The 236,025-nt window shown below is 45.0% G+C and overlaps 5 protein-coding genes, 1 long non-coding RNA gene, 1 other non-coding gene and 1 pseudogene across 13 annotated transcripts; 2 read left to right on the top strand and 6 right to left on the bottom strand.

Annotated features, from left to right (window-relative positions):
• Positions 1–3,125: 3,125 nt before the first annotated feature.
• Positions 3,126–67,686, bottom strand: NDRG3 (NDRG family member 3). 4 transcript variants are annotated; one of them, XM_045528638.1, is made up of 17 exons: positions 67,625–67,686; positions 50,577–50,678; positions 39,911–39,946; positions 27,855–27,960; positions 26,698–26,818; positions 24,139–24,201; positions 23,034–23,094; positions 22,470–22,556; positions 18,400–18,456; positions 15,363–15,466; positions 14,176–14,241; positions 14,007–14,058; positions 10,105–10,152; positions 7,117–7,152; positions 6,979–7,030; positions 4,541–4,669; positions 3,126–3,368 (listed from the first exon to the last, which is right to left on the bottom strand). In XM_045528638.1, exons 2-17 carry the CDS (start codon positions 50,631–50,633, stop codon positions 3,268–3,270), a joined length of 1,176 nt encoding a protein of 391 aa, XP_045384594.1. In that variant the 5' UTR covers positions 50,634–50,678; positions 67,625–67,686; the 3' UTR covers positions 3,126–3,267. The 4 variants fall into 4 exon arrangements, with proteins under 4 accessions (XP_045384594.1, XP_045384596.1, XP_045384595.1 ...); XM_045528640.1 differs by lacking the exon at positions 67,625–67,686 and adding an exon at positions 38,249–38,338 and having other exon boundaries at positions 50,577–50,623; XM_045528639.1 differs by having other exon boundaries at positions 3,126–4,669.
• A 604-nt stretch (positions 67,687–68,290) lies between these two features.
• LOC123622922 lies at positions 68,291–68,398 on the bottom strand. The gene has a single exon (XR_006729664.1). It is a non-coding gene; the product is annotated as a U6 spliceosomal RNA (small nuclear RNA).
• A 3,041-nt stretch (positions 68,399–71,439) lies between these two features.
• On the bottom strand, positions 71,440–84,638 carry DSN1 (DSN1 component of MIS12 kinetochore complex). Of its 2 annotated transcripts, none has more exons than XM_045528637.1 (11): positions 84,474–84,638; positions 82,777–82,825; positions 82,277–82,540; positions 79,795–79,868; positions 79,093–79,165; positions 77,351–77,438; positions 76,035–76,094; positions 75,553–75,627; positions 74,042–74,174; positions 73,077–73,164; positions 71,440–72,197 (listed from the first exon to the last, which is right to left on the bottom strand). In XM_045528637.1, the coding sequence occupies exons 2-11, from the start codon at positions 82,808–82,810 to the stop codon at positions 72,094–72,096; spliced, it is 993 nt and encodes a 330-aa protein (XP_045384593.1). In that variant the 5' UTR covers positions 82,811–82,825; positions 84,474–84,638; the 3' UTR covers positions 71,440–72,093. The 2 variants fall into 2 exon arrangements, with proteins under 2 accessions (XP_045384593.1, XP_045384592.1); XM_045528636.1 differs by having other exon boundaries at positions 82,220–82,540; positions 84,474–84,635.
• Positions 84,639–92,387: 7,749 nt separating this feature from the next.
• Positions 92,388–152,841, bottom strand: SOGA1 (suppressor of glucose, autophagy associated 1). Its single transcript, XM_045528635.1, has 15 exons — positions 152,167–152,841; positions 134,131–134,355; positions 128,051–128,209; positions 117,641–117,703; positions 115,668–116,825; positions 113,543–113,683; positions 109,832–109,957; positions 108,382–108,612; positions 107,417–107,521; positions 106,284–106,451; positions 104,683–104,934; positions 101,419–101,490; positions 100,317–100,387; positions 97,706–99,056; positions 92,388–95,258 (listed from the first exon to the last, which is right to left on the bottom strand). The coding sequence occupies exons 1-15, from the start codon at positions 152,839–152,841 to the stop codon at positions 95,106–95,108; spliced, it is 4,950 nt and encodes a 1,649-aa protein (XP_045384591.1). The 3' UTR covers positions 92,388–95,105.
• Positions 152,842–159,799: 6,958 nt separating this feature from the next.
• TLDC2 (TBC/LysM-associated domain containing 2) lies at positions 159,800–172,834 on the top strand. 2 transcript variants are annotated; one of them, XM_045528632.1, is made up of 7 exons: positions 159,800–159,974; positions 162,255–162,330; positions 163,646–163,804; positions 164,483–164,635; positions 165,886–165,981; positions 171,140–171,213; positions 172,152–172,834. In XM_045528632.1, exons 2-7 carry the CDS (start codon positions 162,298–162,300, stop codon positions 172,285–172,287), a joined length of 651 nt encoding a protein of 216 aa, XP_045384588.1. In that variant the 5' UTR covers positions 159,800–159,974; positions 162,255–162,297; the 3' UTR covers positions 172,288–172,834. The 2 variants fall into 2 exon arrangements, with proteins under 2 accessions (XP_045384588.1, XP_045384590.1); XM_045528634.1 differs by lacking the exon at positions 165,886–165,981.
• A 2,794-nt stretch (positions 172,835–175,628) lies between these two features.
• Positions 175,629–222,085, bottom strand: SAMHD1 (SAM and HD domain containing deoxynucleoside triphosphate triphosphohydrolase 1). 2 transcript variants are annotated; one of them, XM_045528630.1, is made up of 16 exons: positions 221,707–222,085; positions 216,513–216,579; positions 212,106–212,178; positions 208,836–208,996; positions 206,553–206,668; positions 203,822–203,892; positions 198,145–198,303; positions 197,069–197,169; positions 196,846–196,954; positions 195,320–195,411; positions 193,949–194,064; positions 187,598–187,734; positions 186,696–186,791; positions 181,759–181,863; positions 179,692–179,829; positions 175,629–176,004 (listed from the first exon to the last, which is right to left on the bottom strand). In XM_045528630.1, exons 1-16 carry the CDS (start codon positions 222,014–222,016, stop codon positions 175,870–175,872), a joined length of 1,986 nt encoding a protein of 661 aa, XP_045384586.1. In that variant the 5' UTR covers positions 222,017–222,085; the 3' UTR covers positions 175,629–175,869. The 2 variants fall into 2 exon arrangements, with proteins under 2 accessions (XP_045384586.1, XP_045384587.1); XM_045528631.1 differs by lacking the exon at positions 175,629–176,004 and adding an exon at positions 176,043–176,401 and having other exon boundaries at positions 221,707–222,022.
• On the top strand, positions 199,381–199,480 carry LOC123622996 (annotated as a pseudogene).
• Positions 222,086–224,134: 2,049 nt separating the features above from the next.
• On the bottom strand, positions 224,135–225,812 carry LOC123622368. The gene is made up of 2 exons (XR_006729484.1): positions 225,707–225,812; positions 224,135–224,505 (listed from the first exon to the last, which is right to left on the bottom strand). It is a non-coding gene; the product is annotated as an uncharacterized LOC123622368 (long non-coding RNA).
• Positions 225,813–236,025: the final 10,213 nt, after the last annotated feature.

Genomic DNA, 236,025 nt, shown 5'->3' with positions numbered 1-236,025 from the left:
ATTCAAAGTGTGGTCCCCAGACCAGCAGCCTCAGTGTCACCTGGGAATTTGTTAGACTTGCACATTATCAGAACTGATCTCATATCTATTGGATCAAAGACTATGGGGGCAGGCCCCCTGCAATCTGTTTTTACAAGCCTTCCAGGTGATTCTGATGCATGCCTAAGCCCGAGAATCTATGGTCTAGGATCAAGACTGACTCTGATTGAATTATCTTCGACATCTGTGTTGTTAACTTCAGTCCGCAGTTTATTAAAATTTCACCACACCCATTTGCTGTCTCCCCCAAGGGGATGAGTATTCCTGGAGACAGATGCTCTTTAACACAGAATGGCCCATTGCACAGAGATGGCTCCTGACTCCAGCTCAGACCATGCAGCCTTTTCTGGTGTCTTGCTAGCTACAGCACACTCCTGATTAGGTTCTCAGGGTTCCTGCCAGTCTCTCTCCCTAGCTCCTGGGGAAGGCTGGTTTGGTATTTAACTTTGCAGGCATGTGGTATGGAGAGCCGAAGGAGCCAGAGTGGAGTAACTCTGCAAGTAATTTCTAATCAGGATGTTAGAATGGGTGGTAGCCACTCAGGGCAGGGAAAGAACTCAGCACCCCTCCCACGCCTGCCTCCATACAAATCTGATGCCCATATTCTGTGGGACAGGCAAACTTTCAAGACTGGAGGGAGTGGCCATTTTTGGTCTCTTCTTAAAAGAATCCCACCATATAACTCTCCTTTTCCACGTAGGGAGGCACCGGAGAATTAGTTTAAAATCTTAGGTCTGCCACTGTAATATAAGAAATATGTATTTGGTCTTCCTCCCTGGGTCTTGGCCAGAGCTCCTAAAACCCTTGTAATTGTCTGGGTGATACAAGCATCCTTTGTTTTTTTTTTTTTTTTTTTTTTTTTTGAGACAGGGTCTTGCTCTGTTGCCCTGACTAGAGTGCAGTGGCATCATCATAGCTCACTGCAACCTCAAACTCCTGGGCTCCAGTGATCCTCCTGCCCCAGCCTGCTGAGTAACTGGGACTACGGGGCACAGACCACTATGCCTAGCTAATTTTTCTTTTCTTTGTATAGATGGGGGTCTCACTATGTTGCTCAGGTTGGTCTTGAACTCCTGGACTCAAGCGATCCTCCTGCCTCAGCCTCCCAAAGTGCTAGGATTACAGGCATGAGCCGCTGTGCCTGGCCCATCCTTTGTTCTAACGAGGGAATTCTTGGTGGGCTCCTGGATGGGGGCTGGTCACCAGAAAGACTAAGCCATGATTATGAGGTTGGAGCTTTCGGCCTCACCCTCACCATCCGGGGAGGGGAGAGCTGGAGACCGAGTTAATAATTGATCATGCTTATGTCATGAAGCTGCCATAAAAATTCCTAAAGTGCTATACATATAGTGGCATAAAAAAATTCCTAAAATACAGGGTTCAGAGAGCTTTCAGAGTGGCGAACATATATGTGCCATGCAGATGGCACACCCCAACTCCATGGGGACAGAAGCTCTTGTACTTGGGACCCTTCCAGACTTTATGTACTTTATCTGGCTATTCATGCATCTCTTTCATCATATCCTTTACAACAAACCAGTAAACATGTTTCCCTGAGTTCTGTAAGCTATCATAGCAAACTATTAAACCTGAGGAGGGGGTCATGGGAACCCCCAATTTGCAGCCAAGTTAGAAGTGTGGGTAACCAGAGGATCTATTGCTTGCAACTGATGCCTGAAGTGGGGGCACTTTTGTGGGGCTGAGCCCTAGATCAGCTGGAGCAACATTGTGAGACTCTTGTCTCTACCAAAAAATTTTAAAATAAGCCTGCGTGGTAGCACACACCTGTAGTCCTAGCTACTTGGGAGGATCCCTTTAGCCCAGGAGTTGGAGGCTACAGTGAACTATGATTGCACCGCTATACTCCAGCCTGGGCAATAGAGTGAGACCCTGTCTCTAAAACAAAACAAAACAAACAAAAACTGAATAAAATATGGGGTCTTGCTGTGTTGCGTAGGCTGGACTTGAACTCCTGGGCTCAAGCCGTCCTCCTACTTCAGAAGCCTTCTAAGTGGCTGGGACTACAGGCAACCAGTTTGGAAACTACTTTTTCAAGCTAAGTGATCTTGGCCAAATCACTTAATTTTCCTGAGCTGTTCCTTGTCTGTAAAACAGATGCTGCCCACTTTGCGGAATTGCCATGAAAAATGGGTAACACGAGGTAAATGGAAGAGTTTTATATAGCCATCTCGTGTAGCGTCTGCCTGGCTCCCTCCTTGCCTCTCATAAAGCAGGCACTCAATTTTTTTCTCACTACTCAACAGGAAGAAAGGAAATGTCAATGAGGAGCGAGGTAAGGGTAAGTCAGGTAGTCAGCTGAGGCCTGACTCCATGCACAAGGCCAGGCTGGGAAAGTAGGCAACCTTCCATGCTAAGTGTGGAGCCACGTGGGTTTCAAGAGCAACCATGGCTATCAGATCAATTCCAGCTTGTCACTCTGTAGAGCACTGACCCGCATCATCAGGCACTCAGCTCAGTCATCTGACTCTGTTTACATCCATTTGTTTTTCTTCTGTACCAGAATGGGCAGGGTCCATGTCATTTTACAAGTACCTTCCATGGATGCAGCAACCTAGTCGTACTTAGGGTAGCACTTGTCTCTGTATCATTCAAAACTGATCTGAGATGGTGGCTTCCTGGAATTACTCTTGGTACAGATATAGCCATTTCTGAAGAAATATCAGCTGGTCTCCTAGAGGATCCCAGACAAGTGGTTGTAGATTATCAAAGGATAGGCAGGACTCAGCAATCCCACAGACATGGCAGAGCTGAAGTGTGCAGCACCTTTCCAAGACCTCAGCTTCTCTTCCTTCATCACAAACAGCACTGTTGGGCTTCTCACAATGTTTGGTTTGAGGGAAATACAGACATGTCAGATGGAACTGGGATTCAGTCCTTGCTGAGCTTATTGGCTTATTGGGAAAGTTATTTATCCTGAGGCTTCATTTCCTCCCTATAAATGGACAGTGTCACTGGGTGGGAAGAGTGATCACATGTGAAAATGTTCAGCACAGAACCAGCATGGAGTAACCTGGTCCTCCCTAAACCCAGTGAGTAGCCTGAGAGAAATAACACCAGCAATCAGGTAACAATGAGACATATACAGCTTTATTAACAATCTGTACAAAGTCATCCTCCGGCAGAGTGATGTGTTCCTTATCTCAGCAGAAAGCAAACAATGTGTCCGAAAAGCCCCTTCCCGAGATTCGGAACCGTATAACCCTGAGCTTACATCGCAATGCCTCCAAGAGCTGGGCTGTCACTGTGTGGCAGTTGGTCTCCATGATCTTTCACCCTCCTCCAGCAATACTCTCTGGCTGGCTGTGACCCTTCATATAATAGTAGACAGGAAGCTGAAAACAATTTTTACCTGGACAGGGCTGCCCTTACAGGTGGGTCCCTTCCCTCCTACAAAAGGGAGTTCATAGGATTGAGAATCTTTCTGAGAAGTGAGTTCTGTATGAATTAAATTTAGCTTCCATTAAGTCTGCTGAAATCAAGGCTATACTTCACTCTTCCCATCACAGACGTGGGAGGCACTTCTTGTGGATATATGGATGTCTGGTAAGTGGTATCAGACACTGCAGCAACAGCAGTTTTGCTCTTACAGGGCCGAGGCCTGGCATTTTGTTTTCTGTCTTCCTATGCTAAGAGAGTCCAGTAATTAGACCACACTTGCTCCTTGGAAAAAACTCTGTTGTATCAGAACCTCATCATTCATGGGCTTCTAGTATTAAATAGAATGTATCCCTCCCTTTAATTTATAGACAAGTACACATGAATTCATCTGGACAAAGGGGTGGACGACCACCCTGCCTGCCTCCTGATGAACAGGCACCTTCTCCTGTTGGTCACAATCAGACAACGGTCCTAACAGTCATTATGATCTTCCACATTCCTCAGAGCTGCTCTCTCCTGAAGTCACTTTGCAAATCACGTTGACCAATTTGGAACCAAAAGAGAATGCAGCGGCCTACCCAACCTAGAAATCCGTTCTGCATATTTCCCTTAAAAACATCATTGATGATGCAAAAAAAGTCCCTTTTTTGTTTTGCATTAGCGCAACAAGAAAGCAAGTCTAAAATCACAGAACTATGTACACACAAACACAGACACGCGTGCTTGCACACACACAGAGTTGGGATCAAAGAATCTTATCCGATACATGGTTGGGGAGCATAGGAAAAAGCTGGCGAGAGAAGATATGGAGATTGGATCAGCTAACGATGTTGGAATGTTACAGTAATGGCATGGAAGTGGTTCTTGGTATGTACAAAAAAGGGGGTGGGCAGGCAGAAAGAATGATAAATCCAGGCTACTAGAGAGAGGTTCAGTGGCCATGCATGAGTTAAAGATAGCAGAGGCCGGTTTACTGGATGAAATGTTATATTATGGAGTAGTCATTTGAAGAAGGATGGACTTGCATGGTCCAGGGGAGGAGCATCTGCTTAGCAGGGCACCTCCATGGTCTAGGGTCTTTCCAGGACATCAGGGGACTCACAGGATTCTTGAGTTCCATTTGACTGATTGCTGGTGACAGACCGGCTGAAGGGACTTTCTCCAGAGCTGATGCTACTTGAGGTTGAGTGGGTCCGTGATCGGGCGAGCCGGGTCATGCTGGCAGATGGTACTGGAACAAAGAAGCAAGAGGACTAGAAGATGGAGCCCTGGTTATGCTCAGCTAATCTTGAAGTTTCATCAGATGTTTTATGTTTAGCCTTTCCAACCCATTTACAATGACACCCAGGACAAAATACAGCCATCCCCATTTTGCATTATTAGCTCTAGGTGAGTGGCAATATGCAAGGCTGCTTTAATCTTTTAGATCTGGTTGGAATCTCAGCTGATTCTAGCCCACAGCAGAACAAGGGGAAACCCTAAGTCCAGACAGAATATAGCTTCTTAGCTATGCCCACGCCATTCATACAGTGATTAGGAAGGAGGCTTTGGGAGCCCAAACAGGTAACCAAAACCTACAGTGCATGCAACACTAAACCAAAGAAAAGAAAGACAAACCACACAAGTATGAAAGTGTTTCACAAACACAGTGCAAGCCCGATACAACAAGACTACCATCCGTGTCCACAGGCTACCCTGACTACCTGGGGAGGAGACATGTAGGCAGGTGTGGGTGGAGGGGAGGGCTGGAGCTGACTTCTACACAGGGATGAGGCACAGGTTGCTGGGAAGGAAGAGCTCTGGGGTTAGGTGTTTAACTCAGACTCCTGTTATGCCACTGCTTGACCCTAAGGTCTTTCCAGCTTGGCTTGGACAGGGCCTTATATGGCATATCCTCCTGAGGCACCAGCCACTCCCTCAGCTGTCATTTCAATGCTGGGGTCAAAAGGTGCGCAAGTTCTCTGGGCACAGTCTCTGACACTCCCATGTAGAGTCACGGCTGCCCTTCCATTCCTGCCTGTGGCTGGGGATTAATACTAGGATCAGCAGGTGGTAGTGGAAGGAGGGCCCTGCCTGTTAAGTTTCAGCTACCGTTATGACCCTGGATTTCAGATCACAAGAGAAGGCCTGGCCCTTATAACCCGGTCCTTTCTTCCTCCTGGGGACCAGGGCTGGACCTATAGGCTCAACCTCTTGAGGCATAATGAGCCACGTTCTATCGGGCTCTCACTGCACAGGAAAACCGCGGACATGCTGCGGGCAGCCAATGCAGCCAGGAGAGCATGGCTGGGAGGCAGGGGGGTGGGGCCAGCACAGAGGAAGGTACCTGACTCGGTGCTCAGGTGACTGAGCTGCACATACGGGACTGGAAGCAGGAGGGACACAGGAAGAGGCAGGTTAGTGACCAGAGAGTGCCAGGTGGCAACCTCAGCTGCCTAGTAGACGCTGACAGAATCCTCTAAGCCAGGGATAAATTTTTATTTTAAGGTCCCACAGAGGAGGTGAGGCTGATAGATATTTCAACAGCATCTCAGAGGTTACCTTCTCTCAACTAGACAAAGGCAATTATTTTCCCTTCCACTATAAATAGTCATCTGCTTTTGATCAAAGGGGCTGGAAGATCACCTATTTCCTAGGAAAGGGATGAGAATGGGCTAGAAGAGGGAGTTCTGCTCCTTCCAGCAAGCCAGAGGGCTGTGGGTGTGGGCTCGGTTGGTAGCAGCTCACAGATGGGGATGACACAGCCACTCGAGACAAGACATACATGGTCCGCCTGGCAGGTACAGGGCTGCACCCAGGGGCCAGCTGCCCAGAGCAGCTGACCAAGTGGCTCACAAATGGCCGTTATCCACATTGATACCAAAGATAGGAGAAAAATCACCCTACTGGGTAAAGAGTTCTGTACCTGGGTGTAAAGGTTTTTCTTAAAACTCCAATAAAAGACCAAGCGTAGATAATTCTATGACAAATGAGAAAGCTTGGGGGTCTCACAATACAAGAGACCAGGACAACAACAGCATATGATATGGACACAACCTTGGACTTGCTCTAAAATACTCCGCAACTTTATCCCTATAGTGGAACAGATTTAACCAAGGACACTCCTCTTTTCTTCTGGAGTCTCCACCTTGTTTCTCTAGGCCAGGAGTTATTAACCAGCTGAGTTCAAATGCAAATCACTGCTAGGACAGCCTAAGCCTCAGTGGTTACAGACTGCCTTGGTTTGAATCATAGCTCTGTAGCTTAATTGTTACCCTGGGAAATGTACTTAGCCTCTCTGAGCCTCAGTTTCCTCTTCTATAAAATGGGACTAATAGCAGAACTTACCTCTTAGGTTAAAAATATATAGTACCTGACACAAGCTAAGTGCTTAATAAGTGTTAGCACATCATATATACGCGCAAATGAATGCTTCATAAACACCCTGGTTTCTACTTTCTCTAGTATAGGTTATGTCCTAAGAACTGTGGGCTCCCAGATGTCAAACTGACCACCATTATTCATAAATCTTTGTTAGAAAGAAAGTCGTGTACTACTCACTGTAGCCCATTCCCTGTAAAAAGTACTTGAAGGCCTCAGTGAGCTTCCCAGGCTGTGGGGACAAAACAAGCAGGCATTAATCTCTACATAGGCAGAGAGGCAGAATCAAACAGGTGCTTAAAAAAAAAATCTCCTTACCTGAACTACTTGAGGCAGTCCCCCACAGTCTGCCATCTAGAAGAGGAAAGACATGTAAGTCAGTTGGGACTTAACTTAAGCAACATGCTATGAATATCTCAAGCCCTGTCCAATAGGACAGAATTGAATTTCGGATTCCTTAACTTAAAGTTTAACTGCATCCCAGTTTACATCTCCTCAGTGCTCTCCTATACAAAAACGTGGACCCTAGCAATGATCTTGGATGCAAATCTCAAAGAATTATTTAAGGCTTATTTATCAATAAGCTGCAAGGCCTGACTTTCAGGCCCATGGTGGAAATTTTCTGTTGAGGTGTTAGGGAAGTTAACCACTGCTTTCAACCATGGTTCTGCCTCTGCCTGAAGAATGTTACTTTCAGAGTCCTCAAACAGTGTGACCCGGACATCTCGGTGCATCGTGTCTTTTAAGTCCCCTTCAACTCTACATTATCTTCACTCCACGAGTAAGGGGAGTTCTCCAATCAGGAGCTGATGCTGATTCAGCCACCTTGCTTGGTCAGCCATTTTCTTCTTACAGCTGGATTTGGTGAGGCTACTTTCCACCTCATAAACTTTTTTTTTTGAGACAGAGTCTCGCTCTGTCGCCCTGGCTGGAGCGCAGTTGCGTCATCATAGCTCATTGCAACCTCAAACTCCTGGGCTCAAGCGATCTTCCTGCCTCAGCCTACCGAGTAGCTGGGACCACAGGCATGTGCCACAATACCCAGCTTAAGTTTTCTATTTTCTGTAAGACAGAGTCTTGCTCTTGCTCAGGCTGGTCTCAAACTCCTGGCCTCAAGCAATACTCCTGCCTCAGCCTCTCAGAGTGCTACGATTATAGGCATGAGCCTGCACCCGGCCCAACCTCATAAACCTTTATAGCTGATTATTTTCACCTGTGCAAGGATTTCTAGGACAGGGCTTCATTAGTGTGCATTGGAATTACCCAGAGAACTTGTTAAAACTCAGATTCTTGGGTTCTTACCCTAGACATTCTGATTCAATAGGTCTGGGGTAGGGTTCAAGAACTTGCATTTCTCCCTTGTTAGAACAGTGGTGAAATTCAAAAAATATAGACGAGAAGAAAAACAAAATTTGAAAAAATAATTAAAAAAAAAAAAAAGAACTTGGATTTCTAACAAGCTCCCAGGTGATACATTTTGCAGAAAACAGTGTTTCTAGGACATGATGGCCAAACACAGCCCACCCTCTTCTTTCCAGCTGTTATATACTCTGTGCTCAGAGCATATCCTATTCAGCCTGTCATTTTTTTTTTAAAGGGACATGAACCCCATGGTTTTAATTCACTGACATTAAAACTTTCTTTGAGGGACTTATTGAGAAGAATGACACAGAAGACATAAAAGTTTGAGATTAACAAAGTACAGTCCCTTGAAAATTCTATGCTAAGGTTAGAAAGGAACATTTAACCTGACAAATAATATAACAGACCAAACTGTCACAGGCTGTATTTTCATGAAGGTTAGGAGTTAAACATGATTATAATAAAACCATAAAATAGTTCTCATATGCAGAAAGAGAATATTGGAATAAACTATTTCCAAGACTGATACCCATCAAATAGTTTGAGAATCAGTTCAATCTGCCATAGGAGTTATCCACTTTATTCCATGCTGTTATAGATGAGCATTTTTGCCCAGAAATTACCATGTCTATGGCTACTGTAGAGTTCAGTTTTGTGCTTACAAATACCGATTCAAACCTGAAGTGAAAAACAAAGCTGAAACCACGAACTTTTTTTTTTTTTAATTCCTATTTTAGACTAGCCCGTTAATTGCCTGGCATCCAGAACATTTTGAATTTGGTCACCTTAGAGCAGTAACTTCATGTTATATTTCTAGGAACTATGGGCTGCTTCTGGTGATAGCACTTCCCCTTCAAGTACAAAGAGAAAGGGAAGTAGGCAGAGGTCTTTCAGACGGAAAACATAGCAGTATGCAACATATGATCAGCATTTAAATCTTTGGATAGTCCAAATTCAAACAAGGAGTTCAGCTACCTAAACATTTTAGTAGAGGCTCTACGAAAAGCTAGGCTGAGACAATGCTAGGTTGAAACTTTTGCCTGGGGTATACTCAAAGGGTATACCCCTTTAAGACACTTGATACTAACCCTAGAAATTTAGTCCAAGAGTTCTTCTCTAGTTGCTCTAAGACAAAGAAAATGCATCAACCCTCAGCATTAGAAATGTTATTGGAAGCTTCCTTACCAGTACAGCAGGATTTAGCATGTGAAGAATTTCCATCCATTATCTTAATTCTCACATTAAATAATGCTTATGAAGTTTTTAATTACATGGGAAAATGCTATGTCATAAAGTTGAGGGAAACAAATATAGGGCTGTAAATACCCTCTGATTTAAATGATACAAGAATGTATAGGAAAAAAAATACTGATATTTTACCACAAGTTACCTTTGGGTGGTAGGGGTAGGGGTAATTTAAATTTATTTTATTCTTTATGTTTTTCTTTATTTTTCCAGTGTTCTATAATGAGAATATGTTCAGGAGGAAACATTTTCAAAAAAGAGAATGAGGCCAGGTTTGGTGGCTCACACCTGTAATCCTAGCATTTTGGGAGGCTGAGGAGAGAGGATCACTTGAGCCCAGGAGTTCAGTACCAGCTGGGGCAACATAGCAAGACCCCCTCTCTACAAAAAATAGAAAAAATCAGCCCAGACTGGAGGCACACATGTGCAGTCCCTGCTACTCAGGAGGCTAAAGTGGGGGATTGCTTGAGTCCAGGAGTTTGAGGCTGCAGTGAGCTATTGATGATGCCACAGCACTCTAGCCTGGGCAACAAAGCAAGACCTTGTCTTAAAAAAAAAAAAAAAAAAAAAAGCAACGAGAGAATCATAGAGAGAGAAGCTTTGCTTCTTTCTGGGCAACTATTCCAGAAAACACAGTAATTTTGAAGCCTGTATAATTTCCTTGCAAAAGGTTTAAAGTGAGGGAAGATGACACATTACCTTTAGCAAAGTTGTATTTACAGGGTTCAGACGGGAATTGCATTCAACCTAAAATTTAAAAAAAGGAGAAAACAATTTTATAAATTGCTAGAAAAATAAGAAATAGCTGGGCATGAGAATGATCTTGCAAGATCAACAACTCAGACAGAGATGGCTGAAGCAGCCAAAGAGACTACCAAAATACATAGAGATATATTTATATGATGTACTTTATATCTGATATTTCTGAGTAGATCTAAAAACTGGCTAATTTCACTTTCTGAATCTATTATAAGTAGAGTCTGTAAAGAATTACATGCTGAATCTAATTCTTCCTACTGAGTAGCTACATAACACGAAGGCAGTTACCTTACCTCTTTAACGAGTGAACTAGATAGTGGCTCTCTCCAGCTGGGCTCTCTTGATGGCTTCTCAGCACAACTGGCCATGATGACTGAGCCCTAGGCACCCACCCCGCCTCCCTTCTCACTCCTCTCCCAGGCTTCTAGGGCAGTGAGGCTGCTGTTCCTTCCATCCTACCTCTTTTCTGCTTCTAGGTCTTTGGCTATCCAGTCTAAAGTTGAACTCTTCCGATTTTTTTCTCACGGCAGCCATTGTAATGAAGAACTATTAATATAACCCTGTGCATTTACATATTTGGTATCTTGTACTCTTGTATCCGTGAGGGCAGGGACCTCTAAGAAAATGTTTTGAGGGACAATCTCTGGGTCCAGCAATGTTTTAGGGCTAATTTGATCAACCAGATCTCTCTTTTAACCTGTTTGCCAAGAAAACCTGTGTTAAGAGTTTAGAATCCAGTGGGGTGAAAACATATAATACAAAGCAAAATGAAACCACTTCAAAAATTTCACAACTGAGCTGAATGATGAGTAGAATTTCTACAGATGGATGAAGAGAAGAGGTGGGCGTCTGAAGGCTTCCAGAGCTGGGGGGGAGGCATAAGCAAAGGCCTAGGAGGCGGGAAGGGAACGCTACAGAGGCAGCCGTGAGGTGAAGGTGCACCGAGGGGTGAGGCTGAGAGCAGGCTGGAGCAAACCGTGGAAGGCAGGAGGCCACAGACAGTGTTTGAGGTAACAGATTTGAGTTGTTTTAGGACAGCAGTGGCTATATGACAGGCTGCAGAGGCAGCGAGCCAGTTAGGGAGTTATTAAAATTACTGAGAAAGAACCAGTATTAGAGCTGAACTTTTGCTCTGGGGATTGCTGGTGGGCATGTATACAAAACTCTTCTAAAATGAGGGGATAATCTAAAAGCCAGGATCACCAAATCAGAGTTTTGATTTGCTATATACAGAGGAAAATGCAGGCAGTGATAAACAAATGTACCAGTTTACTATAGAATGTGCATTAACTCTAAAGAAGTAGAATTTAAAAACTGGATCCCTAACTGTCAGACACGGTGCTTAGAACATAGTAGATATACTACAAATATTTTCTGGAAGAATGAACTCCCAAGTCTGGGTTTAATATATTGAATCATAGTTTCCTTGATTCACTTTGTAATTTCTATAACATTATAAGAAGTCTTGATATCTGGTAGGCCAACCATAATTGGTGGTTTTTAACATGGCTACTCTCTCCCCAGCTCCCTGAATACAGAGATTCCATTTTATTTTCATATTCCCCATAGCACTGAGCAAATAGGAGATGCTGAAAAAATGATGTTAAATTAATAAGTGAGCAAGAACAGCTAGCAACAGTGACTAGAACTTGTGGAGTGTCTTCTTACTCTTCCATTCCTCTTAATCCCTACCAACTCGTGGGATAAAATGCTCTGGCACAGGAGCTAGGTTAGACTGTGTGAAGATGAGTATCTACTCTGTGGCACAGATGGGCTCCTGAAGTTCTTCTCTAATAAACATCGAGGGTGTGGAAATCAGAAAGAGGAAGAGAACTTATCTATATGGCTAAATTACATAGTTTTGAAAAATAATTGCAAATGTTGCTTTAAGTCTACGCAATTTAAAAAAGGCAAATAACTTTAGACCCAAGATTCATGGAAATACTTAATTCAGTGTAATAAGGGAATTCTGATTAAGGGTATTTTCGAAAAACAATCCTATTTTCCTGTTTTAAGTAAATATGTTTATTAAAAACCATTTTTGATAGATATTTTTATAGCATGTATTTCCCATCTCTTTTAGCCTGAAAAGACTGACCTTTACAAACCTCCTTCTTGATAAATTGGGATCACCACTATAACCTTATTACCTTTGGGTAATTTTATCTAAGGGGGTTGGGATTTAGGGTTATTTGTCTCTGTGTGTAAGCCATGCCATGTATTTTATATCAGACACAGAACATTTTATAGGGCAATGCAGGGAGACGTGAATATATTCTATCTTCACATCTATTTCACCCTATTAACATTCTCCCTGCCCCACAAACCTACTCACCTATGTCTACACCTCTGTTTATTTATTAGACTCCATTTCCAAAAAGCCTCACTCCTCAATGTTTTATTCCATATAGGGCAGAAGTAAAGGCAGCCAAAGAAAATCAAGTAATTTCACACAGATACTTAGTTAAGTTATATATACTGTGGAAAGGCATAATAGACATATGAAAAACTATCAACTTCAGGCTGGGCATGGTGGCTCATGGCTGTAATCCTAGCACTTTAGCAAGTCGAGGCCAGAGGATCGCTTAAGAACAGGAGATTGAGACCAGCCTGAGCAAAATGGCAAGACCCCCATCTCTACAAAAAATAATTAGAAAAAAATAGCCACATGGTGGCGCATGCCTGTAGGCCCAGCTACTCAGGAGGCTGAGGCAGGATCACTTGAGCCCAGGAGTTTGAGCTTGCAGTGAGCTATGATGATGCCACTGAACTCCAGCCTGGGTGACAGAGTGAGCCCCTGTCTCAATAAATAAATAAATAAATAAAATTCCAGTGGACACGGTGCAGTGAAATAGGCAATTTCATATAGTGCTAGTGGCAATATACCAGTATATCCTTCCTGGAAAGGAATCTGGCAAAATGTATTAAAAACTTTATAAAGGGATTTTAGACACATTAATTCCACTTCTGGAAACCCATCCCAAGGAAATAATCAAAGATTCAGTCAAAGATTTTATAAGGATGTTGAGTAGCAACATTATTATTATTATTTTTTGAGACAGGGTCTTGCTCTGTCACACAGGCTAGAGTGCAGTAGCCTGATCATAGCTCACTGTAACCTCAAACTTCTCAGTTTAAGTGATATTCCTACCTCAGCCTCCCTAGTAGCTGAGACTACAGGTGTATGCCACCATGCCCAGCTCATTTAAAAAAATTTTTTTTATAAAGAGGGTATCGCTATGTTGCCCAGCCTCGTTCTGAACTCCTGGCCTCAAGTAATCCTCCTGCTTCGGCCTCCCAGAGTGCTAGGATTACAGACATGAGCCACTGTGCTGGGCCCCAAAATCTTGTTTATTTAATATAATCAGGTCTATGTTAAAGCAAAAGATAACAGTTTGTCTTTGGGTAATAGGATAATAATTTCCCCCCATCCTATTTTAAATTTTTTTCATATTTTTTCTATAATAAGCATAAATCATTTTTATCAATGTGCTCTGTCCTTGAGAAGGAGGTAAAGATATGGTGGTAATCTATTTCAGATTGAAGGCTGAGGCTGCCAGAAATATGACAATAAGTAAATGGTGATTAGTTATACTATTTCCACAAAGTGAATTGTACCATACAAAGCAATCAAGGGCAATACTGATGCCATGTGATGAAACCTAGTGACTGATGAGGAATTAATTTTCCAAACTGTGTAACAAAGAGCAAACCCTGACATATGCAATCAGAAATAACAAAAACTAGTGTTTACCAACTGTTTCTAATGTGTCAGCAGTGTGCTACATACATTTCATTACATTTGAATCTCATTCATCTTCATAACATCAGGACATACTTACCACAGCCTCAACTGCAGGTGAGTTGTCCCCTACCACCAGTAAAGTTGAACACCTACGTAAAGGCAAAATTTGAGGAGTTACTCAGCAAATAGGCACATCAACTCCACTAAGCACTGAATTAGTCTATGGAAGATACTTAGTGATTCAGTGGTGAAACTAAGGGACTTACTTTAATGTTTTTAAGTTGTTATCATTTTGGCCCAGAATGGGTCTTCTAATCCCCAGGTCTCTGCGTCTAGGAAAACAAAGGAGAAACGATGCTCTTTCAGGTAAAATCACAGCAACTCAGGTTATTTCCTGTCAGAATCACCAAGATGTATCAAGGAATGTGGAAACTATCCTCTGCGCCTGAGGAGGGAAGGGCCCTGTGTGCTTGTTCTTGCGCAGCCACTTCAGTGGCATCCTGCGTGGTCCAGAGTGGGAATGAGGCTCCTGACTCAACCCTGCGGGACTCTGTGGGAGGTTATTTAATAAAAGGAGAAAATCTCAAAACTCAACAGTAATGCTGCTGAAGTCCTCAAGTCCCAAGTGTTTAATTTTCCAGCTAGTTTACAGGGATAAATTCCCTCCAAGAAGGGAATGACTTATACTTTTTTTGGTGGTGGTGGTGGTGTTTTCCTTGTTAACTAACAGAGTTTAGCACAGAACTTAATCTTTCTGGTTTCAACTAAAAACAGGGAGGCTCTGTTATACAGAAGAAATAGCTAGAGAGACAAGGTTCAAAGTCTGGCTTTGCTCCTTACTGTATACTGGCTGTATAATGTTGGGTAAGTTACAGCTAATCCATTTCCTCAATCTTTGACCATGTTCCCAGGAAGTTAAAAGGAGCTAACAATTTTACCTTGGAGAAGCTAGTCCCAAGATAAGATTCAGCACTCTCTCTCAGTGACTGGGGGAGTGTGACAGTTAAGTTTTGGAATACACAAACAAAAGAGAATTTACTGGTGTCCATGTGCTACTTCTGCCTGATGACAAGATATCAGCAAAGACAAACTAAAAATCAAGGCCCATGACTTCTCTCCTTTGTCTTCCCTATGTGCATTTTCCTGTGCTCCCTCAATTTATTTGTGTGTGTTTATGTGTACATAACTTAGGTACCTTTTGTCTCAAAACTTCTTAAAACTACAACTGACATTTGAACATGCCCGAAACTGCTTTTAGTTCACTTATTCTTTCTGAAGGCTGTTTTCATATGTCTTAAAGCCCTTCCAGTTCTACTACGGTGAAACAGCACAAAAGCAATCCCATCATACAACAATGGGAGTAGTAGTTATTACCCCTTCCCCTCTCCCTTAAATGCCAATTATCTTTTTAGACCTTTCTGCATTTAAATGAAGGAATAGGAAACAATTGTACCCATTATAGGAGCCCAGGAAGAGCTGCAGGTTGTCTTGGTTGATATCTTGGGCAATATGCAGTCTGTAGGTCTGAATCAGGTCCAGGTTGGCCTGCAACTCTTCCTAGACAATTGAAAGAAGACATAGGTAAACTTCTGAGCTGCAGAACAAGTCCATCTTTCTTTTTGAGTTATGGTCTCACTCTGTCACCCAGGCTGGAGTACAGTGGCACGATCATAGCTTACTGCAGCCTCATATCCTTGGGCTCAAGTGATTCTCTTGCCTCAGCCTCCCAAGTAGCTGGGATTACAGGTGGTTTGCATTTTCAATGTCAAAAGCCAAACCATGCTGCCCATGATGGGAAATAGGGCACATCCTGGGCGCTACTGATGTACTGGCAGGCTGAATGGCTAAAACCTTTTTTATTTGCACCAGACTGGTTCGGTGGGTATATTCTGTATCAGATGAGGGCACCAGAGAACCTATTATGGATTCAAGTACTAGCTGTGGAACTTAGGTCCCCTAACCATTCTGAACCATGGTTTCCTTATTTGTGTGGGTTTTTATTTTATTATTCTTTTTTATTTTTTAGAGATGGGGGTCTCACTATGTTACCCAGGCTGGACTTAGAGAGTCTCTGGGTCCAAAAACTCTGAAGGATCATAGTAGCTGGGGTCTTAAAACTAGAAGGCTCTATCTTATCAATGGCCAATAGATGTGAGGTGAAGCTTTGCAAGATATGCAAAGCAGGTAGGCTCTAAATGGCTAAAATATGCTTGTTTGCGCTATTTTTAAACAAATTGGATGCGTAAAAATTTAATTTTGATGCCGGAGGGCTTTTGAGCTAATAGTCTGTAGTGAAGACATAAACAACCTAGGAGCCAATCCACAGAGGCCACCGTTAGCTCATTTATACTAGTTACCAAACCAGTCCAGACTAAAGCAGAGGAGAACGCCATGGGAGAGAATTCTTCAATAAGATGAAAATGACAGAATACCCGATGTACTTGACTATATTGAACAAGGAGATTTATATTAACAGGGGAGAGAGTCTGAAATGTTGATAATACGTAGAATAGCAAGCAATACAAACAAAAATAAAAATAGGACAAGTATTAACTCAAGAGAACACAAAATATTATACAGAAAAGTAGTCATGGCCCAGCTCTGAATAACATTTATATAGATATATGACACTATAAATGGGAGAATTTGATCTAACACAAATTATGTTATATTGGGAAGATAGGGTAGTGGAAAATACAAATGTGTGTCATGGGGACAAGGGGTGTGTGTGTGTGTGTGTGTGTGTGTGCGCAAGAGAGAGAGAGAGAGAGATATCACCTGCCATAATGGAAAGCCAACGGATAATGCCTACAAATGAAAAATCAACAAGTGGAAATACATGCATCTTTAGAGAGATGGAGGCAAAGAGAATTTAGTGCATATGTCCAAAAAGACAGGTATAAGAATGTTCACTGCAGCTTTATTCAAAATAGTAAAAAAAAAACCCTGAAAACAATCCATATGTTCATTCACAGGAGAATAATTTGTGGTACATTAATACAATGGACATCTGCTACACAGTAATAAAAAAGAAGGAACTCCTGACACATGGAACAACATGGATGAATCTCAAAGACAGTATGTTGAGCAAAAAAGCCAGACCCAGACAAGTGAACGCTGTATGATTCCATTTAGGTGAAGTTCCAAAATAGGCAAAAATAATCTATAGAGGTAACAGAATAGTGAATACCTGGTTTGGGTTGGGGGATTCATGAATAGGAAAGGATAAGAGGAAACCTTTGTGGAGTGAGGGAAATGCTCTATATCGTGATTTGGGCAGTGGTTACATGGGAGTATATATAGGTAAATGGCCATTGAGATACACTTACGATTTGTGCACTATACTGTATGTAAGTTGCACCTGAGTTTGAGACAGAGCAATATGGAGGCAAAACCCAAAAGAATCAGCTAGAAGAATTAGAGTGGTTGCCTCTAAGAAGCAGAAAACGGGGTGGGTGGCAGATTCTTTGTAATAAGCCCTACAGAACTTCTCTACTCTAAAATATATATGAATTTGTAACTTTGATAAAAACATAACAAAATAAAAGAAAGACTATGGGCTTTGGAGTTGGCCTGACCTGGATTCAAATGTCAGCCCCACCACTTATTATGTGGATAGTCGTGGCAAGTTACATTGCCTCTCTCACTGTTTCCCTGTCTTAAAATTGGGCTAATAGAACCATGTAAAAAAATAACTGAGTTTGTGCATCTAAAGTACTTATCATAAATAATAAGTACTCAGTAAATGCTAGTTTTCTCTCCATCTACCATCTTCCTTCAGATGATATACAAAATTAACCATGTAGACTGCAACTGAGCACCCATGAACCCTATTTATGCTGTGCTCCTCTCCCTACTCCAAACACCTCACAGCTCTGATCCCATTACTCACTTACTTGATCACTCCTTTATAGGTTACCAACCTTACTTTTCCCTTTGGAAAGAGGACCTGGGTTCCCCGACCCACCAGTTGAGTCCCCCTCCCCCACTCAACAATTATCCACATGATAACTGCAACTTCCTCTGTAGAATTCAGTTTCCTCACCAGTAAAAAAAAAAAAACAAACCATGAGGACTGAACAAGATAATCTCTAAGGTTCTTTTAGCACTAACATTTCATGGTTTCTTTTTTCCCCTGAAATTCCTATTTCTGTGAAGCCTTTCCCAGACCTCCTCATGGCTCTAAAGATGTTTGGAGAAGCACGTGATGTTGTCAAACACTAACAGATGGCTCGCTACTTACAGGAACAGGTGGGGAGAGACGCTGTCTTCTCTCATCTCTCCAAATGTCAAGAGCCATGTGGCACAGAGTTAATGCTTCTCCCATAAGACTGACTGGCCTTTGCAGGACCACATGCCTCTCAGCCTGCACTGGAAGTGTTATCTGCTAGGATCAGGTAAGTTCTAAGGTACCCCTTCTTTCCTGAAGTAAAATAAGGATTCACATGCAAGCAGATAAACACAGCCCTCCTAGTTGAATAGGTACTTACCTGCCCAAAGTGATGAGCCAAAATAATGTCTACAATATTCGTTGTCAAGCCTGAGAGCTAAAAAGATAACGACTCTGTGTCAAGAGAGTAAGCATATATAAAACTTTATCAAACTGTCCACTTGAAATTAGTGCACTTTATTGTATATATATTATCCCTCAAAAAAACAAAAAAAACCCCACATTCAGTGTCATACATTTTCATCAGATGGTGCTTTCAAAGAAACAAGAGAAAAAGAAATATTAGTAAGTCAGAAAAAGACTAAGTCTCCCTTCCCCAATAACAATAGAGGCTGCTTTGAAGTCGAGGGCTGAAGAAACGCCAGCTATGCCTTTGAAAACTCAAGACTTGGAACTCATGGCTATTTGCTACTTCATTCCTGTCTGTATTTCTGCATTTACATTGGATTTATGGCTGATAAGGATCGACTTATAACCACTCCAAAGCGGCCCAAGAAACAAAAACAAATTTTTTTTTCTTTCTTCCAGTTTTTCCTATCTTCATTTCAGTGGGAGGAAATGGCTATGTTTACAGAATGCTCTTGCGTTTTGAACATTTTTCTCCTAAATCTTCCCATTTCAAAATGATGCACCTCGGTCTAATAAATGCAGCAATCTGTGTAAACATACAGACTGTTAAGTCTATTTTCAGAAAAATTTCCAACTCAAATTATGTTGTTGATTCCTCTTAAGCCTTCTTCCATGGTTTTATAATGAATTCCTACTGCTGACTTGGATCTGGGGTGAAGTACTGAGCTGGGGGTAGGAATGGAGAAGAGGAGGTGAGAGAGACAAACATGGATATGGAGGGAGCAGGACCACATAGTCCCAGAAAGATTAAGGAGGAAAGAAGTCCTGAAATCTTCATATGAGTTATCAGGTTATAAATTAAGTTAAAATTATCTTCAGAAGTTAAAGATAATTAGAATAAATAACCAATCTCACTTCATTTTTAATATTAATAAATGCTCATAAATCTGAAGTTTTATAAGAATTTTACTAGTTGTCACATGTGATGGAGAGTGTTTGGGTAAGTGTTAATGTATTCACATACTAGATAAGAATTAGGACAAATTTTACATAAGTCAGGCTATAGGGAAGAACACCAACAGCATCTGGCAATAGCACTGTTAATATGTTTTATCCAAAGCTAGGGAATACATCATTTCTCCAAAACTTAAATGTTGGGGGAGATGGATAAATTGTTTAGAATCTGGTCTACTGGTAAGTAGAATATTTTAATAGTTTAAATAATTGTAAAATTAATTTATGCTTATCATAGAAAATTAGGAAAAACTAGAATATGAAAAACATCATTGTAATACTACCAGCCAAAGATGTAACTACTAGCAAGACATTTTCCCTCTTTGCTTATGCATATGCATTTCACAAAATTGGGATCATATTATATAGCTTTATGTCTGTTTTTCACTAACATGAGAATTTTCTCATTTCCTTGAATAACCAATTAACATAATTTTTTTATTGTACAGTTTTCCACACAATTTTGTTAACGTGTATTGTTGGCACTTAGGCTGTTTCCATCTTTTTGCCTTATAAACAATGCTTTAATGAATATTCTGGCTCTGCAACTTACTAGTTACTTGACGTCAAGCAAATGACTTAATTTTTTCATGAGATAATAATGGTACCACTTCACTGGGTTGTCCTGAGAATGAAAGTTTAAATACATATACCAGATTTAAGAATAGTGCCTGGCACATAGTAAGTACTATGTAGGCATTACATTTTTAAAAAAACTATTATCTTTCTATTTAAATCTTTGTAAGTATCACAAACTACACTTCAAATAAGTTCTTAGATGTCAAATTATTGGATCTCATGGTTTCAGTATCAATATAGACTATTAATACATGTGACCAGTTGGGTGGTAGTGTTTTAGAGACTAAATCCTCCAGTGGTGCATTAGAACAAACATTCAGGGTGACTTAGAAGTATGTAGAAATAGACATTTGTTTAAAAATGAGATTAACACATCAGGCATCTTTTAGTAGGCAATAAAGGCTTAGGTTATTTTTCTCTCTGGAAAACGTCCCTATTTTAATTTAGAATTCTACAGTTTCAGATTAAAATAACACACAAATAACATTTGTACTTCAGCAAGAAAATGTTCCAAAACTGCTTCCTTTCCAATCTAAAAACAGTAAATTATTTTTAGCATAGGTGAGTTCAATGCAAATGGGATATAATATAATGCTTTTTTCCTTATGCCCTCTTTTTACTTAGGTTTGGTACTGGGATTATTTATATTTGTAAAATCATTAGCATTCCCCTTTCATTTCCTATCTCCTTGAACAGATTTTAGAGGTTAAATTCCTTCATTTTTCAGTTAGCAAACATCAATAATCCACATGTCTTTGGGAGCAGCAGGACAGATAAACTGTTTGGGTTCATTGAAGAGAGTGATTCATTCATTTATTTCATTAAAAGAGTAAATATGTAAACCACAGACTAGGTGAAGATATCTGAGATACATGTATCCAGAGAAGGACTTATATGCAGATTTTTTTTTTTTTTTAAAAGGGCAGGGATATGAGGGCAAAAGACATTAACAGGCATTCCACAAGAGGATATTCACGAAGAGGCGCTTGATTTCATTGCCCCTTAGGGAAATGCAAATTAAAACCCAGTATTATTTACCTATAAGCACAGCTTAAAATTTTTAAAAATGGTATAATTAAAAATTATTTTAATGACTAAAGGTATTTTGGTGATGGATACCACATAAAAACTAATATTACAAATAAAACGGCTCATCTTTCACAAAACTTAAAAGGACCGATAATATCAAATGTTGATGAGGATGTGGAACTGGAACTTTCCTGTGTTGCTAGTGTACTGTGAACTAAAATAAAATCTTAAGGCTCAACCCTCGACTGGCTGACTGAATGGACCCCCTCATGGCCAAAGGAACATCCTAAAACTAAATTGCCCACCATGAGGAGGGAGGTCAGACATGCCTCATCGTGTTCTCCTCCCTTCTTGAGGACATCGTTTGTAACCCATTAACAGGCCTAAGGATATGCAAAAGACAAAACTACAGGTCCTCAATTTACACAACAAATATTTGTCCAGTGGCTCATCTCTGATAAACAGCTCTTTATGTTAAAACATTCCGAGCCTTTAGACAAAGCTTCATGTCTTTAATCAATTACAAGTCAAAGAATCTTTAAATCCACCTATAACCTGTAAGCCCTCCCCACCCCTTCAAGATGGCCCACCTTTTCGGGCCAAATCAATGTATGCCTTCCACGTATTGATTTATGACTTTCCCTGTAACCCTGAAATGTGTAAAACCAAACTGTCACCCAGCCACAGCAAGTCCACTTGCTCAAGGCTTCCTGGGTGTGGCTCCTCTGGGTCATAATCCTCAAATTTGGCTCAGAGTAAATCTCTTTAAAATTATTTTACAGAGTTTGCCTTTTTTTCTTCCGTTAACAGTATAAACTGGTCAAATACTTTGGAAAACTGTTGGTAATATCTACTAAAGCTAAACATACAACTACCCCGTGACTCAGCAATTTCACTCCTAGGTATAAACCCAAAAGAAATAAATGTGTATGTCTACTGAAAGATGTAAAAGAATGTGCATAGCAGCTTCATTCTTAAGATCCAAATAACAGGAACAACTTACTCTGTGTATTTTCATAATAGGCTACTAAACAGCAATTAAAAAGAACTGCTGCTACACAAAAGATGGCAGAGTCTCACAGACAAAAACATGAATGAAAGAAGCTAGACACAAAAGAATACATTTTCTATCATTTCAATTTAAGAAAATATAAATCTGTTTAGAAACAGATAAAAAACTATCTAATGGTGATAGAAGTCAGAGGAGTATCAATTAGGAAAAGGCATGAGGGAATTCTCTAGAGCTGGCAATATTCTGTGTATTGATTGGGTCTTAATTACATATGTAAACATTCCTCAAGCTGTACACTTAAAACTTTGTGCTCTTAACTATATATATTCCTTAATGAAAGATATAATAGATAAGCTGTTTTGAGAAGGGTGAAGATGAACTGATGGATACCTTCACTTGGTACTTACTTTGGAAGCTGCCCAGTCAATCCAGCCTTTAGCGCAAGGGTCAACATTAATGAGCACAAGGCCTTCCACAAGCTCTGGATGATTGAGCTGAGACAAAGACAACAACATGAAAGTTCCATTCCAACAGTTCTTCTAAAGAGTTGGAACATGGTTAATCAATTCTTACCATGCCTTAATGCCTGACATTTGATTCTTTTTTTTTTTTTTTTTTTTTGGAGACAGAGTCTGGCTCTGTTGCCCAGGCTAGAGTGCAGTGGCATCATCATAGCTCACTACAACCTCAAACTCCTGGTTACAAACTCCTGCCTTGGCCTCCCAGAGTGCTAGGATCACAGGCGTGAGCCACCTCACCCACCCTAGGCCTTCCTTTCAATTGACAATGTACTGCCCTCATCTGTGGTTTTTCAGGTACTGTAAGTACAAAGCAAGACTCCATCTGAAGCAGACAGAATTTACAGAAAAACTGACATAAGACCCAGAATAGTGCCTGGTCATTTAACACAGCACTAACATCTGTGACCTAGGCAGTGCCTCAAGGGTATCGAATCCTGTCTACATACTTACTGCAAATCTGCTGAGGATGTAAGCTCCAGCTCCAACTCCAATCCCAATGATGCTTTTCAGACTGTGAACGGGACATACCAACAATTGACAGAGTCGACTTCATTTGGAGGTAGCATTATACAGTGGAAAGAAAACAACCCAAATCCTGGCTCTGACATTTATTAGACGTGAGAATTTGGGAAAGTTTTTTTTTTTTTGGTAACTTTCTGATCCTCAATTCCCTACCTATGAAAAAAGGATACCACCACCTACTTTTAAGTTGGTTTTAATGGCTAAATAAAATATGACTGAAACCTGGGAATTATCCTTGACTGCTTACTGTCCTATCACCCCAGTATCCAACCCATCAGCAAGTCACATGCAGTTTATCTCTAGAATGTTTCCATCTATCTCCATCTGCTTCAGCCCATCCCCTGACAGCATCTAGTATCAAGCTATCATTATCTCTTGCCTGGATTACTGTAATAGTTTAACTGTTCTTCCTGGTTTTTCTCTCTTACTCTTCTCCAAACCATTCTCTCCACAGCAAGAGTAAAATTTAAATAGCTTTACTGATGTACAATATACATACCTAGAGTGATCATTTAAAAAAAAACTAAATTGGATATCACTCCCATGCGTAAAACTCTTCAAGGTCTTTTCTTTACATTTAGAATAAAATCACAGATTCTTACCTGATCTGTTAGACCTATGTAATCTGGTCCTTGTCTGTTTCTTGAATTTCACTCCATGCCTTTCTTCCACTTGCTCATCTGGCCCAGGGCCTTTGGACATATTCTTTCTGTCTGGAATCCTCTTGCCCTGGCTCTCTGTCTAGGTGGCTCCTTTTCATCTTCCAAGTCTCAGCTTAGAGGACCCCTTCCCGGAGAGGCATTGCCTAACTAGCCTCATTTGTGTAGATCCTGCGTTTACTCTCTATCACAACACCCCCACAGACTTTTTCATGGCACTTTATTGTGTCTGTTTGCTTCCTTGTTACCCCACTAAGCTCCAGGAGAAGAGTGACTATTCTGTTTTGCTCACCATCGTATCCTCTGGATCAGACATTACAGAATTGACTATACAAAGTCAATAAAAACTGTGAAAGACTGCAGAAGGAACCTACCTCAAGTGGGTAAGAACAGGAGGCAGCATCTCAGCCAGCTCATCCATTGTGGGGTACTGGTACCTGAAATCCAGAAGGGTATCTCCTGAATTAGAAAGCACTCACAATTCCTAGTTACTAGAACAGCTGGAAAGTACAGGAGGCTTAGATAAAAACATTAGCTCTTACCAAAAGCTCAAAAGGGGTAATGTGAAAACAATGTGGCATGTTGTATAATTCCCTATGGCTAAGAAGAAAGCAAAAGAACCCCTGTGTTTCTGTATCCTAAAGAGCAGTCTCTGGGACCAGAGGAAGCCATGTGAAAAGAACTGGTAATATGGTTCTCTCTAGTGTGATTCCAAACCTCTAAAAATCACTTCAATTGGGGTCCAGGCTCAATAAACTTCCAGCAGGAAAAGTCGACTCAGGAAGTGGCTCTTTATAAACCTACAGCTTATATTTAGGCAGCAAAACACAAATGTAAACAAAGCTTTACTGGGCCCAGGCACATAGTTACAAATCCTGAGCATGAATGCTTATTTGTAATGATAGGATGACATGGTTATTGTATCAATTGTTTTTGGATTTGGTTCAGACATGACCCATTTTTTTTTTTTTTTTGAAAGAGTCTCACTCTGTTGCCTGGGCTAGAGTGCCGTGGCATCAGCCCAGCTCACTACAACCTCCAACTCCTGGGCTCAAGCGATCCTCCTGCCTCAGCCTCCTGAGAGCTGGGACTACAGGCATGCGCCACCATGCCCAGCTAATTTTTTCTGTATATATTTTTAGTTGTCCATATAATTTCTTTCTATTTTTAGTAGAAACAGGGTCTCAGTCTTGCTCGGGCTGGTCTCGAACTCCTGAGCTCAAATGATCCACCCGCCTTGGCCTCCCAGAGTGCTGGGATTACAGGTGTGAGCCACCGTGCCGGGCCTAGAGATGAACCATTTGATCCTAAAATGGGCAGGCAAGCCCAGGAACAGACCCAAGCCCAAAATCCAAGAAAAGCAAGGAGCATTCACAGAGATTACAGAATCAGAGATGAAGGGATGCTAAGATGACGGCCTGAATGTGAGGCACGGTCTGGTTTATATCTGACAGGGAAGTCAGCCTGCCTCTGCTCGAACACTTTAAGGGAGGGGAGTGCTCTTGAACCATTTGTGCACAAAATAGAAGAGAGGGCCTGGATCCAAATCTTGTTGGATATAAACTGATTACTGGCCAATCTGCATTTGAGAGGCAGAACAACTTGGACATGGTCAACACAGATTCTGGACGCAGACTACCTGGTTCAAATCCTTGCTCTGCTACTTATTTGTTATGTAATCTTAGCCAAGTTACTTAATTTTTCTGTGCCTCTGTTTCTTCACTTATAAAATGGGAGTAACAGTAAACTTAATCCTATCTTATAGGGTTGTGAAGATGAAATGAATTAATAAATGTAAAGCATTTGAAGCAGCATCTGGAACACTGAGTACTATGTAAGTGTTAGCTATTATTTGTCTGCAATGGTCTATTTCACAGCAGTCACTAGCCAAAGGCAGCTCTGGAGACAAGTAAAAGGAGAGGGGAAGAATTAGCAGCCCACAGCGTGTGCTCTCACTCCTCCTCCTGAGGTCCTCTGGATAAGCACATTGTCCAGGGAACAGGAAGGGAGCCTGCCACTCTGCCATGCAAAGCAGGCTTGAGATGAAGCTGAGTATGCCAAGGCCAGTCAGACCGCACCTCTAACTGCCAAGACAGCCTCTCAGAATAAATGGTTACACAGACATTCACATTTCTATCACTAGATTAGGAACTAAGGATGGGAGATGCTCCCAGGTATGCTCAGAGGGATCTGAATTTGGGCCTAGGTAGTCGGGAGTTCCAGAGAGGGACACAAAAATGACAGATTTCAAAGTAGACAAGGAAGGGGACAGATAAAAGACAGTGAGAAGTGGGTATACCAGACACTTATGCTTGGTCATTATAGGAAAGCAGGTTCCTGCTATGAAGAGCCATTTCTGGATATGGAAAAACATGCAGTTTCCCCCAACAGACTACACATAACAGTCCTCTCAGCCCAAGCAGACAAAACATGAGGATGGTTGGTTGATTAAGTACAACCTATTGGCTGTGATAAAATCAAGTGGGAGGGAAGCACACATTATTTTATTTATTTATTTATTTATTTATTTTGAGACAGAGTGTCACTTTGTTGCCCTGGCTAGAGTGAGTGCCGTGGCGTCAGCCTAGCTCACAGCAACCTCAAACTCCTGGGCTTAAGCGATCCTACTGCCTCAGCCTCCCGAGCAGCTGGGAATACAGGCATGGGCCACCATGCCCGGCTAATTTTTTCTATATATATTTTAGTTGGCCAGATAATTTCTTTCTATTTTTAGTAGAGACGGGGTCTCACTCTTGCTCAGGCTGGTCTTGAACTCCTGACCTCAAGCGATCCACCTGCCTCGGCCTCCCAGAGTGCTAGGATTACAGGCGTGAGCCACCGCGCCCAGCCGAAGCACACATTATTTCCACTGCAGCTAAGTCATTTGCTCTTCTGAGGGCATGTCTCCCAGGAGATCTTGCCTGTGGCCTTACCCTGTTGGGAAAGGGGGTGCACCTTCCTGCTGGCCTGGGGCATCCACATGACAGACAGCAAAGTGCTGAGTGATCTCTTGCATATCCTCAAAGTTAAAGAAGGTGTTGAAACAGGATTTATCTACAGGAGTAAAAATGCCCATGAGTCACAGTCTCTCCGTTTCTCCCCAGTTTCCCACTACTCAGTCAATGCCATATCATGGTCTTCTTTCACTTCCTTTGAAATAACATTCCACTAAAGTGAGGTGTCTTGATTCAAGCCGCCCTAAAGGTTGAATATGAGACATCTCATATTGAGATACAATTTGCTGATGTTTGTTGGTTTCCAGGTGTTGCAGAAAAATAATCTTACATCTGTAATTGCTGTCATTTCTCATGCACATTATTCCCCTGTCTAACAAAAAGTCTGGCTAAAGTCAATGTCTTAAGCTACTTACATTCACCATATGGGACTTGTGTCCTGGAACAACTGCTAGGGTGCAGGAAGGGTGTTGCTTCAGTTTCTCTTAGAAACTGGTTAAATCACTTCTCATCTAAGGCAGCTACAAAAGCTCTAATACTGAACTGTAGTCTCAAATGCAGACCACCTCTGAAATCCAGACAGTGTGAAAGAAAACACATGGATACAGACTCCATGTGCCTATGGCTAGAGCCAGAATCTTATACTGCCATCTAGAAAAGTCTACTTAAAGTCACCGGTGACAGGCTGTAGCAAGAATACTTTTACTAATTCATTGAAAAACTTACAACAAAGTTAAGTTCAAACTCTTGATTTTCTAACCTGAATAATGAAAAAGCCAAACTACAGGCTTGAAAAAAACTGATTTCAATTCTACTTTCTTAATCAGTTCATCATATAATCTTCAATCCTTTAGCAGATATGACACAAAGGCAAGATGTAATTCCAGTGTCCCCCAAAAGAAATTCCCCTGCACACTCCCCAGGAAATTTAACTCTGCCATTAACAAATGTGGCAGTGAGGAGAGAAGGTTATGACAGTGGGGAAAGCTTCTGCTTTATTAGAATACTGTTATTTGTTGTTGATTTTTTTATTTTTGTCTTTTTTTTTTTTTTGTCTATCCTAGTTTGTCCTAGATTTTTTTCATATATAAAGATTAAGTATGATAAAAAGGGAAGATGTAAATTCAAATACATACGGTTGAGGCCAATGTCATGGTATGTCAGTATAACTGGTCTATTTCCCTTTGGTAAGCCTCTTATAGTGACGTGGACCATACCATGAGTTGTTTCTATGTCATGTTCCTGTAACAAGAAAACATAAGGTCTCAGCAAAGGCAGAATAAGTATTCCAGGTTGCCAAAGTTTCACAATACCCACTTCATCACCATTTCCCACTGGCTAGGGTAGGACACATTAATAAAATATAAGCATACCAGAGAGATGCTGTATTATATATAATACTTCTACTCTCTAATTCTTCCAGATACATAAATAGGGAGAAAAGCATACCTTGTCATCCCCAAAGCTCACTTATGAGTTCAGGAAGTCAGGGATCTGTTGAAAATACATTTGCAACTGGCTAAGGAAAGGACATCAGTAAGTTGGGTTAAGGAGTCGGTTAAGACTTGTGGGAAGAAAAGTTAAGGAAACAGAGATATGAAGAAGTTGCTGGGTAAAACGTCAGAGGCTTCAGAGCTTATAAACACATGTTCAGCTACTGATAATTTCAGTAGACACCTATGAGTGTCTCTGCCTAGGATTTCTCTTCTTTCCTGACAGCCAACAGTAGCTCTTGGCCACCATGTTTGTAGAATATAACTTATAGCCACAGCTTATTGGAGTCAGGTAGGCATCTTGCTCATCCCTCCCTAGCAATCTGTGATTGGTACTAAGAGATTCCATCCTAAGCTTGGTTCTTCTCTTGAAAACAGAAGCTTGCAGCTTTTAGTAGACATTTCCACTACTCTAATTCCTGGTTCTAGCTGTGTGTGCTCTTTTTTTTTTTTTTTTTTCTTGTTTTGTTTTTTTTTTTTTTTTTGAGACAGAGTCTCACTTTGTTGCCCAGGCTAGAGTGAGTGCCATGGTGTCAGCCTAGCTCACAGCAACCTCAAACTCCTGGGCTCAAGTGATCCTTCTGCCTCAGCCTCCCGAGTAGCTGGGACTACAGACATGCACCACCATGCCCGGCTAATTTTTTTCTATATATATTTTTAGTTGGCCAGATAATTTATTTCTGTTTTTAGTAGAGACGGGGTCTCGCTCAGGCTGGTCTTGAACTCCTGACCTCGAGCGATCCACCCGCCTCGGCCTCCCAGAGTGCTCGGATTACAGGCGTGAGCCACCGCGCCCGGCCTGTGTGTGCTCTTAAATTCTGAGACATCCCTGGTTTGCCTGGGGTTTAAGCCATATTGGGTGATTTGTTCCCTATACCCCAAAGGATCCTAACCAAGGCAGTGAGTAAAGTTTAGATATAGTCAGAGTAGAGTTCAGGAACTGAATAAGCTGAAACAGTATGCAATCAGAGCTGCTGGGAGTGGCTACAGCATTCAGAGTAGTGGGGTAGAAAAGAAAGGGACTGCAGAAAAGTTAACTGAGATTTATCCTAGTCCTCTTCAACTGTTACATTTCTCAAAAATAAAAAATTACCACACCTAGCCTAGGGAATTTCTGCTAATGAAGTCTGTACCTATCTCACAAAGTCTTACATTAGATAAGACAAGATCAACTCTCTGTCAATAAGAATCCCAACAAAGGCAAAAGGCTTCCAAGTTAATTTCCTACCTAATAATGAACCTCATCAGAGTTTTAGTTTCTTCTCTGATGTGGGACCCAGAAGACAATCTTAGGCTAATTGGATATCAGTATATCTCGAATCACAGGCCCCAGGCTGGAGCAGATAGATATTGCTATCAAATCAAACAATGTGTGACTCAGTATTTCTGTTATTATCTATTACTATTACCTCTCATTCAAGCTTATTCAAAGGCTTGAAAAAGGGAAGAAATGAAGATCAGAATCAAGTACTGTGAACTAGCTATGGAATAAAGTATAAGGTTTGGCTAGGAGGAATACCCTATTACTGTATGAATATTTCTCTTAATGTTAGACTTATTTATTGAGAGACCCACCTCCTAGCTTCATTTGTTAAACATCTATTTACTGAACACCTATTACATGCCAGACCATTCAGTTTTATCCCCTGGACTGAGCTCTGGGGATAAAACAGTAAACCAGAGAGATGTGACCCCAGCCTTAACAGAGATTATGTTCTAGACAGGGAGGCAGATGATAAACACGTAAACAAACCAACTCAAAATAATGGCTTGTGATAAGTGCTATGAAAGAAATAAATAGGGTGCTATGATAGAAAATTAAGAAGAGGTACATTAACTTCACTAAACAGCCAAGAAAGTACAAATTAAATTTAATGAGATACTATTTCATACACACCAGAATGGCAAATATTTAAAGGCAGATAACTACCAACTGTTGGCCAGGATATAGAAAAATAAGAACTCACATACACTGCTGGTAGGCATGTAAACTGGAACAACTACCCTGGAGAAAAATTTGGGCATTTCTGGTAAAGTTAAGAGGTGCCTATCCTACAGCAATTTTACTTTCAGGTATAGTCTACAGAAATTCTCAAACATAGTCACACACACACAAAAGACACGCACAGAGATGGATAGTTGTCATGGGAGTTAGGGGCACCAATCCCCTTCCACAGTTGGAAATCTTGACTTTGACTCCCCAAAACTTAACTACTAATAGCCTACTGTTGACCAGAAGCCTTACTGATAACAAAGAGTCGATTAACACATATTTTATATATGCATTATATACCATATTCTTATAATAAAGTAACCTAAAGGAAATGTTATTAAGAAAATCATAAGGAAGAGAAAATATATTTACTACTCATTTAGTGGAAGTAGATCATTATAGAGGTCTTTATCCCCGTTGTCTTCACATTGAGTAGACTGAAGAGGAGGGCCTAGTCTTGCTGTCTGAGGGCTGGTAGAGGCAGAGGAGGTGGAAAAGGAGACAAGACAGGCAGGCACATTTGGTGTAACTTCATGGAAATACATCATAACTTTTTTCATTTTTGCTTTATTTCTCTAAAAATGTCTCTACAGGTATTTAATACCAACCCTTCTTCCACCAATGCTTTAATTTCCGTGCCCATATCACAGAAGAGTCCATGTCGTAAAAGAAGCCACAAGCAGGCCGGGCGCTGTGGCTCACGCCTGTAATCCTAGCTCTGGGAGGCCGAGGCGGGTGGATCGCTTGAGGTCAGGAGTTCGAGACCAGCCTGAGCAAGAGTGAGACCCCGTCTCTACTAAAAATAGAAAGAAATTATCTGGCCAACTAAAAAATATATATACAAAAAAAAATTAGCCGGGCATGGTGGCTCATGCCTGTAGTCCCAGCTACTAGGGAGGCTGAGGCAGTAGGATCGCTTAAGCCCAGGAGTCTGAGGTTGCTGTGAGCTAGGCTGATGCCACGGCACTCACTCTAGCCCGGGCAACAAAGTGACACTCTGTCTCAAAAAAAAAAAAAAAAAAAAAAGAAGCCACAAGCAGTCTTGAATAATTGAAACCAGATTGTTCAAGACTGCCAGATTATCTAATGTCAATTTGTTTTCTGGCACTGCTGCTTCCATGTCTTCTTCCTCATCATCTGGCACTGGTTTGGAAGCACTCATCTCCACCAAGTCATCTATTAATTTCTCTGGTGTGGTACCTGTTAGCTCTTGAATCACTCTAAGATCCATATCTTAAAACCCTTTGTTCTCAACCCCCACCCCACCTTTTTTGCCATATCAACAATTTCTTCCAAAGGCCTTGATTGGCTCTGCCATAAATCCTGTGAAGTCACACATAACATCTGGATACAGTTTTTTCCAGCAGGAATTTATTGTTTCAGGCATGATGACTTTCACAGCTTTTTGTGTAACAATGATGGCACCTTAGACGATGTAATCCTTCCAGACTTTCATGATGTTCTATCGGGTTCTCTTCCACAGTGTTGACAATTCTTTCCATAGAGTATCTGATGTGATGAGCCTTAAAGGTCCATATGACCCCCTGATCTGGAGGCTGAACTATATCTCGAGGCTGAACGTTGTGTTTGGGGGCAAGTAGGCCACTTCGATGCCTTCAGTGTTGAACTCATGGGGTCCTGGGAGGCCAGAACCAATACTGAAAGAACTTTAAAGGCAGCCCTTTCTGGCAAGGTACTTCCTGACTTCAGGGTCAAAGCATCAACAGAACCTATCCAGAAAAAGGATTCTCATTGCTCAGGCCTTCTTTTTGTATAACCAAAAGACTGGCAGCTGGTGTTTATCTTTTCCCTTTAAGGCTTGGGGTTAGCAGCTGTATAGATAAAGGCAATCTTGATCATAAATCCGACAAAACAGTAGAGTTAGCCTAACCCTTCCTGCCTTAAATCCTGGTGCTTGCTTCTCTTCCTTACTAACAAATATCCTTTGTAGCATTTTCTTCCCAGAATAGGGCACATTTGTTTGCATTAAAACCTGTTCAGGCAGATATCCTTTCTCCTCAATGATTTTGTTAATGGTGTTTAGGAACTCATCTGCTGCTTCTTGGTTGGCAGCAGCTGCTTCTCCTGTTATCTTGGCATTTTTAAAGCCAAATCTTTCTAAAATTATCAAACCATCCTTTGCTGGCATTAAATTCTCCACCTATAGATCCTTCACCTTCCTTTTGCTTTAAGTTGTCATATAATGACTTTGCTTTTTCTTGAATCACATTAGAACCTATAGGTATGCCTTTCTTATAGCAACCCTGTGCCCACATAAAAGCTGTATTTTCAATACAAGATAAAAACATATTTTGGGCTGTGTGCAGTGTCTCATGCCTGTAATCCTAGCACCCTGGGAGGCTGAGGTGGGAGGATTGCTTGAGCTCAGGAGTTTGAGACCAGCCTGCGCAAGAGTGAGACCCGTCTCCACTAAAAATAGAAAAATTAGCCAGGCATCATGGTGTGCACCTATAGTCTCAGCTATTCGGGAGCTGAAGCAGGAGGATCCCTTGAGCCTAGGAGTTTGAAGTTGCAGTGAGCTAAGATGATACCACTGCACCACTCTACCCAGGGCAACAGAGTGAGACTGTCTCAAAAAAAAAAAAAATGTATTTTGAAAAAAGTGCAAGACTTTTGTACCTGTTGGCATAGCTGTAGTGACAGCTTCATGAATTTCCTTTCTTTTTCTTTTTTTTTTTTTTTACAATGGTCCTTAGACTAGATTCATTTATCTTGAGATGGTGGGCAACCACAGCTATAGACCTCAATTTTACAGTACATATCAAGCAATTCAACTTTTTCTTGTAATGTCATGACTTTTTTCTGCTTCTTGGGAGCACTTCCAGCACCACTAGTGGCACTTTGGTTCCAGAGACAGGGTCCTGTTCTGTCACCCAGGCTGGAGTGCAGTGGAGTGCATAGTCATAGCTCACTGTAACTTCAAACTCCCGGGGTCAAATGATCCTCCCACCTCAGACAAGAGGCACTTTGTATGGATCCCATGGTATTATTCAAGGTTTATGGTATTGCACTAAAATGCGATGAAAGATATGCAAGAACCTTGAGAGATCACTTTTACTGTTATACACAATTTACTGGAGAGACAAACTGCTCACACAGACATGATTAGTGTCACTTGGCATTTTAAGCACATACTCACAAATATTTGAGCCCATCACAATAGCAACAGGAGGTGGATACAAAATTATTACAACAGTACAGTATGTGCTACAGTTAATTTTATGCAGTTATGATTTAATGCTGCAAGTTTATGTTTGTTTTCATTTCTCTGGACTGTGAATGGTGCCAGGTGTTTATGTGCATCAGTTTTGACTTTTTATAATAGATTTGTGTATATTTAATGGTAGTAAATGATACAATAGACTAGTGTCTATGTGTATTTTATGCATTCATGACATAGCTAACTTTAAATTTTTTTTTTTATATTCCTAGGCTATGTGGTTTGTCTGCAAGTTTTTTCAAACTGTTGCAAATCTCCAAAAAATTTTCCAATATACTTATTGAAAAAATGCCACATATAAATGGACCCATGCAGTTCAGACCTTGTTGTTCAAGGGTCAACTGTACATTGCAGCCTTCTTTATAAAATCAAAAAAATTAGAAACATGACAAATTTTCATCAATGGGGAAACTGATAAATGAATTATGATTTATTCACATAACGAAATACAGATAAAAATAAATGAGCTAGAACTATAAGCATTAGTATACAGAGAAAATCTTGAAAAAACAATGCTGAGTAAAAGAGTATGATGCAGAAGTATGCATATACAACATACCACTTATGTCAATTTTTAAAAAAGCAACACTATAGATTATATATATTTACATATATACATAAAGTACAAAAACTTGGAGGGAAAGGAATATACACTAACTTTAGGACTTTTGTTTCCTTCTGGGAGGGGATGGATTATGAAAGAGAACTTAAGGAGGCTTCAGTATCTCTCATGTTTTGATTCTTGAAAGAAAGAATGAAGAGGGAGAGGGGGAGAAGACAGTGTCTGCCACATGGAGTGACACTATAGATGAACCCAAGTGGAAGAGTGTCCAATAACTTGTCACCTTGACAATCTGGTTGCTGCAGCCTGCCTTCTGTCATACCCAAACCTGAATTCAGCACAGTCCTGCTTGAATATTCCAGCTTGGCCTCAGCTGTGCTACTGAGAACTGAAAGAAACCACCAGTTTGCACGTTGGCCCTAAGTGTAGCAGGACCTCCCCAAGGCCAGGCAGGTATTTCCTAGAGATGGATGGGGGGATAGTGAGCTGCTAGGGAAGGTCAGGATGATGGTGAAAAGGGAGATATCACAGATGGGGTGAACCATAGATGACAAAGGTACTGCTTTGTCATCATTTCATAATCTGGATAAAATTCAGAGTTAACATTGGCTCCTTACAAAATCACAACTCTTTAGGGAGATCTCAGGCCCTACCACCCCATAATATGCCCTCAAATCACATAACAACCAAAGTATCAAAGCACTAAGAGTCCTAGGTTCTATTTGTTGCTCTATGTAGAGCAGACCTTGGTTGTCAATGTCTCATAAGTTCTTCATTTTCAAGGCATATGAATTTAAATGTTCTTAGCAGAATAAAGAACAAAAAGAAAGGAGGCACTCACTTTCATGGGGATTTGTGTGCACATCTTTCGTAACCTTGTAAATAAACAGCCTGAAACAGATTCCATCTGGAGATGAGCATACAGAGACCCTGGCTACAGAGATGATTCAATGGTCAGCCCACTGCAGGGAGTGACATGCTGCTGCCACCTTTCTGCTTTAGTCAACTATCATCTGTTTCACAGGCTCTTTCTCCAGTTACCTCATGCCCCACCCCGGCATTCTAGAGAGTGTGACCACACAATGAGAGGTATGCTCAAAGGGCATCGCCAAGGGAGCATTGAACAGGCTCTGGTCACAGCTCTTTCCCAGCCCTTTCTGATTACTGACCATCTTCAAGTCCCCGGACTTCCTGAACATAATCCCTTTATTCTCCAGGCTTATAAAACAACCTGAAATCATAAAGATCCTGGACATACTTCTCTATCCTGGTCTGCCTCTCCCACCAACAAAAGATGTAGTCTTAATCAGAAAACCTTTTTAAGAATTTAAGAGTTTAGGATATTAACATTATTTGATAACAATTAATTTTCACCTTTTACTTGAGTCCTCTCCTTTCAGCTAAATGTGCTGTCACCAGGATGACACAATCACCTAACTTGTCCTACACCTCTAAATTTACTAAATTATGATCACATCATGCCTGTTACTACTTTTTCCCTTCCCTGGTCAGTCTGAAATAGTTTAGGTACACGCAAATGACAGCATACTCTAGGAAATGTCAACATTTTTATTAGTATGACATTTCCTGTTTCAAATAAGCAGGCTACTGTATGAGCCTTGGGTATGCTTTTTGTTATTCCATAGGAATTTTTGATATAACATCCCTACTACCTTACCCCTGTGTAGAGGTATAAAGTTCATTAGTATTATACAATCTGGATCAGTCCCATAGTGAAAGAATCTGCCTCTACCAATAACTCAGCCTCCTGCCTACCAGTGATTCACATTTTCTTTTTCATAGTTCTCTAATGTATTTTCCCTGACTCTAGCATCAACTCTCTCCCCTCTTACCTCTTACACATTTCAGCCTAGTTCAATCAACACTTTCAGACATCTTTCACTTTTCAACCACTCACAACTCTCAGCCTTGTCATAACTCATGCCCTTCATCTGAAAGCTTCTTTTGCAATGTGTCAACCTAAAATGTCTTTTCCTCCTTTAAAGCCAACTCCAATATCTTCTTCACATAGTCTTAGTTAACAATGAAAGAGAGTGACTCTTTAGCCTGTACACAATAGCTCAGAACACCTTCAGAACATGGACTCTCCAGGGAGAGTCTTCCCCTGAACTTTCCCCTAGAGCTACAGGTAAAACTCTTCCCTTGGCACTGAGGCTGCTAAGCTGAAAGGGTGTGAGTTTCGGGCATTTGGCAGCCATCATACCTGTGATGTGACAGAGCTTGCCAGAGACATAAATCCTCTAGTGACAGGAGAAAGGGAACTGAGATAAGGGGTGGTGAAAAAAAGGACTTTAGTATTTTCTACAAGGTTCTTCTAGGGGATATCATCAAATATTCCTTAAAGATTTTTCTCAGGCAAGATGGAGACCCACATGTGATTAAATTCACCCCCACATCACAGTTATGCTAGTGGACAACACCAATGTCAAAGCTGAATGCCTTGCCATTGAGTGACAATGCTGGCTTTAGATTTGTTCTCTTTGTCTCCTAAGAATGCCCCATAGTTTCTGGGAAGGCTTAGGCAAGCTGGGCCATTCTAGACTTCTTCTTTTGTTTCTTTTTTCTTTTCTTTTTTTCTTTTTTTTTTTTTGAGACAGAATCTTGCTCTGTTGTCCCGGCTAGAGTGCCGTGGCATCAGCCTCACTCACAGCAACCTCAAACTCCTGGACTTAAGCAATCCTTCTGCCTCAGCCTCCCGAGTAGCTGGGACTACAGGCATGCACCACCATGCCCGGCTAATTTTTTCTATATATTTTTAGTTGTCCAGATAATTTCTTTCCATTTTTTAGTAGAGACGGGGGTCTAGCTCTTGCTCAGGCTGGTCTCGAACTCCTGACTTCGAGCGATCCTCCCACCTCGGCCTCCCAGAGTGTTAGGATTACAGGCATGAACCACCGCGCTCAGCCCATTCTAGACTTCTGTATCACAGTTCCTACCTCCTAGGTCTCCTATTAGTCTGTTGCTAGACTCCTGACCCAAATGCCCCTTGTCTCCAGAATATCATATAAACCCCCCTTTTTTTTTTGAGACAGAGTCTCACTCTGTCCCCCGGGCTAGAGTGCCATGGCATCAGCATAGCTACAGCAACTCAAATTTTTGGGCTCAAGCGATCCTCCTGGTCTCAGCCTCCCAAGTAGCTGGGACTACAGGTTGAGTGCCACCACGCCTGGCTAAGTTTTTCTATTTTTAGTAGACAGGGTCTCGCTCTTGCTCAGGCTGGTCTTGAACTCCTGAGCTCATTTGATCCTCCTGCTACAACCTCCCACAGTGCTAGGATTGCAGGTGTGAGCCACCGCACCCAACCCATCACATAAACTTTTTTTTTTTTTTTTTTTTTGAGACAGAGTCTCGCTATGTTGCCCAGGCTAGAGTGAGTGCCGTGGCATCCGCCTAGCTCACACCAACCTCAAACTCCTGGGCTTAAGCGATCCTACTGCCTCAGCCTCCAGAGTAGCTGGGACTACAGGCATGTGCCACCATGCCCAGCTAATTTTTTCTATATATATTTTAGTTGGCCAGATAATTTCTTTCTATTTTTAGTAGAGACGGGCTTTCGCTCTTGCTCAGGCTGGTCTCGAACTCCTGAGTTCAAACAATCCGCCTGCCTCGGCCTCCCAGAGTGCTAGGATTACAGGCGTGAGCCACCGCGCCCAGCCCACATAAACTTTTAACAAGGAGACAGACCAGAATGGAGGTAGAAGAGCATCCAATAGTGCTAGAGAGAGGAAAATAGAAGGGTCTATGGTTGTTTTTTTTTTTAAATAATCCAAAGAATCTGTACATTCAATTATGAGTGATGAACATTTGGCATCATTCTATTTGTATCAGAACTGAACTAAAAGTTATATTCACAAGGCCAGACATGTTACTTACTATATTAAAGATTTACCCAAAGTGTCAAGAATTTTTGTCAGACTATTTTTAAGTCTTAATGTTAAAAAGTGATTCATCATTATATTTCTAAAACTTAATTTCATTCATAGCTATAATTTTATTATGTTTGAAAAAAATCTCAAAGGATATAAACCAAAATATTAACACTGGTGAAATAACAGGTGATTCTTATTTATTTACTTTTTGGTCTTATTTATTTTGCAATGAGCATGTAATCTTTTATATTCCAATTTTCATTTTTGGAGAGAGGCACTCAATTTGATAAAAATACATACTTCCACACTTTTAGGCAGGAATATACATATACTATTTCTGGAGTTCCTCACCTTGAATTTTACTGTCACCCTCTCTCAAATGATTTCCTTCTAGGTAAATTATATCAAACATTAACAGCAATCAAGCTCAACTGGTTCAACCTAGGATCCAAACCATAACTGAAGTTAGATCAAATTAAAAACAATCAAATCCAAACTTGACTGCTACTATTTATCAATAAATAATAGGACTTTTTGTTTTTGAGTTAAGGAGCCATTACCAATAGTGAATGACTAACAACACTAGGCTGATTATGTTTTATATGTAAAGTACCAAATAGTTACATCAAGAAGTGTTTGGAACTGGGATTCAAAAATCTGAATCCTTCTAAGCTGAGCTTCATCTGTCCTGCCAAGGAACCTCAGTTGTTTTGTTTTGTTTTTAAGAGACAGAGCGTCACTCTGCCATCCAGGCTGGAGTGCAGTGGTCCAATCATAGCTCACTATAACCTCAACCTCCTGGCCTCAAGTGATCCTCCTGCCTCGGCTTCTCAATGTGCTAGGATTACAGGCATGAGCCACTGCGTCTGGCCCATGAATCTCAGCTTTAAGGACAACTCAACTCCTCAGCTCTGGACATGGACAGGTGGGAAAGAATAGGCAACAGATTCAGGACAAATGGGGTTTCTTAATCCCAACCACTCAATGGCAAGCTATGAAGCCTGATTCTTCATTTCCTCACCTGTAAAACAGGGATAATAAAAAACATTTTGTGATATTGCTCCAAAAATTGGTGGTAATATATGTTTAGTAGGTACCCTACAGCAGGCACCCAATAAATTATGATGATATAACTAGTTTGCCTATGAGATAGATATTAGTTCTTCCTTTTGATGCTAATGTTATAGACATTCCACTGTACTTAACATAAAATGCATATTTGAATATAACTATTTACCTGTGGGTATAGAGATTGGCTGAACACTGGATGTAAGGAAGTTGGTTTTCCAGCACCCTCCTTTCCTGCTAGTACCCTCTAAGTCTACTTCATGTCACTTGTGTTAGTCACTGCTATGGCATCTATCCCAATGGTTGGGCTACCCAGGCTCTCAAAGTTCCCCTATCCATGTACTCATTTTTTCCTCCTATGTCTTTCAAGACCAGTCAACAGATAAAGTAGGTAGATGGATAGCTGCTGGTTATTTTCAAATTGGTAATAAAGCTACATGCAAAAGCAAACTAGGAAGAACAGTATCATTTAGGAAAATACTAATGAGTCAGGTTGAATTTTGCATTTCCAAACATAAAGCCAAGAGAGACCTGCATTTTGTATTAATAACAATTTGGCTTTTTCTTTTAGGAAAAGATTTTGCTGTCCAGAAGACTCTTTTCTTCCAAAGTGCCCCTCCCCTACCTCCTCCACAGTGAGATAACAACCTCCCATTTGCCACCTGTGACAAATGAGGTTTCCAATATCATTTGAGGAAGGGAGATCTTAATCACAGAGAGGCACCTCAATTCAGTAACCTATAATCATAAAAGAAGTACCTGGCAGGCAATTGTTGAACATGATAACAAATTATTTTAAATAAACTTGAGCCAATGACCAAAAGAACATTAAGGAGTCATGATTAGCTATGATAAGAGATCCACTTCTACAAGATCATCACCACAGGAAGGGAAGCACTGCAGGGATCCTGTACCGAGCCTCCTTGGTGCCTGCATAGTCCTTACCTGACAGTCAAAGTCCTGGAAGTTTCGTGTACCATTCTGTCAACAGAAGGCAGAAAACACAGTCAGTTTCCCCACATGGTTTCCCCAAAGGTGCAGCAAATTCAATCCACAGTGAAAGCAGTTCACGTTTAAGCCTCTTGGTTAACATAAAACTAAAATGGTTCTCCATCGGAAGGCTTCAGAGGCAGGGTGGGTTATAAACATGAGTTAGTAAAGGCTGAATCTTCAGAGGTGAGATTATGTTTTGGTAGTCTTTACTGAGGAGATAAAGGAAAGGAGCCTAGTCTCCCAGCAAGCTTGTAAAAAAGCACACCTTCAACACATGAGGGAAGTACCTGGGAGGAAAGAAGTTGGAGGCCAACTCTGAGAGGAGTGAAGGACAGTAGGAGCCAGGGTGCCCAGAACAGGAATTAAAGAAAGGATTAGGAAGAGGACAAAGCTATGGATGGATCAGAAATGGAAGCCTTGAAATCTAACAAAGAAAGGCAGTGTCACCGAAGGAGGGAAAGAAAGACAAAACAGGGTTTCTAATCCACTGTCACATCTGTTGCATCCTATAAAATTGCTGACGGGCAAAAAGAACTAGTCACTGACTCATTTGAAAGTAGAACACAGTCAAAAGATCCAAAGAGAATTCATCAAGCTTTTCTAAAGAGGGATTATATTACAGGGATGCTAGATTATGAAAAAAAAATAACCAATGGCAATGACTCAGAAGCATTTTTGCAGCATTTCAGATGCTGCAGACGCAAGAGTATGATATAAAAGTGTAAAAAGGATAAAAAGTGATGTATCTGGGAAGGAAACAAACTTCTGACTTGATTTTTCACAAAGCATTAAGCCCCTCTCATTATTTAGAAACTGATTTATCATAGCAATATTTATTCTATCTCTACAACAGCTTCCAGAAGGTTCCCAATGATTCCAAAAAGCTGCTCCTCCAGAGAAGCTCTAGATATCTGATCCAAAGGGAGTACAAAGGAGTCCCATCCCCCTTCAAGAAGATCCTCTTAGAAACAGTTCTGGATCCCACCACCTACACTGCTGGCAGGACAAAGCAAAAAGATGGAAAGCACAGCCCAGTGTGGTATAAACACCTAACGAACAAAGCTTGTCTACCCCATGAGGAGAACTAGCAGAACCTGCTGGGATGGTCTAGAGCTGCACTATCCAATAAGGTAGCCATTAGCTACATGTACAATTTAAATTGAAATTAACTACAATTAAAAATTCAGTTTCTCAGTCACATTAGCCCCACCTCAAATGCTTATATTATTGGGCAGTGCAGATACAGAACACTTCCATTACTGCAGAAGCTTCGACTGGACAGCACTGATCTGGACACCAAAAGCTTCTGAAGTAATAAGGTTATAGGTGAGCAGCCCTTGTCTTTCTAAAGGTGGCCTTAAAGTCACAATAGATTACCAATCAGAGAGAGACTGCAGATGCCACTGAGTACAGGCAAGAGAGTGGTGGAGACAGCTAGTCTGATGTATTATTCCTGACAAGAAACTGAGTTCACAAAAATAAAGTCTGATGTAGTCACAGCATGGAAAGACAATTAAGACACTGTGCAGATGGGACTAGGTAGCACATTTCCAAGGAATGCTGCTACTGATAAAAAGGATCATAACGTTCCATGGCTCCCACTAGCCTCATGAGGTATCTAAGAATGTCTTCAGAGAAGTCACTGGTGTTTAATTTCCAGGTAGCCAGTGAGCTCTGGTTTCTGATTCAACTTCCACCTTTCTCCAAATATAGCATAGGGCCTGGTATAAATCAGGTGCTTAATATAGATTTATAAAATGAATAAGCCAATATAAACAATTAAATGTTGAGAGATTTTTGTTAAGACTTTGGGTCAAAACCAAAAATCTATACAGCATTCCAGTTTAAGATGTGATATGGTTATTAAGTGGAGAAAAAAAAGTAGGATACAGAATGGTCTTTACAGTTTGACCTTGACTACATTAAAATATGCATAAAAAAGACTTAAAAGAAAAATACTAAAACATTAACAATAGCAGCTACTTCTGCATAGAGAGACTATGGGTGATTATAATTTTCTCTGTATTTTTCTGCAACGAACATATGCTTCCCCTTCTGTAATTAGAAAACTAGAAAAAAGGATTTGGTATAGTATGTGCAACTTAGTATTTTGCAATATAAGATTTAAAGACTGGTTTAATCTTTTGAGGAATGATTTATAATGATGTCCAAATAGACCATATTAGGGCTTTGATCTAGTAGGCTTCCCAGAGGTTCCTTTAGAGATTATTTACAAAGATTAGTGGCCAGGCGCAGTGGCTCACGCCTGTAATCCTAGCACTCTGAGAGGCCGAGGCGGGTGGATCGCTCGAGGTCAGGAGTTCGAGACCAGCAAGAGCGAGACCCCATCTCTACTAAAAATAGAAAGAAATGATCTGGCCAACTAAAATACATATAGAAAAAAAAAAAAATTAGCCGGGCATGGTGACACATGCCTGTAGTCCCAGCTACTCGGGAGGCTGAGGCAGTAGGATCGCTTAAGCCCAGGAGTTTGAGGTTGCTGTGAGCTAGGCTGACGCCATGGCACTTACTCTAGCCCGGGCAACAAAGTGAGACTCTGTCTCAAAAAAAAAAAAAAAAAAGATCAGAGAAAATCATTCTAGTCTGAACTAAAATCTTGGTCACAGAATACAGAGCCACAGATTCTGATGAGCTCTTTGGCAAGTAGCTGTCACTGTATACATGAATTCCTCTTCCTCACAATCATGTGATCACAGCCAGGAGGTATTTTGTGAGGCTTTCAGCCTCTGAATTGAGCACAAAGGGAAATGCCAAAAGCAGAAAGAGGCAATTACCTCCAAAAACTCAAGCTATCTCTTGTTTGTTGAGTACCTGGCAAAAAACAACTATGAATCCTTAATCCACTGTACCTAGCTATACTCCCAGATAAAAGATACTAATAACTGAAGGAAGACTATAACATTTGTTTCCTTAGCTTTTATTTTTTTTTAAAGAGATGCCAGCCCCTCTTGGAGAATGGCTTCTGGCTTCATGAGTGATCACCCTGGAAAATTGATATGATTGGGTGTGTTTGACAGTGTTTGGCATCCAGAGTTTCTGAATGGAGATAATTAGTTGGTACCTGATTTGACTGTAGTTAACTCAGGCCACGTTCTCTGTCTTACCAAAAGTTCCTTACTACTCATTGGTGCATTCTAGAAGGCTGAGGACTTCCTCGCACCCTTTCCTAGAGACTTGTTTGTCTCTGATGTTCACAGAACAGGGTTCCACTCTAACAAAACTTCTAGAAATTTCAAGCTGTGGTTGCTTTCTTTTTTCTTTCTGTCTTCTTTAAGGATGACATTAATTTCATATTCAGAGAAATTCTTACACTAAGCAGACTTAAGCAGCAGAAAGGGATTCAAGGAAAAAATTAAAACAATAGAATAATTTGGTGAAAGAGCAACATAAATAAATTCATTAAATCAAGGGAAAAGATCAATTATTACTGAAAGTTGCAGTCAAAGCAGAAGCCAGCTAAGGAGAGAGTTTTCTGGTGGAGCCTCAGGGCCAAATGTAGAAGGTAAATGAGGCAGCTGAAGATATATTAAAAGCAAGTAATTCTCACAATTACAAGCCTAGAGAATAATCAAAAAGCAACTAAGAACAGGTCAATGAGTAAAGAGAAGTATGAAAAAAAAAAGGGCTAGGTACAGTGGCTCATCCTTATAATCCCAGTACTTTGGGAGGCGGGATAATTGCTTGAGCCCAGGAGTTTGAGACCAGCCTGAGCAACATAGTGAGACCCCGTCTCCATAAAAAGTTTTTTAAAAATTAGTAGCCAGGTGTGGTGGGGCACAGTTATAGTCCTAGTTACTTGGGAGGCTGAGGTGAGAGGATCACTTGAGCCCAGGAGTTCGAGGTTACAGTAAGCTATGATCATGCCACTATACTCCAGCCTGGGTGACAGAGTGAAGCCCTGTCTATTAAAAAAAAATCCAAAAACAACCAGAGGAAGAAGAGGAAACAAAAGGTGAAAGGGAGAAAAGTTTCAAAAACAAGTACTTGCTAGGGAGAAGAGAGATGTAGTTTCCCAACATGACATCATCTGGTTAAGAGGCACATATATTAGTTTCAAAAGACAGAAGACAACAGGCATAATATAAAGAAAGATGAGACACACAGACAAACTTAGACAAACTACCACTAGGAAGAGATTTGGGGCAAATCTACCTGTTCTGTGAACTTGAAGCAGGGGTCTGTAAACCGCGGTCTGACTCACCACTCTATTCCCAATCCTGACACTTGGTGAATGCAATAAACATTATTCTGTAGAGGTTATGAACATCTCAAAATAGAGATACTTGATTTGAGTAAGAAATGAACATCAAAGAATACGGGTTACATGTAATTGATGTGCTAGGAACTAAAGCAGGGAGAACGAGTTGTTACAACGGTAAAGGTTTTAGAAATAAGCTGATTTTCAAAAAAACTGACAAGGAGAATAAAATATAGCATTTCTACTAAAAAAAAAGACAATAATCCTTCCCAAGAGAAAGTAGAAAGATGGGGTGTTGCACAAGCAAAAGAGTTAGATAAGCCCAGAAAATACCCAGTTTTTCTTTAATAATAAAAATTAATATAATAAATTAGTATAAATTAATAAATCAATGTTTTACAGTCATCAGCAAACCACTTTCAAGTAGAAATCTGTTCAAGCTGATAATCCAGAGACGATAGTGAAAATTCTATATATATGTGCACATGTATATTTTATTTATTTATTTTTTGAGACAGAGTCTCGCTCTTTTGCACACGTATATTTTAAATGTCTACATCAATAATTACCTGAAAAAAAAATACCAATTAAGAAACTGAGAAGCCGGAAGTAGTGGCTCATGCCTGTAATTCTAGCACTCTGGGAGGCTGAAGCGGGAGGATCACTCGAGGTCAGGAGTTCGAGACCAACCTGAGCAAGAGTGAGACCCCGTCTCTACTAAAAATAGAAAGAAATTATCTGAACAACTAAAAATATATATAGAAAAAATTAACCAGGCATGGTGGCACATGCCTGTAGTCTCAGCTACTCGGGAGGCTGAGGCAGAAGGATTGCTTGAGCCCAGGAGTTTGAGGTTGTTATGAGAGAGGCTGATGCCACAGCACTCTAGCCCAGACAACAGAGCGAGACTCTGTCTCAAAAAAAAGAAAAAAAAAAAGAAAAAGAAACTGAGAGTTCATAAAGAAATTTATAAAGAGGTCAGACACTTAGATAAAACTATCTATAATCAGATAATCACCTGTAGACTGCTGAAAAAGTACAATTTTGACTCTAAAATATACCTCTGCTAACATGCTATTAAGCTAATGTTACATGTCATTGACCCTCTGCATTAAAAATTCTGTGGGTTGGCCGGGCACGGTGGCTCACGCCTGTAATCCTAGCACTCTGGGAGGCCGAGGCGGGTGGATCGCTCGAGGTCAGGAGTTCGAGACCAGCCTGAGTGAGATCCCCGTCTCTACTAAAAAAATAGAAATAAATTATCTGGACAACTAAAAATATATATAGAAAAAAAAAATTAGCCGGGCATGGTGGCGCATGCCTGTAGTCCCAGCTACTCGGGAGGCTGAGGCAGTAGGATCGCTTAAGCCCAGGAGTTTGAGGTTGCTGTGAGCTAGGCTGACGCCACGGCACTCACTATAGCCCGGGCAACAAAGTGACACTCTGTCTCAAAAAAAAAAAAAAAAATTCTGTGGGCACCCTGCTAAGTCATGGCTAAGGCCTGAGATCTCCTGCTGCCTCCTGTAACTGGTTGAGAGTCATCTGGTCTGTTGCAGTGGCATCACTACTTGCTTGGGAACTCATTTTCCTGCTCCAGTCCTATCTAGGGCATTTCTGACAAGAGATGTGATAACAGATGCGACAATCACACCTCTTAGCACAGTAAGGGACACCCACCCTCTAGTCCACACTAGATGTAGCACTTCACGAATATTCTTTGATGAAAATGCCAATAAATCTATTTTTAATTGCAGTTACTGCTTCTTTTTTTTTTTTTTAAGCAACCATGGCACAAACCCTTTCCCTATCTCTGCTGTCTTGAAGGTTACAAAAACACTGATCCTTGGGTTCTCCCTCCTTCAGGTCTAACACTCTCCTCCCTCCCCTGCTACGTGTCTAGTCATTAATAGAAAGGGAAAACGTAAATTGCAGCAGGGTTTACTTCACTTGCTACTGTAACAACCAAAGCAAAGTAAATAACTAATTTCTGCTGTCCCCACTAAATATTTATTCCCCTTTCTAATATTCCTCAATTCTTCAGAAGCCAATTGTGGCCTCCTACTTGTTTTCTCAAGCCTGGCTTTTGGCTTGCACCAGGTTTGGTAGTATCTGAACCAACAGTAGGTAGGGCAAGGCAGGGAAAATAAAACAAAACAGTAAGCTCTCCTGTTCATTACTAGGTCTGATGTGTGAGGGGGTTGGGACGACCTGCTACAAGAGGCAGCAGGTGGTGGGAAGAGCCCTACACCCCCAGATCTAGGTCAAAATCCAAAGATGTAGGTTCTAGTCCTGGCTTCGCCACCTTAATAAACATTAGCTTTGGACAAGTCACATAACCTCTCAGCATCATTTGTAAAATGGAATTAAAACACCTTCAACTACTTACTTCACAATAAGAGATTTAAAAATAGTATTTATGAAAATGCTCTGAAAATGGTTAAATGCTATTAAAAAATTCATTTCATATGCCTATGCAATTTCTGCCCCCAAAAACAAAGATAAGTATGGGTGGTTGCTTCTTTTCATTACCGGAGCCAAAACAAGCATAGCAAAATTATCCACTCCTTGACAATTCTGAGCCATAGATAAATTTACAGGCACACTAAAATAAAATGGGAAAAGTACCAACAAATGACAAGAGACAAGTTAACATAAGCCTTGCTTAAAGCTATATTGAGAATGCTTCCTCACAGTCATCTCAGGATAAATTTCTCCATAAAAGGTTGGGTCTAGACTTTCTTTAGTTCCCTAAAACCTAGAAGGGTACAGCAGTATCTTTGGCAAAGAGTATATTTATGAGGAGACTGGAGAGAAAGATGAGCTGAAATAATACAGAGCTCTAGGCTTCTCCTTTAAGGAGACAGGGTAAGCTACAGAGGTGATACCAGAACATTTACAGAGTCAACATAGTGGTGAGGGCTCAAGTTTTAGAGCAGGAAAGACTTAGGTTTCAGTTCCGATTTTGCCACTTATTGGCGGTGCTAAGTGAGAGATAATATAATCTACCTCAAAGGCACAGCCTGAGAAGTAGAGAGAATGTATGGAAAGCACCTAGCACATAAAAGGTGCTTAATAAATAACAGCACAGTAGGCAACCAAAAAATCCCTTAAGACATCTAGGTCCTATTCAAATATGAAGGTTTTCCCCCCTATACCAGTGGTTCTAAATCCAAGCAACTTTGTCTCCCAGGGGACATTTGGCAATGTGTGGAGACATTTTTGGATGTCACCACTTGGAGGTGCTATTGCCATCTAGTGGGTAGATGCTGCTAAACATCCTACAGTGCACAGAATAGCGTCCCACAGCAACTATCTGGTCTAAAACATCAACAGTGCCAAGATTAAGAAATCCTGCCATATAGCAAGTATTCTTTGGTACTCAATGTGAGTAAGTTACTTCACCTTTCATAGCCTTAGTTTACTTATCAGCAATATGGGAATACCTTTATCTCTGCTCCCTACCTCATCAAGCTATTGGGAGGATCAAGTGAAATAACGGATGACAGGCGTTATCATCATCAGAGCTTTTACAAATAGACAAAAGCACCCACTCTCTGGGCAAAGACAGAGCACTCACACACTGAGGAGGGAGGCAGGCTAATGGGGGTGGAATCTGCCACCATCGAAAGAGGGCCTCTTGCCTATCTACCTGCTTAACTGGGGCAAGGGAGTTCTCATGAACAGTGATGGGGACAGGAGCACTTCTCAGGGAGAAAGAGGAGAAAGATGGAGCATAGGAAGGAACAGCACAGGCTTATCAAAGAGGAACTGACAGATGTTAGAAGTGAGACATTGCTTGGTGTCTGAGTCCACTTGGGCTGCCACAACAAAATAACATAGTCTAGATGACTTGAAACAACAGATATGTATTTTCTCACAGTTTTGGAGGCTAGAAAGTTCAAGATCAAGGTTCTGAAAGGGTTCATTTTCTGATAAGGGCTCTCTTCCTCATTTGCAGACAGCTGCCTTCTCTCTGTGTCCTTGCATGCAGGGGGGGGTAGGGAGAGAGAGAGAAAAGAGAGAGAAAAGAGAGAGAGAAAGGGGGCTCTCTCTTCCTCTTCTTAAAAGACTGCCAAACCTATCAGCTTAGGGCTCTACCCTTACGACCTCATTTAACTTTAGTCACTTCCATAAAGGCCCTATCTCCAATAAAGTCACATGGGGGGCTTGGGGTCAACAAACTTTGGGAGGACACCAGTGCAGTTCATAGTATTCAGGCACGCAACAGACACAGCTAAAGCATTCCTGCAGACTCAGAGAGGAGGCTCAGACATTAACTCAGTACTTTTCTATGAGTACATCCACTAAATCTTTCCTTTTCCAGCTATCTCTTTTACGAGATATCCATTCAATTAATTCCTGCAATTTTTTAATTTAGGTGCCTCTTCAGGTATCCTACAGACTTCCAGGGTCACGGAAGGATCTTCCTCTTATTTGGAAGGCAGCTATGCTCACCACTATACCAACACTCTTCCTCTTATTTGTATTCCAGTCCTCAAATATCTGAGACCCATCAGGTCATCGGTTTCCAAATTGGCTAATCAGAATCACTTTAGGCACAGTTCCCAATTTTGGGAGCTTTTAAAAAAGCTCAACCACACCCCAGACCAATTCAGCCACGTATCAGTAATGAGGTAGGACCCAGGCACCAGTAATTCTTAAATCTCTCCTGGTAATTCCAGTAAGAAGCTAAAGTTGAGAACCACTGGTCACAGAGTGGGTGTGTGTCCTGCCTTCCCCTCTGCCCCCAGATTCCAATTTAGTTGGTCTAGAGTAGGACCCAGGAATCTGTATTTTTAAACAATTCTCAAGCTGCCTCTGATGATCAGCCAAGTTTAGGATAGGCTACTACCTACCCAAAGCTAAACCGCTTACTCCCACCTGCCTTGTTTATTCATTTCTGTGGCTATATGTAAGCTTACAGATGTAGATTTCATTTCCTTCCTCCTCTTCAAGGCATGTCATTTTTGGGACAGTCCTTCACATACTTAAAGGAGAAATTTTTTTTTTGCTTTTTTTTTTTTTTTTGAGACAGAGTCTTGCTCTGTTGCCCGGGCTAGAATGCCATGGCGTGAGCCTGGCTCACAGCAACCTCAAACTCCTGGGCTCAAGTAATCCTACTGCCTTAGCCTCCCGAGTAGCTGGGACTACCGGCATGTGCCACCATGCTCGGCTAAATTTTTTCTATATATATTTTTAACTGTCCAGATCATTTCTTTCTATTTTTAGTAGAGACAGGGTCTTGCTCTTTTTCAGGCTGGTCTCGACTCCTGACCTCCAGCAATCCTCCTGCCTCGGCCTCCCAGAGTGCTAGGATTACAGGCATGAGCCACTGTGCCGGGCCAAAAGGAGAAAGTTTTCTGGGAACATGAGGCGAAGCAGCAGGAGAAACCAAATGGGATTAAAAGTGTGCAGCTTGTCAAGAGAGAGGGCAAGAAGTCTTTGAAAAGTAAAGGAAGGGGTAGGAATGGGGACGGAGAGAAGAGGTCACAGGGATGAAAATGGGGCTGGCAGGATTCAACAGCAAATTAGTAAACACATAATAAGTCAGCAGCCCTAGAATTGTAGGTGAAGGGCTTTACTTTGGGCAGAACAAGATAATAAACAACAGCATCTTCTGGTGTCACCCCAGTCCCCAACCTCATCCATCTTTATCCTTACTCCCTTAGGAAAAGATGCCATGGACTCATTCACACCAAGCTACAAGAGTATTTCAATATGGGATGATGACAACAAACCAAAAGAACAGGGTGGAAAGAGGGAATTTCTGGCAGATTTATTGAACAGAGAGGGATAAGAGAGAAGATAAGCCTTTCTTAAGGTTTTGGTAACTCATATCACACCCTTCTTCACTTGCTGAGTCCTGGTGGCTATCAACCATACTGCTCATCATGTAGTTCTCTAACACTAATATAATAATGACATCCAGGCACCTCTGCTGCAAACCGTGATGTTGACAGATCACATCACAGACTTGACAAACTTTAGGAGAACACTGCAGCCTATGTACATTACCAGCCATGGGTGTTAAATTTTCCTTATAGAAACTGAAAGTCAAGACACTTGGATTCTAAGCCAGACCCTACCCTCATACTTTCCACTTAACTTTGCCATATTATTTTTTTTCCTTAACATTTCTATCTGTAAAATAGGAAAATCTCAAATATAACTTCATTGAATTTGGCCTGTGGAAACAGAAAAAAAAAAAAAAGTAGGAAGAAAGAAAAGGGAAGGAAGACATCAAAAAGAGGGTTAAGAAAAATATTTTTAAAAGCATTCCCTCCATTGAAAGTCAAGCTAAATATGTTGAGTTAGTCAATATTCAGATGATACAGAAAATGAACTAATATCAGAAGAAAAGACTTGTATATATTTTAGTGAACACAGAGTCGTCTTTACCTTATCATTTAGAAGTGGTTTGATCTCTGTGAGTTGAACATCCTGAAGTTCATCCATGAGGACAGATGAGAATAGGGGAGTCTCAGGAATCGATCAGCAATTCTGAAACAGAAGAGAAGTGAAGAAAAAGGCTTAAGCCAGGAGTTGGAAACGTAATAGTCACACTGTACCCACTCATTCAAATATTAGAGCTTACTATGAGTCACACACTGCATGGGGAGCTGAAGAGACATGGTTACGGCAGACAGAAGCATAATCCCCCCACCCCTCGCTGGGTGTGGGTAGGACCTGTGGCTTGCTTTTAACCAATAGAATATGGCAAAAGTGATAAAACGGCCGTGAGTACCTGTGTGTGATTACATTAGATAATATTTTAACATCTGTCTTGCTGAGAGACACTCTCTCCCCTGCTAGCTTTGAAGAAGTGAGCTGAGGTTTTGTGGGAGGGGCACATGGCAAGGAACTGACAGTAGCCTCCAGCTGAAAGACAGCAAGACACGGAGACCCTCAGTCCAACAATCTGCAAGGAACTGAATGCTGCCCACAACCACAGGAGCCTGGAGGCAGATCCTTCCCCAGCTGAGTCTCAGATGAGAAGTAAGCCCTGACCAACAGCTTGATTGCAGCCTTGCAGAAGACCCATGCAACCTTTGCCAGACTCCTGACCCATGGAAACTATGAGATAATAAATGTGTGTTGTTTCAGGCCACTAAGTTTGTGATAATATTTTTATGCAGCAACAAATAATTGATACAATAGTCTTTACCCTCATGAAGTGTACATTTTAGTTACGGGAATGGATAATAAGGAAACAACATGCTCAGAGCTATGCTTCAGGAAGCAATAGGATGGATTTAGGGGAGATAAAAATTGAAGGTTAATGCTGTAGGATAAAGCCCTGGATTAGGAATAGGAATGAAGAGGGAGATGAACCAAGGCTAAGCTCACTATCTTCTCTTGGGGAATCACAGCAGTTGATGGAGTATGAGAGTCAACCTTCAAGATGGCCTCCAATGAACCCAGTGATCCTTGACTCCCAATATTCACACTCATGTATAATTCCCTACCCAAATAAATCAGGGATAGCCTGTGTAACTAATAGAATATAGCAGAAGTTACAATATGTGATTTCTGAAGCTACATCATAAAAGGCATTATAGTTTCTCCTCCAAGGCACTGTAGCCTTAAACCACTAGCTCTGGGAGAAGCTAGCCACCTTATCATGAGGACGCTCAAAAGCCCTATGGAGAGGCCCCTGTGGAAAGGAACCAACTTGCCAGTACCAACCAGCCAGCCACGTGAGTCAGCCACTTTGCAAATGAATCCTCCAGCCCCACTCAAGAGTTTAGATGACTACAGCCCCAGAGACATCTAATTACAACCATGTGAGAGACTCTAAGCCAGAACCGCCCTACCAAGCCTGCTCCCAAGTTCCTGACCAACAGAAACCATCAGAGATAATAAATAATTTTGTTTTGGAGCGATCTGTTATATAGCAATAGATAACTAATACAGAGAGGGAGGAGAATGGGGAGTTCAGAGAGAGGAGGAAATTGGAGGGAGGGAGGGTAATGAACCATAAATCCTTTCTCCATCCCACTGTGCAAGAAGCCATGGGGATAGGCTGTAAACACTCAACACTGCAGGCAAGTGATTCCCACCCAGACTTCAAAGCTCCAGGCTTCATCCCTTCTGCCTTGGCCCTGCACCCATCAAGTCAGGAAAGTGGGAATTTACATCCAACAACCATTTATTGAGTACCCACTGTGCAAAGCAGTATAGAAGATACAAAAAAGGTCCTGCCTTCCAGTTTACTAAAGAGTAGAGATGACAGCAATCTAGTCTACTACATTAATCCACTTTTCTGTTTACCCTCTAGAGATAAGATGGCATGATTTTGATTTAATTACCCACAAAGAGGACATGTGTTTCAGGCTATCTTTTAGCTATTACTGACCAATGCACTAAAATAAACCATGTTCCTAGCTGTGCCAACATTAGGGCAGACTAATGAAAGCCCTTTTATCATTCCTTCAAGGGACCCAGGGGATGCTAACTGGGAACACCCCTCAGACTATGGATCCCACATGCCAGTTGTGAGCATTCTGAAAATGTGAGCCACCCCAAGAGCACAAGCCTAATGATATACAACCTCCCTACAGGACAGTAGTTCTTTACTCAGATTCCAGGTGCCCTATAAACTTGATTGAGCTACCACATGCCCAGAAGTTGAAATTTTATTTTATTTTGTTTTTATACCAGTCACATTTCAAAAAGGGATAAGGTGGCTTGAATCTTACATAGCAAATTTCAACCAGCATCTACAATTCTCTCTTTCACAGTCCCCACATAACTCTCAAAATATTGGCCTAACTGGCATCTACTCCTTGTATGTTTATTAATCATATATAAACTATGGCTACTTTTCATTTGAACTTTACTATATATCAGTTATTTTAAATGGCAATTTTAAAGTTTTTTTTCCCTATCACAAAAGCAATATGTGCCCACTTTAGAAAATGTATAAATCACAAAATGAGAAGATATTTTACTCATACTCTTTTCATCTAAAGATAACCACTTTTGTCTACTTCCATTTGTCCTCTTTTTCCACATAAAGTGGTGATTTCCTGAAACTGTTTTTCCAGCCCACCTGCTTTATTCCCTACTTTAATTCACTCACTGGAAAGCAGGGCACTTCAAGATGTTAATTATTCAAATTGGGTGGGCCTGTCAAGGGGTCCAAGGAAAGCCTAAGGTGCCTTCGGGTCCAAAGTGACCAGCATTCACCTAGTGTTCCCATGTATTTTCTAAAGATGAAGAAAATTGCAGTGCTTGTGCCAGCGAACACTTAAATAAGAACATGAATTAAATGAGAAGTCTGTCCCTCCCAGCCAGGCCCAATGCAGACTCAAGCTGATAATGCTGTGCGGAACAGTACGCTACTCCAGTGTGACTTAGGAATTGGCGACAAGACAGTAGACATTCACCTTCCACATATTAGAGGACCTAATGCATTCTTCCAGAGACTCAATTTTTGCTCAGTTCTTATTGTCTCGAACCCTTGCCAATGGGCAGTGTTATAACATCTATAAGAAAGCAAAGACCACATGGTGGAAAACTCCATGGCTAGATCCCTCAGCTGCACAGACTGGCTCCCTCCTGGGGATCGAAGGCCTGCAGTTCCGGCATCTGCACAAACGGTATGGCTGCCAGATCCCATCCTGGTAGCAACAGCTATTAATATTTTCAAAAGGCTAGTACGGATTTTATAAACTGCAGTAGAGAATTTTTACCTCTTTCCTGGTCTTATGAGGAAGAGGGAGGACTGACAAGTAAAAACCAGCCATCCTCAAGTTAAGGAAGTGAGTCTGGTACTAAATGGCTGGAAAGGGAATGAGGAAGAGGTGGGCACTGACTTTATGCCAGGAATTATAACCTAAGCACCTCACGTTTAATCCGCATAACAATCCTCTCTGGTAGATATTGTCACTTCTTACTTTATAGATGAGAAATTTAGGCTCAGAGAAGTAAAGTAACTTTTCTGAAATCCTGTATTTAAATAAGTATTATAATAGGAAGGCGGGCACAGTGAGACTAAAGTCCTGGCTACTCAGGAGACTGAGGTGGAGGATCGTTTGAGCCCAGGAATTTAAGTCCAGCCTGAGCAACACAGCAAGACCTCATCTCTAAAGAAAATAATAATAAAATATAAATAAATCATAAGGCAAGGATTTAAAAACCTTTGCTTTTCCCATTACAGGTTGAGCATTGCAGATCCAAAAATCTGAAATCTGAAATGATCCAATGAGCATTTCTATGATCGTCACACTGCCGCTCAAAAAGTTTTGGATTTTGAAGCATTTTGGATTTTGGAATTTCAGATTTGGGAAGCTTAACCAGTAAATACAATGCAAATATTCCAAAATCAGAAAAAATCTAAAATCTGAAACACTTCTGGTGCCATGCATTTCGCCTAAGAGATGTTCAACCTGTATACCATAATGCCTATGCCAGGCCCCACCAGCTGGTTGTTGGACCCTGGGCAAGTTCCTTCCTCTTTACCCACACTGTGGCACCTCCTAGAGGTAACAGAAGCTGAAAGCAAACCTATACATACCAACAATGACTCAGAGATCTTAAAAGTGAAGGTGTGAGTCATCATCACACTAGGACAAGAGCCCTCAACATCTCACTAGTTAGCTAAGGGCATGGTGAACACAGAATGAGTAGAGAAAAAAGAAACTTGGTAACCAGTTTCAGAAGCAAGAGCTATTTCTTGCTTGTTATTGGAACACTGTGCCTCAAACTCTATCACCTAGGGATCTTGTTTAGGATCTTAGACATAATCAGTTTTGAGTGACATGTGACCTCATCAGCAAAGAGTGGAGATTATCTAAGATGAGGAGATAAAGAACTGAAACGCTTGATTATTAGCAAAGTCTTTAATAAAGACAGTGAGGATGGGGTAAAGAAAGACTCAGTTAATTTTATTTCATCCTGCCTTCTTCCAAAAAGAATTTCAGTAAACTAGATGGGATTTTTAAAAGACTCAACAGGCCAGATCAACCAGAAGGGGAACATACTAGAGAAACAGAACAATTTGCAAAAGCCTAGCTGAAAGGTGACAAAGGTCTGTAGGGCTACTGGAATTACAAAAAGGAAAGAAAAAGAGAGATCTTGGGATATAAAACTGCTAAAAATACCATGTAATAAGAGAAGAGTCAGATTTTGCCAATGTTTCTGGTTAGGGAGATAGAAGAATGATGGTGCAATGAATGGAAATGAGTGAGCTGAGAAAGGGTAATAGTCAAGCTGATTTTAAAAACAAACAAAAAAACCCAACACAACAATTTGAGTCAGGAATCCAAGAGTGACCCGAGCACACGTAGGTATAAGAATTAGTGAGGCAAATCTGTAGGCAATCACCAAACCAGTGATGAGGAACAGCTCTCCTGAAGGACAACTTAGTGACAGAAGAAAAAGAACCAGTAAGAGACAAAGAAAAAATCATCAGAGATGCTAGAGGAAAAGCAGAAATACACTGTCAAAGAAGTCAAAGAAGAAGAGAGATTTACACAGTAGGGGAGGAAAACTGTCAAATGCTGAAGACAGGAGAACGAGGACTAAGAAAGGGCCATTGGCCGGGCGCAGTGGCTCACGCCTGTAACCCTAGCATTCTGGGAGGCCGAGGTGGGCGGATCGTTGGAGCTCAGGAGTTTGAGACCAGCCTGAGCAAGAGCGAGACCCCGTCTCTACTAAAAATAGAAAGAAATTATATGGACAGCTAAAAGTATATATGGAAAAAGTTAGCCGGGCATGGTGGCGCATGCCTGTAGTTCCAGCTACTCGGGAGGCTGAGGCAGAAGGATCGCTTGAGCCCAGGAGTTTGAGGTTGCTGTGAGCTAGGCTGATGCCACGGCACTCTAGCCTGGGCAACAGAGCGAGACTCTGTCTCAAAAAAAAAAAAAAAAAAGAAAGGGCCATTAACTTTCAACAGTGAAAGTCAATGGAATTAAAATGTAGGAAAAATGAGGTTCAGTTCTCCATGCTGAAAAGCCCATGACTATGTAGATCCTTTTAGAAATATAGAAAGTAAGATTTCTGAATTGAAGTGCAAGCAAAAATGTCACTAGGAGGCCAGGAGAGACACCAGCGTTTTTCAATACATAGAGGGTTAGCACTGGGAGGGCCTTTAAAGGTCGTATCAAGAACAGTGACTTCTCAGTTTTACACCAAAACTCTGAAATATAAAACAGAAAAAAGTATAGGAGCTCTGGGTGAAGTGGTGATGAGACCCCTGGAGCTCTGCAGAACATAGTTTAAAGTCTGATAATACATAGTGCAACCCATTGTCCACACAGAATAAACGGACACTCAGAGATGCATGGATTCTTCCAGTCATGGAAAGAGCCATTATTGGCACATATTGGCACATCAGATGTAGACTCTAAACCTAGGTGGGCCCCTACCTGAATGACACTGGGCGAAGCATTTTCCCCTTCTGGGCCTCAGTTTCCCCATCTGTCAAGGGAAGAGGTTGGGCAGGATGATCTTTTTGAGTTCCTGATAGAGCTAACATTTTATGTGATCCAGAAGCTCCCGTAGAAGTAGTACTTTACATTATTTCCCCAGGGTGAGCCGCATATGGCCCTTACTATAATCCTACATGGTCACAACATGGAGAGGCTCAACAACTTGCTCAAGGTCACTGGGCAAATCAGCAGGTGAGTACACTTGGCCTGACCTTGAGGACATGAGGGTCTCAGGCTTTTATCATACCCTGCACTGTCTGTGTCCATTAGTCAGAGAAAGCTCACTGAGATTTCTAGCACTTAAAAACATTGCTTTGTTATTTTATTTTATTTTTTGAGACAGGGTCTCACTCTGTTGCCCTCAGTAGAGTGCAGTGGCATCATCATAGCTCACTGCAGCCTCAAACTCCTGGGCCCAAGTGATCTTCCTGTCTCAGCCTCCCGCACAGATCGGACTACAGGCGCGCGCCACCGCACACAGCTACTTTGTTAGTTTAAAAAAGACAATAAGAACAAGAAAGCATTGGCTTTCTAAAGTGCAAGCTGTATTGTTGTGTAGCTTTCTTTCATAACCAAGGTAATTAGTTTGGCCTTTGCCAGGCTTTGCCAGGATGTGCTAACAACACTAGGCCACTAGTTTGTATTCTAGGGGCAGAATCAATCGCTTTTGGTTTTGGCAAGATTGCAGACAGACAACCAGAATGAAGGCAGCAAACACAGGAGGCACACTGGGGAGAAAGACTTGGAAGGGGTCAGCTGGAGCTGGTGCTGAAGCAGTTAGGGTTAGAAAGTGGCAAGAAGTGGCCAGGGGACTGACTGGGAAGGTAGTCAGGAGAGCTCCTAAGCAAGCAGACTAACATCCTTTCTCTTTTTACCTATAAACAGTGGCTAAATGAGTAATCATTACAGCTCTTTACAATTTACAAAGCACCTTCACATCTAACGTCTCACTGGATTATTATCATAATGGCACAGTGAACTAAACTACTGGGGCACTGGCATCATCACTGTTTCAGAGATGAAGAAACGGAAGCTTAAAGAGGTGACATGGATTGACCAAAATACCAAACTAATCAATGGCACAGCTGGAGTGAATCCAGATCTTCTCATCCCAAATACTCACTCTATATACCCTACATCACACCACCTCCCGGGTGATCACAGATGAAAAGATGAGAAGCTCAGAAAACTACCTCACTATCCCCACCCTCACACTGAGGACCTCTTTATCTCTGGTCCTAAATTACGCAGAGCAGTTAGGAGCAGGCCATAGGCTCTAGCATTAAACCCTGATATGTAGTGAATAACAAGAAAGTACAGACTTGGGACTGCAGTTCCTCTTTACCCATTGGTTCAATTGAGACGGGAGATAAAGTCTATAAACAAATCACTACAGTTCAAGGCAGTATACACATAAACCTATGACTTGGACAAACTCAAAAGCAGTTTCTCAACCTTGGCACCACTGACATTTTAGGCCAGACAACTCTTTGTTTTGGGAGGACTGTCCTGTACATTGTCAGTCAGTGCAGGTTGTAGGTGATAAGCAAAAGCTTCATAGAGGAAGTAATACTTGAACTATACTTTGAAGAATAGATAAAATTCCTGTAGGTGAGGATGAAAGAAGAATAAAAGGGAATTCCAGAAAGGGAGGATAACTTAAAGGCAAGGAGACTAGAAAGCACAAGGTCTGCTGGAAAATGTGCCAGTTTGGGCTGGGTGCAGTGGCTCACGCCTGGAATCCCAGCACTATGGGAGGCTGAGGCGGGAAGATCTCGAGTCCAGGAGTTTGAGACAATCTTCAGCAACATAATGAGACCTTGTCTCACAAAAACATTTTTTCAAAATTAGCCAGGAGTGGTGTGGTACACACCTGTAGTCCCAGCTACCTGGGAGACTAATCTGGGAGGATTGCTTGAGCCTGGGAGTTCCAGGCTGCAGTGAGCTATGATCATGCCAATGCACTCCAGCCTGGGTGACAGAATGAGACTCTGTCTCTTAAAAAAAAGAAAAAAAAAATTCCAGTTTGCCAAGATCAGAGGGTTCCTGTTGGAAATAGGAAATAAGGATAAAAATGACAGCTGGAGTCAGGTCATGGATAGCTATCTAACAACTAATATTTACAAGACATACAAAAATAACCAACAATACAAGATATCACAAAGATATTTAACAGTATACAAGTTACACCAATAGTACATGCTGAGCAGCTCTAACCTGAAAGTCTGAAATCTGAAATGCTCTAATATACAAAACTTTTTGAGCCCTGACATGACACTCAAAGGAAATGCTCATTAGAGCATTTCAGACTTCCGGATTAGGGATATTCAACCAGTAAGTATAATGCAAATATTCCAAAATCTGAAAAAATTTGAAATCTGAAACACTTCTGGTCTCAAGCAGACTGAATAAGGAATACTCAACCTGTATTTCAATGTGCCCCACCTTCCAAAGAGGACAGAATGTTGCTTGAATTTTCATGTCTTATATTGCATCTAGTGTTTGGAACATAGTCTCAAAGCTTGGAAGCCAGTGCAGAGGTGGGAAAAATAACTAAGGACGAGGATGGTCAGGAGATTCCCTAGTGAGGTGAGAATGATGGGCCGTGCAGGTATATGTTTTGGACAGGTAGAAGAAAACATTCCAGGTGAGGACATCTGGGTTGGGAAAGAAAGAAATGTATATAATATATTCATTCAGGAGACACCAAGAACATAGCTGGGAAAGAACACAAGCTAGAGAAGTAGTCTGGGTCAGAACGCAGAGCACTTAAACCAGACTTTACCTCATAGACAACCACTTATGGTTTCTGAAGAGCAGAACAACACAGAAGCTTAACTATTTCAGTTGTTTAAAACTTGGTCATCTTGTCCAGTAGTTATCTTAGCTATATTTAGAGAAAGGCCTGGGCAGCTTTGAAGTATATCAATGCCCTCGCCCCAACCCTAAAGATCTAATTTAACTGGGCTAGGACAGGGCCCAAGTATTGTGAGGTGTTTTTTTTTTTTTTTGAACCAGGATCTTGTTATAAGGCCTAGGCTAGTCTTGAACTCCTGGCTTCAAGGGCGCCTCAGCCTCAGCCTCCCCGGCAGTGCCAGGTCAAGTACTGGTTTTTTTTGTTTCTTGGTTGGTTTTTATTTCAGAGTATTATGGGGGTACAAACGCTTTGGTCACATAAATTGCCTGTGCACCACCTGAGTCAAAGCTACAAGAATGCCCATCCCCCATTAGCACACCACACCCATTAGGTGCGAATTTATCCATCCCATTCTGCCCCCCTCCATCTACCTGAAGTATTGTTTTTAAAGCTCCATAGGTAATTCTTACAGGCAGCTAGGGCTAAGAACCACCAGTCTACAGTAATGCCCTCATCCTCTAAAGAGAAAAGAGGCCCAGAAAACTTAAAATGATTTGCCTAAATTCACACAGCTGGCTAGGTGTGGTGCAGGGACTAGCATCTGAAAGAGATCCCAGAGTACTGGGCTAAATTCCATACTTCAGTCTATAAGATGCACAATTATCTGATGACTTGGCTCTTGAGTTTTGTCAGGGTAAAGCCTGAATCAATCTAATAATAAAACTATTGACTTAAGCATCCCCCAAGTGTCTAGGGTAATGGATGTTGGTTTCATTGCTGTCTCCTGGGAGCCCTTAGGAAAGCAAAGGTCTAGGGAGACTCCTCAAGAAGCCAGATAAACAAGCCAAATCATTCAGCTCCATGGAAGAAACAATGATTTTTAAAAACACAGCTTGTGGAGAATTTTCACAGCATAAAGGAAAGGCTGGGTACCTCTTCACCAGAAGAAATACTGTCAGAGATGCTATCCACCTATCTACATAAGCAAAGGGGTGGAGGAAGTGATCAAAGGCAGCTGCTGGAGCATCCGCACAGATCCTTATTTTAAAAGGAAACACCCCTGCTCTTCCTCAGCCATGGATAAGGGCCATTCAAACCCCTTGTGTTTTCCTGAAAGGAAAAGGAAAAGGCAGCACCCTTTATAATAGGCCCATCTTCCTGTTGTAACACACTTGGGTTCTGGCAGCAGGTGGAAAACTGGACTGCCACGCTAGGAATCTGAGTCTGCCCTATGTATTCACTCTATTCATTCCAGGGTCCTGGTACAGATAACTGCTACAACAAAGCAACTCCTATCTAGGGTCTTCTTCTTAATCCTAGACACCCATCAATCAGCTGAAGTTCTAACACAGGGGTCATACTAAAGTAACTCTAAAAGCAGACGCACTACCCTCTGCCTTCCACTCTTGAAGGATGCAGCTCAGGACACCAGGAAAGCTACTGCTGGCAAGGCCCTGGTGTGCTCTTGGATGGGCTCCAGGTTCCTGCCAGCTGTAAGGCAGATTCCCTGAACACAATTTGTTCTTTAAGACAGCCTGAGTGAGGTAAAGGACAAACAAGAGCCTAATACTCATACTAGCCAAATATATTGAGCTCTTACACTATGGCAGGTATCATGATAAGCACTTTTTCCATTCACTATTTCATTTTACTTCCTAACACACCTATAAGCTAGGTACTATAATGCTCCCCATTTTACAGATGAAGAAATTGAGACTTTGGAGAGATTTTGTAATTTGCCAAAGGCCACACAGCTAGCAAGCAGCAGAGTAAGGACTAGACCTGAGCAATCTCCGTCCAGAGCTTGAACAGGCCTCTATAAACAATTTTTCCCACTGATGCCAACCTATCATTAGTTCTTCTAACTTATTTTCTCAGGTTTGGTTACTGGAATTTACCAGGATCTTAATGATCAAAGAATTCTGAAAACTGAAAAGCACCACACAAAGTTCAGGTATTATTATCACCATTATTATTTTAATAGGGGACTCCCACCTATCCAGCAGTACTGAAAAAGCAGCAAACCTTGTGGCCGGCCTAATCACCCAAAGTTACATTTTAGTCAACACCCTGGTTAAAACCATCCCAACACAAAGACTTAAAGAAGCACTAACTTCAAAAACTAAAGAATGGCAGGAGAGCCCTGGCCCCAGAGCTTTCTGACTTCAAGGATAAAGAGACAATAGTGGCAGGGCAAGGTGGCTTATGCCTATAATCCCAGCACTTTGGGAGGTCCAAGTGGGAGGGATTGCTTGAGCTCAAGAGTTTGAGACCAGCCTGAGCAAGAGCCAGACCCCATCTCTACTAAAAATTGAAACAAATTAGCTGGACAACTAAAAATATATAGAAAAAATTAACCGGGCATGGTGGCGCATGTCTGTAGTCCCAGCTACTCGGGAGGCTGAGGCAGAAGGATTGCTTGAGCCCAGGAGTTTGAGGTTGCTGTGAGCTAGGCTGACACCACAGCACTCTAGCCTGGGCAACAGAGCGAGACTCTGTCTCAAAAAAAAAAGAGAGATAATAGCCAGATTCTTCTCTTCTCTGCCAAGTATTATGGTTTAAAGTACAATGGTTTTGGACCTAAGATCTCACAATCTTAAAAAGCATTCAACTTTTATCCATAAGTTGCAAGTTCAGGCTTCAAAATGTAGGAGCACTATAAGGATAAAACTGTCATTTTTATTTATTTTTTTTAGAGACAGGATCTTCCTTTGTTGGGAAGGCTGTAGTGCAGTGGCATGACCATAGCTCACTGTAACCTTGAACTCTTGGGCTCAAGAGATCCTCCCATGTCATCTTCTCAAGAAGCTGGGACTAAAGGTGTGTGCCAACATAGCCAGCTAATAAAAAAAAAAAAAAATTTTTTTTAAATATGGGGTCTCGCCGGGCTGGTCTCAAACTCCCGGCCTTGAGTAATCCTCCCACCTCAGCCTGCCAAAGTGCTGGGATTCCAGGTGTGAGCCACCATGCCAGGTCCAAAATTGTCACTTTTAGTAAACTATCTGTTTTGAAAGCACATATTTCTGAAAAGATTACCACATGACAATTACAAACTAAGGGACAAGTTGACATGATTTCTAATCTTGTTGTTGTTGTGAGACAGAGTCTTGCTATGTTGCCTAGGCTGGTCTTGAACCCCTGAGCTAAAGTGATCCTCCAGCCTCAGCCTCCTGAGTACCTGGGACAACAAATGCCACCATGCCCAGCCCTATTTCTAATCTTAAATTATTGCTGGAAATAGGAAGTAATTTCACACTGTTTTTAGGAGCTACATACAACTTTCCTTACCCTGATTTATTGGGTTTATGAGTTTTTAGGCCATCACATGAGTTCACAAAAAATGATAGCCACCGCCCCAAAACTTGAAACAGCATCATTTTTAAAAAGATACTGTAAAACTTATAACAAAAAACTCTCAGTAAGTAATAAAATCAAGTATGAAGAGTGGCTGTATCAGGAATTTATACTTGATCAATTGAAAAACCCAGAATGTAGACTATGGGCATTTTTATGTGGTTAAGAGATTACAGAAAAATGATAAAGCCAAAGCCTGGGGTAAGCCACCACTTTACCTAGGAAATAAATCTTCATTTACTATGTTAAATCTCTGGGGAAGAAAAAAAGCAGCACCTCCACACAAAAAGGCTCCATATCATGCGTTTTCCCCATATCCAGGAGAATACCAGCTCCATATCCTTTAGCTCCATAACAAGTTTAATAGGATAGCATGTTTGGTACTGTAATTAGTGTTTATATAGAATTTAAGTCAATCCAAAGAAGACATATTTCCACCAAAGTGCACCCCATTCAGTCACCAACAACAAATATTTATTTAGAACTAATAATATATCAAACTCCCTCATATAGGAAACATCACAGAATTTTGAGCTAACTACCATTCCTTTCACTGAAGAGCTAAAATCAAAATACATAATACCACCCATTTTCATATACCATTTAAAACATCCTCCACATATCAGTTAATTTCACATGAATAAATAAAGGAAAAATTGCAGGTAAATACTATAAATACAACAGAATCAGCATTGTGGTTAAAAAAAAATTTATTTACCAAAGAAAGCCCTAAAATCTGGTTAATACTCATACTCAAGCAAGGTAAGTTTTTGTGTGCTATTTCCACGCAGTCTCTTAAAAGGGGTTGGGGGTATCTTTTGTTAATAGACAACCTGACATCCAGTTCTGCAGTAAACCCAAACATTATCAATCTTTGGATTTGAAAGTCCTTCTTAATGCACCCCATCCCTATCCAGTCAATTTTCTTCCAGAATGTCCCATTTGGTCTTTTCCTTTCTGTTCTATGGTCTTCACTTCTTGCCTAGATTTGCTCATTCATTCATCATTTACCAAGACCCTATGATCAGCCAAGCACAGAGTTAGCCCCTGGTACCTGCTCTTAGGAAGCTCACACCATACTAGACATAGCTGTTATCTGCCTATCTCCATCACCAGACTGCAAGCTGTAGCAAAGGCTTCGTATTTCCAGAAGCTAGCAGCATCTGGCATATAGCAGACACTCTAAAAATGTTTGTTGTATGACACTAAATTACTTTAGCAAGCTCTTTTTTTAGGCCACAAATATTTTACTATGTATCTTCAAAAAGGACTCTTATTTTTCTTTCCTTTTTAAAACACAAAAGCAATATGTGTACAATGCAAAAATAACACAGAAAGGTATAAGATAAAAAGTTAATCCTCCAACCTCCTAAATCCCACTCCCACAAGTGACTACTATTACAGTTTAGTATATATCTTTCTAGAACTCTCCTATGCTAGTATATGACACACACACTTTTTTAGAACAAGTTCTTTGACAGTTTCTGACTCCAGCTTCTCAACCTTCTAATCCAAAGTGTAGAACTTGGACTAGCAGCATCAGCACCTGGGAAGTTGTTAGAACTGCAAATTCTAGGGCCCCACTCCAGATATAATGCATCAGAAACTCTGGCAGGGGGACCCAATAATATGAGTTTAAGCTCTCCAAGTGATTCTGATGCATGCTAAAGGTTGAGAACCATTGATCTAATTCAGTTGAGCAGGGGGCTTGCTTGAGGTCAGGAGTTCGAGACTAGCCTGAGCAATAGCAAGACCCTGTCTCTACCAAAAAAAAAAAAAAAATAGAAAAATTAGCCAAGTGTGGGTACATGCCTGTAGTTCCAGCTACTTGGAAAGCTGAGGCAGAAGGATTGCTTGAGCCCAGGAGTTTGAGGTTATGGTGAACTACAATAATCCAGTTGAGCTGAATTTTTTTTTTTTACTATCCCCTAAACATGGCAGGCATTGCTATCTTGTCTGTTTTATCATCCCTGCTTCAAAATGTTTTCCTTATCTTATTGATTAACTCTGACCCTATCAATCTGTCAAAGCCCAGAAAGTCCTAACTCCTCAAAGTGGTCTCACCACCACAGCTCATACTGACCCTTCTTGCCCCCTTTCCCTAACTCCTCTGATACACCTAGTCCCTCTACCATACAACTTAACAATTAGGTATACACTGCCTTCAGTGTTAGAGAGCAGTTCTTTACTCTTCCTCCAAATGACCATAAGCTCCTTGAAAACATGAATCATATTTTTTATCTCTCTTCCCCCACCCCTGTTCAAAGCACATAAATGGAATTTTAGTAGAGTTGCTGGTTAATATCTTTAAGGATGAATTCACAGAGAGAAAAAATACTGATAAACCTTTAATGGATAAAAGGTCTGGAATTTCAAGTTGTAACCCCAGTTCTGCAACCTTGGACAAGTTCATCTCTCAGGATGATGTCTATAGAAGTGAGAAGGCTGGACTTAAGGACTCAGTGCTTCTTTTCAGCTTGAATAGCATGAGATTTCATGAAATGTCCCATGTTGGAATATCTTATTCCATTATACTCTAATACTGCATAGCTTGTAACACTAACATGGCAATTTTTAGACTTGCCTTGCAGTTAGATACAGTGTTTCCCAATTAGCTAAGCTCTTTCAACAGGAACCATGTTCGACTCACCTGTGAATCTTCCACTAAACCCAGCATCATATTATGCCTTACACGATAGGTTGATATATTTGCAGAAAATTTGGAAAAACTCTTTAAGAAGCTACATTTATAGAGAGAACCTATGCACATTTGTCCTGCTTCCCAAAGGGCTCTTTTGAATATTTATTATTATAAATACCATGTACTGATATATGGTAAAAATTGTGATTACTCTGATATCACCAGGGGCAGTCAGCCACAAAGCAACAGAATGTAAAAAATGTATCTCTCATGTGCTTAGGGATAGACTAAAAGGCTGTAAGCCTCAGACTACCCAATTGCAATATGCAAATTAAAACTGCCCTGTACACTTAAGCAGTATATACCAACTCCACTGTTGGGGATAGGCTTCACAAGACTCTTATCTGCAAATTTTCAGAAACAACAGGGTAGACAGAGGCCTTTGAGTGGTGAAAGATGATTGTCCTAAATTGAATCCAAAGGAAGACAGCAAAGAGAAATTGAAGGGCAAGAAGGAAGAACAGAAGGGCAGCAGGAGAACATCACCCTTTGAGTAAGGAAAAGCAGCAGTGGAAATTCACTGAGTCCAAAGGTCTACTATGAACCAGACATTTGGGGTTGCAAAGATGGACCCTGACCTCAAGGAACTTATAGTCCTAGCCGTAAAACTGAAGGTAAGACCCCGGTGTGTGTGTGAGAGAGAAAGAGAGATTCTAATTGGGAAAATCAAGCAGGGAACACTTCACAGAGAAGGTGATACAGTGGAACCTTTGAAATATGGAGGATATGCTAAGAGAGAAAAAAAGGACAGTCTGAGCTAGTTATTTTGGGGGAGAAACATTCACGTATTTTTATAACTGTCCATTTGGAACTTTAAATCATGGGAGGTTTCTTATATTCTGCACCACTGTGTCAATGCTCTTTCTCTTTTTACTTGATCTTAAACACTGAACTGTTCAAGTCCAGCATTAGAGCAGAGCGAGAAAGTCCCAGAATGAGGTGAGTGCTCGCCAAATCTGCTCTGTCACCTCCAAGTCCATCCAGCCCAGCCAGCCCAGTCCTGCTCTCCTGGCAGCCAGGAAAGGAAGACTACTTACATCCCCTGGGGGCCAGGGTTGGGGGGAAAACCTGACGCAGGCAAGCAAGGCTTACCCCTGTTCTCCCACTAAGCCACCAAAGGAGAGCTTCCCCGGCTCCTAAGCCGTGAGGCTCCCAGTCTACCTGTGACAAGGAGGCCAACTCTGCAGAAAAAGGGGCTTCAGGAAAAGGAAGGGGGGAAGCATTGGATTGGGCAGTGCTGAGGTACTGAAATAATCTTAGTAAAATGCTTAGCGAGACACACAGCAAACATTGGATTCACGTTAGCTCTTATTAATATCGCCACTATTAATTACAGAAACACCTCAACTGTATTCCGACAACACGAAAATATTCTTTTTGCAGTCTACTTTTGTAACGTTTAAGAGCAACTTCGGCGACAAGTGTATTTCAAATTTTTCAAAGGCATGAGATCAAATTCCAACTGCACTGGCCTGAGAGCCCGCGATCCTGAGTTCGAGAACTGGCCCTGCCACTTGTCAGCAGCGTGACCTTGGGCATGGCACTTCAGCTCTCTGTGCCTCAGTTTCCTCGGCGGTAAAGTGAGGCTAAGAAGCCTCTTCCCTGAAGGGTCGTCGCAGGGTCCTATCAGAGGATGCCCTCTGCCGCTTCGGGGCCGCACGGGTGCAAGAAGTGCCCACGGCTCCACTTCCAAGCCTCTGTGCTCCGGGCGGGCGAGGTAGATGGACGCCCAACCCAGAGGCCCACGGAGCTCCGCCGCCTGCAGAGCAGGAGCGGGAAAGGGGGTCGCGACTGCGGGGGTGGGGGGAGGTTGTCCCTGCGACCAAGGTGTCGGCGCCCCGAGGGAGGCTCGCCCCTAGCCGCCCGCACGCTGTCGCCGGCGGGCCGGGCTGGGGGAGCGGCCGGGGGAGGCCGGGCTGACCTGGGTCCCGCGGGCGGAGCGGAGGGCGCCGGGGGTCCAGAGGAGGCAGGCAGCGCAGGACCCCGGGGCCCCGCCGCGCAGCGGAGACGATGCGGGAAAGGAGCTGGGAGAAGGAGCTACGCCCCCGCATGCGGCGCCGCGCGCCCCCCGGGGGCCGGGCTGAGGCGCTCTATCACTCACCTGAGGCGCGGGCACCCGCCGTCACTGCAGCAGCTGCGGCGGCGGCGGCGGCAGCAGCGGCGGCGGCGAGAGGGGCGGGGGAGGCGCTGCGGCCGCGCAGGCGCGCTGAGGCTGGAAGGGGCCGCGCAGGCGCACTGCGCCCGCCCGTCTCGGGAACTACCGAGAAGATGGTGGCCGAGCTGAGAGGGGCTGGCGGCGCCATCTTGGATGTAGTTTTCTTGCTGCGGAGTCTCCCGGGAGAAGAAGCTCGGACTTAAGAACTGCCGAGAGGGAGGGGGGTGTTGAGTGCTGTGTGCGGGTAGGCTCCTTCCCTTCCCCTGACTCGCATCTTCATGAAGCCCCTAAGAACCCTTGCAGGGCACGGCATCCTACTTCTAAGGAGGCCTAGAGCCATACCCAAGGTCACAGTCACATGGCACCTAGCACAGTGCTTGGCACATGGGACCTTAGTAAATTTTTCGTGAATGAACACAGTAATTTAAGAACTAGAATCTGAGACTCAAGCCTCCTAATTCCCAGTCCTCCACTGTATTGCCTCTATTACAACTGCTAGCCACACCATCCTCTCTCCTGAGTGCAGTGTGAGATGGATTTTTTTTCTCCAGAATGATTGCATATAGTATGTTGCTTAATAACGCAACAATTTATTTATTTTTCTTTAATATTTATTTTATGGAACGATTCACGAATTTGCGTGTCATCTTTGCACAGGCGCCATGGCTGATCTTCTCGGTATTGTTCCAATTTTAGTATATGTGCTGCCGAAGCGAGCACGCAACAATTTAAATAACACCAAAATGTACGGGGCATAATCTCTTCCTCTAAAGAGTTTATTAGTTAATCTATTATTTCTCTAATATTAAGTATCACTGACTAAAAGTAAGATGTTCTCTTAACTAAATTATGGCAAAAGGGACAAATAAATATTACTAAACATCTCAGAGGGCAGCAATAATACCGTTATCCGTCAAACACAATTCCTGAACCAAATTTGGGTAGAGGGAAAATTAACATTAATTGAGGAGAGCCCTTTATTATATGATTTATGTTTATTTGTTAGCATTTACTGAATGCCAAATTGGTTCTAGTTCACCCTCCAGTGCTTACTTTATATATGCCCTTGCTTAGATTATTCAGCCTCTCCATGCGTGAGTTCCTCATCTATAATGACAAAAAAAAAAAAAAGTTACAGATGTGGTAAAGACTAAATGATAATATGCATGTAAAATGCCCATAACTAAATGAGTATATTTCTATGTTCTATCCTGTTTAGCTGTTGAAGACACAAAACACTTCTTACTGAGTTTGAACAAATCCTTATAATCAAAAAATGCAATACCATGCAATAAATAAAATGGGTAAAGTATTATATAATTACCTTGAGAGAGAGGCAATCTATCCCCATTTTACAGATGAGGAAATTGAGGATAAGAGATGAAGATTCACCACAAACTCTACACTCTTCCATTATACTACCTCTGCTTCTCAAAGAGTAGGCAATTAACACCATGCCTCTGATTGTTAAATGCTGGCTTTCCTTGAGCCTGTCTGAAATTTCCCTTCTTGTTCTATTCTAGACAATATCATTCGTTCTCAAGTCATCAATGACTAGGTATCAGTAACTCTCTTTCTTTTTTTTAAAGGCTAGTCAAGTTGAAGCAGTAGGAATGGAAAAGGAATAAAGTAATCTGTAACTGATTGTGATCAATTAGTTGTAAATACCACTGCACTCTGACCAGTCAGTAACTCTCAAATTTTAACTCTAGTCTGGATTTTTCTACACAGTTCACCTATATTATCTGACAATCTAGTGGACTTCTCCATTTGGCATTCCAAATTGAACTACTAGCTTTACCATTTCATTAACTGCTATATCATCCACCCACTTGTTCAAGCTTCACCCCTTACAGCATATCGATACCACTGTTCCAAACTTGTTATTTCATCCTTATCGCATCCCTGTGATACAGGTTCTATCATTTTTCCCAACCTTACAGGTAGGAGGTTAAATAACTTTTTCCTCAGTCCAAGTTAGTAAGTGGTAGAGTTTTTTTTTTTTTTGAATACCTCAAGATCATTAAGAGTTAGGTTTTTATTTTATTTATTTATTTATTTTATTTTATTTTTTTGAGACAGAGTCTCACTCTGTTGCCCAGGCTAGAGTGCCGTGGCGTCAGCCTAGCTCACAGCAACCTCAAACTCCTGGGCTCAATCAATCCTCCTGCCTCAGCCTCTGAGGACTATAGGCATGTGCCACCATGCCCAGCTAATTTTATATATATATATTTTTTAGTTGTCCAGCTAATTTCTTTCTATTTTATTAGTAGAGACGGGGTCGGTCTCACTCTTGCTCAGGCTGGTCTCGAACTCCTGAGCTCAAATGATCCAGCCACCTCGGCCTCCTAGAGCGCGAGGATTACAGGCATGAGCCACCACGCCCGGCCAAGAGTTAGGTTTTTAACACATAGATTACATGCCTGTGTTCCAGAAACCATGAGCAACAGACAGTCCCACCCTATTCGTTCACTGCCAGCACCTGGCACAAGCTGTCATTTCTCACTTAGACTCCTGCATCAGCCTAACCAGTCTCTCACATCCACATCTTGCTTGCTTCTATCTGTTCCCCACACAGCAACTAAAGAGATCTTTTAAAAATAAATTTCTGATCCTCTGTCTTAAACCTTCTTTTAAAACTAATGACTTTCAGTTATCCTTGTCTCAGGCCACTCTTCCACTGGTGCCCAGCACTCCTGCTTTATTAGGGTTTTTTTTTTGTTTTTTTTTTTTTTTAGTGTCCCAGAATGCTCCACTCTCCCTCTCCTCAAGCCTTTCAAAATTACTGCTCTTTTTGCCTGAAATACTTGTCCCATTGAACTCCTTCATTCTTCTTAAGTCAGCTAAAATGTCTCTTCTGCAGTTTTCTCTTCTTGTTCCTTGTGTCCCCAGTAGACTGTGAGCATCATGAGAGGAGATCCTTTATCTGTTTTAATTTTTTTTTTTCTTTTTAGAGAGAGGGTCTCACTATATGGCCCAAGTTAGTCTCGAATTCCTGGTCTCAAGTGATCCTTCTACTTCAGCTTCTCAAAGTGCTGGGATTACAGGTGTGAGCACCATGCCCAATGCCCATGTCTGTTTTTGCCCTTTGCTTTCTCTCCAGTTCCTAGAACTGTGCCTGGTATATAGCAGGGACTCAGTAAATATATAAAGGAATAAAGAATGCATGGAGGTCAAAGCAAGGCGATACTAATTCTTTTTTTTTTTCTTTGAGACAGTGTCTTGCTGTTGCCCAGGCTAGAGTGCAGTGGTATCATCAGAGCTCACTACAACCTCAAACTCCTGGGCTTGAGATCCTCCTGCTTCAGCCTCCCAAATAACTGAGACTACAGGAACGAGCCACCATGCCCAGTTACTTTTTCTACTTTTTTTTTTTTTTTGATAGAATCAGGGTCTCATTTTGCTCAGGCTGGTCTCAAACTCCTGGCCTCAAGCAATCCTCCCACCTCAGCCTCCCAAAGTGCTAGGATTACAGGTGTGAGCCACTGTGCATGGACTATCAATTTCCATTAACTGGTGCTTTAAGGCTTAAGATTATGACTGGGTGTTTAAATGAAATGGGTGTTGTCCCATTAGTGGGATCAGACAATAAAAGACATTAACAATAAATAAGTTGGTGTTTTATTGGTAATTAATGCTGAGGCATATCTCAACATTACTGTTCATTTCAGCAGCTTGGCAAAGAATCCTATTTTCTGCTAACCCCTCCCTGACTTTTTAAATTTTTGTATGTACTTAAAACATACACAAAGACAAGGGAAAGCTTTTAATTATGTTCAATTTTATAATGTAGATTATAAACAAATACAAAAAACAATTAAACGTAGTACATAGCCCCTTCTTGCTATGAATCCAGGATTTAGGAGGTAACTCAATATTAAAACTAAAGCAGACTATACACAACAGGACATAGAGAATGAATGGTATTTCCTTCAAATTGGACACCTTGTGAAGTGATGTATGTATTCCAATGATGCTAACAATGCGCAAAACTCTTCTATCTAAAATAGCCTGCAGAGCCACATAGAAAATTAGTCTCATTCCTTTACATGTGGAACCCAACTTGGCTTCTAAAATGTTTCATTAGACTTGGTTGTTTCAAAACCTGAAAAATATCTTCAAAGGATAAAGATTTCTGACCATGAAGGATATTTAAAAGAATGAGCCACTGGTTTTGAAGGTCATTTCAAAAAAGAAATTTCAAGCATTTTGTACATTTCTGGAAAAAGTGTCTACACAATGTTCTTTTGGATGCATAAATTCCATCACTTTTAGGAAAAAGTCAAAGTACTCTGTAGTCAGCAAGTTATCTTCAAAGGCAAAAGGGCAGAAATCTCCACACAGTCACCGTGTGCTAGGACACTCTTTCCATTCCTCTCCTCTTTAGCATCTAGTGGCAGAAAAGCTGCATAGGGTCACTGACAAGATCCAGATCCATGTGCAGTAGGTGTGTTCTGCAGGCGAAGCTTGAGTAGTTTTCGAGCTGGCGAAGGATCTAATTGTTGCACACTTCTCTTCCCTGCAGAGAAAAGGGGCCAAAGTTAAATTTCTGTTGAACTCACATAACATTTATTGAAAACTTAATGAGTGGACACTGTGTCAGACACTGAAGGGTGTTACAATGACAAATAAGAGAGTCTCTGTCTTCAAGGAGATGGCAGTCTGATAAGAAAGCCAGCCACCACTACAACTATAAAACAATGTGATGAATAAGAAAATGAAGGTGTGTATGGCAAATAATTAGGGCTGGGAGGAGGTCAGGAAAAGCTATGGAGGAGTACTGTCAGTGTCACTTAGTGGATTCTTGAAAAATGAAGAGGGAAAAGGGAATGGGTATATTTTTTTGAGAGTGAGTCTCACTCTCTTGCCCAGGCTGGAGTGCCATGGTGTCATCCTAGCTCACAGCAACTCAAACTCCTGGGGTCAAGTGATCCTCTTGCCTCAGCCTCCCGAGTAGCTGGGACTTCAGCCATGCACCACCATGCCCAGCTAATTTTTTCTATTTTTAGCAGAGACAGGGTCTCACTCTTGCTGAGGCTGGTCTCAAACTTCTGAGCTCAAGCGATCTTCCTGCCTCAGCCTCCCAGAGTGCTAGGATTACAGGCGTGAGCCACCATCCATCCTGGCCAGGAATGGGTATTTTTTAAGTCATAAATTTACCAAAACAACAGTTCATGGGAATTTAATTCTTAGTCCACTGTGCTTCTCTGGAATTTACATCTAGAAATTTCCCATCAACTCTGAGTACTCATAACATAATACTTATTGTGGGGAGAAAAACAAATTACCTGATACAGGTCTTACTCTCAGGGACCATATGCTTTGAAGGGCAGTCGGTAACCCAATGACTATCAAGTAAGACAGCCCAAGCTCTGGTCCCCTCAAGAGACAAACTTACCGAGCTGTAATGACACCTCCTGGAAGCACTGGGTACTTTCATCCATAAAGGCCTGCAGCTGCTTCACAGATCCTTGCAACTCATCCATCTGCAGACGAAAGACAGCTGTGAGCTACAAGGGTCCATGGCTTCTCAGATGTTCCTCAAACCTATCACGCAAGCTCCTGCTCAGGAGCTTTGGGCTTGCTGTTCTTCCAAAGTGGAATGTTTATGCCAGACATTGTTTGCTCCTGTCTTCCCCAGGCTGTTCTCTGCCCCAGAAAGCTAACCCCTATGACCTCTACCAACAGGATGCATCTCCTCTGGCTTCTTGTTGGGTATAGCCAAGAAGGAGCCCAAGTGGGAAGCAGATGAATGAAGTCAGGCTTGCTTCTGGAAGGGTCATCATGAATTAGCTATGTCCCTTAACTGAAGGTATGGCTCTCTCAAAGTGGCCAACTATGTGACTTTCTTCCCCCAGGTGCCACACTAACTGCTCCTCCCTCCTCTTAGAGCTCTGCTGCCTCTAAGCCCCAGGTTACTTCACTAACCCTTGTGGTTCCCCCCCAATATCCACACCTTCAAACATAGCCTCTTTGAAAATAACTCTTCTTGAATTACCCTATTTCAAATGCCATCTGCTTTCTGTTGATACCTGGATTGACACAGTACTATTCCCCAAATGTCCTCATGGCTCATTTCCTTCAAGTCTCTGTTCAAATGGCATCTCGGAGGGGCCTTCAATAACCGCACTATATAAAATAGCAACCTGCCACCCTGTCTGTATTCTGTCCCCTCTTACTCTGCTGTATCAGCTCTTACCACTGTACAGTTACTTGTTCATTATTTTTTTAATCATCTCTCCTTGTTTCCCCAAGGTGGAGCAGAATATACTTATTACATACATTCTCCAGGTCTTTTAATTTCTAAGGATTATAAGGTAACAAAGCTGGATAACTCAACCAAATAAACATGAGCCCACTTACCACCAACTCCATACAATCAAAAACTTTGTTCTGGTTCTGTAATATTTTCTGGTAGTCAGGCTTTGTATTAAGAACTTCACTTTGGGAAGACCCAAGATATGTCACGGGTTCCACTTTGTCTTCAGTAGAACATCTAAAAATAAAACAAAACAAAGCAAAAGAGCTTTTAAGGAATTTTATAATTATTTTCTGGGAAAGATATCAAAGATTATCTTGGGAAAAAACCTTCTATAAGGCTGAATCAGTTTCTTCCAACCTACCCTAGGTATTGGGCAGCTCTCTTATTAATAAGAGGTTCTCAATAATTGTTTAGTATTAATGTTTTTATACCTCTGTATTCCAGGAAATGCTGGAAGCTTCAGGTCAGTTCACTCCACCTAACAGTAAGGTCCATATACAAGGACTATGCTTGGGGTAGAGTGAAGCCAAAGCTTGCTATTCTAAATTCAATGTCTATGATCATTTACAAAAAAAATGCTGGCCTACCTCAATTATCTAAAATAACTAAATAGGACTGAGAGTTCATGAAAATTGAGGATAACCCTTTACTAATAACAAATACTACAATTTACTGGGTGCTTAGTAGGTGCCAGATACTACTAGGCACTTTCCATTTAACTTCATTTAACATTCTCAATAACCCAATGAAGATAGGTATATCCCATTTTCAAATGAGGAAACTCAGGCTCACAGAGATTAAGTGACTTGCCCAAGGACCTGAACAAAGTCTGTTTCCAGAAGCATTCCTCTTAAACTGTAAGCTTTGCCATAAAAGTTTTTATTTTCAAACTGCCATCTTGCCCATTATCTATCTTCATAAAAAGAACAAGGGGTGAATAAAGTAAGTGATAACCATCATGGCCATTTTGGGGAAGTTTTTTGAACCATGTTCTTCAAATCACTTTTGCAATTAGGGTTTTAGCTAACATTTTGTAGTTGGGTTTCTAGCTAAGATTCAGTTTAGAAAACAAGCTTAAAACCACTGGCTTAGATGTTTAACTAAATCAAACTCTAGCACTTTCCCACTTTCCTCTGCCTTTAAGACACAATCAAAGATCCTCTCTCCTTACACCATCCTCTCCCACTCCCTTTCGTGTCTTTGTGTTTCTACAAAGGTCCTAGCCAGAGGCATCCCCCAAACCTGCAGCCCAGAAGCTATGTGGTCACTGAAGTCCCTTGACTATCGTTCCTGGCCCAACCCTAGGTTGCCAGGTACAAGGCAGAGATGTGCCTGTCTCCCCAAGGATGTGAAATGGCAGTCAAGGACACAGAACAGAGACAATTCTGTTCTTGGACTGCAATTGGTAACACAAACTCTCCCTTCCTTCTTCCTCATGTTCCATTTATGGTCTGAGAGTGCTATTAATAATATAGACTTTACAGAGGCTTGCTGAGCTGATTGGCCTGTAAGATAGGATTCGTCATTCAATTTGTGCTAATAGTAATGAAATAAACTCAAATAAAACTCCACAAGGTAAAAAGACAGCTTATTTCCAATTCATAGATCTAACCTGGATAATATCTCTTCAGCCTCCTCCTGGTAGTGCAGCAAGAGCTGATCCCAAGTCTGACGTTCTAAAGAAAACCTACAGAATCAGAAAAAAAAAAATTCAGTTGATTTTTTTATCATCTCATTCTGAACCACTCAGGGCAACAATAAGTAAGTTAGGTGTATAATCTGGTTATAAAATGTGAGTTGAAAGGCCATAAAAGGAAAGCTTGACCCATTCAGAGAATATTAATTTAATCAAATAAAACCTGAGTTGTTAAAATCAAATTAACATCCTATTCCCCAGACTCCACTCTGTGAAACTGGCCATCAGTAGAGCCTATAAAACTCTCAATATAAAGCCTTCTGACTTCTGGTATGGATGTATTAGTACTGACTCTCTGAACACAATGCGTACTATTCATTTTTCCCAGGTTTAGTTATTTTCTCCAGGTGGAGAATGAATTTAGATTTTCCAACAAAAGTTTGCTCATTTTCACTTACTTTGTTATATATTCCTTCATCTCAGCCACTGATGCTGCCAGAGACAAATCTGATGCTTTTCTGGAAAACAGATAGGATTATGAGATTAACATGAATCTTTCAAGAAACACTTGATTGAATATAATGCCATACATAATTTTAATGGCAATAAAACATTCGTAATTTTTATCTTTCACTTTTGCACTAGGTAATAGCATTCTAAAGTATCTCTTTTATGTTCTATCTCTCATCAATTCCAATTCAAACCCTAGCCAGATTAACCTGTCTTAAAATGTTCCTTTTAATTTTTTTGCTTGCTTAAAAACTCTGTGACTCTCTACTGCATACAGAAGAAAAGTCAAAACTCATTAATCTAGCACTTAAGGCTCTGTGTTTTCTGGTTCCACCCAGCTCACCAACGTTGATTCCTACTGTTACCCAATGGCTCAGCTCAGCTGTGTGAGTAATTCTAATGGGAAAAAAAAAGCAGGCACTGAAAATGCCAAAATACTGCAGAAGTACTTGGTACTCTACCTGGCAAAGACAAATTAGTTATGCTACCATTTATTTTTTTCTACCAATGCCTGTGACACTCAGCCTCTACCACCTCTGGCTGAGATGCAGTAATCTATGTTTAAACACGCTACATTAAGAGATGCTATGTTAAGCTAAAATATTTTTCATTTCCTGACAAGCAAAGTCAATCCTAAGAATCCATGGAAAAGTAGACTTTTTGAAGTCAAAACTTAAAAGTTCATGATGTAAGCCCAAGTGACATGATTTGTTACCAGGTAAGAACAAATGGGGGTTGGAGATGTTAGCCTTGTCCCTGTAGAGAAACTACCAGTTTTGGGAGTAGGATTTTTAAATTCCTGCTAATGTTCTTGCTTGCCAAGAGCCAAAGAACAAAAGTTTCTCTCATTTTGCATGGCCAGCAAAGATCTGAAGAATGCTTTTCCCCTCATCTTTTCATGGCTGATTCCTTCTCACCATTAAGGTCTTGCAGGTCTCAGTCCAAAGGTCAAGGCACTAGAGGTCTTTTCTGAACACTCTAGCTAAAGCTGCTCATGCCCTCACTATCACATTTATTGACTTCCTAGATTATCACTATCTGTGAAGTCATTATTTTCTACATATCTGTTTGACTGTTTCCTTTATTACAATGTATGACAAGAGGGACCTTCCTTGACTTACCTATCACTATATTCCCAGTATCTAAAAAAGACTGGTACATAAGATGCTGGATAAATGTTTGTTGAGTGAATGAACAACTTTCTAGCTATAATCAAAAGTTTTAATTCAATTATAATTTAGGACAGAAGGGGAACTGCTCTTACTCATTTGAATCTTCAAAACATTTTTGTAGAGTTCCATCACTTTCCAGTCTGTCTGCAAAATGCTTCAATTCTTCAGAAAGAGAAGATGCTAAAGAAAACAAATTTATATGTTATAAAATGAAGAGAATATAAATTTTCATAATGAGCTGCTTACAAAGATATAACATACTTAAGGTAGCCTCAGCTCTAGGGTCCCCTGTTACATTCTGGCCCTCCTACCCACCCAAAAGAGTGGTATAAGTTTACAGAAAGATTTTATTTTTTTCTCTGGTAGGTATAGATAAAATGGAAGACAACTCCTCTTTGGCATTTATGATAAATAGTTTTATAAATGACTAGTGAAAAAGCAGTTTAAAAGGTGTATCTGCATTGATATTTCATTCTTTTCAAGAGATTTGAATTACTAGCACTGGAAGAGAAAACATTACAGAAGTCAGGCAAAAGGTAAGAATGTAATAAGAGGCAAATAAAAAATTATGGGCATGAGGTGAAAATAGGTCTCTGCTAGACTTGAAGAGTCCACTATTATATTCAGGTGAAGAATGCAGAGGGGAAAGGTTATGTTAATTACTTATCAAGATAACACTGGCATATTTACTTTAATTATGGTGATGGTGTAATTCTGAGATAAACAATTTTAACTGTCAAGTAAGCCTGGGGTCTTAATTTAAGTGGGTAACACTGAGGATTTCTGATCCTGGATGATTGCATATTTACACTATTAGGAAAATAGCTAGTTCCTAGAAAGTTGAAAATCAATTCCTGGCAAAGAATATTTTTAACTTATATCAAAGACAAATAGCTAATTTCTTTACTATATAAAGAGTTCTTACAAATCAATATTAAAAAAAGCCAACATCCCAATTTTAAAAAAATGAACAAAGACATGAATAGATAATACATAGAAAATGAAGTACAAATAGCTCCAAAAATATGCAAAAATGCTTATCCTCTTCAAAAGAAAAAGGAACACAAATTAAAACTATAAAATATCTTCTATCACTTATAAAATAGTAAGAAAATCTAAAAATTTGATTAAACTGTGTTGGTGAGAACATGAGAAAACAGGTACTTGCCTATATTGCTGATGAGAGAATAAACTGATACAACCTCTCTGGAAGGCAATCTCATAATTCCTACCATTTCATTTGAACAAGCTAATTCCAGTTCTAGGAATTTATCTAATTTTTACTTGCATATGAGCCAAAAAGCATGTGTAAAAAATGAATTCATTACACTACTCATTTTAACAGCAAAAGACTAAAAAATACCCCCAAAAGCCCATCAGTAGAGAACTGGTTAAATCAAATATGGTTCGTTTATATAATGGAATATTATGAGGCTACCAAAATGTCAAGGCAGCTCTACATGTGTGATATGGAACATTCTGCAAGATAAATTGTTAGGTTAAAAAAAAAAGACAAAGTATAGAACAGTACACAGAGTTATTCATATGATTTTAATGACTATTTGGAAAAGCAATAAATCTCTCTGCAGGGATACACAAGAAACTGGCAGCTATAGCTGCTTCTGGAGAGAGGAGCTAAGACGAGGGATCTGAGTAGAAGGGAAGATTACTTCTCATTTTCATACCCTCTAAGCTTTATAAGCATAAATTCTTGCAATTAGGAATAAAAAGGGAGTTGGTCTTATGAGGGAGCAGCTTCTGTAAATGGGGCTCCTGCAAAGGAGGGTTTGGCTTCCCGGGGTCAGAGCTCACTCATCTATTCTTAGTAACTTACCTTTGGCTCGAAAAGTTTCAACACTGAAGCCCTTAGAGTCTCTTAGGAAAGGTTCAAGTTTCTGAACAGAGAACTAAATAAAGAAAAGCATTTTCAGTATAACAACCAAAATTTTCCAGGCCAGTCCTAAATTCATGTAACCTTATGTTTAATAAATGTGAAACTAAATATGATTTAATTTTTACACCTAAGACTTTCCACATAAACAAATAAATAGATCAGGAAAAAAACCTTTGTTGCTCAGACTATGTGTTTTGATTTTTGGCTAAGGGAAAAATGATTATTATATTCACATAAATTACTTGCTTATCTAAACTAATATAAACACCAGTTAGCAATATAACATACAACTTTAATAAAAAAACTACATAACATGGGTCATATATTGATTTAGCATGTAGTCAGACGTCAAACGTCCATAATAATTTAGATTTTTATTTCTCTACCCATTTCAAATTCCCATCATTTACTATATTGGGGAAATCTCTGTTAGCTGCTCAGTTACCAGCAACAGCACCAGCAGGATTGGTAGAAAGTCCCAGCCAAAGAGAAATCAGCTGCTGGGATTAAATCTGGCTGTTAAATTAATCCCATCCAAAGAGAAACATCTTTTAATCCTTATAGGTTAATCATACAGTATTGATATCTCTTAGAAGTCACAATTACAGTTAAAAAAAAATTACCCAGTCCTTAGAATCTCACCTGGAAACAGGAAAGCAGGAGAGAGCCAAGCCGCTTGCTTTCTGCTAAATTGACACTGATGGACCTGCTGAGCTCTAACAAAATATTGTCACATTTAAGGAACTGGATACTTACAGTTAGCAGAATAACAAAACTGAAAAATTTCCTCCTTCTTAATGCAGTCCAACTTAAGGCAAGAAACAGCCTTCTCTCATTAAAGTGAAAATTCTAATTTTTCCATCTAATTTTTTCAGGACCACTGAGGAATGAAGTTTTCCCATTTGTGCATCCAAACTTAAAAAAAAAGTTATAAGAATCTATGTATAACATTAAAGTCTTGTTTTGTTAAACCAAGGTAGATAAAAAATAAAGTAACTTCTTTTCTGATGATTCATATTCACTATTTTAAGAAAGGATCTGGGAACATTTCAGCATTTTTATAAGAGAGGCACTACAACGTGCTTTAAACACATTGTCTTAAGAGACCTCTTATAAACTCTATGAATTCCATTTCACAAATGGCGAAACTGAAGCTCAGAGGGGAAATGACTTGTTTGAGGCCAGAGATTGGTGGAGCCAGAATTCAAACCCAAGTCTGTCACTAAGATCCATGCTTTTCCCACTGATACCACACTGTCTCTCTATAACGGCCTAATAATATTAGTAGCTAACATTTATTGAACACTTGCTATATGAAGCATCTTATTAAATGCTGTGTATACCTCATTAAACTTTGAGGCAAGTATCTTAATTCTATTTAATTTTTTTTTTTTTTTTTTTTGAGACAAAATCTCACTCTGTCACCTGGACTAGAGTGCAGTGGCAACATCATAGTTCACTGCAACCTCAAATTCTTGGGCTCAAGCGATCTTCCTGCCTCAGCCTTCCAAGTAGCTGGGACTATAGGCATGCACCACTACACCTGGTTAATTTTTTAATTTCTTGTAGAGACGGAGTCTTGCTATGTTGCTCAGGCTAGCTTAATTCCATTTTGATGATACATGGTAACACAGGTACAAAGGCTGTACAGTAATAGGTAACTAGCCCAAGGTCACACAGTGAATTATCAGACTGAATTTTATTTTACATAATTATTCCACCATATCCTCAGGCAACTGCAAGATGTAGATACTGTTTTTTCATTTATGCCCATTTAAAAACAATTATATGGCAAAGGAAGTTTGCTTTGAGAATTATGAAAGCTACATATCTTTTTGCCCTGCAGCTTCAGCTGGCTGTTTTCAAAGTTCTCTTGTCTCCTCTCTTGATTAATTATCACCACTGTTAGTCAAGAAAAACAGGATGCTTTCTGCCTATAACCAAGGAAACCTGGCAGGTGGCCAGGAATAACCAGGCGATAACCAATCTTATTACGTTGGTGATTTTTTTGTTATACAGAATTTTAAATCTAAATGCTCTGGCACAGAGCTGAGGGTAGGGCTAATCTTGGGGAAGCACTAATGTTTTCTCAGTACATCTAGGGAGTAAAACATATGGGCATTATTGCAGCAATTTTCTGGTGTGCTAAGTGGCCATTTTTACCCAGATTTCCTTCTATACATCAGACCACCTGGAAGTGAAGTAATACCTTAAAAGTAATCACAATAGCTTAACATTTGAGGGCTTACTATGTGCCAAGTACTGTTATATGTCAACTCATTTAATCTGCACATAACCCTGTCAGATACATACTATTTCATCCCCAGTTTACTGATGAGGACTTTAGAGCAAAGAAGGTTAAGTAATCTGCTCAAGAGCCCACGACTATTAAATAGTATGTTCTTCCTGAAATGTGCTAGACTTTCCACCCTATATCCTTTGATGCTTGCTGAGATAGTTACTATTGTAAATTCACACAGAATAACACAAATCAAATTCAAATACAGCATCCCTAAAAACTAGGTTTTCACTCTAGATATTTCTATGTGCATCTTCCCTCTGAGGTATTTCCAGTTATAAAGGCTAAAATCAGATATCAACCCAAGCACCTTCTGTTCTACTTTAGGGTATGAGGCAGAAAGCCACAGGAAGAAATTTTTAATGTTTCTTATCCTAGCAGAGGTGTGTGAACAATTAGAAGTCAGAATTTCTGTTTGTGGCAGCTAATCATATGATCTAAACAGCAATAATACTGAACACTTAGTAGGTGTTTGACAACAGTACTTATAAATGTAGAACATCCCCCACAAGGTTAAGTAGTGCTGTCTCCATTTTATAGATAAGGAAACTGAGGCTCAAAGAGTTGAAGTGATTTGCTCAAAGTCACATCTATTCAACATCTTTCACAATCTAGTCTTAACCTACCTATTCCTGCTCTTTCCTGCCAGTCCTATTCCCTGTACTGTTTTTTTATTTTTTAACAGATGGGGTCTCACTATATCATACTAACATACCTCATTGCCTCTTATCTGAGCTGGAACATCACTCTTATGTAATATCACCCCACCTGTGATGCCCTGGTGAATGGGAGGCAGTGACTTCCTCCGGTTCGTTTCTTTCATACTTGCTCTCCGCCAGGATTGCCTCCTGTCTTGATGATGTGCAGATTGTTCTTGAGCAGATAAATGAAGGGATCTTGACTGAAGTCCTTCCTGGTGGCTGGGATCACAACTTCCCCCTTTTATAAGGCTACAGTCAGGGTAAATTCTTTCTTTTGAAACACCTTGAGTCATCTCGAGGGAGGCAGATGATTTAGTAAACACTTCCACAGGGCCGAGACTTGATTCCACTTGGTGATCATAAGTCTTAGACGTCACTGGTGGTTCTTCTAGCGTTTGTTACAAAAAAGTCAAGATACAAAATCAAACCCACCACAACTAAGTATCTGTGCAAAAAGGCGGAAAAAGAAAGTGTATGCCCCAGATCATGGAAACATTGAGGAAGTATCTCAGCAAATACAAGAATATGCAATTCCAAATCCACCAGGAGCCAGGAAAGGATTTGAGTATGGCTCAGAAGCCTGAACCCAAGGCAAGAGGTACTGAATTTCACTACAATACTTACCTTCTGTGATCTCTGATCTAGTCACTGAAGTCATCTTGGGTGGGCAACTCTGAAAATAGGAAAATGAGGTGATCTGTTTTTCACATTTTAGCTCCACTCTTAGTGGAACAGCACCCAGCATAAGCCCCGTGCTTTCCAGCCTCTCTGAGCTGCCCTCAGTCACCTCCTCCGTAGAGAATATCAATAGGGGTCAACACCTCCTATTCTGAATTTCTACAGAACTTATAGCTAGAAATACTCACATCTCCCATAACACACACCCTACCTTACTTTCCAATTATTTTGTGTTTAACTTGTCCCGAATTTGCTAATTCTGTTGATGACATTATGATCTACCTGATCTTCCAAACCAGAAAAATCTTATTATCCTTTACTTCTTATTCTTAGCTCTCTAGCTCCAAAGTCCTATCCATTCTACTAGTAGTCCCTCTAAGTCTTTTCTCCATTCCCACTGTTACTAGTTCAGTTCTCACAATTTCTGCTCTCCCCTCCCACTATCAGTCTCTCCATTAGTTTCCCTACATCCAATTGCTCCTCTCCAATCCATTCTTTAGACAGCTGCAGAGGTTTTTAAAAAGTGTATTCAACACCTTTCACAAGCTAGTCCTAACGTACCTATTCCTGCTCTCTCCTGCCACTCCTATTCTCTGTACTATTTTTTTATTTTTTAAGAGATGCGGTCTCACTGTATCACCTAGGCTGGTCTCAAAATCCTAGCCTCAAGTGTTGCCCTGGCCTCAGCCTCTGGAGTAGCTGGAACTATAGGTGCAAGCCACTGCACCAGTCTCCCTGTGCTATTTTTGAATCCTTGCACACATCTGTCCTTCTACCTGTAAAATTTATTCATCCTTCCCAACCACTTCTCTTTGACAGAGTTGGTGGCTACACACTATACCCCTTAGTCTCCCTAGCACTAGCTATAAAATCTATTTAAATGTCTGTCTCCCCAGCAAGACCGAATTAGTATTCCTAGTGTCTCTAAGGGACAACTGACTGGAAGACCGCAGGGCCATGACAGAAGCATCTCTTTATCTTCTATGCTACCCCTCCTTCCCAGCAGAAATCTGTCTGTGGGGGTGCTTAGTAAACAGAAATGAATATATTGGGAAAGACAATATGGAAAAGGTAACAATTAGGAGGGGTCACTCAAAGATCTCAATCCTCACAGTCCTTATGACTATCACACAGATCCAACTTGGATAATAATAGCAACAACTGTCATTTGTTACGAGCTTACTATATGCCAGTACCTGTACTATGCAAAGGCTTTACTTGTAGCATTATCCCACCTGATCCCTTCCACAGCTCCATAAACACTATGAACTCCACTTTGTAGATAGGGGAAGTGAGGTTCAGAGAGGCAAAAAACCTGGCACAAGAGTCTTACACAGCCAGCCTGGGGGCAGAAGCGAAATTCGAACCCAGGCTTGTCACCCCTAACCCTCTGCACAGTCCTTAACCACTTTTCTGGAGTCTAGACCGCTGGCTTTGCAGACAGGCCCCTAACCGGGGGCGTGGCCCTCCCTCGGGTCTCAGTTCACCCGGGAGGAGGTCTCAGCGCCCCCCGTGCCCCACAGTGTCCGCTGTCAGGGGCACGGGGAGCGGCGAGTCAGGCTGGGCCGAGGGGTCCGACGCCAAAGAGGCTGGTGAGGGGGCGAGCAGGGCCATAACAGCGGATAAGTCTGCAACTTTCTGACCTCAGAGCGATGCCTGTCCCGTCTCGGGCCTCGTCCCTGAAACACAAGGCCACAGGTCACTCTCCGCGGCCCCAGTGGCCCCTTGCGCCCTGGAACAGGTAGGGTGCGCCGTCCGCCTCTACGCCACTGTCGCCGCTTCGGAAACTCCCGCCAACCTAGGACGCACGCGCGGCCTCCGGCCTCTCGGGCGCGCACGCGCAGAACACCTCCCTCCGCAACACGCATGCGTACACCGGGTTCAGCGCTCCTGCTGGCTCCGCCTCTTTGTCCGCATCCTTCCGGGTCCCCGCTGCCACGTCACCAGCTTCCCTGCTGCACCGGTCCGGGGACCCGCCACAGTATCGAGTCCTTTTGCGCCTGACGGGCCCCAAATCCCATCTAAGATGGGGAAACAGAGGCCCAGAGAGATACTTGCTGGAGGAATACAGTGCATCAGAGGGCATCTGATACCCTGCCTAGTCGCTAGACCAAGGTCCCCCCTCCTTTTATCTTCTTAAGTCCAAAAATGCGGACCGTGACTCCCCACAGAGTGGACTGGATCTCCTTTCCCTCAGCCTATCGCACTCTTGCTTTAGGACTTTGTCTCCTGTGGGCCCTTGCATACACGGCGAAGTTCAAGAACTCTCCTTCACCCCCTTCTCAAACTTGCTTGCTTTGCTAAAGCCATTCCCTCTGCCTGGAAAGAACTTCCCTGCTTTTCCTAGCGAAATTCTCCAATTTTAAGCCTCGGCTAATGAATCATCTCTTTCAGAGCTTACTCTGTGGCCCCAGGCTGAAAACCAGATGTCCCTTCTGTGCTCCCAGGAAGTTGTGCCTGTTCCATTATTCCTTGCGGGCCTGGGAGGCTCCAGACAGCAGGCTGCTTCCTCAGCACCCAGCTTGGCGCCACCAAAATGTCCCCTTGGATTTGCACAGTCCTTACTTTCAGATCTGAAACCTCCAAGTGTTGAATTAAGAGCAGCCCACAAAGTCTGAAAGAGGGGTTGAGGAGAGGCAGCTGGAGCTGACTGTGGTCATCCTTCCATAGCAGTTGTGGTCCTTGGAAATCTGCCTTCCTGAAATTTCCACCCTGTGGTTCTGCTCTGCTGGCTCCAACAGCCGTCTGAAAGCAGAGATTTGCTCTTGGTTCCCTGAATTGCACTTTCTGGGGCTCAGAGGTAACCCAGTTCCTTCTATGCTTGCCCTCCTCCTAAACTCCTAATATGTCAATGTCCCAAGAACAGAACAGAATGTCCCCAGCTAGGGCTGGCCATCCTGGGGCACACTGAGAATATTACTTCATGGAATCTAGTCCTAATAAATCCTCTATGTCCTTTCCCTGCTTTGAATTCTCCCATGGCTCCCTCCTGTCCACAGGATGTATAAAATTTTTTTCTCTAAAAGGCACTGTGTGATCTGATCCAGCCTCTTCTCTCAGTTCCTCAGTTTTGCTCCGCTCTCTTTCTACTAGGCTTTCACACGTGCTGTTCCCTCTCCCTGGAACTACTTCCCCTGAGACTCCTGCAACACATCACCATCCCTCTGTGAAACATTTCCTAAATCCTTTGGGCTCCCCGAGTATCCTGGGCTGCTCCCTGCCATTGACTTTGATTTCCTATCTTCCAGGTCCATCTTATATTTTTTTGTATCCTCAGTGCCTAGCACAGGCCTGGGTCTTAAGAGATCTATAAAAATAGCATGTGGTTGCCAGCTTCGAAGATGGCACCAATGATCCCTGCTTCTGGGTGTTCATGCCTTTGTGTGGTCCCCTCCCACTTTGAAGAGAGCTGGTCTATATAACCAGTAAGATATCACAGAAATTATACTGTGGGACTTCCAAGGCTAGCTGTAAAAGACATTGTGACTTCCACCCTGCTCTCTCATGGATCACTTGCTCTGGGGGAAGCTAGCGACCATGCTGTGAGGACACAGAAGCAGCCCTATGGAGAGGTCCACATGGTAAGGAACTGAGGCCCCCTGCAGCCAGCACTGACTTGCCAGGCATGTGAATTAACCACCTTGCGAATGGATCTTCCAGCCCCAATCAGGCATTCAAATGACTGCAATCTGAGTGACACGTGACTGCAACCTCCTGCGACCCTGAATCAGAACTACCCAGCTCCTAAATTCCTGACAGACAGCATCTGTGGGATATAACAAATGTTTTCAGATAATTAGTAACACTGCAAGAGATAATTAACACACAACTAAAAGTGTCTTTTTCCATGATACATTTTTTTTAAGTCTTTTGTAGAAAAGTCCAATTCTATTTTTCTTTGTTTTGAATACTCTGCATGTGTTTCTCAGTGGTCATATCACACTTGGTGGGAGATGCTGAAATATCAGCTGTCTACAGCCAGAACATCTGGTAGCCCCTCCCAAGTGACTCCAAACCAGCCAGCTGGCTATGGCATTCCCAGGGCTCCCCCCTTCCCAGGCAACCATGGGTGGGATGGAGTCGGGTTTCAAATTTCCTGGGGGCCCAACCCATCCAGCTAGAGAAATCAGAGAGGAGGCCAAGTTCACAGCAACTGTTCATATGACATACTTTATTTCCAATCTACAACCATTAAAAACGCTTTGTAAGTTTACACTGTACAGTTATTCTCATGTCTGAAATAAGACACAGGGGCAGGGAGAGCTGGTGGATTGGACTGTAGTCATCCTAGCACCCAATCCATCCTGGGAAGGAGCCGTTTGAAGACAGAAGTGGGAAGGAGAGAACAGTGGACAAGAAAGGTGGACAGTTGGCCCAAGGATGCCCTTGGTCCCTTCCCTCCCGGTGGCCTTTCCCTGGGGATCCCCCAGGGCCCACGACTGCAGGACCCTCACCAGGAAACCAGGCTGAGTGGGAAGGGGGCTTCACAGTATTGGCGGGGGGCTGGGGAGGGGAGCTGGGATGAGGAGGAAGGACAGCTTCTGGCTCTCTTCCCAGCTGCTGGGGGTTGGAGCTGTTTTTTGGCACTGTCTCCAAGGTCTCCCTGGGGTTGGGAGGAGGGGGAGCTGGAGATTTAGGGTTCTTTCCTTGTGGAGTTAGGTTTCTTTCCATTTGAAGAGAGGCCTTCTGGCCTATGGTGAGGTTCCCAAGGGATAAAAGGACATGGTCTTTTGCCTCCTGCTTCCCCAGGACACCCACCCTCTGCCTGACTGGCACCACCCACATAACCTTTTATAAAACCAAGACAAGTGGGAGAGGTGAGCAGGGCTGGAACCACGCCAGGAGCAGGGAAAGGAAACGTGTATGCCTTCTCCAGGCCCTCCAACTCCTAGGAAGAGGAGAGACTATAGGGTCGGGGAGGGGGATTCCCAATCTCAGGAGTCCAGATGAGGTTGGTGTTTTCCACCTGTTCTTGGCCTGGGCCGGCCCCAGTCCCTCCCTGGGCTGCAGTAACTGCTAACCTAGATCAGCAGTTGGCAGACTCTTGTGCATGTCAGAATTATCTGGAAGGCTCCTTAAACCCAGCTTGCTGGACCCCACACAAGTTCTAATTCAGTGGGTCTTGAGTAGGGCCAATAGTTTGCACTTCTTTCAAGTTCCCAGGTGATGTTCCTGCTGCTGGGACACAATACAAGAACCACTGGCCTAGAATGGTTCCCCCAGTCACCTCATCCTCAGCAACGTGGTGCCCCTGGGCAGTGCTAAGGAGCTGGGCCGCTAAGGAGCTGGGCCACCAAGGGCAAGGCCTAACCTCAGAGGCACCATAATATCTGGGAAGCTGCCGGGAATGGTCTTGGGGTGAGCCCCCTGTGTGGAGAAGTAAGCTAAGGCACAGAGATCAGTGGCAGAGCTGAGAGAGGAGCCAGGATACCAGAGCCCAATGGAGAAAGGATGGGGCTGCAGGACCCCAAAACATCACAGGATCATAAAACCGGGAGGGCCAGAGAAGTTAAGAGATCTGCCCAGACTTGGGCCAGGTCTCCAGATCACCAGCCGAGGTCCCTTTTCACGGGAGTGGCTTCAGAATGGTGTGTGACAAGGCAGCCAGGCCATGCCTGCCTCAGCCCTTCAGGGATGTTTTGGAGGAAACAGAAGCTCCTTGCTTTGGGGCATGGTGTCTAGAGAACTGAAGGGCAGGAAGGAAGGGGAGCAGACAGATGGGACAGACAAGCCCAAGACAGGGGTCCGAGGGAGGAGTGGCAGGGCAGGCATTGGGGAGGAGCCCCAAGCAGTGGGTGTCCTCAGTCCCCTTTGCATCTTGTGTATGGGGATTTTGCAAATTGCAAACGCTGCTGGGTTGGGAGGGGTAAGGGGTAGAGCCAGGGCGAACTGTAGGTTCTACCAGGACAAGCTGTTCTCAGGGTGGTGAGGCCCAGGGGAGAATAGAGGGGACGGCTGGATATCGAACGGTCAGACAGGGGGACAGATGACCAGAGAGAGGGGAAGAAGAACCCAAGTCAGGTGGCACCTGCTTTACAACCAAGGCCACCCAGGACTGGGCAGGGTAAAGGAGGAATAAGGGGATCCAAGTCCCCACCCCCACCACACACCCACGGGAAGTGCCAGGGCTGCGGCTGGCAGGCTGCTGACAGAGGAGACGGTGTGGCTCAAGGACGGCACTGAGGGACGTCTTTCCGGACTAGGGGGTTGCTGGGGTGAGGCAAGCTCAGTGAGAAGAGGGGATGGCAGGGCTGGTGCTGCCTGACGCACTGGGGAAAGGGGCCCCTTCTGGTGTGAGAAAACACAAAATACGTAAACACAGAACCCAGGACACCATCAGATTTGAGAGCAAATACTGGAGTTGGGAAAATACCGACAAGAGCACCCCCCGGATAGAACGGGAACGCGTGCTGGAGGATGGGCTGGCGGGGGTGCTGAGGATACAGGAAAATCCAGGGGAGGGAGGAGTGCTGGGGAGGACATCCTGGGAGGACTGCGGGCGGGATGGGACAGTAAGCCCAGGGGCAGAAGAGGAAAACCTGGCCAGGCGCCAGGGCCACCATCTGCTGGCAGGAACCAGCCAAGGAGAAGAGGAGGAAGGAGGGGAGGCTTTGGGAGTCGTTAGTAAAAGAGAGCATGGGTGGGCAGTAGGGAGCAAACACACTAAGCCCACGGAGAGGAAGGGCCTCAACCAAGATCGCAGAAAGGAAAGGCAGTTCTCATTCGCCACTGAGGATGCAGCACCTGCTGGGAGTCAGGAAACCTGGGCTCTGATCCCGGCCCTGCCTCTGGTTTTCCGTGTGACCTTGGGTAAGCCACTCCCTTCCCTGAGACTGATTCCTCATCTAAGAAAATGAAGGGGCTGGACACAGGACGAATACTGTACGGCTCTACATGCAGGAGGCACCTAGAATAGACCAAACTACAGAGAAAAGAAGTAAAGTAGAGGTTACCAGGGGCTGGGGGGCGGAGGGGGAGTTACTGTTTGCTGGGTAGAGTTTCAGTTTGGGATGATGAAAAAGTTCTGGAAATGGACAGTGGCCATGGTTACACAACATCACGAATGTACTTAAAGCCACTTAAAATGTTTAAAGTGGGGTCAGGCATGGCGGCTCATGCCTGTAATCCTAGCGCTTTGGGAGGCCGAGGTGGGAGGATCACTTGAGGCCAGGAGTTTGAGACCAGCCTGGGCAACATCGAGACCCCCGTCTCTACAAAATATAAAAAAACAGCTGGGAGTGATGGCACACACCTGTAGTACCAGCTACTCAAGAGGCTTGAGCCTGGGAGTTGGAGGTTGCAGTGAGCTACGATCACGCCACTTGCACTCCACTCCAGCCCCAGTGACAGAGCAAGACCCTTTTAAAAAAAAAAAAAAAAAAAAGGTTAAATTGGTGAATTTTTATGTTATGTGTATTTTCCACAATTTAAAAAAAAAGCAGGGGGAGGGACTGGTCCAGATTATGTTATGATTTTCTTTCCATTCACGAGGACTAGTGAGTAGGGGTGAAGGGAGTGTCACCCCCCAGGGCCAGGGCACTGAGTGTGATCACTTTACTGTAGAACCTTATGCTTTTCCAAGAAGATTCACAGGCACCGTATTGCATTTGGTCCCCACCAGTTACGTGAGGTAGGACATCATACCCACTTTATAGCTGGGGAAACTGAGGCACAGACCAGCTACATGATCTGGCCAAGATCATTCAAGCTGGTGGCAGTTTATTATTTTTTTAAAATAAGTCACCTGGAAAGCATCCTTACTTCTTAGGTTCACCTGCTAAAACACCAACTGGCTCAGAGGCCTTTGCAGAAAGGATACATGCTATAAATTAGTAGCAGAAGACTTTGTCTCCTGGGACAAACATGCTTGCTTCCCATGATTGGATGATGAGAATTATAAAATCTTGATGTGTTTCTCTTTTTACCATTGCTGCCAGGAAACTCAAGAATAAAACTGAATTACATGATTATGGAAATTACATCAGGTAGACGTGAAGAATAATTTGTCTTGGTTTTTGACTTTCTATTTTTGTTATCTTATTGAACGCTTGTGACCAAGATTGTAAATGGCTCCTGATGCCTTTTGGAAATCCTTAGAGTAATTAAATCAGAGTTTGGTTGAGGACCCAGTCCCTTAAGTCCCAGCTCAGTGCTCTTTTTAAGATATAGCATTGTAGTTATTGGTTAAAAGAAAAATGGCCTAACGGTCAGGGCCGTGAACACAAATGGTATAGCCAATGGTGGTTAGAAGCCCCCTGAGAGAAGGCTGAGGTGGAGCCCAGGAATCTGCATTTTGAGCATGCCCTCAGAGGATTCTGATAAAGGGGGACCCAAGACCACCTTTTGGAACACACAGGTCTAGGAATCTGCAGTGGATTTTTTTCATGTCTGGGTTGACCAGTGGCATTTTCCTGGTGTCCTATGTCCACACTAAGCCCCCAGTGGAGCAGTGGGTTTGCACGGCGAGTTGGACTGGGGGATCCAGTAGACCCAAGTTCTCTTCTAACTTGATGACTTCCTAGTTGGGTGCCCTGCGGAGACCTGCACCTTGGTTTCCTCATCTGCAAAACAACAGCCCTGATCTGTGTCCTGCCCAGGCTGCCTCCCAGAGTTGTCCCTGAGAGCTCTGAAAGAGATACAGTTTGGGGAAGCGATTTCTGAATACTGCAGTGCCTTGGGCGGGACATGCAGGGGATTGTTATTATTAACAAAGAGGTAGTGGGAGCTTAGGGGTCTGATGAGGCTGGAAGTGGGGGACATTCTGGATGGGAGGGGAGAGGGAGGACACACCTGGACATTGGGTGGGCACGAGGAGAAGAGGTGGGGTGATGACACCATGAAAGGTACATGGGAGTGGGTGTCATGGAGCCATGTTGGCCTCCAGGTGCAAGAGGATCGAGACTTTGGGCCCTCGACCTTGCCACCTGGAAGGCCAGCTGGTAGAAGAGTGTCCCTGGGGACACCAAGGGGTGGGGCCCATTTTGAGTCCATAGAAAGCAAGACCTCTTGGAGGTCAGCCTTTGGCAGGGAAAGAACTGGGGGAAAGAGTTGGTGGGGGACAGGGAATTGGATTCTGATATCTTGCACATGCAGGCCTAAGAAGTGCGGGTGCACCAAAGTAGTTTGATTTTCATTCCAATAAAGTCATCATTGCCCCCGGAAGGGTCTGATTTGCTTGTGGGAAGAGGTCAGACATAAGCAACGTTGAGGTTGCCCAATTTAGGGTCAATTGTGCCAACTTGTCCCGTTTCCCCCCAACCAATTGGTGCCAACCCCATGGACTCAAGCCAAGCAGTCTGTAGGGGATGGGGACACCAGGGTTCCTTGGGACTTTGGTTGAAGAGAGAGTAGAGATGCAAAAAAGGGAAAGAAAGGAGGACAGGGGAGGAGAGGAAGGAAGTGGCACAGTGGAAGGGGAGGAAGGGAAGAAGGGCAGCGTTCCTTCCTGGGACCCAATCCTCCAGGGAATCCCCACTGTGGGTCAGGCAGTTTTCTGCTTTGGGAATGTTATCAAGACTTAAAAGGCATTTGAAGAAACAAACAAACAAACTTAGAAATTACATTCCAAAAGAGCAAAGAGTTTTTACAAACCAATCCCCCCACCCTGAAAAGGAAAACACAACCAGTTACCAAGTAAAATGCTAAAAACCAAACCAAACCAAACCAATATTTACATGTAACATTTTCAACCCCATCAAGCCCCACGTCCAGAGGCTTCTGCAGGAACAGTGACGAGTGGCCTTGCACAGTGGCATGCAGGACGTAGAAACTAGGAGATCTGGAGCCCCAGACAGTGGCTGGGGACCAGGGGGCCTGGGTGCTGAGACAACGAAGATGGCAAGGACAATCTTGGATGAGGGCGACGGTAAGGCTGAGTGGGCCACAGGCCTCGGGGTTCAGGTCTCATGGGGATTTCTCCCCAAGGCCAGGAGTGAAGACTCCCTGGGCCTCTGCAGCTCTGGGAGGTGGCAGATCTCTGGTGGCTTGTGGCCTGGTGTGAGTCTCCTCACCTGGAGATAACCTTGGAGGGTCCCCCTGACCTCTTGGCTGGGAGCAGCAGCACCCCAGATGGGAGGTGGCCCACAGCTCTACTGGCCTGCCTGCTCTGCCCACACACGTCACTATGCCATGAGGATGCGGCTGGGACTGGCGTGACCCTGATGTTCAGCCTACAGGGAAGGGAGATGAAGGACTCGGGCAAGCTGGTCCAGGTGGTGCTGAAAGGGTGGGATGGGAACTGGTGGGAGGTGGGAGTACAGGAGCGTCTCCTGAGTCCTGGGGGCAAACTCGCAAAGCTGCTGGCTTTTGGTCTTCCGGATGAGGAATTCTGCAGACAAGCCAATCCGTCCTGGTGTTTCCATTCTGCGTTCCCAGCCAATTACAGGAGGGCAGCATGTCTGTGTGTGTGCAGGCGTGTATACAGCCCAAATGGGTTCATTGGCACAAGGGGGAGGAGCGTGAGGCCCTCCTCACCACACTGCAGTGAGCCATGCTGCAATCCAACCAATGGCTCGGGCAGCTCACACGGGATGTGGGGAAGGGCAGGCAGTGGAGCTGGGGCTGGGAGAAGAGCTGAGAAAGGCCACAGGCTAAGGAGAGAGGCTGGTGAAAAGGCTGGCAGGCTGGTGAGAACCGAGGCAGACTGGTAGACACTCTCAGGTCCATGTGCAAAGCGGCAATAAACAACGTTCTCGAAGTTCAGTCCTGTTTTCCTGCGAGTTCTCACTTGGGGAACTTGGAGGGATCTCTGTGTTCCTAACAGAGCCTTAGTAATCCACGTTGGACTCACAAAAAAAAAAGGTGTCAGAGGGAGGGAGGAAAAAAAGAAGGGAAATGGAGAATGTTTGGGGAGTGGTGACATCAGTCCAGCCCTGCACCCTGTCAGCGGGTGTTTACAAACTGACAGCTGGGGCCGGGCAAGTACCAGATGTGGAGTTGTAACAAGTAGTGCTCTGAGGCCAAAAGGCCAGCAGTGTAGGGGAGCCAGCTGCAGGGCTCCCGCTCCGGCGAGGGGCCCTCCAAGGCTGACCAGGAGACCAGAGCGCGGTCTCCAAACCTGGCTGCTGAGTGGCCTTGTCCACATGAGGGACCCCATGCCTGTCCATGCAGTCAGACAGCCCACATTGTCCCAGTGGCAAGAATACGTGTCTTAACCTTCAATAAATTACCTTAGGGACTTTGGGGGCAAATTAAATTATTAAAATAAAGTAAACCACCTTAAATATTTATAATAAGAAAAATTCAAATAAACAATCTAGGCAAGAAATGTGTTTCCAGGCCCCAGTCTACTGCTGCGCCCTGGGCACTGGCCTGTTGGAGTTCTCCGTGGCCTGACCTGGCCAACTGGGAGTCTCCTACAGGGAATATCTTTGTCCCCAGCAGCTGCAGGATGTAAACACAGTGGAGACACGGTGCCAGCGAAAGAGGCCCCGAGATCAAGGCAGTGGGCATTTAGGCATTTATCTATGCACCAGGTCTTAAGACTGACTCTACCTATTTCTGTCCTCACGAAGTCTGCTGGAAAGGTTGGGCCCCCCCGAGTCACCTTGGCAGGGGCAGCAACTCCAAAAGCTCCCAACCCTGAGCCCTATACATTCCCACCTCGTCTCCTAGGTCTTGCTGCATCCAGGCTGCAGGCAGGGAGATCCAGGGCTCCAGGATGCCCAGCAGGCACTTGGCCCTGGCTGCAGCCCTATCATACCCCCCTGAGTCCCGGAAACCCAGGGCAGCGGGGCTGGGAGGAGGAGGTGGCGAAGGGAAGGAGGTGAAGGTGACGATGCCCAGCCCAGCTCCGCCAGGAGCCCCTCGCCGAGCCCTGCAGCAAAGCCTGTTCTTCTCAGTGGTGTCTCCTCCCCAGTGAAGGGGTGTGTGGTCAGCAGGGAACATCTCCTCGAGCCCTCGTCCTCGAGGGCATGGCCGGAAGTGTACCCTTCCCGGGCTCTTCCAAGAAGTGGGCGTGGGTAGAACCAGGCAAGGCTCTGCTTTAGGCCCCAGGGACCGGCTCGCGACGGATCTCTCTGTTGGTGCTTCCAAATCCCAGTTTTTGTCTTTCTCCCACTCACCGCCTTCCCCTGGGAAGTTGGGGCTCACCACCCAGCGGTCAGCAGGAGACCCCGCTTTACCTTGACGTGAAAGCTGCTCTCTGGCAGTGGTGTAGCTGCTGCCGCCTCCGGGGCTGGGCGATGCTGAGGGCGCAGCCCCTCGCCTCCTCTCTGCTGGCTCCCTCCTGCTACCCGGGGACGGGGCTGGTCGAGGTGGGGAGCTCTGCTGCTCTGTCACTCGCTGGGGGGGGCCGCCTTCTCCTCTCCGCCCCAGCTGGACTCTGAAGGGTGCAGCCTGCACTTGGAAGGAGAGTGGCGGACGGCAGAGCGGGACGGCCGGGCGAAGCAGGAGGTGAGAGACTGGGTGCTACAGTCACAAATGGCATCCTACGAGGAGAGAGGCAGGAAGTCAGGAGCCAGGAGGCATGTGCCACCGCGGGCCGGGCGGCCAGCCAGGCAAGGAATCTGGACTCGGCTGTGCCCAAAAAGGGCCTGCAGCCCTGCACTGAATCAATTTTTCTTTTTATTGCTCTTCTCCCATTAGCACAGTAACAGATGTTCATGATAATATACTCTGGACTATACAGAGATGAGGGTGGACACTGCCCATGGTCCTACACATCAAACATAAATTCTCAACATATTGCACACACATACATTTGCCAAAATGACCTCATTCCCTACAGCTTATGTTGCAACTGCAAAACATGAGCACTTTTCTGTCACTATGTATGTCTAGATCTCCTTTTTTAAGGGCTTTATACCATTTTACTGAATGGAAATTATTTATCCAATTCATTTTTGATGTGCATTTGGGTAGTTTCTAATTTTTTACTATTACTATTAGACAGGAATAATGGTTAAAATTGCTGCTGTAGAACCAGACTGCTTGGTTCAAATCCCAGCTCTTCCACTTAGAACTAAAGCATTAGCTTGCCTAGTTCCCGAGCCTTCAGACTCAGACCGGAACTATACCGTTGGATCTCCTGGGTTTCCAACTTGCTGACTCGCTCTGCAGCACTAGGGACTTGCCAGACTCCATGATCACATGAGTTAACTCCTCATAATAAATCTCTCTCTCTCCCCCCTGCTCTGTCTATAGATCCTATCGGTTCTGTTTCTCTAGAGAACCCTCCCTAATGTAATGGCTGTATTCAGTTTGTGAGAATTCAGGGAGCTATACTCTTACTGTATGCTCCGCATGAATATTAAATTTAAATGTAAAAGTTTATCAAAAGTTACAAAAATAGAAATACTTTTTAAAACAACAGCTCTGGATGAGAGTATAGACAAGTAAAGCACTCGCCACATACTACCAGAAGCTGGAGAAATCGGACAAACTCTTTTGAAAAATAATTTGGCAACATTTATCAAATATCTCTAAAAAATTTATATTCTTTTATCCTATAATCCCATTTATGCAACTCAAACCTAAAGGAAATAATCTGAAATGTGGAGAAATGTTTTGGCACCAAGATATTCACCACAGCGTTGTTTATAATAGAGAAAAACCAGAAACCGCCCAGATGTACAGTAACAAGGAAGCTAACCTCTTGAGGCAATCACAGCCCTTCTCACGTCTCTGCACCCCAGCCTATATCCCCACCGAACCCACAGCAGGACACCTGGTACTGCCCTCAGTCACAGCTGACTGGACCAAAGCGGTACAACCTGACTCAAGCTGGACCAATCAGAGTTTCTTTATTCTAGAAAGGTGGAACTGGGACAGAGGGACCTGAGTCAGTCTCCTCTGGGTACTCAAACTGGAAGATGTCATAAAACCAGAGCCAGAGAGCACATTTGGGAATAACATTAATCGGGTGTTGGGCAGATGTGGGGGGGGAGGGGATGGGTGTATACATACATAACGAGTGCAATGCGCACCGTCTAGGAGGGACATGCTTGAAGCTCTGATTTGGGGTGGGGGGCAAGGGCAATATATGTAACCTAAACTTTTATACCCCCATAACATGCGGAAATAAAAAAACAAACAAACAAAAAAACCAGAGCTAGGACAGCCCACCCAGCCCCTGTGCAAATGTAACAGAGAGAGAGAAAGGGGAGGAGGAAAAGGACATCATAGAAAATGAAGCTCAAGGGAGAGGAGGAGACAGGGAGAAACTGCTGGGGCCTTCAGGTCCCTACTCTTGGGTTCCACAAGATACTCTGCCATCCTTCAGAGACCCTTCCTTCCCCTTCTGCAAAGCTAATCCACATGCATTCTTTTACTAATATTCAAATCTTCCCTAACTTATCAGAAATTGGTATCAGGAGTGGGGTGTGCAGCAAAAGGTCCTCAGAGACAATGTGAGCACTTAGGTGTGAAGTCCTGATGGGGTGGGGGAAGTGGTGTGCTGCTTAATGTTTAACAGCTCGTTTTCCAGGATTGAGGGAAGGAGCCCTGCTTTGTAGCATTTGCCAATTTTTATGGTGTACATCCTCCCACTGTGGTCGGTCTCGAGGTACCAAGGTGATATTACTAAACAGAGATGCTTACGATTGGCTCTCACAAGCCAAGCCAGCTGGCTCCACACACCACGGGGCAACGGGAGAGCAGTGGGCACAGCACTTCCCTAGAGGGGATGCTGGCAATCTGTGGTGTGTGGTAGCAAAGCAGCTAGTTAAGCCATGCTCACTAATCTCTTGGTATTCAGACCACATGACCATCACTTGTGTGTTGTTCCAGGTCTAGAACCTTTTAACCCCATCCCAGACCAGCATAAGGACTTTTTGAGACCCATAACCATATTCCCTGAGTTTAAAAACCAAAAGAGCTTGGACCTTACTGGATAACCCCATCTCCCAAGAAAAAGGGCAGTGCCCCCGCCACCTACCTCACTGGGAAGGACCAGGGCTCCGTCTCCATCCCGGAGGATACCATCCTTCCCCACCTGGGGGAGCATGGTGGGTCTGGCCTCCTCGCCGCTGCCTGGCTTGGCCACCTTCTTGTTCAGGATCCTGGCCACACCCTCTGGCTGATGGTAGCTGGCTGGGGAGAGGGGCTCTGGCTTCTTGGTGCTCTCTTCTCCCGCTGCCGAGGTGGGGCTGGGTGCCCGGCCACACACATTACGGAAGAATTCCTGCACAATGCCGTACTTGGGAGGCTCCGGCTTGGCCCGGGCCTCGGACATGCCCAGTTTCCAGACAGACTCCGTGCTCCCTGAGTGCTCCACCACACTAAAGAGGCTGGACAGTCCATCGTTGATGTTCCGCAACACAGGGCTGTCCCGCGTGGTGGTAGAGCGGGCCCAGGCCGAGCCATTCTGCTTGCCCTGGTGCAGGTTCCACAGGCTGCGGTCCTTGGTGCTGTCCAGCTTGGACACGGACCGCCTCTGGAGCTTTGGCGAGCCATACTTGGGTGAGCAGCAGGGCCGCTCGATGCGCGAATGGACCTTGTCCAGGGAGGAGGAGATCTGCTTGCTGCGCACGGACATCAGCGAGGAGCTGCGGGGTGACCAGCTCTTGCCGTGGAGGCTGCTGCGGGGTGGGTCAGTCTGCAGGCCCACGTTGACCGTGCGGATGGTCTGGGTGCCCACACTGGCCAGGCCCACTGTCTGGCTGGAGGTGCTCTTCACCTTCCTCTCCAGCGAGCCCGAGCGCATGGCCTGGCGCACACAGTTGGTGATCTCCTTCATGTCGTCGCTCATGTTGCCTGACATCTCGAAGTCACGCAGGGCTGCTGGGAAGCCCGGCCCGGCTGCTGAAGGGCTGCCCCCCGAGCCTCCGTCCAGGCGCTGCCGTGAGAAGTTGCAGAGCCATCGGCTGTAGGAGCTCTCGGCCAGCCCGTCAGCCTCGGCCGACTCTTTGGGCTTGGCTGTGGTGAAGAGGAAGCCGGGCTCGATGATGATCTTGCCCTCCTTGTCATGGACTACGGGGACGCCCAGGCGCCGGGCCACAGGGGGGCTGTAGTAGACGCGGATGCCCGTCTTGTCAGGAGCCGTGTAGCTGCGCTGCATCTGCCTCCCTGCGGGGTCCTGGCAGGCCAGGGCGCCCAGGCGGTTGCAGTCCCTTGGCGAGAGCCCGGGCTTTTCCTTGGTGTCTTTCTCGGGGTCCACTGGCTCCGTACTAACAAACGAAAAGGCAGGGCTGTTGGGCAGCTTCTTGCCCCGGGCATCCCCGCCAGCAAGGTAGGGCGAACAGTCGAGCAAACTTTCAAACTCAGACATGGAAGAAACAGATTTGGTCCTGCGAAGGGCAGAGGAGGAAACATGATATTAGGGGAAATTAACATGTACTGAGCACCCACTCTGGTCTGCGCGCGGCACGCGGGCAGGGACCAGAACCATCTTGCCCACCTCTTGTAGCAGACGCCGTTGGTGCCCAGCCCCCATTCTCTCCTACATACCGCAGCCCAAGCTGCCTACTCTGAACACCTGTCTTTCCCTACCTGAGGGCTTTTTCTCTGCCTGTGGGTTCATGCTTGGCCTCCACATCGAAGCAGCAGGAACCAGCAGAGTCTATGCCCCGACACACAGCCTTCAGTAAACGACAGGTGGGATTTGGTGAACAAGTACCCTGGGCTCCTTGCTCCTTGGGGGGCAGCTATGACTTGCATGTTCTACTCCGGCTCCTGAGTGACACTGCGCTCCAGTGACCAATGGGGTAACTTGGTTGAAACTCCTTTTATACCTGCCTATTCTTTTCCTGTCTCACTTCCAGGTGCTTTCTGAAATCCTCTCCAAGATAAACCATTTGCTCTTAAATCCTTGTCTCTGTGTTTGCTTCTGTGGGAACCCAAACTAATGCACATGAAATGTCCAGCACAGACCTGGCACACGTGTTTCCTGGAGGAGGGGAAGTGCTGGGCACACAGAAGCACCCGCCACTCTGATAACTCTAGGAGGAGCTCCTATCATCCCCGTGAGATGGAGATGCGAAATGCTGCCCAAGGTCATGGAACTAGAAACGGCAGGGCTGGAATTCAAACCTGGCCCTCCGACTCCAAGGCCCATCCTCCTACCTGAGCCCTGCTTTGCTCCCGGGCTGCTCTGGAAGGCTCCCGTAGGGTTGTTCCCTCTCTCCTTTCATTGGTTTCCTAACAGTGCAGATATGGTCCTTAGAGTCTTGGGGGTCCCCCCAGCCACACCACAGGCAGGAATTCAATAATCCTAGGAACGGATGTCTATCCTGACTCTCCTAACTCCAGAGACAAGAAAAGGGATCCCGAGAGGAGCTAGACATGTCCTTTCCCAGCAAGGACATGCTGGGCCTGCTTTCCATGCCCAGAAGCAAACAGACAATAAACTGCCGGCTGGAATTCCCACTGCCCCAGGCCTTCCAGCCCCTGAGTGGCTTGGGTTCCAGAGAAACCCTGTCCCCATGCTCTCCCAGCTCTGACGAGGTGCAGTGGTGGACTCCGGGGGGCGGGGGGGGGAGCAGGGGGGGGCAAAGGGGTGGGGCAGGGGCGGGGCTGTGGGGCAGAGCAGGAGACCTGCATGCCTGTACCTCTTTAAGCCGGTTCCCCCAAGCTCGACTTCAGAAACAGCCTCCTTGTCATGGATCTTCTCACTGCATGTCTGTCAAGGAAGAGAGACAGGAAGGGTCAGTTCTGGCCACCAGAGCACCGAGGACAGGTGACAGGAGGCTAGTGTGGGAGCTGAGCCTGGACCTCAAAGCCTGATTCTCCTCATCTGTAGAGCAGGGTTGGTGTCATCAATGATCTCAAATGCCCACTGGGCAGTTTCTGGCTGTGCTGCATCTAACTCCCCCACGAGAATTACGTCATCCAGGCTGGGCCAATCAGAGCTCCAAAAGTGACCGCCAAGGAAAGAGAGACCATTCTTATTCTAAATGTGGCAGCAGCAACAAAGCACTCAGTGGCCTGTTCAGTTGGTGCTGACAGCCACAACCTGGCAGCTACTGCGCTGGGCTTGTCCCACCCTGGTTCCAGAGACAGTCCCCTGGGACCTGGACTGGTTTTTTTGAACTGCATCCCCAGTCCACTTGAGCCCCCAGTAAAATTCTTTCCTGCCTCAGTTCCCCAGAATCAGTGTTTGCTTGCAACCAAGTCTCCCGACTGATGCACCACTTCCATAGGCCATCATGAGGATAGAATGGGGTGATGCAAAGGGCCTGTGGTTCACTGTTTGGTTATGCAGTGTGTTGCTATGTGACAACTGGCACCTTAGGCTTATGTGCAAACTCCACCAATGTGACCTTATTGATCTTCACACCCAGGGCTAGGCTAAGGCAGAAAATGCGATTCTCATTTACCAAAGAGGCAACTGGGGCTCAGAGAGGGAGAGTGACTTATCCAAGATCACACAGCCACTTAGGGGCCTTGCTTTTCATAGGGCACAACTGAAACCAAGAGAGGCTAAAGGTTTCTCCCAGACATGGAAGGATGGCATTGGCAGAGGACCCTTCCCACGTCCCAAACAACAGGCAGGAACCATGTGGAAGACACCCCAGGGCTGAGGAGCCCAAGGCACGAGGGCATGGCCCTGTGGGATAGGGTTAGCATCCTCCTGTCATGTTCCCCACAAGCAGGGAACTTTCCAGTGGAACAAGGAGCCAAGAGAACACGGGTGGCAACTGCCCTACTCACCTCTTTCCAGCTGTTGTCCTGCTTCTCCAGGTCCGAGTGTTTCAGGACCCAGGGGTCGGAGGCCTTCTGCAGCTGGATAAGGGCAAAGGGGGTGGGTCAGTGGCAGGCAAAGCTGGTCAGCGGGGTCCTGCTCAGAGCAGGGCCACTCCCTAGGCTCCACTCTGCAGCTCAGAGGACCCGCATCATGGGCTTGGGGCCATCTTCTCAGTGGGTAGCAGCTCTGAGCCACCCACAGGTGGATTTGGAAAATGATAATGAAAGCAACTACTTGCGAGCATCCTTCTAAATGTCACTATATCTAATATAGTAGCAGCTGTCATTACTATGTTTATTCGTGCTACAGTTCAGGGAACAGATCAGCTAAGAAGCAGCTAGAGGTGCAAAGACAAGACCCAGGTGCCCCCGCTGCTCCCTCTATGGTGGCCGTCACTAATGGATCCCAGCATTCTCCCCACTGGGCCTGGAGGTGGCTGGCGGTTGCCTCCTCTCCTGGAGCTTCATCACATCCAGGTGGCATGGGACGGAACCCACTTGGTACGTGCACATTAGCTAACTGAATTTTCACAGCAACCATATATGGTAGATGTTACCATACGATGGTTGTTTCCATGTCACAGATTAGAGCATCAAGATTGAGAGAAGAGGAGGAACTTGCCCAAGGTCAGGCTGCTGAATGAGTTGCAATGACAGCAACAGTAATGTAGCAGATCCTGTGGCTTGGTGGCCTCACCTGTGCCATCTGGTGCCGCAACCTCCTTGAAGGATTACCCTGGGCAACTGGAACCCAGTCACTGCCAGTGACAGACAAAAGCAGGGGTCCAAAAGGCTGGCCCGGAAGCCAGCCCCTTGTCCTAAGGTGGACCAGCTGTGGGGTGGTGTACTGTCTACACCCCTGAGCTTGTCACGGGATCAGGCTGAGGGCAGGTTTTGCTGGAAAGCACGTCCTTGCTTGGCTTCTTCCCCTTCCCTGCCCTGGCTTCCTCCATCCCTTAACGAATCACACACACGGTAACCAGCCCATCTTGGTTTGCCCAGGACTTTCTCAGTGTTAGCACTGAAACTGCCAGGTCCCAGAAAACCCTCAGTTCTGAAGAAACTGGGAGGCTGTGGCTGGGATTGTCCCAGGGTTAAAAGTAAAAGTCCAGGAAACACCCTCAGTCCCGAGCAAACCAGAACAGATCGGTCACCTTCCTTGCACACTTGAATCTACGTCTCAGGCTTGGCTTCTTAGGAACCCAACATAAGACCAATGGGATTACAGGCAACAACAAAAATCACACTAAAGGGAAGGAACAGAAACGACAGATGAGGGCCACAGAATCAAAGCAAGCCCCGGCCGGGGGCGGGCCTAGGAGCACCCGAATCATCCCGAAGTGTTCTTGTGGCCATCTCCTTTCATTCCCATAGCTGCCCCGTGAGATGAGGTCACGCAGTCATCCTCGTGAGGATGAGGCCCAGAGATCAGAGGTGACCTGGCTGGGGCTGTACCTGGCAGAGCCAGGTAGGGACTGGGGACTCCTGCTCAGAAGCTCTTTCCCACCAGCCACTCTGACTGTGCTGTCGCCGGGCTGTGTACCTGTCAGTCCAGTTTCAAGAAGCTGCTTTGGGGGACCTGGTTTGCAGTGCAGGAGGCAGAGGAATGTCAGAGAGACCCTGGAGGCTGGAGCTAGAGGGCCAGCACTTCCCACGCAAGATCCCCTCATGTGGAAACAAGAGCGGGACATGGAATCTGTGCCCTGATGAGCCAGCAGCACCTGCTTGTGGGCTGGGATGTGTTTCCCCAGGTATGATGTGAAGCTTGTCTCATAATTTCAAAATCATTTTAGAAATATTTTTTTGTTCATATAATAAAAAGGAATTATTCTTTTATACACAGGAAAGTGGTTTGTTGGTGCAAACAGATGCATCAGATCTACTTTCCATGTGGGACGTGGACTGCTTTGTGATTTGTCTGTCGCCCAGCCATCTGGCAGGGCACTCATCAAGCAGAGGCTCCTAGTCACCGTGAACCTCAAAAGAGCTCTGACCCTGCAGGGGAGTGGGCAGGGCCCAGGATCAGGCCCTGTCCTGGTTTGGGAGTTCTGCCAGATTCTCATCCTGTCCCTTACTTACTTCATGGGCAAGTCACTTTGCCTCAGTTTCCTCATCTTTAAAAGGGGTTTAGTGACTGTGACCTTGCAGGGCCATTGGAGAACTAGAGATAACATTAGAAAGAAGAAACATAAATGATCGATAAACTCATGAAAAGATGTTCACCTTCACTAAAAATCAGAGAAATGAAAATTAAAACAATGATATATTAATAGCACTTTACATCCTGAGCTAGACAGACATTTCAAAGATTGGCAGTTACAAGAACACGCAAAGATAAAGCAAAACAGGCCCTTCTCCCTATGTGGCTGGTGTGAGTGTAACTGGGCAAAGCCTTTCTGGCCTGTGGCTTGACAATTTTCATCAACTACAAGTGCATACGCCCTTGAACACAGCAATTTCACTTCCAGGAATCTACCCTTCTAAAATATTTGTGCACATGCAGAAAAACATGTGTGAAGATGTTCACTGAGGCACAACTATTTTTCGTTTCTTTTTTTTCTTTTTGTTTATTTTTTGAGACAGAGTCTCACTCTGTTGCCTGGGCTAGAGTGAGTGCCGTGGCATCTGCCTAGCTCACAGCAACCTCAAACTCCTGGGCTCAAGCAATCCTACTGCCTCAGCCTCCTGAGTAGCTGTGACTACAGGCACATGCCACCATGCCCGGCTAATTTTTTTCTATATATTTTTAGTTGTCCAGCTAATTTCTTTCTATTTTTAGTAGAGACAGGGTCTCACTCTTGCTCAGACTGGTCTGGAACTCCTGACCTCGAGCAATTCACCTGCCTCAGCCTCCCAGAGTGCTAGGATTATAGGCGTGAGCCACCGCGCCCGGACTCCAATTTTTCCATGGGAACCACTCTTAGTTCCTCCCTCTTGGATCTTGGGTTTTGGCAGGCTCCAAGGATGAGCATATGACTCACACTTGGCCAACTAGAGCCTTGCGGAAATGGACCTCTACCTGTTGTGTGACCACTAAGCTGTAAGATACGGGCATAAAACTAACAGTGGTCATATTTGAGGATAGCTTAAGAGTAAAGCTAACACAGAGGAAAGCACTCTTGAGCAACAGAGTCAGAGAGAAAGACCTGGTTCCTACTGCATTCTCTAAGCACCTGGATCCAGCTATACCTGAAGGAGAACCTACATCTGGGGGTAGCGGGGAGGCCTCACCTGACTCAGGCGGTTCTGCAGCTCCTTCACCTGCTGTTCCACCTGCTGCTTCTCACCCTGCAGCCGCTCTACCAGCTGCAGCTTCTCCTGGCTCCAGTTGCGCTCGCTGATCTGCAACTGCCGCGTGAGCTCCATGACAGCGCTGTAGGACTCAGCCAGGAGGTGCTGCTGCTCCTCACGCTCCCTCTGTAGGGCTGCCTTCCAGTCGGGCCCTGCCCTCTCCCCGGCTCCCTTGCCAGCCTTCAGCTCCATCTGTGGAAAGAAGTAGACGGGGCAGCTGGCACCAGGAGGCCCCTCCTCTTGCCTTCCCTTCTGGGTGCCAGCAGGGGGCAGGGGGACAGAGGTCTCCTGGGAAGACCCTTCAGCTGGTAAGCCTTCACTGATCTCCTCACTCAGAACCAACCCCTCCTCACAATAAGGGTTTGTAGAGCTCTTTCTACAAGCCAAGCTCTGTGCTGTGGCTTTTCAGGTATTATGTCAGTATCCTCGTGAAGGCTCTGCAAGAACTACCATCACCCATATCTTACAGAAGAGGAAGAGGTTCAAAGGGGTTGTTTGTCCCAGGTCACATAGCAATGACATGGCAGAGGTTCCCAGTTATTGTTTCTCATGATAGTTCATCAACTCTTAGCAGCAGTATGGGCTTTGGGTAATGGGTGACATGTTATTTACATATGTCCCCTCCTAGAGAGCTGGAGCTTCACCTTGTCTCCCACAGGCCCTGCATGGGGACATGCACACACAGTCATGTGACACATGTATGCAGGAATGACCCCAGCATGATGGCTTTCTTAGCTCCAGACCCCAGAGTGGCAGGAGGGAAACGTGTAACCTGGGAAGATGGTGGAATGGGGTCATGGGAAGCCAGGAGGGGCAGAGGTTTGGGGAGCAAGGATTCGTCTGCCACTTACTAGCCAGGAGACACTGGGAGGAAACTTAACCCCTCTGTGCCTATTCTGTCATTTGTCCGGTGGGAATCATCACAGCGCCACCTCACAGGGGCAGACGATGCCGGGAAGGCCGCCTGCACCACAGAGCTGGGGGGCTGGAGCTCTCTCTGAGTGGAGGAAGCCACCCTCTCACTTTCCAAACCAGAGGTGGGCAGCAACCTCCCCCCAGGCACACAGCAGACCCCAAACTCCCAGAGCTCCTGATTAAGGCTCCTCTGGTCAGGCTGGGTTGTTGGAGGGGAGGCCCCCAGTCTTGGTGGAGGGAGCAAACCAGGGCCAGGTAACAGGGTTAAGGGGATCCTACAAGGACAGCCCAGCAGTGTGAAGGGCATCAGCAGGTACAGACAGGCATTTAAGTGTGCTGGCCTCACTTGTGAGCCCAGGTGCCATAGAGGGGCCTGTGACACTCTGTGCCTCTTTGTCAATCCCCTACCTTCCTTCCCTGCTCCAGTGACTCCTTCTCCCCTCTGTTTCTGGTACCCTTGCTGTGTGATTCGAGGCAAGCCTCTTGCCCTCTCTGGGCAACAAGGCAAAGTCAGGGGGTTCCTACGCCTCCAAGACCATGGCTTGGGCAGCCTACTCCCAGATCCTACAGCTGAAGGCTTGGCTGACACCAAGGGGGCAGATGTCTCCGACCGGTGCAGGCCTCACCTGGGTGGTATGGCCTTTGAGCTCTGCCCGCTCCGTCTCCCAGGTGGCCTTGGCCTTGGCAAACTGTTGCTGAAGCTCAGTCAGACCACGGCGTTCATCCCGGAGCAGCCAGCATAGCTCCTTCAGTGTTACCTTCATGTCGGCCAGGGTCTTGATGTACTCATTGGGCTGCAGACGAGGGCAAGGCGGGGTCAGAGGAGGGGAGCCTGGGCTCAGAGAACTCACTAGGAGTCCAGCTCCGGACTCTCCCAGGCCTTGGGCAAGTCCTGTGACCTCTCTAGGTCATCTCACCCATAAGATGGGGATGACAAGCCCAGCCACCTCCTAGGCTGATGTGAGTCCCAAACCCAACATAAACAGAATCTTGCAGTTACAGTAACCATTATTCAGCCTGAATCTGAGCTGAGTAATCCGACTGCTTCGAGACTCTGCAGCGTTAGGCCGTGTGTCTTTCTCTTTGCTCAGGGTCTGCCTCTCTGACCCGCTGCAGGCCAGATGCGACGTCTGATCCAGGGAGCCTCCCTAACCATGCCTGACTCAGTCCCAAATCTCTCCTGGGCCCACGACCTCATTTCCCACCCGCACCCCAGCTCGTGTGTGTGACCCTGGGATCCTGAGTCCCCGCTCTCTCTGATCTATGGCTTGATTTGAGAGCTCCTGACCCCAGGCCACAAGGCCCCTCTTCATATGACCCTAGCCTGATGTCCTCACCCCCACTGTGTACATCCTGAGCCACACCCAGTCCCAGCATACCTTGCCACACCTCTGCATGCACAGTTCTCTGGGTCCACAGTGGTCTTCAAGCCATTCTCTATCAGGCAAGCTCCTATTGATCCTTCAAACCCACTACATGCAGACCCTCCTCTGTGATACGGTCCCTTATACTCCAAGCAGAATTAATTGCTCTCTCACCTGTGGCCCCACAGTCCATCATCTGGCACTCTGTCACTGCCCTGGGATGACTTATATACCCCATAGCATTGAGCATCTGGGAGCAAGTGACCAAGCAATAACCCTGCGCAGCACGGGTGCCCAGTGCAGGGCCAGGGCCAGAGAAGGCAGCAGGAAGTGATCAGTAGATGGACAAAGGAATGAGTGGACAGAACAGGACTGGGAAAGGGCTGAGAACGCACCGTGTTCTGGGTCCAGCTGTCCCCTGTGCAGGCCTTGTTATCAGAATGCTGAGCATTGATCTCCTCTTCCTCCATCAGCAGGTACAGCTCCTTCATGCTGTTTACCTACATTTTTAAAAGCCACACTCAACAGGAGGTGGGAGGATGTCACATCTGGGGCTGCAGTAGCCCAGACAGAAGGGGGCTGCACAGCCAGGCAGGCAGGATGCACAGAGGCCCAGCACTGATTTACCACATCTTAACTTCAGCCCTCGGCACTGTGCCTCTCGGGGCATTGAATATAAATATGTATCTGTACATAATACAATTTTACAACTAGATTATTTTTCTTTTTTTGAGACAGGATCTCACTCTGTTGCCCAAACTGGAGTGCAACTGCATGATCATAGCTCACTGTTACCCTCAACTCCTAGGGCTCAAGTGATCCTCCTGCTTCAGCCTCTCGAGTAATTGGGACTATAGGCACTCACAACCATGCCGAGCTGATTTTTTGTTTTTGTTTTTGGCAAAGACTAGGGGTGGGGTCTTGCTATGTTGCCCAGGCTGGTCTTGAACTCCTAGCCTCAAGCGATCCTCCCACCTTGGTCTCTCAAAGTGCTAGGATTATAGAAGTCAGCCACCACACCGAGCAAAACTAGATTATTAAATTCACCTAGATACTGCTGCCTGCTAAAGACCTTGTGTAAAAGAGCAGCCAGCCCCAAGGGACTTTCTCCTGCTGAGGCAGGACTGAGTCTGTCTTCCCCACCGTGGTGTACCCGCCACCTGCCATGTGCCCAAGTAAAGGGGTGGTTTGCAACCAACAGACGCTGAATGAGCCCATGAATGCAGGGGAGGAAACCTGCAAACTGATGGCACAGATATGAGCCTCAGAGCTGTGTCAACACCAGCTGAGTGTCCCTTCCCTATCCCTTCCCCCGCCCTCCCCACCACAGGCTCAGTCCCAGGCCCAGGCTCAACCATACCTCAAGGAAGTCATCCCCCTCGCTGGGCAAAACCTTGCCCTGCCGCCAGCGCTTGAGGAACCACCTGAGCTTCATGAAGAGCAGCAGGAAGTTGTGCTTGAACTGCTGGGACTCCTGCACCAGCATGTTCTTCTCCTGACTCCAGAATTTCTGCTCCAGCCTCCGCTGGAGGCTCAGACTCTGCAGCTCGAATTCCCGTCTCAGGAGCGCCCTCTGCTGGTCCTCCTTCAGCTGCAGGAGGACAAGAGCTTGAGCAAGCCTGGCCCGCTGGCCACTACCCCCCCCAACGCAGACCCCAGACAAGGACAGGCGGTTAAATCTGCATGGGGCCTGTGGGTGATCGATGCCCAGGATCCCACCTCTAGCAGCTCATTCTACTAAAATAAGCATTGCCCTCTGCTCCTCCAGGGAAGGGAAGCTCATAAAAGCAGCAGTAGCCACAAGGACAATGGCTCTGTCTGCAAAAACCATGACATCATGTACTGAGCACTACTGGGTGCCCAGTGTTTCACATGAGCTTTCACATTCAGGGAGGAAGCGACAGGGGTGAGCGATGATGGCAGTAGAGGGTGACTCACGTGGAGGGCAAAGGGCATGCTGGGACTGAGGAAGGCTGACAAACGTGCAATGCCCTAGAAAGCAACACAGTGTCATGGCCAAAAGGGACCTGGATTCCAGTCCCAGCCCCACTTTGCTCTGGATGTGCAACCCTGGGCAAAGCACTTTAGCTATCTGGACATCAGTCTTCCCATCTGTAAAATGGGGACACCTCATAGGGAAGGGCAAGAAGACTAAAGGACACAATGTGTGGAAAGTGCATTGCACAGGCCTGGTATACAGTAAGGGCTTAATAAATGCTATTCCAGGAACTTTTTTTTTTTTTTTTTGGAGACAGGGTCTCACTAGAGCGAGATGATGCCACTGCTAGAGCACAGTGGCATCATCATAGCTCACTGCAACCTCATCCTCCTGAGCTCAAGCAATCCTCCTGCTTCAGTCTCCCAAGTCACTGAGACTACAGGCACACGCCACCATGCCTGGTTGATTTTTTTCTATTTTTAGTAGAGACGGTGTCCCGCTCTTGCTCAGGCTGATCTCGAACTCTTGGCCTCAAGTGATCCTCCTGCCTTGGCTTCCCAGAGCGCTAGGATTACAGGTGTGAGCCACCATGCCCAGCCCTATTATCTTGATTAGCAGCCAACCCTAATGTGGGCACCATCTCATAGATGGGAAACTGAGGTCCTGAGAAAAAACAGGACTGGCTCAAGGTCACATAGTCAGCCAATGACAGGTCCAGCCCAACACAGCTAATGCATGATCACAAGTGCAGTAATACCCCAGCAGGGCTGACATTCCTGCCTTCTGAGGACCCATGGATCCCCAAGGCCTCTGCCTCCAGCTCAGAGAGGCTGCTGGAGTAGGTGCATGGAAAGCGCCGGGCATGACGCACCTGGATCATTTTCTGGTTGAAGTTGTCAGCCTCCTCCTTCCGTAGCTGTCGCTCCTGGGAGAGCTGTTCTTGCAAGCCCCGAAGGCTGTCATGGGCCTCAGCCAGCACCAGCTGCAGCTCCTTGATCTGGGGTGGAGACAGGGACACAGATAAGGAGGGAGAGAGAGGAGGAAAAGGACAGAAGCTGTGAGCTAAGGATAGGAGTGGTAGGGGAGCTACAGTAAATCAGACCCAAGCTGCCCAGGTACAAATGAGGCACAGCCCACCTCTGTGGGCTGACATGACGATTAAATGAAACACTGCATATCAAATCTAGCTATTGTTATCATTTTACCTTGATCATCTCTCTTTGAAATTTATGTGAAGAAAACAATATCCTGTGAAACCTAAGTTTAATTCACAAAGATATTCACGGTCTCATTGTTTATAACTGCAAAGTTTTAGAAATAACTTAGATAATAAATGACAGGGACTAAAGTGTGTTTAATAGGTCTATACATATATAAAAATCCACTGAACTGTACACTTCAGGACAGCGTGTTGGTTTTCTTTGAGACAGGGTCTCTGTCACCCAGGCTAGGGTGCAATGGCACAATCACAGCTCACTGCAGCCTTGAACTCCTGGGCTCAAGTGATCTTCCTGCCTCGGCCTTCCAAAGTGCTGAGATAGGCATGAGCCACCCCACCCAGCCACTGTCCTTTATTGTGTGTATATTATTATATTACATTTCAATAGAAAGTAAAAAAACAAACCAAAAAAAAAAGACATATACTTCAATAGAAAAACAAATAAAGGACGTGGACAAACACTAAATGTAAACAATGGTTAACTACATGAAGACCTTGTAATGTTGACTTTCCTCTTTATATCTTTATACAATGCTACTTAGGGATCTTGTAGTTGTTTATTGTTTATAATGACTATGTAAAAAGATCTTAAGAAAAAGATAAAACTACATTTTAGAGGGAAATTGTGTTTTAAAAATTTGTAACTAGGCCAGGCGCGGTGGCTCACGCCTGTAATCCTAGCATTCTGGGAGGCCGAGGCGGGTGGATTGCTTGAGCTCAGGAGTTCGAGACCAGCCTGAGCAAGAGCGAGACCCTGTCTCTACTAAAAATAGAAAGAAATTATCTGGCCAACTAAAATATATATATAGAAAAAAATTAGCCGGGCATGGTGGCACGTGCCTGTAGTCCCAGCTACTCGGGAGGCTGAGGCAGTAGGATCGCTTAAGCCCAGGAGTTTGAGGTTGCTGTGAGCTAGGCTGACACCACTGCACTCACTCTAGCCCGGGCAACAGAGCGAGATTCTGTCTCAAAAAAAAAAAAAAAAAAAATTTGTTAACTAAACAGGCAAAATTAACCTATTCAGGTAGAAGCACAGATGGTGACTACAAGAGCACACAGGGGCCTCCGGGGGCAGGTTCTGCTCTGTTTCTGGGTCTGGGTGCTAATTACATAGGACTGTTTGGTTTGTAAGAATTATTTGAGCTGTTGACTTAAAAATATGAGCACTTTTCTGCATGGGTGTTATATCTGATAACATTTTTTTTAAGTATGTCAGGTAACAGAGGGAAATGTTTACACTATCATATTAACCAAGGGGAAAAAAGGGGCAGGGAAATGTCAGCCTCAACTCCTGCATAAAATCTTCCCAGGCATGGAAGATGTCCCTTTGTGAAAGAAAATAAACATTTATATTATATGGCCACTAATGTGATAATTTGGCAGTGGAAGGCACGCTGACTTGAGGTATATCCTGTACACCTGTTTTGTATTAAAACTCCTTGCAGGCCGGGCACGGTGGCTCACGCCTATAATCCTAGCACTCTGGGAGGCCGAGGCGGGTGGATTGTTTGAGCTCAGGAGGTCAAGACCAGCCTGAGCAAGAGCTAGACCCCGTCTCTACTAAAAATAGAAAGAAATTAACCGGACAACTAAAAATATATAGAAAAAATTAGCCGGGCGTGGTGACGCATGCCTGTAGTCCCAGCTACTCAGGAGGCTGAGGCAGGAGGATCACTTGACCCCAGGGGTTTGAGGTTGCTGTGAGCAAGGCTGATGCCACGGCACTCTAGCCCGGGCAACAGAGTGAGACTCTGTCTCAAAAAAAAAAAAAAAAACAATCCTTGCATGCCAACGTCTTCCAGACATTAGCAATGGAGAGAGATGGAGGTGGTCTCCTGGACTCAATCCCTCTTACAACTTTGCATTTTTTGCTTTATCACCTATTTCTTTTATTTTCTTACCGAGCTCTCTATCTCCTTTGTGTATATATTTTTTGCCCTTCTTTTCCTGTTTGCTCTGAGAATATTATGTTCCTTCATGGAATGTGCTCGTCTTTGGATTGTCATCTGCCAAGGATGTGGAATGTGCTTGTCTCTGGATTGTCATCTGTCACACCTAGCCTGGGAGGTGCCCAGCCAATGTGTTGAATGAGTGAGTAGACCAGACGTTCATGGTTATATTGTATGGATCACAAGTCACACCAGCTTTAGATTTTTTGAATGCATAAATAAATGATCAAATATAAAAAAAAAATCCTTGCAGGGATAACTACTGTGCTCTCTCTCTGGTATCCTTGAACTCAGTGTTCAACACAGGGCTGGGCAATTAAACTGCTCAATGAAGAGTGGTTGAATGCATGCAGGAAGTTATTCTCTCTACAAATATTTCCTTTCTCTCAGAAAATGAGAACTAAGTATTTCATTTTCTTCTCTTTTTGCCATGGCTTTTAGGAAGCTCAGGCCACCTAACTTAGTGAGTTTGACCCATCAGCTTCAAGGAACTTTCTCCTCCCTACATGGTTATGGGCTGGCCTTCCTGGGACCAGATTTGTCTTCCCAGGGATGCTCAGAAAAAAAGGGTGCTCAGGCTGGGATACACACAGGACCCTTCATGGTGCAGGAGTCACAGGGATACCCCACCCAGTCCACAGGAGCCTTTTCCAGCTTCAGATTCATTAAGAGAAGCTGAGGAGAGGCTCAGTAGGGTTGGGAGGGGCTCAGAACCACCCAGAATTCCTCAAGGACCAGAGAATCCTAACAGTTCTATAGCCACCACTCACTCTAACCCTCCCGTATTACAGACAAGGAAGCTGCGGCCAGAGGGGAGGAACATGTCCAAGGTCACACAGCTACTCAGAGCTGAGACTTGAATTCAGGTCCACTGAGTCCCTGTGATGTATCATCATCATCATCATCGACATCCTCACCCAACATGGACCAGGCCTGAAGCTAAGGTTTTTGGTGTATTTAATCTTTTCAACAACCTCATGAGATACCTTCATTTTACAGGTAAGAAAACCAAGAATCAGAAATGATTCTCGGTGAAATGATTTATCCAAAATGTCACAGCCAGTGTAGAGTAGATTTAAACCCAAACAGCCTAAGTGTAGAGACTGCTGCCTTCTTGCCACATAAATTAGTATTTCCATTAAATGATACAAATTATCAAATTACCAGATTTAACACAGAAAAAAAATCAATTTCTTCAGATGAATTTATAAATTTCCTTTGATCAGGCCATGAGAATGGCTCAAACTTCCTTATTTCCCTTTTTGCCCTGGCTGTCAGGAAGTTTGTAACCAAATGGAATGCTCAAAACCCATTATCATCACCAGGTAAGATTCTCCATGCATCACTTTGTTTGGGGGAGGCCCTGGCCACTTTCCTCCTACCCAATCCTCTGATTGCTCAGGCCTAGACCCACCTCAGAGGCGTAGGAATCATTGTCTTCAGCTCGGTAAGGTCTGAAGCTCCGGCTGGGGTCAGGCTTGGAGTCCAAGTCACCATTGCGGAAGGGCTCTCGGATCCTGGGCTCCCATTCTGGCAGATCCCTAAAGTCAGGTGGCTATATCCAGAGGCACAGGCAGAAGAGACCAAAGATAACTATGGGGAGGGGACTGAATTGTGCCAGAAACAGCCCCCCAGCCCAGGCCTCCTAGCACCATAAGAGGCTCTGACCACCTACCACCTCTGCAAGCCAGACCCAGCCCTGGCTAAGGGCCCTGCTGCCACTCAATGAATGTTTGCTGAGAGAATGTAGGTAAGTGGTGGGTGAATACACTGATTTTGTGAATGCCTATCTTGTGCACACACTTTCTGAGCCAGCCCCAACTGTCCTATCACACACATGGCCCCTGCTCATTCCTCCTTTCAGAAGAACCAAGAGGTAGACTCAACATGGGGTAGTCTGCTTGCTTAAAAAAGCAAGATTAAGCCAGACCAACAGGGCACGAGTTAAAGAAATTATGGCACAGTTCCACGGTGTAGTTGTTAGAAAGAAAGAGCTAAATCTCTCTCTTCCTCTGGAAATGGAAAGATCCCTGCCATTACTCTCAGGATGAAAATCAAACCTCCCCAGCACTCTCTGCACCCCAGCCTCATGCCTTCTCTTCAATCTGGGCCTTGGACACACCATGCTCCTACCTCCAGTCTGAGCTGTGCCTTTGCACAGAATGTTTCTTCTGCCAAGAACACTCTTCACCCACCAATCCACCCCTCTGACCTGAGCTCAGATCAGAGGCCTTCCTGACCTTGGGGACTACGTCAAGTTCCTTATTCATAAAACCATGTACTTTTCCTTTAGATCCCTCCTCCCAGTTTGTACGTGCACACTCCTTGGCATGCTATTTTCGTTAATTCTTCCCTACGACCTGATAAAGGCCATGAAAGCAGGAATCCTGTCTGGTTTTGCCTACCCTGACACCTCTAGCACCAAGCACAAAAGGTGTATGAACAACAAACAAAGCATCCCAAACAAACGAACAAATTGATACGTTACATGAGAAAAATAAGCTGTGTGTATATTAAACAATTTGGGTGGAAAAACAAACATGATAGTATATGCACAGAAAGATTGAGAAGAGTACACTATAAGGATGAAATATTCTGGATCTATGCCACTAGCACACAGGACAACTGAGTCCTAGAAATACAGCTATTGGGACTGAGGAACTGAATTTTCAATAGCATATAATTATTATTAATTTAAATTTAAGTAGCCACATGTGGCAGTGGCTACCACACAGGACAGCCCCGCTCCAGACTGTGAACAGTGGTACCAGTAGGAAGTGGGAAGGGGGGACGTTTTTACTTTTTACCTCAGAAACTTCTGAAACTCTTTGAATGTTTGTGCATTATTTCTGCAATAATACATTTTTTGGGGGGGCGGGGGGACAAGTACCTTTGCTATTTTCCTTTTCCTAAGTAGTAGTTTACAGGCGTCAAGGCTGGAAGTTCATTACCTTTAGAAAGCCAAGTTCACTGCCTTTACATAGAACCTGACCAAAGATTTCTTAAAAAGAAAAAAAAAACAAAAAAAACTTGTTTTCAAATACAAAATTCAAAAGAGGTAAGAAAACCAGAAAGGGCAACCTGGCAAACACCTGGGGCCTCAGAATCAACCTCAATATCTATAAAATAAGCACTGTGTGGTAACAGTCACTCAATGGGATTGTATCCAGTAACGAGAATAAAGCAACCACTGCTCCATGTGACAGCACACACAAGGCTTAGTGGCCAGGCACGGGTGCGTACTGTATGGTTCAATGTAGGTAAAGTTCACGGACAGACAAGCCTAAAGCAAGAGAGGGGCTACCCTTGGGAGCAGGGATGGTAACTAGAAGGGGGCATGGGGGGCTTCTGGGTGCTGCTCATGTTCTAGTTCTCGTTCTGGGTGGTCGTTACAGGAGGGTGTTCATGGGGAAAATTCGTGAAGCTGTACACTTGCGTTTGTGTCCTTGCCGGTCTGTGTGTTATGGTTTGGTAAAATGTTTATGTACATAACATTAAAAAAAAAAAAAGGAATAGGGCCTGTGATCGGGACATCTTACCTGGAAGTCTGAGCCCAGGTCTTTGGCCAGAAGAATCTCCTTGGAGGGCCCCTGGGAGCCCAAGGCGGGCAGGGTGGAGAAGGGCTCGGGCTGCTCCTTGGCAGAACTCCCGAGGGCGCCATCTGCCTTCCGCACGAAGGCGTTGAGCTCCTGCTGCAGGACGCTCAGCCGCACCAGGATGGCATGGATGAGCTTGGTGTCCCTGGGGCCCTCGCTGTTGTCCGCACACTCATTGTCCAGACACAGCCGGAGGCCAGCAGAGAAGCCGTTGGCATCCGCCACCAGGACGTCGATGGCCTTACTGACCAGGGCGGCCTGCTCCCTCAGTCCAGGCAGCGCCTCGGCCTCCCTGGCTCTGCTGAGCCGGGCCACAAGGGGCTCGTGGGCCTCGCCCAGGGGAGCGGGCACACACTGGGCGGAGTCCCCGGCCTCGGCGTCCGTCTCCAGCATCGGCCGCGTGCTCTGGCAGGAGGCGAGGTCGCAGCGCTGGAGGTTGGAGAGCAGCACGCGGTTCTCGTACTGCAGCTTCTTGACCTTGCCGCTGAGCTCGCCGATCTGCAGTTTGGCAGCAGCCAGCTCCTCCTGCGAGGGCTCGCTGAGCACGGAGCAGCTGTCCTCCGACAGTGCCACGTCCAGCTCGTGCTCGGAGCGGAACTTGGCCAGCTCGTTCAGGAGCAGCTTGTTCTGGTCCTCCAGCTCGGCCGAGGAGCGCCGCAGCAGCTCCGCCTCCTCCTCCACGAACTGCAGGTGTCGCCGCAGCTCCGCCAAGCTCTCCCCGCACTCGCCGCCCCCCAGCGCGGAGAAGGCCAGGCGGGCCTCGGGGCCCCCGCAGCCGCCACCGTGGTCTTTCATGTCGTCCATCTCGGCCCGCAGGCCTCGGTTCTCCACCTCCAGCTCCACGATGCGGCGGCTCAGCAGGTTGGCTTCCTCCTCCACCAGCTTCAAGTGCACCTTCAGCTCGGCCTCCCGCGAGTGCGGGGCATCTGCCAGCTCCTCCGCCGACAGGGCGCTGTCCAGGTCCCCGTAGAGCGAGCGGTACTTGAGCAGCTCCTCCTTCATGCTGTCGTTCTCCTTGGCGAGCTTGGTGAGCTTCTTGCACATGAGGGCCGACTCCTCCTTGGCAAAGTGCAGCTGGCACTTCAGATCTGCACTGTCCTCCTGGGGCCCGGCCGCACAGAGACAGACAGACACAAACAGCCCAGGAAGGTTAGTGCTGGGAGGCTTAGGGCCAGCCATGGCATTTTGGCGGACACTATGTGCTGGGATTACAGAAATAAATCAGCCACAGCCCAACCCTCAAGGAGCTGGGGGTCCAGAGGGGAAGCAGAGATTGCAATAACCTTGATAATGCAGCAAGGATGGAGCACCACCCACAGCCTGGGAGTCTGGGAGCAGGTGACATTCTGATGGGTGACTGCAGCTACTACTACCATTATACTACAGTTTCCTCATCTGCAAAATGGGACAGTAACAGTCCCTCCCTCCCAGACCCATGGAGAGGATTAACTGAGACAATTTAATGAAAAGGGCCTGATACCCTGAAAGCCCAGCACCCCTAGGAGCTGACAGTATTCTATGCCTGGCCTGTGCTATATACAGTACTTTCTCTGATTCTAACAATGAACCCACAAGATAGGGACAGATGAGGAAACGGAGGCCAGAAAGTGAAGTGACTTGCCCCTATCACATGGCAGTCAAGTGGAAGAGTCAAGAGTCAAATCCGAGTCTCTGACTCTACTTGACCCTTGGATTTGACTGTTGTGCTGTTTGTAAGTCAGCTTGCTGCTCCCGGGGGAGTCTGAGCGTCTAAGAACCATGGGCTCAAGGTGTGGTTTGGGGAAGTGCAGTGGGCAGCAAAGCTAAGAAAATGGAAGCTGGGGAAGGGTGGGCACCCCTGGGGACTCCTCAGGCCATCTGGAGTCAGGCTTGAGCCTTCAGATTAAAACCTGCCCGTGGGGGCTGCCGGGAAGTACCTGCATGGAAGGCTTCTTATCTGTCTTCCCCAGGGAGCGGGTTCCTCTTTTCTTCAAGGAATGCTAAAGGGAGATTAAAAAAAAAACAAAAGTCAGAACTGAAAGCTCACAAGGGTGATGATGCACATGCAAAGAGTAGTCATGGTGCCTACAGTCACAGGGAGGGCTCCAGCCCCGCCCCAGACCAGGCCTTGACCAGCACCAACAGGGAGCTGGAGGGGCCCTTGAGACCACCCAGTGGGCTGCAAATGGGGGACATGCCACAGCACCGGAGTGTGCAGGTTCCTCCCCTCTCTCTCACCCCCACATTGTGATCCTGCTGGTCTGCGCCAAGACCTGGAAATCTGGGTTTCTGTCCTTGTTTGTCTTTCATTCATTCATCAAAGATTTCCTGAGCACCTATCCTGTGCCAGGCAGTTAGCTGCAGAGAACGTGGCCGTGAACAAGCCCAGGTACCCAGGCTGGGGTGCTTGGCCCAGATTCCCTCATCAGAACCGCGACACTCATTCCCCAGCTAAGACCTCAAAGCGGAGTGCCCCTCACAGCAGTGGCCACTGGCTGAGGGTCCAAGGTCAGGTGTCCTTCCTGGATGGATGGTGTCATTCTCAAGGGGACTCTTCCATAAACCTCTGCATGCAAATCTCCATCTCAGAGGGAATCCTGGCCTCCTGCAACTGACACCTACTGGGAACTTTAATTCAGAATGAACACTAATAAAGAAAATGAATATGAGTATAACAAATCATAATTACGCAGGAGGCTTAGAAATTATCATGAGAGACTGATGGCAAATCGTGATTCAAAAATTCAGAAGCAATAGGGGGGAAAAACTGATCTATTTGATTACTCAAGCAAATTCTCCATGGACAAAAAAACACCCTAAGACAAGCAAAAATATAAATGACAAACTAGGAAAAAATGTTTGTATTTTGTAACACCAATAAAGGGTTGATATCCTAAATATGTAAAGAGCTTCACAAATAGAATAAAAAGGCCAAGAAACCTATAGGAAAATAGGTCAGAGATATAAAAAATAATTCACAGGAAAGACAAATGGATCTTAATCACATCAGCCCACTCATGATAGAGAAATGCAAATTATAACTATGTTGAGATACCATTTCCTACCTATCAGATTGGCAAAAATACAAATTATATGACAACGTATTCTACTGGTGAAGCTATGGAGAAACTAGAATGTTCATAAATTGCTGGCAAGAATGCAAAATGACACAATCTCTATGTTGGGGAATTTGGGGAAATGTTAAAATAATCATTACTGAAGTTTCCCACTGTCTAAAAAAGTCCTTCAATTAGATGCATGATTCCATTTGAACACTTCCTCCCAAGAGAAGAGTGATTCATGGTGGTGGTGTACAAAACCAAGCTTAGGTTGTTTTTGACTTTAAGTTGGGCTGGTATATTTTTGAAAATGGCCCCAAGTGATTTGGATACATGCCTACTCTCAACCCCCACCTCTCACACCCCATCCCTGAAGGTGAGAGCCACTGATCTAATCCAAGCCCCGTTTAACTGAAACAGAGAGAGAGGGGCAGGGACTTGTTCAAGGTCCCACAGCAAATCCATAGCTGACCTGGGACCAGTTCTTGACATGGCTCTTGATCAAATTCCAAAGACTTGGTAGGAGAAAATCTGCCTTCTTTGATGAGGGCCAGAGTGGAGCTAGCACCATGGTTCCCACCCTGGGTGCACATTGGAATTACCTGGGGGAACTTAAAAAAAAAAAAAATACTGATGGTCTGGGGTAGGTCTCAGGCATCAGAATTTCTAAATAGCTTCCCAAGTGATTCAAAAGTACAGGTTGGCTCCACTGTGCCAGGGAGAGGAACTCCAGATGGGCTCTTAAATACAGAATATCTTAAGGCCCAATCAAATCCCAAAGAGACTTTTTGAAATGCAAACGAGGCAGGAAGGCAGAGGCTGATATTTCAGATGAGGGTGCCAAGGGAGCCAGTCTTTGAGCAAAGCTGACCTGGGAACATTCAAAAGCTAGAAGGCAAGAGGAGGAATGGTGGGGAGGGCCACAAAACAAGTCCTTCCTCAAGAGCCAGGAGACAACAGACAAGTCCCAGCCTCAGAGGGAGACCCGAGTGGAGTGCTGAGGTGGGGGCTCCGGGGTCAGATGCTCAGCCTTCCAGATCTGGGCCCACCTACCACAAGCTGAGTGGGAGGGGCTGGGGCCTCTGCTGGAGTTCAACTCTGGGGACCCCCCCCAACACTGAGTTTATGATCCTGCGTAAACCCCTTCCTCTCCCTGAAATTCCACTTTCTCATCTATAAAACTGGGCCATGGACTAGGTGACCACTGCACTGCAGACTCCCCAGAGGAAGGAAGAGCAGCGGCACAGAGGCAAGTCAGGGGTCTCCAGAGGCACCGAGGGGCCCCAGGCATCACAGACGGACTGACAGATGATGAGATTCAAGGACATGGTAAAGTTCCTCAGACACCCTGTAAAGGGAAAGAAGTAACCTGCAAAACAAAACCTACAACCCAACTATATGCACCCACTGATGAACGGATAATCCACACATCGCAATATTACTCAGCCATAGAGAGGAATGAAGTCCTAACACGTGCTGCAACATGGATGGCCCTTGAGGACATCAGGCTAAGTTAAAGAAGCCAGTCGCTAAAGGCCACATATCCTATGATTCCACTTGCATGAAATGTCCAGAATAAGCAAATCCACACAGATAGAAAGTAGATTAATGGTTGCCAAGAGCAGGGGGAGGGCAGAATGGGGAGTGACTCTTAATAGGTACCAGTCTCTTTGGGGGAAGAGGGTGATAAAAAATGTTCTAGAATTAGAGAGTGGTGATGGTTGCACAACTCTGCAAATATACCAAAAACTACTGTACAATTTAAAAAGGCAAACTTCATGGTATGTGAATTATATCTCAATAAAACTGTTATTATGGCCAGGCACAGTGGCTCATGCCTGTAATCCTAGCACTGTGGGAGGCTGAGGCAGGAGGACTGCTTGAAGCCAGAGTTCAAGACCAGCCTGAGAAAGAGCAAGACCCCGTCTCTATCAAAAAATAGAAAAATTAGCCAGGCATCGTGGTGCATGCCTATAGTCCCAGCTACATGGGAGGCTGAGGCAGGAGGATCTCTTGGGCCTGGGAGTTTGAGGTTGCTGTGAACTATGATGATGCTGCTATACTCTAGCCTGGGCAACAGAGTAAGACCCTGTTCAAAAATAAATAAATAAACAAACAAATAAGATAAAACTGTTACTAAAAAAAAACAACCCTCCAGCATGTTTTTTGCCATTGTACAAAAATATGATGTGTGTATTTGCATATATGTGTGTTACTACATGAGTGGGGGGAAGGTCAGAAGAATACACAGCAGGCTGATAATGGTAAGAACACAAGGGATTCACACCTTGTATGTTTTCCCCTCAACTTTTACTGGAGGTGGGGAAGGGGAATATAGTCTTCCAGATTTTTTCCTTAAAAAATTTTTTTTAAATTATACAATATTTGTTCAAAAAAACCAACACACAAAATATATTGTCACTGTACAAAATGTACACAAAGCAGATAAAGCCAAAGTCCCTCTTTCTACAGCCACCCAGGGTGCCCACTGCTGACTGGTCTGCAGGGGCTCCTTCTGGACCTTTGGCTCTGTGTTTAAAATACTGAAATAGACGGTACTATTTTAGATTTTCTTTCCTTCCCATGTTTATTTGATTCTGTGATCTTTGATTTTTATAATAAGCACTTTGGGCAGAAGAAAACCAAAAACATCGAGCATTTTTAAAAAAAGAGTCCATGTTCATACTGTATTATTCTGCACATTACGGAAACAGCGTATACAATATAATTCTATCTTATTTTAAAAAATAAAGAATATATAGAAATATATATTATATGAGCATGTAGAAAGGTCTGGAAAGATACAAGGCAAATTGCTGATCATGGCTTAGGCTGAGCAGTAGAATCAAGGGAGGTAGTTAGCGAAGTCTTTCTGCTTTTACTTTATGTATGGTTTATCATCATCTCCATTATTTTTAAACAGATGACACATTCACATGGCTCGAAATTCTGAAAGTACAAAAAGGAACACAGCGGACCCAGTTACCCTCTTCTCCTGCCCAAGGCAACCAATGTAACCAGCGTCTGCCGTAGCTTTCCCCGGAGATATGCTAGGCGTGCGTTTGTACGCTTTCGTAATGATTTTTTGCTTTACTGAGTTTATATTACTTTTTTAAATGAAAAATGCATATTCACATATACATTTAAATACGTGTATATGTACACATAAAAAAACTTATTGGAAGTACGGGCAACCCTCCCCCAACCTAAATAGAAATTCCTTCTGAATACTGGATTACAGGTGAGGTGTTTTTCTTTATGGCTTATTTGTACTTTCCAATCTTCCTCTGCTAAGTGTGTGCTACTACCTGCTGGAGGGGAAGGGGAAAGTCACAGTAAATGTTTTTTTTTTTTTTTTTTGAGATAGAGTCTCACTCTGTTGCCCAGGCTAGAGTGCCATGGCATCTGCCTAGCTCACAGCAACCTCAAACTCCTGGGCTCAAGCGATCCTCCTGCCTCAGCCTCCCGAGTAGCTGGGACTACAGGCATGTGCCACCATGCCTGGCTAATTTTTTCTATATATATTTTTAGTTGTCCAGATAATTTATTTCTATTTTTTTAGTAGAGACGGGGTTTCATTCTTGCTCAGGCTGGTCTCGAACTCCTGACCTCGAGCAATCCTCTCGCCTCGGCTTCCCAGAGGGCTAGGATTACAGGCGTGAGCCACCGTGCCCGGCAAATGTTTTTTAAATGTACTTTCACTGAACACCTTTCCAACAGCAGAGAAAAGGTGAGAGTGAGCTGGGTGGCTTGGACTTCCCCAGAAATGAGGGTGGGGGCACAGTAGAGGGGTTCCAGGCTTTTCTGGCTGGACTTGCCCCTTCCCCCACCTTGCCTAAGCCACAGGGGCTCCCACACTGCCCTGCGGCTCTGGAGGGAAAACAAGGCAGGCTCAGAGCGCACAAAGGCCTTCCTCCCCTCTGCAGGGCAGCAGCTGGCCAGGCGGCTGGGGGGCGGCTGCCCTCCAAGGGAGCCAGGGGCTGTCAGAGCCCCTTTGTGGAGCCCCTAGGGGTGGAGCCAGGCCCTGCCCAAGAGGCAGATGTTCTGGCGCTGGGCCCCAGGAGGGTGGAACAGGCAGGGCAGCCCCAGGTACCAGCAGGAATGCAGCCAAAAGGCAAGGCCCAAGGAAGTGCCTGGCCCTGAGGGCACACGCTGTGGCCTGGCATGCAGCCATGCAGCAGACGCCTTCCCCACCCACCCGCAACTCACAAGGCCCACAAGGCCGCCTTTGAGCAGCCGGGTGGTGACTCCAAGCATCCCTGGTCTAAGGGCTCCTAGCAGAGGCCTGAGCTGTGTCCTCCCCCACGCTTCCTCCCCAGGAGCCCCGTGCAGCCCAGCAGAGAGCTGCCTGAGCCCAGCTCTGAGGGCCCTCTGCTCTCTGACACCTTCCACGTGTCCACGCAGCCAAGAAACAAAGGCTGACCTTCCCAGGCACAAACGAACCTCTGCCAAAACAGCTGGGCAGGTTTTCACCAAACGTGGAGGGGATGTTTGGAAAGGTTTCGCTGAAAGCACAGACGATGTTTCGTATACAAAATTGACTCTAGAAGGAACCTGCAGTGAGGGTGCAGCTCAAAGACGGAGGCATTCTTCCCCCACAATAGCAGAAACAGCCAGTCAGAGAGACCGTGTGGCTCCCAGTTAGGGGGAGACCATTCGGGGGAGGAAACAAAGAGCGGTTTAGACATTAGCCCCAAATCAAATGTCACAGGGACAGACGGTGCCAACTGCAGGCAATGATGTCAACGTAGCTGCTCCTTCCACGGGTAACTCTGGCAGCTCTATGTGGAGAGGCAGCAGCAACAAGAGGCAGCAGCAACGTATGTATTTAACTAAGGTTGACGCTTCTGCAGCTCCGTAGCTATCGCAGCAATTGTGAGGTACAGATAATAGTAAGTATTGAACAAGCCCTGGTTCTATGCTAAGCACTTTACCTGCTGGTCTTCTTTAATTCTCACAAACAACCGTGAGAAGCAGGGATAAATAATCCCCTTTTTTTTTTTTTTTTTTTTGAGACAGAGTCTCACTCTGTTGCCCGGGCTAGAGTGAGTGCCGTCGCGTCAGCCTAGCTCACAGCAACCTCAGACTCCTGGGCTTAAGCGATCCTACTGCCTCAGCCTCCCGAGTAGCTGGGACTACAGGCATGAGCCACCATGCCCGGCTAATTTTTTTTTTGTATATATATTTTTAGTTGGCCAGATAATTTCTTTCTATTTTTGGTAGAGACGGGGGTCTCACTCTTGCTCAGGCTGGTCTCGAACTCCTGACCTCGAGCGATCCACCCGCCTCGGCCTCCCAGAGCTAGGATTACAGGCGTGAGCCACCGCGCCCGGCCAATCCCCTTTTATAAATAAACAAACTGAGGAGTGGAACAGTTACACGATTTGCCCAAGGTTATAGTCATTTGCAAATAAGTGGCAACAGCAGAACCGGGATTTGAACACAGCGGCCTGACAATGGAAACTCTGTAAGAGAAGGCTGTGCAGAAAGGGAAGTATTCGTGCAGTGGGCAGCCTCGCCGAAGGTTCTGAAAACACAACAGCATCCCAGGAAAGCCCCTGGGTGGGGCAAGGAGGGCAGGGGCATCACCACAAGAGTCAGCGTGGGTTTGGGAGACACAGAGTCCTGGGTTTGAATCCCATCTTTGTCGTTCTCCAGTCCCATCTATATATACAGCAATCCCACTCCTTGGTACATACCCAAGAGAACGGAGAACACGCAATCGCAGAAACTTGTACGTGAATGTTCACAGCAGCATTAGTCATAATAGCCAAAAGGTGGAAACAACCCAAATGTCCATCAACTGATGAAGGGACAAATATAACCTGGTTTATCTGTACCATGGATTATTATCCAGCCCTAAAGAGGAATGAAGTCCCGATACATTCTTCAACACGGATGGATAAACCTTGAAAACCTTTTGCTAAGTAAAAGCAGCCAGGCATCTAAGATCACATAGTACATGATTCCACTTGCATGAAATGTCCAGAACAGGGGAATCCGTAGAGACAGAAAGTGGATTAGTGGTTGCCAGGGACTGGAGGGAAGGGGCAGTGACTGGCTAACAGGTACGGGGTTACTTTCCGAGGCAATGGAAATGTGCTGCAATCAGATAATGGTGATGGTTTGCACAACACCGTAAGTATACTAAAAATCACAGAATTATACACTTTAAAATGGTGAGCTGTATGGTACATGAATTAAATTGCAATTTAAAAATGGCCAAGAGTGGCACCCATAAAATGGGGACAAGGACCCTATGCATGTGGGAGGCTGTGGGGAGGATTAAACAGCGTGACAACATGTGTACAATGCTGGTGTGGTGCCTGGTACAGAGTAAGTGCTCAGACACAGCAGCTATATTATAATAAATCACGTCAACACTGATGTTGGCTTTCTGCCTAAGTTACAAGGAGGGGGAATGGTACCAGACGAGAGGGTGGCTGGTGTTACGATTCTTGAGCTGCAGCCCAGCTGGGCAACAGTGCCACCGCAGCGCTCTCGGCTGGGGCCTGCCACCTCCCTTCTCTCTAGCACAGAGCTGTCTCCATGGCAACCACATCAGCTCAGGCCAGGGGCTCCTGTTCCCAGCCGGGTGACAGCATCGCCTCAGCAACTTGTCAGGATGGCAAAGACAGATCTTGATGACAGGACTGCAGCTCTGGCAGAAGAATCGCTAAGGGACCCTTGTCTCCATAGAAACCATGTCAGGAAGGAAAAGGAGGAGGGAGACAACAAACAGCAAATAAACACAGACTCCCGCCTCCTGTGTACGATCCTGAGACACCACAGGGCACACAGAGGGCGGGACCAGCCCCAGAGGGGACGTGAACCAGTGTTTCTTGAGCATCTGCTCTGTGCCAGGCACCACAAAGTGCTCCTCACAAGCACGACTGCATTTAAAATTTCACAAATAATGCCCAAATACATTCTTATTGTTAAAAAAACAAGAAACCCTAACTACAGCGTTAATAGAATGAAAAGTGAAAGTCATTTCCTATCCTACTCCCACCATTTCTAGGTCCTCAGACCAGCAGCTCTTCCTTGGACTTCTGCTATGCATTGACACACATACACACGTGCTTCAGAGCCAGTCTGGTTTGTATGGCTTTTCAAAATAATTAGTGCGATCACACAATATGTATAGTTCCATAACTTTCTTTTCCCACTTAATAATGTACCTTGGAGATCTTTCTGTATCAGTACATATATACCTACCTTCTTTTTTTTTCAATGTGGTAAAGTATACACAACATAAAATTTACCATTTTAACCATTTTTAAGTGTACAGTTCAGTGGCATTAAGTACATTGACACCGTTATACAACCATCACCACCATCCATCTTCAGAAATTTTTCATCACCCCAAATTGAAACTCTGTCTCCATGAAACAATAATTCCTCATTCTCCTCCAGCCCCTGGCAACCTTTATTCTACTGTCTGTCTCTATGAATCTGACTATTCTAGGTATCTCATTTATGTGGAATTGTACAATATTCGTCCTTTTGTGCCTGGCTTCTCTCCCTTAGCATGTTTACGAGGCTCATCTATGTTGTAGCATGTGTCAGTGCTTCATTCCTTCCTAAGGCGGAATGATACTCCATTATACGTACACACCACACTTTGTTTATCCATTTATCCATCAATGAACATTTGGGTTGCTTCTACCTTTCGGCTGTTATAAATAATGCTGCTGTGAACACGGTACAAATATCTCTTCCAGTCCTTGCTTTTAGTTCTGCTGGGTGTATGCCCAGAAGCGGAACTGCTGGATCACACTGTAATTCTGTTTGATTTTTTTGAGGAACTGCCATACTACCTTATTCTTTTTAACTTCTTCATAGTCTCCTAGGGTTACACAATCTATTAATGATCCTAAACAACCTTACAGGCAACCCCTTAGGCTAGGAGCGATTATTATCCTGATGTCACAGATGGAGAAACTGAGATTTAAACGGGGGAAGTGGCTTCAGGGCTTTAGCCGCCCCTCTGCTAAGGAAAGGCTGGGTGAACTCAGGCACATTCTTCCTCTCTGGGCCTCAGTTTCCTCATTTGTGCAATAGGAACAGTCTGACTGCTAAGGTACTTTCTGAAATTGTCTCCCCTTTTCACCACCGAGGGTGGCAGCAACAAGATGGTGTGAAGGTGGTGCCCTGTGTTACAGGCCAGTCCATGGCGGCCAGGAGGCCGCATGAAGAGAGGGACCTGTCACCCAGCCCTGAAGTAGGGCGAGGCTCCGCAGCAGCCCTTAGCAGCAAATGCCTCCTCTCCACGCTGACGAGGTGTTGGCACATCATACCAACATGCCCAGCGGGAAGGATGGCTGAAGGACAGCTCTGGCCTTGGGCTGTGGCATCTCAGCCCTAGAACACTGGCACGCCTGCCCTCTGGGGAAGTGGACAGGCAGAGCCTCCAGCAAGGCGTGTGCCCTAGAAGAATGCACGATCCTAGGACACCTTATAAGCAGCCAGAAGCCACCCCGGGCCGTCTGGAACACAGACCTCTGGAATCAGGAGGATTCTAGCCTTTAAGGGTCACCTAGACTGATGGTTTCCAATCAGCATTCTGCAGAGTCCACTGGATCCTGCACGACCCTGAGGACATCCCTCCCTGCCTCCTTCAGGGGCTGTTTGCTCATCCATAAAATGGGTATGATTGCTATCGACTATGGTGCCTAACACGCTGCACACCGAACACACAGCAGAAGGAGGAGAAGGTACGCCAGGAAGAGGAATTGACACGAGCAAAGGAGAGGATGGTGCCTGGGGTCACATTCAAGAAGCATCTAGTACCCCAGGGACACTGGCCCGAGACCAGCTCACTACAGTACCAGCTTCATACCAAATGGCAGCACTTGGCATTCCCTACACCGTCTCCACACGAGTTTTCCCACTTAGTGCTCACAATGACTCAGGGCACTATTGCCCCATTTTATAGATAAGCAAACTGAGGTACAGAGGGCCGGGTCCCATGCTGGACACTGCTGCATGTTTTCTCAGTTAACCTCCTAGCAGCTGTGGTTCTCTGACGGCCTGTGAGCTCCTTGAGGACAGGAACGGGGTGTGCTTCGTTCACCACTGTATCCTTGGTGTCCAACACGGAACGTATACAGTAGGTGCTCAGGAAATGTGTGCTAGAGAAAGGAATCAATAAACAACCCTGCCAGGGAAGTATAACCTGCCCATTTCCCGCAAGCAGGCAGCAGTTCGGAGAGACACTGGCTAGGTGGGGCTTGTGTGTGCCTGCCTGCCCCAGGCCGGCCCTGCCGGGGTGGACAAAGCCCTCACCTCTCTCGGCCGCTCCAGCTCCGTCTGCAGCACCTGCTTCGCCAGCTCGGTCTCGATGAGCCGCTGCCGCAGCTCCTCATTCTCCTCCTCCAGCCGTGCTCGTTTCTTCTCCACCACCTCAAGTTCCTTGTGCAGGCGCATGGAGATGTCCTTGGAGACCTGGGTGGGGTGGGGGTGAGAAGGATGTGGGCAGACTGAGGACGGCAGCCCCCACTGCGAGGCCCACTGTCCAGCCACAGAGCACCCCAGAGGCAGGCAGGGTCTTAGCTTATCACCCCCACTTAGCAGATGTGCAAACCGAGGCACCAAGAGGCCAAGAAACTCACCAAGACTCACGCAGCCAGGAAGTAGCAGAACCAAAACCCAAACCCGGGGACCGCGTGCTCCCAATGCCTATACCACAGCACAGCCCCAGCAAGTGGTGAAGGCCCTACCTGCTCTCAGGAAAGCCTTTCATTCACCTGGGGCTTTTAACACTTCCAAAAGCCTCTTTCCCAGCCACCCTCTTGCCCAGTCCTCATAAGAGCCTGTGGCAGGGCCAGAAACTCATCTTAAAGAGAGGGGAGTGAGCTGGAGTAGAAACCCAGTGCAAGATGAGTGGCCCTGGTGCCACCGAATCCCATCTCTGCCAGCGACCAGCATGTGATCCTGGGCAGGTCATTTCCCCGCTCTGCCTCAGTCTCCTTAACTTTAAAATGGGTACAATAATAATAATAATGATAGGGCCAACCTCACAGGCCCAACAGGAGGATTGAACCAGCTGCTGCATAAGAAGTCTTGGCCCAGGGCCTGCACATGAGTGGCTGGAGGTCACAATGTGACCCTGAGATCCATTTCCAATTGTCTGGGATGTAGAACATGCCCGAAATGACAAAGGCTGGGCAGGGATCCAAGTCATCCCTACAGAAAGAAGCTAACAGAGCTGCAATCTCCCATCCTGGTTCTGGGACTCTACAGCAACAGCACTGCATTTCCTATAGGACACGCTCTGTCCTGTCCCCTGCTGGCTGGGTGTGGGGGGGCCAGAAGAGGGGCCTATGGGACCGAGGAAGGATGGCCCTTCTGAGCTGCGAAACTGCAAGCAGACTCCGTCCCTGCGTGGGCTGGGCACAGCCGTTTGGTGAATACCTACTGTGTGCCAGGCTCATTCGTCTTCACCCTAATCCTGTGCCCATCTTACTGACAAGGAAACTGGAGCTCCGAGCAGAAGTGACTTGCTCAGGTCACTCAAAACCAGTGTGGGCCACCCTGGGCTGGGAACCCCAGGGGTTCACAGCTGAGGGGCCGAGGCTCCTCCAGGGGTGCGAGAACTTTGCCAGCAGGAACTCCGTGCAGGGCAGATAGCCCAGCGCCCCCGTGCCTGCTGGTCTCGGAAATGACCATGGCGCCTCCTCCCTGCCGGAAGGGAAGAGGGCCCTCCCTGGCTCTGTCCTCTGCCTGGGCTCAAGCCCAGCTCGGCACGGACCCCTTGGCAGCGTGCAAGGCAGGACAGGAAAAACAACGACCAGAAGGAAACTGGGCACTGCCTCCCCGTCCACCATAGCGTCTGAAGATCTCCAAGGACAGTCAGAGACTGGCCCGTGAGGCTCCTCCTGCAGCCCCTCTCGGCCACTAGACTCCCTTCATCCATAAAGTCAGGTGAGCAGTGCCTCAATATCAGAACAAGGGCTTTGCAGATGAGAAAACTAGACCCAAGCCCGGTTCCAGCACTTGCTGGCTCTGTGACCCAGGATGAGTTATTTAACCCTTTGAAATCTCAATGTGATCACCAATAAAGGGGGTTCATATAATCTATCCACGAGGGCTGCTCTGAGGAATAAATGATATAATGCTTGGGCTGGTGGCTGGAACATAGTAGGTGCTCAAATATTCAACAATTTTTACTGCATTGTCAGGACAACTGCTTTGCCTCTGTGCACTGATTTTATTCATGTTGGCCCAATCGCAGGGCTTTTGCTGGATCTGTTGAGCCTTTGGGTTTTGGCTATGGTCCCTAGTTTAGTGCCGTTAGGTCACCCAGTAAGTCCCTGCCCTGATCAACACGATGCTCATTCATGCATTCATCCCACTGAGGCACCGGGGCAGGAGAGGTGGGTCCAGAGATCAAGGCCGCAGACCACAGCTGGGCTTGTCGACATCTACGTGGCCCAGCAGCAGCACAGGGTCTGGCACACACTAAGTGCCTATTAAGTGCTTGGTGGATGAACAAACAAATCCAAGGGTCCAATGAGTGAAAAGGGAGGGAGATGAAGGAGTGAATGACTGAATATATTTGGGGAGTTGCACCTGCCCCAGCAGGGCTGGAACGCTCCCCTCAAATACCTACCCCCGCACCCCCCGCCCTGTGCAGGGAGGGCCGTGTCCCTGGCTGGGGTGAGGAAGGAGGCTGCTGGAGGTGAGGGCTCCTCTCCCATCTGGGCCGGCTCCTTTCCTCCCAGGCAGATGCCCCATCTCCACCACGGCCTCCACCTGGGGAGGCAGCCTGGTTCCCACCAAAAAGTCATGACCCATGTGGGTTCCTGGATCCTCTTGGGTTCGTGAATGACTTTATGGATATCATTCCTTCCCATCCCCTCTGTGAGTCCTCAGTTCCCTTCTGCCCCTTTCTCCCTGGAATCCCTTCCCTGTTTCCTCCCCACCCGATGGCTGTGTCCAGAAAGGCCAACCCCAGGCAGCTTGCAGAATTCCAACATGCACAAAAGAGCCCTTAATCTCAGATCCACATGGCGCCCTGCACCCTGATGGAGGCCAATGGGAGCAACACACCAGACTGGGAGGCAGGAGCCTTGTGGCCTGGGGCTTGTCCCTTTCCCTCCCCAAGCCTCGGTGGGCCTGGGCCCCTCTCAGCCCTCACAGGTGACTTAACAGAAGCAGCTAGCACCTCCCTAAGTGCTCACCCACGTGCGGAAAAGCACTTTGATTATTATCCCCATTCTGAGGCTCAGAAAGGAAAGGTCACTTCTCAAGGTCACACAGCTAGGAAGCTGCAGAACCAAGACTTGAAATCAGGTGGGCCAACTCTGAAGTCTTGCTCTCGACCTGACCCTGCTATACAGGCTCGAAGCCTGAAGACACATTACATGAACATCAAGAATGAAGGGATTAATAATAAGCCCCAACACTGGGCTTACTGTGCCTGTCTCATCAGATACTCTCAGCTACCCCCAAGGTAGAGGGGCTGAGATATTAAGGGAGGCGAGGCAGCTGCGGCTTCCGGAAACCAGGGCAAATCCCCAAAGCACAAACAAATGCACTCAGCCATGAGGTCACTGTTTACAGCGCTGGGGCCTGGCTTCTGCCCAGCGCAACCAGCAGCCTCTGGCTTCTGCTCCCTGTGCATTGGGCCCCTCAGCTCCTGGGCTTCTGGCTGCAGGGTGTCCCTGTCACTCTGATCCTCAGGGTAGGGGATGGGAACTCTCACTAAAGTGTACCCACTGGCCAGGCAGCATTCTGGGCTCTGTGTGGCTGAATCCTCCCAAGAACCCCATGAGGGTGGGAACATCACCCCCATTTTACAGATGAGGAAACTGAGGCTCAAAGAAGGGAAGCAACCAGCACAGGTCATCTAGGAATTAAACTCAAAGCCAGAATGTTTACTCCAGCAACATCTGTATCTAAGGAAGGGAACGTGTCACTGGTATGTCCTCAGCCTCCTATGAGAGTCACTTCGGACAAAAATTTAGATCCCAGACTCCCTGGACTTGACACCCTTCTGTCAAGTCCTAGTTCTTGAAGGGGCCTGGGAATCTGCATTGTGAACATGTCCTCCAGATGATTCTCATCCACCCTGGGAGGCTGAGATTGTGGCCTGCCCTGCCCTACCCTTGCCTCCAGCCCCCTGTCCTGCACCTGGTAAGTTCTCCTGAGCAATAATGAAACCACAACCAAAATGTGCTTATTTGGTGGGTGAGCACCCGCTGCCAGACCTAGTGCGCAATACTCTCTCCGCTTGAATTATTTCATTTTATCATCACACAAATCTCTAGAGGGAAGGATTAGTTTTATCTCCGTTTTCCACACTGGGGAAACGGGCTAAGAGATGTGAAGGAGCTTAACCCTCACACCTCTGCCCCTGCCCCTGCCCTCCCCATGCTGGGCAAAGTCCCTGCTGAGGTTCTGCAGGTCCTGTCAACTGTGAGGACCAGCAGAAAGTGCGAGAGTCTGGGGGGGGAGGGGGGAAAGGCCTGAGGTTTCATTCATGACCCCCTCACCAACAACCCACCTTTCCAATAGAACCACTGGAGCTCGAAAGCCCTGAAGGTTCAGCTGGTCTAAGCCCACATTTAACAGAAGGGGAAACTGAGGTACCAAGTGGTGGGGCCAGTGGGAGCATGGGCCAAGCAGCTGGCAGGGCAAGTCCGGAGAGCCCCAGAGATACCCTCCCAGGCAGCTCCCGCCCCCTCCCCACCTGGGTCCGTCAAGCCCTCCCCAGCGAGGCCAGGGAAGCCAGCATTCTGAGGACCTCCTAAAATGCCCCAAAGGTCACCAGCACACGGGCGAAGGGTGGCGGCCAGAGGCACCCAGCTCGGGCCCCAGGCCTGAGGATGAGCTCAGCGCTCCAGCCGCAGGGGTGGGGCGAGGAGGGAGGGAGGGAAGGCGGCGAGGAGGATGCTGATTGGCTAGTTCAAATCCCAACAGAAGGGGCCCCTCCCCTCCGCCCAAACTCGGGAGAGCCCCGTCCCCCCCCCCACCGGCGCGCGGGCCCCCCCTGCCCCCGCGGAGGCGGGCTTCGGCCTGCTCCGCCCCAGCGGGTCCCCATCTCCTGGGAGTCTGACTGTTTTGAGTCCCTCCCAGAAATCCTCAACTACCTAGGCCCCGGCGCAGATTCGCAGATTCGTCCGACCTTCTCCGGCTCTCCCCTGCCTCCCCGCTGCTCCCCCCACCCTCCCCTCTGCGTCCCCTCCCAACCCGGGGGCTGGAATTTGAATAATCCCGGGAGCTGCCCTCTCAGGGAGGCGCGCTTTGAACTTGGAGACAGACCCTTCCTGGGGACAGTTTCCCCACGTGCACGACAGAGCTACACTCCCACTGTGCGCGATCAGGACAAGAGCTGACACACACCCAGAGCTGACACACACCGTCTAGCGCCCCTGGCCCCAGGCCTCCCAGATCACAACTCCTGGCTGGTCCCGTAATGAAGATTTTTTTTCTTTTCTATTCCACTAGAAAGGCTGTAGGGCTTAGAATTTGCCAGTGTCTTCTAGCAGAAAGGGGGGAAGGGTTCCCTCCAGGTATGTGTGTAGCTGAGTCCCCTCCTGCTGGTCCCCCTGGGCCCTTACGGCTGCAGCCACGTTCCTGAACCTTCTCCCGCCCCCTTCCCGGCTCATGCCCACGCCTCCCTCGGGTGCCAGGGCCCCATTCCCAGCTCCTCCTTCCCCCTGATCCACAGGGCTGAGTTCTGAGGGAGGGGCGCCATCGAGTTCTCAGCTCCCAGACCCGGGCCGCCACAGCGGGGCAGGGTGGGCTTCTCTCCAGAGGCCCCACCCTCCCCCAGAGGGCTCAGAGAGCCCCGGTCAGGTACTGCCTTTCTCTAAGCCTCAGATTCCTCACCCAGAAAATGGAAATAATAATAGCTAACATTTTGAGTGTTTATGGTGGCACCTATATTATCTCATTTCATCCTCACAGTACCTGTGAAGCAGGGGTTGCTGTCAAACCCATTCTATACACGAAGTAACTCAAACATAGGTGACTTGCTCGAAAATTACAAAATTCTGTGCACATTGGTGCCCAGATCTGAACCAGCCCTGTCCAGCTCCAGGCCCTCACCGCTCTCCATCAGCGTAATAAAGAAACCTCCAAGCAATGTTGCTGGGACTGCACACAGCACCAGGCGTACGGTGTATGGCAGCAGGACTCATACTATGATGTCACTCTGGGGTGTCCCCGGTCGAAGGCCTGTTGGCTCACCAGGGATCCCTGCTTAGCAGATGAGGCAACTGAGGCCCAGACAGGGGTTGCAGTTTGCCCACAGACGCACAAGGAGGGAGTCACAGGGCTGCCCAGGGCCCCACTGTGTTTCGTGGTCCCACCTCCCAACCAGGGCACCTGTGAGGGCCAGGGGAGGCCCCGGGGCTGACCTTGACGTCCTGCTCCAGACCGCGGATGAGCTCGCCGTCCACCTGGCCGGTCTGGGCGGCGCGGAGGCTGCGGCGCTCGGCCTTGCGCAGCCGGTACTGCAGGATGCGGCAGGTCTTGCTGGCCTGGTCCAGCTGCTGCCGCAGCTCCTGCAGCTGGTACACGTCCTCCTCCATGTAGACGTCCCGCATCTCCAGCATCTCGGCCCTCAGCTCCTCGATCTCGTCCTGCAGAGGGAAGGTGTGGTCAGGCCGCCGGGTCCCCAGGCAGTGGCCAGGGTGCCTGAGTGCCCACCACACCCAATGCTGAACAGGGCACCTCAGGGGGCCTAGATGTGGCAGGCTCAATAACAGACCCCCAAGATGTCCACCTCCGAATTCCCAGAATCTGTGAATATGTTACCTTACGTGGCAAAAGGGACTTTGCAGGTGTGATTAAGTTAGGGATCCTGAGACAGGGAGATTGTCCCAAATTATCTAGGTGGGCCCAGTGTCATCACAAGGGTCTTTCTAAGAGGGAGGAAGTGGGAGGCAAGGTGACAAGGGAAGCAGAGATCGGAGTGAGGTGCTTTGAGGATGGAGGAAGGGACCAAGTGCCACAGGGTACGGGCAACCTCTAGAAGCTGGAAAAGGCAAGAGAAATCTTTCTCCTCTAGAGCCTTCGAGAGGAAGACAGCCCTGCCAACACCTTGATTTTCAGACCTCTGACCTCAAAAATTGGAAGATATTAATCTGGTGCTGTTTTAGGCTACAAATTTGTGGTGATTTGTTACAGCAACAATAGGAAACTAATACATGGGGCAGCAGCAGGGAGGGACAATGAGGACCAGACCCCTCTGTATCTTCTGTGTGGAGTCTCAAGCCTCACTGGGGAGATACACAGTAAACCAACAAATTAAAAAAATTTTATACCATTAAGTGCTATGAAGACAGAAACAAAATATGATAGTGTTATAGGAGAAGGTACCGTGTTAGGGGACATGGTCAGGGAGGCCATCTCTAAAGAAGGGACACTTGAGCTGAGACAAGAAGGAACAGCCATGCAGAGAGCGAGCCAGGGAAAGATTATTCCAGGCAGAGGGAACAGGGTGTGCAAAGGCTCAGAGGCAGGAAAGAGCTGAGTATGTCAAGACACAGCGGGGAAGCCGAGGCAGCTATAGCAGTAATTTGAGAATGAGGGACAGTCAGAGGACAGCCAGACAGGGCCTTGAAGGGCTGAGTAAAGAGTCTGGGTTTGAGTTTTAAGAGGACGGGGTTAGAGGTGACCTCACTTCCTCAGGACAGCTCCTGCCACCTCTGTCACCAGCTTCCTGCTATCCCTCACTTCTCCTTTGTAATCATTAAGTACATCTGCAATTTTGGTGGGTTTTTTTTATTTGTTTGTTTGTTTTAGAGACAGGGTCTTGCTATGCTGTCCAGGGCTCAAGCGATCCTCCCGCCTAGGCCTCCCGAAGTGCTGGGATTACAAGCGTGAGTCACCTCGCCCAGCCCAATCCTTTATCTAATAGTTTGTCTCCTGGCCAGATCGTGCTTGCTGCCCCACCTGCTGTATCCCCCACGGCCTAGCATGCAACAGGCTCCCAGCAAATATTAACTGGATGAGCGCATGCCTGTCCAGTTAGGTAAAAAACAACACAAAAGACATACCAATGTGCAACCATCATTAGACACTGAGCGTAAGGGGGGAGTGGAGTGGAACTATGCAGAAGAAATGTATAATTATTAGGTCTCATAAATATGAAAATGGAGTCACAAAGGGGAATAATAATATCTACTCTTAGTGTGACCTAACGGTTTAAATAAGATGGTACATGCAAAAGAGGAACCGAGTCACCAGGGATAAATGACTTGCCAAAGGTGTCCCTAAGGAGCCACAGAAGGTACCCAAGGATAGCAACACTAAGGGGAGCAGGGAGGTGGGTCCAAGGAGTGACAGATCACTCTGCAGGCTGCAGAGAGGGGCCACACCCAGAGAGCTGGACCTCGGCCCTCTGGGCCTCCCCTTCCCCAAAGGAAACAGGCATGAAGGGACTGGGCAGGGGGTCTCCTCTTCCCCCCTCCACATGCTTCCACCACGAGGGAGCATCCACTCTGCCCCTCTGGGGGCACCTCTAGCACCCCTCACCCGCCTCCCCTGGGGCTGGGGCTGGGAGGGGGCACAGGGCTGGCTCGAGTCTGGGAAAGGAACACACGGAAGTCTCTCTCTTCACACGCACCTGCCCACAGGCAAAGGCGGGGGCAGCTGTCCCCGGTGGTCAGCTTGGTAGGGCTACTCCCTGTGGGGAAGGGGCAATGGCCTGGCGCTGTCCAGAGCCCCCCGAGACTGAGGAGATTTAGTCCAGGGCAGGGCTGGGAGTGGCACCCTCCTGGCCAGTTCTCGGCACTGTGAAGGCTGACCGCGGCTTTCACCCCAGTCTCTTTGACTCCTGGGCCTAATTCTCAGCTGGTTCTAAACTCAAGACAGGAAGGCAGAGATGACAAATATCTGCTTCTCCCAACCCCCACAGCTGCTGTCCCATTCCCACCGTCGGCCAAAGGGTTTAATCCCCACTTGCCACCACAGCCTGTCTCCCGGGGTGTGCTGCGGCAGCACCCCCAAAGCGCTGCCCCTGCCTGGCAGCTGCAGAGGAAAAGGCACCTCACCGGACGCCACCCCCACCTCCGTGCTAATATGCACACACACTCATCCCCCCGCCACCGGCGAAGTGGACAGAGCCAGACTGGAAAAGGGGGAAGTAGGACAGTCAATGATCACACCAGTTAGAGAAATGAGGAAGTGAGGCGTCTCTGCGCTGTTTCAGCTGCAGATTAAGGAAGCGTGAAGGAAACAGCACTCAGAAGTGCAAGCCTGTCAGCTAAACCCAAGCCAGCCTCCAGATGGGCCTGTGTTCAAATCCCAGCCATGCCATTTACTACAACTCACTTAATCTCTCTGCACTTACACACTGACAGGATCTGGTGATGGGGAGGATGTGAGGGTCTGAGTGGACCCCAAGCTCAAGATGAGCCAAGGAGAAGTACAGGGACACAAAAGCTCCTGAGGCTGGGCTGCATTAACAGATGCATGACATTTAGATCATGGGAGGTGACACTGCTCCATATAGGATTATACCCAGAACACCAGAATTATTTTGGGGGATCACTTTTTTTTAACTTTTAGATATTAATAACTGACTTTTCTATTTACAAAAGTAAAACATGATCAGAGAGATAGTTTTGAAAACACAGAAAACATAAATCATGCATAATTCCTCTATCTGGTCCTGAATCTCAGATTCTCAAAGTCTGGTCCCTGGACCAGCAGCATGAGCATCACTGGGGCATTTGTTAGAAATTCACAGTCCCAATCCAGACCTACTAAATCAGAAACTCACAATGGGGCCCCCCAATGATTCTGACATGGGACATTTCCTTCCAGCTTTTCTTTTTTTTCCCTAAAAGGGCAAGAGTCCTGTCTCTCAGCACAAGTCCCCAGCCCAGGGCCTGACAAAGCAGGGGCTCAGTAAGCAGCCACTGACTAAGTGAATGAATGAATGATCCTTCTCACACGAGCAGCTGTCTCCCCACGGCCTGCCCATCACCACAGTCAATTGGTGACAGTGCAGGATGCAGCATTCATGCCAGCTCCATCTCTCCGGGGTGGCCCAGGGGGGCCCAGGCCTCTCCGGGGTTTGTCCCAGCTGCAGGCAGAATGCGGTCAGCCCCTCCTGGCACGGCCCCCAGTGAGGGTGAGCTGACAAAGACAGGCTTGTGGCCCACACGGGCTGGGTCTGCTGGCAGCAGAAGCTGGTGAAATCAGGACTGGGGCAGGGAAAGGGGCTGCTGGGGCCTGGGGAGGGGACCCAGAGGGCAGGGCCCTGTTCTACTCCAGAGGTTCACAGTCCTCACCAAGCCCAGAATCCTCTGAGGCTCCTCAGTCACAGGGTCGGGCCCCCATCCCAGGAAAGCTCTCCAGTGGCAGATCCAAATGAAGGAGCTGGGAGCTGGGGGTCTGGGTTGCTGCGGTGCACAGATAGCTCAGCGGCCCTGCAGAGCCTTCCCTCACTCAGACCCCCCCAACCATGCAGAAGTGGGGAAGGAGAGGCCAAGCTCCACAGACTCAGGAGGCCTCGTGGCTACAGGATAAGGTTACAGAAGCCCCCCTACCAGTGTCAGTGGGGAGACCCTGAACCTCATCCTCACTGCAGACAGCAAAATGTCACACTGCCTGGAAGCACTCACCTCAGAGCCTAGGGGGCCCCTGATGGTCAACCCCTCCACAGTCTGGCCACCTCTTTTAAGTCAACCTCTCTTCCCCCGGCAGCTTACCCTGATTATTTAACCTAGACTGAAAATGGGGAATTGGGGACGGCGGGTAGGAACAGGCACCCACACTGCCTCAAGGGTGGGCAGCGCTTCCCTTTCTAGAGGATGTTTGTTTTGCTCTGATTGCACAGGAAATACCTGTTTATTGGAGAAAATCTGAGAAAGGCAGATGGCTTTCTATCTCCTCTACTAGTTCTCAGTGGCTTCCACATAAGGTCCAAGGCCCTTACCCTGGACCCCGAGCCAGCCCCGGTCTCCTCCCTGCTCCTGTCTTGCCCCTGCCCTCCCTGGTCCAGGTGTGCTGTGACTACCAAATGGCTACCACCTACTGGGAGACTCACTAATGACCAGGCCCCAGCACAGGCAAGGCACGTGCATTATCGGTTGACAGTTTAATCCTCTTATCAACCCGTGAGGTAGGTGCGGAAAATGTGTCTATTTTGCAGATGAGGAAATTGAGGCTCAGAAGTTCCTCATACCTGCTCAAGCGAAGGGAGGACCGGAGCTGAGTTCCAAACAAGCCATGGAACCCTAGGCCAGTGCTACCTCCTGACTATCTCATCCTTCCAGAACATTCCCTCCTCCCCCAGACTGACTCAAACCCTACACTCTGAATTCCACAGTCTCCTGTGCTAACAATTTTAGGTTGTATTTGCCTGTTTCTGAGTCTACCTTCCCCAAAAGCTAAGGGGAAGGGCAGGGCCTGGTCTGATTCCTGCCTGGTCCCTAGCGTTGCCCAGGACAGGACGTGGAGCAGAGAAGGCCCCGGTTGCTGTCTACAGGTAGACATGTGAATTAAAGAACTAGGATGGCTTCTGCCCTGCCCTGTCCCTATGCACAGCCTGGGGCAGTGAGCCCTTCTGATCCCAGCTCCAAGCCAGCTACAAAGGGTCGAGGAGAGCCTGGGCAGATCCAAAGCTGGTCTCAGACCCCCACACCACCCTAGGAGGGTGGGCAGGGTCTGTCTACCCAGGGAACCTTCTGCTCACCCACCCACTCCCTGCCCACAAAGTGCACCTCCATCCACCCCCTGCCAATCCACGAGGTCAGCCTGCAGGAAGCAGCCTTCAGGGACATAGCTGCTCCCATCGATGGGACTGGTTCCCAGGAACCCTGGGGGAATTGTCCAGGAAGAGGCTCTTGGTCCAGGCTGGGTTGCAGGGCCAAACATGAGCTCACACTACTGCTAAAAATAGCAAGGCCTTGCACAGCAGCACAGGACTTCACAGTTTACAACGACATTCCATCTGAATCATCTCAGGGATCCTCACAGAAAGCCCCTGTTCAGGCAGGAATCACCCTCCCTGCTGCACAAAGAACAACAGAGCAGACAGGGCAGGTGGGCTGTGCCCACGCGCACACAGAGTGGGGAGGGGGTGCAGTGAGAAACCTCTAAGCAGGACCAAACCGCTGACTTCAGGATTCTTCCACTGTACCAGTGGGCAGGGAGTCCATCAACTTGGAAAATCACAGTTTTTACTCTCGCTAACCTCTAACTAAAATTTAGCATTTCCTTCCACTCTGTGCCTATGGAATAAACAGTGGTTCCAAGAGTAGTACCTGTGACTTTGCCACCAAAAGAAATCACAGGTATTTTCATATCATATAACAGTTGTTGCAAAAATGTCACAATATTACGTACACTCATCAGTACTTTGAACTTACAGTAGTTAACAGACCTGTCACCAGAACTTATGAGTTAATAAACACAGATAGCCCTCTCATAATTATGAAATATATTTTAATAAATGTATTTCAATATATCTGGTCTCTTTTGTATTTCATTTTAAACATTTTAAGACATTATTCTGAGAATTATTCTCAGCAGAGAGCTTAAGGGGGTCCGTGGCCCAGAATGAGATGCAGCCTCTGTTCTGCCTGGAGCCAGCTGACCGTTGATTGCCACCACGAAGGCACAAAGCCGAAGCAGCAGAGCTCTGCTCTCCAACCACATCCCACGTGCCCCAAGGAGGCCTGCTGTCTGTGAGATGCCTCCGCAAGTGTAAGACGATTAATCTCTGTCCTGTGAGGACGGATCTGGGCCCTGCAGGGACCCTTGCAAGTGACTCCAGACGCAGGAGTATGAGGGATTGGCCTGTAGGAGCTGGTGGGCTGCGGGACTGGAGATGAAAGGGACCAAGGTGAGGCCCCTCTGCAGAAGCAGAAGCACAGCACGTGGCAGTGGAGTGGTCTGAACCCAGCAACAGCTCCCAGCTGGCCCTGAGGGGACACGGAGAGAACCGAGGGGACATGAGGTTCCCGAAGACAGGAGGAGACCACCATGTAAGAGACTGTTCTAGAGTGGAGGTCCCCCAGCTACCTCCCACCCAAAGTCAGCCCCTAGGCAACTCCGATATGGGCCCTACAGACCACATTCTAGAAACCTGAGCTATACCAAGGCTGGGTCAGGAGCCCTCCCAGCTCCCATGGGACTCCACACTACCGGGGCCTCCTTCCACTCTGCACCTGCCTCCCACCTCCTCACCTCTCTACCTGAAAAGCCGCCTCCTCCACCAAGAAGCCTCCCTGGCTGCCCCAGGGTGTGGCCCTTCTGTTTGAACAATTAGTAAGTGCCTATGGTGGGCCTAACTCATCACCAAATTATTGGATTCAGTCCTCACAACGGCCACTCTGCTCCCCACTAATTTGTTCTCCACTCAATACAGGGAATGATTTGTTCTTTTTATTTCCCAGGTAAGTATTGGGAATGATATATTTTTAAACCACGTTTAAAATATGGTTTAAACTACTTAAAATTCTCTCCTGTTTAAGACCCTCCAATGATCACCATAACCTGGAAACCGCCCAAGTGTCCCTCAGCTGGTGAACGGACAAACTGTGGTCCGTCCGTGCAGTCAAACACTACTCAGCAACGGAGAGGAAGGACGCCCCGACACCTGCGACAGCATGGATGGGCTCAGGTGCGCCACGCGAAGTGAAGGAACCCCGACTCCGCAGGCTACGTCCCATACGGCTCCACTTACACGACATCCTGGAAAAGGCAGTTTTCCATAAGGACAGAAAAGAGTCTACCGGTGTCAGGGTCTGAGGTAGAAGGACTTGACCTCAAAGGGAAAAATCTGGGGGGGCGAGGGACCGTTCCACATCTCATTTGTGGTGGTGGTTACAGACTGTAGGTACATTATACCTCAACACACCTGACCCAAAAACCAAAAACCCAAAAAGCAAAGCAAAACCAAACCTCCAGTGACTTTCCATCGCACTCAAAATACCACCCAAACCCCATCACAGGGGCCAGGCCCACCTGGCCTGAGCTCCACCCACCTCTCTCCGTCTTCACCCGTCCTCTCCTTGGCTACACTCCGGCCACCCAGGCCTTCCCTTGTGCCTGTCCCACCTCTGAGAAGTAGCCCTTGCCATCCTCTCTGCCTGGACTTCCCCGCCCTCCAACTCAGCACTGCTGGCTCCGCCTCCTGCCTAAGACGCCACTGAAAGGCCACCTCCTCCGAGAAGCCTACCACACCCAGCCAGGCCCCAACATCCACCTTTCCTTTGTTTCTGTCATGGTACGCAGCACAGACGTATCTGTGACACCCATCATTTTACTCCTTTATCTGTTTGCTTGTGGAACGTCAGTCTCTACCGCTCGGATGTGACGCTCTGGAGGACAGAGCCTAGCACGGTGCCTGACACACACAAGAACAGCTCAGTAAATAGCTGCTGAATGAACAGACGGGCCCTTAGAGGCAGGGAGTATCGCCCTGTTCCACTCCCCTGGAGAAACCACTTCCAGTCAGCGCTGCTGTGTCTGAATCTCATTCTTTGATTCTGTGAAGCTAATGCGCATGGAGGCTTCGGACCCCAGGGGTGGGCCTCAAATCCCAGCCCACCCACAGCCAGGCCACAGCTCTGCCAGATTCCAAACCTCACCCAAGTGCACCACCTCCTCCCTGGGTCCCAGCTCACCAGCCAGTGGGCAGACTGACCTAGAAAAAATGACACAGGTGAGGGGCCCGAACCTTCGCTCTGCAAGACAGCAGCCACTCCACGGAGGAACGGGAGCCTCCGCCTGGCCTGCCTTCTCCCACACGGCCCCGGACACCACGGGCCCTCCCTCAGGCCAAGGCCCAGGCTGCCTGCCCATCTGCCACCCTGGCTCTGGGCCACTTGCCTCCCACCCTGGCCCAGGCCACTCAACCCTGCCACGGAAGGGCTGACCTACAGGCTGAGCCAGCAGTGACCACAGGGGCGGCATGCCAGCTCCACCCAAGAGGCCAGGGCAGCCATCTGCCATCCCTTCTGTGTCCCCCAGGGCTCTGTCAAGGCCCCAGATGAGATCATTGCACTTAGACCCCAAGGCGGGGCCTGTAAGAGGCTCTGCAGAGCTTCGTTTCCCTCTCAGCTCAAATGCGAACACTCTGGGCACAGCACCAGGAGGAGGAGAACCCAAAGACTCTATCCCTTCACAGATGGGGACACAGAGGCCTAGAGAGGGATGGGGGACAGTCCCACAGTCTTCTAGAGAGGCCAGACGGGAGCAAGGAGGAACTCTGGGCTCCTGCCTCCCAGCCACGGCTCGGTCCAGCTTAGCCTCCTTGGCAGAAGCTGGACTGTAGTTTTGGGGGAATTGGGTCAAAGATCTTGGGGAAAGAATGCCAGAACACCCAGCCAGGCATCGCTGTGCCACACAATGTCCCCGCTCCAGCCAGCACAGAGGCTGTGGCCCTGGAGACCCACAGGGTCCCGCTTGTCTGGCCAGGAATGAGGGAGACAAGGGTGCTGAGCTGCCTCTGCAACACCAGTGAATCACAGGCAGGTCGTTCCCCGAGTGCCCACTCTGCTGCGTGCCAGGCACGTGCCAGGCAGTGCACGTTCTCTCACTGGGTCCTGAACAATCCCAGTGGGTGCGGAACCTGACGTCAGAGAAGTCAAGTATGTTGCCCAAAGTCACACACCAAGTGTCACAGCCAGGATTCAGGTCCGGTTTGAGCTCTCGTAAGCTACAACAGCCAGTCCTTATAACGGGACAGTAACGACAATGATAGTAGCTAACATTTACGAGGGTTTTGCATGTTCCAGACACTAGGCTGAGACTGAATAGCCATTACCTCTAGTGCAATGGTGACCCTTTACAGACGGGTGCTATTATTACCTTGTCCCCATTTCACAGATGAGTCAACAGAGGCTCAGAAAGATGAAGGTTCCACAGGCGGTCAGGAGTGAGCCTCCCAGGTCTGCCACAGCTCTGCGCATGAGACCACAGACACTCCCTCCTTCGGGGAGCCCTGCCTGTGGGCACGTGTGCCTCTGTGTGTGTGTGCTGGGGGCGAGAGGATGCCCGGAGACTGCTGCCTACCAAAGCCACACCTGGCTTGTCACTGCTCCATTCAAGGCCTCACCAGCAGAGCAGTGAGACATTCCCAGGCCCTGCTGCCCCTGGCAGGGGAGGGAGGGGGCGGGGCAGCACTCACAGCACGAGCGCCTGACAGTCCCTGTGTCCTTTCTGTGTGAACAGGAAGGAAGGCAGCATTTGGATCTGGGTATGTTTAAAACATTCCCCAAATGACCTCTGGGCTGCAGCCAAATCTGTAACCTCAAAGCAGGGATCTGAGGTCTTTGGGGATGGAAAGTGAGGTTCCGAGAGTCAAGAGGGAGGCTCAGCACCACATGGCCTGGGACACCCCAGCATTATCATGCCTCTGAGCCTTTGCTGGTGTCATTCCCCCTGCCTGGCGTCTTGGCAAGAGCACCACGAGACCCTAGTCCTTCTGCCTCTTGCCACTCACAGGCTGTGTGACCTCTGGCCAGCCCCTTAACCTCTCTCGGCCTGTAAGTACCCTGGAAAATCCAAGCTCTCAAGCAGGACAAAGTGAAACCTGTAACTACCCCATTAATAATCTAATCACTGTTTGGGCGAATGCCCCAAAGGAAGCTGCAGGGAGCTCCTAGGTGTCTAGCACAGGAGCCCTGCCCCAAGCATCCCTGGAGAGGAGAGGCTGGGGCTGAACCACCCAGGTGCAGGAGGAAACCAAGCAAAAGGGCAGGGACCGGAGCAAAGGCCCTGGGGGGAAGAGCTCAGGACGGAGCCCTGGGGTGTGTCCCGGGCTGGGAGCTTAGGTGGAGTAGGGGTGAGGGAGGCTGCGGGAGGCAGGACCACACAGGCGGCTGAGTAGAGGAGGGGTGGGAAGGGAGAGGCTGGTGCAGTTGACCTGGGCCAAAATCAAGCTAAAGATTTTCAGCTGATCCAGCCTCACTGGGGTACCCCAAACTTTTCCCCCCTGGAGCCTGAGCTTCCTTTTGTGGCCCAGGCAATGGGAGACGATTCATCTTGGTTTTAGAATGAGGGACCCCAAGGCAGCCCTGTATTAGCAAAGGAGTTTCAGCAGGTTACTAAGTCTGAGGCACTGGCCTTGGCCATTCAGGGGAGAGTGACACAGGGCAGGAGGGGGAAGGGGGGACATGTAGGGAGAGGTGTGTTTGGGGAACCCACATGCAGTGTAGCTCCATGCACACCTCCCAGACTTGGCCCCAAGCCAAGACCCACAGAGGCACCCGGAGCTGCACACAGCCCCTGCCAGCAAGGACCCAGGGCTCACGGGGGTCAGACCAGAGCTGGGCAAAAATGGATGATGAGGGCTGAGAGCTGCTGAGTCCTTGCCAGAAGCCAGGCCCTGGCTAATCCCCTTACATGCTTTCTCTTATTTAATCCTCACAGCAACCTGCGAGGCAAGCGTATCAGTGTCCCCACTTTACAGACGAGGAGACTGAGGCTCATAAAGTGAAAGGTCAGAAAAGAAAAGGCAAAGGCAGGATTCAAGGCCAGGTCAGCTTGGCTCCAGACCACAGTGCTCTGAAACAGCTGGGACCCTGGAGGGGAAGGGCTGGCCCGCTGCTCCCACCTCCTCTGACTCCCTGCCAGGCCCAGGCCCAGAGCTGGCACTAAGCATGCAGATGCAGTGTTGCTCTGGAGGGGTCAGCCTGGCCCAAGACACCCCAGAGCCTCTGGCTCTTTCCCTAACCCAGGTCTAAGCTCCTTCCGGCACCAAAGGGAAGTGAATGTGACTGCCGATGAGGTCATGTGGGGGAGGACACGGGACCTTAGTAAGAACGTGGCCTGCTGAGCACAGACCCTTGCCTCGAACTTAGCCCAAACAAGCCCCTCCCCTGGGGGACTCCCTCTGCCCCAGAGGCTACACAGGACATGGGGCTCCCTCCCTTCCCCACGCCCAGGAGGGTGCTGGGTGTGCCACACACCTGAACTCTAATCCTCCCAGCTACCCTGCAAGAAAGGATTAAATTCTCATTCACAGGCAGGAAGACTAAGACATGACGAGGACAGGGAGATCATACATAGGAAGGACGTGACCAAATGAGGTCTGTCCGTCGACTTGACCCCAAAGGTGGAGTTTGCCCGTGAGACCACACACCCCTCCTTCCCTCCCTCCCCGGGCTGCTGGGGCAGGGCAGGCCTGGTGCCCACGGCCACAGACACATGGAAAGGGGGCAGCTCCCAGCCTTGCCGTAAGTTAAAAAGGCCCCCTCCCAGCAAGATGTTCACAGTGCCCTGGCTCGGCATTCAGTGCCCTTCTAAGCAGGCTCAGACTCTCACCCAGCACTGCCCCCACCCCTAATTCCCTCCAGCTCTTCTGTTTCAAGCCAGCGGCCCACCTCCAGCCCCTGCCCACTGCCTTCCATTCAGTCACATATACATATTCATGAGCCCCTACAATGTGGCGGGCACTGTTCTAGGAGCAGGGCACAGAGGCAGCCACTCAAGGCTAACTCCCCAGCTCTGACGCTGCCTCCTCCAGGGGGCCTGCCAAGCCCCTCCCGAGTGCCCACACCTCCTGTCCCCGCTACCCTGGCCTCCTTCATATTCCCCAGATGGAACTGGGCACCTTCTACAGATGGGAGTGGCATGGCTGTCCACAGCCCCCAGTGAGGGAACGGGGGAGGAGGGGAGATGGGGCTGGCAGGAAATCCCGAGGAGATTAGAAGGGAGTTGCCCCCGGGCAGTGTTTCGCCTGCGGGCAGGCCTGGCAAATTGGTCCACTTCACTCAGCCCCACTGGGCCTAACCCAAGAACTGGGCAACAGGGGCCTAGGAGCCTTCGGTGCAGCTTCTCCTGACCTTGAGACCTGCCAGCCCCACCCAGGCTCCTAGGACCCCCAGACCCAGAAGGCTACAAACTCAAGCCCCTGGCCATACCCGTCACTGTTCCCAGCAGCTCTGTGGAAGGAAGCCTCGTGGAGGAGCTGAGACAGTAGGTGTTTGCACACATTAGCTCCAGGGAGACACAGACCAGGATTTCCTGTGTTTCTGTGTGGGTGAAATGTCACAGGCTGTGTGTGTGTGTGTGTGTGTGTGTGTGTGTGTATCCTCGTTTGTGGGTCTCTGGCTCCTGTCGGCAAATGCTACATGCCTGACATCTGCATGCTGTGTGCTTGTGTCCCGGCCTATGTGTGCACGATTGCATGTTGTATGTGTGTGTGAACGTCATCATGAGTGTCCCCTTAGTGGGTGTCTGTGAGCCTCTCGTACATGTGCAAGTCCCTGCTACTCTCTTTGTGGAAGGGGCAGCGCAGGTAGCTGGGTGGTGAGCTCGTGCCCGTGCCGGCCTGGCAAGGGCAGATGTGTGGCCTTCCTTGGATGCTAGTGCGTGTGTACGTCTGCACGCCTACATGTGTTATGTGTACTTCTGATGTGTCCGAGAAAGTCTCTAGGCTGTGTGCCCACCTCCGGGACAACTCCAGGTGTGTCTGGAGGTAAAAGATATGTGTATGAGAGTGTGTTTCTGAGCCTGGGGGCCCCCTAAATGCTGCGAGTCTCTGTTGTGTCCGTTTGGTAATAAGCGTGAGTGATGGGACAGGAGGTCGTGTATCTGCATGGGTTTGTGTACGTCTGAGTCTGCATCCTCCCTAACACGTCCGGAGCCGTGCTTCTGGAAGCATACCACAGCAGGGCATCGCTGGATGGGAATGTGAGATGGGCGGGAGCGGCTGTGGGTCTCTGAGCTGGAGCTATGAATCTGTGTACGTGTGTTTGTGTGTGCAAGGGAGTGTGCCCAGGAACACGGGCTCGGCCCCTGCGCGAGGAATGCTGGCAGCCCTGGGAACTCCAACGGTTCCCCAGGCCTCGGCAGCCGCAGGCTCACATTTTCCATCTCATTTTCCATGTTGCAGGAGCTGTCCCCCTCCCGCCGACAGGCGATCAGCTGATTCTCAAAATCCCAGGTCTCAGAGCAGCCTCTTCCAGGCTACCTCTCAGCTCCCACAGGGAGCCTGGGACTCAGAGTAGGTACCAGCCAGGAGCTCTGCGGACCATTTGACCCAGAGACAGGCTGGAACCCTCCCAGGAGCTACATCCGGGGGCCTACTGCGTGGCCACTGGGTCCAGATACCCCGCACAGGGCCTAGTACCCAGGAGGAACTAGAAAAGAGTGTTGGATAAATGAATGAATGAATGAATGATTGAATGAATGCCTGAAGGAACAGGTGAGGAAAAGGAGCTGACTGGGACGAGCACTAACATTTATGGTGCACTCAGTCTGCATCCTCACGCTTACAAGCCATCCCCACGCCCTGGGGTAGGCATGCCTGTCCCACACCGTGCACACTTGCACATGCCCCCCGCCCCTCCACAGGCTCTGGGTTCCAGCATGTCTCATTCACCACTTGCCCCCAGCAAGTCTTAGCCTAGAGCCTGGCCCACGACAGGATTCCTCTCACCAGCCTGTGTCCCAGACTAGACACACCATCAGCAACCGCATGGCAGAAAGAACAGGGCCCAGAGTTGGACCAACCTGGGCTGGCATCCTGACTGTGGGACTTGGAGCCTTCATTTCCCCATCTGTAAAATGGCAACTGGGGGGATTAGGTGCTTCCCCTGGGCCCTTCTGAGCTGACCTCTAGAATCTCCAAGGAGGTAGGGAGGTCTGGCTTCCCAGAGCCCATACACACAGCAGGGAACATGATCACACTTTGCTGTCCTTCCTGGAACAGCGTCTGATTTATTAACATTCTAAAACTAAGGAAATCCACCCTCTTGGATTCTCCCAGTTCCTCTAAGAATCCTGTCTGCTCACTGGCTAAGAATATTAACAATTCTTCATGAGATGTTGAATTTCACTGCTTGCAAAATGTTTTGTTTATTCATATCTCCCTGATTCCTGAAAACAATCCTATGAGATTGTCCAGGCAGGTTCCATCATCTTCATGATACAGATGAGAAAAAGCAGCTCAGAGAGGCCAAGAGACTTGCCCATGGCCACACAGTAGATGGTAGAGTCAGGTCTCACAGCCAGGTCTTTGGGCTCCAACTCTTAGATTCCTCCATCCACACCCAGTGGATTCCCACATGTCCTCACCACATGGTACATACGTGGGTAATAGTTAGTGGCGATTAGGAGCTAGAATATCACAGACCACTGGGGCTTTGAAGGTCAAACACAGCTGATGTGTCTGCTCTGCAGCTAAAGCTGCATCGTAGAATTCTGGAACCTCAGCAGTTAATAACCTTCAGATTTCCTTGGCTAGACGGGGCCCAAGGTCAGGCAGCTCAACTGTAGCCACCACATAAACCTCCTCTGAATTCTCTCTAAAAAATCACAACCACCAACATTTTGGATGGTTTACAAGCTGCTTTCCACAAACCCCATGTCTTTACTCAAGCATGTGAGATCGTTCAGCCTTTGAATAATTCAAGTGACAGTGAGCTCATTACCTTCTCTGCAGAAGCTCCTTCTATCTTTTTACTGGGAGTTACTCAATTTATGCTTTAGTCACTTGGGCCCCAGAGCAGGCTGCATGACATGGGAGATCTCCAGAGAGCCCTTCCCTCGTTGACAGTTCCCAGTGCCCCCTAACTGGCCAGGGGTGAGCCTGAGCAGGGCCACCCACTGGATTCCCCTCAACCCAAGCAGCCCCTGCAGGGGACACGCTAGGGATATGGAGTCCTTGTTACTCCGTTTCTGCATCTTAGAAGCAGCGTGGCCCAGAGGGGCAGGAAACATAACAAGAGTTTAACACACTCTTACTCTAAGCCCTGACTGCCTAGACCTGGAACAAGTCCCTCCCCAACTCTGGCCACAGTTTACCCATCCGTGGAATGAACAGACCTCCTATAATAACCCCTGTGTTTATGGTCCACATTCAGTCTCTAGATTTTCATGCTGCCTTTGCGAGGTTGGCAGCCAGGCTAAACAAACCTCCCGAAAAGTTGAGGGACTGATTTAAATGTCCACAGTGAGCATTAGCATGGGCTGGTCTTGCTCACCTCTCTCATCCAACCTCCTACCCTCTCTGGCCTCGGTGCCGTTCATGAATCCAACAAGCTTTTTCTGAGTTCCCTTAGCCTGGAATGTTCTTACCCCAGCTCCTTGTTCAGCTGGCTCATGTCTTCCTGCAGCTCTCGGCCTCCCTGAGCACCCCAGCCCCCACCTCATGTGCTCTTGGCACACCATCCCTTCTCTACCCTCATCGTGATCCGTACTGGGATTTATTGTGTGACTACTGTTTAATCCTGGTCTCCCCAAAGCTCGATGAAAACAGACACTTCGCCCTTGTCTTGGGTTGTATCCCAGATGTGCACTAGTATACAGCAGGCTCTAAATAAATAGTTGGTAAATGAATGAACGAGGAGCCAGGAGAAAGCCCAGTCTGCTTCGGGTGCGGAGGGAGATCTATTCTGCACCCACATAATCCACAAGAGAACACAGGCACACATGGAAACGTGCACCACTCCACTGAGAATAGCGGTGATCACAGCTACTTCATCTGAGCTTTACTACATACCAAGTGCTCTAGTAGCGTTTGCAGGTATTATTTCCCTTAAACCTTGAGGTTGGAAAGTATGTTACTGTTCCATTTTTACAAATAAGAAAACTGAGGTCCAGAGATGTTAAGTAACTTGCCCAGGATCACACAGTCGGGAAGCTACAGACCTCGGATCCAGCAGCAGCTTGTGAAGACTGAACCACTGAATGAACGGTGGAAACTGAAGGCCCAGCCCTGGCCCAGGCAGTGGGATGTCCCCAGCTGGGCCCTGCATCCTGCGGGCTCAACCCCCAGCCTCCTGGGACCATTTTCTAATCTAAACAGTCATGAATGGCTCAAACTGATGTCAGGGCAGAGCCTGACGACCTCTTAGGATGGACAGGGGCCCACGCCCACAGGGGTGGGTGCATGAGAGACCCCGAAGCAAAGCTCTGTGACCCATCCGCTCTTGCCAGGGTGAGCAGTAGGGACCAGCAGGTTGGAGTGAGGAGCTCGGGGTCAGCTCAGGCAGCGAGTACTGGGAGCAGCTCAGAGCATCAAGGAGGATAGAGCAAAAGACCCTCCTCTAGCTTGCCTCCCCCCTCCTCCTACTCACCCTCCACTAGCCCTCTCCTCTGTAAGAGATGATTGAACTCCCAAATGTCAAAACTGAACGGCACCTTTGGGAAGACTCACACTCCCATTTAACAGATGAGGAGACTGAGGCCTGGCCTGGGGAAAGATTAGAGACTGAAGGGGTAGACTATTCTGATTCAGACAGATCTGATCCTTCTATACTACAGGCATTTACTGAACACACGCTGGATAGCAGATCCTGGGGGAAAATGGGGGAGAGAGACACAGTAGAGCAAGACCCCAACACTCTAATGAGAGAGAAACTCATTTGACCAGAAGAGCCACAACGAAACGTTAAAAGTTAAGTGCTGTGGGTGGACATAAATCAGCAGAGTGCTATTAACTCCGAGCTCTCGGCCAGGCGCACTGTGGGTGTCGTGCCAGGCCATCAACTGACAAGGGTAGGCAACATTTCAGCCTCTTCCAAAACTGTGCCCAGCCAGTGGCAGGAGAGCCCATGAAGCTTCCAGCCTCCAGAGCCGAGGTCAACACACAAGGGGTGGGCTGTCCCTAAAGCTGCCACGGCGCCAGGCAGTGGACAGACAGAGGCTGGCCTGCACCCCATGGGTGCTCCTGTCCACTGAAAGGGTGAAGGCAAAGCCTGCTCTCACAGGTCCCCACAAGCCCGAGGGATGCCCCTCCCAGGCAGGGCTTCTCTCTTCCCACCAGGAACACGGGAAGGACATGGGCACCAGCCAGGAGGGGCCAATGGGACCACTGTGGGTACAGGGCCTGTCCCAGAGAGGGCAGAAGACATTATCTTGGGATTTAGGAAGCTACTGCTGAACCGGTTCTCCCACGACATCACCCTCCCAGGCGGTGGGACCGTTAGACTGGGCGGAAGTGGACTCCAGCCAAGGGGATGTTCCCAGATGTCATGCTTTCAAACTGGACCCGCCCTGAAAGGCAGGCGGGGACAGGCCTGCGGCTCAGGATGGTGTGTTCTGGTCTCTCCTCGGCAGCAGACAGCCGCAGGTTTCCCTGGCAGCAGTGCACGCCAATGCATGTCCCAGAAAGGAGAGCCTGGGGTGGGGGTCCTGAGCAGCCGAAAGCAGGGATCCGGCCCCTCACTGACCACCCAGCCCCACACCAAGCAGTGCATCCAGGCACCCTCCAAAGCAGCCTTCTTGAGCCCCCTCCCCAGATCGGGGCCCTCTGGCCAGTCTCCTCATCCAGGTTCCTCTTCAAGAAGAAGAGCACTTCCCAAATAAAGTTGGGGGATGGGGGGAGGGCCCGAGACCGACCTCAGGGTGGTCCCCAGAGGGTTTGGGCCCCTTTCTCCACCTTGTTTAATGGAAAAGCAGGCTGGCTGGTGCCTCAGGCCCGAGGGGCTGTGACAGCCGGTGCCTCCCGCGACCTCCCTGTCCCCCCATCAGCGCCCCACCTTGAGATAGTCGTTCTCGGAGCGCAGCTCCTCCAGCTCCCGCACGAAGCCGCCGGGCCCGCAGTCCAGCATCTCCTCGGTGAGGTCGGAGAAGGCGAGGGAGGCGCTGAGCGGCAGGCGGCTGCTGCCCACGGACGACGCGGCCACCGACGGCTCATCGGGGGAGGCGGGCGGCCGCGGAGGCTGCTGCGCGGACGGCGCCGGCTGGGGCGGCTGCCCGGTGCGGGCCCCCGCCGGGCCCCCGGCCGCCGACTCCGCGTCGCTGCTCAGCGCCAGCTCCAGGCCCAGCAGGCGCGCCTCCTCCGACGCGCAGTCCGACACCTCCGAGCTGCTGTCGGTGAGGCTGGGCGGCGGTGGTGGCGGTCGCGGCCCGGCACCAGGGCGCGGGCGGCCCTTGGCTCGGACCCCGGTGCGGACCCCGGCCACCCGCGCCCCTGCGCCCCGCGCCCCGGGCGCCACGGCGCGTCCCTTCCTGTCGGGCCGTGCATTGGACGCAGCGCTGCAGGCGGCGGCTGCGCCCGGGCCTGGGCCGCGGCGGCCCTTAGCCAGCGACCAGCCGGCCACGTCTTTGGGCCGGGCTGGCGACGGCGCGCGGTGGCTCTTTTTCCTCTCCGGGGCGGGCGCGGGCGGGGGGCCGCAGCCCCGGGCCGAGGGCTCGCCCGCCGGCGCCTCCATCGAGGCCTCCCTCGGCCTCAGCGCGCGACGCGCATGGCCCGGGCCCGCCCGGCCTCGACGTCCCTGGGGAGGGTCCTGACGGGGCTCTGGCCGCTCGGGCTGCGGCTCCTCTCGGCCCACCTCAGCCCCGAGGCCGCGCTCCGGCCCCGACCCGCGCCGAGCGGTCTCTCCGCAGCTCTGAGCTCGGAGAGCGCGGCCTGACCGCCTCCAGGCGCCCCGGCTCCGGCTGCGGCTCCGCCCGGCGCCCGCCCCCTCGGCCTCGCCGCGCCCCCGGAGCGCGCCCGGGCCTCCGCCGCCCGCACGCCGATCGCTCCCTCGGGCCCCCAGTCCGGCTGCGGCCCGGGCCCCGGCTCCGCCCGGCGCGGCCCGCCCCCCGCGCAGCCCCGCCAGCTCCCCGCCCCGCCGCCTCGGCTCGGGGGCGCGCGGTTCCGCGAACAAAAGGCGGACGCGGCGGGAGCGGCGGGGAGGGACGCAGGCAGGGAGCGAGGGAGGGATCTGCGAGGCAACAGCGACCCCCTCGAGGGTCAGGCGGGCCCGGGCAGCCGCGGCCCTGGCTCCCTCCGCCTGCGCTCCGCCGCCGTCCCCTCCCCTGCGAGCCGGGGGAGCGCACCCGGCCGAGGCGCCCCGGCGCCCGGCGTCCGGGCTGGGGCCGCGTGAGCGGCGGGAGGGGGGACCCCCGGGCAGAGGCCGGGCGGACCTCGGGACGCAGGAGCCGGCATGCATGCACACCCGAGCGCCGCGCCCCTCGCCCCGCGCGGAGCCTGCGCGAGCTCCGCCCCCCAACCTTGCCGAGGGACCAATGATCCCACCGCACAGGAGAGTAAACCGAAGCCTGGGGGACACGCGGTTTGCTCGTGGTCAATGGCAGAGCCGGATGGAGCCCAGACCTCACACCTGCAGGGCGTGCTCGGGCTCCTTGTGCCTCAGCTTCCCTCCCACGGGCGCAGGGACCGTGGAGCCCCGGGTGCTTGCGGGGCTCTGCACACACTGGCCGGCTGTGACTCCCCCATACCCGCCTCCCACCCCACGCCGGCTTCAGGCTCTGTCTGTTTAAAATGGAGGCGACCGGTTAGGAGGTACCAGACCAGCGATGCCTTGGGAGCAGGTTTTGGCCCGGTGGGGGCTGGCATGGGCTGGGGACGGTTGCCCTAACCCACACACGTTCCCCCCAAGAGCAGCTCTGGACGACCCTCGAGCCCCGGCTCTGATGGGCGTGGTTTCTTTCCTTCCTGAGCTATCTCCGCTGCTAGGGCTGTTTTGGGGCCGTTTTGTTGATTTTCCCGGTGTCTGCCACACCTTCCCCGCCCCCCACCTCTCCTCCCCTGCGCCTCGCTGCTGCTCCCGGTCCCTAAGCCACCACCCAGCAGAGCCAGGTTAAGTCCTTTGGCTGCCCACGGGCGGCGCTCACCCTCAGGGTGGCCTCCCCCTTCCTCCCCTCCTCTTTTCGCCCTCCTCCCACCTCTCCTCCTCCTTTTCCATGTCTTCCTTTTCCTCCTCTTCCCTCTTTTCTTCCTCCTGCCCATTTTCTCCTTCCTCCTCCTCCTCCCCCAATCTTCTTCCTTCACCTCTTCACCTGCCCTAGACACACAACTGGCACCAGGTCCCCTTCTTTCTCTCCCTCCCACCTCACCCACACGCAGTGAATACACTCCTGGGGTGTCCCCTCTCACCTGAGGCCTGCCTGCACCTGGATGCAGGTGTGTGAGTGCACTTCGCTCTCAGATCCTCCAGGCAACCTCCCTGGAGCCAGGTTAGGAGCAGGGCCACTCAGCAGGTTCTTGGCAAACACTTCTTCAGGGGTATTCCCACCCACTCCTGGCAAAACCAGCTCCCCCCACCAACTGTCCACATGCTGTTTGCACCAGCACATGGTAAGACACTGAGGGACACAGTGTTGGGCTTCCTGGTTCCTGCCCATGGAGCACACAGCATCTGCATCTCCCCACGTGGGCAGGACTCTGAGTGCTGGCTCTGCCACACCTTGCCTCCTTGGGCCCCAACACTCAGGGCTGAGCAGGGGCCTTTGGATTTGGGGAGCCAAGAACCTGTACGGCAGCCGCAGGGGAGCCACGACAGCAACAAGGGCTTGGTTGGGAGGATCTGGGTGGGATGGAGGTAGGGGCTCTGGACTCAGGGTCAGTTCAGACCAAGGATGCATGAAGAGGGGATGAGATTTGTTGGGAGTTCAGAACTGGCTACAGGGAGACAGGGAGACCGTCCCAAGCCGCCAGCAACCCCTGCAGCTATCTGACCCATGGACACAGCAACCCCTGCAGCTATCTGACCCATGGGCACTCACGGTATGCCAGGCTCTGTGCTCAACACTTCAGTACAGGATCTCAAAAAGGTTAAGATGCTTGTGGCTGACTTCCAGAGACAGGCACACCAGTGTATATATATCTCATCCCAGTTGCTCTTCTTACAATGTAATGTTGACACTCCTCCAGCTGAGCATCAGGGTCTATGCTGATTCCCTGCCCTTGAATCTCCGCAGATCTTTGTGACTGCTTCAACCAACACAGTATGGCGGAAGTCATACTCTGTAACTTCCAAGGTCAATAAAGGGCAGTATGGCTTCTGCCCAGCTCAATTCTCTGTATCTTTCTCTCCCTCTGGCCACTCACCCTTGGAATCCAGCCACCATGTTGGAATCCCAGGCCTCTTGGAGAGACCAGTCAACACTCCCAGCTCTGGTCCCCACTGACCACCCGACCTGTGACATGGTGGGCCTTCCGATGATTCAGCCCCCACCCTCGGAGCCGCCCCAGCTGACAAGCAGAGCAGAAATGAGCTGTCTCACCAACCCTGCCCAAACTGCATAATAAATATTGTTGCTTTAAGCCACTAAGTTCTGAGGTCGTTTGTCATGTAGCAATGGGTAGCTGGAATGCATGACCAAGGTCATACAGCTTGGAACTGGCAGGGCTAGGATTGATTTGAACCCTGGGCCACCCAATTCCAGAGCCTGTTGTGCTACAAAGTGCCCTGCTCAGGCACACAATGTGTGCTAGATCAAGTTCCACTCAAGAAGGAATGAAGCATTCATGATTGTAAGAATTATGTAACAGATTGTAAGACATGAAGATTCTGTTTACCCAAGTGGAAAGTTTCATTCCACCCATTCAAGCTTCTAAATTGACCAACATGATGAAAACTGAATGGAGCCTAACTCCTGGAAGGCTTCCAAAAGGAGGTGGTTTTTTTAAACTAAAGGGTTTTTTGTTGTTGTTGTTGTTCATTATATAAATCATGAAAGAAACAAGCAACTGGCTAAGGGGGAATTAGGGGGATTGGTAGGAAAATCTGCTTTAAAGGGGGTAATCAGGGAGGCCTCTCTAAGGAGTTAGCATTTACACTGAGTTATTCAAAAAGCCAAGGGCAGAGAATTCCAGGCACAAATGCCCTGAAGGACCAACAAGCACGACAGATGTTCTTGCAAGTGAGAAGGTCAATATGGCTGGAACCTGTTGAGTGATGTAGGGAGAAGGACAAGGTAAAGCTGGAGTGGCCAGCAGGAGCCAGGGCGTGCTGCAGGCAGGGGCTTTATTCTTCATGCAGTCACAAGCCATGGGAGACTGCAAGCGGCAAGTGATACCATCTAATTGACTTTATTTATTTATTTATATACATACATACAGAGTCTCACTCTGCTGTCCCGGCTAGAGTGCAGTGACACCGTCATAGCTCACTGCAACCTCAAACTCCTGAGCTCAAGGGATCCTTCTGCCTCAGCTTCCCCAATAGCTGGGACTACAGGCTCATGCCACCACACCCGGCTAATTTTTCCATTTTTTGTAAAGATGAGGTCTCCCTCTTGTTCAGGCTGGTCTCGAACTCCTGACCTTAAGCTAATTGATGTTTTAAATAGATCACTCTAGATAATAGCAAGAATAGATGCTAGATCTATGTATCATCAAAATATCACATGTACCCCAAACTATGTATAATCAATAAAAAATATATATCAATAAAAGAACTTAAAATTTTTTTAATTTTAAAGAAAAGAATCAATGGTAGAAGATGGATTAAGGGGTTATTGAACCAGTTTCTGAGAGATTGTGGTGGCTTGGATGAGAGTGGCAACAGCAAAGGAGAAAAGAAGAGGGTAGGCTTGAGATCTGTTCTGGAGCTTCCAAGAGTCAGATGCCCTTGGTTGGAAATGGGGAAAGTCAAGTTCAACTCCCAATTTCTGGCTTTAGTTACAGGATGATGGCACCATTTAACAAGACAGGAAAGACAGGCTTGGAGGTGGTAAGAGGGTAGAGAGACCAGGTTTGGAAGAGAAATGAAGAGTTCTTTTTGGACATGCTCAGTTTGAAGTGGCTATGAGATATCCAAGTGGAGAACTCAAATAGGCAATTGACATATGAATGTGGAGCCCAAGGTAGCAGTTGGGTCTAGAGCCGTGAAGAGTCACCAGCATTTAGATAATATATAAATCCATGGGGCCAGGTGAGGTACACGGACAGGATCTATAGGCAGAATAAAAGCTGGCCTAGAACCAGGAAATTAAGAATTCCTGGCTGTAGGCTGGGCACAGTGGCTCACGCCTGTAATCCTAACACTCTGGGGGGCTGAGGTGGGAGGATCGCTTGAGGTCAGGAGTTTAAGATCAGCCTGCACAAGAACAAGACCTCATCTTTACAAAAAATAGAAAAATTAGCTGGGCATGGTGGCACGCACCTGTAGTCCCAGCTACTCAGGAGGCTGAGGCAGGAGGATCACTTGAGCCTGGGAGTCTGAGGTTGCTGTGAGCTATGATGGCACCACTGCACTCTAGCCTGGGCAACAGAGTGAGACCCTGTTTCAAAAAAAAAAAAAAAAATTCCTGGCTCTAGAAAGTGGCTGAAAGAGGAGAAGCCTGCCATAAAAGACAAAGAGGGAGTGGCCAGTGAGGTAGGAGGGAAACCAGGACAAAGTGCTGCGGGGAAGCCCAGGCAATGAGGAGGGAGGGAAGAGGGACATGTCATACAGCCAAGCTGCAGAGAGGCTGGAGGAAGATGAGAGCAGAGAAGTGCCCCTGCATAGGGCAACATGGAGGCTGCCAGGGACCTTGACAAGAGCAGGGGTGCTGGGGACAGAAGCCACAGGCAGTGGATTGAGGAGTGAACAGGTGGTAGAGGCAGAGTGAAGGGAGAAGAGAAACAGAGCCATCATGGAGGGGACAGGACCATGGGATCAACAGCAGGGGACGAGCAGGAGACAGGAGGGAGAACAGGGACCCCTTCCCCACTGTCCTGGAAGGAAGGCAGAAGAGGCTGGTGAGATGCAGGTAGAGGTGACTGCAGGAGGATGGCTTCTGTTTCCTCTGTAAAGAATGTAGTCACTGGCTGAGAGCGAGGGGATGGAGAGAGCTCAGACGGTGGCAATCGGCCCTCCCAGGATGTGTCAAGGAGTGTCGGGCCATTTTACACACCCACTTGAGGTTCCAAGGGAAGCCAGTCCGCCTGGTGAGCACCACTGGCGGTATTCCCTTCTAGTCGTCTTCTCTTTGACGATTTCAATTTACTTGCACATCTGAAATCATACTGCATGTACAATTTTATATCCTGCTTTTTTCATTTAACGGGATAGCGGAAGCATTTCCCCATGTGTTGCAGACTTCCCATTTCACACTTAGAATGAACCCACTGAATGGATGTTCCATGTGTCAGTCACCTCACCTTTCCCCCATTTGCCAGACACTGAAATTGTTTCCTGGAGGTGACTATTGCAGTTCTGAGAGAGGCGGCGTGAGGCCTGGCAGAGAAGGAAGGAAAAGGCAAACTGCACGGCAGAGCCGGGCGTCGGGCGCTCCGGCGCCTAGAATCCCATCGTGGAAGCCTCTGGCCTGTTATGTGGCCATTGGTGCTCCTGCCAGACCACAGACTGAGTTTTCCTGGACATGAGGACAAAGAATGGGACAGCAAGACAAACCTCACCAGCTTCTCAAAGTGCCCAGTGTCTCAGGAATTGAGCTGGGGGTGGGGATGGGTGGCAGGAAGTGTCAGGTGTGTGACCACCCGGCCGTTTACAGCTTAAACACAAATTGCAACAGCCATGTTTGAGGTGGCAACAGGGCCTTCACTTGCCTGTTTTCCCCATAACATAAGTCCTTTTGGCATCCCATGGTTTCTGGAGGGAACATTGCCCCAGGGCAGGGTATCTGGGGACCCAGGTCCTTTCCACCAAGGCCAGCAGGACAGGGTCCCTTCAGCTGTGTGCAGATGGAGCAAGCCGCCCATGAAATAGTGGGCTCACCCACCCAACAGAGGCTGGGGGACCACTTGGTGGGCCTATTTTCCGAGGGACTCCACCCTGGGTGCAGGCCACTTGCTCTGGGGCTGGCTGAAGCAAGCCCCTTCCAGCTTTGAGGGTCTGTGACTCAACATCACAGCAGTCATTGAGGTCCTACTGTGAGCCAGGGACAGAGAAGTAATCCCACTGATGGAGTGCCTACTATGTGCCAAACGCTGGGCTTCCTGTGCACAACCTCGCCTGATGTCACCACAGGCCAATGAGGAAAGTCCTTGTCCTATCTGGGAGCAGGGAGCCAGCAGGGGCAGAGCCTCCCAGCTTCCCAGCTTCCCCTGGGCTTCCCCTGGGGCACAGGTGACAGATGGACAGTCACACGGCGTCTCCCTTTCCCACAGTGTTTGCACAGCACAGATTTTTACCTTAAGGGGAGAATCTTCAATGACCGTGTCAGGCACCAGTATCTGGTATCTGGTAGCTCTGGTGAGAGGCTCCGGGTAAGAGCCAAGAAGCTCAGTATCCCCCACCCCTCTGGGCAGTTGAGGGCAGAACTGGGGACCAGACGGATGACAAGGTCTTGTTTGTGTGTGTTTGTGGGACCGGAGTTTCTGATGTATGATAATCACTGCCAGGCCTCCCCGGTTGGAACCGGAGTGGGCGCAGGGCCAGGGCCTGCCGCCTCCTGGGCAGGTTTAAGAGCCAGGGAGGAGGGCCTGGAGCCAGGGCAGGGGCAGAGGTGCCAGCACCCGCCGGGGGACCAGGGCTCAGCGCTAAAGCTGTTGCGTACAGACCACCAGGTGGGCTCGGTGGGTTCTGGGCACGGCCCCCTCTCCAGTGGCACTAAGGAAACCGCCACTGGACAGGCTGGAGGAGGTCGCCAGGGCCGGGGGCTTGGCAGGGTGAGTACATCTTTCCACAGTTCCCTCCGACCTTCCCCCATTGAGCTCCTCACTTGCGAGTGACAGAGTGGCTGCCTGTTGCAGGGCGCCCAGGTGGAGGCCGAGTAGCCACCTGTCGGGGATTCAAGCCCCCAGGATCTCTCAAAGAGGCAATGAGCGGGTCATTTATCAGCCCCACCGGACACCTGGTGCTGTGCGTTATCTCCCCAAATTGAGGCCAGGAGGAGGGAGGCCGGGCTTAGCATCCTGGCTCTCTGGGCATTATCTTCATTCACTCTTAACAGCAGCCCTATGAGGTAGTTGCTGACGTTTTACAGATGAGGAGACTGAAGCACAGAGATGTTAAGTAACTTGCCCAAGGCCACACAGCAAAGTAAGTGGCAAAACCAGGATTTGAACTCCCTGACTCCAGAACCTCTATTCTTACCCACTGTGCTATGCTGTCCCATGTGACTGTGATGAGTCTCTTCCCCTTTCTGAATGGCAGTTTCCTTATCTATAGTTTGAGGGTGTAAGGCTTGACCAGAAAAATATTATCCTGAGGTTCCCTGAAAGTACTGGGACATAGGTCACCTTTTAAATTAATTAATTAATTATTTTTAAGACTAAGTCTCACTCTGTTGCCAAGGCTAGAGTGCAGTGGCACAATCCATAGCTCACTGTCACCTCCAACTCCTGGGCTCAAGCGATCCTCCCTCCTCAGTCTCCCGAGTGGCTGAGACAACAAGTACATGCCACCATGCCTGGCCAACTTTTTTTTTTTTTTTTTTTTTTTGAGACAGAGTCTCGCTCTGTTGCCCGGGCTAGAGTGAGTGCCGTCGCGTCAGCCTAGCTCACAGCAACCTCAAACTCCTGGGCTTAAGCGATCCTACTGCCTCAGCCTCTCCAGTAGCTGGGACTACAGGCATGCGCCACCATGCCCGGCTAATTTTTTCTATATATATTTTTAGCTGGCCAGATAATTTCTTTCTATTTTTTAGTAGAGACGGGGGTCTCACTCTTGCTCAGGATGGTCTCGAACTCCTGACCTGAGTGATCCACCCGCCTCGGCCTCCCAGAGTGCTAGGATTACAGGCGTGAGCCACCGCACCTGGCCCTGGCCAGCTTTTTAAATTTTTTATAGAGACAGCATTTTGCCATGTTGCCCAGGCTGGTCTTGAACTCCTGGCTTCAAGTGATCCTCCTGCCTCGGCTTCCCAAAGTGCTGGGATTACAGGTGTGAGCCACCGTGCCCAGCCCAGAGCCAGCTTCAAGCACCTGGAAAACCTTGTTGGAAATACTTATCAGGAACTGTGTGTGTGACCTTTGACCCAGCATTGAACTCTTCAAATTTGTCATAAAGGATATAATCAGATTTATATACAAAGTTCATTACAGCTTTGTTTATGAGTGCAGAAAATTGCATCACATCCAACAGTAGGGGGAATAAATTGTGAATATTCTATGATGAAATAATATGCAGCCATTCAAAATCATGTGATTAAAGGATGCCAAATGTCATTGGAAAATTCTCCTTTGTTGTTAAGTTGAAAACGTGCTTTATAAAACTATATATGGCAGCAGCCATTTACAAATGTGTGTATGTCTGTCTATATGAAATAAATATAAAGGAAAGGAAAATTACCCTTGGGGGTTGAGAGTTTAATCTCTGTAAGATGGAATTATGAATATTTTTATATTCTTTATTCTTTTCTGGATTCCCCAAATTTTCTACAATAACAATTCCTTTTTAATTAGAAAAAAAGCTTTTAAAAAAAGATTTGTTCTTGTGGCCTAGGCATATGGTCTCAAGCTTCTGTTCCAATGCACTCGTTGGCTTTGGGAGGGACCTGAATTGCAGACTGTCAGTCCTGTGTGAGCTTCTGAGATTATCTGGTCCAACATGTTACGTGTTGCATGTGGGGAAACTGAGGCCCGGGGGTGCAAAGGGGCTTACTCAAGGTCAGTCCTACAGGGAACCAGAGGCCCCAGATCCCCAGCCTGGGCCTTAGGCATCTGCCCAAAGGCCCACAGTCCCCAGGCCAGGCTGCCAGAGGGAAGGGGGTGGGAGGGAACTACAACCAGAATTTCTTGTGTGTGGCTAACATGCATTAGATGCTAACTGCAGGTGAGGCCTTGAATGCCAAGTTGCTCACAGACTCACCCAGTAGTAGCTCAGCCCAGGAGTGACAGGTGAGAGGGAACAAAGGGCAGCTGGCTGGGCATGGAGCTAGCTGGGTGTGCCCTGGCCTCTCCCTCCCATGTCTAGGCCTCGCCTATCAGTGCTTCCTTCCCCGGCAGGCTGTGGACTCACTCACTGCCCCGGCTGGGACAGGACAGGAGAATGAGGGGCCTCCGCTGGCGTTACACACGGCTGGTAAGGGGTCGGGGTCCGGCTCAGGCTGTGGGTTAGGTCGGGAAGGAGGGGAAGGTGAGATCTCTGGCATGGGGGGCCTGGGCTAGGGTTGGATGCAGGCAGGTGACTTGTCCCCCTCTCAAGCCCCTCCCTAGCTGGCCTGGGGTTTGGAGCAAGGACCGACTCAGGAACCCAGGACCTTAGCCCCAGGCCCCATGGTCCTGAAACCCTCAAGTGGGACAGACCACTGTCTCTGTCCTTTCTTCCTGGGCCTGGGTGCCAGATGGAGTTCTGTCCAGAGCCCATGCAGCTAGGCCCCTCCTTGGGCCTGGGCCTGGGGAACAGAGGAGGGCAGGAGAGGGGCTCCTGTCCCTGTCTCAGCCTCTAAGAGGTCTCTCCGTCCTATAAAAAACCCCAAAGCCACTATGCACAGGCACACACGCACATGTACACACACGCATACTCACACGCCTAGACACACACTCTGGTACACAGTGGAAGCTCAGTTGAATGAATGAATGAGTGAATGAATGAATATACCAGCACACATGCCCACTGAGACACACATACATTTACGCAATCCTAACTCCCAAACACATTGACATGTAAACACACAACTATACTCAATACCTTCCCACGCTGCCTACACCGCTCTATCTTAAGCCAGCCACAACTCACATGGAAAGACACACGGTTTACATGAACCCACATATACTATCTCATGTGTGACTACATGCATCATTTTGCTGGCTGACAGGCAAGCCTCTGGGCTTCGTTTTCTTCTTTCGTAAAAGGCTGATGTTAAGCCGCACATTCTTCTTAGTATTCTTGGGAAAATTCAAAGACATCTTACACAGCCAGCACTTAATACCGGCCTGGTCAAGTGTGTGCTGTATCAACGTCAGCCCTTATCATTGTCAATATTGTTGTTATCGTCATTGTTTCATGCACAGACACACCACTGCAGCTCCCAGGGCTGGGCTGCCACCTGCGCTTCTCCTCTGCCCCCAGCTTAGAACCTGATCCCTGGCACCCACCCTAGATCCAGAGCAAACAGGCAGACAGACCGCAGGGCCCAAGGCCGCATCTGAGCAGCACGGTGTGCCGAGGTGTGTGCTGGCCCTCAGCCGGCAGGGGCCAGGGAGGAGGCAGGCTGGAGGTTGGGGCAGAGTCCTGTCTGCCGTGGAAACTTCCCAGCTACCGTGGGCTGGGCTGGGGGTTGCAGGGGCCTGGGCAGGGGGCGAGGAGGCCGCCGAGGAGGCTCTCAGGCTCAGGAAATGGTGGAAGCTGGAGCCTCCTGTCCGTCAACCCACCAGGCCTCTTTGTGTCTTCACAGCCCAGCCAGGTGCAGGATGCTCTGTCTGGGGAGGAGGGTGAGGAAGAGGAGGAAGAAGAGGAGGAAGCAGCCCCAGCCCCAGCTCCTGCTGCTGAAGACCCCCCGGAGCCCCAGCTGACAGCAGCCAGCCAGGTTCTGGGCGCCTCAGAGATTAGGCAGGTTCGGGCATTGCCTGTGGCTCAAGGAGTTCAGCCCTGAGCCTGAGGGTCCCACCCTCCTGCCCTACACCAGCCGCCCCCCGGGGTTCCAGGGGTCACTCCTGCTCTGTGTCCAGCTCATGGCATGACCTCGGGCAAACCGTTTCTTCTCTTTGAGCTTTCCCTTCCTTCTTGTAAATGACCCATGGTCCTAGCACCACCCTCTTCACTGGGCCAGGAGGTTAAGGACATCAAAAAAGAAGCTAATTCTTGTACAGAACCAGCCCTCAGGAACGGAAGCCAAAGCTGGCGTGGGCGGGAGGATGAGATGGGGGTGAGGAGGAGGGGCTCAGCATCTCTTCTGTTCTCTGGCCCTGGGGGCCAGGGTGACCAAGGAGAGAGAGAGCTGACCTGGGTTCAAATCCTGGCTCTGCCACTTACTCCCTGTGTGGGCTTTGAGCAAGTTGCTCCACCTCCCTGAGCCTCCGTTTCCTTATCTGTAAAATGGGAATAGTCACCCCTATCTCCATAGGGCTATTGCTCATGGGCATGAAAATCCCTAGAGACGGCAAACTGCTCTATAACCTGCAAAGCACCATGCCTGGATGAGTGGTGGCTGTTCAACGCCAGTCTTCTGGGTCCCCAAGGATGTGGGTGGGAGGAGGAAGAGTCACTCACTCACCTCCAGCCCTGTCCCCAGCTCAGCTTCCACCTCCCCCCGAGAGTCAGTGGACATCCCTGGAGTCTGGTCTTCTGCACGTCAAGGGACGGCTTCAGCCTGCGGAGCCTGTACCGGCAGATGGAGGGGCGCAGCGGGCCAGCGCTGTTGGTGCTGCGGGACCAGGATGGGCAGGTGAGCTAGGCTGGGCCCCCCCACCCCGAGGCTCTGGGGGCTCCCGTCCAGGCACCAGAGGGTCCTTCCCCAGGGCAGCCTCAGGGAGAAGGCAGAGGTGACAGACTGAGTCACCTGTAACGGACACTGATGATGGGGTCGAGGCCCTCCCACTCATCGCACTCAGACCCGTTCCTGCATTTATTCATTCAACACATGTATACGAAGCACCGTCTACGTGCCAGGTTAGATGTGGAATAGAGACAGTAGGACCAACCTAGAAATGGTTGCATTTACAAGAGGAACCTTGAGACAGCAATGCCTGAAGTCCGTCTGGTCTCTCTAATGGTGGAATTTCAGGCAGGCTCTCCACACAGAAGGGAAGTGGGATTGGCAGCTGGTTTCAAGTGCTCTTATTAGGAAGGAAGGTACTAGAGCTGGGAGAGAGCTTGGGGTCCTGGAGGACCCTCACTTGGGCAGGAGCTCCGTCCTCAAAATGCTGATGGAAGGACTTCCCACCTGAAGGCACGAAGCTCACTCCTTCCGGATGGAGCCGCTTGCATAGAATAATGTTGCTGACTACGAGGAAGTTTCTCCTGATATTAAGGCAAAAACCTAATACTCCTAGCTGCCTCCCAGGCATCGATCCTGCCTCTGCCACTTAGCATTGAGTGAAAAGTCACCGTCCACCTAATTATCTCACAAGAGGACAATGGCTAAGGCAATTACGGTCGCTCCATATAGCGAAATAAATATTGGGCAGGCGAGAAACATGATGTAGAACCAAAGCTGGTAAAAGTCTTAAGCTTTTCCTTTTAAAGCAGGGACAAAACAGATGTACTATATGGGCCCTCAGCTTCTGTATAAAATGCGTGCACTGGTATCAGACTGATGCTGAAGGAAATGCACACAAACATTAAGAGTAGTTATCTTGAGAAAGAAGAAAGGGGATTTGGAGATGGCTTTATCTTTTTCTTTCTGCTTGCCTATAAAGTCTGATTTTTCCAGAAGGATTTCTTGTATAAAATAAGTCCATTTAAGAAAAAGTAGGAGGGTCCTGACCCGGCAGAGGAGGAACCCAACAAGAGCTCCTCCTTGCGGAGGGGACGTGACGGTTCCCGCAGATGGAGCATGGAGGCCCCTTCCCCCAGCTCTGCCCGGCTTCCCAGGCGCCCCTCTAGGATGAGCCTACTTTACCGAGCCTGGAGAACGGGGTCGCCGGAGGACTCCCAACTCCCTTCCAGCTGCAAACCGCAAGTTCTGCTTTCCAGACCTTTGGAGCCTTCTCCTCCTCAGCTATCCGACTCAGCAAAGGCTTCTATGGTACCGGCGAGACATTCCTCTTCTCCTTTTCCCCGCAGCTGAAGGTGATGTTCCCAGCCTTCCGTGGCGGGGTGGGGTCTATGGCAGGACAAAGCTCCTGGGGTCCCAGTGGCCCCCAGCTCCACCCTCCATGCTGGGCTGCCAATTGTCCTGCCATCTTTCCACAGGCGGTATGCAGCAGGGCAGTGGTGGTCAGAGCATCCACCTTGGCCTGCCTGTCTTCATTTAAAATAAATGCTCAGTAGATCTCTGGCCACCACTGACCGGCTGAGAGGGGGCTGTCTTCCCAGGAAGGGGCAGGAAGACAAATGGGTCCAAGTGTAGGTAGATCTAGGGCGTGGTGGTAGCACAATGAGAGTGGACACATCCAGTGGCTTCTTAGGCAGTATGGGTGAAGCCAGAGCCGAGACGATGAAGGAGGGGGCGCAAAAGCTGTCAAATAGTCCCTGCAGTGTGGGGAGAGGCCTACCAGCGAAAACCAGAGCGGCGGGAGGACAGCTGGGCTGTGTCGGCTGGCGGTTGGGGGTTGTGAGTTTGAGGGCAGCCAGTCACTTTCCTCCGGAACATTCAGCTCCGCGGCGCAGGCCTGCAGAGGGTGAACGGGGGGGTTCAGCCAGGACCGGGCTTCTGCCAGACGGGTTTAGCAGAGGCAGAGAGGGAGAAGGAAGTTGAAGGCAGTGAAAATACAAAGTGGACAACAGAACTGGCGAGGAGGGAAGCGGAGCTGGACGGGGACTGAGGGACACCGAGGCAAAGATGGACTCAACGGACGAGGGGTCTCCTCCAGGTCAGAGACTTGGAGCAGTGACAGCAGCTGAACGATGTGCTGGGAGACGGGATGTGGTAGGCAAAGAGGGGGCCTTTGAAATAGACCGTGGAGGAGCCGCCAGGTGTGCCTGGTGAGGACAAGTTCCCGGACGTGACCGTGGGCGACAGTGGCTGGAAACCCACTGGGGTGAAGAGGAAAGGAGCTGAGGGGCAGGGGCTGGATGGGGCCATGTGGATGGTGAAGTTCACCAGGGAGCTGGGCGGGGGGGAGTCAGAGCTCAAGGCTCCGGCGAGTGGTGAGTGGTGACGAGGAGATTGGGGAGTGACAGGCACATGGTGACTGGTATAGTCAGATGGCGCACGAGCTGCCAAGGGCCTGGGGCTTTTGAAGGAGGAAGGAGAATAATAGTCCCAAATGTCTTTCATCCAAAGATTTTCTGCTTCCGGGTTATTTATTGAACAAAACTGAGTGCTACATGCTTGGCATGGAGCATACTACATTTACTACTAATAAAAATAATAGCAGCCAGGCCAGGCGTGGTGGCTCACGCCGGTAATCCTAGCATTCTGGGAGGCCGAGGTGGGAGGATCACTTGAGGCCAGGAGTTCAAGACCAGCCTGAGCAAAAGCGAGACCCCGTCTCTACTAAAAATAGAAAACATTAGCTGGACATGGTGGTGCACACCTGTAGTACCAGCTACTCAGGAGGCTGAGGCAGGAGGATTGCTTGAGCCCAGGAATTGAGGCTGCAATGAGCTATCATAATGCCATGGTACTCTAGCCGGAGTGACAGAGCTAGACTCTGTCTAAAAAAAAAAAAAGAAAGAAAGAAAGAAAGAATAATAATAGCAGCTAACGGGTCCCAGTGTACTGCCTGCCAGGTGCTGTTCTTGGACTTTCACAAACTGGTGCATTTAGTCATCACAATAATCCTATGAGGTACATGCTATTATCATCCCCATCTTACAGACGGGGAAACCAAGGCACCTGGTCTCATGACAAGGTCACAAGGAGCCACAGACTGCCTGCTAAAGGCAAAACACACCCCGTCTGTTGCACTGTCTCCACCACCCGGAACGCCTCCGTCCACCTTCCCAGGAAACAGGATAGGGGTCAGTTATGCTGAATCAATGCTGGACACCAGTTATCACGACTTGCCTTCCTGCATTCCCATACCAGAATTCTGATGTTCTAGAATGTTCCTCCCACCACACTGACAACTCCTTGTCAGAATCTTCTGCTGCTTCCTCCTCATCTCCCCAAACTTTTAATGTCAGAGCTCAGGTTTTAGTTCTTGTCTCTTCTCTAACTACCCTCATTTGTGGTCTTGTTCCGTCTCAGAGCTTCTCATGCCACACACATGCTGAAGGCCCCTTTCCTGGACTCCAAACTCACCTACGTCCAACTACTACCTGGAATCTCCACTTGGATCTCAAACATGGCATTTCCAGCCTAGCATGTCCAAAACTGAGCTCCCGTCTTTCCTCCACAAAACCCACTCCTCCTGCTGTCTCCCCCATCAAAGTGACTGGCGTCTCCACCTTTCCTGCTGCTGAGACCAAAAATCTTGGGTCTTCTTTAACTCTTCCCTTCCTCTCACAACCCCACACCTGAGCTGCTGCGAATTCTGTCTTCTATCCGTATCCAGAATCCACCACTTCTCTGTCCTTTGCTGCCATCCTGGTTCAAGCCACCATCATTACTTGTGCATGTTCCTGCTCTGGCCTCCTAAAGCTGCAGTCCCCAGCCCCGGGGCTGTGGACCAGTACTGGTCTGTGGCCTGTTAGGGACTGGGCTGCAGAGCTCTGCTGTCCCCGCAACCCCCGTCCAAGGAAAAATTGTCTTCCATGAAACTTAGGAACTGGCAGGCCGTACAGCAGGAGATGAGCAGCAGGCAAGCGAGGCGAAACTTCATCTGTATGTACAGCCGCTCCCCATTGCTCGCATCACCTCCTGAGCTCCGCCTTACCCCTCCCCGACCCCGGCCGTGGAAAAATTGTCTTCCATGAAACCAGTCCCTGGTGACAAAAAGGTTGGGGACTGCTGTCCTAAAGGTCTCCCTGCTTCCACCTTCCGTCAGCACAGTAGCTGGAGTGATCCTTTTGAGAGGTAAGTCAGAGCACGTCACTCCTCGGCTTCCTTTCTCACTGGGAGAAAAGCCAAAGTCCATACAATGACCTACAAATCCCTACACCTTCTGGCCTCTTTCTGATGTCATTTTCTTGCTACTTTTCTTTTCTCTCACTTTGTTCCAACCACACTGGCCCCTGAGTAGTCCTCAAGCATGCAGGCCTGCTCCTGCCTCAGGGCCTTTGCACACGCTGTTCTGCCTAGAATGCTCTTCCACTGGGTCTCTGCATGGCTCAGTTCTCACTCCCATCTCTGTTCTAATGTCACCATCTCAGTGACGCCTTCCCTGACGACCTGATCTAAAATGACAACAACCAGCCCCTGGAAATCCTCACTGCCCTCTTCCACATCTCTTCTCTCCCGTGAGGCAGAGATCTTTGTCTATTGTGTTCACCATTCTACCCTGTGCCTAAAAACAGTGTCTAGTGCATAAATGTTAAAAAAGAAAAATAAACTGTTGAATGAAATGAATGACGTTTTCAGGGGATTGCAATCTGCCTTTCTACCCTGTTATTATGGAATCCCGTCTTTTTAAAAACCAGTTAATTCTTGTCTATCTTTGGTCTCTGGCACTTCTTGAATTCTTTGTGAATTCCCAGTGGTTCCTTGATCGTGATTCCAAGCAGCACCATGAACTTGGCCTTAATTTCTTCCATAGCAACGTTTTATCTTACTTCTTCAAGTCTGAAGGTCACGTCCTTGAAGAAAGTAGAAGAGGAGTGGAATGCTGTCTTCTTGTGGTCACTTGTTAATATTATCTCATCCCTCCTGAGTCCAGGACTTTCATTAGTCTATTTTCTTGCTAAAAACTCTTTGGTTGCTCACAGCATTTCTGGCAACTAATTAAGGCAATAATATGCTATCCTTTTGTGGCCCTTTAAAAATCCTTTTATTGCCCAATTTGACTTTTGGATAATTTAGTCATTCATCAGATATCTATACCATGTACCAGGAATAAAGCCAGGAATCAAGACGGGCCACACGGGCCTGACCTGTTAGTGGGGCAGACAGTGGCACATCGACACAGGAATAGAATCATCTCAAAGAGTGGTAAATGCTGCGGGAAATAAAAGAGGGTCTGGGATGAAGGGCTACTTTAGAGAGGGACGTCCAGGACATTTCTCTGCGATGACATTTGGGCTGAAAGATGAGAAGTGGGCCCTTTGGGGATCTGGGGGAAGAGCATGCTGGGCAGAGGGATCAGCAAGTGTGAAGGTCTTAAGGCAGAAGTGAGCTTTGGGTGTTCCAGGGACAGAAAGACCAGTGTAGGTGACATGCAGTCAATAAGGGGGAGAAGAGATCAGAGAAAAAAATCAGGCATCAGAGCAGAAGATGTTTTCGGCCATAGTAGGGAGTTGACTTTTATCCCCCTTGCACTGAGAATCCACTGGAAGGCTTTAGGCAGAGGAATGACAATATCTGATTTAGGTTTTTTTTTTTTTTTTTTGAGACAGGGTCTTTCTCTGTCACCTAGGCTAGAGTGCAGTGGGGTCGTCGTAGCTCACTACAACCTCAAACTCCCAGGCTCAAGTGATCCTCCCACCTCAATCTCTGAAGTAGCTGGGACTGCAGGCACACACCACTGTGCCCAGCTAATGTTTCTATTTTTTGTAGAGATGAGTTCTCACTATGTTGTCCAGGCTGGTCTCGACCTCCTGGCCTCAAGCAATCCTCCCACCTTGGCCTCCCAAAGTGCTAGGGTTACAGGCATGAGCCACTGCACTCAGCCTGACTGGGATTTTGAACAAATCAGTTGGATTGTAGTGTGGAGATGAGTACGGGCAGCAGACAGGGGAAGCGGGGAGACCACTTGGGAGGCTCTGATCCAGGCAAGGGGTGAACGTGGCCTGAACTGGGGGGGCAAGAGTGGAGATGGACGGGATAGAGATGGTGGCAGCCAGGGCACATCCCCAGAGCCGCAGGACTTGCTGAGGAACTGGCTGTGAGGCAATGCCGGGTTGCCTCCAGTGAGAGACAGTGATAATTAGTTAACGGCAGCATCAGTCCCAGCTCCTGACCTGGACGGCTCCCCTCCTCTCCAATTCTGGGAGCAGGAAGCCTCAGAGGTTTTCGTTCTATTCCTAGTTCTATTCCTAGGCTGTGGGAACTCAAACTGGAGGGCATAAGGTGGTGAACTCCAAGGAGACTGACTAGTGAAAGACCCCCCCAGAGCCCTGAGCATCTCCTGCAGCATGGCTGGGGCCTGGCTGCCATTCCCTCCACGACACTGCCACCCAGTGGTGTGGAGTCAAACTGCAAGGGCAGGACTCGCCCAGTAACCTGAGCCTTTCCCTATCGCCCCAGGTCTTTAAGTGGACAGGAAGCAACTCTTTCTTTGTGAAAGGAGACTTGGATTCACTGATGATGGGCAGTGGCAGGTGCGTGTCTCTGTCTTCCCAAGTCTTGGGGGGGTGGTGGTCTGTATTCTGGTCCGTGTCTCCCGGCTGAGCTGCTGGGCTCAGCTGCCTCAGACAAAACAGAGGCTGGTGGTTAACTTTGAGGCCCTTGCCTTCATTGCCCAGCCCTCCAGCCCACCCGCCAATATTGAGGAAGGATGCACGGACGCTCCCAACCCAAGAGCTTAGTCTGAATTTATGTAACTTTGGGAATGGCATTCCACATGGGTAGATGAGGCTAAGAGTCAAGAGAGGGGCATGCCTCAATTTGCCAGTCAGTCCAGTAACCCTAGGGGTTACTGGAGGAGCCTGTGTGAGTGAGCCAACGGGTGGAGTGGGATAGGAAAGAAAAGGTTGTTCTCACCCTGGTGTGACCTTCAGATTCCGGGGGAGTAAGTCTTACCCTGAGGGCGAAGATGAAAGCATCGCTTGATTAGTAACAGGCAAATTCTCTGCTCTCCCAACTGCCTGAAAAGCCTCCATTGAGGGGCAGCTTGGCACAGAACACACCAGCTATTGCTGATTTGCAGCAATTCACTTCCTGGCTCCAGCCTCGGTTTTCTGTCAAATGGGGGGATTAGAATGGATGCTCTCTGTAGAATTCTGGGCTCTCAGAATTCATACTCCTTTGGTTAAGCACTGCCATCTTAAAAATGTTCCAAGTGTTCTAAAACGGGCTTGTGGTAACAGTTGCACACTGTATTTATTAAAATCACTGTTTTAAAAAAATGCTCTAAATGCCATGGGGACCTATGTGCTGAGTCTCTAACAATTCAGGATAAATTGATTTAAGGGGGAGATGTAACACAGGCAAAACTGGGCTGCTGCCATGGTGTGGCTAAGAGCTCACAACAGGGGTAGACCCTGAAGGTTTCCACATGCAGGAGGGAGCCACACCAAGATTTTCCTCTTCTCTTTAGTGGCCAGTTTGGGCTGTGGTTGGACGGAGACTTGTATCACGGAGGAAGCTACCCTTGTGCAACCTTCAACAACGAGGTGCTGGCCCGGCAGGAGCAGTTCTGCATCAAGGAGCTGGAGGCCTGGGTTCTGAGCTGATGCCCTGCGGGGGGCAGCCTCCTGGGGCCACAGGCACTCAGCCCGCTCGTGGCCGCCGTCCAGGCCTTCCTCACACAGGGCTGCCACGCTGCTGGAAACACGGACGGTAAAGCACCCTGGTGTTGGCTGTGGCCACTGGCCATCCTCCTTGTGGCCTGGGGACCCAAGACAGGGAAGGGGCAGGCACTGCTTTCTTGCAGACGTGACTCTGAAGGAGTGAAAGATGCTTACACCTTACCCACATGGCACAAAGTCTCTCATGAAAATGATCTTTGTAGAAGTTCTACAACTTATGGATATTTATTGTAGAAAACCAGAAGACATAAAAAGGATTTCATAATTGCCTAAAATTCAACCCCTCCCAACCCCTAATATTTTCATGTACATCCTTCCCAACAATTTTCCATGGAGACTGTACATATATATTCTCTTACAAAAAGGGGATTGTAATCTGTATGGGTGGAAATTATTTTAACTTAAAGAATATTGTTAAACTTCAGAAATCCAGGATCAACCAGTGAAACTAATAAAGACTCTAGTAGCATGGTTCCTTCTCCTGCCCTGTTGCCTATTCAAGAACACTGATGGCTTTTTGTCTGCTATTAGTGTCCCAGGTGCTTGTAACTCTGCTATTTCATGAGGAAGACATGAACAGCAAATGAATAATGTGCACATCTGGGCAAAGAAGTTGTAACCTTTGCAGGCAGGAACCTCAGGGAGTTTAAAAAAACGGGAAAGTCTATGTTTTCTAGTACAACAGGGACTCGGAGAACTAAGAAAAACCCATGTCCCTTCCCATGCTAGTGCCTGCCTGCTGCCAGAAGGAAAAAATTCTTTACTATGCTGTTACTTGCCAGCTGATGAATGAGGAAAACTAAATATCATGGATCCTGTTAAATACCCCTCCCCTTCTCATAGGCCCAACATAGTGTTGAGGTACTAAGAGACGGGAGATTCCTATACAAAACGCATTTCCTTTACACAGAAGGGTCAAAACTGGGCAGGCGACAGTGTGAGGAAGCGGTGAAGGAGCACACCTGTGGTTTCAAGGTGGAGACATTCACCAGGCTTTATTGCAGCTGCTTCCCTCACCCAACTGAAGTAACCAGTCATTTTAACTTGCAGTTCTATTAACATTCTCAAGGTGACAATGTTCAGTAACTCTCCAGAGGCTAAGCTGTTAAAATTTCCATTTTTATACAAATAGTGAAGATGTTTAAGAAAAATTTAACCTTGTAAATGGCACATGGTTCTCATAATTACAACAGTTGCAGAAACACAAAGCGTAGCTGCCTTATATGTAACAGAGAAGCAAAGACAATAGAGTCAAGTTATTTATCAGATAGCACAATGATACAATATTAGGATACAATTCCAGAGTAAACCACAATGATTTAGAGGTAAAATAATCTTAGCAGAAGAATGTTACATTCTTGACCTTAGGTCTGGGCACACAATGTCTGAGACCCAGTTTTCTCCCCTGAATGTTTTAGAAGCACCTAGGCTAAGTATGACCTAGTACCACGGTTGACCTCACTTGTGCGTTATGAGCTCACATGTGAACACCTCCCCACACGTACAGCATCGTGGTGGGAGTGAGAGAAGGGTTTTAACTATTCTCCCATGAATTATAGTCAATCCTTATTACCTACTGATGGACGGATGGGTGGACGGAGGTGATAACACAGGATGGCAGACATTGCAAATACTCTTTAGCCTAGTGTGGATGGAACAGAACCTGGTTATACAGTGGAAAGTGACAAAACTTCTAAAATTGCTGGGTAATCCGCCAGACTGAGTCCCCCCTTCGTGCTCTGGCTGCCACCTCACCCCCAGTCTGCCAGGGAGGCCGCCGTCAAGGAAGTACCAGAGCATAGATATTAGGGCTCGTGGCTTCCATCCCCACTGGCCTGCATCTTCAGCACCCTCTGGTTACCACCAGCCTTGGCTCTACCTGCAGACTTTGTTCCTGGTGAACTGCGGTAGAACTGGGAATGGGGGTGGTGGTGCTCTGGGCACAGGAATACTGCTCAACCACGGTGGTGCCCACCCCACTGCTGGGAAAATAGTTACATAGGGGAACCTGGAATCTGCTGGGTAGTCACTAGTCTCAGCACAGGCAGTGTGGTCTTTGCTCTAAAAGTTGTAAAATTGCACTGAACCAATAAAAACAGAGTCTTAGCTCTGAGCAGTTCTGAGGACGGTTCCTGTGATGATTTCTGACCAGCTCACCAGGGAGACTGGGAGAGCAGGTCAGAGGAGAGGCCTTCTCCAGGCTGGGCAGTGGGAAAGCCCTTGGGACCAGGGCAGTGAGTATTAAGGAGGGAAAAAAACTGCCCAGGTCTGAAGCTGCAACTGACTCAGAAAACAGCCTAGTTTAAGGGATTCGTCTGCCACTGGGGGCAGGGATCTCCCAAAAGGTGTTTTAGTGATCCACTTAAGAGGAGGCCGGAGGCCAGAGGCCAGGCTGGACATGGTGGCTTATGATTGTAACCCCAGCACTTTGGGAGGCCAAGGCAGGAGGACTGCTTGAGGCCAGGAGTTTGAGACCAGCCTGGGTAACACAGTGAAACCTCATCTCTACAAAAAATTTAAAAATTAGCCAGGTGTGGTGGTGGGTACCTGTAGTTCCAGCTACTTGGGAGACTGAGGTGGGAGGATTGCTTGAGCCCAGGAGTTCAAGGCTGCAGTGAGTTCTGATCACCACACTGCACTCCAGCCTGGGCAACAGAGCGAGGTCTTGTCTCTAAAAATACAAATAAATAAAATTTTTTCTTAAAAATTAAAAAAAAAAAGAGAGATGCCACAGTCCTCAGACTGTCCCAAAAACTTAATCAGAGCTCTCACCAAAGTATTGGAGCCCACTCCTGGCCCTTATCTCCTGCTATTCACCCCAACCTGGCAGCTTACAGGGGGTTAGCAGGGTGAGGAGAAGTGTTTTTCATTTATTTATATTAAATATTTAGATCACTCGAGGAGATCTTCAAATTTGGGGTGATGGGTACCTCCTTAGGGGGCTAGGATTTTGTATTTTGTTTTTTAACCATGTTTGTCCATGACAATCCCCACTTCTAATTCTAATTTGTCTCATCTCTAAATTAAAAAAAACAAAAAACAATAATCATCTGTCATAAAAGTTCAGAGTGAGCTAGGTGTGGTGGTGGCACCTGTGGTCCCAGCTACTCCAGAGGCTGAGACAAGAGGATCATTTGAGCCCAGGAGTTCCAGTCCAGTCTGGGTAAAACAGCAAGATCTCGTCTCTTAAAAAAAAAAAAAAAAACATAAAACCAAGAGCTCAGAGTAGATAAAAAGAGTTCTTATTGTAAGAAAATAGACTATTAAAGGAGAAAGGCTTTAATTAATATTAAAAATAGGCAAGGTAATAGTTTTCATAGCATGTGTAGCAAGATTTGCCTAATACCTTTCTGTTTGAGTAAAAATTACTTAGCTACAGCATGTGTACACATTCAAAATATAATATAAAAATCACTAGTTGTCATTTAATTTGTGGAACTCTATGATGGAAGTCCCTAAATTAATTGTGTTGGGGAGGGCTTTTTTTAATCAACCGATTGCACACATTTACACTGAACCATCCTTAAAAAGCTGGACTTTGGCTTTGAATGCTTCTCCGGGACGAGCTGGATTTGGGGCTGAAAGCAAGGCATTCCACTCCCGCTTTCGAGGCGTTATAAGTGGGGCTACAACATCGCCATCCTATTAAGAATAGAGAGAAAAACAGGAAACAGAGAAAACCCAGTTTTCATCATTTTATTTTTGACTGAAAGTCTCTGGTACACATATCTTTGTCTTGCATATAGATTGCTTCTAGGTATACTTACTCTCGGGAAACTCCAAATTATATATGCCCCGTGCATCGGTCAAATTAGAAACACCACCGTCCTAAGCAGTTAAGAGCCTTCATAAAAAAAAAACCCACCAGACATCTTCTTTTCACAGATGATTGGGAGCAGCACACTACTGCTCAGTTCAGTGACCTCCTCCTTCACACACGTTCATGGAACACAAACTCTCCTATTTTCCCAGGAGAAAGATGGGCTGCACTCAACCCCAGCTCCTCTCTTGCCTGGTCCCCGCGATAAATGGCCCAGGTCTATAAGATGGCAAACAAAAGGGGGAAGGAGAGTATGTACCTGCAGAACTTGAATTTTTCTCTGCAATGAAAGCTATAACTTTGGCCCCATCAGCATATGCTCCAGCCAAATAAGCTCCTTCACCCAAAATGAGGGATAGACTAAAGGAGAGGTGAAAATAGGACCTTTGAAAGCAGAGAGTGTAAGAAGCGAGGCCCTCTAACCCCCGACTCTATGCTGAACTGTTCTTGAACTTGTGGATAGATTCTCTTTGGTGATGTGAAGGCATAGGGTCTTTGAGAGCCTCTATTATACTAGGAACACAATGTTGGTGTTAGGATATTGTGCTCCTCATTTACCTGTTTGCTTTCAGACCCATTCTTCACCCTTCCCCAGCTCTATTCTGTTTCACAGGAGCTGCTCCTACAAACTGCATTTCCCAGCTTCCATGCCTATTGGCTCCCAGTGGGGTTTGGCCAATGGGAGATGGGAGAAGGGTAGAGAAGCCAGGTTCTCTCTCTCCCTCTGCCCTCTGGCTGTGATGCTTCAGCGGTTCTAGCTTCTGCAGGTGGCCCCAGCTCCTTGACTAGAGGTGGGAAGAGCCTTCTGCTGTTGTCTCACTGTCCTCTGTGCTCACTTAGCTCTGCGAAAACTTTTGTATCTCATTCCCCATGTTAAATTTCTTCTGCTGAACTACGCCGGATCTGACCTAATGGAACTATTAAAAGCAGCCGTTTGATTGACATGATAGTCATATTTGAAGACTTGTCTATCTCAAAGTCAGCAGTACTTGTCTTCAAACACATCTCTATTTCTACCCAACTTTCTTACTTCTACCCATTCTAATTGCAACTCCAGTGAATTTTATAAATATAAACTTAACTATGTCACTTTCCTGCTTAAAACCCTTCCATGGCTCCCACTGCTCTTGGCTTACAGGACTCTGCATAAAGCCCCAGAGCCCTCACGCCCTATGTTCCTTCCCAAAATGCACCACGTTCCCTCTCATCTTCTGACCCACCCTGTGGTGCCTCTGCCTCACACCTCCCCGCTGCCAGCCCTTTACCCAGCCAACTCCTGCTCACTCAACCCTCAGTCTCAGCTCATAAGCCTTTCTTTAAATAAGCCTTCTCGACCAGCCAAGTCTGGTTAAATCCTCATTTTTGCTCCTCTGAGACTCTGTACCCACTCCATAGGGCCTGGCAAAAATACTCCCTCGATGAGTGAATGTACTAGACTTAAATTATCACCGCATGGCTGAACTGTCTCTGCTCCCAGCCACTCCACATTGCAATCTACCTGCTGCTAGAGTTTTCACTGGTTTAGTTTCCTTAGTTCCTTAGGTACCTCCAGTGCCTAAGACAGATATGCAGTTGGCCCTCCGTGTCCCTAGGTTCCACATCAGTGGATTCAACCAACCACAGATTGAAAATTTTAGGAAAAATAAAAAGGATAGTTGTGTCTGTACTGAATATGTACAGACTTTTTTTTCATTATTCCCTAAATAATACAGTATGACAACTATTTACATAGCATTTTCATTGTATTGGGTATTATAAGTAATCTAGAGATGATTTAAAGTATACAGGAGGATCTGCATATGTTATATGCAAATACTACACCACTTTATATAAGGGACTTGAGTACCTGTGGATTTTTGTATCTGTGGGGGGTCCTGGAACCGATCCCCCACAGATACCAAGGGACGATTGTACTTCCTTATGCCCGTGGGTCTCACTCTAGTTGGAAATAGCAAACCCACAGGTAAATCATTACAATAGTATGGTGAGTCTCAAGATTCCCTTCTCACTGTACATAGGAAAAAATCTCTCTCGTAGCCAATTAAGCATGGTTTTGAATAAGCTAGTCCACTCTTTCCCATTTAACCCCTCACCACTCAATAATAAGAATTTTCCTTTCTTTTTTTTTCCAAGACAGAATCTCGCTCTGTTGCCCAGGCTAGAGTGCCATGGTGTCAGCTTAGTTCACAGCAACCTCAAACTCCTGGGCTTAGGCAATCCTTCTGCCTCAGCCTCCCAAGTAGCTAGGACTACAGGTGCCACCATGCCTGGCTAATTTTTTTCTCTGTATATTTTTTTAGCTGTCCAGATCATTTCTTTCTATTTTTTTTTTTTTAGTAGAGACGAAGTCTCGCTCTTGCTCAGGCTGGTCTCAAACTCCTGACCTCGAGTGACCCTCCTGCCTCGGCCTCCCAGAGTGCTAGGATTACAGGCATGAGCCACCTCACCCGGCCAATAATAAGAATTTTGTATTCTGGTCAGACAGGTCTCCTCATGGCCCCCTCAACTTGTTTCAGTTTCATCCCTTGGTTTCTGTTGCTCCTATGGCCAAATATGCCCCTCATTCTCCCTGCTACTCACCCAAACACAAGCCCACCTTCTGGACCTAGCAGATCCTCCGCCTCCAAGGCTTCTCCCAAGCCCTCGCAACTCTGAATCCGAACTTATCCGCATCATGCCTTCTGGCACTTGATAAAACACCAACTTCCTGAGCTACTCTTTCATGTCTGACCCTTCACTTTGTTCCCTTCAGCACCTGACGCATGGGTAAGAAAAGCGACTATGGTGTCGTGAGGGAGAGTTCTAGACTAGGCAGTAGAGCGCTGTTTCCCACCTGTCTGCCAGTTATATTCATCCACTCCGTCAACAAATACCGACTGGCCATCCTCTCTGCCAGGCACCTACTATGTGTGGGTTAATGAGAGACAGTTTGAACAACATTCTCTACAGGGCTGGTGACTGTGGCTTGACTCCTCTTCCCTCCATGCTCATTCTAGAGAATTTAAATAGTTTACTAATATACCAAAGTAACCAGGTTTGGAAACACTGAGTTTGAAATAAGAAGTTAAAAAACTTATTATCAATTGTATGTTACACAAATTAACTACCCAGCTTTGGTAACCCCTGAAAGATGGGGACACTATGACTCATCTCCTGCAGTCACTATGACTCATCTCCTGCGGTCACTGGGAGGACTGGATGAGACAACTGGTGAGAGTATTATTAACATAAGCATTATTCACATGCTCACCATTTTAATCTTTTATTATTAGGACAATAATAATAAACAGAGTATCTACACCCAACTTGTGTAGGAAGAAATCACTAGTTGACACAGATTCAGACATTTTAAAAGGAAAGAAAGTGAAAGACTTTATTTTCAAAACCATAACCAAATGACTGTAATTTAATTTTTTTATAATTTAAATTTCAGCAGGTGGAAGAGTTTCCTTTTGGTTTTCACTTAAAAACAAAAATTGTGCAAAGTTTGTGAATAATAGGCAACCTACCTGTGGCTTGGTGAAGTTTTTGTTTATGCACCACTGAACAAAATGTTGTTGTGCAGCATACAAACTCTTTTCATCCGTCTTCTTACAATACACTCGAATCAGCTGCTCTGCAAATTTCTCTGGCAGAAGCTGTGAAACCTTTTTTAAAATGAAAAGATGCCACCTTGAATTCCCACATTAGATAACAGCTGTTCCCCAGGATCCTAAGTACCATTTTTTATTTATTTCTTTTATTTGTTCCCAGTAGAGATTGTTCCACTGCAACAAGTATCCTTTTTGATGGTATATTAAAAGCACCACATTGCTTTGCTATTTTATCCCAATTATAATCCGAAGAAAAAAATTTAAGGTAATTATCACATTGCAAAGTGTCTCACAATTTTATGTCTATTAGATTCAGAAGGTGGGATTGCTTTTGGGTGAGTAGCAGTCTTAATAAAAGACTAAAGGTTTATATTACATAATTATATGTAGACTACAGACTCTCATAAAGAAGATATGCAAATAAGCACGTTTAACTTACTTGATTTCAACCATATATTAGGTTGTTAAGTATGGAATGTCTGATTTCCTTAAGCACTAAGTTTGACATTTGATATCTCTGACATTTCACTTTGACACATCTTTTTTTTTTTTAAATTGTGGAGGTACATCCTTATCTTTTCAAATGCACATTTTGGCTTGTGATTATCTTTCAAATTTTTTTTTTAGAGCAATTTTTGTGAAACCACAGGTAAGTCAAAAATTTATGTTATTTTTGAATATGAGTTCTGCCGTGGAACCAGTACAGTACAGACAGCTCAAAATACCAATGAAGTGTCTGGGAAAGGTGTAGCTGATGGTTTGAAAAGTTCCATTCTGGTGATTTTAATCTTGAAAAGGAGCCATGTGGGCAACCTGAGACCAAGGTGGATAATGATGAGCTGAAAGCTATAGTGGAAGCAAATGCATCTCAACCTACACTTGAGTTAGCAGCAAAGTTTGACAGTTATTCCAACAATATTGGATCATTTAAAACAAATGGGCAAGGTAAAGAAGCTGGATAGATGGGTATCACATGAATTAAACAAGCATCAAAAGAGAAATCATCTCAAACCTTGCCTTGCTTTGTTGTAACAACATTAAGGTGAACCATTTCTACACTGTATTGTTATGTGTGATGAAAAATAGATTCTTTTTGACAATTGCAAGCGTTCAGCACAATGGTTGGATAAAGATGAAGTGCCACAACACAGTCTAAAACCGAATATTCATCAAAAAAAGCTAATAGTGTCTGTTTGGTGGTCCAGTGCTGGTATTATTCACTACAGATTCATGAAATCTGGTCAATCCATTACAGCAGATGTCTACTAAAACCAGTTGGATGAAATGATGAGGATGCTTGCAATTAAGCCACCAAGATTGGTCAATAGAGATGGGCCAATCCTCTTGCAAGACTACATGTTGCAAAAAACAACGCTGCTCAAACTACAGAAGCTGGACTTGGAAACTCTCTGTGATCCACCATATTCACCAGACCTTGCACAAACTGACTACTACTCCTTCCAGGCTTTGGATCACTTGTTGCAAGGAAAAATATTCAATTCTCAACAAGCTGTGGAAAATGCCTTTCATGATTTCATCACCACTCGCTCTCTAGAGTCTTGGTCACTGCTGGCATAAGCAAGCTACCATTAAGATGGCAAAACCGTGTTGACAGTTTAGGCACATACTTTGATTAATTGTACTGCTTCTTGTTTGAGATATAATAAACTAAACTTTTGATTCAAAATCGGACATTTCATATTTAATGTCCTAATAGTAGCCCCCCACACACACACACCAGATTTGTAACCTGGCCTCTAAACCAAAAACTGTGCTTTCGTTGACATTTAGCAAACAGAAAAAACTGGCTGTTAAGATAGTCTAGTCTATACAAAATCAGATAACTTGAATTTTAAAGATATGCTGTTTTTTTCACTGTACACACTGACTTTAAAACCTAATCTGCATATAAAATGCAAATTTACTATAGATGAAGACTTACCAATTGCCACTATAGTATATTTGTTTTGCCTAAGTAGTTACCTGATTTTTAGCAATTGTGATTGCTTTGCTGGGGTCACTCTTACAATAGAAGCGAACATGATCAATTGGATTTTTGTCTTCCATTCCATAATCCATGTTGATAACCTTAATAAAAACAGTAAGTAAGTACTCACATAACAACCGTGAGAATTGAACTCACAGTTGTAGGGGCATCACAAGAAATGGAACAGAGCCCTCTGGAGGTTCAAAGGAAAGAACACTGGTAAGGTGACTCACAGTGGGATAAAAATAACTCTGGTGCATGACCACCTGTAGGGTTTTGGTTTTGAAATCTGGGGGGAGACGGAAATGTATTTGTGTTTCAAGCTAAGTATGGTGTAAAGTCGACACCTGCTATGTGATAGACACCGGTAGACACTAGAGGTACAATTAGGACATTTTTAATACAATCCCAGCCTCCACGGACCATATGGCCTAGACTGAGGTTGAACAAATAATTATAAAAGTAACTATTTAACCACATTTGTTGTAAGAGTTACCAAGAAAAAGCAAAGCGTGCTTTGAAACTTTCTAGTAGCCTGGGGTGCCAGGGGAATGACTGGAAATGCTTTCCTGGAAAAGTGACTTTACTAAGAGAGCAGGAATTAAACAGGCTTAGGTAGGAAGGAAAAGAACTCTAGGCAGAAGAAACAGCTCTCAGGCAGAGAGGACTAAAACTGTCTGCTGTATTTAGTAACACTGAAGTAATTAGTGGTCTTAGAGAGGATAGTTGTAGTATAGTGATGGCAACAGCAAAGGTTCAGCAGAAAATGAGAAATTCTTAGAGGTGGCAAGCTGTTAAAGGATACAAAATTACAGCTAGATAGGAGTAAGTTCCAGTGTTCTATAACACCGTAGGAGACTACAGTTAACAATAAAATATTACACAGTTTTAAATATCTAGAAGGAGGATATTGAATGTTCCCATCACAAAGAAAGGATAAATGTTTGAGATGATGGATATGCTAATTACCCTGATCTGATCACCATACATTGTATGTGCTGAAACATCACTAGGTACCTCATGAATATATACAATTATTCATCAATTAAAAAAAACCAAAAATTAAAAAAAAAAGAAGAGGCAAGAGAGAAGTACCTGGAAAAGAATAATTCACCTCAGAAAGGTAAGGGGAGATGAATTTGACCCTGAAGAAGAGAGGGGTGAAGAGGAGTGTCGTGTTTGTGATTTTCTTAAGATAAAAGTCTATTTAACTGCTAACAGAAGTGTCAAAAAGAGGGAAGACAGAACTGATTCTGTACGGTTTCAGACGTGATAAATGCAGAATGGGCTCTACAGCTGCACTGCCCAATGAGGTGGCCACTAGCCACATGTAGCCTTTTAAAGTAAATAACATTAAATACAATAAAAATTTTAGTTCTTCAGTTGCAGCAGGCACATTTCAAGTGCTCAATAGTCATGTGTGCCTAGTGACTATTGAAATGGACAGCACAGATAAAAAACATTTCCATCACTACAGAAAGTTCTATTGGACAAAGCTGCTCCAGAACACAAGTAAAATTACCCTAAGCCTTTGGTTAGAAGAATGACATTTCCTCACTGTAACAAAGAGAAGGCTGAATACAGCTGCAGATGGAGGCAGGCTTGCTTATTCAATGGAGTAGGCTGACGGAGTTCCTACCTAATGGCCTATATTTTATCTTGGAAATAAGAGCCACGGTTGGGTTATTCACTAAAGAGTGAATAAGCTGGGGATGGGGAGCAGGGTTGGAGTTCTCAGAGGAGGGAAGACAGTTTGAAATAATTATTATGAAGACTGGGAGAACTGCCCTAAGCCTGCCAGAGGGCCCAGCTAAGGCCAGTGACCACGAGTTTATAGATATGCTGGTACAGTGATTATCTCCAGCAGCATTTATGTGTCCAGGTATAGGTATAGATGTTTAGATTAGGTTCATCTAGGTAATTTAGCGTTTTGCTAGATAGATGCAAAGAAGGACAAGAGAGTTGAGGGCAACTGCAGAAAAAGACTGAATTACTGGATCACAAAATCTCAGTTATTAAATAGATAGAGAATCCACGTGGACTATGAAGCCACTCAGATTAATGGCAGGAAGGGGAATAGAGAACAAGACTCTAAACCCTAAACCAAGCTAAAAACTTCAACCAAGAGGACAGTAGCTGGTTCAAGGATGTCAGCCTCAGAGGAACAAGGATCTTGCACAGGGTCCTGAAGTGGTACTAGGAAGCAAGAGGACTGACGAACAGGAAGGACTCCTGACCCTGAGGAATGTGCTTTTCCTGAAAGGACTGCCAGGGAAGCAAGTTTCCAGGAGACAGCTAGGTTGCAGTAAAGGCAAAGAGATATTCAGCAAAGAGGCTGGGGATATAGGATAGCGTGTTAATTATGGGGTACAACTTCCAAAGGGCTCCATGGACAGGTCTGGGAGGAGGCGAGAGACTGGAAAGGAAACAAGGGGGAAAAAATAGAGTAATGTTGGGATGATCGTACAAAAAGAATAGACAATAAGAGGAGTTTGTCCTGTGAATGGTGGCTGAAGACCAAAGGTACATGAGGTCTGGTGGCTATACTGCCAGTAGCCTGTGAGAGAAGAGTGGGCATCTGGGATTCAGCTATGGTCCGGAAAGGAAACCAAGGGTTTGTAGTACATGGCCAGCTCTCCCATGCCCCGTGGTCTACTGGTGTTGAGAGTTGCACCCCTTCACCTGGGAGGGAGCAATTGCTCAGCCCTCCCACAGTCACAGGGCTGGTGCTATCACAGGCCTTTCTCTTGGGTGTTGTTTCCTGTGGGGAGGGACTCGCTGCAGCCTTGATATTTTTACACATTGTGGTAAGGCATGAATACTAATCAAATTTCCAGTCATTTTAAGAAGTGCTATTAGCTCTTCAATATTTATTTCCTTGCCTTTAGAATGGGAATAAAAGGCAATCCCTAATGTCTCCATAGTGTATGACTAGAAACTCCTTATTTAAACAAGATTTGAAAAAACAACTATTTTTACATAAGGGCAATGTTATAAGAGTTGGGATTTCACTCCTACATAAAGACTCAAAAGCAAAAAAACCGTTATAGACTATCAACTAGAAATCTTTGTAATAACTCTAAATAGTAAAATTATGTCTTATATTCTACCAAATAGTTACAAAAGTTACTGTGCACAGTGCGAAAAGGAGCCATGTATGGTAAAACGAACCATATAAATATATTCCACTGTCAAATTAAAACTGAGATGCTAATACACGATAATGAGACATTTAATTAGCAATTTTACTTGCCTTCTCAGACTATACAAGGGTTTTTCCCCATTCTAAAATAAAAAGATTTTTTTCTGATTATGAAATTCTTTCACCATGCTGTTTAAAAAAAAAAAATCACCTGCAATTCTACCACCCAGGTATAAATGATGTTAATATTTTATCATTAATATATCCAAAATATTTTCAATGTGTTCATTGTGTGCTGGCATACTCATGTATATAAAATATATACATTTAAAGAAAGAAAACTAAAATCATTATATATGTACTGTTTTTTTCACTTATTATAGAAATCTTTCTACATTAAAAACAATTTTAATGTTTTTATTATTCCACAGTACTTCCTAATTTTACAATAATACCACAATATAATATTTGGGTTTTTAAAATTATTTATTTTTTTAAAAAATATGTATTTTTTCAAAATTGATTATCTCCCTAGGCCAAATTCCTAGAATTAAAATTACTGGATCATTCAAAATTTTAGAACACATTTCTAATTTGGTCTCTTGTATCAATTCATACTTCCATTTTCACATAACTATATTAACAAAATTTTAAAATATTTTTTGTTGTTATAAATCTAATAGTGAAAAAAGAATGCTCATTGCTGCATCAATTTGCCTTAATGCGATTATTGTTTCGTGTCTACTAGCCACGTATATGTCTTCTCCTATGCGTAGCCTCTTCAAGTACCTCTGATCCTACATCCATATGGAGACTGCACTGTGAGAGAAAAACCAGATAGGAGCTTGAGAGATTGACCACTTCATTGAGGGAAAGGGAAAACATTTTGGGGCGTGAAGTCTCTCAGAGTTTCAGGAAGTTGAGATAGGAGATCCCTTTATTCTAGTGAAACCTCATCTAATGAAACAGGAAACTGCAGATTGATCTGAAGATCTGAGGCACTTCAATATCGGCCAAGTGAACAGACAAGAGGCCCAAGGGCAATTCACTTGTATCCTCTGGCAAACAATGGTTATGGAGAGATGCCCTTCACTCGAGAATTTGTCAACAACAAAATAACAAATGATAGGCTTATGGGAAAAAATACAAGGGGAACACACATTGTCCTGAGGTTTCAGGAGTAGAACTCTGGAAAGTATTTCCTATAGGAAACAGAAAAAGTGTGAGAAAGCTGCTTGGCATCCTCATTAGGATATGAGAAGACACTGCAGCCTCTATGAAAATAGGAGTCAAAAAATCTTAACTTTTTGCTTGTGTACCTATGTAGGCAATTTAAAAAAATAATTGGCATGTATTATTTTTGTAATTTAAAAGGTTTAAATCAATATATACAATGTTCTATTAATCACATGACCATAATTATATTAAAAATATTGGCAAAACATCACAAAGAAAATTTAAAAACTGGCCAATAATGTTGATTTTGTGAGATCACAGATGATTTTCTTCCTTCCATCTTTATTTTTATAAATTTTTTTTTGTTTGTTTGAGTCAGAGTATCGCTCTGTTGCCCTCGGCCAGAGTGCAGTGGCGTCATCATAGCTCACCGCAGCTTTGAACTCCAGGGCTCAAGCGATCGTCCTGCCTCAGCTCCCAAGTAGCTGACAGGCGTGAGCCATCATGCCCAGCTTATCTTTCCAAGTTTTTTAATGAACATGTACTACTTTAATGAGGGGGTATTTTATCTTTAAAAAATTCTTTACTTGATATATTACTGAATTAACTACTTACATCCACTATAAAATCTTCAGCCTTCAGTTCAGCTTCCAGCGATACTTCAGTAGGTTTAGCATCGGCAACCTCTTTTGGAAGGCATTCATAGTTTTCCTGAAAAAGATGAGACTCTCCATGTTAGAACTCCAGTTTTTCAGCATTAAGTGTTTCTGCCACAAATAGGTCCCCTCTCTGAAAAGCACTTAACTAAGAAAAATGGTTAGAGATATCCCTAGCAAATACAGCTCCTTCCTATGCCATCCTTTACAGAAATAGAGCATTTTTCCTTTAAAAAAATTCTCACATTTTGAAAAAAATATGTGGTATCAACCTGTTAGTAAAACATGAGGAAATAAAGTGTAACCCAAGAAATTATTATGAGGTAGGATGTGGTTATCACCATGACTTGTGTTATGGCTTTCTGGCAAAGAGAAAAACCTTCAGGAAGCAGGAGGTGAAAATAGATAGTTGAACTAAAAAAAGACAGCATGTACCATTTGGGAGACTGACATACTGTGAAGGAAGGAAGTGGTTAAAACAGGTCATCAGAGTCTCAATGAAGCTCGTGCAAGTACTTTATTTGGAGGTCTCTTTCCTTTATATTCATTTTCCTGTACTTGGAACTTGCCAAAATTTGAGGTCACCTCTCACTTCAAGAATGAGAGAGTAAAGATACCTGGTTTTGAGTCCTGGCTAACTGTGCTTCTATGAGCAAGTTATTTAATCTCATCCAAAGCTTCAGTTTCCCCATCTGTAAAACACAGCTAAAAACACTGCACTGCTGTGACGATTAAATGAGAATAAACATAAAGAACTTAGTACAGAGCTGTGGTATCATGATGGGTTAGTGGTTTCCTCTTGGAGGACAGAGATCAAGGTAATCTTTCATTAAAGGGAGGATGCTTGATAACTCAACTTACCCTTTTAATCTTCTCTCCACTAGGCTGAGTCTCACCCACATACTTGTATAGATTACGGCATTCAATGTTTTTTAAAATCTCTCGTGCTGCATCCAATTTGGGATCAGTAGAGTATAAAATCTCCAGGAAAATGTTATCTGCCAATTTGATGAAATCTCAGTTATAGTAAAATGAAAACACAAGACTAAAAGACTTATATACTGCTGTACTACTGAAATGATTTTTAAGAGGCAGTTCACAAATATGGGTACATTATGATTTTAGCAACGTGAAATTATTTTTTTAAAAAAGACTGAAGTAATAAGTGGGAGCTAAATGATGGGTACACATGGGCACAAAGAGATGTAAAGGACGTTGGATACCAAGAAATGGTGAGGGATAAAAAACTTACCTGTTGGGTACATGAACATTATTCTGGTGACCAGTACTCTAAAAGCCCTGACTTAAGCATTATATAAGGTATCCATGTAACAAAAACATTTGTAATGCCTTAATAAATAATAAATAAAAATAAATAAATAAAAAGACTGAAGTGGAAAAATATTTTAAAAATGTTCCAGTCAATGTCTTGGATTTACTTGCGGGTAATCCAGTGAGTGGGGAAGGGCAGAAAGAAATAAGACTGATGACTGCTGACCTGGGTGATGGGCACACAGAGGTGTATAGATTTATTACATTTATGTTTTGTTTTTAAAAGAGAATCATCCTTAAATATTTAGAAATAAAATTATGCCATCTGCTTCAAAATAGTCCAGTGTTTGACAGGAGTGGGTAGATGAGGTAGATAAAGGAAAATTGCTATATGTTGATAACTGCTGAAGCTAAGTGATGGGTATGTGGAATTTTGTAAATTTCCATAAGTTTTTTTTTAACGTTCCACTCCACGATGACAGAATAATTTTTTTTCCTTTCTTCTGTTTTCTTTCAATTTTTTGAAAAATTTCAAAATAAAATGCTTAACCTAAATTCATCAGTTTTAATGTTTTCCCACTTATGCACTTTGTCTATATACATGTGCAAATTTTTGATGAAACGTTCGAAAACTGCAGACATCAAGACCCTTTACCCCTAAATATATCAGTATGTATCTCCCAAGGATAAGAACATTTTTCTACATAATCACAATCACACCAATTTAACACTGATATAAATAAATATGTCATCTAGGCCAGACACAGTGGCACTTTGGGAGGCTGAGGCAGGAGGACTGCTTGAGGTCAGGAGTTTGAGATCAGTCTGGGCAACATAGCAAGCAAGACTCCATCTTTACAAAAGATTTTAAAAATAAATTAGCTGAATGGGTGGCTCGAGTCTGTAGTCCCAGCTATTTGGGAGGCTGGGGTGGGAGGATCGCTTGAGCCCAGGAGTTCGAGGCTTCAGTGAGCAGAGATTGCATCACTGCACTCCAGCCTCCATGACAGAGAGGCCCTGTCTCTTAAAAAAAAAAAAAAATTTATCTAACATAGAGTCTGTATTCAAATTTGCTTAATTGTCTCAATAATGTAACTTAGAAATTTTTATTGTTGGGTAGAGAAACCAAACCAATCAAGTACATGGATGACACTAGTTGCCAAGTTTTTTAATCTCTCTTAATTTAGAACTAGACTAATTCCTCTTTTTGTCTTACCTGATGTAGACATTTTAGAAAAGTTCAAGCAATTGTTTTATAAAATGCCTGACACTTTTGAACTTGTCTGATTGTTTATTCGCCATTAGATTGAGGTTAAACGCTGTGGTTTTTTTGTTTGTTTGTTTTTTGGAGACAGGGTGTTGCTCCGTTGCCCGGCTAGAGTGCAGTGGGGTCATCATAATTTACTGCAACCTAAAACTCCCAGGCTCAAGCGAGGTACAGGTTTTTGGGTAGATTTATTAATACATTTCTACTTCAGTTAGTTAAGTATGTAGAAAAGGGTTATAGGATAAGGGGATGTTTATAAGAAAATGCCTATTTTCCAAAGTGGCTGTGCCATTTGCATTCCTACAAGCCAAGTATGAGAGCTCTATTTGTTCTATACACATTTTCAGAGAAAAGTTACATACAGAGGTAGAGGAAAACCGCTTGTCTATCAAACTTAACGGCTAAAATATCACTCTGAGGCTGGACGCGGTGGCTCACGCCTGTAATCCTAGCACTCTGGGAGGCCGAGGCAGGTGGATCGCTAAGGTCAGGAATTCGAGACCAGCCTGAGCAAGAGCAAGACCCCATCTCTACAAAAAATAGAAAGAAATTATCTGGCCAACTAAAAAATATATATAGAAAAAAAAATTAGCTGGGCATGGTGGCGCATGCCTGTATTCCCAGCTACTCCGGAGGCTGAGGCAGTAGGATCGCTTAAGCCCAGGAGTTTGAGGTTGCTGTGAGCTAGGCTGACGCCACGGCACTCACTCTAGCCCGGGCAACAGAGTGAGACTCTATCTCAAAAAAAAAAAAAAAAATCACTCTGAAATAGTATACACAGCGTTCAATCTGGGAGTCCAAAGACTTGGTTTGAATTTAGCTTTGCCATTCAATAGGATAAGTTTTCAACCTGAGAAAGCTAAAACAAAAAACAAACAAACAAAAAAGGATAAGTTGCTTTCCTTTATTTGGCCTCAGTTTTCTCATTGGAGGAGTTTGAAGCAGATTATCTCTAAGGTCCGTTTCAATTTAACATTCTATGATTCAAATTTAATTAAGGAATTTTGGTGTGGGCGTTTTTAGGGGAAGGGAGCGGTAAAACTCACCTATTGCTTAGAAATATTGAGGGGTAAAGATCAAGGTAAGAAACTGGTTACCTAAGCCAGTGGTCATAACACTGCAATGCTTAAGATAGCTACATCCAGGTAAGATGAAACATTCATCAGAAACAGGAATTCAGGAAGCCGAGAACAGAAAAACTGTGGCATACTCATATGATGGACTACCACTTAGCAATAAAAAGGAATGAACTAATGATACATGCAAACTGGATGACTCTCAAAAACAGAACGCTGCCGGGTGCGGTGGCTCATGCCTGTAATCCTAGCACTCTGGGAGGCTGAGGTGGGCAGATTGTTTGAGTTCAGGAGTTCAAGACCACTCTGAGCAAGAGTGAGACCCCGTCTCTACTAAAAATAGAAAGACATTATATGGACAGCTAAAAATATATATAGAAAAATTAGCCGGGCATGGTGGCGCATGTCTGTAGTCCCAGCTACTTGGGAGGTTGAGGCAAGAGGATTGCTTGAGCCCAGGAGTTTGAGGTTGCTGTGAGCTAGGCTGACACTACGGCACGCTAGCCCGGGCAACAAAATGAGACTCTGTCTCAAAACAAACAAACAAACAAACAAACAAACAAACAAACAAACAAAAAAAACCCCAGAATGCTGAGTAAAATAAGCCTTGCACAGAAGAGTGCACAACGTACAATTCCATTTATATAAAGTCTAGAATAGGCAAACCAAGGTTACTTCAGATTGGGAAAGGGCATGAGGGAACTTTGTGAGGAGAAGCTAATGTTCTATGTCTTACATTTGTCAAAACTCTAGCAAACATACACTTAATATTTGTATATTTGTAAAAATTATATGTAAATTTTACATCAAAAGAAAAAATCAACTAAAAGAAGAGAAAAAACAACTATTGAACTTTAGTTAATACACATGGTAAAGGATTTAGGGTAAAGTATACCGATGTCCACAATTTACTTTGAAAGGCACGAGAAATAAGATGGGTTAACAGATGGATGGGGGATGGTAAGTGATAGATATGTGATAAGGCAAGTTCAGTAAATCCTAGAATTTAGGTTGTGGGTATATAGGTATTCATTGTAAAATTCTTTCAAAATTGCTGTATTTTTAAACACTTCCTAGTAAAATGCAGGGGAAATATTCTAAAAAAAAAAGAAATGGAGATTCTTAAACAAGGATAAGGTGAGTTGACTTTTGGAAAAGCAGCAAAGGTAATGAAGGCCCTCATGGTCCTATTCTTTCAAGGTCACAGACTTAAGGCAATAAGGACGATGTGACTGCTCGGAATAATGCACAAGAAAGGTTAGGTTATCCCGGTCTCAAATGATGAAAGCTGGAAAGATTGTACGCTTCTCCCATAGTCTGGCAGATAGAGCACAAAAATGTGACTCAATATCATGCCTGGGATTTTTGTGCCTGGAAGAAATGATGCAAAGAGGTGAGCAGAGTTTAGATCAGATCAGTGCTACCCACGGTGGGATCTGTGGGCTAGTGCTTGTCTAGAAACTGTTAACCAGTCTACAGAGGTAAATACAGCAAGTGACGGTAAGCACTAAAATACCTATAGAGCAGTGTGACATTGCCACAATATCCAAGTGCACGATCAGAGGACTCATCTCACTGAACCTGGCAAAGGCCAGTTTGGGTGTTAGGGAATCTTTATGGTGAGTGAGAGCTGTGTACAGTCTTGCATGGTAAGGTTACATTAAAATGTATGCTTTTTTTTAATTGTTCAAATATTTTATTTTCTTTTTAAAATTTTTATTTCAATAGATTAAGGGGGTATAAGTGTTTTTTGTTCCATGGGTGAACTGTATAATGCTGAAGTCAGGGCTCTTAGTGTATCCATCACCAGAACAGTGTACATTGTACCTGTTAGGTAAATTTTTATCCCTCTGCCCCCCTCACCTTCCCCCACCTTCTCAGTTTCCAATGTCCATTATGCCACTTCATGATCATGTAAAATGTATGCTATTTTAAGGTTAGTCAGTTAACCCAAAAGTGTATAAAATCCAGAATTCATATTTTTTTACCAAAAGGTAGTTTAAGTGTATATATAACTTGATTAAATTGTTAGAAGTGGCTTCTGATAAAGGTTTGAAGATAACTTATTTTTATTTTATTTTTTTAAGAGACGGGATCATGGCCAAGCGAGGTGGCTCATGCCTGTAATCCTAGCACTCTGGGAGGCCGAGGCGGGAGGATCGCTTAATCTCAGGAGTTTGAGACCAGCCTAAGCAAGAGCCAGACCTTGTCCATCTCTACTAAAAATAGAAAAATTAGCTGGAAGTTGTGGTGTACACCTACAGTCCCAGCTACTTAGCAGGCTGAGGTTGCTGTGAGCTACAATGACGCCACTGGACTTTACCCAGGGTGACAGAGTGAGACTCTGTCTCAAAAACAACAACAACAAAACAAACAAACAAAAAAAACTTTAGTTAACTGAGCAAACTCAGGTGTTACCATTATAAATATTAAATATTGATATATATTATACAAAGGTCTTGGTGTTCACAGACATTTACTATGGGGAATTTCTACTTCACTTCAAATTTTTGGTTTAGTTATGACTGGAAAATGATTAAAAAGTTACAAGTCTAATTAGGATTCTCTATATTAATTACCTACATGTATATTTTTAAAGAGCAATAGTTTTTGTAATTTAAATTTTTTTCTCTATTTTCTTTTGATTATATTTATTGAAATGTAATGTGAAGTCTGTAAAGTTGAATAATAATTTGGGCATGTATTTTGTATTTTTTCCCCCATTTCATTTTTCCAATATTTCATTTTTATTGTATTTTACAGAAGTATCAATCTGCAAAGGGTGGGAAATTTTAAAAACTGGTTCTTCAGAGAGAGGAGGTGGTTTAGGTTTCACTCTGACAGTGTGCAGCTAACAGCACGTGGCCTTGGTGGAAGAGCCGTACTCTAGGCGAGAAGCTGCTGTAGAGTGATATGGCTGTGTCTTAGGTCCTGGGTTCTATTGTTTTTGCCCATTTTCAGAGCCTCAGCTTTCCCACTGACTCTGTAGGCTATGTAATTGCTTTCCAATTTTATTTTTAGTTAAATAATTTCATGATTTGCAACTAAGAACTCTGACTAGTATACACTTTTTGTTCCACTTCTTTTGCTTTACTGATCTTTCTCAATCTCTACTTTCCCACATTAAAGAACCAACTGCTACACCTTTATCTCTACCATGCTTACTATGTTCTTCCTTCCCACTCTAAGCTGCAGATTTTGTTTCTGCAGAAGTGTGAACAGATGTTTCCGGCATCTTGTGTTTTGTAATGAAAATAATGTTAAATGGTCAAGTCAGGTTTTTTTGGTATTTGTTGATATTAGCCCAGGTGTATTACAAATTAAATAATAATAAATATCGAGTACTTTAAACATCACAACAAACTATATGCTAGGTATCATTACCCTCATTTTATAATGAGAAAACTAAGGTTCAGAGAGGTTAAATCACTTCATCAAGGTCATTTTGTTGGTACAAGGTAGGGATAAAACTCAAATCCAAAGTATATAATCACTTGTGAAGCTAAAATACATTTGAACATTTGGAAAATAACACATCAGCAATCCAGCTTATACTTTATCTGAGGAGAACAATTTATGTTACCTTCTAGTTCTTACCTGTCAGCTTAGTGAAGGCTTCCATGTCATCAATTGCTGTAGAAATGCTATACTTTTTTCCTTCAGCACCTGTAATCTCAATGTAGGAGTCTGCTTTGAGCAAAGCATCTGTAATCCTAAAAATTTGGTAAAAATGTATGCTTATGAGAAATTTTGAATATTTGCTTTATGACTTACTTAAAGAAATCTTTCTACTTTAGGGAAATAAAACCTTGAGGTATGATGTTTTACAGATAACTGCTTCTTGATCTTACTAAATAAGTGCAGGGAGCTACCATGCTTACTGGGTTCAAGATACTATCAGCCAGGTGAGGTGGCTCACACCTATAATGCTAGCACTCTGGGAGGCTGAGGTGGGAGGATTGCTTGAGCCCAGGAGTTTAAGATTGCAGGGAGCTATCATGATGCCACTGTACTCTACCTGGGGAGACAGAGTAAGACTCTGTCTCCAAAGAAACAAAATAACCCAGACACTATGGCAGGACTTTAGAAATATTAGCTTATTTAATCTTTTCAATAATATGGTAGGTATCAATCAGCCCTAATTTTATAGAAGCAGAAATTAATTTTTATTTAACCAACTCAGGAAGAAGCTTTGAATCTAGATCTGATTTAAAACAACCCCCCCCCAAAAAAAACTCTTACCAAATTATCAATCATACAAATAAGAGAATGTATTCTAACTAGTCTGTTCATGACAAAGCATAGGTAAAAAATAGAAATGAAGATACATTTCCTCAACACAAATGTAAAAACAAACATGAAAGGTTTGTAAAGATCAATTTAAGGCTATTTTAGAGACATGACATTAACTTGACCCATACCCAATTTTTGATAACTTTCCTTGGGGTCTGCGAGTTACCTAGAGCTTTGGCTGTGCATACTTTTTTGCAGTGGCATCTGCAGTGACTAGACTGGGAAGACATAAGATTCCTGAGAGTTTTGCAATTTGGTACTAATTTTGATAAATCTTTGATGGGGTAAGGACAGACATTAATCTCAGTTCTTAAAGGTAGTTTTTGTTATTAATCTCAGAATGTCAATTATTCATGTCCCACCTCCCATTACCTTGGTGACTAATATCTGGTATGTAAGTGACTCCCTGTGCAGAGGTCCTGAGCCATCCCAGCACTGCCTCTTCATGTCTAGCATAAACCAGCTCTTCTTCATCTACCCCTCTATCCACCTCCCTCTTCTCCCTCCAACTAAATTAAGTTCACTTTATGCTAGATTTTGTTTTTGTTGTTTAGGGGAAACCATTTTAGATACATTCACTTGAATTTGTCTAGAAATCTTAAATTGACTCTAGTAGGATATTCCAGCAAAGTATCATGGAAACTTTTATAGGGAAATAACAATCAAATTTCTCACATTTTATCAATGATGTTGCCAACTTTGTGTTGATAAGCTCTACGGTGTAAACAGTTACGAGTGTGGAACATGTCATACAGATTTCCAACCTCCTGCAGGAAAACATGAAATAAATATTAAGGTAGGATCAAATTACGTTAACCTTATTAATAGATAAGTACGAAGGAAAAGGGATGGTGGCAGACAAGAAGGCTATGCACAGGGGCTATTTCATTAAAAGCCCTAGCCTACTAAAAAATGGGGAAGCAGATTAGTAAAGCTGCTTATTGGTTTGCAACTTTCAGTTTTTTAGTATCCTAAAATCTACTGCATGTTCTAACTCTGTGACAGGCTCTGTTTTAGGCATTTTAAACAAATCTTTTAATACTCCCAATAACTCTAGGAAACAGGTATAATTCTTGTGTTCTTTGTTCTTGATAAAAAAGACTTTCTATAGTACAGTACTACACTAGTCTTTGGTTACATGACTGCCGTCTAGCAGGGACCTAATGATTTCAGTAGTTGACCCTTGAACAACAGGGGTTTGAACTTTGCCGGTCCACTTGTATGTGGATTTCCTTCTGTTTCTGACACTTCAGAGACAGCAAGACCAACCCCTCCTCTTCCTCAGCCTACTCAATGTGAAGATGACAAAGATGAAGATCTTTATGATGATCCCATTCCACTTAATGAACAGTAAATGTATTTTCCTTATGATAAACTTAACATTTTCTCTAGCTTACTTTATTTGTAAGAATACAGTACATAATACATGTAACATACAAATGTATGTTAATCAACTATCTAAGTTATTGGTAAGGCTTCTGGTCAATAGTAGGCCATTAGTAATTAAGTTTTTGGGGGAGTCAAAAGTTATACCCAGATTTGACTGTGTGGGAGGGTCAGCACCCCTAACCACATTGTTCAAGGGTCAACTGTATTCTGAAACACTAATAGAGTGATTAAAACTGAGACTCTGGAGCCAAACTTTCTGAGTTGAAATTTCATCTCTGCCATTTATAAATTGTATGCTTTCTTTGTGTCTTAATTTGCTCACCTGTTAAATGGGATAATAATAGTATTTATCTCACACGGTTATGAATATTGAGTAGATTCATCTAAAGCACTTAAAACAGTGCCTAGCACAAGCCGGGCACAGCGGTGTGAGCCTGTAGTCCCAACTGCTCAGGAGGCTGAAGTGGGAGGATCACTTGGGCTCAGGAGTTCAAGACCAGTCTGGGTGACATGGTGAGATCCCCGTCTCAATTAAAAAACAAAAAAAACCCAAAAAACCCCCAGAAAACCAACCATACTAAAAAACCACAAAACAAGTGCCTAGCACAAAACTCAATAAATGGCAATTTTAATTTTATTATTATTATTGAATAATGCAGTGCAAGTGAAAAGAGCCTTAAGATATTTACAAATGCTGGACATTAAGTAAAGAAGTTGATGATTTGTTAATTTTTCCAATTTGTTTAATGGTTATTTCCAGACTTCAGACCATGAAATACACTCTTCTTACTGTTTCCTCTGACACAACTTACCTTATCTCTAGTACAAATAAGCATCTTATTATCTACTTCACAGACACGGGCAAACTTAATAAAGCGCTTGTAATCAAAATTATTTTGGATTCCAAGATGATGGCAGTCCCTAAGAAGGATTCCAAAGCAGAGAGATAAAATTTGTCAAGGAAGCTGTATCTTAAATATTAACCCTAAATTTATATAAAGATTTTAAACCTACTTTTCTGGTAGGTTAACATACCTGGCAAAATAATCCCATTTGTCCACATCAATGCCATTTCTTTTATTAGCCACTATCTCATAAAGGAAGCTTTTCTCTTTAGGACGCCCTTTATATGGCCACTGGAAGACAAGAAAACCCACTGAAAAGTTTTAGGATAGACACCAAATCTATATACAAGCAAAGCCATTGCATTAATCTAAAAATTATAAACAGATACCTGACTGGGAATATGAAGTTACAAGGTTCTATTCTTTCCTTCTTCTACTTGATTACTAATAGAAAAGGAAAAGAATGCTACGATATATGATGTCTATTAATACTAAGCTTTTTTGTGCCACTGAAAGGATCTTAACACTATTACACTACCCATAACCAATAATTTTTGTGTTTTGTTAGTTTTAAAGCTTTTTTAAAATATAAAATCTACTTATAAACTATTAAGAATGTTCCTTAAATGACAATACTTTAATTCATGCATTAGAACAGTACTATCTTTTAAAGTGGCTATACCTAGTCTACATAACATACATTGTTCAAAGCATTTTTGGAGTTCCATTTTTTGGAAATAGGATATTTACCGCAAAACCCATCTCTTTATCTCACATCTTATAAACAGATTTGTATATATTTGAGCAAAAAACCCTAAAAATCATAGGGGGAAATCATTTTTCCATTTCTTTTTTAACAAAATACAAAAGATCAAAAAGGAAACAAAACATCTTCCTCTGAACAAGTTCAACTTTTTTCTAGATCATCATGTATTTAAATATTTCAAATACGGTCATTTTAATGGTTAAACAAGACATAGACTTTTACATTTCCAAACAAAGTTACTTTAGGCTTCTATATAGAATATTACATATATATTCATTAAAAAAGGATTTATATATTTTAATTTGGGGGATAACTTTTAAAGATCTCAAGAGGTGAAAAATAATATAAGCCTTTTATTTTCTGCACTAAATAGTAGAAACATATAACTTATATTTTATCATTTAGCTTCTAAAATAGCCAAATGTATAGCTCTAAAAAAATCAAGAAAAGACTAGATGAAAAGGACCAGTCAGTTCAAATTAAGTTGTACGCAAACTTACCACAGAATCTTTTTTGATAGGTGATTCAAGTGGTCCTGTAATTTGTTCCTTGATAAAGCAAATATCTTCTTCAGGGACGAGACCATAGTATTCCATGACAGCTTTGAGTCCATTAGAATTAATTAGGTGCTCAAACATCTTAACTGAGCCCTGTTCATGCTAGGAAAAGTCAGCACAATATTGTGTGTTATAGACTATAGCCCACTGGGGGCCCTGATTACCAAAATTATACTTTCTTCTAGGCAATTCTGCGATAAGGTTCTACTGCATATTAATTATCTAATTTCCAACTACAGCCTTGCAGACATTTAAAACTCTTGTCAAATCTGTCATTATTTTACTTGTCTACAAACCTTTTAGAAATTATATTCATTATTGCATAAATATATAATATTTAATACAGTTGATGAGCTATAATCATTTACAGTATTTGGAAGCACATTACAGGGTCATACAGATAGAATCCCATTTTAATAAATATCACTATAAAATTTAGAGACATATATATATAATTTTTTTTTTTTTTGAGACAGCACCTCACTCTGTTGTCCAGGCTAGAGAGCAATGGCATCATCATAGTTCACTCAAACTACTGGGCTCAGGTGATCCTCTTGCCTCAGCCTCCTGAGTAGCTGTGATTACAAGTGCATGCCACTGCACCTGGCTAATTTTTTTATTTTAATTTTTTGTAGAGATGGGGGGTCTCACTATGTTGCTCAGGCTGGTCTCCACCTCCTGGGCTCAAGCAATCCTCCCTATTCAGCCTCTAGTTCTATTTTACAAACAGCCTTTAACATGTAAAGTTACAAGACCTGTTAGCACTCCTATCTAGTGTCGAGAAGGGGTACCTGTAAACTTGCCAATAAAAACAAAAGTATCAGAGCTCAAGATGTAGGTTGAAATCTCAAATGAGCCTCAGTTTGCTCATCTGTCTCTGCTTACTCATTCACAATCAATGTAAAGATCAAATGACCTGAAGACATCTGCCCTATCCCAGCTCTTACCAAAAACTAACTCAAATGAAAAACAAAATCAGAATGGTCCTACAACTATTTTAAAAAATTGAATCAAGCTGCATATAATAACAAAGAGGAAAAATGTTACCAGTAACTTTAGGGTGGAGAAATTTAGCAGACACTGCCTTAAAGAAATCAGCTAAGTTAATATTACTAGTAATTAGAATGCATAAGAGAATGTGGATTTTTTTCTAGTGTCCTTAAGATTTCTTTGAAGGATGTGCTTCGGCAGCACATATAGTAAAATTGGAACGATACAGAGATTAGCATGGCCCCTGTGCAAGGCTGACCTGCAAATCCGTGAAGCGTTCCATATTTTTTTCATAGAAATCATTTTAAATATATTTTTAAAATTAAAAAAAAAGATTTCTTTGAAGGAAATTACTTGTTTCTCACTGAGGGTCAACAGAATGGCCACAAAATACAGAATTTGAGACAGTCTTATAAGCAAGATAGCATTTTACAAAGCATTAGAGGATCTTTGTAATTCTTTTCTCTATGCTGAAATTTTAACTTTTTTCTGTTTTACTTCATTGTTTTAAAATTAAAAACTGCTTTTAAAACTTAAAAAAGTATTACTAGTAATGACTCAACTTTAGGTGCCCCCTGGTATGATACCCTCTTAAAGACACATCACTTCGGTGTTACTCTGCCAAAAATGCATAGCTTGACTCTACGAGGAAACATTAAACTGAAACTCAAATTGAGGAACATTCCACAAAATAGCTCACCTGCTCTTAAAAAAAAATGACAAAGTCATGAAAGATAAAGACTAAGGAACTGTTTCAGATGAGAAGAAACTAACAAAAAATGGCAACAAAATGCAATGTTTAATCCTAGATTGCATCCTGGACCAGGGAAAAAAGGCTTTTCCCTGATTTTCCATATGGACAATTGGTGAAATGTGAAAGTAAGCTGTGAATTAGGTAACTGTTCTGCATCAATATTAATTTCCTGATTTTTATCATTTCACTCCAGTTATGTAAAAGAATGTTCTTGTTTTTAGGAAATACCCACTGAACTAATTAGGAATAAAAAAGTATGTCTGCAGCTTACTTTCTGATGGTCCAGAAAAAAAATTTATATATGAAGAGAGAGCATGTTGAAAAGAAAACATGGCAAAATGTTAACGTTTGGCGAAAATGGGATAAAGGTTTATGAGAATTTCTTGTACTATTTTTGCAACTTTTTTGTGTGAAATTATGTCAAAATTAAATGTTAAAAAAATTCAATCAGGGCTGGGCGCAGTGGCTCACGCCTATAATCCTAGCACTCTGGGAGGCTAAGGCAGGAGGAGCGCTTGAGCTCAGGAGTCCGAGACCAGCCTGAGCAAGAGCGAGGGCCCCTATTTACTAAAAACAGAAAAATTAGCTGGTCGTGGAGCACACCTATAGTCCTAGCTACTCCGGAGGTTGAGGCAGGAGGATCAGTTGAGTCCAGGAGTTTGAGGCTGCAGTGAGCTATGATGATGCACTGTACTCTAGCAGAGGCGACAGAATGAGACTCTGTCTCAAAAAATCCAAAACGAACCAAGCAAACAAACAGAAGTATGTCGACCTAAAAGGATGAAGCTGAGGCAAAATTAATGTAGAGAGTTTATTTGGGCCAAGGCTGAGGACTACAGCCTGGGACAAACTTCCAAGTTGCCTTGAGGAGTGCTCCAGAGAATAAAAGAGAGGCTCAAGTTTTAAAGAAAACAAGGAATCAGAAGAGGGGATGATTATGGAAGCTGTTGATCAGGAATTCTCATTGGTTTACAAAAATAACATAGGTTAGTGATTGGTTATCTTTCGTTGAGCAATAGAGTGTGTGGTATTTTATGGCTGCTTAGCAGTCTAGCATCACATAGCAAATGGCTTCAAGATGTAAATATTTAGCTCAATGGGGAGTGGCACAATTGCTCTTTCATTCCAATGCCTCTCTGGGCCTGCTAATTTAAAGGGGCTTGTATTCTTCAGACATAAAAGTTTCTTATTTCCCCCCAAATGTAAAAATAATTGTGAAACAATAGAATCCAGAAAGATTCATCATATATGAGAAGTTAATAACTGTTGGGGTTGGTATTATAGATCAGTGGAGAAAGCATGAACTATTCAAAAAACAATGATCCGTATTTTTTAAAAAATTAGATTTCTCGGCCAGGCGGGGTGGCTCATGCCTGTAATCTTGGTACTCTGTGAGGCCAACGCAGGAGGATCGCTTGAGGTCAGGAGTTTGAGACCAACCTGAGCAAGAGCGAGACCCTGTCTCTACAAAAAATAGAAAAATTAGCCAGGTGTCATGGCACGCGCCTGTAGTCCCAGCTACTCAGGAGGATTGCTTGAGCCCAGGAGTTTGAGGTTGCAGTGAGCTAGGATGAGGCCACTACAGGGAGTGGCCTGTAGAGTAGCCAGGGAGACCAAAAAAACAAAACAGAACAAAACAAAACAAAAACAAATTAGATTTCTCCCATACACATAAAGAAAAGTAGATTCCCCATGAGCTAAGGATTTACGTGTAAAAGGCAAAAAATTTAAAGAAAAAGACTTGGTAATGGCTGAGTAGATCCTGTTAGGTCAACTCTGCTGGAGAAAACAACTATAATCTCTGGACAACTCCCTGAAGATATTGGAGAGAGACCAAAACCAAACAGATGTTAGAAGAAAATCAATAACTGGAAGGGAAAGGTATTGAGCAATATTCCAGTTTTATGGCTTTTAGCCTGAGGGCAGGCCCCAAGGCAGGAAAACTGGGGAGAAATTATCCATTTTACTGGCTTGAAGAACTAGAGTAGTTCATCAAAATTTAAAACTTCTGTTTCTCAAAAAGTATCAATTAAAAAATGAATTGGCAAGCCAGACACTGGGGAAAAATATTCACAATACACATATCTAGCAATATTTATAAAGAATCCCTACAAATCAGTAATAGAAGAGCAAGCAATCAAATTTAAATATGCAAAATGATGAAAGAGTTCTTCACAAAAGAAGGTATATCAATAACAAAGCACAGGAAATGGTATTCAACATCCATTAGAAAATGCAAATTAAACTACAAAATACCATTTGACACTAATTAGAAGGGTTAATCTAAAAGACTAAATAAATGTTGGTGAGGGGACAGAACAATTGGAACTCTCATATGTTGCTGGTGGCAGTGTAAAGTGATACAACCACACTGGAAAAATGTGGTAGTTTTTTATAGAGTTAAAATGCATCTACCATGACCCAGCAATTCTACTCCTAGGTATTCACCTAAGAGAAATGACATATTTCCACAAAAATTTTGTACAATAATGTGCTTAGCAACCTTATTTATAACAGCCAAAACTAAAATCAACCCAAATTCCATCAAAAGAAGAAAAGATAAACAAATTGTGACTTATTCACCCAGTGGAATACTACCTCAGTGATAAAAAGGGATCAACTCTGATTCATGCAACATGAACAAATCTCAAAACTACTATGTTGAGTAAATAAAGCAAGACATAAAACAGCACCCACAATATATTCCACTTATATCCAGTCTAAGAACAGACACAACTAATCCATGTTTATAAAATTCAGAAGGTGATGGTGGGCAGAGGAATGGGAAGTGAATGAAAAAGGGCACAAGGGAATTTTCCAGGAAGATGAAAATGTTCTATGTCCTGATTAGGGTAATGGTTACATGGATGTATACGCTTGTCAAAACTCACTGAACTGTACACTTAAGATCTGTACAATTGGCCGGGCGTGGTGGCTCACACCTGTAATCCTAGCACTCTGGGAGGCCGAGGTGGGTGGATCACTCAAGGTCAGGAGTTCGAGACCCCGTCTCTACTAAAACAATAGAAAGAAATTATCTGGCCAACTAAAATATATATAGAAAAAATTAGCCGGGCATGGTGGCACATGCCTGTAGTCTCAGCTACCCAGGAGGCTGAGGCAGCAGGATCGCTTAAGCCCAGGAGTTTGAGGTTGCTGTGAGCTAGGCTGACGCCACGGGCACTCACTCTAGCCCTGGCAACAAAGCGAGACAATGTCTCCAAAAAAAAAAAAAAAAAAAATCTGTACAATTGATTGTATGTGAATTACACCTCCAAAGAAAAGAAAGAAAGAAAATAGTGGTTGACATAGAAGAAGCTTTCAATATTAATATCCTTTTCTACTCCAGTTCCAGAATACAACGTGGTAAAAGCTGGAGGGCCAACCTAACTTTACTTTTCAAAAATCTATTAAAAAAATATGGGTCAGCCACCTGCAAATGCCTACTTATAAAATGGTTCATTTAATATATATGACAAAACTCAGCTGGTAACAATTACTTCATGGTCATACTAAGTGAGTCAAAACCAAAGTTGGCCTTTTATTTTTTCATTTTACAGTTGTGCAATGGAGTAGAAAGAGAATTAAACTGGCTACTGGTTTTCTAGTGCTGGTTTCAGCATTTAACAGCTTTGTGATTTTTGGTGTATCTATACACTTCCGAGAGTTTCATGTTCCTTTACTTGTAAAAAGGGAGATAATGATAACTTTCTTAGAGACTACTGTGAGGATCAAATGAAAACATATATTAATATATGTGAATGAAAGCACCTTAAGAATTGTAATGGGGAAGTATTCTGTAACACGGCAGTGGAAATAGATACTTTAACTAAATAACCTATTTCAATATTTTTATTGACTATTGAACATACATACCGTCCATTTCAACTCTGGGCGAGCAAGTGGAATAAATCTTCCATCAAACATATGAGAAAATGGCCCATGACCTTAAAAACAAACGCAGCCTTAGAATGAAAAAAATGTTTGTAAATTAAATACTTTAATCTTTTTAGTTTAACTTGAATATCAACAGAAATTAATAACCTATAAATACATCACAAAAAGGGACAAATCCTTTCTTTGTATTTTCTAAAACAAGAAAACAGGAAGCAGAACCATATAGGAAAGTAAACTCTCCATACGGAGGTCTCCAGTCACCAGAGCTTACATAAATCTGATAAAAGGATATTTTTCTGTTTGTGTTTTAAAGACTTGGAGCCTCACTATATTGCCCAGGCTGGAGTACCATGGCTATTTACAGTGTGATCACTGCACACTACAATGCTGAACTCCTGGGCTCAAGTGATTCTCCCACCTCAGCCTCCGAAGTAGCTGAGACTACAGGTGTGCTCCATCACATCTGGCTTGATAAACAGACAATTGTGTATAATTAAAAGGAATGTTAATTCCAAAAACTGTTTGGAATCTTCAGATTGAATATTTTTTATTAAAAGAGCAGTTTTAAGACAATCCACTGGCATGCAGGAAGAAAATATTACAACTTCGTTTTACTATTCTCAACCTTTAAAACACCTATCTTTATGAAAATGTTACAATGCACATAATATATTTTATAATAAACATATACATATTGGGGATGTGTTTTGGCATTTTTACTGGTGACATGGGCAATCAAAAGTAAAGATCACTAGTAGTTTCTTATTCATAAGTAATTTTACAGTTCCATATTTTCTTTCCCTTCCTCCCTCCCTCCCTCCCCCTCTTTCTTTCTTTCTTCCTTCCTTCCTTCCTTCCTTCCTTCTTTCTTCCTTTCTTTCTTTCTTTTCTTTCTCTCTCTCTCTCTCTCTCTCTCTTTCTTTCTTTCAGACAGGGTCTTGCCCTGTCACCTTGGCTGGAGTGCAGTGAAATTATCACAGCTCACAGCAACCTCAAACTCCTGGGCTCCAGCAATCCTCCTGCCTCAGCCTTTGAAGTAGCTGGGAATAGAGAGGCACGTGCCACTACACGCTAATTTTTTTTTTGTAGAGGGGCCTCTCACTCTTGCTCAGGCTGTTCTCCAACTCCTGGCCTCAAATGATCCTCCTGCCTTGGCCTCCCAAATAGTTCAGCAACATTAATAATTTGAAACCTCCACAACGCTGACATTGTTAGAATTTCCACAGAAGTGAGTTACTTGGCTAGAGAGTAAGCCCAACTGGACCAGCCCTGGGCATTCTCTTTGCATCTCACAGTCTGTACATAAAGGCTCATTATTGTAGTGCTCAGACTCCTGGGGACCACCAAAGATTTCCAAATGATTCTCAGAAATCTCCAGGGGAACATAAAGAGAGTGCCCTACCCCATTTAAGTATCTAGATATTGAAACAGAGACACCTCCTTTCTCATGCCCTCAGGGCACACATAAACTCTGAGGATCCTTGAATACTTAGTAATAAATACAAAGATAGAGGTAAAAACCCCCATGACAGTCCCTTTTCTCTTGCTTTGTCAAAGAAAAAGGATGATATTCTTTTACTTGGATTAAAGTATCCCCAAACCACAGATTGAGTCAGAAAAGGAGTTCTCTAAATGTGATAATCTACTAGGGCAGATTAGGTATCATAAAAATGGAAAACAAGGCTTGGACAAAGTAGCTAAGGGAAAAATGGCAATTTTATTTCAATAAGAAGGATAAAAGAAAAATCAAATTTATATCATCCTAAAAACAGTAGTAAGAAAACCTCATTATCAAAAGCCCTTTAATATAACTCATAGCAAAGATGTTTACCATGGGAAATTCACTGAAAGACTACAAGAAAATAAAATAGCACTGTTTTGTACTTATGAATCACTTTAAGGAGAAGGAATGACACATTTCTATTAATGTTAACTGACGAATTAAAACACAATTTCCGGCTGGGTGCAGTGGCTCATGCCTGTAATCCTAGCACTCTGGGAGGCCGAGGTGAGCAGATCGTTTGAGCTCAAGAGTTCGAGACCAGCCTGAGCAAGAGCAAGACCCCGTCTCTACTAAAAAATAGAAAGAAATTATCTGGACAACTAAAAATATATAGAAAAAATTAGCCAGGCATGGTGGTGCATGCCTGTGCCTGTAGTCCCAGCTACTGGGAAGGCTGAGGCAGGAGGATTGCTTAAGCCCAGGAGTTTGAGGTTGCTGTGAGCTAGGCTGACACCACGGCACTCTAGCCCGGGCAACAGAGTGAGACTGTCTCAAAAAAAAAAAAAAAAAACAAAACACAATTTCTATATTTTCGTTGGTCTGTTTTTTTTTTTGTTTGTTTGTTTTTAAGAGACAGAGTCTGCTCTGCTGCCCTAGCTGGAGTGCAGTGGCGTAATCATAGCTCACTGTAGCCTTGAACTGCTGGGCTCAACTGATCTTCCTGCCTCAGCCTCCCATGTAGCTGGGACTCCAGGCACATGCCACCACACCTCACTAATATTTTTTTTTTTTTTTGTAGAGACAAGGTCTCACTATGTTGCCCAGGCTGGTCTCCAACTCCTAGGATGAAGCAATCCTCCTACCTTAGCTTCCTAAAGTGCTGAGACTACAAGTGTGAGACACTGCCCCCAGCCTGATTTTTAAATTTCAGAGACAAATAACATGTTATGATTTTACATAACAACACTGGCTCTTTTTGCAGCTTACCTAGATCATGACAAAGCCCAGCAATCTGAACACAGAGCATATCTCGTTCACTTATCTGCAGCTCTGGTTGTTTTTCACATAGTGCACGAACTAGACATCCTGCAAGATACCCTACCCTGCAGAGCAAAAACACAAAAAGTCACTCTTTCGTTTGAAAGATAAGTGATACTTCTGATCCTTAAGAAATTTGATATGTTTTCTCAAACATTCTACTATTTCTAGGACAATTTTACAGAATAGTCTATTTCAGAACTGACAGAAACACACACAAACAGAAACTCAAAAGCAGGACCTCTGGGTCAACATCACTAATCATTAGGGAAATGCAAATCAAAAGCACAATGCAATAGCATTTCACACTCACTAGCATGGTTACTATCAAAAAAAAAAACCCCAGAAAATAACAAGCATTAGCCAGGATGCAGAGAAATTAGAATCCTTGTGCACTGCTAGTGGGAATGTATAATGGTGCAGCTGCTATGGAAAACAGTATGATGGTTCCACAAAAAATTAAAAATAATAGTATCATAATGATCTAGCAATTCTACTTCTGGGTATATATCCAAAAGAACTGAAAGTAGGATCCTAAAGAGATATTCACACATTTATGTTCATAGCACTGCTATTCACAATAGCCAAGAGAAGAAAGCAACCCAAGTATCCATCAACAAATGAATAAATAAAATGTGGTACATACATACAATGAGATATTATACAGCTTTAAAAAGGAGGGAAATTCTGATACATGTTACGACCTATAAGAACCTTGGGGACATTATGCTAAGTGAAATAAGCTAGTAACAAAAAGGCAAATACTGTATGATTTCACTAAGATGAGGTACCTAGAGTAGTCAAATTCATAGAAACAGAAAGTGGAATTGTGTAGTTCCCAAGGACTGGGGGAGGCGGAAGTGGAGAGTTATTGCTTAATAGGTATATATAGCTTCAGTTTTGCAAGACGAAAAGAGTCCTGGCTGTTGCTGGCACAGCAATGTGAATGTATTTAACACTACTGAACTGTACACTTAAAAACAGTTAAGATGGTAAATATTACGTTCTGTGTATTTTACCACAATTTAAAAAAAAAAAAACAAGAATCTCTGGTTTTCTAATGTTTACGATACTGAAGATAAAGTGTGTAACATGTTAAATGCACTTTCAGCACTTCCCTCTGAGAGGCATTCCTAAATGAATATATCATCTTTCTTTTCCCCTGAACTCTAAGCTCCATGAAGGTACAGATGATTTTTACCTTGTTCACAGTTTGGTATGGTGTTCAATAAATATTTGTTGATGAATGAATGAACACTTGAGTATAGATCTATGTGTTTTGGCTAATCAAAAATGCTTTAAAGCAAACAAAAAAAAGTAATACACTATGAGTACTTCATGAAAATCTGGAAAACTGTCTAGTTCTTCCTTGTCCATGTCCTCTTAGCTCTACATTTTATAATGCAAAAGCAGACCAAAGTCTCAGCTTAGTTTTACGCTAACAGAGGCATCACTTTCTCTAAGATTTATGAATGCTTTCCTGACTTACACATTTCACGGTAGATAAGAAAATGATCTGGTTTCAAAGAGCAATTCTTTGAAAGACTAAATAGAGACTATAAGAAAATCAAATGATCAAATTTACAGAGGTTATATCAGTAACCAACCCTAATAGCTTTTTTTTTTTTTTTGAGACAGAGTCTCGCTCTGTTGCCCGGGCTAGAGTCAGTGCCGTGGCGTCAGTCTAGCTCACAGCAACCTCAAACTCCTGGGCTCAAGCGATCCTTTTGCCTCAGCTTCCCGAGTAGCTCAGGCATGCGCCACCATGCCCGGCTAATTTTTTCTATATATACTTTTAGTTGGCCAGATAATTTCTTTTCTATTTTTAGTAGAGACGGGGTCTCACTCTTGCTCAGGCTGGTCTCGAACTCCTGACCTCGAGCGATCCACCCGCCTGGGCCTCCCAGAGTGCTAGGATTACAGGCGTGAGCCACGACGCCCGGCCAATAGCTTTTAAATAATATTTAAAGACAAATATTTTATTCAACTGATCTGTCAACAGACACCTTATCTTTCCAGGAATGATCTGAGGTGGCTTATAAGAATATATAAAATAAATAATATATAGCAAGGTAAATCAGAAGTCTAAATTTTCTCATCAACATAAAATAAGGATATTACCATCATTGTGTAAAACTATTTATTCTCTAAAAGATTAAGACAAGAAAACTGTTTCATGAGACAGAAGAGGTACTTAATAACTGCAAGTTCCCCACCCCAATCCCTTCTTACCCTAGACTATGTTCAAATCGATTGTGTGAAGCTCCGGGAAAAACATAGTAACCACCTCCCAATTGTTTAATGTATCGAAGCCGCTGAAATTGAGGTGTATCGATGATCCGGATGAGAAGAGGGTGGAGCTCAATGTGGCCATGGATAGGATCATTAATTACCTAGAAAATTATGTTTAAATTAATATGAATAACAATAAATAACTCCAGCTAAAATTTTTGTGCAGCCATTCCTAACTACAGAGCAAAGTCAAAGCTATTTAATTGTTCAAGTAATAATAATATTAAGGGAAATGACAATATATTAATATCATTACCTTATTTAGGTATCACTACCAGACAGATCACATATATTGGATCTGGGTATATTTTACTTCTTCTTAATGGATTCTAATAACAGAAAGATAAGGATTTCAATCTTTTTATTACAAATATGACTTAATTAGCCTTTAACAAGTTAGTCTTGTATTCAAGTTAAACACACTCATTTAACATATTCATTTCAACTTAAACATATTCATTCAGATCATGTAAGCCATATTACTATAGGCATTGTGTCTAAATTTTTTTCTAAATGTATCTATATAGTACCCATCACTAAAATAGAAAGGAAGGCAGGGAGGGAAAGAAACTCTTCTACCATATAGATTAGAAATACACAGGAAGGTAAAATTCTATAGTACTTAATGTTACTCAGAAATACTTAGTAAAGATAAATTCCACAATTATTCATTACTCTAAACTTAAACAGGGGCTTTAAATATGGGTGAAGATTTAATACCCCTCGATGCATCTTTAAAAAAAGATATAACTTTCTTAACTGTTCATAATAACTGCCTTTTAAAGAGCAGGCTACAGAATAAAAAAAAATCTGATAAGTTAGATGACTTATCAGATTGCATGATATTCAAACTGCTCCATGAAATATTTAAAAAGCATATGGCATTCTAGGTGAAGGATCTTGTCTATCTCATTGCTGCTATAGTCTCAGAACCTATCACACACCACCTTGCCTGGCACTTAGCAGGAACTCAAACATCTTTTGAACGACTACTGGTGAATTGCTATTGCAAAGTAATATGTTAATATATTGGATTATTTAGCATGTACGATGTCTATACACAGAAATATATAAAGTATGAATTACAGAAGTTCAGTGCTGTAAAGCAGCTTATAGGGGTCATCTGGTCCAACATTTGAACATGTTGGTAATAAGGAATTCATTTCCTTTACAAATATAGCCATGCATCCCATAATGACATTTTGGCCAATGATGGACCTCATATACAATGGTGGTCCCATAAGATTATAATGGAGCTGGAAAATTCCTATTACCTAGAGACACTGTAGCCATGGTAATGTTGTGGCACCAATGTATTACTCACATGTTTGTGGTGACGCTCGTGTGAACAAACCTACTGCACTGCCAGACATATAAAAGTATAGCACATACAATTATGTAAAGCACATAATACTTGATAATGATAATAAACCAATATGTTGCTGATTTATGTATTTACTATATTATATTTTTTATCATTATCTTTGAGTGTATTCCTTCTACTTATATTAAGGCAGGTCCTTCAGGAAGTATTCCAGAAGGCACTGTTATCATAGTAGATGACAGCTCCATGCTTGTTATTGCCCCTAAAGACCTTCCAATGGGACAAGATGTGGAGGTGAAAGATAGTGATATTGATGATCCTGACTCTGTGTAGGCCCAGGCCAATGTGTATGTTTGTATCTTAGTTTTTAACAAATAAGTTTGTTGAAAGAAACTATTTTTGAACAATGTATTTGTGTTTTAAGCTAAGTGTTATTACCAAAGAGTAAAAAAGTTTAAAAAAATTTAAAAGTTTATAAAGTAAAAAAGTTTTAGTAAGCTAACGTTAATTCATTATTAAAGAAAAGTATTTTTTATAAATTGAGTACAGCCTAAGTGTACAGTATTTATAATGTCTACAGTAGTTTACAGTAATATCCTAAGCTTTCACATTCACTCACCACTCACTGACTCACCCAGAGCAACTTCCAGTCCTGCAAGTTCCATTCATGGTAAGTGCCCAATGTAGCAGTACCACTTTTATACCACATTTATATATCTTTTCTATGTTTAGATATGGTTACACACACAAATACCATTGTGTTACAATTGCCTACAGTATTCAGTATAGTAACATGCTGTAAAGAATTAGAGTCCAGCAGCAATAGGCTATACCAGCTAGCCTAGATATGTAGCAGGCTACACCATCTAGGTTGTGTAAACATGCTCCATGTTCCCAGAGTAATAAAATCACCTAACAATGCATTTCTCAGAACTACCCTTGTTAAGCAATAGATAATTGTAGTTCAATTCAACTTCAGTACTGACAGCTTGAGTCAAGTAATGACCAGAATTCACAACTTCATTAAATGATATGTATACATGTTAACAAAGAAAAGATATATGGTGATGTTAAGTGATTACTAATTTTTCTCATCCTGCTCTATAAAACTACTTTATGATTAAAACTATATCAAGGTTAGCCTTTAACATACCAGGAATCATGTTAAAGTATCTCAGAAATAGAAAGAACCAAGAATGCCTTAATTCAACCTCGTGAATATTCTTATCCGACATGAAAAAATTCTCACGATTTTTAAATATTTGAAAATCATATACTGGTCTATTACTTCCCCCTTACACAAGACCAGTGTAACCACCACAAACAAATGAGAATCTATTTTATTTTTAAAGATCATCAAAGAAAAATCCTAAAATCTATTTTTAAACCATTTAATAGCCTAAAAGCTTTCACTGTCAATTTTTCAGGTTGTAATTACTATTCTTAAAACATTTATTCACCCTAAATATGCTAAAATAAAATAATAAAATAAAATAAAATAAATTTAAGCAACTTTATAAAAACAGTGAAAATTAAATTATTTTTAACTTAGTTAATACCATAATAACACATATTCTCTCTCTTTTCACATCACATGCATGGTGAACACTTTCTCATGTTTTTATAACCATAAGGCCAGGCATGTTAAGATTTTACAAGTTGGGTAAGTGGTCTATATTTATGCTTTTCTGTATGCTTAATGTATTTTAGTTTTTCTTTTGATTTAAATACTCTGTGCTTATTTTAGAAAATGCAGAAAGTTTAAAAAGTAAAGATCCATTCCATCACCAAGAAGATTTCTTTCCATTCTCTTCAAAATAAATTTTTCATGATTGAGTTATATCACTTTGTATGCAATAAACACAATAAACTCAGATTCCTCTTACCTTCATTGTATCAATGAGAGTCTGATTCAGTCGCTGGATATGACTAAGCAGCTTCTTCCTTTCCCACAAGGAACTAAAATTATAATAGGATAAGCAAATCTATCATTATTTGCTTAATAATCATCCCTGGAATACATAACAGCATATAATTAACTCTAGATTATCTACAGTATTATAAAGAGAAGTTAGATTGGAAGGATCAATAATTCAAACATCCTCCTCCTAGAAACCCTCTTCTACCTTTCTCCTAAGATAGGGGACTCTCCTGCTAAATCAATGTAGGTCTCACCCAGGGTTCTGCCCTTGATCCTCTTCTCTCTTGGTAAACTCAGACTTGATAAACTCAACATCCCCATCTCTACTCAATGCCCACTTTGTACATCAAATTCATTTTAACCAAACTAAAGTCAACATCTACTCTCACAAGCCTGGACTGGCTTATGAGCACCAGGTATGACTTAGGCATGAATCAAATACACACATGGGCCGGGCGCGGTGGCTCACGCCTGTAATCCTAGCTCTGGGAGGCCGAGGCGGGTGGATCGCTCGAGGTCAGGAGTTCGAGACCAGCCTGAGCAAGAGTGAGACCCCGTCTCTACTAAAAATAGAAAGAAATTATCTGGCCAACTAAAAATATATATACAAAAAAATTAGCCAGGCATGGTGGCTCATGCCTGTAGTCCCAGCTACTCGGGAGGCTGAGGCAGTAGGATCGCTTAAGCCCAGGAGTTTGAGGTTGCTGTGAGCTAGGCTGATGCCACGGCACTCACTCTAGCCCGGGTAACAAAGTGAGACTCTGTCTCAAAAAAAAAAAAAAAAAAACAAAAAAAAACAAATACACACATGAAGGTTTTAACTTTATTTATACCCATCTTCCATTGTCAGTAATCCCTCATAATGTTCCAGTTTCAAGAAAAAATTTAATGGGAATTAGATTTGAAAAGCTCAAAATCCTGTGATTCCTTATTTTACTTCATTTACAATTACTTATTGGTCCTCACTCCTGGCTAAGTGTCAACAGAAACAGGCAAAGGGTTTTACTGACCTACTAGCTAATCAGATTGAAAATAAATCTTTTTCTAGAAGCCATATATAGATGTGGAATCAGAAGCACTACACTGGCCTCTATGTTGTACTGAGATTGACGGTAATAAAAAATCTAAGAATGATATTCTTGGGATGAACAGAAGCATTAGTATAGCTGATAATTAACGCAGCATACCTTGTGTTTTATTATTCCCCATCCTCCTCATCAGTTTGACATAACAAGCACAGCACAAAACCAGGCTTTAAGAAGTACTTATAGGTGGACCCAGGTTAAGGTCACACAGTTTAGCATAACCAGAAGGCACAGCATAAAATTCTAAGCCTAAACTAACCTCACTATTACCCAGTATTTTCCTGAACTGACACTCAGTATTTATTACCTAATTAAAACCTGGCTGGGCGTGGTGGCTTGTGCCGGTAATCCTAGCACTCTGGCAGGCCAAGGCCAGAGGATTGCTTGAGGTCAGGAGTTCGAGACCAGCCTGAGCAAGATCGAGAGAGACCCCATCTCTACCAAAAATAGAAAACAATTAGTCAAGCATGGTGGTGCACACCTGTAATCCATGCTACTCCAGAGGCTGAGGCAGGAGGAACACTTTAGCCTGGGAGTTTCAGGTTGCAGTGAGCTATGATGACACCACTCCACTCAACCCAGGGTAGGGACTACAGGCATGAGCCATTTTGGGAGGCTGAGGTGGCAGGATCACTTGAGGCCAGGATTTTGCAACCAGCCTGGGCAACATATCGAGAACCCATCTCTGCAAAAAAAAAATTTTTTAAACTAGCCAGGCATGGTGGTGTGCCCTTGTAGTCCTAGCTACTTGGGAGGCTGAGGCAGGAAGATTGCTTGAGTTCAGGAATTTGAGGTTACATTGACCTATGATCATGCCACTGAATTCCAACCTGGGAGACAGAGTGAAACTCTATCTCTAAAAAAAAAAAATTTTTTAAATCCCCAAAATAAAAAAGAAACTATTCATGAGGAAATCACTGATTAGACTATATAAAAACCACCACCAGGCCGGGCGCGGTGGCTCACGCCTGTAATCCTAGCTCTGGGAGGCCGAGGCGGGTGGATCGCTCGAGGTCAGGAGTTCGAGACCAGCCTGAGCGAGACCCCATCTCTATTACAAATAGAAATAAAAATTATCTGGACAACTAAAAATATATATAAAAAAAAATTAGCTGGGCATGGTGGCGCATGCCTGTAGTCCCAGCTACCCGGGAGGCTGAGGCAGTAGGATCGCTTAAGCCCAGGAGTTTGAGGTTGCTGTGAGCTAGGCTGACGCCACGGCACTCACTCTAGCCCGGGCAACAAAGTGAGACTCTGTCTCAAAAACAAACAAACAAACAAAAAAAAACAAAACAAACAAAAAAAAGTAGTCATGGGCCAGGATACTTAAACTATAATAAGATTTTATTTCTGTATTCCAATGTTTCCAAAATCTAATGCTTCTTACAACTGATGTGTACATTTAATGTAACAATGCTTAACTAATAAAAAACGTTTATAAATCAATGGTTGTTTGTAAAATTGAGGGAAAATAAGATGTGCATGTCTAAACTGGATTCCCCCCAGAAAGCAGAGTCCAGGACAACAGCTTGCATACGAGTAATTTATTTTGGAGTGTGAACCCTGGGCAGTGGAGTAGGGTATTAGGAAGGGTGAAACAGGAAATACAATAAAGACAGTATAAAGGTACATCTACAGGTTGGTTGCATTGGTATCACTGTGAGCAACTGGGTGGAGCAGTGGGTAGGGCTAATCCCACTGACATCCTCTAAGGCAGCACTGTCCAGAAGAACTTTCTGTGATGATGGTAATGTTCTATTATCTGCTCTGTCCAACATGGCAGGAGCTAGCCATAGTAGCTATTGAGTACCTGAAATATGGCTAGTGTAACTGAGGAATTTTTAATTAATTTTAATTAATTTAAACATGTAGCTAGTTACTACCATACAGAACAACACAGCTCTAATGAGTCTTGCAGAATCTCTCTGAGTTATGAAGTAGGACACGAGAATTATGCCGTACCATCTTCCTTCAGAAATTCTGTCTGTTTTGTTCACTCAGGTGTCCCAAGTTCCTGGAATAATGCCTAACATACAGTGAGCCTCCCATAAATATTTGTAGAATGAATCAATAGTATTTGTGTTCACAAAGACATACATGGTTCCCATGAAAGGACTCTATTGGAGCAAATTCCATTTAGTTCAAATGGTAAGCAACTATTATACACAAGAAATAGGTAGCAAGAGGGACTTTGAGAGGACTGAGGGGGCTGAGATGTGGTTATGAAAGAGCCAAGATGAGGTCCCTGAAGATTCTGATCCAAAGGATGTTTACTGAAAGTCAGTTAATGGTCCTACCGAGATCTTGTTTTACAACCTACATCCACTATCAATTATTAATACTAAGCAATAGGGCATGAAGTAATTCAGCATAATCCTTTGTTTTGATTCTTTGGTTACTGTTACCACAAACAACATTTAGCTAAGTGAATTTGCAGAAGAAAAGACCATGTTTCACCACTGTTGCCAATTTCCTCATAGAAACAAAATCTCCATTTGAAGGAATTTAACACTGGATCCTCAACTGAGATTTTTTAAATGGCCCTGCTCTAACCTAGATCCTAGAACCTCCAGCCATACATAGAGATCTATCTATCGATCAAAAATTTATTAAGGGCTAATTATTATTGTTTCATTATTACCCTTTTCACAGGTACAGAAACTGAAGGGCCAAATAACTTGTCCCAAATTATACAACTAAAAAGTGCCAAACTATTTTGCATAGTGTCTTTAAATCTAATATCAGGGATACATTCCAGTCTTAAGATAGCTTTAGGAAGACCTAGAAATATATTCAAGATAGATTTGTAGCCTTGATTTTCTTGCCACTATTTTTTTTCCTCTTGGTTCTCACATATTTTCTGGTGTATATAATTCAATTATTCTGAACTTGAGAGTAAAAAGTTGGTCACTACAAACTTCACAAAGGCATGTCCATACAATTCTTTTCTTTTCTTTTCTTTTTTTTTTTTTTTGAGATAGACTCTCGTTCTGCGGCCCCTGGCTAGAGTGCAGTGGCACCATCATAGCTCACTGCAACCTCAAATTCCTGGACTCAAGTGATCCTCCTGCCTCAGGCTTCCCAGTACCTGGGACTAGAGATGCGTACCACCATGCCTGGCTAATAAAACACTTCATAGATTTAAAATGAGGACAAGTAATATCAGAGATCCTGGGCTTTGTCGCTCAAAGATGGATAAAGTATGTTTGGTTACAATGTGAATTTTTTTTTTTCCTTTTAAAAAGCACCAACTATAGAAGATACAATGTGAATTTTATCATTCTTACCTTACTCCAAGAGTTTCAAGATGAGATTCATCAAGATAGGACAGTAATGAGCCTGTGATTTTATTTTCTATGGAAGAAAGAGGAGAAAAAAGACAAATAAATTCAATATTTACAACATATGCTTTTCAATTTCTTTCAATTTGGATCCACCAGAATTTATTCAGATCAACATCTGGTGAACACCTACTATAGGCAAGTACCACTTTTTTGATTTGTTACTTGTAAAGTCTTAATTTTCATTAGGTAAATAAGCCAAGAAGCATTTTTTGATAAATCAGGTGAAAATTTAATTTATTATTATTATTATTTTTTGAGATAGGGTCTCATTCTGTTGCTCAGGCTGGGCTCAAGCAATCCTCTCACCTCACCCTCCTGAGTAGCAGGGACTACCAGACATGCACCACCATGCTTGGCTAATTTTTAAAAAAAATTTTTGTAGAGACATGGTCTCACTATGTTGCCCAGGCTGGTCTTGAACTCCTGGCCTCAAATGATCCTACCTTAGCCTCCCAAAGTACTGGGATTACAGGTATGAGCCACCTTGCCTGGCAGAAAATTTAAAAATTACTTATGTAAATTATTTGGAGGAAAAGGCCAGCTGCAAAAAGTGAAACATGACTACCTGTGGGGTTTTGCTGGGACAGCAACTACCTTTCAAACCACTAGGGTTTGGGGTGGGGATGAGGAAGAAAACTTAAGTCTATTGTTCTTAGAATCATCAGGTTAAAACCTCAGGAACACCCAAAGTGATAACTTCTCTAAAACCTCCTAGGAAAGCACACAATGTGGTTTGAAAAAGTTATACATAGATACATACTATGTGGTTGGATTTTTTTTCCCCTTTTCTTTCTATTAATATATAGTTAATTCTAGTCCTTCCTGACCTCAGATTCCAGAACTCTGGACTATTTTCAAACAAAAACCTTCTTTCTAAAGGTAACAAGAGAAAATGAGGAAGTGGTTTTCCAAAAAGAAAAAAATGTTTAAACAAAAATAGTTGTGTGTGTTTTTTCTTTCGAGACAGTCTCACTCTGTCACCCTGGGTAGAGTGCAATGGCATCATCTTAGCTCACTGTAACCTCAAACTCCTGGGCTCAAGCGATCCTCTTGCCTCAGCCTCCTGAGTGGCTGGGACTTGAAAGGGGCAGCCTTGCTGAAATAACAGGAAAATACCTAATCCTGCAATAATTTTCTAATAACAGCTAAAGATCAATCACTATTTTTTTTCTCTTTCTCTTTGTCCCCACAAAAACAGTAAGCCACTTGGCCTTTGTAGCTGGCACCTCCTTCTCTTTCTTTGGGATGCCATGCCTCTCCCTGTTCTCCCTCTCCTTACTCTCTCTCTCCTTCCAAAAGGATAAAATAAACATTTTTACTTTTATATATCCTAATCTCTGCGTCTCTACCCTCGAGGTGAGCACCTACTAGGCTTTCTATCCTAACAGGACTACAGGCTCAGGCCACCATGCCTGGCTAATTTTTCTATTTTTACTAGAGATGGGGTCTGGGTCTTGCTCTTGCTCCTGAGCTCAAGCAATCCTCCCACCTCAGCCTCCTAGAGTGCTAGGATTACATGTGTGAGACACTGAGCCCAGCCCTTTTGTATTTTTCTATTACAAAAAAGTTATTCAATGTAAAAAATCCATAAAATGTAAAAAAGAAAAGTCATAAAATATCAACTTACTTAAGTTCTCTTAGTAGATAACCACTGTTAACATTTTGGGTAGCATCATGCAAAACATATTTATGCAATTACATAATTTTACATAAAAATAAGATTATGTTGTCTTACAATCTATTTTTTCCTGCCCAATGTCATAAAAATCTTTTTTGTCAATTATTAAATTATACATCATTTTTAATGGCTGTCTTGTATTCCACAGTATAGATATATCATAATATATTTAAATAATTTTTCTGTATCTTACTATCTTCACCTCTAAAATAGATATATAATTGAACCTATGTCATAAGAGTTTTAAAGATTTTACAAGATAAGACATGTAAAGAGCATAGAATAGTATTTCACACAAACTAAATACTCAACTCTTAGCCATCGCTATTATTTATTACTATTATTGATAGACATTTAAGTTATTTCTACTTCTTTGCTATTTATAACCAATGGTTAGAAGAATCATTTTAAATATATTTTTTGGACACTGGTCCAATTATATCTGCAAATTCCTATACATGAAATTCCTATTAGTCAAAAGGTATTGCAAAACTGTGCATGGTTGAGTCAACTGATGCTTTCATTAACTTTCTTGGATTACCCACTTCCCCTATTATCAAGCTTTTAAATCTTTTCCACTACAAATCAAAAATTGGTATTTTTAAAATTATTATTGACACTAAACATCTTTTTCTGTGTTTACTAGCTAGTTGTCAATGGTCTGTTCCTATGTTTTACTCATTTTTCTATTGAAGTGTTTTTCCCCCTTGCTTTTAGTTGATTATCTAATATTGTTTATATTCTCCAATGTTTTTATTTTTATTTTTTTGAGACAGAGTCTTGCTCTGTTGTCCAGGCTAGAGTGCTGTGGCATCAGCCTAGCTCACAGCAACCTCAAACTCCTGGGCTCAAGCCATCTTCCTGCCTCAGCCTCCTGAGTAGCTGGGACTACAGGTGCGCGCCACCACACCTGGCTAATTTTTATATTTTTAGTTGTCTGGCTAATTTCTTTTTATTTTTCGTAGAGACAGGGTCTTGCTGTTGCTCAGGCTGGTCTCAAGCTCCTGGGCTCAAGCAATCCTCCTGCCTCAGCCTCCCAGAGTGTTAGGATTACAGGTGTGAGCCACCACATCCGGCCTCCAATGGTTTTTAATGAGAGCAGTTGTTAAGGTATGGCTGGCATGAGTTCTGGGGTGGGTCGAAAGACCTTTATATAACCTTAAAAAAATCCAGCTCTGCTTTTTTCTATCAGTGTCACCTTTGGTAAGTTACTTAACACCTTTGCACCTCACACATATCATCTGCAAAAAGTGTGGAGTATAACAACTAATTTCAGGGTTCTTGTGAAGCTGTATTCCACACGAGGAAAGGGACCCTGTACCATATGTTTGGTTTTGTCAAATAAAACAAAATCTGGACCGAGAGAGAGAGAGAGAGAAAGAGAGATTTTAATTAGAAAAAAGGACTACTGCAATAGGGAAAAAGCTCCAACCTCAGATATATGCAAGCAGCTCAAAATCAAACAGAACAAAGGTTCTTTTATAAGGTAAAGGGATGTCTCTAGAAAAAATGTGAAAATCAGCCAAGTGTGGTGGCGCATGCCTGTAGTCCCAGCTACCTAGGAGGCTGAGGCAGGAGGATTTCTTGAGCCCAGGAGTTTGAGGTTGCAGTGAGCTATTGGTGAGAGAGGGAGACCCTATCTCAAAAAAAAAAAAAAAAAAAAAGAAAAGAAAAAGAAGAAGATAAGGAAGGGACAAGCAGAAATAAGTAGAATTTTTGGAGGGGAACCTGGACAAACAAGGGAAAATGAGCAGTTAAGTCCAACAGGACAGTGTCCCTCTGTGGTCAGCCGGTCCCCAGGAGAAGCTGATCAGGGGTGGGGGTGGGGGTGGGAGCATAGTCCACTTTTTTAGAGCAAGCAAGAACTCAGGGGTCTGTAAGGAAAAGAGGGTGGGCTGGGGAACCTGTGGCCTTGAGGCCGCATGTGACCTTCTGGTTAGTTGAGTGCAGCCTTTCGACTGAATCCAAATTTTACAAAACAAATCCTTTTATTAAAAGGGATGCATCAGAGGAAGATGAAGCTTTTCTTGCCTGCTTTGGTGCTTAATAAAGAACAGTCCTGACACCAGAAGGCTGTAGGTTCCCCACCCCAAAGACATGAGCAATTGGGAACACTTGTTCAGTTTTTACCAATTGAAGGCCCATAGGGTTCAAGAGAACACAGATCATTACGGAGGCTGATGAGTTAATCTACAGAATACCACTGAAATAGAGAGCCAACAACATAGCCAATCACATTTGGAAACAAAATATAAAACTACTTCACCCCACCAGTTGTTAGACAAAGAAAAAAATCCATCCCTGCAGTGGAGGAAAACAAAAAGTAGAAAGGGAAAAAGAGAAGCACCATTTCCCATACCCATTCAAGCTATCTTTAGATCCTGAACCACTAAAGTTCCTCCTACCCAGGCTTCAACCTAGGCAAACAGGGCTCCACCCTACAAATGCAAAAGTTTACTGAATTTGCAAGTCACATCCACCAAATAACCACCTTCCTATTAAACATCTCGGAGGACAATGAGGCAAGGCTTAAGTCTCACGCCCAACACAAAAAGTTGAGTAGACTTGAAGTGGACGGATGCTCGAACATGAACCAGTAAGTGTTGGTTAAAACTCAACCTATACCTTTCCCCTTGGCATGTGGCCAAACTGTGGAAAGCTGGGGATTCAGTGGTCAAGTGAACCCCAGCGTTCAGATTTAGGAGGGGTAACTGCTTTTAAAGAGCAAGACGTGACCATCAGTTAGCTTTGCAAGTACTGCCAACACACACTTATTAAGCGCTACTGAGATGCTAAGGGAGGCAGCGGGAGTTCAGAGATTAAGCAAGTGCCTTCCACCTTAGGAAAACCCCAAGTTCAGGGAGGAACCGAAACTTAAAAGTGCCAGAACATCCTTTCATGTGGCAAGTGTTCAAGGAGCTGCGGTTAGCAGACAGGGGTCTCTGGAGGCTGGTGAGCCTGAATGACAGACAGCATGCCTCTGACCGAGGTCTGGGAAAAAACCTTCCAACTAAAAAAAAAAAAAAAAAGTTGGGGGGGGGGGTACCCGAGTCTCGCCTGTCCAGCGCTGGGGCGACAAATTCCTGAAGAAACCCACCAGAGTAAGATCCAAATCTACACTTGTCCCTCCCAGGTTCCCAGAACCTGCTCCCTTCCCACGGATCCCCTACCCCAGGCGCCCCCATTTCTCCTGCCTCCGCCCCGGGGGATACCCCTTCTGGGTGCCTCCCGCGTCAGGTCTCCCTTCCCCGCCTCGGGCCCCTCCTCCGGAGGGCTCGCCGCCTCAGGTCGTCCCCACACAGCGCCCCCCACCGCGGTCGGCCCTTCTGGGTGCCTCCGCGCCAGTCTCCCTTCCCGGCTTTAGGTCCCCTGGCGTGGAGCCCTCCCCCAGCGCGCCTCTCCTCAGGTCCGGCCGGCCCCCGCCGCTGGTCGCCATCCCGCGCCCCTCAGCCCCTCTACCTCGGAAGTTCTTCAGCAGCCCGGGCTCCTTGAAGCCACTGCGCTGTAGAAAGCAGCACACCTGCTCCGGGCCCCACGTCTTGTGGTCGGGGTGGAGTTCCAGGCCCGGGGACCTGCCTGCCGCTGCGGAAGGAGTGCTCGGTGGGGTTCTTGGGCTGCCATCGTGTCGGGGCCGCTTAGAGGGCTGCTCGGACTCGGCTCGCTGCATGACTGCACTGGGCAGCCGGCACAGCGCAGTCAAGCACCGCGGCGCCCAGCCGGCGCGCAGGCGCTCTGACAGCCTGGCGCGGACAGCGAGTCCGCTCAGCATTGCCGACCTACTGTCCTCCTGCGCAGGCGCACTGACAGCTCAGCCCTTGGGGCCAGGCAGCCTCGGGGCATCTAGCCTTCAGGCTCCCTGCGCAGGCGCAATGGCAGTCCAGTCGCCCTCATCTGCCTCCGGACCGAACGTGAAAGGGCGTGGCTAGAGGCTGCGCAAAAAAGGGCAGGGGCGGGGGAAGAGGGCGCCTGGGATCACACTCGCGAATAGGGGCACGTCTGGTTAATTGAGGGTATCCACCTCCAAATGAGTACGCCAGGCCTGCTCCTGGCCAGTTTTCAGATGCCCCAAACTTAAAAGAATCCTAAAAGGCCATCAGGCTGCCGGCACCTTCCAGTGAAGAGAAAAATGGGCAAGAGGCTGAACTAGAAGACCCTGGAATGATTGAGGGTGTCTTTTTGCATTTCACAAGTTCCACGGTGTTGCTGGCCAACTAAGGGCCCTGGGGATACTTGTCTTCAGGTTTCCACACACAGGAGCAGACTTCAGACTCCTTTCCAACTGGAGACAGATTCCTGGAAAGAAGAATCCTCAACCCCTCTTTCCATCCCACCTCCCTTCATACTGGCCCAGAGGAAGGGAGGTGGCCAGTATGATTACTTAAAATGTACTTTCGAGTATTTTTACTAACTGGTGGTAACAACAGTGAAAATGGTGGGCACTTTCCTCTCACTTAGCCACTCTGGGACAGGGCCCAAACTTCCCTATAAATACTGGTCCATGCAATTGACTGGTAAAAGGACAACCACTACTACTAATAAAGCCAATACACCTTCCCAGCAACCAACCCACAGACCTATCTAGGGGATAAAGGGTGAATGAGGCAGATTAGCTTATCATCAAGCGGTATGACCTAGTGGTCTATTGGTGAGGCAAACTATTCCTAGCAAATAGCGGTTTACAGTGTGCCAGGCACTGTTCCAAGGGTTTTACAAATATTAATTTATTTAATTATCACAATAACCTTAGGATGTAGGAAACAGGCACAAAGAGAAAAGTAATTTGCCCAAGGTCCCACAGCTAGCAAATAAAGAAGCCTAGATTCAACCCCAGGAAACGTAGCCTGGCTTCAAAGTCCATGCTCTTAATAACTTGCCAACCATTCCTTGTTAAAGGGGGGTATGATAGAAAATTATTTTCTATTAGTTAACCCAAAATTTTCAATTGCTCCCTCTTTTCAGAGACCTCTGAGGGAAAGTATAAAGAGGTGTTCCATCTGCACAGAAGGCCAGGCTCAGAAAAACATAACCTTAAGCATGAGAATACTTTCTGAAAAGAACTGACGGTTGCCAAGACTTGTGAAACTGAAACAAGGGAGTAAAAATGACAACAAATAGAAAATGACAACAAATATGAACGACTTATATCTCAAGTCAGAAATGGCTGATTTGAAAACTTGTGTTTATAAGACTTGTGAGAAAACCTGCCCCAATAGCATGGTTTCCTATGGTGATATAAGCGGGGTTTTTAGTTTAATCAATTGAGTTGTTCAAAATAGTTGCCTTTTTTTTTTTTTTTTTTTTGAGACAGAGTCTCACTCTGTTGCCCGGGCTAGAGTGCCATGGCATCATCACGGCTCACAGCAACCTCAAACTCCTGGGCTCAGGCAATCCTCCTGCCTCAACCTTCCGAGTAGCTGGGTATCTGAGAATTCAAATTCAGGCTTAGGTGATTTGGGGCAGGTGTCTTAATCTCTCTAAGCCTCGGTTTCTTCTTCCGTGAAATGAGTTTAACAGTCCCTATTACCTACTGCTATTAGGAGCCTTATTTATTTTTTTTATTTAGAGATAGTCTCACTCTGTTGCCCAGGCTAGAGTGCCATGGGGTCAGCCTAGCTCACAGCAACCTCAAACTCCTGGGCTCAAGCAATCCTCCCGCCTCAGCCTCCCGAGTAGCTGGGACTACAGGTATGCACCGCCATGCCCGGCTAATTTTTTATATATATATATATTTTTAGTTGTCCAGCTAATTTCTTTCTATTTTTTTAGTAGAGACAGGGTCTTGCTCTTGCTCAGGCTGGTCTCGAACTCCTGAGCTCAAATGATCCACCTGTCTCGGCCTCCCAGAGTGCTAAGATTACAGGTGTGAGCCACCACGCCTGGCCAGCAGTTGCTTTTAAAAACTCTTATTTTCTATATTTTATTTGTTAAAGAGTATAATTTAATGCCATATTTATTATTTTCCCCCATAACCCCCTACTTTCTAGGGGCCTTTGATCTTGTCCTAGGTGGTTGGTTACTTGCTCAAGGTCTTACGGCTGGTCAGTGACAGAGTCAGGATTCAAAGGCAGTCTACCTGACTCCAAAGTATAGGCTCTTTCCAATTTGCCGCTTCATTTACTCCACTTAACAGTCCTGGTGGTCCTTTTCCATTGTCATTCCACAGCATGGGAAGTAGCATCCACCAGACACAGGCCCTGGGCTGTGGCCATAGTGAAAGAAACGACTGCTCAAGTTCTCTTCTTCTAAAGTCAGTCTCACCTGGTTAGAATTAGAAAAAACCATGAGATCAACTAATTTTAGGCCTACTGCCTGATGATCTTGAATACTCCCAGAAATTCTTCCCTGACCTTCTCCATCTGCTTTCCCCCTAGCCAGCCAAGTTGGGCAATTTCTTTCTAGCCTTGTGATTTTCACATCTATTCACAGCTTCCTCTTCAACCAGTGTTGTTGGTTCTCAATGCCAGCTACCACCACCCTCTGGTTCTTTGTTTTACTTCCTCTTCATCCTTTACTGAACTTAGACATTCTTTTTTTCATCTGCCCAAATCCCAAAGTGAAGCCAAAATTCTTTAAAAAAAAAATTGTTTTTCTTGTCTGTTAAAAATAATGCTCAAGAAAGAAAACTTGGGAAACAAATACACAAAATATATACACACATATAGTGCCAAAGATAACCTTCTAGTGTGTTCTCTCTCAGTCTTTTTCTGTTCATATATGCAGAAACTTATCTCCCGGTCTGAAAATTCTTTGAAAAAAAGAGATCCTGAATTATAATAGTTACCTAATATGAGTCAGACATTCTACTTGTGCTTTACTTTAGATCCATAATTTCTAATCTGCATAACAACCTCATTAAATAGGTATTATACTAGTTAGGCTTATTTGTTTCTAAATACATTCATTCATTCATTAAATATTAACATTTACTGGGTACTTACTATTTGCCTGGCACTGCTCTAGGCACCTCAAGGCATTGATTCTAGGCATCAATGAATAAAATATGACAAAAATCCTGTCCTAGTGAAATTTATATTCTAGCAGAGGGGAGCCTGTCAATGAGCAGTAATGTAAATAACAATAATAAACTTATGTTATATGTTAGAAGTTATTGGTATGGAAAAAAATAGAGCAGGGTAAGAGATTAGGAGTAGAAGAAGATAGGGTCACCATTTTAGATAGGGTGGCCAGGATAGACCTTTGTAGAAGGTGACATTTGAGCAGAGACTCAAAGGAGATTGAAGGAGTCAGCTATGCAGGGTCTGCAGGAAAAGCATTCCGGATAGCGGAAACAACGCTGCAAAGGCCCTGAAGCAGAAGTATGCCTGGAGTTGAGAAGCAGCAAGGAGGCCACGTGGATGAGGCATAGTGAGTAAAAAGGGAAGCAGTGAGAGATAAGGTCAAAGAAGGTACCAACTATGGGGACTATAGGCTGTAAGCAGCCCTTAGGTCCCATCCTTACAGATCCACAGGTCGAGGTGAGAGAAAGCCTCTGCTCCTCCAGTTCCAACAGAAAATTGTAGGGAATTGTAACAGGTCCAGACTACATCCATTCCTGGATCAGCAGCTTGTGGACAAGGTTAAAAAATGATTAACGCAATCGGGTCACATGTTTACCCTTTGGGTCAGAGGGCAAGGTCTAGTCCCAGGAGGAAGAGAATCAGTTTTGGACTGAAGGAGCTTAAGAAATTTCACCCCAAAATATGACTGCTTGCTATAAAGAGTATTTTGAATTAAAGGCCTTGGAAAGGGTTTTCCATCTCTCTGCATAAACCAGATTGATTGACTCATGAAAAAGAAAGAGTGACTTCCTTTCCCTCCCTGTTATCTCAGTATAGTGCAGGAAAGAAGATCAAGAATGCAACCAGACCTGGACCAAATAATTTTTTTTTTTTTAGGCAGAGTCTCACTCTGTCTTGGTGGTAGAGTGTGGTGGCATCATCATAGCTCACAGCAACTTCAAACTCCTGGGCTGAAGTGGTCCTCCTGCCTCAGCCTCCTGAGTAGCTGGGACTGCAGGCTAATTTTTTTTATTTTAGTAGAGACAGGGTCTCGCTCTTGCTCAGTCTGGTCTTGAACTCCTGAGCTCAAGTGATCCTCCTGCCTCGGCCTCCCAGGGCCACCCATCCAGGCCCCATATAATTTTAAACATAACACCTATCACTTGGGTTAATTTACAAGTCAATCTGTTTGCCCCCATCCATTCATTTTCCCAAGTATCTATTCATCCTCCCTAGCAACCCTTTATTGCCCCTAAACAGAATTACCTATGTTCCTCATCTCCCGGTCCCCTCTAAAAAGGAGGGTATAAAAATTTCTGGACCTCACTGGGTAATAACTCTGTGATTCTCCCCATGCACATGGTAAATAAATCTCTTTCTCTTATTAATGTGCCTTAATTGTGAGTTGATCTTTCCGCGAACTTTTGGGGGAAAGGGGAAGTTCCCCCTCACTCCCCCAGGACAAAGACCCCAGGTATTATTATACCCATTTAACAGATAAGGAAACGAAGCTTAGAGAGGTAAAAAGTCAGAGTTATACACATGTTTTAAGTGCTCTGGGTTGCACATAGATCTGCCTTGAAAACCATTTTTCTATTTTGCATCTTAATCCGAATGCGAGATCTATTGCTTACAAGCTGTTGCTGGGAGAGAGGCCATCTCATCCTACAGTGTAGTGTGGCTCCTTGTGAGTGGCTCAGTGTTTGGGTGGGAGTGACCATATATTTGGGGTTCGGGATGCTCAAACACATAAAGGAGAGGCCAGACTTCCCTTAGGGGACTGGGGTATCCCAGGGTAAAAATAACTCATGGATTCTTTTAAAACTCATCACTATGAGCCAGTTACAACTCATATTTCAAACACAGTCATGATTTCTAAATTCAAATGGTAGTTGCATCAGCCAATCTTATTCCAACATAGATTTGCTTGAGAGCCCCTAAGTTATAACAAAAGGGGAATTTGCCATTTTTGCGGGTATCCTAAAACCATTAGAAGAGCTTTATGAAGAAGCAGACACTGTAGACAGACCTCAAATCTCTGATGAGAATACTCAGCCATCTGATCAACCAACCAAAAAGTCCATCCCATCCTATCTTTGTATTTCCAACTGCATGAGCCAATAAATTTCCTTAGTTTTTAATCCAGTGTAAATTGAATTTTCTTGTGTGTGTGTGTGTGTGTGTGTGTGCGTTTTTTGAATTTTTGGATTTTTTTTTTCTCCTTGGTAACTAAAAGCATCCCTGAAATGCTTTGCAACTCCAAAATCTGACACTCAGCTCCAGAAATCCAGTGTAATCTGGCTGATTTTCCCCTTGCAGTGATGCTTATATCCAGCCCAGTCTAGTCCAATTCCTCATCATCTCACGTCCTACTGTCTCTAGTGAATACCACTGTCAGCCAAGTTCACAAAGATCTTTTTCTCTAAGAAATTCTTTGTTGCTCACTGAATGGAACTACAGTATTACAGACTGAATTGTGGCACACCCTCTGCCCCAAACACAATTCCTGTATTGAAACCCCAACCCCCAGTGTGACTGTATATGGAGACAGAGCATTTAAGGAGGTAATTAAGGTTAAATGAGATCATCAGCGTGGGACTCTAATCTGATAGGACTGGTGTCCTTTTTTTTTTTTTTTTTTTGTAGAAATGGCATCTCACAGCAGCACAATTCACAATTGCAAAGATGTGGAAACAACCCAAGTGCCCATCAACATGAGTGGATTAATAAAATGTGGTATATGGATACCATGGAGTACTACTCAGCTATAAGAAACAATGGTGGTATAGCACCTCTTGTATTTTCCTGGATAGAACTGGAACCTATTCTACTAAGTGAAGTATCCCAAGGATGGAAAAATAAGCACCACATGTACTCACCATCAAATTGGTTTCACTGATCATCAACTAAGAGCACATTTAGGAATAACATTAATTGAGTATCAGGCAGATGTTGGGGCGGGGGAGGGGATGGGTGCATACATACATAATGAGTGCGATGCGCACCATCTAGGGGATGGACACATTTGAAGCTATGATTGGGGGGCATGGGCAATATACATAACGTAAACTTTTGCACCCCCATAATATGTTGAAATAAAAAAAAAAGAAAAAGAAATGGCATCTCACTATGTTACCCAAGCTGGTCTTGAACATCTGGGCTCAAGCGATCCTCCCACCGTGGCTTGCCAAAGTGCTGGGATTACAGGAGTGAGCCACTATGTCCACCCCTACTGGTGTCCTTATAAAGAGATGTCAGAGATCTCTCTTGCTTATACACAGAGAAAAGGTCATATGAGGACACAGCTGTCTACAAACCAGGAAGAGAGGCCTCACTAGAAACCAGCCCTATTGGCACCTTGATCTTAGACTTGCAGCCTCCAGAATTGGTAGAAAATACTTTCCTGTTGTTTAAGCCATCTAATGTATTATGTGGTATTTTGTTATGGCAGTCCTAACAGTCTAAAACACATGGCTACCATGTTTGTATTATGCAATGTCCACTCCTGAGTTGATGACTTAACATTGGATATTTTGACTTAGTGGGTCCCAACCTTGGGGCCCCAGGCTTCTGAGGGGTTATGGAACTGGTTTTACCAGGAGCCCTGCATCTTTAAGGATATCATGCAAAGTGAAGCCTCACACATACTTATCTATTTCTCTACCCTAAGTGTGCCATTATCATTAACAAAATACAGATTGATTCAAGTGTTAAGGAAGCCTTCCATCATTTTTTGACATACCTTTCTCAAAGTGAAATAGCTTTTTTGCATATTGATCCTTATCTTGACCCCTCTCAAGGCAGTCCGACACCACTCCTGTGCTTGGGACTTGTTAATCCCAGGAAAAATTGTTTCAGAATTTTGCTAATTTCTTAAAAATCAGTAACTTGGGTGGGACTGGAAGATTGGTCTTTGAAGCTGCAATTTCTGTAACAAACATATTATTTACCCATATTATGAGTTAAAGTAGAGCAATAAACAGTAACATTTAAGATGGTTTTATTCACATTTTTTACAAGACTGAGAACACCTTAATTATTCATATTAAAGAGAAGTATAATTTGCATTTGGGGTGGCTGCAGGGAAGTGAAGTTTCCTCCATCTATCCCATGCTCTGAGTACCAGCGAGAAAACCGGCACTAGACTCTGGGGAAGAGAGCAGTCTTCCTTTAAGGAAAGACCTTTTTCCTTCAGCAAGTGGTTAAGGTGGCACTGAGCCTTCAGGATGAGGGCGGAAGCTGGTGCTAAGTCTTTTGAGGTGGGAAGCTTAGGGAAGTCACAGTAAAGGTGAGGAGTTGGGGGCTCCCAGGAGGCGATTTGGGGCATGGGTTTGAAAGACAAGGAATAAAGAGAGTCAATAAGATTGAGTGAAGGGAGAAAACCGTCAATGGAACTGAATGAGTTTAGGAAATTTCATCCCAAAATATGACTTCTTGGTATAAAGAGTATTTTGAATTAAAAGCCCTTCAGAGATAAAAAGGCATTGGAAGGGGCTTTCTGCATAAACCAGAAGTGACAGATCAAAAGAACAATTGACTTCCCTTCCCCTCCCCATTATCTCAGTATATTGCAGGAAAAAAAAAAACAAAAACTAAAAACAATCAAGAGTGCAGCCAGACCTGGCCCAAATTATTTTAAATACAATATCTGTCTCTCAGGTTAATTTAATTTGCTAAGAGACTCATTTACAAGTCAATCTGTTTTCCCCATCCATTCATCCTCCCTAGCAACAATTTGTTGCCCCTAAACAGAATTACCTATATTGCTCATCTCCCCCTCCCCTCTAAAAGACATTTATAAAAATATCTGGTTCCCACTGGGTACTGAGTAATCACCCTGTGATTCTCCCCATGTGCATGGTAAATAAACTTCTCTCTCTCATATCTGCCTTAATTGTAAATTGATCTTTCATTGGTGGAGAGGGCAAGTTTCCCTAGCCCCTACATAATACATTACCTACCCCAAAAAAATGTTTGTTGTGATTGTTTTTTTGTTTTTGAGACAGAGTCTCACTCTGTTGCCCGGGCTAGAGTGAGTGCCGTGGCGTCAGCCTAGCTCACAGCAACCTCAAACTCCTGGGCTCAAGCAATCCTTCTGCCTCAGCCTCCTGAGTAGCTGGGATTACAGGCATGCGCCACCATGCCCAGCTAATTTTTTCTATATAGATTTTTAGCTGTCCAAATCATTTCTTTCTATTTTTAGTAGAGACGGGATCTTGCTCCTCCTCAGGCTGCTCTCGAACTCCTGAGCTCAAACAATCCGCCCGCCTCAGCCTCCCAGAGTGCTAGGATTACAGGCGTGAGCCACCGCGCCTGGCCTGTTGTGATTTTTTTGATAAAAATCTTTCCACAAGCTGAGTTTCTCATGTGTGTGATTGTCGGGCATCGGGCCCCACAACCAGGGTTGGAGACAGTGCGTCGCGGAGGAATAAAGAAAGACAGTTAATGAATGAAAGAAAGAGTGGGGTCAGGGGACTCAAGGCTTCTCCAGACCAAGAGCCTTGAGCTCAGCTCCTCACTCATATTTATTTCTCTTAACAAAACAATCTTATCAATCAAGCTAAAGTTTAAGAAATTTTTCTTATACAAAAGCAGGTGCTGTAAGTTTCCATTCTGATAGTAATCAAAAACAAGAAATCATTAAACCATAAAGAAGGACATACGTCATGCATGTGATCTTAAGAGAATACAGTAAAGATTTATATTTTCCAGTAACACATTCTTCTTAACAAAGCTATTGATCTAGGAGAAGCTATTTCTAGCCTTCAATTGAACTAACTCATTAACTGTGAGCCACAAGCCAAGCCTGCCTTTCATCCAGCTGGACATTTCATTAAGCAGTCCCAGGGCGGCCTTCTGCCCCAGAGTGAGCTGTTGCTTTCAACATCTGCCTCACGACATATACTGACCTTTAGAAAAGCGGCTGGTCTTGTGCTCAAGTTCTTATCTATGCTCTCTTACGCTAGCTATGTTCAGTGGTGGTCTCAGCTGTTCTCGATCACTGCAACATGTGATAGGGGTAGGAAGGAAGATTTGCTCTGAAATAGAGATAACAAATGAGGATGCTTCCCAGAGGAAAGGAAGACAAAGAAGCTTGAGAAAGAAAGAAGACAGCCTGGGACTTCCCAGAATACTGGACATATTTACAGAAAGCTGAGTCAGTCCAAGGTTAATATGGAAAGACATGGTATAGTGTACCAATTAAAAATTGGCTTGTAGTCCACCAACAGAAGAATGGATAAACAAAATGTGGTATATACATATAATGGAATATTATTCAGCCTTAAAAAGTGAGGAAATTCTGACACATGCTACAACATGGATGCTAAGTGAAATTAAGCCAGTCATAAAAAGACAAATAATGTATGCTTTCATTTATAGGTATCTAACATAGTCAGACTCAGCTGGATTCAGTAGCTCACACCTGTAATCCCAGCACTTTTGTAAGCTAAGGCAGGAAGATCGCTTGAGGCCAGGAATTTGAGACTAGCCTGGGCAACATAGCGAGATACCGAGATACTGTCTATACAAACAATAAAATAAAAAAAAATTAGTGGGGCATGGTGATGCCTGCCTGTAGTCCTAGCTACTTGGGAGGCTGAGGCAGGAAGATTGCTTGAGCCCAGGAGTTCGAGGATGAAGTGAGCTATGATCAAGCCACTACTGTACTACAGCCTGGGTGACAGAGTGAGACTGTGTCTCTAAAAAATTAAAAAAGAACAAGAAGGAAAAAAAAAAAAAAAAGAAAAGAAAATGCTTAATCCATATGACATAATTATTATATAAAACTATATAAAGCATCCTCCTTCAATTCATTAATTTAACAAATACCAAGCACATATTTCATCTATGCATCAGTCTACACTCTGGGAAAACCACATTAAAAAAAGTACCACGTACATGGAGCTCATATTCTAGTGCCACATTCAGCTAATACATGAGTAGATTATAAGTGTCAGGAAGGAAAATAAAACAGGGTAGGTAAGGAAATAGAAAAGGTTGGGTTGGTCTAGGAAGTGTTGTGACCTGACACTTGAGCAGAGACTCAAATGGAGTGAGGAAGCCTATGTAGTACTTCATTACGTGATGAAATAGCTGTAGTATTTTAACAATCTTGTATCATAATGTTATAGATTAAATAATGCCTGATTCCTAACTTTGCAAACATTAGACTCACTAGACAAAATTTATACCAAATGCCAACATCTGAAATAAATCCAACCAAAACCACCTTTTATCTTTCCTTGTTTAGTAATAAAATAAATAATGGTACATTCACACATTGGAACACAAACATTAAAATTGTCATACAAGTATAATTTAGATAATGCAAAAATGACCTTGATATATTAAGTAATATATATGAACCACTTTTACATAAAAAGTACATAATATATGCATGAAATACAAGTTGGGGAAGATTCACCTCAAAAGGTAGCCTTGATGTGGAGCAAATGGAACTCTGTCTGACACATTGCTGGTTGGAATGCAAAATGGTATAGCTGTAAGGTCATAGTTAGCTGTTCTTGGTTCTTGGGGTGCTCTTGGCCAAAGAATGACCAGACACACCGAAAGCAAGGAAAGCGTGAAATGAAGTTTACTGAGGAAGGGCAAGATAGGTTTATAGAGCAAGAGCTTTCTTTTTGTTCTTTTATTTTTTCCCTTTTTAATTTTTTAGAGACACAGTCTCATTCTGTCACCCAGGCTGTAGATACAGGTTTACAGAACAAGAGCAAGATACCTTCACCACAGATGACGAACAGCCCCCCTGTTTTAACAAAAGGGCTCTGGTAATGGTCTGGGGTCTTGTTTTACAGTGTCTGGATTGGGCCCTCCTCATGGTTCAGAGGTCACCGCTGAACCACTCTGATGGACAGTTAACAACATAATAATCAGCCTTAGGTTACTCTAGGTCACTTTCTAGATGGAAGTGCCTGGGCTGCCTGGCCCACCGGCTGGAGAATTCCACACCTGGGAATTCCACCTTTTGCATATGGGCAGGGCATTCCTCCTTCTTCCCAGGTGTGGGAGTTGCTTGGAGCAGGATTAAGGTGGGGCAGCACCAAGATGGGCACCTGCCTTTGTTCCTAGGAAAGCGGAAATCCCTCACTATCTACCTAGCGTAGCCACTTTGATGAAGAATACGGCAGTATCTTGTGAAGTGTAACATATTTATCATTTAACCCGGTAATCCAACTCATAAGAAATTAAAGGGAAATAAAAATATATGTTCAAAGATTACATGCAAATGTTCATAATTATTCATATTAACCCAAAACTGGAAACAACCCAAATGTCCATCAACTGGCAAATAAATTGTGGTATACTACCAAGGAATACTGCTCAGCAATAAAAAGAAAAGAAACATTTATACATACAACATAGATGAATTTCAAAAACAGCACACTAAGTGAAAGAGCTCAAGTAAAAAAGACTACTTATTGTGCATATATACATTTATATGAAATTCCAAAAAAGGCAAAACTATAGTTACATAAAACAGACAAACAGTTGCCTGGGTATGTGGTGGGGAGGATGTGGGGAGGGCAGTGAAGGAGATCAAAGGGCACAAGAAAAATTAGAGTGATGGAAACATTCTATATATTGCTTGTGGTGGTAGTTACAAAACTACATATAATTATTAAAATTCATTAAACTGTACACTTAAGATGGGTAATCTTATTGTATGTAAATTATACCTCAATAAAGCTAGAAAATTCATCATATTATACAATTTAAGAGTTGTATAATTTCCTTCAGGTAAAAAATAATTGTTTTTTTTTTTTTTTTTTTTTGAGAGAGTCACACTCTGTTGCCCGGGGTGGGGTGCTGTGGCTTCAGCCAAGCTCACAGCAACCTCAAACTCCTGGGCTCAAGTGATCCTCCTGCCTCAGACTCCCGAGTAGCTGGGACTACAGGTGTGTGCCACCACACCCAGCTAATTTTTTTTTCCTATTTTTAGTCACCTGGCTAATTTTTTCTGTTTTTAGTAGAGACGAGGTCTCTTGCTCAGGCTGGTCTCAAACTCCTGAGCTCAAGTAATCCTCCCGCCTCAGCCTCCCAGAGTGCTAGGATGGTAAAAAATAATTGTAATAAAAATTTAAAAAATTTAAAACAGGTGACGTCTGAACGGTAGCAATACAGGGTTTTCTTTTTTGCTTATGTGTACTCTTAATTTTTCTACAGTGAATGTAATTTTCATCTTTTTTTTTTTTAAAGAGCTGTGGGTCTGTGTTGCCCAGACTCGAACTTCTGGGCTCAAGCATTGATCCTCCCACTTCAGCCTTCCTGAGCAGCTGGGACTACAGGCACGTGCCACTGCATCCAGCTAATTTTCTATAATTAATCAATTTTGTGTGTGTGTTTTTAAATCTGTATTATTTTCATAGGCAAAAAAAGATACTGTCAGATATAGCAGGTTTTAACATTATCAATTTTTATCCCTCAAGTTCAATATAAAAAAACTGGAATGTCAAATACTCATTATGCCATTAAAGTATCCTGATATATCTAGTTCACAGAATTAACTTCCTTAACGTAAACTTACCAATAATTATCCCTAAATTCTCACTATCTTTCATATCCAATTAAATAAATACCAAGTCCTCTCAACTGTCTTCCCTTTCCCAACCCCGTTATCCCCACTATTATCACTGTCACTGTCTCAGCTGTACCCACACCACTTCTTTTGCATATACATGTAAGCCTTTAACAGCCCACCCACCATCAATGGTACAACTATGCAAAATAAGAGGAAAATAGGTTCTAAACGAGGATATGTGGTACTCTATGACATGGATATCTATACTTATGATTAGATCTTTTGAAAAAATGTGTTATGAATAATAGGTGAAGTATTGCTGTAGTGATAGTAAATGCACATTTTAAAAAATGTCTTCTATATTCCCAACTAAAGCCATGCTGAGGATTAAATACTCAACGTCACAGCTAAAATGTAATAAAAAAATCTATAATTAGTGGTCATATTATTGTCTAAATTGAAGAAACATAAACTATCTTAGGCAGTAATGAAAACCGATTTGCCTTGTTTAAAAAATGAATTTATCAATACAATTACAGCCAAGGAAACTTAAAATAGTTCCAGAGATGTAACCTGAAGTGTTCATGACTAAATGAGGGAAGTAAATTGTGAAGTCCAACTTGGTTTGGTGGTGCAGTGGCCAGGATTATTTGAACCTGAATCTCTATACTCTTGGCCATTATGCTCTGCTGCTGAACCCTAGACAGGCACATCTCAAACTTCACTGACAAGAGCCTGGGATGCTTGTAAACAAAACTGTTCCTGGGCCACACCATTGAATCAGTTTACAGGGGACAGGCCTAGTAACCTGTACACTTAATAAGCCCTCAAAAGTGTTCTTACCATTGGGAAGTTTGATGGAACCACTGACTAGATATAGGATCTGAAACCTCTCAGGCATTTTCTTCTTAACATATTAAGAGACTGTTATTGATGTCAAATAACTTCACATGTATGTTAGTTACCCCACCTGGAAACTGCTACTATTGATCCTTTCTGGAAAGTCATCTTCCTTATGAAGCCATCTCTGACTGGGATACATGCCCACAGTTTGGTGACCTTCTCTGGTTCCTCTTCTATCCTTGCTACCACTCTCTTAAAGTGTAGAGCTTTAAGATAGTGAGGTGTTTATAAACACTTGATTCAAGGATCAGCACTATTGACATTCTGGGCTAGATACTTCTTTGTTGTGGGGGGCTGCCCTATGCATTATAGGATATTTAGCAATATCCCTGGTTT

Source organism: Lemur catta, chromosome 17 (genome assembly GCF_020740605.2).
Source record: "Lemur catta isolate mLemCat1 chromosome 17, mLemCat1.pri, whole genome shotgun sequence".
NCBI lineage: Eukaryota > Metazoa > Chordata > Mammalia > Primates > Lemuridae > Lemur > Lemur catta.
Note: the sequence above shows the minus strand (reverse complement) of the source record. Positions and strands in the feature narration are given on the sequence as shown.

What these genes read in the sequence shown, in the direction of transcription:
- SOGA1 (XM_045528635.1), bottom strand. Translation starts at nt 152,841, where the DNA reads ATGGAGGCGCCGGCGGGCGAGCCCTCGGCCCGGGGCTGCGGCCCCCCG. An exon ending in TCAACCAGAAAATGATCCAG is followed by an intron (nt 108,613 to 109,831) that starts GTGCGTCATGCC and finishes GTCCTCCTGCAG; the next exon opens with CTGAAGGAGGACCAGCAGAG. An exon ending in TGCAGAACCGCCTGAGTCAG is followed by an intron (nt 101,491 to 104,682) that starts GTGAGGCCTCCC and finishes GCCCTTATCCAG; the next exon opens with CTGCAGAAGGCCTCCGACCC.
- TLDC2 (XM_045528632.1), top strand. Translation starts at nt 162,298, where the DNA reads ATGAGGGGCCTCCGCTGGCGTTACACACGGCTG. An exon ending in TGCGGGACCAGGATGGGCAG is followed by an intron (nt 164,636 to 165,885) that starts GTGAGCTAGGCT and finishes TCTGCTTTCCAG; the next exon opens with ACCTTTGGAGCCTTCTCCTC. An exon ending in CTGATGATGGGCAGTGGCAG is followed by an intron (nt 171,214 to 172,151) that starts GTGCGTGTCTCT and finishes TCTTCTCTTTAG; the next exon opens with TGGCCAGTTTGGGCTGTGGT.
- NDRG3 (XM_045528638.1), bottom strand. Translation starts at nt 50,633, where the DNA reads ATGGATGAACTTCAGGATGTTCAACTCACAGAGATCAAACCACTTCTA. An exon ending in TCCAGGACTTTGACTGTCAG is followed by an intron (nt 27,961 to 39,910) that starts GTAAGGACTATG and finishes TTCTTGTTACAG; the next exon opens with GAACATGACATAGAAACAAC. An exon ending in TAAATACAACTTTGCTAAAG is followed by an intron (nt 7,153 to 10,104) that starts GTAATGTGTCAT and finishes TTCCTCTTCTAG; the next exon opens with ATGGCAGACTGTGGGGGACT.
- DSN1 (XM_045528636.1), bottom strand. Translation starts at nt 82,810, where the DNA reads ATGACTTCAGTGACTAGATCAGAGATCACAGAAG. An exon ending in GCTGAAGAGATATTATCCAG is followed by an intron (nt 74,175 to 75,552) that starts GTTAGATCTATG and finishes TTTTATTTTTAG; the next exon opens with ATGTTCTACTGAAGACAAAG. An exon ending in TTGATTGTATGGAGTTGGTG is followed by an intron (nt 73,165 to 74,041) that starts GTAAGTGGGCTC and finishes TTTCGTCTGCAG; the next exon opens with ATGGATGAGTTGCAAGGATC.
- SAMHD1 (XM_045528630.1), bottom strand. Translation starts at nt 222,016, where the DNA reads ATGCTGAGCGGACTCGCTGTCCGCGCCAGGCTGTCAGAGCGCCTGCGC. An exon ending in TGGGCTTTGTCATGATCTAG is followed by an intron (nt 203,893 to 206,552) that starts GTAAGCTGCAAA and finishes TTTGTTTTTAAG; the next exon opens with GTCATGGGCCATTTTCTCAT. An exon ending in GTGGAGAGAAGATTAAAAGG is followed by an intron (nt 186,792 to 187,597) that starts GTAAGTTGAGTT and finishes CATCTTTTTCAG; the next exon opens with GAAAACTATGAATGCCTTCC.